The sequence below is a fragment of the Prionailurus viverrinus genome, chromosome A3 (genome assembly GCF_022837055.1).
Source record: "Prionailurus viverrinus isolate Anna chromosome A3, UM_Priviv_1.0, whole genome shotgun sequence".
Lineage (NCBI taxonomy): Eukaryota > Metazoa > Chordata > Mammalia > Carnivora > Felidae > Prionailurus > Prionailurus viverrinus.
The window spans coordinates 111,601,934-111,890,291 of record NC_062563.1 but is presented as its reverse complement, the minus strand read 5'-3'; the positions used below and the strand labels follow the sequence as shown (position 1 = coordinate 111,890,291).

Sequence of the window (288,358 nt, the reverse complement as noted above, 5' to 3'; positions counted from 1 at the left end):
GGATTCTCTCTCTCTCTGTCTCTCTGTGCCCCTCTTTGACTCATGCTTTCTTTCTCTCTCAAAATAAAAACATAAAGTTAAAAAAAAAAAAGTATGGCTAGGGGTGCCTGGGTGGCTTAGTCAGTTAAGCTTCTAACTCTTGATTTCAGCTCAGGTCATGATCCCAGGGTTGTGGGATAGAGCCCTGTGTTGGGTTCCAGGCTGGGTGTGGAGGCTGCTTAAGATTCTCTCTCTCTGACCCCCTACTCATGAACATGCAGGTATGCTGTTTGTCTCTCTCCCCCCCCCCCAAAAAAAAATACTCTCACACATACAAAGTTGTGAAGATACAAAGATAGAAAGTTCACATATACATTACTACAGGCCACTCCATAATTTGAGCTCCAGTGATCCTGGCTCTAACACTTCTGTTCTGCTAATGCTGCCTCCTTAGGAGAAGCATCTGAATCTCCATTCCTTCAAATAACCCAATTCAACTTAATTCCCTTGGGACAATGCAAAGGCTTTGAGCACATGGAGCTGAATGTCACTTACACTGGTACTTTTCTTATGACAAAAGGCTTTTATAAAAAGAAAAGTGCAGTTGAGAAAATGGTATTATGACATTATTGGACATAAAAATAAAGCAGACTGAGCACTTCAGGGAGAACCCACTGCCCTCAGAGAAGAGCTTAATATGTAACTCTCAGAGAAAAGCAATCCTTATGGAAAGGGCAAGACCAGTAATCTAGGAAGAACCTCACTTACACTTGGTAGGATGTTGAGCTCCCAGCTCAAGGGCAGAGAGAGAGCAAGAGTCATATGGAAGGGTCATGAAGATGAGGGGCCCCATCAGAAAATCCCCTTCACCTCTATTTGAACACTAACTGTAGCAAGAGTAAGCAAGCACTCATAAAATGCTTGCTCTGTGAGGGACACTGTGCTGATTGCTTTATGTCCTTTATTACATTTGGTTCTTCCATTAATGAAGTAAATGTTATTGCTATTCTGATTCCCTAGATGAGGAAAGTGAAACTCAGTGAGGTTAGGAAATTGGCTCAAGATTATCAAACTAGTAAGTGGAGTTGCTGGGACCTGGTTAATGAATTCTTGAGAAACAAGTTACTATAATTGAATTTAAAAAAATTAATCATTTTCTTATTCAATTAACATGATCATTCTTCAAGGAAGAAAGTATTATCTGACACTGATTTTAATGCAAATAACTTATCAATTTAATTATTCATTAATAACATTGCATCAATGTATTTAGCCAGTGTTTTTAAGGGGCCTATTAAGCACAAAGCACTTTGCTTGGCATGATAGGAAGTTGGGTTTTAGAATCCAAAAAAAAAAGTGTAAGGTTACAACAGAAGATGCTCCTAGCAATCCCAGGAACTGCATTATTTACACCGAAGGTGAACATTGGCCACCTCAATGGGATACAGAAACGCTTGACATAACCAGAAGCTAGATTTATGCCCATTCTGAGCCCACTTATTTCACAGCCTTACAGTGCCTTAACCCCCCCTGATACTCTCTCTCAGGTTTTACTGAGTGCTGTTAAGATACCTGTTTTCTATATTCAGTGCCATAATATCTGAGAAAATACTGAGAAATTTAAGAAAATGTTAGTACCAGCTAACTAGAGAGCAATTTTGCAAAATGGAAAGATTAAGAGAGGGAAAGAAAACTAAATTTGGATTGGGCATTGCAATCCCAATCAGATCTCAGCCAACCCCTGGGTAGCTCCAGTGCTGGGATGATTTCTCAGAGTTAACTTGAGTTGGGTCAAGAGAGTCAAGCCATTACAGCTCCGTGGATGCAGGTTGCCCTTGAAAGGAGCTTAGGTGACACGGTCTTCTTCCTCACCCAGTCTTCCAAAGGAAATCCTCAAAGAAGAATAACAACTAATGGCACATCTTTAGGTAGCTCTCAGGAGCTGGTGGAATAAACTCTTAATTCCTAAAGGGGCAGAAAGGCAGTGCACCCCAATAACTACAACAGTTTACACTTTGAGCCCCTTGTATACATTTCTTTATATATGGTCTGGGAGCAGTTGGCCTTTCTTCCTGGGAGAAATGCAAAGGGGAGAGAGTGGGATGAACCGCAGCTTTTGTCACTGTAATTGGACTTGGGGCCACAGCTAATATCATTCTGATAAGTCCTATCTGACTTCTCTTATTGTCAGTAGGGATGATTTTTCATATCACCCTTTTTTCCAAAAATAAAATGGTCTTTATTGTTGTGAGACTATATTTTAGGAATAATGCGTCACTCTAGCAGATTAAATTCTGTTCTGCTAGTTTTCTTTCTAGTTTTACGTTCACCAAGAAAGAACAATTCCAGTTACCTGGTAAAGATCAGGGTGTATGTTCCATCTCCTTTGTAAGCAAAGAACCAATGTCCTATATGGCTTTAATTTTCCATTTTCACTAATTCTTGTATTAAGAATAAATAAGGCACTGTTGCTTTTTATGTTTGCTTACTTATCATTATCAGAACAGTTCATTTATTATCCAATTCTAATATGATAAGTAGGCAAAACAAAGAAGAAACAATAAATTGAGGTTTCAATGGACCTTCTTTAATGACTTGCTTTAAAAATGAATATACATAGGGATGCCTGGGTTGCTCAGTTGCTTGAGCAGCCGACTTCAGCTCAGGTCATGATCTCACGGTCTGTGAGTTCAGGCCCGGAATCGGGCTCTGTGCTGACAGCTCAGAGCCTGGAGCCTGCTTGGGATTTGTATCTCCCTCTCTCTCTGTCTCACTGAGCCCTTCTAACAGTCTGTCTCTCTCTCTCTCAAAAATAAATAAACATTAAAAAAATTAATGAATATATATATAATTTCAACCTGAAGAAATCTTCCATGGGTTAATGCATGACTTCAGCTTAGTTTATGGCATGGTTAAGAGTGAACATTAATATATACATGCTACAGATTTGTAGATTTCCAATAATTACTGCTTGCAATATGAAAGGGGAGTTCTTAATTCATTTTGAATAGCAACATGAAATTCTTATTAAAATCATTGACTCTATAGGTCATAGATATCCTTCATTTTCAGAGTGAAATAAATTCACTTTTTTAAACAATATACTCTATTGCTTTTTTAGCTTTTAATTCTCAAGGCTTTTAATAACCAGATTGAGAAATTAAGTAATTAGCTAGTTTGCTTCTAGTATCTGCCCCCCCTCCCCCGAGAAATAGTAACCATCTGCCAAAAGCTTCCCTTCCCCATTCATTTTTCCCTCAGACCCCTTTGTGATTTTTTCCATGAAAAGGTTCTGATAGCTTTAAATAAATCAGGGTAACAAATCCCCTTGGCCAAAGTGATTAGTTCAGAGTGGGTAGTTAATCTGTTAATCTGGTTAGAGCCAATGAGATGCACAGGCATATTTTCTGGGGCTTCTGGAAATCTCTCTCTCCCTCTCTCCATCTCTCTCTCTCCTCTCTCTCTCTCTGTCCCTGTCTCTCTCTCCCTCCCTCCCTTCCTTCACCTTCTGTAAACTGGGATTAGAAGAGGGAAGGCTTGGCCCAACTGAATCCATCTTGTGACATTGAATGGAACCAACCTAAAAATGCTAGCAACTCAGACCCAGAGACAACAGACTCAGAAGTTGATCCTAATAACTTTGTTTATGCATCTGAACTAAGCCATGTCGGAAGTTTGTCCTAATCCTAAACTGTCAGTTATGTGACCCAGTAAATTCCCCTTTTCTGTTTGGGCCAGCTTAGTTAGATTTTCTGGGCAACAGCCAAATAAGTACTAACTGAAACCTATGGGAAATCTGCCATTGATCCGATGAGCAATTGTAGAATTAGCTCTTCATTATGATTAGGCTAATAGGAAATTCCAAACACCATGTTCATCTTTTTATTCCTCTGGAATGTTTACGTATCACCAGTATCACTTCACCAGGAATGAAGTGAATAAAAATATGTACAAGGTAAGTTAAATGGAGAGTTATTAAGAAAATATAATTCATCTTCAAAAGTGAAATTATCTTGTTAAACTCATCAAAATTCAGGTTCTAGTTCTCAGTCTTGTGCATCTAGAAAATTAAATAAAATGTATCAGTATATCCCAAAGTACTCAGTCTTTCAATGAGCACTAACATTAACCAAAATTACAGTAGGCTAATGTATGATATCTAATAGCAATTTTGTAATAAATAACTAGTCATCTAATTTCCAGATGGTCACATTCTCTGTTCAGGGCATCTCTTCTCCAAAATTAACATAAATTGTAACACCAAAATAGTACTCATACTTTTTCCTTTTTGGTGAGCATGGAAATGAAGCCAGAGAGGGCATAATCCTCAGTGGATCTCAACCAAAGGTAGTAACTCTTACTGAAAGTATTTAAACTTAACAGTGATTGGTAGTGTTTGTGGGGTATTACTGGGGCTTAGTGACCAGGACTAGGATGCTGCTCACTTAGAAACATTTAGGTCAGTCCTGACCAAAATGCCAATAAAGACTGATTGTCTAGTAAGGCCTAACAGAAGGTACAAATCCCAGAATCAGTATCCTTTTCCCCTTATAACATCCTGACCCTAAAGACAATGACAATCTACAACAAAAAGGACCCCTAACATATAGTTTGTGGTCTCTGAATACCATTTTACATAACAGAAACTAGGGGTACAAAGAGACATGGCTGATTCTGTGTCTGGTACAAGAAATATACAATAGTTTTCTTATGCCAGAAACCTATCAAAGACTAATAAACTATTAATTCTCTTTCATTCAGTAATGAGCCCCAGGGGAGGGGGTGAGGAACCCCAAGCTAAAGGAACTTTCACTGGTCTAGCATAGTATAAATCAATCATCAAGAAAAAGTTATTACAATAGGTTGCAACACATCAAATATATAAGAATATATATTAATGATATAATGACATAATACGATAACTTTTAAAAAGTAAAAGTCACTGTTTACCACAATGGACAATTCAATGAACAAATTCAGTATTCTACAGATTAACAAATAAAGAAAAACTGCTAAATATCCCTCTTTTCCTCTGAAACTTTATTTCAGGGTAACCAAATATTTGATAAGGGAGAGTCATTTTTTTTAAGTTTATTTATTTATTTTGAGAAAGAGAGAAAGAGAGAGAGTGGGTGAGCAGGGGAGGGGCAGAGAGGGAGAAAGAGAATCCCAAGCAGGCTCCACACTGTCAATGAGAAGCCTGATGTAGGGCTCGATCTCAAGAACCATGAGATCATGACCTGGGTGGAAATCAATAGTCATCCAATGCTTAACTGACTGAGCCACCCAGAGACCCCAGGGAGAGTTCTTTTCAATAGAATGCTTGATCAAAGTACAGGAGGAATGATAAAATTAGAAAACCACCTGGCACAAAAATAGACATACAGCTCGATGGAACAAAATAGCCCAGAAATAAACCCACCTGTATATGGTCAATGAATCTATGATGAAGGAGGCAAGAATATACAGTGGGGAAAAAGTCTCTTCAACAAATGGTGTTGGGAAAACTGGACCACTTTCTTACACCATACTCAAAAATAAGCTCGAAATGGATTAAAGACCTAAATGTGAGACCTGAAGCCATAAAATTCCTGGAAGAAAGCATAGGAAGTACTTTCTCTGACATCAGACATAGAAACATTTTTCTAGATACATCTCCTCTGGCAAGGGAAACAAAAGCAAAATTAAACTATTGGAACTAGACAAAGATAAGCTTTTGCACAGCGCAGGACGAAACCATCAACAAAACAAAAAGACAATCTACTGAACGGGAGAAGATATTTGCAAATAATATATCCAATAAGGGGTTAATATCCAAAGTATACAAAGAACTTACACAATTCAATATCAAAAAACCACAAATAACCCAATTAAAAAATGGGCAGAGGACCTGAATAGTTATTTTTCTAAAGAAGACAAACATGCATGAAAAGATGCTCAACATCACTCATCATCAGGGAAGTGCAAATCAAGTGCTGAGATACATCACCTTACACCTGTCAGAATGACTAGAATAAAAAAGACAAGAAATGACAAGTATTTGACAAGGATGTGGAGAAAAAGGAACCTTTATGCACTGTTGGTGGGAATTGGTGCAGCCACTCTGGAAAACAGTGTGGAGGTTCCTCAAAAAGTTAAAAGTAGAAATACCATATGATCCACTAATTCTACTACTGGGTATTTACCCAAGGAAAACAAAAACACTTATTTGAAAAGACATATACACCCCTATGTTTACTACACCATTATTTACAGTAGCTAAGATATGGAAGCAAGCCAGTGTCTATCAATAGATGAATGGATAAAGAAGATGTGGTTTATTTTTAAAATGTCATAATTACTCAGTGATAAAGAATAATGAGATCTTGCCATTTGCAACAACATGGATGGAGCTAGAGGGTATAATGCTAAGTGAAATAAGTCCAATCAGAGAAAGGCAAATACCATGACTTAAATTATATGTTGAATCTGAAAGACAAAAGGAACAGACTCTTAAATACAGAGAACAAACTGGTGGTTGCCAGAGGGGAGGTGGGTGAGGGGTGGATGAAATAGATAAAGGGTGTTAAGAGCACACTTACCTTGATAAACACTGAGATGTGTAGAATTGTTGAATCATTATACTGTACACTTGAAACTAATATAACACTGTATGTTAATTATACTTGAATAAAAAAAATGGTTTGACCTTAAAAAAAAAAAAAAAGAAAACCACCATTTTGCAATCCCAATTAATAATGTATCTAAGTAATATCCATCAATGGATTACAAATCTAATGGTGCAATAGGAATTAACACCATCTATGTATATTCTATCCAAAAATATTACGGTTGAACAAATCAAGTATTAAGAAGAAAAAAAACTATCACTTAAAAAAGTAGCATAGAGGGGTGCCTGGGTGGCTCAGTCGGTTAAGTGGCCGACTTCGGCTCAGGTCACGATCTCACGGTCTGTGAGTTTGAGCCCCGCGTCGGGCTCTGTGCTGACAGCTCAGAGCCTGGAGCCTGTTTCAGATTCTGTGTCTCCCTCTCTCTGACCCTCCCCTGTTCATGCTCTGTCTCTCCCTGTCTCAAAAATAAATAAAATGTTTAAAAAAAAAGTAGCATAGAAAGCCATTTTTAAAAATCTTCTCAGGAAAAGATGATCAGCCAAATTCATAATGTGGGACATTCTTTAAGACAAATGACCCAGTTTCTGCAAAAGAAGGAGAAGGAGAAGACAAAGAAGAAATGTGAAGAGGAAACAAAGAGCCATTTTTGAATAAAAGAGACTTAAAAGGCATAAGAATAAAATGTGATGTGAGGCTCTGGTTTGCACTTTGATCTAAACAAACCACTTGTTAGTAGATAATTTTGAGAAAATTAGTGAGATTTAAATATGGCCTGTGTATTAGTATTAAATCATTGCCAACTTTCTCAGTTATAATAATGTCATGATAGGTGCATAAAAAATTCACTGTCAATTAGTGAAGTATACTGAATGGTTTCAGAAGGAAGTAACTGTTGGGTTGCAACTTCAGGAGCTTCCTGGATGAAGCCTAAAACTGGCTTGCATGCCCAGAGGGTAAAGAGTGTGCAGAAAGAGGCAGACCATCCCACATTGGTAGATGGCAGGTTTAATAAACAAGGGAAGTTACATATGAAGCTTGTCTTGGGTGGCCACCAGATGCGGAGGTTTCTGCACCTCCCTGCCAGAATCTTAAAAGTTATATAGAGGCCTTAACTGGGTTCACTCATGTATTTAGTCCAGGTGGTCTCAACAACACCTCCCCCTCTCCAGGCTGCATCCCTGAAGCAGCTCCCACTGCGAGAATGGTACCCAGAGAATACATTCCAGGGGCAGAGGAAGGGGTGAACAGCATCTAATTGCCTGTGTCCAGCTGGTGGGTCACCTGGAAGTCACATTCTCTTGATGACCTTCTCTAACAGTAACATGATGGCTAGCATGCTTTCAAATACTCCAGGAAAATAAAAATGTGTGGACAGGGAATACAAGATACAAAACTAACAAAATGTTGATCATTATTGAAGTTGGTTTATTATATTACTTTCTAAACTTTTATATATACCATTTTTTTATAAAATAGTTTTTAAAAGAAGAAAGTACTAGAGCCAAGCTGTTTCTCTGAGTCCCATTTTGATAAATAATTTCATTGGTAGACTTGTACCAGTTAAGCTAAAGGCAGTCTTCACTACAGATTAATTCTTTTAGTTGCTCAGGACATGAACCTGGATACCAGCCTTGGCTCCGTTTGTTTGTTTGTTTGTTTGTTTGTTTGTTTGTTTGTTTGTTTTTCTTTCACACCCCACAATGACTCCATCAGCAAATCTTTCTGGCTTGGTATTTGACACATATCCTAAATCTGACTTCTCATCATTTGCACTGCATCTGCCTTTTTCCAAACTACCACCATCTCTCCTCTGAATTATTGCAAAATCCTCCTAACTCGTGTACTTGCTTCTATCTTTTTGCTCTTTTGGTTTGTTCTCAATGGGGCATACAGACAGGTCCTTTTAAAGGCTAGGTCAAGTTAATCCTTTGCTCATCCCCTCTACCTCTAACATTATATCTATCTCACTCAGATTGAAAGGATATATCCTTAATGCAGTCTGCAGGGTTCGACAAGATCTAGACCATTACTCTCCCCTGTTTGTTTCCCCTTCACTCGTTCCATTGCAGCCACACTGGTCTCCTTATCATCTCTTGAACATAAGAGCATGTTCCAGTCTCAGGGCTTTTATCTTTGCTGCCCCTTCAACCAGCCATACACTTTTCCCACATGCCTGTAGACTTGTTCCCTTACTTCTTTTAGGTCTTTGTTCAAATGTCATTTTCTCAGAATTCCTTTTTAAAAATTCTCTACTCTTCCCTATTCCTCATCAATGTCTTATTTTTTGTCATACCTCAAAAAAATTCAACATATATATGTTGAACTTATTTAACTTGTTTATTTCAGTGTCTTCTATTTTCCATGACAGATTTATGACTCTTCTGTTCACTACTAGATCCCTAGCACTCAGTATAGTGCCTGCTACATGGTAGGAATTCCATAATTACTGGTCGAATAAACAAATTTGTTGAATAACATTTGCTGAATAAATTAAGCTACTATTCCAATAATGTTGTCCATGACCCTAGAGTCTCTTTATGTTCCCAAGTGAATTTACCTTGAGTAGTTTTAACCATCAGGGAGCAAACCCACTTGCATTATTCACTTATTCTTTCAAAATATATTTATTGAGTTCCTTCCTTGCATTAGGAACTAAAAATACAATAATTAATGAGATAAAGATGTTATGCAGTCTCTTATAATCATCTCTCCCAGTTTTTAGGGAAGAAGGGGGACCTCACTGTCATCCTGTGATTAGTGTATATAAGTATTTAATCAGATATTCTAGGCCCTAGGGCAAACTTTCATAAAAAATTTTTCAAAGTGTGTATGCTACAGAAGAGTTATAGAGGTAGGTACTGTGAGATAAGGATCCCTCTGGAATAGACAGCCTTAGTGATCCTGAGGGGCTGTTTGGAGTCCCAAAGCCAATAGCATCTGATTTTTAGCTTCCTCTTCTGGACCTCCTCCAAGACCCCAAGAGAAATAGGTTACAAGAGTATTGCCCATGGTCTTCTCAGGTGGTGAGTGCTCCTAGCCATATCTGGCTCTCACCACTGGACCCTGATATTCAAGCGTGGAGCCAAGGAGTAGCTCTGCCACTAGAAAAAGAGGGCAGTGTTACTGCGGGAGGCACTCAAAGAGAACCACACAGAGCAGCAGTCCAACCTCCAGCCCATGGGAGGAGAGGAGTGACTCCTCATGGGTACAATTCCACACAGTGGCTAATAATTAAAGCTTTTATTCTGATGCTTCTACTGTTTGTGTCTCTTTAGTGATATCCAGGGTAACCTAGGGTGGTTGTTCTAACAATGTATGCATGTTCTGCAAGTCAGAGCTCCGTCATTAGTTTAAAATACCTACATTCAAGATCCTTTTTTATTACCACAGAATATTTCAACATTGCATTTGTCAATGGAAGAAAAGAATAATGATTATATTCTTTAAACCTAATTTCCAACTATTAATTTTTGTATTGCTATAATAACAGTTTTAAATTTTTTATCACCTGTTTTTAGGAACAAAGTTTCTTGTTGATAATGACTATCAGATTTTGGAGACATCATCATTTAAAAAACTCGTAATCAGAAATTGCTTGTGGTCATTTCAATATAAAGATCTGATGAAAATTATAGTTACGTTCACTGAAGCAAGCTCAAGCTTCTCATTTGAAATTTTAAGGTTTTACTTGGATGTATTCTTCCAGTTAAATATCAAGTATTGTCCTTAATACTTTGCTTTATAAAGAGATATAATTATTTTATCACCATGCCTTATATAGCTACTCCCAAATTTACTCCGATTTACCCCAGGAAATATTATTATTTCCTGTGTGTGCTTTGAAATGGAAAAATGTTGATAAGCACTCCACTGGGGAAACTTATATGCCATGGGTGAATCCATTGGCCTCTTATGTGCAGACATTTTCAGACAGCCAAGATTTCCCAATGGCATTTCAAACCTCTTTCTCTCATGGCTTGATTCCTGTGCAGATGATGACAAGTACTGGTGACAGCAATAGCCTCCCTGTGCTATCATTCAATTCCTTCAGTTCCTTAGAATGAGATCAATAAAGCTTCACTCTTTTGAAGGAAAAATTATACCACTGTCTTGGAGTGTCACTAAAGACAGTATGTGAGTTCAGTAAGAGGATATATTGATGGTACAGATTTCCAGTCCAAGTTAGAATGACTGTTTCAGGGTCAAGGAAGTGAGACAGAATTATTCTAATCCATACTAGACTGCCGTTTGCCACAGTTATTACAGTATATAAGCTTAAGTCATAAGAAGAGAGTTATGGTTGAAATTACAGTTGCCATCTTTGATATCTTGAATATCTCTTAGGCTCATTTACCCTTTTTCCTAAAGAAACTTAGAGCATTAGCACCTTAGAGCTACCCTTATTAGTAATGGGTTTGACTATCAAAAAAGTGTATAATCAAATCTGAGTTGCTTCAGCAAGATGAGGTAACTATGCAATTTCCTGACTACATGGTAGCAGCTGTTTTCCCATTTGTGTGTGCAGTGGAAGGACTTTGTATAATCATAGGTGAGGCTTTATCTTCTGCATATCCATCATCACTGTGACCTAGTCAAAGAAGGCATCTGTGAATGGCATAAAAGGATATTTCTCTAACAATTAAGAAAAATTTTAACACTTGGAAAATAACAATTATATTTGGAAAAAGAAGAATCACAAAAATGCTGGTGGTTAATGGGTGTGGAAAGTTGGGGCCTGACCTCTGTTCCCATTGCCCTGGTAGTCCCCACCCCCCGCCAATGCAAGGCAGGTGCTTAACCCCTAAGAAAAATCTAATAACTGTTTATAGGTTTGAATGAATAAAATGAGAGATGTAAAAATGTCTTCAATATTCATAACATTCATCACTAATACAGTAGGCAGAGTACAAGGTTTTATTGATATTCAGTCTTTGGTCGGGCATGAGGAAGAGCTGTGAGCAGTGGCTATGTTGTAACCCTATGATATGGTGGAGCCTTAGCTAAAAGTCTGTTCTCTCAGACCCATACTCTCCATGAAAAGGTATATGTGCTATGGTTTCATTTTTGAAACAGACGTTATTTCCTGCTGCAAAAATTGTCGAGAAGTTGAGTTTATAGAGAGCATGTGTATCAAAATGTTGAGTGCTTCAGTCAGGATGGCAGAACACCATACATTTTAAACCAGTGTATTTATAATGTTGCTGATGCATTTGGTTAGAGGAAGGCCCTGTTAAATGCCTCACACGCACTCTCGTTTAACCTTCAGAGTGCTTTTACACAGGAGATGCTATTTGTAACCCCATCTTACTGATGAGGAAAGTAAAGCTTAGCATCTGAACCCAAGTGTGTCTGAATCAAAATGCCACACTCTAACCCCTTTGCTCATTGCCTCTTGATAAATGCACATTCAAGTGCTTACATTTTACACATTATATCTAGAAAAGCTTTTCTACTCTATGACAGCTGTTTACATTTTTCAGCCTTTTTGGAGGAAAAGTATAACTTTTGCCACTTTACAGGCTTGTATTAATTATTTGTTAAATTGAAAAATTAATTTTTTACTTTTGGGAAATGCTTATGTTAATACTTAAGAGTCAATCTGAAATAGATGAGAATTTGGGTATTTTAATATATACTTGAAGAATTATTAAACACTGATTATGATGATTGTAACCAGTATGAGATAAGAGGATACCCGTGGCCAGGAAGGTCAAGAATGAGTTTTCCAGGTCATTGGCTCTGCCCAGAACTGCCTTGGTGAATCACATTCCACACAGTCTCTCAGTGCTGAGCTAGCATCTATGTAGATCAAAGCTGTGGCCAGAATGGCTAATTCATGCACTAAACCCAAATGTCAAGATTTGTTAAACACATGTCCTTTAGAAAAGCTACCTAACTGAACCCACTGCATGAAAAGTGGTAGAATGAATTATTGGTCTAGATTCAGATTTAGATATTTTAATTTACTTTTAGGAGGAGCAGCCACACAATAAAAGCAATGGCACAGGAATAGCCTACCTGGGGGGAAAGTGAGAGTCTGTGGCTGAAAGTCTTCAAGGAAAGACATGTGAGGAAATTAGGGAGATTGATGAAGTGTTTCACGGTGTATGATACAGAGGTTCATAATGGATTGTCCCTCAGTCTTCCCTAACCACATTGAATATAAATGCATTATTGAATGAATAAATCAGCAGCTTAATGATATAAAGGCTTTCAATGTATCAACCCAGCTGTTGATTCTTAATGTCTCTGCTCAGTTTCCCCACCCTTCTTTTTTCTTCTTCTCACTCCTAATGAGGAATGTCTTAGGACTACAAAAGCGTAATAACCCCGACGCTGCCACCACCACATACACATCTTTTTTAATAGGGTGGAATACTAGTTCAGGACCCTCAAAGCTCCAAAAGCAGAAACCTGATTCCCTTGCTCCTCTTTGTCTCTTTTCTCACCTCCAATTCCACTTAACCAACTCCAGGAGAGCACATACTGGGCTTCTCACGAGGACTTGCATTTATTATACAACATCATTCTTCATACTTTTTATAGTGCCATAAAAATTAGTAGTGTGTGGACACTCATGGCACAAAAAGGTAGGAATCCTGCTATCTTCCCTTTCAGCTCTTCCTCACATAAGGAGAGAAAATGGCAAGCATAAACTAAAAAGATGCTTATAGGGGTGCCAGGGTGGCTCAGTCAGTTAAGCATCTGACTCCTGATTTTGGCTCAGGTCATGATCTTACAGTTTGTGAGTTCAAGCCCTGCACTGGGATCTGCACACTGACAGTGCAAAGCCTGCTTGGGACTCTCTCCCTCACTCTCTCTCTCTACCCTGCTCCCACTTGCTTGTTTTCTCTCTCTCTCTCTCTCTCTCTCTCTCTCTCTCTCTCTCTCTCTCAAATAAATAAATTTTAAAAAAAGATGCTTATAATATGATAGACCCAGTGCCACTTATACACACCACAATGTATTACCTGAGTTAACATGAGACTCTCATATAAGGTTCATGCCGTGGTCACTCCTTGCCTTCCACATCCTTTCCACAGTCAATGGTTTCTATGTATTCTGCTTACATAAAGTCAACATAATTATATTTGAAATGTTCAGAGACAAAGAAACTGGTATTTAGCTACAATCCTTGATTGTCCCAGTACCTAGAAACTCAATGACAAAAACTTGAATCCTGTACCTCTCAATTAAGCTAAAGCCTCATACAGACATGTCTGAATGACCAGGATAGACATTCAAGGTCATAGCAGAAAAGAACATAAGGCCCCCAAATAAAACTGTTATAAGTGCCAAATGAGCTTAGGAAGACAGGACTTCACAGGAGTGCCTGGGCATTGGGAAGAATTAGTTGATGCTCGATAAGACGAGCAGAAACCTATCCATCATCTTTGCTATTACTTATGCCAGCTGTGAGGTTAAACTGAGGGGATTATAAAATTAGGGCCTTTAACTCCTCTGCTATGGAATCCCCTTAATGAATAGAGTGGCAAGCAGCTAAGCTCTGAGAAAGGATATGATGAGGAAACGTCCAAAGAAATTTTAGCATTGTTCAAGCATTTCAGGTCCAACCCTACAGAGACCTAAGGCATTGTGTCCAGTCCTTCTACATCCATTAAAAGCCAACACTTTATGGGGTCTGGCAGACATTCTCAGGCCAACCATGCCCTCTTGGCCCACACATTTCTGACTTTCAACTCCTTTAATTTTGGCCCCTGTCAGTATCCCTTAGACTTTCATGAGCACAGCTATGCACTTAGGATGTTGTTGCATTTCTAGCTGTCTCACGATGGAAGAATTTTCACCTCCCAATCTCAATATTCCTGGGACTTTAAGAGTCTTCATTTTTCCAGAGAACTCTTTCTAAAATAGATGTGTATAAGGCTGTTGTTTAAAACAATGAATTCACTGAAATTTGGTGTGGTTTCAGCTACTTTGATATATTTTTGTCAGATACTATGCTCTGAGAACCTCTGTTCAACCTTTGGCTCTCTCAGCCTTCTTTAAGAGGGTAAAAGGAAATGACCTGTGTGGTTATACTTGAAACTCTTCTTTTAGGGATAAAATCTGGAGGCATGTGGTAGAAAGCAAGTAATGTACTGAGGATATTGTAAACATAAGAAAGTAGGGTACAAAAATGCTGGATGGATTATTAATAATATTAGCTTAGCACTGAGTCAATTTCCCAAAGTCCTGTTGTATCTTGGTAGAGTTTCTCCAGGCATGTAAACTATTCCCTGGGTGCAAACTAAACACTTTCAAAACTATATTCACTTTCTTAGGCTTCTGTGGAAGTAAATTCATTAAACTGGAAATTCCCCCTGGACTGAAAGACTGAATGCAGTTTCTTTAAGTGCTCTTTAAGTAAAGGAAAGATGACTTTTAAAAGTGTATTGATTTGGCAACTATTCTGAATCCATTTACAGACAGAATAAGCACAGGACCCCTTTGTCCCCTGGATATCCCACTCTGGCTCCAGATTTCTAACTGACAGTCATACCTCTCAAGAAAATAAGCCTAGGTAAAGAAATTTAAAAAGAATTCAATGGTTTGGAGCATGATGCTATTTAGCTATCTCTATTCTTCTTTTCCTATGTAAAACATCAACAGAGCACAGAGAAGTTGGAAAATAGGGACACAGAGGAGTTATGAGACAGTAAAACACAAAGAAGCAAGATCATTGTGGGCTTCCAGGTTGGTTGCAGACCCACCGAACAATAGGTAAGTCTCACAAACATATTAAACCCAGGTTAGGAGTATAAATACAAAGCCTTCCCCTAATTACAAATATATCTCTTTTGCAAACAAATGTATAGGAGAGAAAGGAAAAGGTCACACAAGGTCCTGAAAAGGAGGCAAAAACAGTGATAAAGAGGGTGGTAAGCCGAGCTTCACTGTACCTAAAGAAAAGTGCCAAGAGACTACTGGGTGTCAAAGTAGGGCCATAGACTTTTTAGCGAGAACATGGAAATAAATAAATTGATGGATGGGGGGGGGGAAAAAGGGGGTAAAAGTGAACATTGTTGAAGGGAGTCTTGAAAAGATATCTGAGGGGGTACCTGGGTGGCTCAGTCAGTTGGGCGTCCGACTTCAACTCAGGTCATGATCTCGCAGTTTGTGAGTTCAAGCCCCACGTCGGGCTCTGTGCTGACAGCTTGGAACCTGGAGCCTGCTTTAGATTCTGTCTCCCTCTCTCTCTGCCCCTCCCCTGTTCACAGACTGTCTCTCTCTGTCTCTCAATAATAAATAAATGTTAAAAAAAATTTTTTTAAAAAGAAGATATCTGAGGACTTTTAGGTATGAAGCTAATTACATGTTAAAACTACTGAGGATCTAACCTTATACCCAACGTCCTTTCAAAGTGCCCTTTGAAGACCTGCAATGGGGAATAATGAAGGCAATAACAGAAACCTAGATTCTGTGATTGAGCTTGGGACTAAATTTAGGAAGATTTGCTGTAAATTTAGTAGAAATATGAACACATAAAAAAAAGGGTGTGGAGGAGGGGTTTGAAGATTGACATAGGATTGCCTCCTGAACTAAATAAAGTTCTATGCCTCAGAAATAAGTGGGTCTTGGAGAGTCAAGACAATGTTCAGAATCTAAACAATAGTAATATCTTACACTATAATCATCAGTGTTGACCCAGGAAGTCTACTCACAAGCCTCTTTAAGGACACATTTAAAAATGTTGAAATGCTTTGTACACACATATATTCATCAAAGGGTTATCTATGATAGTGAAATTGAAATGTCTAACCATAGGCAGGTTGTTACACGAATGGGGTTTTTTGAAGATCTGAAAATGAGATTTACACATCCAGGTAATAACATGGAAAAGTGTTGCTATGTTTAAAATGTAGGCTGTCGTATATACATATTTTTAAATTAGAGTTGCAGGAAAAAATGCTTAAATGGAAAATCACAAAAAAGTCAAAATTCTTACATTTAGGTAGGAGAAAATGATGTTGACATCATCTTCCTCTGCCCCTTCCTCCTCTGCTTTCTCGTTTTCTATTTTATAATTTTCAAGTTTTATTTAATGATCTTGTATTATTTTTTAAATGATTTTTAAAAACAGTTCAATAGAGGTAGAAGCCCACCTGAGGTTATTCATACAGGGAATAGACAGTCTAAGATGGTAGTTCTCCACTTAAGCATATGTAAGAATTATCTACAGTTCATGATTCTGTAGATCTGGGACAGGACCAGAAATTTTGCTTTTTTCATGTGTTCCCAAAGGATTCCTATAGTGTTGATCTAGGGACCAAACTTGGAACCACTGCTCTAAGAGAAATGCTTTCATTCCTCATGATTCACAAGATTTTACCCATTTAGCCAATCATTTTACCAGTCATTCTACCACACAAATAGAAGGCTCTAGTGTAGTGAAACTGATGCTACAACAGTATGACTCAATATTTTGCCCTTGCCTTTTATCCAAGGTCAAAGTAAATATGACACTTTTCTTTTTCTTGGAAAGGGCGACTGAGGACATGATTTTACATGTTCCAAGTTCCCTTTTAAAAGGCTTATGTTGAAAAAGCTTTCACAGAACAAAGAGGAAAAAGAATTTAATCATATTTTTCTAATTACTTTTCTTTATTAAACAATAGGAACTGATTTTTAACTATGTGTTTATGTGTTTATATCTGCTTTATTCCTGGATTTAGGATTGTTTCCAAAAATATAGACAGAAAAATGTTGCAAATAGATAGGTGAGGAAATCATGACAAAAATTTACATAATAAAGATGGCATTAGCCTGTCCTCTTTACCTTGAAAAGTTATGCATTTGCCATTGCACTACCTTCCTTCAGCGTTGGTTTTCTGGTTTTTTTCTGGATTTAGTTTCCTCCTATTGCTTCCATGGCACCTTTGAGTACTTTCTTGCAGACATATCTCCCTTTCGACTCAACTGCCCAAAGAGTTACGTTAAATTGTAGATAATGCTTATATTCCTATTCCTCACATAATTAATCTTCAACTAAATATCAACAAATACAAAGTTATGTTCAACTAGCAACACAACTGAAATTAATACTTAAGGACAAGAATATTTAAGTCTACTGTCTCAAATATAGTTTTAAGTATTTGTTTGGATATCTCAACGAAGTCTTGAGAAACAAAAGCTTTGAGAATATGAAAACCTCTCCAAGTCAAGATAAAATAAAAGTGTCACAGTCATTGTAATGAATTTACTCAATATCTCAAATTTAACCAGCTGAAATTTTTTTTTCCCTTTGTAAGCAGTATTCTATTCAACTTTTAGAAATGAGGATCCTGTCTTACAATGGAAAAGCAGCATATTGTCCTATAGGTGGAACAAAATGTCCTTGACTTATTAATCCTCTAGGGGAGCATTGCCTTTGGTAACAGCTACTTAGCATATATTAAAGGAGTAGATTCCAGTAATTTCACTTCAGGGCTTAAAAGTCCAGAGGCTTCCTTTTGTTCAGCATAAAGAAAAATGCCATTCTAATTCCAATGTACTAGCTTCTGCTTAACTAAATTCTGGCAATATTAGTCTCCTGCTGTGTAAGGACACCCTAAGAGCACAAAAGAAAGAAGCAACTTTAAAATAAGTGATTGAAAAATAAAACACAATAATAAGTGATTGAAGTAATTAAACACATTAGAAAAGGAGAATGTTGTGATCCAAGAGCAAGTAGGTCAACAGCAAGTTTAAGTGAGACTCAATGTACTGTAAATACCTGCTTGCTTCTTACTGATTTGGGGAATATATAATTAAAAAATAGCACATTTAATCTGTAATTTGCAAAATCAGTGAAACAATAAAAGCCTACTTAAGGGAGAAGTTTTTATACTTTGGTTTTTAAACAGCAAAACACATGATTGGCATTTGCTTACTTAATAAGACTGTTGGAGATAATTTTTCAGGGTTGACACATTATCAATTCAAATCAGTAATTAAAGATACAGATGAAACTTGTCAGTGATATTGATATGGTTCAGAATTGTTTGGAATCAAAGCAAACTCAGAATGAAGTGTTGATGGAAATTATTTTTAAGAAGTACTATTAGGTTCCTCCTGGGTACAGAGTCTTGAATCAAACCCTGGAGAGACAGATAAATTATAAACATCTCTGAGAAATATTGTATACAAGGATAAACTGACAGAATTGCACCATGGAAAGAATTCAATGTGTTTGTATTCCATTTTTTTAAGGGAAACATTATGACATAATTGGTTCAGAGTTTGCCCACTTGAGAATACTGAGCACTCACCAGGGGTCAGATGCTTCATATAAACATTACGTCGTTTAATCCTTACAACAGTCTGGAGAGGCAGGAAAAATTGTGCCGTTTTACAAAAGAGGAGAAAAGCTCAAAGTGTTTAAAAAACTGTCTCAAAATAGCATTGTTTGTGGGAATCAGAACCAAGACTTGAAGCCAAGACTGCCTGATAAAACTGTTTCCTACAACACACCAGACTGCCATGCAGCACTCTCTCTTCCATACTCTGGGGACACCTTTATCCGATTTCTCATTTCTAAATCGAAGATCATTCTGTTCTTAGGAAGCTCCTCAAATCTTATTTCCCTGGAATATTAATTATATTCTGACAGCTTCCAGACCAAGAAGCACTTCTACAGAAACTTGGACACCTTCAGGAAGTCATCAACTGGAAACACTTTCCCCTCCATGGGCAGTGTCTCCCACCCACCTTTAGCATCCGGATCTATTTTAGACGTACTTGTTTTTAAAGATTCAACACAAGTAGTACCTATTCCATAAAGCTTTTTCTTTTATTCGCAACCAGATGTGATCTTGCATTCCTCTGTTACAATTTTCTTTTCTTTCTCCAATAGCACTTTGTTTATAGTTCTATGTGGTAGTGCATTGTATTTATTTATGTATATTTATTGACTCAACAAGCATTTACTGAATGCCTTCTAAGTATCACTCTATCTAAGTCACTGCTAAATGCTGAGTCTACAGAAATTAGAATTATGTAAAGACACCCCAACTTCGTTTCACGGCCTGGCAGAACATGCTTGCTTCATGTGTTGGATAAGACTGAGAGTTCTTTTATGTTTCAAATTATGTCTTGCTCATTTCAACATAAAACATGAACCATGTGTTAAATAAACCAACACATTGTCTTTCTCCTAGCTGCTTTCAAAAGCGGTTGTTTAATTTAATTAGATTGAGAGGCACCTGTACGGCCCAGTCGGTTGAGTGTCCAACCGTGGCTCCAGTCATGATGCTGCAGTGCATGAGTTTGAGCCCCACTTCGGGTTCTGCACTGACAGTTCGAAGCTGGCTTCAGATTTTGTGTCTCCCTCTCTCTCTGACCCTCCCCTGCTGTAACTCTGTCTCTCTCTCTTTCTCACAAAAATAAATATTTAAAAATATATATATTTAAAACATAAGAATTTAATTAGATTGAAATAACGTGCAATACTTGCAGTGAAAAATCCATGTAAAGTTATTTACAAGAATACAGACAGCATTTGTATCTGTATCTTATTATTTCAGGTAGATGAAAGTAAGACTTTTCTCTTTTCTGACATATAAAACAAGGAACTAAGTATATGGAATTCTGTGTTTATAACCATATGCCAGGGCTCAGTAGAGTCTTAAATGTACACAATCTGACATTAAATGCATTTTTAATATATTGCTCGTCAAATTAAATCCCAAGAAACATTAAATAAATTACATAATTAAAATGCCTTGGACGGCATGCTCACAAAAGGAATACCCACATACAACAGTCAACAAAAAGCAAACAAAAGTGATGTCAATTTCCTTCTCTGAGTAGTATAAATGGATTCTCCTATATTTTCCTTCAAGTGAAAAATAATGAGATAGTGAAGCTTATTACGGGGTTGCTTTAAATTTTTTATGGGTAGAGAAGTTGCTTCCATATTTTAACCAACCTAAGTCACCTTGTTTTAAAGTCCCAAAGTGATTCAATTTTTGTCAATACTTTCCTATCCTTTTAAGTCCTTACTTCTTATAGCTGATTTCTAGATCCAAATGACTTGCTGTCTTTAGAATCTTCTTCCACTAGTAGCTTAAGAGAAGAAAGTATGTGTATATTTCTTCTTGAAAAAGTTTCGTGCCATCAACATAATTGGGGCAGTGTAGAAGGTCTAGAAGAATGGATCTGTATTTTATTTCTTTAAAAATTTTCTTCTAGTGAAGGATAGATATTTTCCACAGTTCAAGTGGATTAGGAGTTTGCCATGTCAATGCTTTGTAGAACACCCAAATTTCACCTCTTATATCTTATTTACTCCTGATATTTCTCCAATAAAGAGAGTAGGTTCAAATAATTTAAGCTTGGTCAGTCTCCCACTAAAATGCAGGCAAAAATAATCCACGTGGGGTTGGTGGAAGAGAATCTGATATAAGGACTAAAAGGTGAAAAGCTAAAAAAAATGATTTGAGAACTCTACTGCCTGATGAACTTAGAGATCTTTTTAAGGAACTTCCTGCAATCATTGAGGCAGCCCCAGAGTAACATGTTAAGAAAGGGGGGGGGGGTGGGCATGGAAACGGAGGGGTCATGGAAACAAATTAAAAATATGCAAAGAAGTGTGATACGGGTAGGAAGCTGGAGGCCATGCCCAGCAGAGTCTAGTGAGAAAGTTCCCCTCTTAAAAGTGGAGTATCCATCATTGCGTAGGTTCTAGTATTGGAATGAATGAGAGAATAAGTTTATCCAGCTTTCTAAACTGCAGTTGCAGGGAAGCAAGATGGGGTGGACGTTTGTTCTGTGTCCTGGGTACTCTCTTCCAGGCAGCTCATTGCAAGAGAATGTATTTGAAAGCTTCTAATCACCTGTCTCCTGCTGAGCAGTTTCCACCTGGGTAAGTTCAGCAGGTGTGTCAATCAAGAGTTTGGGCCAATATCTCCTCAAATGCCTTCATTATATCTTACATCTTCCTCTGGCTATATTTTTTTTTCATTTCCAGAGTCTTATTCTGATGTTTTTCAAACTAACAGAAAATTTGAACAATGAACATTTTAATGCCCTTCGCCTATATTCATCTTTTTTTCTTTCTTTCTTTCTTTCTTTCTTTCTTTCTTTCTTTCTTTCTTTCTTTCTTTCCTTTTCTTCTCTCTTTCTTTCTTTCTTTCTCTCTCTCTCTCTCTCTCTCTCTCTCTCTCTCTCTGACATTTCTCCTGAGCAATTTGGAATGTAGTTACAGAAATCATGATAGTTTACCGCTAAATATTACATCATGCATCTCATAAGGAAAAAAATCATCTTACCAAGAAAATTAACAATACCATCTACTCTCCATATTAAAATGTTCCCAATTACCGAAAATACATTTTTTTTCCAAAAATATATCTTATAACTTAAAATACAAGATTCAAGGGGCGCCTGGGTGGCTCAGTCAGTTGAGCATCTGACTTCGGCTCAGGTCATGATCTCACAGTTTGTGAGTTCAAGCCCCACATCGAGCTCTGTGCTGACACCTCAGAGCCTGGAGCCTGCTTCCAATTCTGTGTCTCTGACTCTCTCTGCTCCTCCCCTGCTCTCTCTCTCTCTCTCTCTCTCTCAAAAATAAATAAACATTAAAAATTTTTTTTTAAATACAAGAGTCAATGAATGATGAAGCATTGCATTTGATTGTTGTCTTTTTAGCCTTTATAGATTTAGAAGCTACATACCTTTATGTTTGTTTGTTTTGTTTTTCAAGACATTGTGTTTTGTTTTGTTTTGTTTTGTTTTTTGTTTTCTGGAGGAGTACAAGCCATTATTTTGAGGAACAGATTACATTTTGAAGTTTCTGATTGTTTTTTAAGGAATGAATTCAAGTTAAACATATTTGGAAAGAAGAGCATAGGTGTTACTGGTACTTTTTATTATATCACATTGGGAGCATAATGTATCAAATTTTCACACTAATAGTAATGCTGTTTGCTTGTTAGTTAAGGAGTTGACTGTCAGATCTCTCTATTCATAAAAGTACATTTCCCCTGTAATATTCAATTAGTAAATAACTGGTGGGATTGAATCATTGTTGACTAAATATACTATTTTCTAACCATATTTTAGCTAAAAGTGTTAGCATCCACAAAGAATCCTTGCCTAATCTAGTTACTACACTAAGGGTTGCCAATAATGTTTTCCTAATTTTCCCATTTCTTTTATTTTTTAATGTTTTGGTTATTTTGAGAGGGAGAGAGAGAGCAAGCAGGGGACAGGCAGAGAAAGAGGGAGACAGAGAATCTCAAGCAGGCTCCACACTGTCAGCATAGAGCCCAAAGCAGGACTCAAACTCACAAACTGAGATCATGACTTGGACAGAAATCAAGGGTCAGTCACTTCACTGACTGAGCCACCCGGGTGCCCCTTCCATTTCTTTTACATTAACTCAGTGATATTTTTCTGAAAAATGCTTTAATTTGTACTCCCCCCCACACACATATATTATCTCACAGGAATCACTACCACCACATAGATATTTGTATCAGTGTTATCATCCATTTTCATAAGTCTTTGATACTCAAAGTGCCCAACTTGTGGCCAGTGGGAGCCCCTTCAACCTGCCTTCCATGTCATTTTCAAATGACTTTGTTGTTTCTGAGTTCCTCTTTGCTTTCTGCCATAGGTATTCCTGGCACACCTTATGCTTTTCCTGCCTCAGAAGGAGGCAGAAGTCAGCCATGTCAGCTACTTCTCAAATGAGTTGCAGTTCTTTTTAGTGGGAAACGGAACATAGAAACTAACTCTGGGAGCTAGATGTGCCCCGTAGTAATGGGATGTCATTGTTTTGAGACCATCTCAGTAGCCAGTTTACTCTGTGTGTGTGTGTATGTGTGTGCACGCACGCGCATGTATGTATGCATGTGTGTTGTATAATGTTCTTAACTTTCTTATATTTTGATATGCCTTCACTGGGATAGTAAATTTTATTATTTTTTAAAGATAATATTTTTAGAGCAGTTTCAAATCTACAATAATGATGCTTTCTCTGCCCATATCTTGGGGTAGATGAGAAGAACAAACAAAATAATATATACCATGCCCTTTGAAAGGCATAAACTGCTATAAAAAACTTAGTGCATTGCCCGTGTTATTACTCATACATGTTCATGGTTGATCGGACATTTGAAATATGCCCCAGAAATTTTCTTAGTTTGTAGTGCTAGGTGTTTATGCTTTTTTGCTTTTGGTTAAAAATATCATTTTAGAATTTCCTAGTGTAGTATGTATAATCTTGCATGCTTTTTATAAAGGTAGAAATTCAAAGTTTGGGAGGCCTGCAGTAACCTCAGGAATAGGCAAACATTGGCAGATTTAGAACATAAAGGCTTTCACTTTAATGCTGGCCCTTACTGCAATCAGCAAACTAAATTCCTTGTCACATTTCTTACTCTGAGTGAATTCCAATGTGGCAGAGTACTCTCAAAAAGCATTTAATCATCGTGCAAGTCACAAGACAGGTTATTAATAAGTGATTATTTCTCATAATAAAGAAGCTTGTTATAATCAAAGCTGTTGTTTATTCCTACAAGAAATGTTCTTCTGCTCAAAATGAAGTTTGTTCCCATTTTTAATGGAGTTTAAGTGTGAGAAATTAGAATGCAAAACTGGGTGAAGCAACAGAAATTGGCTGGTAGGGTTCAAATATCAACCCACAACATGTCAACTTTCTCAGTCTCAGATGCTGCTGTAGACACACACGCCTACTGTGAAGGATCCCACGCACAGAGACCTGACACAAAACATGAGAATCATGGAAGCAGAAGAGACCGTAGGAACATATGAAACACTTGCCCCACAACAGATGAAACTGAGACTTAGTAGGAAACTCTTTTACCCAAGTTCACAGTGCAAGTCAGTAGAAGAACAGAGCTAGAGCCCAGGTGTCCAGACTCCAGGTCCAGTGCTGTTCTGCTTTGTGCACCTGTCTGTAGCGCCGGAGGTAGACATTGGTTAAGTTAAACAGTCAAGGGGTAAACAGAATGTAACCTGGTTGGATGTGGGGAAGGCAAAAGGACAAAAGAGAAAAACATGAACAGATTCTTACCTCATTCACCAGAAATCCTGTCCCTATAATTTGGCTCTTTAAGGCTGTAGTGATTCTGTGATTCTGGCTGACGTTCCAGACATGGAAAGGAATGTTCTCTAGATATTTCCATGTAAATAAACTTGCTGCCACCAGGAGTGCTAATCCCTGGGCATTCTGCTGCCTGCAAAAGTATCTTTATCCTCTTATGCTTATATGCTTAAACAAGGGTGATACCACACCCAGACCCTAGACACATTGTCCCTCAGTGGCTTTCCCAGCAAACACTGTTGTTCCTAACTCCCAGGAAAGATCAGTAAGAACTGAGGTGCCCCTTCTTTTGGAATTATTCAGAGTCACAGTGCAGGGCAGGGGTGGGAGGGGGGGTGGGGGGGGAAAGAGTATTCATTTAGAATAAAACAAAAAATCTACAAAGAAAATGTTAAATTCTATTAAAGGTACATATGTCCAAAACAAAGATTTTTCAGGGAAACATAAATAACAAAAATATATATTAAATGCATTCAAAAATATTCTTGTGGTCAGAAGGCAAATAGAATTAAGGACGAAGGGAATAAGTAGACAACAAACTAAAATAAAATAAAATTTTAAAAAAATTTGGGGGGAGTGGTAATGACAGAGGGGGTATTTCACTATAAGAAATACCAAGTTACTATGCACGTCACTTGACCTGACTGCATAAAGAAATCAGATGTCAGAGTTGTTAGGTCCTTGGTATAAATTTGTGCCAAAACGTTACATCCCGTGGTCTTTATAGAAGTGTTCTGAAAGAGCTCTGTTAAAACACAAAGTGCCAGGAATGACTGCATTCAACCTGGAGAGCTAGGAGTGAAAGAAAAACCATGCCAACCGATACAACATGTTGGCCAGTTGCATGCAGTTTAATTCATAAGGCCTCACAGGTGATTATAAAATGACCACTTTGACTTTCTTTTTGAAATCATCTGCTGAGAATATTAACATAACGACAATTTGCGTGTACCAGGTGAGTGGGGAATATTGCATAGAAGAAAGTCAGTATTTTTGAAACTTCCTGGTTCAGTCAGCTTTTTAATTTAACCCAGAGAAATGAGGAGAAGCCTCCAGTTAAGCCTGGGGTTTAACCCCAGGGTGGGGGAGTAGGGAGGTAGAACAAAGACAGAAGCAAGAGGAACCAGGAAGCCACCCACCAGGACCAGAGACTTTCTGCCAACAAGGACTTTTTTCTTTGCAAGGATGAACTGATACATTGAGGAAATTCAACAGCAGGCTTAATTTTTTAGGTGACTGTTGAAAAAACTAAAAGTAAGACATTGAAAATAGTCATACCCTTCAAAATATATGGCCCTTGGAATTTAAAGGAGGTTGTTGTCATAAAATGTAAACCTTAATTCAACTTTCACAAAAGTTCTTATTGGACACCCCTCCACTGTCTCCCTGCTCCATGAATAGCCTGTTTTCAGCAATTTTCGTTTCTGTTCATACATAAGGTATTAGCTTACTCTCCTTTCCCCTTGGCCTCTGGCCTTGAGAGAGACTCTAAGTAATAATGCAGGAGGAGAGCAGTACAGGGCAACTTTTCAGTGTTTCCACTTCCTCCTTAGATGTCACACCAGCTCACCCAGCAACTCTTCATTCAAGAAATCCAGTGCAGAAACCAGAAGGTCATGAGCAGAGTCATGAGTCACAAGAACTGGCTAAATTCTAAGCCATTCCTGAGATATAATAACAACTACCTACTAGAAAAAAGCAGCTGACCCTAAGAGGCTTCTTGACAGTGTAGGACAGAAGAATCCAGAATAGTCCCTCTGCACCATTGCTGCACATTAGAATCACCTGGGGGAGTATTTCAAAAATATACATGCTCAAGTTCAACCCAAACTAATTAAATCAGAATCTGAGGGGGTTAGGCTCAGTATTATTAAAGCCCCTCAGGTAATTGTAATATGAAGCCAAGGGTGAGAACTAGTGTTCTAGAAGATCCAAGGAACAGATAATTAATATAATCTGGTTGCTTATTAAGGGTGGTTTTATAACAAAACATTTAATTAGTAGCTAATCAAGGTAGTTGAAATGGAGAATTAACCTCAGGCTTTGTCTTACTGAATTTTTTGAGATCACAGTCAGATACCAATTTATAAAGTGATAGGTTGCAGAAGGCTGAGAAAAATGGAACAGAGTAAAGTGTGTGGGGAGGTGGGTAGGAGTCAGCCAAAGGGAAGTACCCCAAATCCTGAGAGCAGAGACAGCATCATATTCATCTTTGAATTGCCACCACCTAACATAGCAAGTCTGCACAGAGTGGGTTCACAATAACTACCACGATCTGACTGAATTACCAGAAGCTTCTTTTTGTCTGGGTTTCTCTGATAGATCTTGATACTAGAGCGTTTTTCTCCTGAAAGCCAGGGGAAATCCCTTGAGAAAGCACCTCCAGACAAGCCTGGATAGATATGTTGGACACACGCAACTAGCTAACAATGTGGTGCCCCTTAAAATGGATATTCATTTTATTTTTTTATTTTTTTTCAACGTTTATTTATTTTTGGGACAGAGAGAGACAGAGCATGAACGGGGGAGGGGCAGAGAGAGAGGGAGACACAGAATCGGAAACAGGCTCCAGGCTCTGAGCCATCAGCCCAGAGCCCGAAGCGGGGCTCGAACTCCCAGACCGCGAGATCGTGACCTGGCTGAAGTCGGACGTTTAACCGACTGCGCCACCCAGGCGACCCTGGATATTCATTTTAAATGTTGCCTGGGCATTGTTTAGTCGAGAAGCCGAAGGCTCTGTTCGGGAAGGGCAGGACTGAGAAGATCTGGTGGTAGTAATCTGGCTTTCTTCCATTATATGAACAAATTAGCTCTGGACCCAAATTTGCATATAGCATTTGGCAAAACAAAAGCCATTCAGTTAATTAATCCACCCTACTCAAAATAATTTTCGTGATAATCTATTGTCATTTAAGCTTATTGATGGAAGTGTCACCTATATCATCCCTAAGTACTTTGTTAATATTCCTACTAATTACATCTGTATTTTCCCTCAAAGGGACTAGAGAAGATAAAATTTGATGCCTCTTTTACCTTTCCCCTGTTCCCCAGGGATTTACATGTGCCTGCATAAATTGGTACCCTGTGGCTGGCATATCTCTGAATCCATCTTATTTTCTTGAGTAATTGCCAATATCACCACACTGTCTAGCAGTGCCTCAGACATTTCCTGGTTCCTATTGGAAATTTCAATTCATCGCCAGGCCTCCTACTCATCTTCAAGTTGTCCACTCTGAGACATTGCTTGCATTCCTCACACTGACTTCAGGACAGTCACTCACTATTCTTCTTTGGAAACCCTCTGCCTCTATTATACCGTAATATTTGGCTATCCAGAAATTCAGCCCACTGTCGTCACCTGTGAACATTTTCTCATACTGGTCCTTATCTTCTCTCTATAAAAATATAATCTAAAAGGTTTGCCTCAAATCCCATAATTTAATAGAACTTTCCAGAACTAATTATGAATCTCTTTTCTCTGAGCTTTTTGTGCTGTAGTTCTTCTTCGGCACTCATGCTATTTTACTTTACTATGTACACGCGAGTCTGTATTAGTTGGACTCTTTTAGTTACAAGTGACGTAAAACTCACGTTCCAAACTGGCTGCAACAAAATATTTAACTGAGAAGTCAAGAAGTAGGACAGGCTTCTAGCATGGTTAAAGAAGAACGTGAGTTCCAAATATGTATGACTCTTCCATTTTTTCACTCCGCTCTCATGTGTTGGCTTCATTATCAGAACTGGCCTCTTTCGTGGTGGTAAGTTGGCTGCTGGGGCAATGATAACCTCCTCCTTCACATGTGGCAGATATAGGAAATGATATCCCATCATAATTGGAAAAAGAATCTTGGGTTTTCTGCTGCCTAACCCCATTTCCAAACAATCCCTTTACCTAAGGAAATGTCTTGCATTAATTGGTTAATGCCTGAATCAGTCACCATAGCTCTGGAGTTTGGCTGAGACCAGGAGTCAGCATTGCCATAAACTTCAGCAGAGGGTACAAATTGGCCCACAGTCCATTTTTGTAAATAAAGTTTTATAGGAACACAGACACACTCATTTGTTTACTTTCTCACTGTGGCTACCACAAAGGGCAGAGGTAAGTAGTGTGACAGACTCTATATGGTTCCACAAAGCCTAAAATATTTCACCTTGGCCCTTCATAGAAAAAACTTGCCAATTCCTGCTTAAGTCTAGTTTGGGACCATCCATGAAACTGAGCTTGGGGGTCATTTCCAAAAGGAATGGCTGCTTTATCATGAAGAGGAGAGGGTCCCAAAATGCAATTCTGTGTCTTACTAGGAAAGAAGAAGTTTCTTGAGGGCACTGACCAAACTTACTGATTTTCATAGCACAGTGTTCTGAATGGCGTTAGGCTCAATAATAATGTGTAGATTTGCTGGGTTGAATCGAATTGTTGCATTCTCTCCTGTTAATTTCCTCTTCCATTTCTCTGGGAATGTAGATATTGAATACTCTAGAAATTCTATTGGGTGTAAAGGAAAGTTTCTCCAACTTGCTTGCTCCATTACTTTGCTGAAGGAAATGATGGGATGTGACATTGGATTTGTAATCACCAACTCTGTTTATTTGTCCAAGTCAACAGTAAACCCTAAAAATACTGCAGGAACTCCAAGAATGGAGAAGAACATGCTAAATTTTTTAGAGAAAAATAAGGCTGAATATTCTGTAATTATACATTCAGGAAGGTATCCTCACTTGTTTGTTTCTTTTTTTAACAGAAACTTTTACAAATATGAGTCAAGTTTAAAAGTATATTCTTCCTTTTCTATAGTTCCATAGTAAATGAATATCTTCATGGAATAACTAAATTGGGTCTGTAAATTTTAGTGTAGAAGATTTCTTCGGCTACTGAACGACACAACTGACATTATTTGAAATTAGAATAAAGCAAAAAGTACATGTAACAGCTTAATATTTATAGTTCTGCCATCAGAAATCATACATCTGACTAGAATATTTTTAATATAAATAAGGCACATATTTTTCAGTTTTTTTACTTATTAAGTGCCAATCGTATCATGAAGTTAGTACATCAAAATCATTCCTATTTGATTATTAGCAGGTATGTTTTAGCCTACCGATTTATCTTTTTTCATTCAATACTGATTTTGAAAGCAAAGGGGCTGGGATAAGGAGAAAGAACATAGAACTGCAAAAATTGCCTATTAATTACAATAAAAATTACAATAGTATAAAAATATTTATGTTATCCTAAGACCCAAGATATTCAAAATTGGATGTGAATATGAAGCTGAAAATGCAAAGGAAAAATACTTTAATTTCCCAAACAAACTGCATCATTTCCTGCTGAAAGGAAAAATTGAATAGATGAGAATTTGATGCTGTAACATATTCTGAGTTCAGAATCCTGCAATTTTTAAGGATTAAAATACTAGGGGATTCAAAGCTGTGCAATTCCATCTGACATTTGGATTGTCATTTACTATTCAGCTCCCTGTTTCATTACTCTGGGGGGGGGGTGGGGGGGGTTGGGGGGGAGTACTCTAACTGCATACTGGAGAAGCCTGCTCCCCCATCTCAGCTACACGCTGAGAAGGGAAATGTCCTGCCTCCTAACACCTCATTTCTTGTCTTCCCATTTGGATTATGCATTGCCCACAGTGGATTTCAAAACAACCTTGAAATGTTGTGGTATTAGAATCTCATTACCTGATATTTACCAGTGATTTCCTTCCATTCAAAATATAATTTTACGTCCTTAATTTCTTAGCATAAACAAACCACTTCCAATACCCACATCTACTTGCATACCGTGGAATTGGTAATAACTCAGATTCAGTTGTTCTAATTCACCACGGCTCTTTAGGGTTGCCTCCAGAGAGGCAAAAATTCTGTCTTGCTTGTAAATAGTAACCCACTGTTGCCTGAAGGCTATGTCTAATTTATCTTATTTTGCAAAGATATGCACCTGTAGCACAATACATATTGAAATATTGAAACTTTTACTTTGGTTTACACATTAATTTCCTTAAAAACACCTTTAGCCTTTTAAAACCATTCACCATTCGGTAATTTTCATGACTTTCATACACATTTGTCAATAGTTTTTTTATTTTCCCCACACCTTACACTCTATTTCTTGCTCTTTATTACTGAGAATAAAGGTTTCAGACAATAGAAATGGGCTGTTTCCCCTACTTTATAAAATATCAAGGTTAGGATAAAAACTACAGCACATTTTTTCCTCCTGAGTTCACATTTGTTGCCATTCTACCTTACAGAATCTGATCCTCAAGAAGTTATTCATAGAGTGTGTGCAAAGGTCCTTTTTACGTTCAACCTTTTTACATATCAAGTCTCACTACTCCCTTCTTTCTCCTCCTCTGCTTACCTAGTCTACACATCTACTTTGTCCCCAGAAGGAATAATCACAATAGAAGTATGTTAATACTGCTTTACAATTTGGATGTCACTACACTGTAGCATTTTGTCCTATCACAGACATAAACTAAGAGATTATATTATAGTTTATACTAATCTTCTCACATGGATTACCAAACAGAAAAAGCTCTAGTCCACTTCTGTTTAAAACTTCACCCACATAAATCAGGAACAGGAGACAGCAATGTCATGGGAACTCTTTTGATTGTTTGTTTTTAATATTTATATATTTTTGAGAGAGAGACAGACCGTGAATGAGAGAGAAGCAGAGAGAGAGGGAAACACAGAATCTGAAGCAGGCTCCAGGCTCTAAGCTGTCAGCACAGAGCCCGACGTGGCACTTGAACTCAAAAGCCATGAGTTGCACTTGAACTCAAAAGCCATGAGTTCATGACCTGAGCTGAAAGTCGGACGTTTAACCCACTGAGCCACCCAGGTGCCCCAATGTCATGGGACCTTTGTATTTGAAGTTAAACTGACCTGAAAATGCAGGTTTTGACTCTGTGCATGTGAATGCCTGTTTGCCTGCCTATTATGCCAATGTGGGCGTTTCTCAGAGGATCCAAGTGACAGAGACAGTGGAGTTAGAACAAAGAAAATGCATCAATAAAAGATGTATCCATTAAGTATGGACAGGAGAGAACATATACAATGTAGCCCCACAGATATATTAAATGAGTGTTAAGTAAAGAAATTAACCAGATGAAATGAAGTAGAATTTCTTGATTACTGCAGTAAGAGACTTCTAACTCTACTGAGTAGATCCTGAAGTAAATCAGACCTTGTTGAACAACAAGACTTTGAAGTCTTGTTTCGGCAGAGAGGCTTGACTAGAATTGAGCAAAGGTGTTGGCGTAATAGTTCAGGCTTGGTAAAAACAGCAAGGTGACGATTTTGAGGTGAGGGATTCAAAAAATGTTAGGGAGTAAATAGTCCACTGATACTTTCTATTGAAGATTTAATGAGTCTTTTAGGAAATTTCTGGAATGAATAATGAAGTTGTTTGCAGCTAGTTTTTTATTTTGCTGGTAAAAGTCTCCTGGAATAATAATACCATATTGATGTAGACAGTGATAATACTAGATCCTATATTTATGATTTCTGTAATCTGGCAAAACACTTACTGTCTCAATATCTCTTTTCCCCATCTGTAAAATGGGAATGCTTTTTACCTGGCAGTTTGTTTGGGAAGACTGAATGAGATATTAGGTTCTGGCACAGTATTTGACCTAAGTTTTCAACAAATGCTATTTTTTTTCCCTCTTCCCTAATTTCTGGACTCTGCCTCCAAGGATTCAATAATATTTTATTTTTTTATTCTATTTTTTTTAATAACTCGAAGTTTGTACACTTTCATCACCTTCACCCATTTCCCCTGTCCCCACACCCTCCCCAGGCATCTGCCATTTTACTCTTTAGGGTAATGGCCTCAAGTCCATCCATGTTGTTGCAATGGCAGGATTTCCATATCTTTTATGACTGAATAATATTCCATGGTATATGTATATACCGCATTTTCTTTTTCTGTCCATCTACTGACGAACCCTTAAGTTGTTTCCATGTCTTGGCTATTGTTAGTCATGCTGCAGTGAACATGAAGGTGCAGTTATCTCTTCAAGATAGTGATTTTATTTCCTTTGAACCCAGAAGTGGAATTGCTGAATCATATGGTAATTCTACTTTTAATTATTTGAGGATGCTCCATGCTGTTTTCCATAGTGGCTGCACCAATCTGCACTTCCACCGACAGTGTACCTAGGTTTTCTTTTGTATCGTTTGCTTTAGCCAGCTTTCAAATCGAACCCAAGAGTTCCTTCCATCTACTTTCCTGCATCCCAGAGCTGCTATAAATAATGATACAACCCTCCCAACCACTCTTTTACTGGATGCTGTGGGAAATTAGTACATGAGATCTTTTTATTTTAAAGTTTTAGTTCTAATCATCTTGGGGGAAATAGATGTGAGGAAGTTGTACAAGTTCCAGATAGTTCAGGAAATTGGTGTCACGGTTATTCCCAGATTTATTGAAACACCCAGGCTGGGCCTGTCTTTTATTTAGCCTGGCAAAACTACTTCTTAAAAGGGTCCCGTGGAGGTTTAATTCATATATATTTTTAAGTGACTGATAGCTTAATGCGTTTCCTATAGCAGGGCGATGTATATACCAGCTTACCAACTAAGACATTGTGTATACAAATGAACAATGACCAAATCATACATGACAATAGAAATCTGACCCACAATCTCTACAGCAACCAGTCCAGGAAGCCAAACCACAACTTCTGCAATAATTGTAGGACTTGGTTAATGACTGCCAGCTTACCTATTTTTTGCCTCCCACTCAAATCAGAATCAAAGAAAGCCACACATGATCTCTAAAACGATCATATAGACACTGTGCTTCTAATTAGCCCAACTCGCATGCCCAAAACCCTCATTCAGAGCACACCTAACACCTTCCCCTTCTCTCTCCCCCTATTTTTCCTATACTGCTTTCCCATTACCCAGCCTGTCTTTGAGTTTCTGCCCAATACAAAGACTCATTTGCTGTAGAAAACTCCGAATAAATAACCTCTGATTGTTCTCATTTAGGTGGTCATTTGTTTATACACAATAAGGCTTCAACAAAATCCAGAGTCCCCAGCCACTTCCAGAGAGCCATTTACTAAACATATCACTCAAGTGTGAACCCCTAGTTCCCTCTTATTCTTCCAGCTTTTATTGACTTGACTATACTCAACAGGGGCAAACTACATTCCTGCCAATAGATCTCACCAGAAGTCAGTATTAACATGAGAGGCTTTCTCCATCACCTTAGTTAGCAATGTTCATGTTGAAGTCCCACTAATGGACCCCATGACTTCAAAAATGTGTCTCTAGGGATTAGGCCTCAGCAACAGAACACAAGTAGGTGACAAAGAAATTTAGGTGATGAAACAGAGCAATCCATCTCCTACTTACTGAAAGTCAGGCCCTAAGGTTTATGACAAAACACCTGATTTATGTCCCCACTTTTGTTGGCCAGAGAAACACCTAAGTGTCTTCTTAGGTTGGAATAGATTTTGTGAGATTTAATGCTCAAAGAAATCATGTGACACCAATAGATGAGAAAACCAAAATTCAAATACATGAGCATGTCCACAGCCAACCAAAAATTATCTGGATGACTACCAAAGACAAAAGCCAGAGATTCAAGTCCAGATGGTCTATTCGAAGTCTAATGTTCTCTCTGTTACACCCTAATAAAGTATATAGCATGTTTCTGAAACAACAATTTCACATAAGAAACCAATGTCAAACTCACAGAAATGAAGACATATTAAGTTAAATCAACATATGAAATTAATTAGTTCTTCCATAGTATTAGATAGGGCAGGGAATCTGTATGATATTTGTTTTGACTGCTGTCATGGCCCTTAGCACATTGTTCTATAATCATCAGATAGTCTTCAGTGTCTTCTTGATGTTAGGGACTGTGGCATTTTTGTTTTTGTGTCTCCAGTCTTAACAATTTGCAACACATCACAGACTCACAATAGGTGTTTGCTGAATAAATGTAGAAATTTTGTGAGGCAGTCAAGAGATTTCAAACCAAAAGCTATGTTTGCACCATCTCTGGAAATTAGTCAGGTCAATTCATCTACCTGGGACTTGCACTAGATTAGTGCTTCTCAACTATTTTTTTTTTCATTACTTATTCCCCTAAGGAGTCTTTTTTAGATATTTTTAAAAATCGTCACTGTCTCATCACATTTTAGTATACCGGCTTATCTAATACATGTATATCTGTGTTTTGTACATAAAAATGTTAAGATTTTCTTCTTACCCTCCAAGAACCAATATTGCCCTCATTGAAAATACATAGCACTACATGGTTGATGAATATCCCAACTACAAAATGCTGTAATTATTCAATTTCTTAGGTTTTACAATTATTACAAATGATGTGTTAGTCTTCAGGTTGGTAAGGAACTGTGTGAAACACAAAGAGGTGATTGATAGTGAAAATTATAGAATCAGGGCAAGATAAATATTATTCTGATCATATATAATCAGGCTCCTTCTATTCTAAACATGGACACTGACTTTTGACCAGGGATCAAAATCTTCTTGTGGTTATAGCTTTCCAGTTTGTACCATCGATCTCCCAGAGGCCCGCATGCTGGTAGGCCTCACTCGGAAATGATGTACATTAAAGGAAAAGCCTCCAATCATGAATCAGATCCTGGAGTGAGCAAGCCAAAGTCTCTAAAATTGAACGGCTCAGCAGGGACTCTAACACTGCTTTAATTTGAACATTCTGATTTTTTCCTATTTATACATATCTTGGGTAGTCTCTTGGCTTAAAATCAAGTAACAAGCATATTCTTACAATGGACCTAATTAATAATTTGTCCCTGGATTTATACTGCGTTACAACTAAATGAAGATTAAAAGAATAATTTCTCCTCCTCAACACTACATGCTACTCTGAAGTTATATAGGCTCATTTTTAATTTTTTTTTTTTTTTTTGAGAGAGAGAGAGAGAGAGAGCGTGCAAGCAGGGGAGAGGGCAGAGGGAGACAGAGAGAGAGAATCTTAAGCAGGCTCCAGTGTGGAGCCTGATGTGAACCTTGATCCCACAACCCTGGAATCACGACCTGATCCAAAATCAAGAGGCGGATGCTCAACCAACTGAGCCACTGAGGGGCCCTCAATTTTACATTCTTATACAATAATTCTCTGGGATTCTCTCTGTGTGTGTCTCTCTCTCTCTCTCTGTGTCTTTCTCTCTCTCTCCCTTTCTCTATCTCTGTCTCTTCCTCCCTCACTCCTCCCTCCCTCAGAATGTTCCAGTATGATTGATGGACAAACGAATTCTACAACAAATCCAAGCTATATCATAATAGGTCATGATAAAACATTACAGTGATAGTGACTTCAAAAATATTGCCATGGTAACCAGCAAAATTTGGATTTGAATGTGGTGAGAGAAAATGACTATCTCTCAACAAACAAAAGAAAAAATAACAGTTAAGGGTACAGAGTGATCTTGCCTTAGTAACCTGATTAACAAAGCTCTCTGTAAGGAGTATCACTCAGTGGTACCATTGCCCTTCATTTCCTTGGCACTAGGAATGAATAAACAGTGATACAAAGAAAACAAACTATGAGTAATAAGCTAATAAATACTCTGGTTATAAAATACAGTATTTGGTGCTTTGTTGCCAGTGACTGTGCTTTGAACTGATTTCAGTAGGGGTTTCAATTTTTTTTTTTTTTTTTTTTTTTTATGTACTAAAAAGAGAGAGATGTCAAAACCCAGATTTGGTCCATCTCTGGTAATTTTAGCTCATGAAGGTCACAGGTCTCTGCTCAACGTAATTTCAAAGCCTATGCTCCTCTCTCACCAGACTTCCCTAAATAATGCCAAGTCAAACTAATCCCCAGAAGTTTTCTCCAGGTAATCACTTCATCGCCCACTCAATCAGATGGGCTTTCCATGCATTTCATCTTTTTTTTCCAAGTGTTCAGATTTTCAGATTTGGTTGTACAAATCATTAGAATATGCTTGCCATTAAAAGATATATGTGCTGTTGCATATTTGATGATATTGTTTTGAAGTTGGAACCGTCCTGTTTGAAAACAGCAGTTGCCATAGGAACAGGTTTTCCAACTAGATCTTACAAGGAGAAGTATGTCATAAATAATTGGCAATGCCCTGAGGGAGCTGTTAAACACCCAAAGAAAGGCAAGAAAAGAAAAAGAAGAGAGATGCCAGAGGACAGCCACAGAGTGACATTCCACAGGGAAAAGGCAAATGCTGTCTAAATACCCTAGATTCCGATTAAGGTAATAAATTAAACTTTAAGATTCCAAATCAATACCTGAAATGCAGTGCTGAGTTAATTCTAGTGCAGAGTTAAAAGAAAAGTGGTCATAAATAAAAGACCACAATCACATTCTGTATTAATAACTCTCCTATCCAGGAGTGAATTAATGGCACTCAGTTCCCTGTTACATAAACGTAATAACATAACTCAAGAAAAGCATATATTATGGTTCAAAGACTCGTTCCTAAATGCACAGATTTCTCTTCAGGAAGAGCTGCTCTGCCATAAAGTGCTTGGCAGCCAGAATGCAGGAACTGGCCCAGTGGTGCGATCCAGAGGTGGAGGGAGCTGAGACTTAGGCCCTTTGCTCTGGGCTCTTTCCTTTGTTGCACGGGGTGTTGACTTTTAATCTTATTTCTTCTCTCATTGTCTCTCCAAGCCCTCTCCTCTCACGTTAATCTCTAGCTCCAGCTCTGGTTACAGCCCTGCTGATTTTGCACAGGAGAACTCGTCACTTGGGATTGAAACCTAGTTGGAAGGGAACAGAAAGAACTCTGGCATCTCTGTGGGAGTTCTGTGAGGTCAAAATGTATACCGGTGACCTGGAGTTCCTATGGAAGAGGGAAAGCTATTCTCAGCCATATTTATTGAAGAGACAGACCCACAAAGACTCTCTTTACATGGACCACGCCCTACTGTTAGTTGAAAACTGAAACAAATCAGACCCTGGCTCTGCATCCACAGTTCCTCCTTCTCATTCAGGCTCTCATTGGTTCTAGAAGCCTCTTCAGGGTGGGCTGCTCACTGGATGAAACCCTGGAGGTAACAAGCACACAGTGCCTTCCTCAGTTCCCCTTATCATAGCTGTAATGGGCTGGATTATTGTCAAATATTACTACTATATACTAGGGTTAGACAAGTTTCCAAAGTCCTTGATGTTACGTAAGAGCACTAGTGAATCCCCAGAGTGTCAGAAGTTACTTGTCCCCTCTTTCCTTTTTTGCTGTATTCACGTCATGCATGTGGTTTACATGGGTCAAGATGCAAACCTGCGTTTTAATCCAAGGGGCACGTTTGCTGTACTGCCTAGAAAAAAATCGTTAGGCCCAATGATTTTGGCAGCAATTAGGACAAGTTTTTTCAATCTAGAGCCAGAGACAGGGCAGGCAAAAATAGTCCTTTGAAAATAAAATGCATTGCTGGAATTACAAAGAGAAAGAAGAAAAAGGAGGAAGAGGGGTAGGGGAGGAGGAGGAGAACAAACACTACAAACTTTTGTGAAGTGTCTTGTAGAAAGATAGAACTTCCTCAAGTTCTCTATAGTAAAGCTCAGGATGTATAGTGGATAAAGATTCTTTTTTAAAGTTTAGAAGCTCTGCAACTGAAGACCATGTGTCTGAGAGTTCCTTAAAAGTACCAGTATAACTGTGTTCAAATAAGTGAGCACATAAAGCATACTCTGATCTCAGAAAAGTAGAAACCAGAATAAATAGGGCCAAAGCTACTGTTAAAGAGTAAGAAATAATAATTAAGAATTTCATTAGTTTTCAGAAAGGACTTGAAAATACAACATACTAGATTATTAATTTATTATTAAAACCGATTCTAATTCATTAAAATTAATTTTAAATAATAATGTTGAATTGTATAGTTTTCCTTCTGTTTCATCTCAGGTTCCTTTGCTGGGCCCAGCCAGGAGCCTGGGTTTGTGGGAGCTGACAGGGAGTCTGAGGGCCATGGGATCTACCCAGGGCTCCTGGAGCCAGCAGGTGCCAGGGCAAACTGGGGTGTGAGGAGGGAGAGAGCTGGGTTCCCAGAAGCCCACTGGAAGCCTAGTGCTACAGAAGCCACCTGAGATTACAGGAGCTGCCTGGTACCATTAGAGCTGACAGGCACCATAGTGAGCTGGGGGCCTGGATTCCTGGGAGACCCCAGGGAGCCACTCTGGGGCAGGTCCTCTCTTAGTCAGTGCTCACTTCAGTCTCCTTCCACAGGGAAATTGTGTCCCTCCATGCTAGGCTGCTGGGGCTTAGGGGATGGGTGATGGAGTATGTCAATCTGTTATTCCTACCTTTCCTGCATTTTTTTTTTTTTAATTTCTGTGCTTCACCCGGCTGCTGTAATACCTCACATGGAAACCTTGTCTCTTTTGATGGTATTTTTATGGTTCTAGCATATGGACTACAAAATACCTAAGCTTGAAATTCAACAGAAATCAATTTAATACCTAAGAACAGCCATCCAGGGCTGTTTTAATGACTTCCATCCATTAACATAGAAGAAGTCAAGAATAACAGGAGTAAAAACCAAAATGTGTGCATAAATTGGAGAAGCATACACATAACATCTATCATTTCTGCTTAAACACTTTGTGGCCACTCTAAAAAAAATATATGAGATAATGATGACCTAAATGGGGTGGCAGTAGAAAGAGACATTTTGAAAGAGAAAATGCAATGTGATTTAGTGATTGAAAGAATGATGGAATCTAAATTCACTTTAATCGAACATTTTGAACTAGGCAATTTGCATAAATAAATGAATAAAAATTCCATGAATGGAAAAAGGGAAATGGAGAGGGAATTTGTTTGGTGGGGAGAATGATTAAGTCAGCCCCTAGGTATGTTTCATCTAGTATATTTTCATCTAGGCACAATCATGGGATAATCATAGCACAGAGAGAGGATGGAGTTAGAGGCATAACTTTTGATGCCATCATTAACAGCTAAAAGTAGATGGAGATGATTTATATTTTAAGGCAGTATTTTGAAAGCAGAGACTGAACAACACAATAAATGAAGCTGTTTGAGGTTTTGCTTTAAACAGCACTGTCTCTCTTGTAGATAACATAGAAATAGTTTTACCCAAATGTGATTATCTGTGACTTTAAATTGGAGGTTTGGGGCCATTTTTGTTTAATGTTTTTGTACGATTGAGTTTGGCTCTCCATTGTCATTTGTTTTATTTTACTTCAGTATGTTTTTTGTTTCTCCATTTCTTTTTCCTGACTCCTTTGGGATTAGTCAAATATCTTTCCACATTCTGTTTCAATTCTTCCATTGGCCTGTTAGCTATACCTCTTTATATTGTATTTTCTTTCTTTTCTTTTTTATTCTTTGTTAGTTGTTCTAGGAATTACAGTATGCTCCATTTATTTATCCTGATCTACTACATTGTCCTACATTATATAAAACATGATATCTTTATAGCACTGTGGCCCCATTTACTCCCTAACTTTATGTTTTTGTCATAGGTGTTACATGCATAACTACAGATTTTATGAATCCCACAACACAGTACTATAACTTTTGCTTAGAACTGTCATATGTCTTTTTTAAAAAATGAGCAAATAAAAGAAAACATGTAGGACTGTATGTTCATTCACATATTTAGCATGGATGATACCTTCCATTATGTCGTATAAATTAGAGTTTCCATTTGATCTCATTTTCTTCAAGTATAAAGAACTTAACCTTAGCATTTCTTGTAGTGCAGGTCAGCTAGAAATGAATTCTCTATCTGAAATTTTTATCTATCTGAAAATTCTTTCATTTGTTTTTATTCTTTTTTAAAAATTTTTTTTAACAGATTTATTTTTGAGAGAGGGAGATGGACAGACAGAGCGTAAGTGGGTGAAGCGCAGAGAGAGAGAGGGAGACACAGAACCTAAATCTGGCTCCAGGCTCTGAGCTGACAGCACAGAGCCCAACACGGGGCTTGAACTCATAAACCACAAGATCATGACCTCAGCTGAAGTCGGATGCTTAACCTACTGAGTCACCCTTGTTTGTTTTTATTCTTGAAGAATATTTTTGGTGGACATAGCATCTCAATTGACAAGTTTTGTTTGTTTCCTCATCACTTTAAAGATATCACCCCACGGAGTATGAGCTTCATGGCTTCTGATGAGAAGTTTGCCATCATTTTGTAAGTAATGGGTCATTTTCTCTCTGACTGCTTTCAGGATTAATTATCAAATATTTTTTGATATTTTGTTTCATTTCCTCCATTGGCCTGTTAGGTATACCTCTTTATACTGTATTTTCTTTCTTTCTTGTAAAGATTTTCTTTTTATCTTTGGTTTCCAGTAGTTTAAATATATTTAGAGGTGTGGCTTTTTTTTGTCTCTCTCTGACCGAAGGTTGCTGAGCCTCATAAATGTTAAATTTACATCCTTCATCCCATTTGAGAAATTTTTGGCCGTTGTTTCTCTAAATTTTTTCTTCTCTATTTTATTTCTTCTCCTTCTGGTTGAATTGCATATATATTTGACCAGTCATTAATATTCTATGTGTCACTGAGGATCTGTTCTTTATTTTATTCATCTTTCTCTCTTGTCTTTACATTGGATATTTTTTTTTAATTTTTGTTTTTACATTTATTTATTTTTGAGAAACAGAGTGAGACAAAGCGTGAGTGGGGGAGGGGCAGAGAGAGAAGGAGACACAGAATCTGAAGCAGGCTCCAGGCTCTGAGCTGTCAGCACAGAGCCTAATGCGGGGCTCAAACCCACAAACTATGAGATTGTGACCTGAGCCAAAGTCGGACGCTCAACCGACTGAGCCACCCAGGCGCCCCTACATTGGATAATTTTTAATGATCAATCCTCAACTCAACGTTGTTTTCCTATGCAATCTGAAAATTTCTTTTCAGATATTGCACTTTTAGTTCTAAACTTCTCAATTTTTATAGTTTTAGAATTCTTACTTCTGAGATTCCCCACCTGGTCATTTAGTATAACCACATTTTTCCAAGTCCTTGAAGATGTACATAATATCTTTTTAAAAATCTTTGTCTGCTAGTTCTTAGATTTAGGTTTGATTGATTTTATTTTTCTGGACTATGGGTGATATATCCCTATTTCTTCTCAGGTCTGGTAGTATATATTGTATGCATTAGATTGTGGACAAGAGATTGTAGGAAGTCTGAATTATGGCTTTACCCTATAGAGATGATGTTGACTTTGTTCTGGCAAGCAATCAAATTACTATGGGATGATGTTGGTTCTGTCAGAGTTACTCCTGTGATCTGTTGTGGCAGATTTCTTTTGGTTTTGAATTTAGAACTGTGGTATGCCCTTTACCATAGATGTGATAATATCCATAAAATATCCAAAACGTGGTCATTGTGAGGTCTTTAACAGTGACAATTCCAGCTGCCCAGCAAGGCCTCTCTATTCTGATGGGGTTGTAACTCCAATGTCTTCCAGAACTGCAGAACCTTTAATATCAGCTGACCTCTTTCAGGTCTCAGTCTTTCAGCAGGCAATCTCTGCTAGACCTTATAAATACTTCTCTGGATGTGTGCAGCTCAATCCTTGGCCAATTATATATGACCGACTCCCACACAGATGTTGGGGTTCTCCTTCTGGTCAGCTGTCTCTTCTCTAGTATGCTGCCCCACAAACTTCAACTATTTAGGCAGCATGGAATTTTCAACCTCTGTTTCCTCAACCCAGAAATTCAGCCCACTCCTCTGCTTGGGGTCCAACTCCTTGTTCTACAATAGCAAAGTGCCCTAGCTGAAAATCCAGGGAAATCTTGGTCAGTCACTGGGCTCTCATGTTGTGTGTTTGTCTTTTCTAAAGGATCATAGTCCTCCTACATTATCTTTTGTTCAATGTTTGAAAATAGTTACATTGAATATTTTGTTCAGTTTTGTAGTTTTTTTTATTGAGAAGGCTATTTACTTTGTGGCCAAAAACTGAAATCATCTGGATCTATTTTTTTTTTTCATGATAGCTATCGGCCCTTGACATATTATAGTCTTTTGGTTTATTTTTTTATTGTAAATCTTCCCCCATCCCACCTTGATTGAAATGTCCAAGAGAGCCAATATTTTGTCTGTAGCTTAATGCTCTAAACACCTCATCTAGAATAGTAACTAACATATATGGGGTTTTTTTTAATGTTATTCATTATTCAAAGAATGAGTGAACAATTTCCATAATCTCACTCCATAATCTCATGTCCATAATCTCACATATTCTCAGTAAATTGGCTTTTTAAAACAATATGACTAGTTTTTAGTTCATTTCTGTAACTGTGAAACAAAGATCCCTAAACTGGTACTCAGCTGACAACTCTTACCCATATTTAATTCTCTGAGTAGAAGCAGTATCCTTGTAGCGTCTGTTTATATCCACCATTGTTTGCCACATTCCAAGTTCATCGTTTCATTATAAAATGTATTATACCTGTGAATATGGATGTGTGTATACTAGTATACATAGTGTTTTGTATAGTTTCAGAAATAATAATAAAATAAAACCTATGAAGCAACCACCCTAATTATGAAACTATCCATTATCATTAACTTTGTGGATCCTTGTGTGTCCTTGATATCATCACTTTCCCTCTATAATACTTTCCCTTTTATAATACTATAAAACAATTACGCATCCAACATTTGTGCTGCTTCTAGTTTTTTGTTACACAAAAATTCTTCTCAGGATGATCCTATACGTGTCTCCAGGTATAACATGCAAGTTTCTGTAAGGTATATGTACCTAGAGTGGAATTTTTGTGGTCTTTGGTATGGAAATGTTAAATTTAAAAGATAATTTCAAATAGTTTTTCAAAGAGTCTGTTCCAATATACACTTCAAAATTCAGCTCATGAAAGTTCCCATTGCTCAATATACTTATCAATTATTTAGTACTATCAGATTTATAAATTATAGCCATTCTGATAGGTGAAATGTTATTTCACAATGCTTAATTTGCCGTTTCCTGTTTACAAATGAGGTTGGATATGATTTCATGTTTGCAGTCCATGCATATTTCCCCACTACCAAGTGTCTATATGTATCTCTTGCTCATTTTTTTCTCTTATGTTGCTTCCTTTTGTTGATTTATAGATATCTTTATATAGTATGGATACTCACAGTCTCTTTACTATAATGTTTATCAAATAGCTTCTCCACATTTGTTGCTTTCTTTTTCTCTTCGTGATGGTTGCTTTTGAAGGACAGAGGTTGTTAATGTGAATGCAGTCATATCTCTCAGTCTGTACTCAGCTCTTTTGTGATAAGGATTATTTGTGTTTTATTTAGAAATCCTTCTTATACCCCAAGGATAAGCTCCTCCTCTCAAGTTCTTTTCTAAAATGTGTGCAATTTCACCTTTCTCATGGAAGTCCTTGTCCCAACAGGATCTGGTTTTTGTATATATGAGGTAGAGATCCATTTTCATTTTTCCATATGGATGAACAGTTTTCCTAATGTCATTTCTGGAATGGTTCTTTACTCTCTGTTCTGCAACACCAACTTGTTTAATTATCAGATTCCCATATATCAGCATGAGTCAGGCCATTTTTAAGCCCAGTATTCTGTTCTATTCTGTTTGTGCTAACTGATCTCCTTTTTAGGGTGCTGCTATAAGCATAGTCCCTCTCCCTACATTTTTTTAGTCTCTACCTTTTTAGATTTTCTGGCTTTAACTCTCAGTTTTATATTCACAAGAAAGAGAACCTCATGGGTCCAGGTCAATCAAGTGTCTATCTACTCCAAGTTCTATAATACATGGTAGAAATCAGGATCTTCCCTGAAAGCAAATAGGGCCACTAGAGGCCCACCGCGGCCTCCACAGAGGGTGAAACTATTGTGGGAAAGGGAGCTGGCCCAGGGCTTTCTACTCTGACTAATGTCAAAGCAGGATACTGTACCTATATGCAGTTACAAAAGAGTTTGACTAAATCCTTTTCAGAAACTGCTCACAAAACAGCCCCCCAATAATTATAACAATGAACTATTCTTTGCTTACCAACAAGACAAAGATTTATTCAAATTATAATTGATCATCTTCCAAAGGATGCAACGGAAAAAGCATGCATGCATGGTGATAGGAATTTAATTCTATACAACTTTTCTACATAGCAAATTAGCAGTATTTGTCAAAAACTTTAGAAAGGTATGTATCCCATAAAGTAATAATTCTAAGACAATATCTTATGAGAATAATCATAGATTTATTAAAAGGTGTCTTAGGTCAATTTCTTCATAAGCAGAGCACAAGGCAAACCTTTTTTCCAAGTGATTTATTAAAAGAAGTGTTCCCAGGGGAAGACGGTAAGCCGGTGGAAGAAGAAGGAGGGGGAAAAGAGAGGAAGCAAAGCAAGGGTGTAGTTGTAGGTAAAGCTTCAGGCAAGCTGCAGCTAATCCCTCAGGGAAACCTTGAAGTTGAAGTCATGCCTCAGAGCTGTCTTACCACAGGCGAAGTTCCTGTGCAGTCATATCTGGGCACCTGCCAGTCATTGTTTAAACACTGAATTTCCCAGGCACGTAATGACATTGTTACAACAGTTGTACTACTCACAGTTAATTATAATAGCAAAACAAAACAAAATAAAACTGCAACAATTATTTAATAGTTAAAAATGGTAAAAAAAAATCATATCATTAAATATCTAGTTCTTTAATAAAATGGCAAAATGCTCATAATATATTCTTAAAAATCAGAATATATATATATATATAAAATGAGGCAAATTATATTACAAATATATAAAATATATATGTAATATATATTACAATAGATAATATATATTACAATATATTACAAATATATACTATATATTACAATATATATTACAAATATAATAATAGAGATAGAGAAATAGGAATACATATGCAGAAATAGTTATATTTTCTACCCTATACTCTATATTTTCACAATTATTTACCAATTTAAGTGCACAATACATCTTTGGAGAAAGTGAAAGCAAGTGAAAAAGCAAAAGAGAAAAAGAGATCTCGCATTAACGTCTATAAATGTAAATATGCAAATTGCATCAAGCTTAATGCCAGTACCCTCCGGACAACTGTTACTCGGAAACTGTTTGGGAAATGCTTCTCTCACCTCAACTCCACTTCATCCATTCAGCATCTGGCTACTTGTTCCCTGTTTGACAGGGAAATGCTTAGACCGCAGCCTTTGATGTAGAACCCTGATGATTCTAAATTCTGTGGCCCTGAGCGTGTGTGTGTGTGTGTGTGTGTGTGTGTGTGTGTCTACATGCCTTGATCTCCACAGGATAAATCAACAAAACTGTCCTGTGCGGTACATTGGAAATTGTAACTGAGAACCATTGTCATAAGTGAAACTGGAGGATATTGAACAAACTTTAGAAAGACCCGAGCGAGCTACAGGGGGAAGAACTGAACTGCTTCAGGTGACTGCCCCAGGAAGGACATCTGAGCTGCCATCTCTCTGGGGAAAGTGTCCCACAGTTGCCAGTACACGTCTCCACAGGAGAAACATTGGGGAGTCCCCTACGGCAGCTCCATGCATGAGCCAGTGTCCATCCCCATGATCAAGGCATCTCTTTCAAAAGGCTACATATTTGTTCTTTCTAATCCAAGTATTTTAAGTCCAATAAAAGCATTACTTAAACAAAAGGCCAAACCATTTTGAATGATCAAAAATCTTAAAGTTAATTTGCTTCAAAATCTTCCTCGACCTGAAAAATGCCCTTTCACATTTGGGTATCTCCAAATTGGCCCAGTGAATTTTTGTGTAACCTCACAATATGTGGCTCAAATTGAGATGAAGAATGAGAAATTTCAGCAAACGGGACTTAAAAAAATAGACAAGGAAGAGGAAATAGGCAGTTTAAATAAAAAATGACTTTTCCACCCATAAATATAGGGTTGCCACTTTCACATTACTATACAATCAATTTAACATCCTTGGGTATCATAAGATAACTTTATCATCCATGGCTTATATCCATTTCAAGCAACATTCTTCTGATTTCTAATTTTAAAGTGAATTCTAGATTGTACCAGAATATGCAATAACATATGCCTACACACAAGACCACATCACATTCCTTACGTTAGGCTATATTTTACTATATTGACAGTCCTTACAGTAAAGTAGCATCTGAAAATGTATTTGAAACTGTAAATTAGTATTAAAAATCACACTTTGTTTTATTTCTTCCAACTAAAACCAATATGCTTCATTTTAAAGTTAAAGATTATGATTTCAAATACATGTATCAAGAGCATTATCCTAACTATTAATTACAGATTTACTTTGAAACATAAACTTCTACTCTTCATCACTGTGCCAGTGTTCTAGGGGTGCCATAACAAAATACCACAGATTGTGCAGTGTAAACAACAGAAAGGTAGTTTCTTACAATTCTAGAGGCTGGAAGTCAGAGATCAATGGGTCGGCAGGGTTCATTTCTTTTGAGGCCTCTCCCCTTGCCTTGTCGATGTCCATCTTATTTTTTTGTCTTCGATAGTATTTCCTCTTTTCCTGTCTGTGTCCAAATTTCCTCTTCTTATAAGGACACCAGTCATATTGGATTAAGACCCACCCAAATGACCTCATTTTACCTTAATCACCTATTTATAGACCCTGTTTCCAAATAGAGTTAACATTCTCAAGTATTGGGGGTTAGTATTTCAATATGAATTGGGGGTAGGGAAAGACATAATGCAGTCCAGTCATCTACTAGCACATGACATCTCACAAAGAAAAGTAAGTGGACCTTTTCCTGAGTTGTAGTTTTTGACTGCAGAAGGGTTCAACCATAGGATCTTAATTGTCTCTCACAGGACAGAACATAATGATGCCTCTGTGTAGTTATGGGAAACCTGAACACTCAACCAACCTATCTGCCTGTGTCTTCTCAGCACCCAATACTTTACCTCTGAGGAATGGTGTGCCTCTATAACAGAGTAGGCTCAGTATGAGGGAGGCATAATGTTGGCCCATAGAACTAATGCAACCTACACAGAGATCAAAACAAAGACACTGGTTTCATCAGCTCCCCTAACCACCACAAGTAACCAAGTTAAAAATAATATTACAAAGGCAGTGGGTGGGGGGTGGGGAATTTACCAATAAATTTTATCTTGTTTCTCTAAGGCAGTATAAGATCCCAATCAGGGTTAAATTTCATATAAGCTTACTGTTATGTTTATCCTAAAAAAAAGGTTTGTTTTAAGTTTTTTTGTTTTTAATTTTCATACATTATTCCCCTTTTGTGAAATATTCTATTCTTCCTTCATGTTCTCTAAGTCTACTTATTTTCTAATACTTAATTCCAGTCCCACCTCTGGTGATACTTCTTCAAATATTTTAGCTTAGATTTCTCTCTCATCCCTTGGCTTAACAGGCAGTGTAACATAGTTTGTTTTTGAATGGTTTTTGTTTAATTTATGCCTTACGAGTTGTGGTCCCCCCAGCCAGACAATAAAATTGGAAAGAGTAGAGATTGTAGTTTCTAGTCCTCTGTATACAACTGAGGGAATATAGTAGGTTTAATATATATACATTGACTAATAAACTGGATTATGTCCATCATGACCATTGTTCACAAGATGCTGTCTCTAAATGATCACTTATAGCCTAGTAGGGTAAATTCTCAATGAAATTAGCAATTGCAATATGTTTCATAGGTATTTTTAGGATGAAGCGCGAGTAGTGAAAATGTGGAACCACAGAAAGGTGTTATCTACAAAAGTGATGTGATTAAGTTGCATTTTTAAAACTCACTGTGGGCACTGTGGCTGGATATGGCAATATGCCTGGCAAAAATTTTTAGTGGCCTGGACTTGGCTAATGGCAGGAATGGAAAGAGAAAAATACACTGGATACACATTTAGGAGGGGCAAACAATAGGCACAGCTGTGGAGTATAAGAAAAGCAATCTTAAGTGGCATGCAGATTTTAGGCTTAAACACCTGAGTGGATAGACATAATGTTTACAAGAAAAACAAACAAGAAAAATAGATATGGGAAGGAAGATGATGGCTTCATGCCTGATCTTGTTGAGCCTGAAGTGATAAATATCCGAGTAGATATGCCAATAAATTATGCTAATCTGATTCATGATCTAATGGCCTCCCAAAAGCCCATTTCCTAATACCATCACATTGGAGGTTAGGATTTCAACAGATGAGTTTAGAGGGACACACATATTCAGTCTGTAACAGTGACCTAAATTATTGTGATAATATAATAGAAGAGCCAAATTACTGTTGGAAGAGTGAATGAAAGGTAAGAAAGTAGACATTGAAATAGAGATAATCTTTCAATTGGCACATCTATACTTTTCACTGTCTACACTGTAGACTCAATTACAGAGTTACTTGTTTCTTTAAGACAGTGTAAATCCCAACCAAGGTTAGAGTTTATGCAGATTTACTACTATTTTTATTTACCAAAAATATGGTTAGAAAAAATACTTTTAAAAAATCTTTAAAATGAGTTACAAAGACCCCTTTGCTTTGTCCCTTGTATGGCTGAATCCCTTTGCCTTCATTTATTCTCACCAGCATCTCATCATATTTCCATCCATTTGCCCCGAATACCAGAGCATCTCACCCTTCCATGTTTTCATGTACAGTGCTTTCCTCTGTACTCACTCCTTGCCATTCACAGCTTCTACGCCTGGCAAACACCTCCACATCCTTCTCCAAAACCTCTCCTGACATCCTTCTTCTCCAGTATAGCAAAGATGATTCTAATACCCACACCATGCTTTATATCTGTCTCTTTTATGGCAATTCTATAGTCTGAATCCGAACACCCTAAGTAAGTCCTTAAGTGACCTCATCACATTTTCTTTCAATAGAGACAGATTTCTCAGAAAATCATAGTTAGCAAAACCTTATTTCTTCATAATTCTCATAGTATCTCTGCAAGATAAAAACCACTGAGATCCTATATTTTCTTTAGCAAAGAGAAGTCTCATAAAGGCATTTTATGTTATAACATCTAAAAACAATTTTTAGGTTATTCCTCATGTTAAACAGAGATGATAATGATGCTATCAGTATTTGAAGTTAACTGCAGAACTCACTTTCTTAATGGAAATAGTTCTCTTCATCAATTTAATCACCTACATAGAGTTTTTCCCCATGCCTCCCAAATGCTATCAGGTTTCAGGTAGTGAGTGTCTTACCCCCACATGAAATTTAGAAGCATTATAAGCTAGCATGTTGGAAATGTGGAGTTGAGAAAAAAGAAGCCCTATAAGAAAGAAGTGTTGAAGCATAATAACAACTTATTTACAGGGTGACACAACTCTACTAGTGATGCTTAACTTTGCAAGAGATATGGGGAATTTAAGAAACAAAACAAATGAACATAGGGGAAAGGAATGAAAAATAAAATAAGACAAAAACAGAGAGGGAAATAACCCATAAGAGACTCTTAAAAGCAGAGAATAAACTGAGGGGTTGCTGGAGGGGAGGTGGGTGGGGGGAGGGGGTAAATGGGTGATGGGCATTAAGGAGGATACTTGTTAGGATGAGCACTGGGTGTTATATGTAAATGATGAATCACTAAATTCTACTCCTGAAGCTAATACCACATTATGTGTTAACTAACTTGAATTTAAATAAAATAAAATAAAAAGTGAAAAAAAACATACCAAGAGATTAAAAATAAAAATAATAATCTCCCAAATTATCAGCTTTTATGGAATGGAAAATAAAAGCAAAATTAAATAGGGCAAACTATATAATCCCCAAATTCAGCTAAATAAAGTATTGACAAACTAAAATGAGGGGATCAACACTAAAAATATATTGTTAATAAAAATGTATGAAAGGGAAATTGTCCTGAATAAATTATAGACACTGATCCAGATACCAGAATTACAGAGAGAATTAAGTAAAATATAATATCCCTGGAAGAGAGCAATATGATCAGGTTTGTTAAAACCTATTCAAACTTATTTCACAGACTATTATAAAGTAGAAAATATGATTAAATATGCGATATCATCTCAAAATCCAGTGTTTGAAGCATTAAGCCTAGAAATATTTATATTTCTTTTTCTAAATAAATTGAACACAAAACTAGATTTGGAGAATAAGAAGCAGAACAAAATAAATAATGCACCATATTTAGTTAATAATCTTTCTATTTTATCTCTGAACTGAAATCCTGCTCAGGCATGGAAGCAAATTGCTTCAGAGACTCCGAGAAAGGAAATCAAGTTAGTAATGTGGAATTGGACCAAACATAGACTATGATGTCAGAAGGATTTCTTTTTTTCATAATCAATAGGTGATGAAAGACTTATAAAAATCATCCAGAGATTTATTTGATCAAAACCATATGCTACCCAACCAAAGCAGCTTTGTAGTGAAACTAATCAGATTTTGTATGGTCAGTGCTCAAAGCATGCCTTTTTCACCACAGAGGTAATTGCCTTTCAGTTTCCAAAATATGGCATGTTAATGTTATTTTTTAAATATTTGAATTTGTAATACAGTCACATTATTCAATATAAAGGCAGTATAGTGGAAAGTCTTCCTACCGTCACCATCCCTCACCCAGGTACAACTTTCATAAGTGTCTGGTATATTCTTTCAGAGTTACTTTACAGAGATAAAAGTGAATATGAATATACGATCTTATTTTCTACCTTTTTATACACAAAAAATATTATATTTTCCAGTTTCTCACCTTGTTTCCATTATTAAACACATGTCTTGGTAAGCTTTCCATATCAACAGAATTTTCAGATATATTTGGAATAGATTTTGGAGGAAAAAAGTAGTCTCTTATGAATTTTCTAATTTCTATCATTTCTCAGGATGCCTTTATTTCTTTCCTGTGTTTTATATTTGTGCTTTCCCCTTATATTCTTGGTAAAGTTAGATTGTGGCTTATCTGTTTTATGATTTGTTGAAATAATACTAATAACACATAATTATATATATACATACATACACACATATATATATGTGTATGTATGTATGTATACACGTGTTGTGTGTGTGGTTTTGAAGAGAATGCACTATAAAATAATTTTTTAAATGACTATAATTTCAGTCTTCCTATCCAAGAATAAAGTCCCTATCTTTAAATTTGCCAAACCTTTTTGTCACTTAGTAAAGTTTGTTTCATGAATTTTCTCATTAAATTAAAAAACTTGTTCTCTGAATCTTTGAATAGAAGCGTAAAAGTTGAATGAATATTCTTTTTTAGATCACAATGATCCAAACCACCATTTTTTTCCTTTCTTTGTTTTTGCAAAACTTAGTTGTTTAGTGTTTTGGGGACTGCCAGGTTGCCTTCAGAGCCATACTTTGCCTTTTACTAGCTGTGTGACTTAGAGCAAGTTCTTCAATTTCTGTGGACTTCATTTTCCTTATTTTTCATATGAGAATGATATTTTTTAATGTTTATTATTTATTTTTTGAGAGAGAGAGAGAGACAGAGCATAAGTGGGGGAGGGGCAGAGAGAGAGGGAGTCACAGAATCCAAAGCAGGCTCCAGGTTCTGAGCTGTCAGCACAGAGTCCGAAGCGGGGCTCAAACTCACAAACTGTGAGATCATGACCTGAGCCCAAGTTGAACACTTAACCGACTGAGCCACCCAGAAGCCCCTGTATTATGAGAATGATTATAATAACAGTACCTACATCATAGTGTTGTTATGGTAATTAACTGAGTAATAGGTATAATGGGCTAGTAATGTTGTCTGGTATAATAAACAAACAAAAATGATGATGATGATGATGATGATGATGATGCAGTAACTTGAAATTGATAACCCTGGGCAAGTGCAAGGTGTGTGTGTGTGTGTTTCAATAAACAACTGCTTACACAAATATAATTTGCTTCCCTATAGTTGTCATGAAACTTGCTTTGGATCACTTATCCCATTGCTCAGGCCAAAGATGAAGAAAGCAACCCTGATTCCTCTTTCTCACATACCCCACAACTCACCAGCAAGTCCTGCAGTTCTTCCTTTAAAATAGACCCCAATTCATGAGGTACCTGGGTGGCTCAGGATGAGTCTTGATTTCTACTCTGTTCATGATCTCACAGTTCATGAGTTCAAGCCCCATAGCAGGCTTCGGGCTGATAGCATGGAGGCTGCTTGGGATTCACTGCCTCCCTCTCTCTCTCTCCTCTTCCCCGATACGCTTGCTCTCCCTCTCTCTCTCAGATAAATAAATATTTAAAAATTAAACAAAATAAAATAGAACCTTATTCAGACCTCTGTGCGCCTTCCCCACTACTAATGCTGTGTTCCAAACCATCATCTCTGGCATGGTCTGTTTCACCTGTTCCCCACAAACCCTTCCTGCTTCATCTCTTGTCCTTCCATGGTCTGTTCATATGGCAGCCGAAGTGGTCTCTTTAAATTTAAATTACCTCACACCGTTCCACACCCAAAACTTTCTAATGACTTTCCATCAAGTAAAATCCAAATCAATTACAATGGTTGAATGAACCTCCATGATATTCCAACTCAGATTTGCCATTTCTCCTCCCTCAACCCAATCCAGCCACGTTGGCTCTCCTGCTATGTCTTGAGCAGTCACATTCATCCCTATGGCAAGGCTTCACACTTGTTATTTTTTAAATCTTGAAATCTATCTCTCTAGATCCAATATGTAGATAGTTTTCTCACTATTCAGATCTTGGCTCAAATGTGAGGTTGCCAGATTAGGAAATAAAAATGCAAGATACCTGGTTAAATTAAAATTTCAGATAAACAATAAATTTGATACTCAAATTATGTCTACAATATTGCATGGGACACACTTATACTGAGAAATTATTTGTCATTTATCAACAATTTAAATTTTGTTGGTCATCTCATATATATATATATATATAGAGAGAGAGAGAGAGAGAGAGAGAGAGAGAGAGAGAGAGGCATTCTTGCAATTAGCTCCTCAAAGAGGTCTTTCCTGTTACCTTGTATTAAGTAGACTCCTCCCCTCCTCTGTCACTCTCTAATCTTCTGCCCTGTGTTATGTGTCTTTATAGCACTTACCGCTACCTGAAGTGTTATTTACTTGTTTATGATTATGGAGAAATCTTCCTATCTAAAAATGTATCTTGCATGAGGACAGAAGATTTGTCTTTTATTATACCTTACTGCCAATGCCCAGCACATAATAAATGCTAAAATGTATGTAGTGAATGGTTAAATGAATGGCACATGGTTACTTTTTAAAATGAGCATGAAATATTTCTGTCTTACATTTTTTGAACATAGAATATTCCTAGAGAAATACAACGCTATTTCCATCACAGTCTCAGACAATTTAAATATCAATGTGAGACTCTTCTTCCCAAGATACCTTCTCAAACCACAAGAAGAGGTTATTTTTTCCACTTTTATGTTACTCTTATGCAACATCCAGACTCCTTGCTAGAGAAATAAAAACAAATTGAAATCTAAAGCAGAATATTAAATTATAGATATTAGAGGTCAACAATCTAATTTTATACATAGAGAGACTGAGTCTCAGAAATATAAAATAATTTTCCCAAAGCCATGAAGTTAACATATTTGTTTGTAGAGTTTACTACCTATTTTCTCCCCACTATGTTATAAGCTCCCTGAAAACAGAACCTTGATTATTTGGTTGGCTGATTGCTTACACCACCTCGAAGAGTGCTTAACACATATTGGGTGCTCAACAAATATGTGTGGTTGAATAACGAGTCAATGAACTGAAATCTGGCTCCTATGGCTTCCAGCCAAGTGGTCCTCCCATAAGATATGACATACTGTTTTATTTAACTACCATGGGCATTCACTGAATTACAGCAATCCTTTTATTTCAAAAAACTAAAGAAAAAATCTATCATATTATAAATAAAAACCAAGTTGTCAACATTTAATTAAGTCACAATATCTACATATAAAAAAGAGAACCGTATCTTTGGAAAGTGTTAATTGACTCAAACCTCACAAAATGATACATGAGAAATTTAAAGCTTTAAATTTTCTTTAATTTGTACAAGAATAGATTTATGAAATATAACTCTCTAAATTATCCATGCTAATGAGTGTCTTTGGAGCATATCAAATAATAACCTGTCTTTGTTGGATTTCAGTGGTCATAAAACTTGTTCTATCTTGTTGAAAGAACAACGACATTACAAAAGTATTTGATAATAGCAAAGGATTTTATGAAAGAAAAACAGAGCAAATATTGTATCTTCAAAGATAAGCCATGTGTCCAGAAGTATAAGTCAAGGGATTTCTGAGTGGACTGCAGACATGAGGGTGACAGAGGAGCCTGGACAAAGCGGTTTACCTAAATGACTATCAGGCCTGATGGATAAATGAATAAAACAGGAAACCAGTAGACTGTATATTATATTTAAAATGGACAGTCTCCACTCACTCACCAGGAAAAAAAAAAACATGGCTGTAGCATGACCAGATTTTTCTTTTTTCTTTTTTTCCCAAAGAAGCCAAAATCACTGATTTTTTTAAAATGTGAAATCTGGTATTTTATAAATATCATACAGGACAAACAAAATGGGGACAGACTCACTATGAATGTCAGAGACAAAATCAACAGAAAAACAAATTGGAAATTATAGATAACAGAGAGAAAAATAATCAATCACTTTTAAAATCTAATTGACATAAGTGGAAAGATTAGAAAAGTATTACACCCATGAAAAAGAACAAGATGCTATTAGTTTTTTAAAACATGAAAGAACATTTAAAATGAGGGTTGTCTGGGTTAGTCAGTTAAGTGTCATAGTGTTGATCTTGGCTTAGGTCATGATCTCACAGTGAGATCGAGCCCTGCATTGGGAACCTGCTTGTGATTCTCTCTCCCTCTCTGCCCTTCCCCCCCATCTCAAAATAAATTAACATTTAAAAAATAAAAATAAAATGAAAAATAGTCAAAAATACAAATTAATCATATGGAAAAAATCAGTTAAATAAATGGAATATAAAGTCAAAATAATCTTTCAGACATTATAATAAAAAGGCAATAGGAGAAAAGATAAAAAAGAATTAGAAGATCATTTAAGTCTTTCCTCTGTATGATAGGAATTTTAGGAAATGAAAAATGTGAAAATGGAAGGAAAGATACTGTCATATCAGTAATACAGGATAATTTCCCAAAACTGTTGGATATGGGTTTCCAGTCTGAAAAAAACCAACAAGTGCCCAAGAGATTAATTTTAAAAGATCCACATATCATTGTGAAATTTCAGAAGATAAGGAATAGAGAGACAATCCCAAGATCTTCAAGTGAACTTCAGTAGCTTTTCAATGCAGAACCACAAGTCATAAACAGTGAAATAAGTAGCAAAATGATGTCAGGTTTTTCAGTTGTAATCCCATATTCTAAAATGCCTTCAATCGTTCAAAATTCTGAGGGACACTGATTTTCAGTCTATAATTCTAAACCAGTCTATAATTCTAAACCAACTCAAAATAGCGTGGTTGTAAAATAGTCATTTTCTCACAAAGATTTTAAAATTTACCTTTTATGCTACTTTAAATCAAAAAAGAAGAATATTTATGAGCCAAGAAACAGGAGATCCAACAAAGAAAACAGCAAGTAGAATTACCAAGACCATAGGTGTCTTAGTTGTTCAGTTCAGATGGCAGAGGAGAAGAAAAGTTATGGGGAGAGGAAGGTCTAAGGTGTAGATGTGAAGAATGCAGAGTTTAGGTTTTACTAAGGTTAAGTTTTACTAGGGTAGAGGTTTTGTTTTGCAGGACAGCTAACGAGAGAGGGAGGGAAGGAAAGAGACAGAGAAAAGAAATGAGGCTTGGGTTTAATTACAAGGAAGTTATGATAATTATAAGCCATGGAAAGATGCTAAGCAGGGACAGAAGTGAGGACCAGAAGTTGGCATAGAAGGCAAATTTTAAGACTTTGCATATAGAATCCTCAACTCTCTGGTAGATATCAGATTAATTCTCTGTCATCCCATTAGCATATCTACTTGAGTACTCTGCGGTTATCTTAAACATTTCCAAAAAAGAAACATTTCCCCATTCTTCTCTTATAATCCCTCTTTCCAATAATGGTTTGTAATCCAAAAGAATCCTAGAAGCCCTTCAACTAAAACATACTAAACATACTATAAACATCTTTCAGGGTATTGCCTTAGTTAAGGTTTTCAACAATTATTTACCAATCTCTTACAACTTACCTTTGCCCCTTATTCCTAATTTCTCACTCTTTCAGTATATGCTCTACATTGATTTTACTATTCCCCAATAAAAACCCTTTGATAGTTTTTTTGTTACCATAGAATAATGTTCATCCTATCTAGCAGGATATTTAAACAGAATTTCAATATATCTATCTATTTCAATCTATCTTTGAGGCTTCACCTCCTGTTGTTCTAGTCACCCTAAAAGAATGGACATCTCTTAATATATTCTTTCTCAGCATCATTTCTAACAAAAATACCCCAAAACTGAATGGGATTGAGAAAATGATTTGCAAAAGGATTCCTCCACTCTTAGCTATGAAGGGCCAGTTCTCATGATTTATGTATTAAATCATTGAACTAAAGGTTATTTGAACAGTGTCAACATATATATTCTTCACAGCAACTCTGGATTTGGGGATTATTATTGTCATTTTACAGGTGAAGAAAATTCTCCTCATGAAAGTTAACCAGTTTGATCAGGATAAAACAATAAGTGATACAGAGGCCATGTTAACCAAAATCCTATGTAAATTAAAAGCTCATGTTTCACAGATGGCATGATCTTATATATAGACAATCCTAAGGAATCTACTAATAAATGAGTTCAGTAATGTTGCAGTATAAGTCAAATCCAAAAATCAATTTTATTCGTATACACTAATAATAAACAATTCACAAATGAAATTCAGAAAACAATTCCATTTAAAGTGGTATCAAAAAGAATAAAATATTTAAGAATAAATTTAACAGAAAATGTATAAAACTTATACACTAGAAACTAAAAAACATTACTAAAATAAAGATCTAAATAAATAAATGGAAAGATATCCCATGTTCATGAAAAGACAGCATTATTAAAATGTCAATACTCGTCAAATTTGTCTACAGAGTCAGTGCAATCCCTATAAAACTCCCAGCTGCTTTATTTGCAGAAACTGAGAAGGTTATAGTAAAATCCATATGAAAATGCAATGACTCATAATAGCCAAATTTTTTTTCTTAAGAAAGAACAAAGTTGGAGGACTCACACTTCAAGGTTTCAAAACTTACTACAAAATTGTCATAATGAAGGCAGTATAGTACTGGTATAAGGCCAACTATATAGACCAATGAAATAGAATTGAGTATGCAAATAAATCCTCACATTTATGGCCAGTTGGTTTTCAACAAGGATGCCTAGACAATACTATGGGGGAAATAATAGTCTTTTCAACACATGGAACTGATACACTGGCCACATGCAAAAGAATGAATAACTCCTACCTCACATATGTACAAAAATTAACTCAAAATGCATCAAAGAGTAAACATAGGAGCTGAAACTGTAAAAAATCTCAGAAGAAAACATGCAAAATCTTTATAGTTTCTTAGTATGACCCCAAAAGCACAAACAACAGAAGAAATATAAATTGGGTTTCATCAAAATTAAAATATTTTGTACTTCAGAGGACACAAGTGAAAAAATAAAAAGATAATTCACAGAATTCAAGAGAATGTTTGCAAATCATATATCTGATTGGGGATGTATATTCAGAATATGTAACTAACTCTTGCAACTCAATAATAAAAAGACAGATAACTCAATTTAAAAATTAGCAAAGGATTTGAATAGACATTTTCCAAAGATTTACAAATGGCCAATAAGCACATGAAGAGATGTTCAATGTCATTAATCATTAGAGAAATACAAATAAGAGCCATAATGAAGTACCATTTCACATCTGCTAAGATGGCTATAATTTCAAAAAAATATAGAAAATAACAGGTTTCCACTGGATGCGAAGAAATTGGAACCTGCATACATTGGTGGTAATGTAAAATAGTATGGTTGCCTTGGAAAATAGTTTGATAATTCCTCAGAAATTTAACCATAGAGTGACCATATGGCCCAGCAATTCCACTCCAAGATATATACCGAAGAGAATCAAAAATATATTTATACAAAAACTTGTACATGATGTTTATAACAAGATTTTTCATATGGCAAAAAGGTAAAAACAACCCAATGTCCATCAATAAATGAATGAATACACAAAATATGGTATTCTCATTTAATTGAATCTTATTTACTTATTGAAGGGAACAAAATGTTGATAATGCTACAACATGGATGGCCCATGAAAACATTATACTAAGTGAAAGAAGCCAGACACAAGAAGGCCACATAATATATGATCCCATTCATACAAAATGTCCAGAATAGAAAATCCATAGAAATAAAAAAAGGGGAGTGACTGCCAGAGACTTTGAAGATGGGTGATGAAGAATGCAGAATGATTTGTAATGTGAAGGAAGTTCCTTTGTAGGGTGATAAAAATGTTCTGGAATTAGATAACGATAATAGTTGCAAATATTTGTGAATATACTCAAAATCATTGAATTTTATCTTTCAAGACAGTTGAATTTTATCATATATAAATTAAATCTCAGATTGAAAAAAAAATAGCTCATTTGCTTCAGGGTGTAAACATCATCTGTGTTCTGCCAACGAACCAAATTAACTAAGATTTTGTTGGAGATTTTTAAGGGGGCATGAATCTGGAAAATAAAATAGTTTTTAGCATCTGACTTTAATAAAAACAAACAAAAAACTGACCTCTTCCTTCAGAGCTCAGAAGTACACCCAGAATGGGGCACTAGGAAATAGGATAGGTGTTTTGTATAGTTGGGCTATAGGATACATATGGGGAGTGGTAGGCAGTGCTTGGGAAAGTACAGACAAGTGAATGAAAGGTTAAAGGGCCTTTCATGAAAGGATGAAGCAATTTAGAATTATTTTTTTTTTTTAGAAAGAGGAAGAAAGAGAGAAAGAGTAGGGAGAGGGGCAGAGGGAGAAAGAGAAAGAATCTTAAGCAGGCTCCATACTCAGCACAGAGTCTGACCTGGGGCTCAATCCCAGAAAGCTGGGATCATGACCTGAGCTGAAATCAGGAGTCAGATGCTCAAGCAACTGAGTCACTCAGGCACCCCAATTTAGACTCTTTAATACAGAACAAGTAGTTTCAAAAATTAGCATTATTTAAGAATCACCTGAGAAACTTTTGAAAATATTCCACTTCCCTCAGTACTATCACTTCAGAGCCGCTAATTCTATCCATCTCAAAGGGGCTAGAAATATGTAGTCAAAATCCCCCCAAATGATTCTAACAGTAGGCAGGTTTCAGAAATACTTTACTAGGCCATGGCTACTTTGAGAGTGCTGATAAGGAAGGACAAGGTTCTAAATGAAAGCAGTGGCAATGAAGTGTAAAGGAAGGGAAGGATGAGAGGACACTTAGGCCTAGTAAAATTCATTCCACACATTCATTTTTTTCTACATATTTTTATGAAGTATCCATTCTCTATGAGACACAGGATCTAAAACATTAAAATCAGTCCTCATTGGGGCACCTGGGTGGCTCAGTCGGTTGAGTGTTCAACTCTTGATTTTGGCTCAGGTCCTGATCCCAGGGTTGTGGGATTGAGCCCCATGTTGGGCTCCACGCTGAGCATGGAGCCTGCTTAAGATTCTCTCCCTCTCTCTCTCTGTCTCACCCTCCCTCTTTCTCTCCCTCTCCCCTCCTCATGCACTCTCTCTCTCTCTAAAATAAGAAATATATATATCCTCATGGAGACTTTATTCTATTTGAAAAAATAAAGTATGTATGGAGGAATAAGAATTTAAGTGATAACTGCAAACTTTATAGCAAGACTGACTGGATAAGTGGCCCATGTTTGCCTCATTCATTAAGGAATAAAATAATAATATCAGGAAACCTTTTTGTGTCAGGTGAGGACTTTACACATTCATTCTTTCGTTCCTCATATGTATGGAACCATATCTGTGTTTTAGAAATATGGACCTGTGTCAAAGGGGGCTGGTAGGCTACCTCTTGTGCTACAGCAGGGGTGGGGTGGGGAGTTGTGGGGAGAGGCAGGGGAAAGCCAGGACTTGGACAAAACAGTTGACTCCAGAAAGAGGCTATGATGAAGTCAATGTTATACTCAGCCAAAATCTCATTTGTATTGGAATAGCCTATCCCTGAATTCCATTTCTAGGATCTTCAATATGTATTCTAGAGAAGACATGCTTCACAAGAGTCTCCAGATGAGTGGCACAAGGGCCATGAATCTCTGAAATAGTAAGGAAATTTCTCAGGTGTATGCTTACTTACATTCTTTTTGGAAAGAGAATTCTTAACACCAGTAAAATGAGTTCATGTAAAAAAAAAAACATAAAAAGTTAAAATATCTCTTCTGACACCCATTTAACTCATTTTGTCACATGTCTGATGAAATTTGTAGGAGAAAGCTTCCTGTGCAGGCATGCATGGTGACAAAGATTGTCACCAATGATTTGGAGTGGAAGCCTCTCCTCATTTTCTCCTGCCTGCCTTCTCTCTTTTTTTTTTTTTCATGTTTGTTTATTTTTGAAAGAAAAACAGAGCACGAACAGGCAAGGGGCAGAGAGAGAGGGAGACACAGGCTCCGGGCTCTGAGCTGTCAGCCCAGAGCCTGACATGGGTCTTGAACCCACGAACCTTGAGATCATGACCTGAGCCAAAGTCCGATGCTTAACGGACTGAGCCACACAGGTGCCCCCTTCCTCCTCTTTTACAACCATACTACTGAGTACCAATCAGCCAGACTGCCTCCAACTTCATGTCTACAGCTGGGTCCTCCCAATACAGGGGGAAATCATGGATCTGTTCCTTCAACATGTCACTAAAGTTTTACCTGTCTCTGAACATATTATAAAATTTCATTCATTCATTAATCTATTAAATGTGTCTGAATGTGACTTCTCTGACACCATTGGCTCACATCGTCCCCACTTGTTTTCCTTTCAGGCACAGTTCCTGTTGACATCAAAAACAGCCCACCTGGGTGACTCAATTGGTTAAGTGTCAGACTCAATCTCAGTTCAGGTCTTGATCTCAGGGTCGGGTGTGAAGTCTACTTGAAAAGAAAGAGGGCTCTTCCCTTGAGTGAGGGAGGGGTTGACGGTTGAGGAGGCAGCATTACTTGGTCCTTGGATTTCTCAGTGGTGTTGGCTTTTCCCAGGAGAGGTATGTTCCTTCTGATAGTAGCCCAGTCTAACAAGGCAAAGTTCTAATTTCATAACATTGCCCAGTTAAGTTTAATTTTTAAAGAGAGTTTTGCAGTATTTATTTAAAAGTAGCATCTCTTATCGCTGTATATCTTGAGTGTTGAAAGGAAGAGAAAGGCATTTTGAAGGCAGGCCTGGTATTTACAGCATGTTTTTAAAAAATGTAGTTCCTAGGCCACCTGTATTAGAATCACCAAAGATGCTTGTTGAAAATTGCAGATTCCTGGACCCCATACAAGTGTTCTGAACTAGACCTTCCATAAAATCTGTTAGCAAACACATCAGGTGATTCTTATGCAATTGGAAGGTAACTTTGATGTCTGGGAAACTCTGAAGCTAGATTTTGTCATAGTGAAGTACTAAAATCATGAGACTCCATATCAGATTGCTAGAGATTGTTCAGTCACACTGCTGCTTCCCCTTAACTCCTACACAACCTTCAGGGCAGAGGAAATGATGCAGACAGGAGGCAGGTGCTGAGGTAGTACCCTGTCGCAACATGGCTTTCAGAATCACTAAGTCCCACTTTGAAGCAGAAGACCTCCAGCTTGTACTTTCTCACTCTCTTGGCTTCCTTGCAGTAGGTTTGGCCATATAAGCTTTTCAAACCAAGAGGCTCCATTCAAGTCAATATTATTTCAAGAGTTGACAGAAAAGCAAAATAAAAACAAAAACAAGCAAACAAATGATTTCAGTGGCATAGAGATGGAAGAAAGAACTGTTTGTAAATTGTCCTTCTTGTACCATTTCAATCCTTATTACTTACCTGGGACTGAATACAAAAAATGAAAGCAAGGAAGAGAGAAGCAGCTACTAAAACTCAACAATTTTGGTAGTTACATATCGTGGAAGTGCCCTCTTCTGTCTTCCCCAACTGCCAAATATTATTTTGATCTCCTTAGTCTTCAGTGAGTTCCTGAAATGTTCTTCTAAGTCAATTTTTTTTGGTCCTCTCTCAGACTTAACCTCCTGCTTACTTCCAGATGCCCTCATATCATGCTTAACTCCAGAACCACCTGCAATCTCCATTTTAATAACATATCTCAATATGCACAATTTTCTACAAAGCTAGCCCCAGTTCCTCCAATGCACAAGTGTCTCTGAGTCCTCCTTTGTTCTGGACTCTTCTTCAACAGTTAAGGAGGGAACGAAAGGGCCATTTTGTGAACAGAATAGTGCCAATCAGGGGCAAGCAAGATGGAAGAGAGTGCTTACTTTTCTCTAACTTGCTTTGATAGAGCCCTCCAGAGCTGCCTGTGTTACAGTCACAAGCTTCTTAATAGTAACCAAACAAAAAGTTAACTTCTGGGGTCACCATGTGGCTCAGTGGGTTAAGCATCAGACTCTTGATTTTGGCTCAGGTCATGATCTCACGGTTCAGGGGCTCAAGCCCCACATCAGGCTCCACACTGATAGTGAGGAACCTGCTTGGAATTCTCTCTCCCTCTCTCTCTCTGCCCTTTTCCCGCTCTTTCTCACTCTCTCTCAAAATAAATAAATAAATAAACTTTTTTAAAAATATGGTTAACTTTGGGGCGCCTGGGTGGCGCAGTCAGTTAAGCGTCCGACTTCAGCCAGGTCACGATCTCGTGGTCCGGGAGTTCGAGCCCCGCGTCAGGCTCTGGGCTGATGGCTCAGAGCCTGGAGCCTGTTTCCGATTCTGTGTCTCCCTCTCTCTCTGCCCCTCCCCCATTCATGCTCTGTCTCTCTCTGTCCCAAAAATAAATAAACGTTGAAAAAAAAATTAAAAAAAAAAATATGGTTAACTTCTGCATGTGTGTTCACCATGTAGCCAGCATTTAATTGACTGCTCTAAATGCAGTATGTCATTTAATCCTCTCAACAATCCAGGGAGTTGGACTCCAGTATTATCCCCATTTCAGAGATAAGAAAACTGAGGGTCAGAAGAGTTAAGAATGATCTATAAAGGTCATACAGATATTAACTGATAAAGCCTCGATTCAAATTCAGTACTGTTTGAATTCATAGTGAACACACATTAACAGGATTAGGTCTATAGTTTTGCCTGCAAATAACAAAAAAACCTTAGATGAGGTAACTATTTCAAATAATAAGAAGATCAAAGTTCTAGGTTTTCAAGGTTAGTTAAATAATGAGGCCTCCAGTGTCAGGGCTCTGGGTTATTATATTCTCTGAGATATTTTTACCTTTCTCTTCATGAACATAGGATGGCTGCCATGGTACCAAACATCATCTCTTCATTTGACAACACGCAAAGGCAGAAAAGAAATGGGAAGGTATCTCTTCCTATTTGTGTCTATTTTTATCAGAAAGAAAAATCTTTCCCAGAATTCCCCAGCAAACACTTTCTTCTAAGTCATGAGTCAGAACTGGGTCATATGCCCCATTCCCACCCCTTAATCACTCATGGGCAAAGGACTACCCTGCCTTGGTTAGTCTAACCGTGATTCAGCCCATGGAACCCAAGAAGGGATCCACCTACCCTGAGTACATTGCCACTCACCTGAATTACTGAACAAAATCAGAATCTGTTAATAGGGAAGGGCAGGATAAATGCCTGTTGCTTAAATAACCAACAGTGTCTCCTATGCATTACCTTTCAATTTGGTGCTTCATCTCTCCTGGATTCATCAGGATTTCCTTCACCTATCCAGATTGCTAGTCTCCAATGCCAATATGAAAATACACCGCAGATTCTGCACTTTTGTCACCAATAAGGAGAAAAAATTACTAAGTATGAAAAATTTAGTGTATTTGAATCAGGTAGAAAATATGTGACTCAAGTGATAAATATATGACTATTATTCTCAAATAATTATAATGTAGGGCTAAAAACAAGTCAAGTTACCTTCCAATTTATAATGTTTTCACTCTATTTCACACAACCCCCTTCTGATGCTCTTTACAGATGTATTATAGATCTTTATTTTCTCTTAAAAACTTCCTTCTCCAAATTTCTTCATGGTCCATCTATTTTTGTGTCACAATAATTATTTATGGATGAGAGAGAGGTTCTAATTTTTTCTCTGTGTTTTCTAAACTCTTCAAATACTTCCACACACAAAAAAAAATGTGTTATTTTTCTGTTATTTTCCAAATTGGTCAAATATTGTCACAAAATGTAAATCTATCTGCATAATTGGGAGTTTATGTAATTGGGTAATTCATCACATTGAGGCATTCTGATTCTAAAAGTTGGATAATTGGAACCTTCTCAATAAAGAGGTTCTTTTATGTTTGAGTATTTTTTTTTTTTTGTCTTTTTGTTTTTGTTATATGTATAACAAATCTCTTGGCCCTGTTGGAAACATTAGGGCAGAGAAGCCCATCTCTCATCTCTCACAGTCCTGGCTCATACATGTCACTGCAACCACATTTATTTCCTTGCTGCTCCTGGAATTTGGTTATTTCTTAACCCCAAGTTAAGTTGTTCTGACTCCGCTAATCCCCCTTCCTGATTTACTTTAAGGCATATGTTAAAATTTATGTTTTATAGGAATTTACCTTTTTTTATAATACACTATACTTTATTGATGGTACATGACAAAGTAGGGTTCCCCAAGCCCTCCCCTTCTTCAAGGTGTCTGGGATGGAAACTGTGGAGGTTGGGAGATTCTCAGTGTGTTGGAGGATGAGCTGGGGTAAGGACTCCCCGGAAGCTGAGGGCCTCTCTCTTTCTCTTGTTCTCAGCCCTCAGCTGGTCCCAGGGTCTCTGACTCCTTGGAGGCCATGTTAACCCATAAGGTCCACAACCTAGTTTCTATAGCCAAATTCATTGTTATACCAGGAAATGAGCTTGACAGAGTGGCCATTGAGAGCAGTGCCAACCCTAGCATCGAAATGGAAGAGTGGGTGTTCCTGTTAAAGTCATGGGAGACAAACTAGTCCACAGTGTAGCCAAGATGCCCTTAAGAGGACCCTCCAATTCCTGTTTCACCACCTTCTTGATGTCATCATATTTGGCAGCTGTCTTCAGGAAGTAGGTCAGATCCATGATGGACACATTGGAGGTGGGGACACAGAAGGCCATGCAGATGAGCTTCCTATTTAGCTCAGAGATGGCCTTGCCTATAGCCTTGGCAGCACCAGTAGAAGCCAGGGTGATGTTCTAGGCAGCCCCTTGGCCATTACACCACAGCTTCCCAGAGAGGCCTCTCTGACCTTCTTGGTATCAGTGATGGCATGGACTGGAGTCATGAATTTCTCCATGATGCCAAGTTGTCATGGATGACCTTGGCTAAAGTAGCCAGGCAGTTGGTGTGCAGGAGGCATTGCTGAAAATCTTGAGGGAGTTGTCATACTTCTCATGGTTCACACCCATCACAAACATGGAGGCATCATCAGAAGGTGAAGAGATGATGACCCTCTTGGTCCCACCTTTCAAGTGAGCCCCAGCCTTCTCCAGGGTAGTGAAGACCCCAGTGGACTCCACAACATACTCAGCACCAGCATCACTATTTGATGTTGGCAGGATCTTGCTCCTGGAAGGTGGAGATAGGGTTTCCATTGATGGCAAGTGTCCCATTCTCACCCTTGACTGACCCATGGAATTTTCTGTGGGCAAAATCATACTGCAGCATATAGACCATGTATCTGAGGTCATTGAAGGGGTCATTGATGGCAACAATATCCACTTGGCCAGAGTTAAAAGCAGACTTGGTAATCAGGTGCCCAATATGACAAATCCTTTTACTCCAACCTTCATCATCATGTCTCAGGGATGTGGCTGGCACTGCACCAGAAGATACAGCTAGCTGTCTGTCAAGCAAGGAGGAACAAAGAACCAGAAATTTACCTATTTTTTTGAAAAGTATCTCCCATTCCAAAGCATTCTTTCTACCTTATAATCCACCAAATCATATTTTCAGCTTAAAAAGAATAGTAAAAGTGACCTTGACAACCTCTTCCATTTTATACACTAGGAACTTTGGACCTGGGTGGAATAACGCTGTTCATGGTCATGCAACTCCTCACTGCTGTAAGAGGGATTTTGCTCCCCCAAACCAGATAAGAATGGGGATAGGAGAAGGGCATGGAAAATTACTGGGGGCAACAGTGAGAAGGGAGAGTAATAGTCTTAACTAGAGAGTCTGGGAGTGCCAGAATGGGTGTCTGGGGTGAAGAGTCCATTTAGGGACTGATGACACTTGGGTAGCATGTTTACTTCCCTTGAGTATAGACCATCTTCTCACCAACCTGTGGATAATTTGTCTCCAGATAGCACTCAGCACTTTAAACCACCACTATCCCAATTCAGTGCTGCTGGATAGTCCATTACTAAACCCTGCAGGGTAAGCAATTTTGTTTCCTGCCAAACTCATCTCAAGAAAAATAAAGCTATGTAGGAGATTCCATGACTTCTTGTCTCTTCTGGTGGCAAGTGACTGAAACTCTTATTTCGGTTGTATATTAAGCAGTCAGGTTCAGGTAACCAAATATGCTGCCAGGACTCTCACTCACCATCTCTTATCTGTTCCTGCACATCAACCTCATTATCTCATGTTGATGATGAACTTGGTAAGAACCTCATTGCTTCACCCGCAGTGGAGAACTGACCTCTACTTTCTTTACTTCCTTTGTCAAAAATCCCCAGACATAGAATTAATCAGAAGCACATTCCTCAACGTGGGGAAAAAAAAAAAAAAAAAAAAAAAAAAAAAACCTCCAAAAGAACCCAGGGAGAACCTGGAGTATGCAAGACCTCAGCAGCTGCCATTCTACTCCTGGAGACCATCTAAGTAGGATAGCAGATGTGGTGCTGAGCAAATGAAAAATGAATTGTCTACAGCAGGCTTGCATTCAGGAGACAATGAGGACAGGGTCCCATTCAGCAACTATTTCTTTAACCTCATTACGATTCTCTTTCAGGGTTTTAAAAATATTTAAGTAGATACTGGATTACATTAACCAAATAATTGATAACAAATCTGATATAGAGAATCAAATATAACAAATGTAAAATTAAAGCAATAAAGATCAGTTACTTAAAAGTATCTTTTCATCTCAGCACAGACATATTGTTTTGATTAAAGTTGTGACATTTAGTGGAAAATGAACTTTGGATTCCTATAGCATGTCAAAAGTAACTTAACTAAATTTATTCAATTATTTTTATATTAATTGCATATAGATTAGGTGCATTTGACATAACCTTCTAATATTTTGAATATGAGTGTACACTACACAATTTATCATTATAAATTTATAGAATTTATTTTTGCAAGTATTAGAAAGCCCAACTCAAAAGAAAACTTAATAATAAATCACAGTGAGTCCTAAAGGTAGTGGCAGCTCCAGTCTTGAGCGGTTTGAAATTTTCCTGACTGGTTTGGACTCTGCTTGATACAGAAATAAATTTCCCTCCCTCTTCCACGCCATGCTGATCTCTATATTTCCCATTTGTTTAATGTTTACTTAGACATATCTAAAATTTTACGTATCTTTATACTGAAAATTAAATAGAAATGTCTATTTCTTTTTACAGTAATAGATCATACACTATTGGCTAAGGTTCTCAGTAACTGAAAACAGTATCAAATATAGCTGGTTTAAGCAGAAAGGGATTTATTAGAGAACATTAAGTACCATACAGAGTTTCTGGCAAAGCCAGAGACAAATTTGCATTATAGGCAGTCCAAAATAAAAGGAGCCAGGAGAAGGGCTCATCTACACCACAGACTATTCTAGCAGAAAACCTACTCCAGAGACTACACAATTGGGCAGCCAGAGCACTGGGACTCGACACCTGGTACTATACCAGAGCTGCCCCAGAAGAGCCAAATGTCCCAGCATCCCTTATTAGAGATCAGACCTTTCCACATACAGCTGTGTCTCACCTTGTTCTTCCTTATCTCGTGTCAGCCCAGGAGAACCTTGGCCACCCACATCAGGCACCCAAGATTCACATGATCTTGGGAAATACAGTTTCTTCCTTCAGTCTCATAAGTGCACAGAGTCATACTAAACAAAAAAGTTAGAATAGGCCTTGAACAGCCAACCCTAAATATCTGCCTCAAATTCTGTTCAGTTCCTTGACAATTTTCTCTTTCTACTTAACAGCCTAATGTTTTTCTAAGTCAGTACACATGGAGCTATGTTATGGTTAATTTTAGGTGTCAACTTGGGTAGGCTATAATACCCAGCTGTTTAATCAAACACTAAACAGGGTGTTGCTGTGAAGGTATTTTGTAGATGTGTTAACATCAACAACCAGCTGACTTTAAATAAATGCAATTATTCTTGAATTTGTGGGTGGAGTTCATCCGATCAGTTGAAGACTTTAGACCAAAAATGACAAAACATCTATCATAACAAATAAAACTCAGATGCACAACACAATAAATGTTTATTTCTTGATGATGTAAATCTGGCATGGGTGGGGCAGTCTTCCTCTGTATTGTAACTATGCCATCTGGGACACAGGCCCTCCAAGGCCCACATAGCAGAGGAAGAGAAGGATGGGAGAAGTCACACCTCTCCCAACTGCATCCACATATCTTCCCTTTTGCTTATATTCATACACCAGAAATAGTCATGTGGTCTCAAGCTAATTGCAAGGATGTTTGGGTTATGTAGACAAGGCCATGACTATTTGAGAACACTAACAGATTCAGCCATAAAACCTTCTACTGAAGAAGGACATTTAATTAAACCATGTTAAATGCATGTTTCTTTAAAAAAAGATATATTGTTGGGGTGCCTGGGTGGCTCAGTTGGTTAAGCTTCTGACTTCAGGTCATGATCTCACGGTTCCTAGGTTCATGTCCTGTGTCAGGCTCTGTGCTGATAGCTCAGAGCCTGGAGCCTGCTTCAGATTGTGTGTCTCCTTCTCTCTCTGCCCCTCCCTCTCTCCCTCCCTCTCTCTCTCTCTCTCTCTCAAAGACAAATAAACATTAAAAAAAAATTTTTTAATATATTGTTAACAGGAAGGGATGAAAGGGAAAGGGGAGGGAGGTAGGAAAGAAAGAAAGGATACTCTTTATACGTTATACTTATAATGGAATACTGGGACAAACTATATTCACATTTTAACTGGAACTTAAAAGTAATTACTGATAATATGTGACAGATTCAATCCTACCAACAGTAGGAAAGCACTTGTTTTTACATGGCCTCATCATCACTAGATGTTACTAATATTTTTAAAGTTTTCCATTCTTTTTTTTTAATATGAAGTTTATTGTCAAATTGGTTTCCATACAACACCCAGTGCCATCCCAACAGGTTCCCTCCTCAATGCCCATCACCCACCCTCCTCTCCTTCCCACCCCCCATCAACCCTCAGTTTATTCTCAGTTTTTAAGAGTCTCTTATGCTTTGGTTCTCTCCCTCTCTAACTTTTTTTTTTACCTTCCCCTCCCCCATAGTCTTCTGTTAAGTTTCTCAGTATCCACATAAGAGTGAAAACATATGGTATCTGTCTTTCTCTGTATGACTTATTTCACTTAGCCTAACACTCTCCAGTTCCATCCACATTGCTACAAAAGGCCATATTTCATTCTTTCTCATTGCCAAGTAGTATTCCATTGTATATATAAACCACAACTTCTTTATCCATTCATCAGTTGATGGACATTTAGGCTCTTTCCATAATTTGGCTATTGTTGAAAGTGCCGCTATAAACATTGGGGTACAAGTGCCCCTATGCATCAGCACTCCTGTATCCGTTGGATAAATTCCTAGCAGTGCTATTGCTGGGTTATTTTATTAAAAATAAAAATCTATTTTTAATTTCTTGAGGAACCTCCACACTGTTTTCCAGAATGGCTGCACCAGTTTGCATTCCCACCAACAGTGCAAGAGGGTTCCCGTTTCTCCACATCCTCTCCAGCATCTATAGTCTCCTGATTTGTTCATTTTAGCACTCTGACTGGCGTGAGGTGATATTTCAGTGTGGTTTTGATTTGTATTTCCCTGACGAGGAATGATGTTGAGCATCTTTTCATGTGCCTGTTGGCCATCTGGATGTCTTCTTTAGAGAGTGTCTATTCATGTCTTCTGCTCATTTCTTCACTGGATTATTTGTTTTTTGGGTTGGAGTTTGATGAGTTCTTTATAGATTTTGGATACTAGCCCTTTGTCTGATAGTCATTTGTAAATATCTTTTCCCATTCCATTGGTTGCCTTTTAGTTTAGTTGATTGTTTACTTTGCAGTGCAGAAGCTTTTTATCTTCATGAGGTCCCAATAGTTCATTTTTGCTTTTAATTCCCTTGCCTTTGGGGATGTGTCAAGTAAGAAATTGCTGCGGCTGAGGTCAGAGAGGTTTTTTCCTGCTTTCTCCTCTAGGGTTTTGATGATTTCCTGTCTCACATTCAGGTCCTTCATCCATTTTGAGTTTATTTTTGTGAATGGTTTAAGAAAGTGGTCTAGTTTCATCCTTCTGCATGTTGTTGTCCAGTTCTCCCAGCACCATTTGTTAAAGAGACTGTCTTTTTTCCATTGGATATTCTTTTCTGCTTTGTCAAAGATTAGTTGGCCATACATTTGTAGGTCCAATTCTGGAGTCTCTCTTCTATTCCATTGGTCTATGTGTCTGTTTTTGTGCCAATACCATGCTATCTTGATGATTACAGCTTTGTAGTAGAGGCTAAAGTCTGGGATTGTGATGCTTCCCACTTTGGTCTTCTTCTTCACTATTACTTTGGCTATTTGGGGCCTTTTGTGGTTCCATACAAATTTTAGAATTGCTTGTTCTAGCTTTGAGAAGAATGCTGGTGCAATCTTGATTGGGATTGCATTGAATGTGTAGATAGCTTTGGGTAGTTAAAGTTTTCCATTCTGATAATATTTTCAAGTTATAAATTTTTCTATTAGGTTTAACATGTTTTCATTGTTTATTTTTTGTTTATATTTCCTTTTCTGTAATTGCCTGTACATACAATTTGCTCATTTCTTTATTTGACGGTATGATTGTTTCTTACTTTTAGAAAATAGCTTTACTTATTTTATAGAATTTGACCCTTTGTGTATTATTTTGTTGCAGATATGTTCTTGCTGTTATATACCTTTGTTTTGTTTGTTATCTCTTGCAATCTAGACTTTATTTTTATCTGCTCAAATCCATTATATTTTTCCTCTATGACATTCCTGTTTTATTTAGGAAATGCAATCAAAACCAAAGTTATAAAACCATAGTTCTTTACAGATAAATTCTATTTCATTTTTCTAATTAGTTTTTTTCATTTATCTTAAATTTACTTTTGAATTATAGGAGTTAAATATCAACTTCGTTTTCTTCCAAATTTATGGTCAAATAGCTAAAAACTTTTACTGAGTAGCCGTTCTTTCCTCTACATAATGGAATAGAATCTCTAATGTATATTTAATTCCCATATAAACTTAAGCTTATTTTGGGCCCTCTGTTCAACTCTATTGCTTTGCTTGCTTATTCCTTTTCTTAATCCACACACTTATTTCAAATTTTTAAGATCTGGGATGAGACAAGTCCCCTTCTATTATGTGTAGTTTTCAATGTTTATTAGCAATGTTATACTTGATTCTTTCATATGGTTGTGAACATCTGTGTTTGTCTCTCCAGTCAAGAGACTGTGTTGCTTGCCTCTCTCTACTACCCTGTTCTATCTATATCTTAGAAGGCTGGCATCTATGGCCTGCTCTTTTTGAATCTCCTGCCTGCTGCCATTCCAGTTTGGTCAAGGAGAGGCATCCATAGGAGACTGAAGGACAGAGAAGGCATTTGTTGACTCAGCTCCTTCCCATCAGGACTACCAGTCCGCATCGGCTTCCACCCAGTAGCCACACTTCTCATGGGGTGGTCCCCTTCTACAGCTAGAGTTGGAACTCTCTGGTCACCACTCCCTCCCCTTTCCCATTTGTTTAGGACTGATGATGGTAATGTGGGTCTAGGGCTTTACCATCTCCTGCAGATTCCACTTCACCCTACCAAAACCTTCGTAAATCATCCCTTTATTAAACTTTCCTCAATTATTCCCTTTGAAATTTGGATGTGCCATCTCCTTTCTGTCACGAAGTTAATGATATACAAAGGAACTGTGAATGGAACTCAAGAGATACCACTGGGACTATTACTGGAACCATGTTAAATGCATACACTAATTTGGGAATGATTGATATGTTTGTCAGTAAATCTTCCCCATCAGAAATATCATCACTTTTCATTTCACTTGTCATTCAATAAATGTTTATCTTTAAATACATTTTTAACATTCCTGTTCATATATTCCTATCAGGATTAGAAGGTTTTTAAATTTCCATTCTAACAGATTTTTGTTAATACAAAGGAAAGTCACTAAACTGTATATTTATCCTGTATCCAGGGAACATACGATATACTCTTATTATTTATAATGATTTTTTTCTGACGCTGGAATTCTTTTGGTATACTTACAAATTGTATGAAAATCATGGTAATTTTATTTCTTTTTTTATATTTTTATTCCTGAGAGAGAGAGAGAGAGAATATAAGCAGGGGAGGGGCAGAGAGAGAGGGAGACACAGAATCTGAAGCAGGCTCCAGGCTCTGAGCTGTCAGCACAGAGCCTGATGCAGAGCTCAAACTTGTGAACCATGAGATCATGACCTGAGCTGAAGTCGGACACTTAACCAACTGAGCCACCCAGGTGCCCCTTGATAATTTTATTTCTGGTTTTCAAGTAGAGATACAACTTACTTTGTTTTTTTGTTATGTTGCATGAAACAAATACAAAATAAATTGAAAGTAATGATTTATAAGGACCATCCCTCTCTTTTATTTGATTTTAACATCAATGACTTTACTATTTCATCATTTATTAGGATTTTTCTTCTTTTTCTTCCTGGATAACAATTTTTACCATTTTTATTCCCAATTTATTTTTTCCTTACTTTAAATTATTTCCCATACTCTATTGCTATTGAGAAGCTCTTTTTTCCTGTAGTTTAATATTACAAGTTGTATAGCTAGATCTTAGCTTTGGGACATTCTTACATCCCTGTAATAAACTATTTGGCCACAGTAATAATAATAATAATAATTATTATTATTATTATTATTATTATTATTATGTTAAAACACTGCTGTGATTCCATTTGCCAAGATCATAATTGGGATATTTCTATCTACATTCACAAGTGACCTAAACTAAAACTTTGTACCACATCTTCAAATTTTTGTGTGAGGGGTTATGTTCACCTTATAAAATGAATTTTTAAAGATTTTTTTCCATGCTCTGGGAAAGTCTGAATACATAGAAAATGGCTGTTTCTTGAAGGCTAATTAGAACCTAATTATAAAATCATCCAAGCCTTATACATTTCAGTGGTAAGTTGTTAGCAATATTTTATATACACACAACACAAAAATACATACAGCTATTGGTGTTTTCAAATATTTTATCTCTTCTTGAGTAAATATTTTATAGATTGCTAAAAATCATTCATTTCTTCATCTGCTTTTGCTTTCATTTAGTGTTCCATTCTACTCTTCATTTTGTTTTTTAATTCTTTAATTTACTTTTCCCTTATAAATTTTATTATTTGCTTTATTTTACTTTTCTCTTTCCTTAAGTAGAACACTTAAATATGCATGTTCTCTCTCTTTTGCTAAAAAATAAGCTTCTAGATTATGCATTTTTAAAATTTAAGCCATATCCCATAGATTTTGATAATTAGTGTTCTTATTCTTGTCAACTTCTAGATTATTTGTAATTTCACTTTGGTATCTCTCATGGATCTGGAAATAACTTTTAAAATATTCTTAATTTAAATTGAAGTTCTTTTAAGACTTGGCTAAAGTTTATTTTAGTTATCTCATTCTTGAGGTGTTATTCTTATATTTTTCTTATATCTTATAAATATAAAACACTTATATTCATATATTGTTTTACAGCCAAATAACAAGACTTTTAAAATAGCCACATTTTGGGATTTTTTTGGTCAAGTACATGATAATTTTGTAATTCTTACATGTTCTGCGTGAAATCCTTTTAACAGCATTATTTTTTTTCAATATAATCTATCAAATTCTGGGAGAGGGATATTAAAGTCTCACTGTCCTCCTTGAATATTCTGCCACTTATCAAGTTCTTGTCTCTCAGTTCCAAATGTACCTTCGTTGGCCTACTTGTAAAACTTTAGCTGGACGCTATGAACATTTTTCCTTTGACACCTCACACAGTGTTAATTAGCCTTTGTCAGTAGAGGGTGGTGGAGGGACACCGCAGGAGTAAGGAACATCTCTTTCTAGTTCCAATCAGCTTCCCTTTCTACCTCATGCAGGGCCTTCTCACACCCCCCTACCCCTTACCCCCAATCCCTCAACATTCCCCAACCCTCATCCCTGCCCCCACTGGCCAACACTACTGGGTTCCATTTAAGTTTCACAGGCACCCTAGATAGCTTCTAAGCAGCTCAACTGCACCTCATAGGCCGCCTCCTAGCAACGCATGTTGCTATTCCAACAGGCAGTGCCTGCTTGCCAGCTGTAATCTGTATATCCTGATGAACTTAACCATACAAGGGCTTTAATCACATCCATTCTAATGATCTCTAAATCTTGGGCTGGGGTAGAGGGTGAGGTGAGGGAGGTAGCTCTCCCAAACTTGTTCCTTCCTTAGGTGCTCAGTCTCAGCCCTAGGGGTGGTGTCTGTTCCCTTTATCTGTTCTTCTTGCATTGTTTAGAGCTCACTTTACTTCTTAGAAGCTAATCTCCTGTTACTAGCAAAACATTCTTTATATTAAATTTTCCCTGTTCAAATTGCAATGTGATTATTATCTCCTGATTGAACCCTTTCTGATACATATACCAGGGAATTTTGTAGCTTTTTAAAAATTCATTTATACGTGTCTCTCTGATACATTTGCTGCTTTATTTTTATGTGGCATTCCTTATTTTTTGATATCATTATGACCATCCCTTTTTCTTTGCACTTACTGTTTATGTCTTTGATTCCTTTTATTTACAACCCTTGGGCGTGTTTTTTTATTTCATTTACATATCTTATTAAAAGCAGACAGCTGCACTTTGTTTTTTAATTGGAGAATTCAACCTATTTACATTTACTGTGAAAGGTGATTTGTTCTCATTCCCATCTAATGTTATGTTAATTTATTTTTTTATACTCATTCTTATGCTTTTCTACTTCTGCTGAATTGAACAAGTTGTATGTGGATGCCATGTTTATTTTGTTTTTTATTCCAGTTGCCCCTAACAATAATTTGGAAATTATTTATATTTATATTTATTTTTAATAAATAATTTATTTATTTATTTTATAAATAAATATTTATAATTATTGATAAATTATAATATTTGGAAATAACATTATAGCATTTCTCTATCTGCTAGTTCACTAGCATGTACTTTAAACAGTCATATTAAAACCGGTATTTCTCTGTGATTTTATTAAAATTAATAGTACTTTTACCATTCCCCATAATGATGGGACCTTAAGAATATTTTACTCTCATTCATTCCCACCATTTTCACATCCTAGATTTTCTGAACTACTCCAGAAATGTAATTCCATGTTATTTTTCACTTTTTCCTTCGAGTAGGCCTTTTCTCAGTATACTTATTCAACAGTGCCAAGACAATTTGCAATCACTTTATTCTCATCCACATAGTTTACTGGATTCATTGCTCACTGCTCATTCTTGTATTCTTTATTTTCCACTTGCTTTAGATCTCTATTCAAATTTACTATCATTTATGCTGCAGTACATCCTTGAGTAATTTTGAATAAGAATATGAGTAGAATACTTTGAGTTCCTACATATCCAAAGAAGTCCCTCTTTTGTCATATGAATGATAACTTTTCTGAGGTAGGATTTTAGACAACAATGCTTGCTCTCAAAAGTTGATAAACATTATTCCACTGGCGTCTAGTGTGGTATGTAAGAAGTCAAAGTCAAACATTCTTTTTCCATTATATTCAAACTTTTTTTACCTGTCTGAAAATGTTTATTTTTTCTCTTTCCACAAGAGGCCAGAAATTTCACAAAGATATGTCTAGATGTGTGTGGGGTTTTGTGTTTTTTTTCATCACTTCTGCCTGACATTTAGTAAACTCTTTTGATCTTCAGATCAGGGAGTTGAAGATTATTGCTTTGATTATTGATTCCATTTCCATCTGCTCCTTTTTTTCCTGGAATGCTGATCATTTGCATATTAGTTCTGCTAGGAGTGTCATCCATATCGCTTATATTTTCAGTCATGATTTACATTTCTTAGTATTCCTCTTTTGTGTTGAAATACACTTCCTCCATTTAACCTTCTGATCACAAACTCGGGTTTCAGCAGTATTGACTCTGTTTTCCACTTTCAAGGATGCAATCTCCCCAGTCAGAGCCACCTGCTTCTACTTTTCAGCTTTGCCTCATCCTGAGCTTTTTTGCGTACTCCTGTTAGAAAGTGAGAGTCTCTTCATCATGAGCTTCCACCCTACCTCTTCAGCAGTAGTGGGTTGTCAGGCAATGAAAGATATGGTGAGATTTTTCTCCACCAGACGACAGGAGGTGACAGGGCTAAATCAAGTCCTCTCCACTGGGGCGGAGGCAGGAGGCTCTTCTAGTGGAGAGAACCATCACCTCTCAGCTATATGGAAAAGGAGAAATTCTACCCTATCTGGACATTTTTCTCAGACAAGTAGTATCAGCAGGAAAAGTATTTCTTCTGGAGAATGCATGGGGTAGGAAGATAGGTCCGTTTTGTGTTAGTTCAAGTGCTTCACCTAGGTCAGCTGTGAGGCAGAGAATCTCACTATGGGCTTTGCCACAGATGTAGAGTCACACTGAAATGACTAGGTCCTTGGTCATCTCAGCATTGACAACACGGGTGCCCTGAACTTGCATCTTCTCATTAGTGAATCTAAGCCTCAGATGTCACATTTGGGATCTCTTCTGTCTTTTCCAGTTCTAGGCTAGGCTTAGCTTAGTAATTCAGTGCCCCAGCAGAAGGGAAGTCGTGATGATATATGCTTAGGACATTTCCCCATGTTGATGTTAATCTTTCTTGTTTGGGGAAGGGTTTCTTTCTGGCTACAAAGGAAATTATTCTCTGTACAAAATTCAAACATTTGAGAAAACACAATGCACTAAGAGAAAATTGTTATAATCTCATATCCCATTCCATTCCACTCCACCCCAGCCCCAAATCACCATAAGCAATTGGGTATGATTTTTCTTCAGGTTCTCTGTATATACACTAGTATGGTAAGTATACAATTGATAGTCAAAATGTTAAGCAAATTTTCTTCATTTTTATAATCCATTCATTCCTGGCTCTGAAATTTCAGCTTACCTAATGTGAACATATTACTCAGATCAATTTCAGGATTTCTCACAATCCAATACAGTGATTTATTGATGGTTCAGGTTTATGAATCAGTTACATCCTAGCTTCCTATTAATTTCCAGAATTTTCTCTACATCTGCGCCTATTCTCTGACTTGTCTATGGCCTACCTGCCCAATAGGGTTAGTAAGTGTATTAGGGTTCTCCAGCAAAACAGAACCAACTGAAGAGAGAGAGAGAGAGAGAGAAGGATATTTATTATACGAATTGGCAGTTATGGAGGCAGAGAAGGTACATGATCTGTGAAAACTAGAGAACCTGAAAAACTGGTAGTGTAATTCAGTCCAAGTCAGAAGGCCTAAGAATTGGGAGTCTGATGGTGGAAGCCCTAGTCTGCATCCAAAAGCCCAAGAAGCAGGAGGGCTGGTGTCTATGGGCAGGAGAAAATGGATGTATCACCTCCAGCAAGGCAAGTAAGTTTGCCTTTTGTTCATCTTTCTGTTTTATTCAGGCTCTCAACAGACTGGATGATTACCACCCGCACTGGGGAGGACCATCTGCTTTACTTAGTTCAGTAACTGAAACATTACTGTCTTCCAGAAACACCTTCACAGACACAGTCAGAAATAATGTTTTACCAGATTTTTGGGCATCCTGTAGCCCCGTCAAGTTGACACAAAAAATTAACCATCCCAATAAGAAAAAAGAGATCATTTTGAGACTTGGGTCATCGTTAGCACTCTGTAGATATGTCCCTCCAATCTGTGCCCACACTTGATAGAGCTTCCCCAAGCTTTCAGCCCACGGCTGTTCCCAGAGTATGGCTTCATAGAGCTTTCCACCACCTGTGCTGACCATCTATGACCTGGGATGTCCTGTCCTCCCCACTCTATGCGGTTGTAAATTTCCCCTCACCTTACAAATACGTAGGTCTCTTGGCCCTGCCCCTCCGCTACTTCTCCATTCCCTTTTGTGGGGTAGTAGGTTCTACTTATACAAATGGGTTAGAAAAAAGCTTAGGGCAGAAAGCCGCCAGCCACCACGGGGCGAAAACACCCGAGGTTAGCTAGCGAGATACTGTAATGGGATCACAAGTAACTTGTTATATCACCTGCAGGAAATTACTTTCCATCTGACACCAATATCACAAATTCCACTTGCCCCCCCCCCTTCGCTTCTTACACAGAAGTTAACGATTACTGTCTGATTGTTTTCTCCACATCCACGGGTAGAAGATGTTGTTTTCTTCGTGTTCACCACGTGGATAATATCTTGTGAGCTCAATAAATACGACGACGAAGCGCCAGTACGAGCTCTTGACTCTACGAGCTCTTGACTCTTTCTGAATCTTAGGCTTTCTCGTATCCGGTTCTGTGTCTGCCCTCTTGCTGGACAAGGGAGAATTCCAGACTCATAGTCTGCGACACCTTTGACTAGATTCCTTTTGGAAGCCAGAGGAAGTGTTCTCCTGTCTCTTACTTCTTTTATCTCCACAAGCCATCTATCCATTTCTTCTTTTTCATACCTTTTGGTCTGGGGTACTTCAACTAACTTACCTGCCAAAGAATTAGATTTTATTAATCTTAGATCTTTAAGTCTTCTCAAGCAACAAGGGAAAACCTGATTTTCTTTCTTTCCTTCCATTGTGTATATCGTGGGGGTGGGGGGGGAGGGGGTGTTGGAAGGCAGAAAAAAGCAACCCACTTACTTCATTTTACCCTAATTCTTCCTCCTTTTCCTGCCAAATTCAGCCAAGCTTTGCAAATAGGTCTTTACTTTCACACTAGGAAAGAAGAACAAAACTAGCCATTGTCATAACAAATTATTGCTATCAAAGTATTGGTCTACCACAAATTAAAACCTTACATAGCAATAAAGTGTATCAACATTTTGTTGTTGAACACCCAGATGTGCTGGCTAATATCCCATGGATATTAGCTTTTCCTCCACTCACTTTAAACATCACATGGGACATACTTATACTGAAAATTTGTTCATCGTTTATCTGAAATTCAAGTTCACCTGGATGTCCGGTACTTGATCTGGCATCTCTACCTCAATCCCTTTCTAACGCTTGTTTATTTTTGAGAGAGACTGAGCATGAGCAGGGGAGGGGCAGGGAGACATAGAACTCGAAGTGAGCTCGAGGATCTGCGCTGTCAGCACAGAGCCCAACATGGGGCTCGAACTCACGCACCATGAGATCATGGCCCAAGCCAGAAGTTGGATGCTTAATTGACTGAGCCACCCAAGCACCCTACCTCAATCCCTTTCAAAAGGGCTAGTCTGGGGCCCCTGGGTGGCTCAGTCGGTTAAGCGGCTGACTTCGGCTCAGGTCACGATCTCGCAGTCTGTGAGTTCGAGCCCCTCGTCGGCCTTTGTGCTGACAGCTCAGAGCCTGGAGCTTGTTTCAGATTCTGTGTCTCCCTCTCTCTGACCCTCCCCTGTTCATGCTCTGTCTCAAATAACGTTAAAAAAAAATAAAATAAAAAAAAGGGCTAGTCAGCCTCCTGACCCGCCTGCCTTCTCGATAATCAGCACATTACTCCATAACCTAAAACGTCTCTGAACACCAGATTTTCTTCCCTATGGCTCTGCCCTCCTTAGGATTCTCGTTCAGTAATTCACATTAGTTTGTTTTTCAGTACCTTTAAAGAAAATCTCTAAAATATGTAGTATCTGTGGTCTAGCTGAGTTCAGTGACCATTGACCTGAATTGCCTACCATATCTGAAAACAAAAGTCCCCATGTCTGTTTCTGAATCTGTCCTCTACCGTGGTCCACAAGATAATGAAGGGTTTAGTTGCTACTCAGGTGATCTCAGGTGATCTATATTTTACCTAAACAACCATCCTGGAAGCAATGTAAGGTTGTGGGCCCCACCCCAAGGCCATGTGCTGGCTATTAAGCCCTTTTCACTGAGGGGAAGTACCTCCTAGGACCTAGCCTATGCGACAATCTCCAAAGGATGATTGCCTCTGGACTGCTTCCAGCACCTCAAGTGAGCACTGAAGCTTCAAAGAACTAGCATAGAACACAGTTTTGATGCCCAGAGTAATCAATAAAACTTCCCTCTCTCCTCCTCCTACAATGTTTCACTAACAGAATTTGGGGGCTCCTCTGTTTCCTGGCAAAGTACGATTTTTTCCAGTAAGGCTCTGACCTGCTCTAGCCAGACCTAAGTCTCCAAGCTCCACCTATATACTTTGTCAAATAGCTCCATCCAGAGTCCTGTTGATACATGATATGATTAAAGTGGGCAGCATCCCACCTTATATATCCTTCAACAAAGGTTAAGCATTCAGCTGCAGAAACAAAGGAACATGCTGTTATAAAGCCACGTTCAATTTCCAAAGTTGCACCCTGAAAACTGATGCCTACAAACTGGTAACATTCCAGGGGTATGTTCTAACCACAGCTTATTTACAACGTGGAGATCATATTATACATACGATGTTGCATTTGATTTACTATCTCTGAAATTCCCTTGTGCAAGCATATATAGTACTGTCTTAGTCCTTTTAATATGTGTAGTGTTCAATTGCATTTATATGCCATGGCTTATTGGACATTATTTTAAAATTCGAAATTAACAGAGCTTTTCTTATTGTCTTAGGAGGGAAATAGCCTCACTGCATATATTTAACTTAATAGCGTAACCTAAGTGAGAGAGTTGGGCTTTTTTAGCCCCACTCTCCCCCCCAAATTAATATCTGGGTAGATTTAAGTGTTGGCAGTCCAGAGGTGGCTTCGTCGACATTCATTCTAAAATTGCATCCCGGCCATCTAGCAAATCTGCACTGGCTACATGGGTCTAGGAACTTGACAATTGCTCATTATTGTTTACCTTGTCCTCATCATCCTCCTACACATTTCCCGTGGCAGCTGCTCTAAGATGTTATGATCCCTTTTAAGCTTGCTTTCCCAGCTCTTCACCATAAATCCTAATATTGCTGTGTGCTCCACTGAGAAAATGGAAGTATTTGAGCAGAATCTTCCTTACCTACTGCAACCTCTGACCTAAAACATTCTTCTCCTTTCTCCTAGCATTTCATCTTACACAAAGCTATTTCTCTTCTCCACCTGGACTCCAGGAAATGGTCAGAAGTCATGTGAGTGCCCAAATAAGAATGCATTTGGTAGCCACGGGATTACACCAAATGAAAGTTTAACATGTGTGCCTGACCTCCGAATTATGAAATAGAAGGAAAGCGTGCATTGAAAGGAGAAGGGGGGTAAATGTGCAATATATTAATAATACAAAAACGAAGATACTGAGCTTCATGATACTGCAGACTGACAAAGTTACAGAACAATATTTTGAGTGAAAATTCAATCATTGCTGTCTCAATGTCTATTACTTCTTAACATTCCTGACAGTGATCTTAGCAGTAACTTTACAAGATGGAGAAAATAGGGGGATCTCACAAAGTGCAGAAAAACCCCAGCCTTCATTCTCAAGCCTGAGTCAGATTAATAAACATATAGATTTTATATTGAAGATTAATATTATAGGATTAAAGAAACAATAAGATTGTTGTAGTTAAAGGCACTAGATAGAAGGAGAAACAGGGAATCATAAACTTGAAGAAATTGTATTCGTTCTTTTCAAGGACATCGAAACACCTCTTTTATTTTTGCCAATGTGCGTTATACCTTTCTATTATAAATCAGTTTTCTGGTATGATCATAATTGTTTCATATTCTTTTTGCCATTAGCCACTCACTAATGACTGTTAATCATTATTATCCTGTTAGAGAAAAAATATCTCCTTTTATAATTACTTGTTTCAACTTATTAAAGAGTATCTTTACTTTTAAATTAGGACATTTATGATGTAGAATATTTTTAAACAATATTGATTATCCAAATAAGGTATAGGTAAACATTTTGCAAATTTTAATCAGACATTGAAAGATTGTACGTATTTTTAAGCGTACAGACTACAACAATCTTTACCTATTAAAGGACTGGATTTCACTGCAGTACTAGGTATTTAATGACTGGAAAGTTCCTTTTGAACAGGTTAAAGTATGAGTTATAAACAGTTTGAGCAAGGGGTATTCTTTATAAAAGTTTTAGGTTCATTCAATGACTGCCTACACAAAGTCATTCATTCATTCATGTCTTGAACAGTTCCTAAAGAAATCTTTTGCAAATGCTTAGGGAACCTGTATGAGGAGTCATTTGGACTTAGTGGTCAAGAAACAGCGCTTCGAAGTTAGGCAAACCTGGATTCTAATTTCAACCAGACCAATTGCGCACTTCATAACTTTTTATAGGTTATACAAAGTACTTAAGTTACTTCCCCAAGCCTCAAGTTTCCCATCCATACACAGCAATGGGAATATCCACTTCATAGCTTTGCTGATGGGATTAAATGAGCACATGTAAACCATACAGTTTAGCATAGAATTCCTTCACAATAAATGGTAGTTACTAAGATTAGTATAATAAATTATTAAAGAGCTGTCATCTGCATATACTCGGTTTATATTTGCTCCGCAAGTTTGTTTAAAATTAAAAGCATTTCCTGAGGGACTCCTGGGTGGCTCAGTCAGTCCAACAGCTTCAGCTCAGGTCGTGCCCTCAGGGCTTGTGAGTTCTAACCCCACGTTCCTTCAGGCTCGTGCTGACAACTCAGAGCCTAGAGCCTGCTTTGGATTCTTTGTCTCCCTCTCTGCCCCGCCCCCGCTCACACACTCTGGGGGTGTGTGTGTGTGTGTGTGTCTCAAATAAATCTTAAAATCTTTAGTAAATAAATATTTAAAAAATTTAAAGGCATTTTTTGAAATATTAAACATGCTGAAATTTGCTATATTTGCTAAATGTATATTTTAACCCAGTCTCACTTGGATAATGCAAATTTAAAAGTTCATTCATTTTTCTAATTTTGCATTGTTATGGAAAAAATATTGCACTACAGCAGCAGAGAGTTTAGAAGTCTCAAGTTAGTGAGAGACATAGGGAGCTGGTGAGAATAGTAGCAGCTCAGAATAGTTCCAGCCATGGCCATACTGAGGGCACATTCATTTGGAGGCAATTATGTTTCCTCTCATTTTGTTGTACTTTTTCACGCTGCCGTCCCCGGAAGTGTAAAGAGCTAATAAGGTTTTTTAAATGGCTGGTGCCGGTACGTCGTCAAATATTTAGGGGCCAAGGGTCTTTAATCACCTAAGTGCTTTTCAATGAATACCGATGTGACAAAGGTTCATATTTAATTGATTCCAAAGTGACTTTATGCTAAGTAATGGTTTGCTAAAGAATTTGAAAGTGTAGCTACTCCCAATTAAAAAGTATCCATCTTCTTCTGTGTCAGAGTTGTTACCAGACATGTCACCAGGTCACGGAGACTCTGCGGACACACGTAGTAAATATAAGCACGTCTGTGTGCACTTGTGCAGCCATGGAAGGAAATTATTTCAAATTTGTCTTGTAAATAGAAGTGAATTTTCCTTGAAGGTCTCTTAAGACACAGCTCATGGAACTGATCAAAATACAACATTTTGAGAACTGAATACACATACACCATAGTAATCTCAGTTAGCCAATTACCAGTGCTGGAAATAGGTGTTTTGTTGCAGCAAAACGAATCCCAACAAGGCTTGTGTACATCTCTAATTTTGCTAGAGGGCACATCTATATTTCAGATATTCATAAATATTTCTTCTACCATTAGAACTTCTTTATTATTGCAAAAGCTAATGTAAACCTAAGAAGCTCGGTGAGCATTAATGTATAAAATTACCATCCTCTCACATGGACTTATCACTGCCATCATTATTCTAACTAGAAGCATGCTAGAACAGTTTGAAAGCCGAAAGAGAATAATCAGTGATTTAAATCACCGGTCTTATTACCTATTAACAGAAACCACCAACAGAAGTTGATTTTTAGGAGAATCAGAACAGCTGGAAAGAGAGATAAGGGGGAAGAAAGTTGTGTTGAAATCCTATTTTCACTGAGCCCTTCTGTGAAGTTTAATGAGAAGGATGCTGTACCCTGTAAAGGCATTTTAATTTCACTTTCATAAGGGTGGAAGAAAGCATTTACGATGCCATTTCTTTAACAAACACTGTATTTATGATAAATATTAAATTCAGCCAGTGTTGCCAAGAAATCATTCACACAGGTGATGCATTACTGTTGTGTTAATCAAAGTTAAGACATTTCAATTGTCTTGGCTAATAATGGATTTGAATTATCTTGAATCACATACCTGTTGCATATTTCCCAGCTAATTATTGCTTTGATAATTACAGTATAGAAAATTTCTCCCCTCATATCCCCACACACATGTAAACAAAACACAGGCGTAAGAATATAAACATACACACCAAAGCACACTATAGCTAAAAAGTTTGGTTTTGCTGTTTACAGAGGAATCCGGTAGCTTTTGAAATGAATTCTCGTTAAGAAGGCACGTATTTAAACTACCCAACTGGCAATCCTATTGTGAGTACTGACTATCAAGAAAGTGGTCACCTTGTTTAGTCTGCTTAAAATTTCTAACTATTAAGGGAAAAAGCTAGGTAAGTGAGGTTTGGCTAGTTGACACTGATAAAATCTGTATCTTTGTTGTTGCTTTCTAAAGTTCATTTACTTATTTTGAGAGCGAGCACAAGCCGGGGAGGGGCAGAGAACAGGGAGAGAGAATCCCAAGCAGGCACCGCACTGCCAGTGTAGAGCCCAATGTGGGTCTGGATCCCAGGAAGTGTGAGATCATGACCTGAGCTGAAATCAAGAGTCAGACACTTAACCAACTGAACCACCCAGGTGCCCCAAGAAAAATGTTTTTATTTCATTCGATGTAATATATGAATTTCATAGACTTAAAACATACTTGACAATATTTTTAGCACTGCAGAAGGTACTAAAGTTCCCAGCCCTTAACAGCCTCGTACCTGTTAAGGGGGGAAAAAAACAAAAATTAATGCAATATTTGAAGCACAATAAAAACTGTAATATTCAGGTACCAAAATGATTGCAAATGTCTCCCAACTGGAAACAAGAAAGGTCACCATTGGGTAAAATTTGAGTATTTAAAAGTCTGTAAGAAGAAAGCTGTGTTCAAACCGTTCCTTGACTATTCAGGATTAGAAAGTCATAAAGGATGACCTACTTCCTTCCCTCAAAAATTTTAGGGGCACCTGGGTGGCGCAGTCGGTTAAGTGTCCGACTTCAGCCAGGTCACGGTCTTGCGGTCCGTGAGTTCGAGCCCCGCGTCAGGCTCAGGGCTGATGGCTCAGAGCCTGGAGCCTGTTTAGGATTCTGTGTCTCCCTCTCTCTCTGCCCCTCCCCCGTTCATGCTCTGTCTCTCTCTGTCCCAAAAATAAATGTTGAGGGGCGCCTGGGTGGCGCAGTCGGTTAAGCGTCCGACTTCAGCCAGGTCACGATCTCGCGGTCCGGGAGTTCGAGCCCCACATTGGGCTCTGGGCTGATGGCTCGGAGCCTGGAACCTGTTTCCGATTCTGTGTCTCCCTCTCTCTCTGCCCCTCCCCCGTTCATGCTCTGGCTCTCTCTGTCCCAAAAATAAATAAACATTGAAAAAATAAATGTTGAAAAAAAAATTAAAAAAAAAAATTTTAGAATATCTTTCATTTTCCCATAAATGCATATTCACAATATTAACATAAACCTGAATCAATATACCCTTGACATTTGAAAAGATATACTAGAGGACTTTCAATCCTTGATTCACAAATGCTGCACTATCCTAAGAATTTCCCCATAAAATAAAGTAAAATTGATTATTTTAAGTTGCCCTTTCTGACTCTTAATGAGATTTACTATATAGAGAAGAAAACTCTGGGAGATACTGCTGGGTGTAGAAGAGGGACTAGATCCTTAGCTCAAAGAGAATGAGACCATTCACACAGTGACCTCAGTGACATCTCAACTGACCTTTGGGAGTGCTTGAGAATTCAGGAAATCTCTAAGTCCTCAGAGTTTACTGAATAACCCCAAGTGAGGAGACTTCTGGGCACACCTGAATCATCTTTAGAGCTTTTTAAAAAGAAATGCAGGGGCACCTGGGGGGCTTAGTGGGTTAAGCATCTGCCTTCAGCTCAGGTCATGATCTCATGGTTCTTGAGTTTGACCCCCACATCGGGCTCTGTGCTGACAACTCCAAGCCTGAAGCCTGCTTTGAATTCTGTGTCTCTCCCTCTCTCTCTGCCCCTCCCCTCACTTCTCTCTCTCTCTCTCTCTCTCTCTCTCTCTCTCTCTCAAGAAATTAAGACACCTATGATAAATAATAAATAAATAAAATGACAAATGCTTTTACTCCCTTCTGGACATTTAGGGGAAGACCAAGGCATCTGCATTTTTTTTTTTAATTTCTTATAGGATTCTGATGTTCACCTACTGGAACCACCTACTATAAAAAGTTACCTGAGCAAAATGTTTCAGTAAGTCATATTAAAAACATGTGAGTAATTAACTCCACTCTGACATATCAGAATTTCCTCCCATAAATATTTCTGAAATATGAAAAACTTTTTAACATAATAATTACTTGGTTATCAAAATAAGGACAGTAAAATATCAAATGCTTATCAAAGAAAATGCCTGTGAATAAAATTCCAGAAACTTCAGAATTATGAAGTCTTTTGTGAAGAACATGATTTCAGTCTTTAAGAACTATTTAGGGTATACTCTAATGCAGTGTTGTAGAAATTGTACTTTAGAGAGATAATGCAGCTTTATATTTCCATTTATTCATCATCTGTAATCATATAATGAACAAAATTTGCTCACAGAAGAGACTTTCAAAAGAATAAAATAACTTGGGGGAAATTGTAAGTTTATCCCTTTATGCTAACCTCTTTTAAAGAACCAAATTGTTTCTCCTTATATAATATTATTGAAGTTGACCTGTTATGCCCAACTCCTGCCAATCTTAATGACACTCCTATTCCCTCTGTGCTTATGTTTACAGAGGAATGCTCTGTACAGTCGCTTTATAAAAACCATGCTCCTGATTCTCTGAAAAATGAAAAATCTTTCATTGGAAAATACTAGTGCAAGAAATTTCTCAAAAAGCTACACAATTTTAATCAAAAGTAAAATAGACACTTTCTTGGAAGGAAACATTGAATATTTAAATGTCAATTCTTCACATATTAATGAATGGCATTAATATTCAAAAATATCTCATGAACGTTTTTTTTATTAAATTGGTATATTAGTTCCCTATGGCTGCTGTAATTAATTACCACAAACTTGTTGGTTTAAAAGAACATATATTGATTCTTACACAGTTGGAGAGGTAGAAGTCCAAAATCCGTTTCACTGGGCTGAACTCAAGGTGTTGGCAAGACCTTGTCCCTTGAGAGGATCTAGGGAAGAGTTGCTGTTTCCAGCTTCCAGAGCCGTGTTCCTTGCGTTCCATGGCTCATGGCCCCTTGCTTTATCTTCAAAGCCAGGAGCAGAAACCTTCAAATTTTTCTCTGCTCCAGCATCACATGGCTTTCTTCTCTATAGTCAAATCTCCCTCTGCCTCCCAGTTAAGCTCTTGCGACGACCTCCAGAGCTTGCCTAGATAATCCAGAAGGACCCTTCTCCAGGCCCTTGATTTAACTATATCTGCAAAGACCCTTTTTCTGTATAAGGTAGCATTCACTGATGATAAGGATTAGGGCCTGGATATCTTTGAGGGACGTTATACAGCTAACCAGAGTGGACAAGATGGCTCTTTATCTGCAAGTATGAACAAGTAATAACAGGTGAAAATTTTTTGAGAAAGGAAAGTTGAGAGGGGAAAATCGTCCTACTAGATATTTAAGAATGATTGAAACCTAAAGTAGTTATAGAAAAAAAGGCACCAGTGTTAAGTTTCCACCTGGCCATCCTGTATACATGATGAGAACAGGATGTGTGGTAAAACATCATAAACCAATGAGGAGGAAATAGATTTTTTTTTGGAAAATACAGAGTTATTTTCTATTTTTAAAAAACGACAAATTAGAATATATCCTATGATACCATACCTCAGGATATATTTTAGAAGACCTAAAGAGTTTAATCACAAGTGGCAAAAAAGTAAACCATGTCCAAGAAAAATGATATTTAACTGATTCAGTCATTTGTAAGGACCTTCTAAATACATGGGAAGTGAAAAGACCATAAAACGTCCAGTCAGTTTGACTGTACAGAAATTCCAAAGGCCTATCCACCAAAAATATAAACAAATTTAGGGATGCCTGGGTGGTTTAGTAGGTTAAGCATCTGACTCTTGATTTGGGCTCAGGTCATGATCTCACAGTTTGTGAGTTCAAACTCCACATCAGGGTCTGCACTGACAGTTCAGAGACTTCTTGGGATTCTCTCTCTCTCTCTCTCTCTCTCTCTCTCTCTCTCTCTCTCTCCCCACCTCCCTCACTAATTCTGTGTCTCTGTCTCGCTCTCCGCTCTCGCTCTCACTCTCGCTCTTCTCTCTCGCTCTCTTCTGTCTCTCTTTCTCTCTCTCTCAAAAAACAAACTTAAAAATAAAATATAGACAAATGTAAAAATCAAGCAATTGGAAAAATGTCTGCAATAATGTTGTGGACAACTGGCTAATATTAATATAAAATTGACTTTATAAACATAAAACCAAAATAAGAAAGTGAGCAAAAGCCCACTGATAGAAGAAATACAAATATCTAATAAACATACAAATATGATTACTTCTGATTAAGCAAGTTAATGCAAGTTAAATAAGAAATGTTATTTGTTGCAGGGGTGCCTGGGTAGTTCAGTTGGTTAAGCGTCTGACGTCGGCTCAGGTCATGATCTCACGGTTTGTGAGTTCGAGCCCTGTGTAGGGCTCTGTGCTCACAGCTTAGAGCCTGGAGCCTGCTTCAGATTCTGTATCTCTCTCTGCCCCTCCCTGGCTCACACTCTGTCTCTCTCTCTCTCTCTCTCCCTCTCTCTCTCTCTCAAAAATAAACATTAAAAAAATTTTTAAGAAATGTTATTTGTTGCCTATAAAATGGCATTATTGATGAAGAATAAAGTTCATTGTTCTTCACTGTATGTAAGAGGTATTTTCAAACACTGTCACAAGAATATAAGTTATTATAATTTCTCCAGAAAGAAATTTGGCAATAGGTAGTCAGTCTTTAATCCTGTAAATCCACCTTCCCATAGTGCATCCTAAAAAAATAATCAAAGATGTAAATGGAGACATCTGTACAAACATATTCATAGCAATGCTTCTTAAAATAGGTTTTAAAACATGAAGATACATAGTAAGAAGAGTTAAATAAGTAGTTAAATAAATGATCCATGTGACCAAATAATATACAAACATTAAAAGCTAGGTCATAACCACATTTTTAATGACCTGAAATATGTCCACAGTAAAATGGTAGCTTATTAAAGCAAAATTCTAAATGGATACATATATTCAAACACAGATGCATACTACATACAGTTCTCAGAATATTTCTGGGCAAATCTTATGTGGACAAGCGAGTGGCATTCAATAAATAATAAAATTTAATGACAAAGTGCAAGATTAGCTGTGAAAGAGCAGAGAGACCAGCAATAGGAGACAGCTGGGGATGAAGGTAGTCTCCTTAGATAGGGCAGTCATTAAAGGACTCTGTGAGGTGGTGACTTTGAACCTGAGGGAAGGAAGGAAAGAAGGAAGGAAGGAAGGAAGGACGGACCCAGAAAGGAACCTATTCAACAATATCCTGGGCAGAAGGACCAGTGTCTGGAAAGGCTCTGTGGAGGGGAAAGCGCTTAGTAGGTTCAAAGCTTTGAAAAGAGACTAATGGGGTCAGGAGGTAGGGGGTAAGTGGCCCAGTGGCTTGGGATGTGGTTGATAGAAGTGTTCAGGTGGCATAGCCATTGAGGTCACTGTGGTATTCTACCTAATATTGATATCTCCACATTATTTATGTAATAAGCCATTGTAAAGATTCATATTCTTCACCTAAAATCAAGATTGGACAATACTCTCAATGTTAAACAAAAATCTCATTTAATTTTTACTATTTCTCCTTTCATGAATGAAGAAACCAGGGTTCTGGCAGTACCAGTAGGTAGTAGTGTGTGGCAGAGTGGGATCTGAACAGGGGCCATGACAATTCCAAGCCTGTGTGTTAGCCATTCTTTTATACTGCTTTTCTGGAACGTTACTCATTAACACATAACTTAGATATTGTGAATTTGTGGAAAAAAGGATAAATACTAAACTTGAGTTGTAAGATGACTGAGTACTAGGGATGTGATGTACGACATGATGACTACAGTTAGCTCTGCCATGTGATAGGACAGTTGTTAAGAGATTGACTCCTGAGTCTCCATCCCAAGGAGATATTTTTTTTCTTTTTTCTTTCCTTCTTGTTGTATCTGTATGAGAAGGTGAATGCTGGTTGAACCTATCATGGTGATTATTTCAGAATAGATGTAAATTGAACTACCGTGCTACAGGCCTTCAACTTACATAGTGATGTATGTTGGTATTCCTCCATAAAAATGGAACACAATAAAACAAAAACACTGAAAAAGGTGAGGGTAGGGATGAGTACTGGTCTTCACACAGCCATTTACTAATTATGTAATCTTAAACTACGTATCTCTGCACCTCACTTTTCTTGTCTCTAAAATAGGACTGATCACGCAGTCCTTTCTACTGTACAAACTTATCAGACAATATATGCAGTTGTTCTTTGCAAATCGTGTGTGTAGGACACCATGATATACCTCTGAAAGCAACTAAATCTACTCAGCATCTGGTCACTATACAAGAAAGCTCATAGACGAAACAGGCATGAAATAATATAAAAATTCAAGAAGTAAGTTTATAATAATAATTCTAAAGATGTGCTTCAAAGTACAGAGCGCCATTAAATCAATTGTAACATTTCTGTTATTACCACATTATATGGCCATAATGAACATAATAAATACCTGGCATTTACAGAGTTTCTTTCATCTAAATATTCCCATAGAGCTCAATCAACTTTATGTGCAAATTGATTATGAGCTATATACAGGTGATACAGAGCAGGCAGCATAAATCACACTAACAACAACGCAGATCTCTCTCCTTTACACCAATTCCTTTTATCCAAGCTTACTAATTGGTGCAGGAACAAGAGCCAAATATTTTTTCAAGTAAGGAAAATGGAAGGTAATTCTAAGAAGCCTCTCATCAATGGCCTGGTCTAGCAAAAGGACTTGGAAAATAGAGTGAACCATTTGATAATAAAGTTATCCTCATTTGCATTTTATGCTTAAGGCAGGCATATACTTTTAGAAGAGAGGTGAGCTTTATAAATCCTCTGTATGTGAGAGAAAACATGGTAACTCTCTTCATGGCTGGTTATGACAATGCCGGTCTGTGTCTCCTGGCACTTTCCCAGACTAGAGGAATCAGATGCCCATACTCTCATGCCTTCGTGGTTTTATCTTCCAAAGGGCAGTGTCCAGTTCTCACCTCTTAATCTCCATAAAACAGTACATAAACCCCAGGAGCGATCAATAGCTGCTTAATGATATTAGCAGTTGGCAAATATGCAGGCACTGTCCAATACCACAGCCACTGGCCACATGTGGCTGCTGAGCACTTGAATACGGCTTTGTGATTCAGAGCCTGAATTGTTTATTGCATTTTAGTTAACATAAATTTAAACTTTAAAACTCTCCAAAATGTAATTGGGTTTGAAACAACCTTGGGTACGTGAATCTACTTTCTCAGCAGTGAATTAAATAAAATCTCCGTAGAGGTCAAATATTTCTGATAAAAATTTAGCATCCAAGTTGAGATGTGATGACAGCGATTGATACACACAAGATCCGAAAGACTTTGTAGGAAAAATAATGTGAATTATCTCATTCATAACTTTTATACTGATTAAGAGCTGAATTGATAATGTTTTAGATACCTTGGGCTAAATAAAACCTATTAAGTCTTCTTTCTTTTTTATTATGGATATTAAAAAAAATTTTAAGTACTTACAAGATAGATCCACCTTATATTTCTGTTGGACAACTGTTTCAACCTTTGAATTTCTGCTTCCACATTTTTTGCACTTCCTCTTAATGGCAGCAGTCACTGAGATAACTCAAGGAGCTCTTGACCCAGCTGAAGAAGTACAACATAGATTTCTAATGTTGATTTGAATTGTGGAATGCAGTCCTTCCATCTTTTCCTTGCTGTCCCATTCTGACTGTAACTGAGCCCATCCTTCAGACATCCAGCCCTTTACCTTCTCCCATTTTTTGGCCCTTCCTGGCCACCATCCATTCCTTCAGCTCTCCTGACTAGCATTTTCCACCCCTAAGCTCTTGCTCATGAGTCCCAGTAACCCACCCAGTAATCCACCCACTTAACTGAATGCCCCACAGGAACAGTTGAAACCTTTTTAGTTCTTTCCAGCTTCTTAAACGTTTACCCACATCAACAGTTTTAGAGAAATTTAAGGTCAATGGATCTCTCAGCTCCCTTTCTTTCAGCCTCAAAGATTTTCTGAATCATCCCTTTCTGCCTCTTCTCCCTGTTTGTTCTGCCTCATTCCAATCCAGTGACTCTCTTTACTCGTATTTGGGACTGAATCTCTTTCCCCAACCTACGTCACCTCAGCCTTTCATACCTTCCTCTCTGCCCATCTGCTGATTACCTTTCCCCACCTCTTCAGGTAGAGAAGTTTTAGTAACTCCTGGACTCTGAGTTAGAGCAGGGAGAGTTAAGCAGTAGGCTCTTCTGGCTTCTGTGAGGCAAATCCCCTCTCCAGGCTTCTAGGAGAGTCACATATCCCCATTCTCTCGTTCAAGGCTGACTCTGTTCAATCACGTTGACTAGTAAATTAGTGAGCCACCTGGTTTCACAATGACATGATTTCTAATTTAGTATGGATTTTGACCAAAATCAGAATGAGGTGACAAGACTGTAATACCTGCATAATGTCAGAACACCAGCTTGGAGTCATGTGCTTTTGCTGAACTCCAAACATCTCCCTCCTTTGTTCTCTTTCTTTACTCTCTCCAGGATCCTGCTGGAACTATATCAGGCCACACTTCCTGTCATTATCATGTCATCATAGTATGGGGAGTGGCTAGTGCCCAGGCTCACTTGTTGAGCCCCTCCTTGGTGTTGCCTTGAAGATAACCCTGTTGCTAGTTGGTTTCCCTCCAAGTGTGTGCACACCATATGTGACCCAAACTGCTGTGATCAAAACTACTTAAGGAGCCTAATATCCTTTTCCGGCAGAGCTCTCTGATGCCCGTTGATGTTAAATCAGCCTATCTGTTTTCCGCCATTCTTATCCTTTGGGTCTGTTTTTTGCCAGAGGTCTAGTTTCATTGGCTTATATTGGTTTCTTTCTACACCATGATTATTATTTAATGTGTAGTTCATTCTCTGTGATGATTCTTTCATTCCTTCTCCTTCACCTACAAGTGAGTCTGCAGTTGTTTTCTTTCATCAAAATATTGAGCAAAGCGCTAAGCTCCTATTGTGCCCTTGGTAGATATGTGTGGGCTGAATGAGTAAAATGACAAAACAGAAAAGAAAAATACAGACAAAATGTATTCCAAGAATCAGCCCCTTCCTTCTTCCTCCTCAAGCTCCTGTCCCATTTTCTCCCTTTCGTTAACTCCTTGGCCTCATCCAATCTGAGTTCCACCCTCTATGTCCTCTAGGGAAATTATTTTTCTAGATCATTCGTATCTGCCTGATTTGCAATTTCAAGTCTTCACATTCTTTTTCTACTCATTCTGTCTGCTGTTCATAACTCTCTCGACCTCCTTGGTAGAGCATTCTCCTAGTGTCATCATTGGACTTAGTCTTTTTCTCCAGCCAGACTCTCTATAAGTATCTGTAAAGGTTCTAGTCTCTTTCTTTGCCTTTCCTTCCCCATGACTTAATTGCCACTGTAGTAATGATTCCCAAACATGCTCCTCACTCCTGAGGCATCTTTAATTACCCATGGGACATCATTTCATAGATGACTTATAGGTGTTTGAAATTTTAATATGTGTACCACCAAACACACCATCTTCTTCCACTAGTTATTCTACTCGTCTCTACCCCATATTTCCTCTGTTACATTCTGTATCTCAGTAAATAGAATCACCATCCCCCAGTATGTCAAGCTCAAAACTTTGGAGACATCTTCAAGAACTTTACCTTTGTATTAAAGATACACTCCCATGCAAGTGATATCAAATCCTGTCCATTGGCTCCTGGGGTATCTCTCACCCCCCAGTCCTTCAATCTGGTCTCCTTGCCATTGTCCTGGGTCTAGTAGTCATAGGTTTGTCAGTAGCATTCCAGTGGTTTCCTGAATACTCTCTTCTTCTGTCTTGTCACCAAAAGTTAGCTCCAAACCCGAAGCTGATAGTATCAATCATCTCCCTTCTGAAAATATTTAATGGCCCTCGACTGAGCATAAAATAAAATCAATTATCCTGGGTGAACTGGCTGTAGCCAACTTTCCATGTTACATCTCCTATGCCACTCCCCTTGTAACTGGTGCTGTGGTCACACGTGTGATTTGCTGCATCACAAACATTTCCTACAGTTTCCTGACTCTGCCTTTCCCATGCTGTCCCCCAAGCCTTCAATACTCTGACCTCATTTCCCCCTATGGAATTTCTCCACCATCTTTAGGCAATGCTTCTTCTATCAGGTCTGCTAGGGATTCCCTTCAGACAAAACTAATCTCTCCCTCCTCTATTTATTATTGCATTTTCTACTTCCACTCTAATCCTTGCCATGGGCTGTGGTGTTTCTTTATGGTGGTGTCTCCACTAAATTGTGAGTTTCCAGATGCAAAACCATGTCTCATTCAATTTCATTTCCCTCCTACTCCTCAGAGTAAGTAGATATACAGTAAACATTTGCTGTGTTGTTGAAATAGAAGAAACTAGATTATAACCAAAGGCAACCTTTCCTTAGAAATTGTAAAATTCTCAGAAGAGCTCTAGTATTTGCCAGACTGGCCAGGACAGGGAATTAAAGTCCTTCTTTAAAGCTAAACAGATACTCCAGAGCCCTGAGTATGGCATAGCTCTTAGATATTAGAATTGCTTTCTGTTGAAGAAACCTATTTAGTTTTTCCTCTACTCCTCTCCCACTCTTAATCTTCTAAGTAAAAAATGAAATTGTACAAACTTTCCAAAAGTCAGATTAAAACATGAAAGTCGGTGTGTGTCCTACAGCTGAACTCCAAGGGGTTGTCCTTCAGATAACATCACAGCTTCTTTTCTGTTTTGTCCTTTTACATCCTCATTCAGCCCACACATATCTACCAAGGGCACAATAGGAGCTTAGCGCTTTGCTCAACATTTTGATGATTGAAAGAAAACAACTGCAGACTCGGGTGAGAGTTACTAAGAAAGCTTCCATGGAACTGAGCCTTGGAAGGGGGCTCTCCCCTGGGCTGATACATGGTAGGTAAATAGAGAAAATGGAAAGAGCTTTCCAAGTTGGAAGAAGGAAAGAGAAACCATAAGCAAAGACATGCAAACAGTTGTAACGTGTATACTATTGAGGGAGGCAGACAATATGATGAGCAGTCTGACGAGAAAAGATGTCTGTGCTAGAATCATCATTTTCAAATGTATTAGTCACTGACTCCTTTCAACCAGATCAGATGAAGGAGTACAATATGTAAAACAAAAGCACTTTACTCAAAGGTCAGGAGTGAAAGACTGGAGGCCTGCCTGCTGAGGTATGCCTGCCCCTTCCCATTTCCTTCTCTGCATCTCCTCTAATTTGGAAAAACACCAGCCAGGTGAACAGGAAATAAGAAATAAGCAGGATGGGGCCCAAATCATGGAGCGCTGTGTTACCTGCCCCCAGTGCATACTCCTCATTGAGGCTCCCTTAACACAGGGCGCTAGCCCACTGCTCGTGCAGGGACTTCATAATTTGTAAGAAAGAAATTGTTTTTATGTCCACATGGCTAGTTCCATGGTTTGCACATAGCTGGCACCCAAAATTATTTTAGAAATTTTGAAGTGAACAGGCAAATGGATAGCTGAATGAAGGCCAGCCTCCACTGAAATAAACAGTGTCTCTCCGAAGTCTTTGTTGCAGCGCCTGGGTAGCTTAGTTGGTTGAGTATCCGACTTCAGCTCCGGTCATGATCTCAAGGTTTGTGAATTTGAGCCCCATGTCGGGCTCATTGTTTTCAGTACAGAACCTGCTTCAGATCCTCTGGCCTCTCTCCCTTTACCCCTCCCCAGCTCATACTCTCTCAAAAATAAATTTAAAAAAATTAAAAAGTCTTTGTCAATAATTCTCTGTACTGTAGTTTATCCCCACCCACTCCCAGCCTGGAATTAAGCTATGAATGTGAGTGCACAGCCTAAGCCAGGCTGAGCACAGGACTTCATTGAGACTCTACCTCTATCAGAGTTAAGGATGCATGTCCAAAGACTTTATGATGAGCCCTGGGGGACAAAAAAAAAAAAAAAAAATCCCAGGCACACTTCTTTCTCATTGCCTTAATTAATAATTCACCAGCTTCCTCAAGGGGCAGAGACCGCACAGGCTACTTTACAGCTCTCTGAGGAAATGGCAGATCCTTTACTTAGAGTGAGAGAAATACTCTAAACGCACAATGTGGTTAGAGGTTTAGCCATTTCTCAGCACATGCAAATAACCTTAGTGTGTGGAAGAGACATCTGGGAATGGACTCGAAAGAATGGCAACCGGCTGTTTTTTATTAGTTCCTTGTAACCTGTTGGGCCGTAGCATACATACACTTGTGTTCTTTATCTTGGGGGTAATACAAGGAGAGAGGCGTCATGATTAAGGGAGAATTGCACACGAACAGGCTGATTAAAAACCATATACTCTGTATTTCATCCAAATAGAAAAACTAAGGGGAAAAAAATAAAACCTCCTGGACTTATAGGGGAAATGAGAGCAGTAGTTTGATTTTTTTAATGAAGATATTAAATAAAATTTGAAAAACTACCATGAGTTTTCAGATCCCCAAAATTTCCCCTAGGTAGCCTTTACCTCCCTAAATGCTCCTTAAGTGTGAGAAGAAAAAGAACGCACTGTACATCAGAAATGATAGTTTTCTTTTCCTTCCCCCTTTTTCTCTTGCCTTACATCCAATTGCCAACTAGATTTTTCTGACTATATAGCTCCTAGGCCCCTAAGTTTCACTTCCTGAGTGATAAATCTCATTATCGGCTAGCACAAAGCATTTGTTTAACACATTTTTACCAGGCATCTACTTAGTGCAACACCATGTGTTAGTTGCTAAGGATGTACGGATTTAAAATAAATAACTAAATAAGCAAAAGTGCAAACCCCTCCTCTAATTCAGAATCGAGCGTCAGAGACAGACATCAATCGAATAATCATAAAAACACATGTAATGTTAGAACTTTCACATGAGATATATGGTATTTTGCAAGGATAATAGAACTCATCTCTGTGGTGAGCTCAGGGGAACATTCCCTGAGATGTGACAACCGTTCTTAGGGTAGATGAGATGAGTAAGAAGAAACCAGGCAAAGGGAGTTGGGAAAATGGATGGTGGTAGGGATGAATATAATACTTAGCAAAATGGAACATCACCGCCAGTGCTTTCACGGCTCTCAGTAGGACTAGTGCAGTTAGTGCAGAGAGTGTAGGGGCATGGTTCCAGACGCAACTGAAGAAGTAAGAGAACAGCCGCATGGAACACTTTGGCCATAACAAAAAATTTGGTCCTATCTTAAGCACAATGCAAACCTACTGGGAAGTTTTGGGGAAGTTTTGGAGATGTTACATGATTAGATTTTTTTGAAAAGACTGCTGTGGTTGCATCATTTAGGAGGTTGAGAGGCTGGGGTGCATATGTGGCTCAATCAGTTAAGCAGCTGACTTCAGCTCAGGTCATGATCTCATAATTCCTGGGTTCAAGCCCCTCATAGGGCTTTCTGCTGCCAGCAAAGAGCCTGCTTCAGACCCTCTGTCCCCCTCTCTGCCCCTCCTCCATGGTCTCTCTCTTTCTCTCAAAAATAACATTAAAAAAATCTTTTTGAAAAGAGGCAAGAGAGCCTGGAAGTAATTTAGAAGTAACGATAGATTGGACTAGGGTAGCAGCCATAAAGATGAAGAGTAATAGATAAAGTGGAAAGCCATGTAAAAGGAAAAATTGCAGAAAAGACTGGCGATAGACACTAAGGAAGAGAAAGGTGTCAAAGAAGGCTGAAGATTCTGCTTCGTAAAAGAAGATGGCTGTCAACTGTGAGATACCACTACGTCCCTGTTAAAATGGCTGAGGTCGAAAACACTGACAACTCCAAATGCTGGAAAGAATATGGAACAACAGGACCTCTCATTCATTGCTGGTGCGAATGGAAGATGATATAGCCACTTTGGAACTCACCTCAGCAGTTTCTTACACAGCTAAATGTGGTCTAACACATCCATAATTGTGTTCATAGGTATTTATCCAAATGAGTTGAAGAATTATGTCCACACAGCAACCTGCACACTGATGTTAATAGCAGCTTTTTCACATCTGCCAAACATCAGAGGTAATCAAACGTCCTTCAACAAATGAATGACTAATTCAAATTAAGGTGCATCTATTTACTGGAATATTACTTGACAATAACAAGAAATGATCTGTCAAGTTTGAAAAAAGACATGGAGGAAACTTAACTGCATTTTGCTAAGTGAAAGAAACTAACATGCTGTCTGATTCCAAGTATATGACATTCTGGAAAAGGCAAAGCTATGGAGACAGTGAAAAGATCAGATCAGTAGTTGCAGGAGAGTGGGGGGAAGTGTAATGTGAGGATAGTAGGTGAAGCAATGGGTGTTTTCAGAGCCGTGAAAGTATCCTGTATGAGACTGTAAGTGCACACATTCTGTCATGCATGTGGCAGAACCCATGGAACTATGCAGTACAAAGCATGAACCTTAATGTAACCAATGTAATTTAGTTATTAATATATCAATATTATTTCCTCAATTATAGCAAATATACCACATCAATGCAAAAGAGTAACAATAGGATAAACTGAAGGCAGGAAGAGAGGAAGAATATGGGAACTTTCTGTAGTGTCTAATCAATTCTTTTTTTTAATTTTTTTTTTAACATTGATTTATTGAGAGACCAAGAGACACCGAGCATGAGCAGGGAAGGGGCAGAGAGAGGGGGAGACGTAGAATGGGAAGCAGGCTCCAGGCTCTGAACTATCAGCACAGAGCCTGATGCGGGGCTCAAACTCACAAACTGAGATTGCGACCTGAGCTGAAGTCTGACGCTCAACTGACCAAGCCACCCAGGCACCCCTATTCAATTATTCTTTAAATCAAAGACTGTTCTATGAAATTAAGTCTATTGACTTAAAAAAAAAAACTCCAGGGGCACCTAGGTGGCTCAGTTGGTTAAGTGTCCAACCTCAGCTCAGGTCATGATCTCACGGTCCGTGAATTTGAGCCCCACATCGGGCTCTGTGCTGACAGCTCAGAGCCTGGAGCCTGCTTCTCCTTCCGTGTCTCCCTCTCTCTCTCTCTGCCCCTTCCCCATTCGTGCTCTGTCTCTCTCTGCCTTTCAAAAATGAATAAATGTTAAAAAAAAATTTTAAACTCCAAAAACATATTTTAGGAAATGGATAGTAGTGATATTTGTTTAAATATGAATGACTGGAGAAGAGGTTTGGGAAAAGAACATTATTTTGGTTTCAGATATCTGGAGTTTAAAGTACCTTTGGGGGGCATCTGGATGGCTCAGTCGGTTAAGCAGCTGACTTCAGCTCAGGTCATGATCTCACAGCTTGTGGGTTTGAGCCCCACGTTGGGCTCTGAGCTGACGGCTTGGAGCCTGGAGCCTGCTTCAGATTCTGTGTCTCCCTCTCTCTGCCCCTCCCCCACTCACACTCTGTCTCTCTCTCAAAATAATAAACATTAAAAAAATAATAAAGTACTTTTGGGATACGTAAAGTACCTTGAGATAGGTCAAGGAGTAGTTGAATATACAGCTCTGGAGTTCAGAGGAGAGGTGTAAGCTGGAAATATAAATGTTAATCCTCTGCAATAGTGATAATTTACATTAAAAGCATTGATGGAATCTTCCAGGCAAAACTATACTGACCATGCTTTGGCCTTGGTTACTAAAAACATATGGACAAGAAAAGAAATAAAGGAGAATTGGCTGCATTCTGTATTTTGTTTGTTTTGTTTTTGCTTGATTTTGTAAAAAGTGGGTGTTGGAGAAATTTGGGAAGCAAGCATCTCTGTGAACTAACTGACCAAGAAAGAGAAAGAGATGATACTGGGGACCAGAAACATGTTTCTCCGGTAAAGAAAAATTCACAGAGGAGAGAGGAACAAGGGAGCAAAGATTAGTAAAAGACACAGCTGATAAGATTAAATAGAATAATGATAATTTATTCAAAACCAGGATGAGTATGCATTAACTACTGTGTTACCTCTGGACACTTGGAATGGGATGAAAAAAATGTGACTTGAGAGTTCTCTAAGCCTGTAGGGGGTCAGAGCCAGTGATAGTAGAAAGAAAGGCAAGAAGTTAGCTATAGTAGATTTCAGTGGATCTTCCTAGGCTGAGGCTTACATATGAACTAACCCTGCAATAGTTGTGCTCTGAAAATATATTCAGTTTGACTTCCAATGGGAGCAGAAGTTGGTGCATAAGGGGGTTTTTTGGAAATTTGGGAAGGCAGGCAGCTTGGAAACAGAGACAAGTTGCCACCTCCTAGTTTGACATACCAGTTCAGGAGGATTTACATAATCATTTCAAGGTAACGTTAAGTAGAGTTGGCATAAAACCAGATTTTCAGGATCTTCTAAGTATCTAGATGTGGCCTGTACAACTTATGTCCACAGCTAAGTTTTTTTCCTATGTAAATAAAACTTTTCAGTAAAATTCTTGGTAATAAGTGTATGCCTAGTATTCCACATCTTCCTAGAAGTAATAATGAGACTATGACGCTCTAGGAATAACCCATAAAATAAATTACCTGAGGAAAAAAAGTACATATACATATTCATTGAGACAGCAACATCTGGTAATGGCAGACTAGGTAGTTCAAACCAACATCCCCTCTTGGAATAATTGGGAAGAGTAGACATCAGAGAGCTAATGAGATAGTGAACTATGAGAACTTGACGTGGGTGAATGCTGATTTCAAGAAGCCTAAACTTTTCTTTAGAAACATTTATTGGTTTCAGAGAGGATGGCTAGGAAGGGGAGAAGTAATGTGGGCCACCTTGTGGGACAAAGGGATAAAGACTGAAAGCCATAACACACTAAAGGAGGCCCCAATTACTCCTCCTTCCTTTAGGTTGGAATCACAAAAGGGTGACAACTAAAAGTAAGATTGAACTGGAAGGAGGGAAGTAGTCATATATTCACAGGGACTGTAGCTCAGTTTCAAATCATTTTCATCTATAAAGTTGGATCAAAGTGTTTCTAAATCATCAGTACCTGCAAACACCTGGCAGAACCAACTGTGCATCCTTCTCTGGAAGTAGATGGCATCATCTGAGGTCACACACTTTTTCTGGAAGCAGTTTTGCAAATATAATGTCTGGCATAGAATCGTGAACAACTGGCATGTGAGGAAAAGGAAACAGGACAACATGAACGAAAACAACAGAAACAGTAGACAACAGAAGAGGCTCATAAGGGCCCAATACCTCAAATCCTCATACATGCTTTTAAAAAACCATGCTTACTGTGCTTAAGAAATAAGAAGAGACTAGATTAAAAGATTTTAACCTGACATTAACAACTATTGAAAGAGCACCAAATACAAATTCTAGAACTGAAAAATAACCAAAAATAAGAAATTGATGGATGGGTTTAATGGCAGATCAGACATAGCTGAAGAGATCATTGGCAAACTAGAAGATAAATCAGAAAAATAAAATGCTTCCAAGGAACAACCGAGAACAGAGTGCTTAAAATATAAGAGAAAGAAGTAGCCATGCACTATACCGTCATTGGGTCTAATAGGTATATATGGGGAAAGACAGAGAAGACCTTATGGGACAGAAGAAACAGTGAAGAGATGATAGTAGCTGACAGTTTTTCAAAATGAATGAGAAACATCAAGCCAAAGAGTCAAGAAAGCTTGGAGAGCCTCAAGAAAGATAGATAGAATAAAATAACAAAATAAAATAAAAGTACCCATAGGCTCATCATATGAAAATACTGCACACCAAGAAAACAAATTGTTAAAACAGCTTGAAAGAGAGAGGGGGAGGGGAAGAGGGAGGGGAAGAGAGAGAGAGAGAGGGAGAGGGAGATTATCTTTTAAGGAGCAACAATTAGAATAACCACTGATTGAGTTCAAGCCCCGAGTCAGGCTCTGGGCTGATGGCTCAGAGCCTGGAGCCTGTTTCCGATTCTGTGTCTCCCTCTCTCTCTGCCCCTCCCCCGTTCATGCTCTGTCTCTCTCTGTCCCAAAAATAAATATTGAAAAAAAAATTAAAAAAAAAAAGAATAACCACTGATTGATGTCACAAGAACTATACAATTCAGAAGACATGGAATACTTTCGAAATGCTAGGGAAAACACTCAGGTAATAAAACTTCTATTCCAAGTGAAAACACCACTCACATAATTAGATAAACATATATAGATTTTCAGACAAACAAAGATGAGAGAATGTATTCCCATCAGACTCACACTCAAATAAATACTAAAGGTATTTTATAGGCAGAAAGAGAATGATCCCAGATGGGAGATCGGAGATGGAGACAGGAAAAAGAAGCATTGAAAAAACAAGTCTCCAGGAAAATAAAAGGTGATGTTGACTGAATAAATCAATATTAATGCTTTGAAATTAAAATATACAATGAAATAAAATATAAGACAACAATAGCATGTGGGTTGGAAGATTACCTCATTGTCTGGGTAAAAGTGCCAATTAATATTAGCCACTGACAAATTAAGAATGAATGCTCTAAACTCCAGGTAACCACTGAGAGGATGTACACCCTCTGAGCACCTAGAAGAAAAATAAAAGAATATACAAATTGAAAAAAGGAGAGAAAAAGAAACCTAGAACACTAAGATTGCAATTTAAACCAAAATACATCAGTAATTACATTAAAGCAAACAAACTAAATGTTCCAATTCAAAGATATACATTGTCAGATGGCATTTTAAAATAACTTTATATGTAGTTCATAAAGCAAAAAGGGTATAGTAATCTTAAGAAGCAAAAAATAGAAGAAGGGTAATGAAGACACTAACCTAAAAAAAGGCTGGGGTCACTACATTAATATCAAAATCAGTTTTAAGGAAAAAAGCATTACTTGGGAGAAGGAAGCACACATCACAGATAAAACATTTAATTTACCGGGAAAATAAAAAACTACTAAAATTTTTTGCACCAAATAAAATAGTTTTAAATCTTTAAAGCAAAATCTTCACAGGGGTAAAAAAAAAAAAAAAAAAAAAGTAATTCCACAATCATATTGGAAGATTTTGAACACATCTCTCTCAGTACTTCATAGAACAAGCAGACAAAAATTTAGTAAGGATGTAGAATATTTGAATAACACAATTGATCAATTTTACCTATTGAATATATATAGAACAATTTAACCAACAGCTGCAGAATAAACATTTTTTTTAAAAATACACAGAACATTTATAAAAACTAATCATAGTCTGGTAATAAACAAGTATCAACATATTTCAAAAAGTTAAAATCTTAATGTATGGTCTCTGACAATAAGGACATTTAGCTAAAAATGAATAACAAGGATAACTACTAAATCATCGTATTTTGAAATTAAGAAATACAGCTTCAAATAACCGATGGGTCAATAAAAATTACCACTGTTAAGATGAGTAAAATCGGGGCACCTGGGTGCCTCAGTTGGTTGAGCATCCAACTTGGGCTCAGGTCATGGTCTCACAGCTTGTGGGTTCGAGTTCCGCGTCGGGCTCTGTGCTGACCGCTTAGAGCCTGGAGCCTGCTTCAGATTCTGTGTCTCCCTCTCTCTCTGCTCTTCCTGCACTCACGCTCTGTCTCTCTCTGTCTCAAAAATAAAGAAACATTAAAAAAAAAGATGAGTAAAATGTTTTGAACTGAATGATAAACACAAATACACTATACATCAAAACCTGTGTAAAACAACTAACAGTTACCAGAGTAATAATTGAGAGTTTTAACTGCATACATGAAATAAACTAAAAATTATGAATAAATTTCTCTCAAGATCCAGATGGAAAAATCCTAAACAAGCTATATACAAACCAAATTTAGTAATATTTTGGAAAGGAAATAACACACCAGACCAAACTGCTTTATTTTAGGAACTCAACAGAACTCAACATTCAACATGCAATTAATGTAATTCAAGCATCAACGGAATCAGGAAAATAAATTGCAAGATTGTCTCAATAGTTGCCGAAAAATGGTTTGATAAAATTCACCATCCATTTGTATATGGCAAATTAGGTATAGAAAGGAACATCCTAAATCTGATAAATCACATCTATTAAAAAAAAAAAACACCTTCAGCAAGGATCATATTTAATCATGAAAGGTTAAGAAGCTTTTCCACCTAGACTGCTCATACCACTCGTATTGAAATTCTACAGGGGTTTGTGTCATTCAGATTCCTGACAGGAAACAGAGTACACGCAAGCAGCCTAATTGAAAAGGAATGGTAGAGCATCAGATATTTAAAAAAAAAAAAAAAAAAAAAAAAAAAAAAGCGAGGCCCCGTTACCATTGCTGGGCCAGAATAACAAAAGGAGCCAATGATGATGGAATTCAGTGGGGGAGGTCTGCAATCATGTCTGCAATTTTGGCAGTGTTCCGTTCTCAGACTCTGGTGGTCCCATGGATGGCTGCTTTGTGACACAATCACTGTTTGTGTTTGCTCTCTGCCCAATAAGAAGGTTAAACATTAAAATAGGAACATTGCTGATGCCAATGTTGCATCTACATGTCAATGAAAGTAACTGGATGTCACTGTGCAGAAACAAAATAATTAGAATAAAGATAATGATGTATTCACAAACAGATTCATTAAAGCAATTATAAGGTGGGGCATGAAAGCAATTTCCTAGGACTTCTAAGGAACCCACCAAATTACAAAGAAGCAAAAGTAGGAAAGTAAACACAAAAAGGAGTTCTGATTTATCCCTTAAGATCTTATTCACAGCTTCCCTTCTTTCCTCTCCCTCACCAGTGGTTAAGGGCACTTCCTGAAGCCCAACGATTTTGTGGCCAAATCTCAAAGACTAAGACAGGATCTAAGAGAAAGATTCAGTGGGCAGGGTTCAAGGATGACTCACTACCTAACTTCAAGCAGAGTAGCTCTGCTTTCATCTGTCCAAATAGATGAGGTTTCTCTGTGAGACCAAATTTGAAGAAAGGCATAATTAAAAAAAACAAAACAATTTTGCAAATAAGTAAACCAAGTCCCAAAGGATGGGTGACTAACCCGAAGTCATCATACATAAATATTATTATTGTCATTTGGCTAAACCATGTCTTTTGAATCCCCAGCTCATGCTTTTACTGTAACATGGATCACTCAATCATAATGTTCTCTCAGGGTACAACAATAAAATAAAGAAACCAACAAAGGAATCAAAAATCCATTCTGTCAATTACCGTGACTTGTGCCTATTTTAATACGTTATACTTTTTGTCAGGAAGATCTCTGAACTTTACCTTGTCAAGCTTATAATAGCAATTGCCTATGCTCCCTGAACTTGATCTCTTCACTCCCTAAACCTGTCAGACCTTCCTGAAGGAAGCCCAGCTAGTCAGCACTGAACTTTGGTGATCACACCTCTATGACTCAGATACTAGAAAAGAGGAAAGAAATATTATCCTGTTCAATGGACTTTGGGGAAGTTGATTCACGTCATTCAATGGCTGAATACCATATAATTAAATTGTTAAGCATTTGGAGGCAGTTACAATTTAAAAGGTAAAAAGCTTCTATGAACTAAATAACAAACTATAAAAAGTATAACTTACAAAGAGTAGCTAAATCTATTGTAACTCTATTATTTTCTAATTGCAAATAGTTTGCTTAAAAACACTATCATGTAAGGGCCCAAAGAGGCCAGCCTAATATGTATGTTTCAGTTTAGTTGAAAAGGAAGGTCAATGATATCTTAACCCCAAATGCTAATGGCTAATGAGAGCTTGCTGCCTAAGGCACAACTAGATCTAACAAAATGAAATCAAACTCACAGAAATCAATATTTAAACGCAGTTACTAACACATCCCATCCATCTATTTTTTCTGGCAGATCTGTACACAGACATATTTGTTATTTACATTTTAAGATTTATCAATAGAATGTTAGGGAGTCAGCCTTGGGAGCTTACTTCTAAGTAAAAAGTAATAAAAACCACAGTCTCTTAAGAACAATTTCAAGAATGTCCTTCTTCTTTTAAAACTGTTTGTTTGTTTGTTTGTTTGTTTATTTAGAGAGCAAGTGAGCATGAGCACAGGAGGGGCAGAGAGAGAGGGAGAGAGAGAATCCCAAACAGCTTTCACACAGTCAGTGCAGAGCCTGATGTGGGGCTTAAACTCACAAACCATGAGATCGTGACCTGAGCTGAAATCAAGAGTCAACGCTCACCCTACTGGGCCACCCGAGGGCCCCAAGAATCTCGTTCTTGAAGATGAGTTTTTATAAACACAACAGCTTTTGTTTACCATCAGGTCATTAAAACGTTATTTTACACAAATTCTATAGAAGCTAACTATCATCGGTACTGTTAGCTTGTAAGTCAGTATTTGTTTCCTTCTTGCTTAAAACTCCTTTGTTGAAGGCAGACATGTGACTAGATCCATGTGGGTCTGGCTTTCCTAGCCTCTGTAGGTGGAAGACAGGGTGACTCATCATTCTGAAAGGGAGCATGAGCAAAGGCACCCTGGTAAAGGGAATATATACTTACAGTGAGATTCTTTCCCCTTTTTATAGCATGTAGAAGCATGCAATTGCCAGAATTGGAGATATTTTATAACCCACAAGGCAACAAGCATTAGAAGACTAAGAGAATGAATTCCCCATTTGTCTGCCTCCAAACCACTTGTCAATATGAAAAAACAAAAACAAAAGACAGATTCAAAATGTTAAGCCTCTGTGAGTAGAATATGCCATTATTTACAGGTGAAAGCATTTCTAACTAAGGCTTTTTATAATTTTACTTCTATTTGATAGAAATCTTTCTAAAATATCACATTTTCCTCCCTTACTAAAAATAAGAGATTGGATTATTTTACATCTGTCCCTTAATGACTCAGCATCATACTAAGATGTAAAGTTAGGTTCTTTTCTACATGCTGCCGGCCAGAAAATGACATTTCTATTGTTATATCTTGGGCTGGGACTAGGGTAAGGCATGTGAGGTACTTACACAGGGTGTAAAATTTTAAAGGGATTCAAAAAGCTCAGCAATCAGTAATTATTAAAATATTTATTAAAATACTAAAAAATATATCTTTTTAAAACTCAAAAGTAATAAAATTCATGATGAACAAAAGTTATCAAAGTATTTTAAATTTCAAGATCAGTATTACTGGTTTTTCCTTTCATCTCGGGCTCTGACAGGGCCCAGCATAGTGCTGTTCTCACTACACCCTCACTAGTACCATTTATTTCATAATAGAACCAAGGAGAATTAAAGATAGAGAGACAAGCTAATGACAAAGCTCTCCTGTACGTAGGCTTTGTGACCATTTCTTTCCCTTCCTATCGTTTAGAAGCCTTAGTTCAATTACATGTGGAACTCTGGTTGTGCTTCCAAATGGTTATAGTCACCAGAATGCTCTATTCTCTATCAATGGGATGCTATATTAATTCAATAACGTCCTAATCAGACCCCAAATTCATGAAGTTATCTAAATATTAAACATGTCTGTAAAACCCATAACTATATACAAAATTCCTGGAATGACAACTGCTTAAGATTTTGATTTAGTTCAGTAAACATTTATTGAGCACTTTACAGTCATCAGGAGCTGTAGGCTGTGAGGATGCAAAAATGAGGGGAAAAAAGATCCCTATGTTGTTTGCAATATTTTTAAACACTCATTTTTCAATTGCCTGTGGGACTGAAATATAACACTGTCTTATGATTAAATATCAGGTGAACTGATGATAGAATAGCTAATATTTCAATAACAAAGAGACTGCCTTTTGCAGTAAATGTGAAATTACACCATGTTTATCTAAATCTTCTAACTGTCCCAGGGGGATAGCAACTGAGAGCAGGTGCAAATGTGGAACAAACGTCTGGAAGGATCCTAATGGAGCATGGCGTATTCTCCAATCCACCAGGAATAAAATTGACTGGATTAGAGCCCTTGTGGGAGGGAGGGTCAAAGAACAAAGGCCTTCTCCTTTCTGTCCCTTGGCAAGCCCATCCAGTTCAGAAAGGACAGAGTCAAGCTCTATGTGTCAGATGTACGCCTTTTCATGCCACCATTCAGTGAGATGAGAGGCTCTTTATGTTCCCTACAGGATATCAGTGGAATTAGTAATGAGAGGCAACATGCATCAGTGAAAACTCATTATGACTCATCCCTTTTCAATTATCTAAGAATCTCCCTCTGTGATAAAGGAATCATCAAAGAACTGGGACTTAAGTGATTTAAAATGTTTTTTAAAAAGTCATAAAGAACAGTAGATGATACCAAGTTGAATCACATCAGAGGTAAGTTACTTGTCTGCATTATAAAACAAGCTTTTTGCCCTCTGTCAATAAGGTCAAAGAACCATGCTTATCTGGCTCTAAAATGGTACCTTCAACATCTACCTCTCTAAACACAGGCAGGATATCAGTAATCACCACCTGAATTTGAAGTGCCAATAAATACTATAATGGAATCCCCAAGCAGGGCTCACCGAATGTTCTGTAGATTGGAAAGAGCTGCACAATTGTTAATTTAATTTGGAAGCAGCCTGATACCATGGTAAAGCATGGACTTTGATGTCTAGAAGACCTGTGGGGTTTTTTTGGTTTTGTTTAGGGTTTCTCCACCCTCCCCCCCACCTCTGCTGCACTGCCTATCTCCCTGCTTACCTTCCTGCCATTCATTCTTTCTCTCCAAAGACCAAGGATGCTACAGTCCGCATCTTTTTAGATCCAGGTACCCTGTAGGGATCATGTCCACGGTATACAGTGCCTCTTTGATCTTCATCTATTATGTTAGATCTTCCAATCCATTCATTACTAACACCCATCGAGAAGCTGACATATCTGTTTTTGATAGTGCTTAAATCCTTGAATTAACCGGGATTCCCTAATTGTATAGTCCCTTAGGAATATATCAAGATTATATCAATGCACACTACGGTAATGAGAGCCTATGAGGAAGCTGCTGACCATGGTCCACGCCCATCCACAAACTTGTGTGTGTTTGGTGCATATTGTGTTTTACCAAAAATCAAATAATTTACCAACCCTTTTTTTTTTCAGTCAGGGAATTAAATAAAAATCTAAATCCCTACCTTCTTAAGAAGTTAGACAGTGTGGCAATACCAGGACTGTATTCCTGTATGGCAACATTGCCTGAGGCTGAGTAGGATTTGCTGGTTTTAGAAGTGTGGGTTATTCAGTGTGCCACAATTGCCCCCAGCATGTTGTATTCATTTGTTGACACCTTTAGACATTTGAGTTTGTAACACCTGATGAATCCTTGGGACTACTGCAAAATGGCTCTAGGACCTGATACACTTGTAATCTCCAAGCCACTGAGAACAGTAATTATGCTAAATGGCAATATGTTTACTAGGGCAACGTGATTACCAAATGTTTTACATAAATTAACTCATTGAATCTTTGTACAACCCCCATTTTACCGATAAGGAGGCTGTGGGTACAGGGGGGTTGAATGACTTACCTGCTCATCTGACTAGGAAGTAGCATTGCTGGAATAAAGTGAGATCATTGCTGCCCTAAAATAAATTAAATGCTATGCAAATCTGAAATGTATTCTCAGTGTTACTATTTGTGTTGTAGCATATCCATTCAACAGTTTCTCCAGCAAAGAAGGCACAGTTATTGTTATATGAAAAAAAATGCAAATTGCCAGATAATATGCTCGTTATTAAATTTCTTCCTATGAATGGAGGAATGTATACAAAAGAAAAAAATGAGAATTATGCAAAAAGGAATAATTTTGGAATGAAGTAAATATATAATTATGATAACAGATTAGAATTTTTAGATTGTTGACTTAACCTTGAAACTGAAAACTGTCACATTGGTTAATTATAATTTTCAATTTAGTTTTTGCCTTGTTTTTAAAATAAAGCTGAGCATTTTATGAAATCTGACTATATTTCTTTCCATGCCACTCTGATGCAGACATATTGTTTGATGGTAAATTAATACCAATACATCCATCCCTTGTGCTTATCTCAATGCCTTTCCCTAGGTCTTAAAGTCTTGTTATTCCCATAATAGCGTATGGTCATTTTTCAATAACAACAAAAAAGTTAAAAAACCAATTGCACACCTTCTTCAAGTAAAATCTTCTTTCCAATTTACATTCCAGGCATACTGACTTTATTTGATGCCCCAAAAAGCCACATAGTAAAAGTAGAATCTGGATGTAATATTTCACTGTCTATGTGTAATTAATGACTGACAGTATTTCACTTTACAGTTTGTGAATTTCTTGCACATTTTCTCTTTTAATCTTCACAATAACCCTGTAATATATTAATGCATGGGTGATTGTTAACCTCTCAACAATATAAATGTTACTTATCTTGACATAGAATATTATGGGCATATAAAAATAAAGGGCATTAGCTGTGAATTTCTGAATTATTTAGATTGTTATTATGATTTCATTACTTGGATTCAAAAGGGACTTTATGGATCCTCCAGACCAACTACTTTATTTTCCAGAAAAGAAACCAATTCTCAGTGAGTTAGTGGCAGAACCAGGGCAAGAAACACAGCGTCGTGATTCCCATTTCAGATTTCTTTCCATTCTAACATCCCTTATTTTCTGAAAATAAAAAGGTAAAAGAATATACAGTTTCCCTCTGTTTGAAAAAATTTACAGAGGTAAGCTATAAGGGAGAAGTTTTAAACAACCATGAAACATTATTAGAACACCAATATATTAGAACACCAATTAGAACACCAATAGAACACCAAGAACACCAATTAGAACACCAATTAGAACACAAAAAAGCAGGTTTTTTTCTTTGGTTGGAAAAGATGGGGGATCAGGAGTAGGGAATAACTCCCATTACACAGACTATAGTTTTCAATTAAAAGACTCTCACTTCTGAAAGTGAAAGTCACACTAAATATCCATTTCCTAGGTAACCACACAGATTTTTACTTGTCACAGTTTATTAACATTGCTCATTTCAGTGATTCAGTCATGTTCTCCTTGATAGCAGAAGGGTAATTTTCTGGATAGCCTCCATGTTCAATGTCATTAACCATCACTCACTGGAATTTACCCTGTGCTTAGCAGTATTCATAAACGCAGATCCAGAATACTGTCTCTGCCACCAGTCAGCTGGCATCCCAGCCTCTTAACAACTTTAGAGTTGTAACTACGGATGGATTGTTTGTGCTCTCAGGAGCAACCCTCCACCTGTGCCGGGGTCTCATAGCCTCTCATTTATGCCTCAGCAATGCTACAGCTTTCATCAGCCTACAAACACACTACAGCTTTTTCCATCTTAAACATTAAAAAATTCCTTTGATCCTACCTCTTTCCCCAACTATCACAATATTCCTCTGCTCTACTCAATAGAAACACTAGGAAAACGTGTTGATGCTCATCTTCTCTTTTTCCTTTCCTCCTTCTGTTCAACCATCGCCAACCAGGCAGCTCTGTCATGGCCACTAATTGCCTCCCCATCCAGTGGTCAACTCTCAATCTTCATTTTTTATTTTTATTTTTTTTTTCTTCTCAGCAATATTTGATTCAAGTGACTGTCCCTCCATCTTGAAACACATTCTTCACATGGCTTCCATGATATCATACTTCTGGTTTTCTTTCTTTTTTTCTCTGGTCTCTTTTCCTCTGTCTCTGCTGGATTCTTTGCACATCCCCACCTTTTAGTAATGCCCCTGCCTATAGTCATCTGAGTATTTCATGTCTCTATCCTCTCTTCCTTAATGACCACCTTCATTTTTGTAGCTCTGTGTACCATCTATACAACTCCCCAATTTATATCCCTAGCCCAGATTTCTGAATGTCCCTATGAAATCCACAATTTGATATCCAATACTTACCTGATACTCAATAGTTCTCTTGGATATCTGATGAATATCTCCAAATTAGTTGGTCAAAAATAAACTCCTAATTCTCAGACCCAACAAAACTGTACACCTCCCACACACACTCCTCCCCATCTCTGAAAATAACTATTCAATCCTTTTGGCCATAGTGGCCCTTCCCTGGTTCCTAATCACCCTTTAAGGCAGCCATACCCCTTGCCCTGACAATATCTATTCTCCTTACCTGCTTAATTTTTTTTTCCTTAGGTATCTATCACTACCCGGTATATGAACACCAGAATGTAAACTCCATGAGGGAAGCAGCTTCTTCTGATTTTCCTGCTACCACATCCTGAAAGCCTGGAGTTCTCTTTGTCTTATAGCAGGGACATGAATCTCTGCTCAGTGAAAACTATCATTTAGAAATAAATATCCCTTAACACACTTCTATATAAGTAGGAATCCACCATAATTTCTTTAACACTTCATATCCTTTTGAGTCCTTCATCTTCTCTTTATAGCTTCGCCTCCAGCTCTTCATACCAATGGCCACAACTTGAACTGCGTCATCAGTCAGAAATGTACCACCTCAGAAACCTCCAGCATCCTGTTTTCTGTCTATAGTCTTTTCCTATAGAGTTATCCTTATTCCATCTCCTTTACAACTTCTCCCCAGACTCAGGGACCTTCAGTTCTTTGGTCTTCCACAGGTAGCCAGTGGTCTTCCTTCCTGGCATTACTTCCTGATTTGGCCTGGGCTGCATGACCGTGTCCCTGAACAGTTTAGTCTCCATGCATTATTGAAATTTCTCATCATGTTTGGTCTTTAACAGCCCAGTCTCTTATTTAAAACAATGTACTTCCAAACCTAAACAGCTGTCCCGAAGCTCAGTCTCTGAGTCAGACTGCCTGGGTTGAAATAAATAGTGATAAATAGATATGGGCAAATTTCTTAGCCTCAAATCCTTTATTTTCTTACTGAAATAATAACCATACTTCGTTCAGAGGCTACCTGTGAAGACCAAATGAGCTAATCTAAGTAAAGTACTTATCACAGTAAGTTACCATTACCATTATCACACCCAAACTACTGAGCACAGCAAAAGAATATCATAAAACTGCCATCCATATTAATGCCCCTACAATGAGTAGGTCCTCCAGTACTGCTCAACAACGTATTTTTTTGATCTTTGTTATCTCCACCTCTCCTTTTGCTGACCCTTTTGCAAATCTTCAGCCTCCCATTAAGCGATTAAGGTCTAAGAGTATCTATGTATCCACACCTATTTTCCTCTTCCTTCCAATCTCAAGGCTGAAGAATCATCATTTTATTCCAGGACAACTTGTGTGTGTTTCTCTTGATACGTTCCACTGGTCAATTACTTCTCATTCCTGATACTCAGTCTCTTCTTCACTCCTGGCCTTATTCCTCAGCTTATTAAAATAATCATGCTGACCCTACACATCTTCTTTTTTCTTTCTTTTTTTTTTTAAGTTCCCTTTACTCTGTGATCTCATTTATACTGTCTTCATGATCTCATATTCTTTTCAGCCATGCTTTTGGGAAGAGCAGTGCCGTCTTACAATATCCATTGTTGATTTCCAACTGAATTCTTAACTCTTTACTTATATTTTTAGCATTTTCCATAACTGATATTCTTGAACACATAATCTAAAGGCTGTGTAATACCTTCCAAATTTCCACATTGTTTTAAGATTGCAATCTCACACAACAGAAATGTTTTTGTAGTGTAATAAACTAGTAATTATTTCTCTTGATAAGGATAGTGAAGTCAGTGACTATAGTCTTTCTAGCCTCATTTTGATTAATTCTTTTCACTTAAAAATTTTTGCTTTTACTTTCAAGTTTACTTTCAATGAAATAAGGCCAGATATTTTCTTTTGCATTTTGGTCACAATGTAAATCCTACCCTCTTTAGGTATTTATGGAATGTTTACTAAACAAATTAGTAAGAAAATTCTAGTTAGGAAAATTTATGAGTAGACTCAAGTAATATTTGTAAAGATTGATAATATATTTTTGTTTATTTGCAGTGCTGCTCTATGGGACTGAACCCCATTAAATAAAAGAAGTCTGGGACAATCGTGAAGGTTCCTTTTGGGGCATCTATGGAGTACTAACCCCATCAGTCAATTTAGCCAAGTAAAACTCGTCAAGTAGTTAGCTGACACAATGGGGGTAAAAAGATGGATTGATTTTCTACCTTTTCAATAAGTTAATTTTACTTTGTGAAATAACCTTTTGAAGAGAGCTTTCCGTAGCTTCAGACATTGGCTTCAGACTGTTCATCATTCAACACTTTCTAAGTTAGAAGTGAGGACTGCAAGAGACTCATTTGGCAGGAAGGGAAATTACTTGGAGGAGTGGAGTGTGCCAGTCAATTTGTCAGGTGCTTTCTCATTAAGGACTTTAGAGATAAGGGTCAGTCTTTCAGCTAGGAACAGATTCTAAACACATACTTTCCTATTAAATGGTTTTACAAAAAGCCAAATTCCAAACCATTTGGAACTTTGAAGATAAGGATACACACATTGCCAAATTCCTATCAACTGAGCTGCCATTGTTATTAATTATTGTAATAATCGCTCACACACAAGAGGTATTACCCGACATGCATTGACTCAGTACATTATCAACTACAAATGGAGAGACCACAATAATAACAGATGTAGGGAAAATGTAGCAGTCCCTTTCCATCAAATGACTTTTGTTGTGAATAATTAAAATTTTATTTTTAATTTAATCCAATTGATCTTGGTTTCAAGTTTTTCCCTTAATTGAAAATGACTGTCCCACACTGATAAAATTCATTAGCTCAACCTTCTGTAAATATCTATGAAGAGAGCCATGGAAAATGCAAAGATGCACAAATCAAGGCCCCACTCTCAAAGTATTTAATAACCATTAGGGAAGCTGTATATAAAATACCATAATACAAAGTAGTATATGGTTGACATGAAAAGTACAGAGCAACTTTGTGGATTAGGAGAGAATGGGATCTCTTTCATCTAGGGAAATCAAGGAGAACCAAAGAACTCTTGTTGTGATGGTTAGAATTTGGGGACGGATGGTTAGACCTGCAAGAGGAAAGTGCATTTATGTGAGGGGAACAACTTTGAGCATATGACCCTTGTGGTATTTATCAAGTGGTAAGTACATCAGTTTGCCTGGAAGACAGATTTGTTTAAATGAGTGGGAGATGAGAAGGGAAAGATAATTTTGGAATATATAAAGTAAAAAAAAAAAAAAAGACTAGAAATAGGGCAATGGTGGTAAAAGTCAAGAGAGGAAGCTTTATTTTCACATGTATGAAAGGTAATTCCCAAACTTGTAGTATGTCCCCAAGCGGTTATAATACCAGTGTTCATATTTATTCCACAATTCTGTAGATACTTCTATCCTGATATTTTTCTGTCTTTATTTGCCTTTGTGATGTTACTATCACAATCACTTCTGAAATATTTTATGGCTAAATTCAGGTTGTACTTATATTCATACCCTTCTTTGTTTTTAAAATAAGCTCTTTATTTTAGAATAGTTTTAGGTTTGCAAAAAAGTTGTAAAGATAGTACAAAAAGTTCCCATGTACCCAGAACCCAGTTTCCTCTGTTGTTAAGATTTTATATTACTATGGTACTTTTGTCACAATGAATGTCACAACTAATACTGATACATTATTACTAACTAAAGTCCATACTTTTTTCAGATTTATTTATTTTTCCCTAATATCATTTTTCTGTTCCAGAATGTCATCCAGAGTGCCACCTCTCCTCAGGCTCCCCTACCCCTGTGACAGTTTCTCAGACTTTCCTTATTTTTTATGTGTTTGAGGAGTAGTGGTCAGGTCTTGTGTTGAATGTCCCTCAATTTAGGTTTGTCTGATATTTTTTTTTTAATTTTAATTTAATTTTATTTTTTAAATTATTTTTGTTTTTAATTTACATCCAAGTTAACATACAGTTCAGCAATGATTTCAGGAGTAGATTCCTTAATTCCCCTTACCCATTTAGCCCATCCCTCCTCCCACAACCCCTCCAGCAACCCTCTGTTTTTTCTCTGTATTTAAGAGTCTCTTATGTTTTGTCCCCCTCCCTGTTTTTATATTATTTTTGTTTCCCTTCCCTTATGTTCATCTGCTCTGTCTCTTAACATCCACATAAGTGTGAAGTCATATGATACTTGTCTTTCTCTGATGGACTAATTTCACTTAGGGTAATACCCTCCAGTTCCATCCACATAGTTGCAAATGGCAAGCTTTCATTCCTTTTGGTTGCCAAGTAGTACTCCATTTGTGTGTGTGTGTGTGTGTGTGTGTGTGTGTGTGTGTGTGTGTGTATCACATCTTCTTTATCTATTCATAGGTTTGTCTGATATTTTTCTTATGGTTAGACAGTATATGAGTTTCAGGGAGGAAGACCACAGAAGTAAAGTGCCATATTTATCACATCATATCAAAAGGGCTCATGCTACCCATTATTGATGTTAAGCTTGATCACATGGCTGAGGTAGTGTTTCTCAGGTTTCCATACTATAAAGTTACTCATCTCCATCTTCCTTCCTTTACATATTGAACTCTTTAGAAGGAAATCACTGTTTAGCCCGCACTTAAGGAATAGGGGAGGGATCAGAGTTACGTTCCACCTTCTTGAGAGTGAAGAAAAATATCTACATGAATTGTTTGGAATTCCACACAGGAGATTTGTCTATTCCCCCTCATTAATTAACTTATTCAGTCAAATATTTATGTTATAATAGACTTGCGAATATTTATTTTGTACCTTGGATTCTAATCCAATACTATGTTATTTATTTTGTCGCTCAATTGTTCCAACTTTAGCTTTTGGGAGCTCTTTCGGTTGGTTCTTATATCCCTTTGGAATGCTCCATTGGCTATTTTTTCTTCGTCACTTTCTTATATTTTAGTACTACAGTATGGTCCAAACTCATCTTGTGTATTCCCTGCTCCTGCTTCTGGTTCCTTTTATTGGAGAATGATATTAGAAACCAAGATATGGATCTTGGGTGTGCTCATTGCTTGTAGGCCTTCTCAGCAAACAGAGCTTGGAAATATATGTCTGTATACTAACCCATGCATAAACACATATCTGTAATTGTTTCTATATTTAGCTATCTGTATCTGTAGAAAACTAAACATGAGTTCATATCAATGTATCTCACCATAATCCAGTACTGAGTGATTTTTGCTAGCCTTCCTCCTTTTATGTATCTGTAACCTTCTCTTCCATCAGTAGTTCCCACCATCCAGGCATTTATTTACATAGTTTTCAATCCTAGAGTACATGCAGAGTAATTTCAGAATTGTTAGGCTGTTCCCCTATGAGACACAAGTTTGTTAACAAGACTGTGGTACTTATGTACAGTTCCTTTTGTCTTTAGTCTTAACGTCTCCACTCATTCCCATAGTTATTAGGTCAGCACCTGTTTTTTAATTTTTTAATTGATTTTTATTGCAGTTCTAGGTTTATAGAAAAAGTGAGCAAAAAGTAGAAAACCCCCAGGTGCCTCTTCCCTGTATCCCTTTACACAGTTTCCCTATTATTTCTCAGTTGTTAACATTTCCATTAGTGTGACACAACGTTTGATGAACAAATGTTGATATGTTATTATCACATATAGTGTCCACAGTTTACATGAGGGTTTGCTGCTTATGTTATACAGTTTTTAGGCTTTGACAAATGTATATCATGTCCACCGTTACCGTATCATATAGAATAGTTCCACTGCTTCTAAAAAGGTCCACTGTGCCCCTGTAAGCCACTGATCTTTTTATTGTCCCTACTTTCATTGTTTTGCCTTTTCTTATAATTGTTTTTAAACTGTGGTAAAATATACATAATATTTCTAATCATTTAAGTGTACAATTTCTTCTCATGCATTTTATTTTATATTTTTTATGTTAATCTTTGAGGCAGAGAGAAACAGAGCATAACTGGGGGAAGGGCACAGAGAGAGGGAGACACAGAATCTGAGGCAGGCCACAGGCTCTGAGCTGTCAGCACAGAGCCGTACGCAGGGCTTGAACCCACAAACCATGAGATCATGACCTGAGCCAAAGTCGGACACTTAACCGACTGAGCCACCCAGGCGCCCCTCTTCCCATGCATTTTAAATTGTGGCAAAACATAAAATTCATCATTTTAAGCATTTGTGATTGTACAATTCATTGGCATCAAATACATTCACAATGTTGTGTGACCATCACCACTCTCTGTACTGAAAACCTTTTCATCATCTCCAACAAAAACTCTGTACCCATTAAACAATGATTCTTCCCCTTTTTCCCCCTTTGGTGAGGTTATGTCACATACTTCCAGTGATCTGGTTAGATTCCTTCATAACAATCTGCTTTCCAGCCTGGGATCCCTAAACCTCCTAATTGATCTTTATATTTGCATACATAAGGTTCACTCTTTGTGTTGCAAAGTTGTATGGATTTTGATAAATGTACCGTGTCATGTATCTGCCATTACAGTATCATAAAGATAACTGCATAACCCTTTTTAAAAAGTCCCCTGGGCTTCATCTGTTCAACTCTACTCCCTCCCCGAACACCTGACAACCACTAAATGATCTAATGTCTCTATAGTTTTGCCTTTTCCGGAATATTATAAAAAACAATCATAGATCATGTAGGCTCTTCAACTGGAGGGTTTTTTTTTCACTTAATATTCATTTAAGGTACATCCGTGTCTTTTGTGGCTTGATAGCTCATTATTTTTATCACTAAGTAATATTCCCTTTTATGGGTTTACCCCAGTTCATCCATTCACCTATTAAAGAACATTTTAGTTGCTTCCAGTTTTGGGTGATTATGAAATAATGCTGATATAATCATTATTTTACAGGTTTTTGTATGAACATAACTTTTTAAGTCAGCTGGGAAAATATCTAGAAACACAGATGGTAAAACTATGCTTCGCTTTGTCAGAAACTGACAAACTGCCTTCCAAAGTGGCTGTACTATTTTGCATTCCCACCAGCAATGAATGAGATTATTTATTGATCCACATCTTCATCAGCAATTGTTATTGTCAGGTTCTAGGATTTTAGCTATTCTAATAGGTTACTCAGTGGTATCTCCTTGTTGTAATTTGCAATTCCTTAATGACAGTTGATATTGGGTATCTTCTCATATGCTTATTTTTTATCTGCATATCTTTGGAGAAGTGCCTATTCAAACCTTTGCCCATTTTTCATTGGGTAATTTGTTTTCTTTTTGTTTAGTTTTAAAAAGGTTTTGGGTTTCTTTAACATTCTCCATGTGTATGTCTGCATGTTCTGGATGTTTATCAGATATGTGATTTGCAAATATTTTCTCTCAGCCTATGGCTTGTCTACTCATTCTCTTAACAGTGTTTTCTGCAGAGTTCACTTGTTTTTAACACTTTGACTTAATTAAAAATTCAACACTGACAAAATTCAGTCTTGCTTCTGTCCTGGTCTAGATGTAAATTTACTTTTTGTTTGAATCTTTCAATTATTCAAGTTTTGAAAGTCTGTTCAGATGGAATTAGTTTCCCGACAATATCCTTAACTCAGATTGCTTCAAAAAATCAGGGAACTAAGGAGAGCCCGCCATTGTGGAAAATCACAGCAACCTGTGGGTCCTCAGCAATGTCACTGTTTCTTGCCTCCTACTGCTAATTTGGGACTATATCAAAGGAGAAAGCTTGCTTGTTTCCGAGGGTCATCTCCAAATACAATTCCATCAAAGGAAAGCAAGAAGCCAGTGAGGTGAAAAGAAATAGATTCCGTACCATTTAAAACCATTGCACTAATTTTATGTAGCGGTAAACATCAATTTATTCAGCAGTAGATTTCAATTATGTTTCTAATTTGCAAATGTTGCCCTCCAGTAGATCTCAAATTAGAGGGCTAAGCACTAAGGAATGGCAAGACAATGGCATTGCAATTAGAAATTCTTCTAAAATATTCAATTAACCATTTGGGAAAGTAGTAAATGATTGACCTTATTTATTGGCAAAGGCCATATATGAAATGTGATTTAGATTGGATTCATAACTGTTTCTTAGACTGGTGATGATCTATTTTCAATGTGAGGGTATCTAGTTATATCTGAATCTGCTCTGGGGTGGCTGGAATTTAGATAAGTTTCAGGATATCCTGGAAAATTAACTCTTTGGCTACTCTAAAGATATTAAAGAAACATCTAATTTTATGGGATTTGTTGTGTTCAACAGAACACTAGAAAAACAGGAAACTCTAGCTATCATATTCCTAACATTGTGAGAAAATACCCAAAAGAGATCCATGTCTAATCCTCTTTATATATTTTTTTCAGATTCCCTTATCACTTTGTCTAACATCCCTAATCCCAAAGAAATGTAAGAATCAGACAGACTTGTGTTTTATAGTCATAGTTTAACTTAGATAATGAGTGAATCTCTCTCTGAGCCTGAAAAGAAATAAGGAAAACACATGCCTCTTAAGGTTATTGTGAGACCTAATTGAAATAATGAAGGTGAAAATTGTATAATCTCTGGACAATGTTAGCTTCCCCTCCTTTGTTGATTTTATTTCCTTGAAACATATTCAACATAAGCCTACATATTTTATATAGGATTCCAGAATCATGAACTTAGTGTTTTTTTGTTTCTTTGTGCACACAGATGTTTAGCTGCTCCATTGTCCACACTGTCCATGTACCCATCCTTCAGGTTAGAGCCCCTTTTCCGGGTTAGGGTTAGGGAACCACCCCGTCTAACAAGTATGCTGGGAATGGAATAACATATTCAGACATATTTTGAATATTTATTTGCATCTTTATTTCCATGAAGACAAGAGTCATGTCCTACATACATCATGTCATCTGACATCTACACCAGTAGTCTTGGAAAATGTTTAGCAATGGATGGATGAAGGCAGGAAATGAAGCAGGGAGAGAAGGAGGGAAGAAAAGCAAAGGAAGAGTTGTAGCTAGAAGACAGACATGGAGAGGGTTTTCTCTCTTTTACAAGCACCCACCTGGAGAATAAACCAAACTTGCATATCTTGATTAGATCAGCTGAGATGTTAAGACATCTGGAGCACATTAGCATGGCCTAGCATGGAAGTTAGTTGCCTCTACTAGACATAAATGCTGCCTCATCATTTGTCTTGTTATCACCCTTGGTGCTTATGGTAAGATCTAGACAAAATTTTGAAGGCTTCAGATTTGCTCAACCCTCAAAGTTCTTCCATTATGTTTCTAGTAATGCCAGGCTCCCCAGGTTCTTCTACACTTTCCCTTACAAAACCTGCAAACCATCTCATAAACAACATGAGTTCACATGGCCACAATGAAACAACACAGCCTTCACTCCACCCATGCAAGTTCATTTTTGCCAGACATTTAACTTCCATGAGGTCCCATAGAATAAGATTTAAATCCCAAAAAAAAGTTTTTTTAAAAATTGCATATGGGTTTGGGGATGATATTGGAAAATTCCCCCTTGACCCTGAAATCTTACTTTTCCCAAGCCAGTGCTGAAGTTCGATTGTTTTGGATTAGGCAGGATCCCAGAATGGGTCTTCATCATCAGAAAGCTCAGAGCTTGGAGAGGGCTTGTCAGGATGAAATGGGGCCAAAGGACCGTCTATGCACTGGAGCTGCTGGGGTTCTGGCATCAGGTCCCCAAGGGTCATCTAGTTTCATAGACATGAGGTTCTTGGACCTGTGCCACCTCACCAAATAAACAAGAATGCCTAGCTTCCTGTGCATGTCCTGCTCTTGCCCTTCTCTCCTTGTTTGACCTCAGTTCCATTTCACCCTGTAATCTGCTTCCCAATCTCCTTTTTGGTATGTGAAAGGAATTTGTTTTGAATAAAGTCCCTCTAAACAAGTAAAGGGTCATTAAGACTTTGGAATGCAGTTTTTTCATTCAAAAGTATTGATTGAATACACACCAAAGCTAGACCTTGTAGAAAATGAGAGCTTAGACAAAGTTCCCATCCTCAGAATACTTGTATTCCTAAAATATCCAGCAGTTTAATGGGGATTTTTTATTCATCTATTAATTCATTACTCTCTCACTAAAGACATTTTCCATTTCCAATGTGCTATGATTTCTATGGGGCAACAGGAGTGTTTTATCTTTCTTCTGTCTTTTGTCAATCGTTTGCTTTGTTCAAAGCTAGTACAATACTATTTTAGTTAAGTCATATTTGCCTCTTTACAGTATAATGGTCATGTCAAAGTTACTGTATTATTATGGAAGTTAGTAAATATAAATAAAATGCATTTTCAAAATAAAATGATATAAAACTCATTTTATTTTCCTATTTTCCCTAAGAAAGTATGGATTTTTTTTAACTCCTTAATTTTTCTGTGTCTCCCTTCCCCATACACAAGCACAGATACATGCCAAAGACAGCCACTGAGACCCTGGCTGGAATCAGAGGTAATCCAGTCATAGACACTTTGGCAGGAATCCTCAAGGTTCAGGGCCATGCATGTCTTCTGCTTCCCTCTCCAGAGATACTGAGTGATCTTGAAGATGTTACACATTATGAAGTCCCTAGATATGGAAAAGCTGTGGGTCACTTAATCCTCACACTGTATTACATGGCTTCTTTTCATTGAATGTCTTTCTAGAACACTGTGTTGAATGTTTGCAACATGGGAGTAGAAGAGAGCTGTTCAGTAGGGTAGATTTCCCCTGCTGTTGATGGACTTGAGGCAAGTGCAAAAGGTAGAACCCTCAAAATGCCAAATCAATCCTTCATGTTAGAAGCTTCTACCCAAGGTTTATATATTTTAGAAGGCAATTCCTCTATGAGTGTTTGATGTGTAAACATAAAAAAAATACTGAAAACAACTGCCTCTCCCCAGTCTGTATGTGTATTTGTATTTAAAAAAAATCTAAAAATTTTGTTCAGCAAGCTCTTTAGTGGATTGGCCGGCACTGTCTAAAATAGATGTTTCTCTTGTCAATTTTTCAATGAACTTGTCAAAACCAGATAAAGAGATTTTCAGTGATCTTCATTCTGTGTGTAAACACAGTGCTATTTATTCAGTAAAGGAAACTGCTTCACGAAAATCAAATTATTACTGTGCCAACTAGTTTTTTCAAAGCTCTCTTTAGGCCTATGAAATTTCTTTTGCAGTGCATTTTGTTTTTAGAGAGATGATGGTGATTCCTTCCTGCAGGTAATGTGAAAGTAACAGACTCTGATCTATGTGACTACAAGGAGACATAAAGCATAGTTCGACCCTTCCTGGCCACCTCTAACTTCAATCAATATTGCAATTATAACCAAACATAATCAAATCATTTGGAGTGTTAAGACCCAGAAGATTGCAAAAGGCTCTGTAGGGGGTATAAGGGCTCTTTTGATTTTCTCAGATTGACTGGGGCGCTGCCTCATCTCAATGCTTCACACTCTAACTGAAACTACTCCAAAAGAAAAGAAATGGGATATTAGGAAGCGGATGACCTTTGAATCTATTTACACCTCTGGGCAAACACAGCAGTGAGGCTGTGAGGAGCTGTGAAGGCTATTCTTTAATAGGAATCTTGTGTCGCTTGCACCTGCTTGAAAGACAGGAAGAGCCACAGGAAGGTTTTCACAGGGTTGGCCTTCTATCTTCCAGAAAAACTCTGCCCTCAAACAAACAAACAAGAAATCTTTTACTTTTGCTCTGCTTTGTTGCATTTTTCAAGAATAAGATCATCCCATCACCTTGCTGTATTATTTCCTCCAGTACGCAGACCCTGTTTCTGGGGCCTGTCAAGAGCACTGTACTAGTTAACCATCAAGTCACTTTGATTCAATTCAATAAATAAGGCAGTAAACATGGTTTATGGCTTATTAAAAGTACAATTGATTGCACAGTGAAATACTCAGAGACCTCTGAATAGATCAACTAGTTAGCAAATTCAATATTTTCAGACAGGGAGAATTTATCCCATAAGTACACAGCAAAAATAAAAATGCCCTCCTTGTAGCCTTATATGTTCACCCTTCTGGAATAAGAGCCAAAAACTTCAAGGGGAATTCAGAGGCATTCTTCAAAATAATTTCACTCCAGTTTAAAATATCCACATCTTGGGGCGCCTAGGTGGCTCAGTGGATTAAGCATCAAACTCTTGATTTCAGCTCAGGTCATGATCTCACAGACATGAGATCAAGCCCTACATTGGGCTCTGCATTAGGAAGCCTGCTTGGGATGTTGTCTCTCTCTCTCTCTCTGTCCGTCCCCCACATGCACACTTGCTTTTTCTCTCTTTCTCAAAATAAACATTTTTTAAATGTTTAAAAAATAAAATATCCACGTCTTTACGCTTTCTTAAAATGTTCATTTATTTATTTATTTAGAGAGTGATAGCATGTGCCAGCAGGAGAGAGGTAGAGAGAGAGAGAAAAACCCCAAGCAGGCTCTGCACTGTCACCTGTTGGCGTAGAGTCTTACACGGGGCTCCAATCGTGAGATCGTGACCTGAAATGAAATCAAGAGTCAGATGCTTGGGCATCTGGGTGGTTTAGTCGGTTAAGTGTCCGACTTCAGCTCAGGTCATGATCTCACAGTCTTGAGTTCGAGACCCGCCTGAGGCTCTGTGCTGACAGCTCAGAGCCTGGAGCCTGCTTCAGATTCTGTGTCTCCCTGTCTCTCTGCCCCTCCCCCACTCACATTCTGCCTCTCTCTCACACAAAAATAAACAGTAAAAAATTTATTTTTTTAAAAGGAGTTAGATGCTTAACTGACTGAGCCACCCACGTACCACTCCACGTCTTTACTCTTGAAACACTCACAAATGAGAGATTCAAAAACCCCACTAATCTATTCCTATGTCTCATAAAAACTATTAAGACATTCTTATTTAACTTAAATTCTTTCTTATGTAATTGTCTGTAATCTTTGGAAATGAAAGGAGTGTGAGTGAGGGAGAATCATAACGAAAAGGTGTGTATTGATCTAGCTCCCTATTTCTGCAGTGTCTGATTCTTTTATATTGAGCCCTGCACCGTTACACTGGAAGGACTCTAGCAAAGTTGTCCATGACCTGAGTACCATCATCCCCACAGCCTCTTTAAAGCCTCATCTAATTTGATCTCATTGCAGAATGAGACAAAGAAGGGCAGACTACTTAACCAGCTCACCATCCCTCCTCACCTCACTTCCCCCCACTACTGCATATTTGGTTCTGTGATAGTATCTCCTTACTTCCTGTTGCCTCCTCTGTCTTCTCTCCCTCGTGAACTTGGGCGGGGTCCTTTGTCTTTACTCTGCCTTTCTCAGGTGATACCACCACCTCTGAAGACTTCATCAGTCAATTGACATTAACTCTTCCATCTATACCTTGGATTTAAATTTCTCTTCTAAGCTCCACACATATGCTGCCTCCTGGAAGTACAAAGAGTCTAACAACTATCTCATACCTAACAAGTTCATCTTCCTCTCCAAACCTGCTATATCTTGATTAGTGACTTCTTCTTCCATCGAGCTGCCCAAGCCAGGGATCTCAGAGTCACCTTAAACATCTACTTCCTTACCCTCCGCATTAACTGGTAACAGATCATGCCAATTCTGCTTCTAAAATACCTCTCAGTATATCTGCTCTTCTTTTTCACTGCCACCAGCTTGGCACAGCCTTTAGTGGCTGTCACTTGGTCTGCTTTCATCTGATCACCCCAGTGTCATTCTTACACACATCCATGCTCATTTCTGCCTTAGAGATCAGTGGAAAGTGAAAATTCACTTTGCAAAACAAACATAACAGAGAAAATTTCTGTGATGGCTCTCTTTTGCCTACAGATATAAAATCAACCAACCTGGGTCGAGTGCATGGATGCATTAGGCACTGTAGTTGGTGCTACTACATGCATTATGTCTAAAGAGTATCACATTGGAAGTTAGGAAAAGTGGGCTCTCATTCCACATATGGCTCCATATACTTCTCCAGTCCTAAATTTCATCATGTGTAAATGAAGGGGTTGGATTAGAGCGTCCCATTTCTGACATCTTTATCAGAAAGGCAGTAAAATGTAGTAAGTTAATGTCAGAAGACCAGTTGGGCTGCTTTGGCAAATCATTACAGATATTGTGAGCTTAATTCTTATTTTAGTTCTATTAACTAAGAAGTGTCTTTTTGCATCTGTTCTGTGTCAGGCAGAGGGACCTATAGAAGCAGGAATCAGTTCTAATTCCCTAGAAGCATCTAATCTACTTGTGACTAAAATATACTGGACTATTATACAAAGTGGAGAACACCCATAAATCCATATTAATTAAATAAATGATTGAATGAATAAATAAATAAAGGGGGAGAACACATAAGTCTTTACTGCGAAAGAATTCCAATTCCAAATTCTGACCTACTTACCTTTATCTACAAGGAAGTAAATCATTATCTCCCCACCCTTTAAGTGTAAGCACTCTACAATGTCCGAGTTTGGGAAGAGAAAGAGCAGACTACGTGTGATCAGCCTGAAGAGGTGAGAAGAGTGTTATCCACATTATCCACTGGCCCAACACACTTGTCTGAGAATGGGTGATCTGGGACTTGATACAGTTTGGCATCAAAATCTAAATCAATTCAATTTGATGCACAAAACTTGAAGGCATAACATGAGTTCCAAGCAAGTTTTGAAGGCAGTTGGGATGAAAACATTGTCATTAAGTGCAGGATATATAGGAAGTGGAGGTAAATTCATTGAAATCTGGACTAAGTGTTGCTGAGGACAGAGTCTAGGCTCCTCCTGGAGGCCATCAGCAAGTACCAGAGAAGGGAAGAGCTCCATCCAAGCAAGCTGGAGTTCAATTTCCAATCCCTGCAAGAGAACTGAAATAGTAAACCAGAGCCTGAGACCAGACCAATAAGGCAGTGCTTAGAGAAAGGCTGAAACCCTGTAAAGATGCATCTGTGAGCTTACTTCAGTGACACTGTACATCAGATTTCATAAATATGTCTAACTTGGATCTCACTCATTGCTGGATAAGAGACTCCCCATGTGTTCTTTGATCTGCTCAGCACCAGAATAGATGCTGAGTAGGGCCGAGCCTAAGCAAAGGAGCTGTCTCTGTCCATGGCTGGGCAAGGCCTGAAAGGCCAGGGCCTGGCAAACAGGGTCATTAGCCACACCAAGGAAGGGTGTCCCAAGCAGACACAAAGAGTTAGACTGGAGAGTTTCTGCGGCCACCTCACAACTATAACTCTACCTAAGTACCCACTCATAGGGAAGAGACCTACATAAAATGAATAAGATTAAGTAAGAATAAGCAAGATTCAGGCAAATAAAGATACAAGTCAGCTTTTCAAATAACTATCCTGAGTCTCTCTTGCTAAAGCAAAGTATCATCTTCAAAACATTCAGTGTTACAAGGAAAGAAGAGAGAAAATTGATTTCTCTCATCATATAAAAAGAACTACAGAAAATTAGAACAGGGTACATAGGTGTACTCTAATTTTGGTCAAACAGAGGCTTGTTGTGGAGAATGCTTGTTTCAAATAAGAATTGCCCTTAAGAAAGAAAGAGATTTCCCAACCATACATCTTACAGATTGTGTCCTGTGTTAAAGTATCAAATAAAGCCGAACAATCTGAGGGCTCATTCAGTTCTTTTAAAAGCAAGCCAGTCAAACACCATTATTTTTTAGGGTCCCACGGTGATTTATCCAGGAGGAATATTCCCTTGACTGAAAGTAAAATGTTCACCCCTGTGTCTAATTAGGTTTTCCAGGGCACCCGCAGACAGTGGCAATAGTCACACTGTGAAAGTGACATTAAGAGTCAGATCATTTTCTAGCAAGTGAGAAGTATATCTGGCCAACCTAAAGAGTACCTTTGTTCCCACAAGTTCTAAGATTTTCTTAGCATACAATCTCCGTTTTATTCCCTGAAGGGAAATTCCCTAAAAATTGGGGTTATATTGGACTGGGATGTGAGTGTGAGGAGATAGCACACATCTGCTTGTAGTACAAGACAAGTTATAGGCAAGACATTCTTTCTCCATCAGTCCCCCTAGGTAAGGGGCAGTGGTGGCAGCTATTAGCACACGTCCCTTCTACTGGAAGTGCCTTGGAGGGAAAAAGGGGACAGACAGGTCATAGCAGCCTCTACATCAAAAAAGACCAATTGTGGACTCTGTCCTAAAGTAACTCAGATAAGTCCTTTAGAGTCTAACAGCCTCTTGTCTTCCCCCCTCCCTCTCCCCCCGCCCCAGTGTGAAAGAATATATTTTGATTAGTTCATTTCAAAATCAGAGATGGTTTGGTGCCGGTGGGGACACTGGAGATTGGAGGACAATGCCCTACTGCTGGCTGCCCCCAACTCAGTTGACATACTAGTCAACTGTGTTCACATTTACCAAAAGGAATGCTTCCTGGAAAGGGATTGGAGAGGGATGATTTACTGAGAGGGGCTAAAATAATTCAAGGCACATGGATTTATACCAGAAAAACATCTGCTTTACAGATCCTCAGAGTGGCACATAGGAATAGAAAGCTAGAATCTTGAAAGGAAGGATACACACTCTCAGTTTGATCAAAAAGATGATAAGACCCAAGCAGCTATAGTTTGGTATGGGTGGTTGTTTGTGGTTTTTAGTTGTTGTGTGTTTTTTTCTTTTCCAGTGGATCTAGACAGTAACTATGAAAGCTAATCTGTTTTTTAGCCAAAGAAACGTGTACTGATTTACGTGTTGCCCCAAACATATTTTTGTATTTCTCTAGTTACCTGCGAATGTTGTGTGTTTACTTCTATCCCATCTGTTCTTTAAGAACCGGAAGCCCCTCTAAGGGAAAGAGGAAGCTGTTTTTGATTCTGATGAATATATGCCAACTCCCCAGGGAGGGACCCTGAGAGAACACACTAACCATTTGCTTGCTTACAGCTTATCACTCGCTATTATTCAGTCTCTCAGTAATTAAAGACTTATGTGCACTCATGAGCATACAAAGCCTTGAATTTTATTGCCTTGTATTAGGATTTCTGGATCTGGGGAAAATTGGCAATTATTTATTTTCAAAAGAATATTTAATTCCAGTGTTCACATAACAAATAAGAAATAAACAAATAGTAAACAATGTTGACATGAACAAATAGGATTTTTACCTTGAAAGAGGGCTTATAAGCCACAGGAGTAAATAATAGAAGTTCTTAGAATACATAATAGAGTCATGGATAATATGCATTTTTTTATAAATGTGTATTACGACATAAGTCCTTTTTCTTATTCTCATTTCCTCGGTAGTTCACTCTAGAGAGATCAATTAGCAAATCTCATCTTCCAAAATTAAATTCTGTTCCGTCTCTTTAAGAGAAGATTATGAACAATATAGACATTAATTCTCAAATTTGTTGATTTTCAACAGAATGAAATGCAGAGAGGATCTTAATTTTCACATAAATGATTTTTAAACAACCCACTGCTACAAATAATTCTTTGAGAAAATATTCACTAAAATTATATGGAAATAATACTGACATACAGCATAAAAATATGGCATAAGAAATATTTTACACTCTTATACAAGCATTATTCTCTTCAAAATTTCGGGGGGCACCTGGGTGGCTCAGTCGGTTGTGTGTGCCCTCTCTCTCTCTCTCTCTCTTTCTCTCTCTCTCTTCCTGTTCCCCTTTCTCTCCCTCTTTCTCTCTGAAAATAGATAAATATGTTTTTAAAAATTTTAAACTGTAAGTTGTTTACAAAATTGTAAAGTCAAATAGCTACTTGATCCAATAAACATACCCAGAGCTTTTTTCAGAGGGCTATAGATCATGGTTGCTGCTATCAGAGCATGAGGTGCTTCCTTCCTAGCCAGAGTTCGTATTAAGAAAATAGCATGAGTAAGGAACCATGGTCTAGTATGAAGAACAATAGGATGCCTCTTGAAATGTCATATTTATTCTAAGGTGTTTTTTTTTTATTTGTGACAATGGAGAAGAAAAGTAACTTGGAGTAGGATTCAGATGAAGTAACTTAATGAAGTATAGAGAAGATCAAATTGGCAATATGAGTGAGCACCTCGCCGATTCCACTTTATGTTTGCATGGTATTTTTCAGCTTGTTAAGGAAAATAACTAAGGAGTGAACTTTATCATTATGCAAATATGCAAAACTATGGAAGACTTGGTTAAAATATTTTAAAGGGTGTATATCTAATCTTCTAAATGCTGGGGGTGGAGGGGTGGGCGGGAAGGGGAAGATCTCTGCCCATATTGTTTGGAAAAAGTAGTGTCCTTCTGTCACTATGTGAAAAAGGCACAGGGAAATTGAGTCCTGGAAGAGAAAGGATCAGGGGCAGGGAGAGCTTATCTTCCCTGGGTTGCTGAGGGGCCAGTGTCCTTTAAAATGGAAAAGTTCATGTTTCTTCTAGATGCATTCAGTGGCCTTTTTGGAATCACCCACATCTAAGCCTGTCCTCCAGAGTAAACTCCAACAAGCTTTAAAACAATGTCATTTCTCTGATTATTCCATTCCTTTAAGTACTGTTGGAGATTTCCAATGTAAAAATAAATGATCACATGTACCTTTTTCCATTAAGTTCTACAAAATGAATTGCTTTCTTGGTTCATCAATGGTGACTAGCTTTAAAAAAAAAAGGGACTCCCCAAATCTAAAGAAATATCACTCAGATTCCAAGCACTGGAGATGAGTTGGGTCTGCATGGACTCAATGATGAGAGGATAGAGTTTCAGGGAAATATTAGGCTCCATTTTTGGTTTTTACTATTCACTGCAAATAGATGTCACATATTTCACTTACACTCAGCAGCAACCCTCAATGACACTGCTATAACCCTGGAACAAAAATTTTCCCAACACAATTAGAATTTTCTTTTACCATTTGCTAGCTTTCTCTTTAGGAGTTCTCAGGCAAATGTCCACAAATAGCTCTTTAAGCAACTATAGAAAAAAGAATACTGATCTTGCCATAAAAAGAACTGAAGTATTCCTATCAGTAGCTGTGTGACATTAGTGAGTTACCTAAATTCTTCTCAGTTGCAAAATTTCTTCCTGCAAAACCCTTAATATAATACCTACCTTATAGGTCATATGTATTGGAGCATCTATGAGATAGGTCATTTGGCATATATAATGACCTGGTCTAAAGCAAAGAGGACAAATTGATTTCAAATTAAGTAACACATCTAGTTAAGTTACCATGATAGATGTAATGCTTAGAAGGAGTGTGGAACCATATCCATGTTGAGCAGGAAAGAGTACTATGGTTGGTTAGTGATGTCTGTGATGAGAGTCAAGTAAAGGAGTGGGACATATAAATTACATCCCTGATGTGGGGTGGTATTATTTAACCATTTTGAATGTCCTCTCCTTCCTCCATGAAGCCTTGATTGATTGAACCTAACCAGTCTATACCCTTAATTTGATGGACTGGTCAGTTCTGTAAGTTTACTCAGTCAGTGAGGAGTTATTTGAGTAAAAATATCAATGATAAGTGCAAATAGCTTTTTTCAAAGGATAAGTGCTATAAGAATTGAAAGTAGATAGTCTGTGGTAAAGCCACACAGATCGAAGACATCCAGCAAAATTCTTTTCTTAAAATGGGAAAAACATTTTAATACTTGCATCTGTGTTTTTGTTTTGTTTTGTTTGTTATTTATGGGCAGAGGGCAACATCTGACACCGTTTTCATTTTTCACAATCAATGTGGCTATTTCATTTAAAAGAAAGATTCAGTACAGGAGAGAAAAGATGCTTGAAAAGTAAAGAAGGAAGTTTCAAATTAAAGAAGAATGGAGTGGAAATTATAAGGAAATGCAGATCAAAGTGATAGGGCTGAGGGGCGAAGAAGGGACAAAAGAAATGGCAGATAAGAACAGAAAGACCAAAGACAGGGTGAAGAGCAGTTAGAAGGAAGGAAGTCAGAGAAAAATATGTTTTCATTTATGCTACTCCGGAAGGATATTTTAAAACATGATGTCACTTCCATGTCAGTATAGCAAAGATATTTCATAAAGCCTAGCTGTATTTCTTTTTTCCATCAGGACCAGATTATTGTCCCCTACAGACTTACTTTTTCTATTTTTTAGCTTAAGTTTTACAGAGAAATACTAAAATGATTTGCTTTCAAAAAAATTACTTAGGATACTCTTAAGAACTTTCTAAAAATCAAGATAATCTTACTTTCACATTGTGTATCTCATGAAGCTATTTAATTCTGAATTTAAATTAAATCTCTGAAGTACATGTATCATATAAAGGGGAATCACTGCCAAACTTGATCTCACGCTTTTTAAGAATCATAAATCTTTCCTTTTTTATGATCATCCGAGCAACAATGACATCCCTGACATAGAAGCAATTTCACTTTAAAACGTTGCTTTCCTTCATAAATTTGCAAATTTGAATGAACATGACACTTTGGATCTTATTAGAAACACAAAAGGCATTTACAATTATTTTTATTTTTATTTCTATGTGAATATCCCAGTAAACTGAAATTTGGGGATTTCCTTGAACTTCAAAATTTTGCTTAGAAAAGCATAGATATGTGTTTCCCTCGTACCAAAGAATGAATCCCTACCATGCTCCTTATGTTACATCCCCCAGATGGATCCCTTCCAGGCTCAGTGCACATGCCTATGTCTGCACACACCCAGTCCAGTGTATGTGAGCTTCTCCGTCCTCAGTCTGCTTCTCAGGTTGTGATCCATTACAAAGCACACTTTCTAAGAGCACCTTACAACCAACTCTCACCTCAATTAATGATAGGTTTTGCTGAATTGATTGATTTCCCAGGAGTGGCATCTGATATAATACATGATATGCATTATATAATAGGTCTATAAACATTTACATTGACATGTCCTGTTAAACAATGCAAATGTTTATAAAAGCCTGAAGAAATTAAAGTATACCCATTAACTGGAATACTATGCAACCAATTGCACACTATATTCAAGTGTTTATAAAGATATAACTGAAAAAAATCAGGATTCAAAATTGTATATCCAGTATAATTAGTATAATTATATATACAGTGTGGAGGAAAATAAAATTAAGAATTATAAAAGAACCAAAAGAAATTAATGCCATTACTATGACTAGGTGGCTACATTATAAGTGATTGTTTTCCTTCCATTTTTCTATTTGTTTTCAACATTTACTTTATGAGGATATGCTTTTGAAATAGTATGCTGGTATTTTAAAATATTTAACCAGAGGACCTGTTTTGGTTTTGTTTTCCTCCTCAATTTATCTTTTACTGTCAAATAAGAGAGGACCAAGGCAAATTGTAGCAGTGATAAAAGAAACAGGAAACAGGCAATTGAGTTGGGGACCTGGGATGAGACATGGAAGCTGCCATAAAGAGGTCTGAAATCAACCAGGTATGGCTGCAGTTTTATTGTTATACAGTCAAAGTTACAAACTGGGATTAGTCAATCTAGAAATGGAAAGAGGGACAGAAGCCCAGATTTACAGCCAAAAAGAAAAGAAGAAAGAAAGAAGAAAAGAAAAGAAAGAAAGGGGCAATACACTGGCATATCATGGGGTGTCTCCTATAACTAATATAGTCCCCATACTCTCTGCCTCTTTGGAGAGAACTAAGCTACCAGCCAAGACTTATGGCCAAAGGGATGCTTAGTCAGCAATACAGTGCACAGAACTACTCTTCCTCAGGGGTCATGGCAGCCTAGGATCATCTCATCAGAAATGAGGCAAAGTCTTGGATATCTTTTGTGTTCAGCTGAGAAATCATGCTGATATTCAGGAGTTTTATACTTGCATACTTATTCTTGATGGCAGTGAATTAGGTTACATTTTCATTTAGTTGCACTACATCTTTGGCCACGTGTTACATGACTTCTAATACTTCATTCTCAGCATATCCAGGGTAAAACCACTGCTTTAAGCTCCATTTTTCTTGGCCTAGAACCATCTGGGACAGGCAGGAAGCAGCCCCTACCACCTGAGAAGGATGACAGTGCACCATTTCATAGTCAATGAGAGTCAGCTCCATCAAATATGGAGAGTTAGCACTATATCCTGCCATCACCAACTCAAGTACACACATCTGTCGGCAGGGTCTTGCTACAAATACTAAGGGATTCAAGCCATAGTACAGTCACACTTGAATCTCATCCTACTCACACATTATGCAGTGGAAAGCTTGACTGTTCGTAGTCCCCACTCAGCCTGCCTTTCCACTCAACCCAACTGAGGTGTCAGGAAACCTCCAGACCAAAGTAGAAGGAAGAGGGCAAAGGGCAGAGGAACCCAGGTAAACAATTAGAAACCACAGCAGTTGTTTTGACCATAGAAGCCCTTGGACTTTTTTTTAAAACAACATGGGTATGAAGACTAGAAAGAAGTTAACTTCCATGTATTGAGAGGCATGGTGAAACATAATGTTAACCTATTCTATTAGCTCATTCCATCAATTTCTAATTCAATGTAAATTCTCTGAGGACCTCCTTTGGGCCACGTACCATCTCAGGCACTGAGAATGGTACAGTGAATAAAAGGGAAAGTTCTCACACTTGTGCAGTTTGTAGTCTTGATTGGGAAAGCTGATTTTTAATAGAAATAATTCACAAACTAGTTAACTAGACAGTTTCAGGTATTAGTAAGGGTATGAAGACAATAATAGGATGATATGACCAGAAAGTCTACTTCAGACAGTCAGGAAAGGGGGGGGGGTGATTTTGTTTTGTTTTAGAGAGAATGTGAGTGAGGAAGAGGGATAGAGGGGAGAGAAAGAATCTTAAGAAGGCCCCACTCTCAGCGCAGAGCCTGACATGGGGCTCAATCCCACAACACTGGGATTGTGACCTGAGCTGAAATCAAGAGTCCAACACTCAACCTACTAAGCCATCCAGGCACCCTAGAAAGGACTCCTTGAAGAGGCAAGATCTGAGCTGAGGCATAAAGATCCTAAAACTAGCAAAGACCTGAAAGGATGCTGTATCTTCAGAGGACGATCTCACATAAAGCCAGGGCTCGCAGAATGCAATACCAACCATGAAAGGAGATAAGCTAGGGGAAATTTTTCTGTTGAAGGAGATATTGAAGGACACATGGTGTCTCATCTTGGCTCTGGGTGGAGAGAAGGGACAGATAAATTCCCTGAGAATTTATACTTATGAGCTGATTCACATGGGTTACAGCCAGAATTACAATGTTCACATGTGGAAGGGGGGATATGGAGCTTAAAAATTAGTTTAGAATGAGAATTTACTTACCATAGACAAATGGAAACCATCTTAAAGCTGGTCCTCAAACAAAAAAAAATTCCCACAAATTATATTCCATAAAACATATACCTACAATTTCAAAAAAAGCAGAAACAGACCCAGGAAGACTGCAAATATTAGAATTATCAAATACATGTTCTAAAAAATTATGCTTAATACAGTTACAGAAATAAAATTATCTATTTAAAGGATAACAAAGAGGAGCCTATGAAAATAATGAGACATACTCAGAAAAGAACTAAATAGAGCTTATAGAAAAAAAATTAAAATAATTTTTAAAAATGACATTAGAAAGTCAACCAGTGGATTAAACAGCAGATGAGGCACAATTGGAAAAACACGTGTTGGACTAGTACAAAGTACTTAATAAAGTTAAGTGTTGGTATTTGTGAATACAAAGCTGGCTTCCCTGATTACTGTCAATGGGACGTTAAAGAAGAGAGAGGTGTGCATATCGAGCGCCATCTCAGGGCAGAAATTTTCCCTGCCTCCTCCCCCTATGCAGAGAGGAATGTGAGCTCCACGGAGAAGGTCCCGGTGTAACTTATTCACCAGTGGACCAGCAGCGTTTGAAATAGCTGTTAGTCAGTGCTCAATACACATCTGTTGAATGAATGAAAGAATGAAAGAATGATAGTGTATTTAGTAATAGTTGATAGAAGTCCTACAATGTTATTTGGAGATTTCAGTCTAACTCTTGGGCTACACATTTCTGAAATATACAGAGGAGGGGCACCTCAATGGCTCAAGCAGTTAGGCATCTGACTTTGGCTCAGATCATGATCTCACAATCCATGGATTCAAGCCCCACATCAGGCTCTGTGCTGACAGCTCAGAGTCTGGAGCCTGCTTCAGATTCTATGTCTCTCTCTCTCTCTTTCTCTCTCTCTCTCTCTCTCTCTCTCTCTGCTCCTCTCCCACTTGCGTGCTATCTCTCAGAAATAAATAAACTTTAAAAAATAAATAAAATACACAGAGGAAAAAACTGAAAATTTCCACACCATCAGAAAATACTTTTGTGCCAATGCCAAGTGTGCATTTGTTACCATCTAAAGAGAGATTGGGGTTTTTGTACATTATTGGGAGGTTATAACAGTCTCTCTTATCCTCTTATTTGGTCATGTTGACAAAACCTGACCAATACTCCAGCAGTCATTGTTCCACACTCCCTGCACCCCTGTACATTTTGAGATACTGAAGTTAAAACTTCTAAATGCCAGCCAAAGGGGGAACTGATGTAGTCTTCAGGATTTCAAACCTCTTTATCAATTCTTGCAGATTATTTCACACTTATCTTTAATACAGCATATCAGTTGAACAAGTTACAGGTGAAAAACATAAGCAAATAATTTTCACTGCTAAATCTCTTCCAATCTGCCACATTGCAGATCACAAGTGTATTCTCCTCTGGCCACAACGACACTTTTTCTGGCTCTCAGCTAGATGTGAATCCATCAATACCAAATCAGCTGGAAACCTAACCATTTCATCTCCAAGACAATCTACAAATCTACATATATGAGGCCATTCCTTCAAGATCAGCTTCAAACTGGGCACTTCATCTACAAGGTCATCTACAAGTCCTGAACAGGGACAAAATGGCGCCTCTGTGCATATGCTCACGGGGATCTCAATGCTGCTTTTCCAAAGCAGAGTCGTTTTTGTTCGTAGGGATGGAATAGATTTTCTAAAATGGATGGAGGCTTAGCAAAACAGGGTAATGACTAGGCTCTGCCAATCTGCTATAATCTTTATACCCTGAAAGCCTAATTGAACTATAAAACTCAGAGTAATAACCACAAGTTACATGTGAATGACAAGCTTGTAACTAAATTACTAAGAGATTAATATTGCTGTAAGCTTTCATCCCCAGCTATAAGGGCCTATGCAAGAAGCCTATATAATGTTTCACTCTTTTCTAGGCAGTGCAGGTAGAAGTAAACTGTTTCCAACACAGAAAGTTTTAGAAGAAAGAGAGGGTATTCTAAAGTTCAAATGAGGGGCGCCTGGGTGGCGCAGTCGGTTAAGCGTCCGACTTCAACCAGGTCACGATCTCGCGGTCCGTGAGTTCGAGCCCCACGTCAGGCTCTGGGCTGATGGCTCAGAGCCTGGAGCCTGTTTCCGATTCTGTGTCTCCCTCTCTCTCTGCCCCTCCCCCGTTCATGCTCTGTCTCTCTCTGTCCCAAAAATAAACAAACGTTGAAAAAAAAAATTTAAAGTTCAAATGATAGTTCTCCAAAGACCTCTGAGATTGAAATCAATTCCTGCAGAACATTGACTAAATTCCACTCCCTCACAGATCTACAGTTTCATATCATTTGAAATTTGATTGCAAGTGAAGGGAAGCCTCAGTACACTGGTATCTGGTTCAGAGACATTTTTAACAACAATTATAGTCCTAAACCTTGTGTAGACAAGTACTGGAGAGAATCAACATGTGGAAGTTTCTTGAGCAACAAATATCAGAAAATGCCTGCAGGCATGGGGTGAAATACCCCTCCTGAAAGAGACAAATAATCATTGTGGGGCAATAGCTTAACAAGGTTCCTGGTGTTATATTACAAAGCAAGTAAGAAACCTAGTTTGCAGGCATAAATGTCTAAGCATCTCTTATAGCTGTATGACATAAGGTCCATCATATGAGAACATACTGTTTGAGATATTAATGACTTCATAGCTGCGTGCCAAGGCGAGTGTACATTGGAGTTAAGTTGACCAGAAAAATAGATACATGCCCAATTTCTGATCACGCTTATGCTTGTACTGAAGTAAGTTCTGGAGGTAAATGACTTGAAGGATTTGAAAATTGCTTATGCTACAGATATTGGTCCTGATAACATAGGGAAAGGTTTGTTATGACACTCTACTGGGCCTAAAATTATGCAGGAAAGAAATACAAATATGTATGAGATGCATGAAGGTGCATTAAGAGAACACTTTTGTGTAAATCTGAATATCAACCATGAGAAATGTTGAGTCCCAAGTTTGCCAGAAAATAAGTTATTATAGACAGAGGAGAATATACTATTAGGTTGCACAACATAGTAGAGATGCACAAATTTTCTACAAATACCTTTAACCATGAATCTCTGGCACCTTGTCACCAATGTGATATGTCCCACTAGAATTGGTACAGTCTTCTAAAATTCCTTAAACCTACACCAGCACCCTGGAGGTTAGATGGATTGAGATTCATTTTCTTAAGGTGTATAGAGGGCTCAGGGAAGGTGGAAAAGGGGATCTGGCCTGGGATTTGACAACATGACATGAAAGTAATGGAAAAGAAGGAGGAAATTCTGTCAATCATCTACATATTTGATATATTCTAGAAACCCTAAAACTCTAGACATTTTTTTCATCCAATCTCTAGTCTGTATGTTTTATATTCCCCCACCCCCTAGCTATTCCACAGAAGCATAAACCCAGAGTTAAATTAAAGCCTTGAATTATGTTTCAAAAATCATAGACAAAGAATTTGCAACTATTTTTCTCCACACTAAAAACCATAGCGGGGATCTAAGCTCACAGAAGTGAGTGACTTCACTCTTAGTATATCCTTCACCTCTGAAGAGAAAAAAAAGTGACTATTTTCACATCATCTATAGTTTCATGCTTGAAACAGCACCTAAGGTATATTCATGAACCAGACAAGGCCTTATCACTGTTATACAATTCCATTTTGGCATCTACTCAGCCATGAAAGCAGTTTCATTTTTATGCGAAATGTGCCAGATGGCATATGCACTGCATGGTTAAAACAAACACGCCGAACTCCATTCTGCTGCAAGCACTTTACTGGAAGGAACATTTGGTCATGTGGTTATATTATCTGCACGTGGTACTTTAAGAGTAACCAAAGCCCTGGGTTGCAAGATGCTTTTGTTGGTGTTCTTTTTGTCTGTTTGCTTTGTCAAGGGAGGAGTGTAGCTGAAGGAGCTACTAAGAATGACCCTGCTGATAACTGAACTGCCAATTGGTAGTGATGTCTGAAGTCTGGCCCAAGCAGAACGTCTAAAGAACTCAGATTGCTGTTTAAACAGATAACCCTCTATGAACTAATTCAGTAGAATGGGTTGGAAAAGATACATTGGATTATCTCAGGATGGAGAGTGAAGTTTCTTGATAATTCAGTTAAACCACATAGGATTTAAGAGCTAGGAGAGTTATCGTAATATAATTATTGCAGAAACAGGAGGGAGATATTCAGACATAATTTCCTTCAAAGAAACCAAGTGTTGAAATAATATGATCTTTATAAGCAGGAACAATATTAATAGTATAAAGGCCACATATGTATGTGAGACAAATAGACCCTGTATGTGATAAAATTCAATTAAAGTGAATAAATATTCACCACCTGCTACCTTCCTAGCATTGTGTCAGGTGAAATGGGAGATACATGACCTCAGTTGACTTATAATCTTAGAGGAAACAAGTTTTAAATGCACAAAACAGAGCTAAAATTGAATAGTATATTTCCAAAATATGCAATGAGGGGTAATCTTAGTGGCTCTAGCCCAATCAGTTGCTACAAGTCCTTGTGAAGATTTGAGGTAAGTCTTGCCACTCTCATTATCAGCCCTTTTGCGAACTCTTGGGATAGGGTCAGAGGAGATCCAGTCTTTGTCCTTGGATCAAAGGTTGTCATCCTTTTGAGCTGAACTTGAAGCTTACCTGTTCTGGCTCACCTGTTCTAAATCCATGTCAAATCTGCCCACCTTTCCGCCCATTCACTCACAACCCAAGTCTTACCTGTGCCTGCCCACTTGCACATTCCCTGTAGAGGAATACTATTTCAAACGTTCATTTGTCATTTCCATGCTGGCATAAACAGCATTCAGATTCCACCCTATGAGTAATGTAATCAGGGAGCCCATGAGGGCAATTGGAGCTTGAAAGAACTGAAAAAAGAAACCATCAATGTGAAAAAGGGGAACAAAATAGGATAGGGTGGCTGAAAATAAACCTCACTCTTGTCATAGTTGCCCTGGCAGTCACCTGCTGAAAGTAATCAAGAACCTACTGAGTAACCACCAGTGAGGAAATGGCTTAGACCCAGGACCACCTAGCAGAAAAGGAACTTGGGGATGATGATATGTTGATTTTCCGCAATCAAGAGTAACCCACTCAAGGACATGACCTTGAGTCCTAGGTGCTCTGCTTAATGTTCTAGGATGCCTCCTGGATAGACCTGTGCTGAAAGATGCAGGTGATACCTTTCTGGATGCAGTAAGGAAAGAAAGAAGGTGAATCTGGCAGATCTGCTAAACAATCAGTTCTTTTTGTTGTTGTTGTTCTGGCTTTTTCTTAATCCCACAGTTGGTACATATACTATGTAATTTTGGCACATATTCTCAATTGCATAGTTGGTACATATGCTGTCTCATTTTCTCACCTGGTCCACATGAACATCTCCTAATCTAGCTTGTGACATTTCAACATAGCCAGGATGAGGTGAGGAGACACAGGCAACTTGCAGAATCCTGAGAGTATCTCCTTTTTTTTTTTTAGCCTCCAGCCTCACTTACCTCATGTTAGACCTAGCCCTCCATTTGACAAATCTAACCATTTGACCATGGTGCCTGATTTATTTATAAGAGAATTAGGGAGCCTATTATTCAGATAATGAGCCAAAAAATAGACACATCTCAAATGAATCTCTAACGGAATTCCTGACCCTTTCCTGCATAATGATTGTATTAGCAAAGCAGAGGTGGAGCACCGATGTCTTAGAACTAACTATGAAAAATATATAATTAATGTTAGTGATGTTAAAGCATTCCAAACCCAAAATAATCACAACATGTCCAGCAGACTTATTTTAGATATGTACAAACATCAGTCTCTTGCTGATGTTTGGGCTTAAAAGCCCATGGGTTTTAAATTTAAGTTGAAATGCATATTGCTGTCTAAATTATAGAAGTAATAATTGCCTTAAAAAAAAAAACCAGAAAAGCTGCTCAGTGCTAGTGCCACATGACAAATGAAAGAGAGAATAAGTAAGTGGAAGAACTGGCAAAAATGAGAAAGGCACATCTCACATGTGATCATTTGCTAGAACATGAAGCGTTTGAGTTTTTGAAATATAGACGAGAGTAGAATGTGGCTTCTCTTTTGCATAAGTAATGCTGTTTGAATTTGGGCATTTAACACTGCCAGCACCAAGGGCTGACCTGATCGATAGCACCCATCTCATGTTGTAATGAAATGATGTTCAGACCAAGACTATTGGGGCTAATGTGTTGCAGAGTAGAGTAAGTGTACCCCATTTGAGGACAATTGTGGGTCTTGAGAGCCTGAACGTGAATAACAAGAAGTCAGAGAAGACAGTGACAGTTTTGAAGCCCAAGACAAATCCAAACCAGCTTAAACACGAAAGGGAAGTTCATTGGTAGAGGGACTCCAATTTATAGTCGAATCATCAAAAAACAAGGTTAGGTATCTATTGGGGCCTCAAAAACAGCTAGGGCTCCGACCAGAGTGATGAAAGCCTCTCTCCCTCCACACCCCCTCCCTCTCTTTCTCTTTCTCTCTTCTATTTGTGTCTCTCTCATATTGGATTCCTTCTCTCCCACTGCAGACCATCTTTTCCCAAGTATTAAGAAATTTGACCTGGAGAAAAGGGCATGTGAGAAAATGGCAGTCCCGAAGTAGCCATTCAGTAACCTCACAAAGAAGAGAGTGGGTTAAGGAAGGGTGTTACTGGGGAGACAATTCCTCAGATGTCTTTTTGACATTCATCCTAAATGTCACCTTGTGCCAAAGACTTTTACCCTTTAAAGAAGAAGAACCCCAACGGATGTGCGCTAAAGGCTAAGAATTTCCTTATTTTATATAATTTAAAAAATGGGAGGGGCACCTGGGTGGCTCAGTGGGTTAAGCCATCAGGTCATGATCTCAGGGTTCATGAGTTCGAGCCCCACATTGGGGTCTGTGCTGACAACTCAGAGCCTGGAGTCTGCTTCCGTTTCTGTCTGTCTGTCTGTCTGTCTCTCTCTCTCTCTCTCTCTCTCTCTGCCTGTCCCCCACTTGTTCTCTCTCTCTCTCTCTCTCTCAAAAGTAAATTTAAAAAAAAAACATTAAAAATAACAGTAATAATGATAAAATAGCCATAGCAACATTAACTAATATTAACTTTTAAATAAAAACAACTAAAATTTATTGACAGTTTGCAATACACTGGGATAGCACTAGAAGCTATATGTGCATATAACTACTCCACTTTTATTATAAGCTAATGATAAGAATATGGTTGCCAAATGAGGTATATATTCTTAAGTCCCTTAAAATCTAGTAAAGAACATTGACTAAAATTCAGTCTACCAGTTAACACAATGGTTAGGCATGTGATGGATGTTTAAAATTCAGTAATTAGCGAAATGAGACTCCTTACATTAAACCACAACCCTCAGAAACTCTGTTGCCAAATGTTGTCAATAGAAAGAAGAGAAGTATTTCTTTGCTCCCTCAGATACTGTAGGATTTCCTGTGTGGTGGTGATACTTGAGTGGTACAACCTGTTGTCTGAACGAACTCATCAGTCGGGTCAGGAGCTACTCTTAGCAGATGGACCAGTCTGTAGCTACTACCACGTAAAAAGAAAAAAAAACTTCTATGAGTTTATCACATCCCTACAGAATCATTTTTTGTTAAACAGAGGAAGTTCTGCTTGTGTTCCTTTCCTATTTTGAAAGTGGGTCTTGCCCTTTTGGATCCTTTATGGATTTAAAGTTCTAATTCAATAATATTTATTTTGCACCCATAAGGATATATCCCTTGAATGACTCAACAGAATAAATGCTTTGGTTAAATTTTACTATGCTTTGCCTGTAGCTCTTAAGATAGGTTCCCCCTTGAATTAATAAAACACACAAAATTGAGATGGTAGCATATGGTGTCTTCCATGGGAACATTTTATTTAAATTATTGAGAATTCTGAAATCTGATTCCACTTTAATAAACACGCAAAAAGTATCTCTTACATTATAAATGTCTAACTAGCCAGATTAAGTGTTTTCATATGCTTTGCTGATTTTTCCAATACCTTCAGGAGTTATAATAAATGTTTTATGTTTAATCAAAGGATATGATGCAAGCTATTTATCAACTATTAAGTACCTGCTTAAATATTTCTAAAATATCAAGGGGAGTGACAATGTACATGAAACTATAGCAAACAACCCAGCCTGATGCTTAATACATTCCACTGCCATTGCACAAAGAACTCATTAATCAAACAATTCATTAAATCATTATCCCCTAAATTTCAAAACTGACCTGTACATGGAAAACAGGGGAATATAAATTATTTTTTAAAAAACTCCTGGGGGACAATTTGGAAATATTCATTAACATCTTTAAAATTATTCACAACTTTTTGACCTAGAAATTCTGCTACTGTGATTTCATCCTAAGGAAGAAAATAAATATATGAAAGAATTTGTGTTTATCACAGCATGATTTCTATCAGCACACTTGGCATGCCCCAGCCCATGGTTTTATAATAAGGTAAAATTTTCACTAAATACTCAAAATGGCAATCCTATGCCATTTTACTCTTTGTTGCTTATGCTGGAAGTAAGCTGACCTCAGATTGTCTTTCACTTATTTCTGAGAGGAAAAAAGTGCTTAGACCTGCAAAGAGTACTCTCATACATTTTTAAGAAGAAGGCGGGTTACATGTATGTACAGGATTAGAATACGTAATGCATGGAGGAAAAAAGCTTGTCTGTATTTACACCACAATATTAATAGTGATTATCACTGGATGATTGGGTTGCAAACTTTTTTAATACTTATTCTGCAATTTCCAAATTTTCAGCACAGTGGTTATTGTTACGATCAAGTAATAAGCACATATTATAAAAGCTCTCAAGGTACTAAACACGGGTGCTGCCAAGCCTTTCACTGCTGACCTCCTCCTCTAGAATATTCCTGCTTTTAAAGGCTCCATTTTCTGCTTACCTAGGAAAGCTCTTGAGAAGCCTCTGACACTGCTTCTCAGACGGTGCACAGCCCCTCAGTTGTGATACTGTGATCTGCTCGCACATCCCATGCACATCATTCCTACTCATTAATTTTATGAGTGGAAACATAGATGAGATCCCTGGCAAAGTCACACAGGTGTATCCTTGCAGGTGGAATTTGAACTTGTATCATTTAGTTACCAAGCTTGTTCATTCAGGAGTCTAAACTTGCAGATTCCATTTCTTTCCAAAGTAGAGGTCCCCAAGATGAAAAATGGAAGGTTTTCAATGTAACCTGGAAAAGACTGAGTTCAGAACAAACCCATACACCCAGCATCTTAGCCAACAACTCCGCTTGCATCTACATGGAACAGCTCAAACTCAATTTGTAGAAACTCTTCCAGAAGCTCCCTACTGCTCATTGAGTCACATGGTAAGACCTCTTAGTCCAGCATTTCAGATCTTCTGTCCTCTGTTCTAAGGACCATTTCTGCCCATATTGCTTTCTATTTCCAGACGTAACCCAAACATTTTTATTCACCATAATTTAAACATATAATGTGTTTTTCAATTTTCATGCATTTGCTTATGCTGCTCCCACTACTTAAAATTCTCTGCTCCATATGGATTATGCCATCCATTAAACGCTAAGTCTTACTTTCTCCTGCTTCTATTTCAGACCCAACTACTCTAATCTAATTTCTGGTTCTGCCCTTACCCAGATTGGGGAGAAAATAGACTGCCTAAATTGTTTTTAAACTTCTCAACTTTTGAAGTATCTTTCCTCATTTACTAGAAAAGCAATGCCTACACAAGAATGCTGACATTATCCTAATAAAAATGTAAACATTTGCATATAAACTATGCTATACTATCATCTGATTCCAAGACAAAACACAGGATTTGAGAAGGGGAAATGGGCAAGTAAATTCTCATATCTACTTAATTACAGAGCACTTGTGTAAAATTTCCTTTGGCTGCCTCCATCAATACAGAAATGATTTTCATAGCACTTTGACAGGAAAATTTCATCAAATTGGCAAAGCAAAAGAGAAAATTAGATATCATCAATCCCTTTGATTTGATTCCTTTCGTCTTTCATTTTTAGCTTATTAGATTGTATGCATTTCTAAGAGCCACCAAAATATAATGGCATAAAAAATACAAATAAAACAATCAGAGAAAGATAGGTTGTAGTCAGAAGATGAGTGTCAGGCTATGAAATTTACAATATATCTTATAGGTAGAGGAGATCCTACTTGAGTATTTCAGGCAGGGGGCTAATGTGATCAGATTTCTCTCTCAGAAAGTAACCTGGTTATAAAGAAAAGATGGACTAGTATTGAAACAGGACTGAAGTATATACAGAGCTATGGCAATGATCAGGCAAATATTTAACTAGGGTACTGGGAAGTTGGGGAAGAAGAGCTAAAGGGGGAGACTAGAGGTCAGATTGTAAAATGTTTTTGCAAAGCAGCATGTTGATTGCTAGAAGCCAGAGAGTGATGTCCTGTGGATATTGTAAGAAACTGACTTATAAGGAATCTTTCTGAAAACAAACACTTACTAGCATTGCTCATGTTGTGTGTCTGTTACCACCTATGGCAAAGCAGTAGATGCAAACCACAGAGAGCTCACTTCTAAGGCCAAGAGAGAAAGTAAGCATCGCACATCATTCCCTTGACTCTGAATCTGCCCATTTGTGAGTTTGAAATGGTGAAGCAAAAAGAAAGCCTCCTCTAGACAGAAAAATTTGGTGATGGTGATTTCCTAATAGAAACAACATCAGTACACCAAAGCAGGAAAATATAAGGAGTGAGGGTTAAGTGTGCAGTTAAGTCCAAATGCCGAATGTTGAGTTGCTAAAATAAAGGAGTGTCACTGGAATTTATTCAGAAAAGAAGCTTTCACAGCGCTTGTCACTTCCTCCAATGGCAGTTTATCACAACATAGGCTGACAGATCACATGATGTTTTTAATATTAACTCATCCACAGCTCCAGACTCAGGTGCTGCAAAGAGTTCAAAGTCCATGGACGTGGTAAGCAGGTTAGGCTGCCCCAGTTTTCTCAGCCTTGAAGATGAATTCCCAGGCCCTGGATTCATTCTCATGACATGCAGAGGAGAGGAGAAGGAATAGCCAGTACTGGTTTCTTGGTAAGCCCCTTTCTGCACAAGTAAGATGGTAGTCGTCAAAAAAATTGAAGCCTGAGCACTTTAGTTTTCTACCATCTGTAATCATATGTAAGCTGTGGCAAAGCCAAAAATGAAGTCAAAGTATGAAGGCATCTAATATGTCATTTCTTGTGTCATTTTTCTGGACTATGGATCTGGAGAAAATAAGCTATTTGCTTGCAACAGGGTAATTCAGTTATATGATGCATTCATGCAAAATCCCATTTTAAGTGACAGGGCATCATTACAGAGTAACCACATGATGTGGACAGGGGCTGGCAGAGATTCCAGCGGGACAGCCACACTTCTTTCTTTGAGCTGTTACATCATGAATCAGAGAGGACCAAAACGAAGAGCCCTATTTTAAGAGTAGAATCTCCATACTGACATGAGAACAGAGGCTGTTCCAGCAAGCTGGCAGTTTCTGCAGGATTCAATAAGACAGTCAAGTTGCCAATAGATGGGGATGTCTTTTCTTTTTTTCATTTTTTGTATTTGCATAGAGTTGACATGCAGTGTTACATTAGTGTCAGGTGTACAGCATAGCAATTCAACTTTCTTATGGGTTATGCTGTGCTCACCACAAGTACAGCCACCATCTGTCACCGTACAACACTATTACAATGTCATTGACTATATGCCCTGTGCTGTGCCTTTTATACCCATGACTTATTCATTCCCTAAGAGTAAGCCTGTATCTCCCACCCTCCTTCACCCATTTTGCCCATTCCCCTGGCCCCCTTCCCTCTGGCAACCATCAGTTTGTATTTATAAGTCTGATGCTACATTGAATGTGTTTATTCATTTGTTTCTTTAGATTCCACATATGAGTGAAATCCTATGGTATTTCTTTTCTCAATCGGACTTATTTCAGTTAGCATCACACCCTCAAGGTCTAGATGGGAATTTCTGATGAAACAAATAAAACAGCTAAAACAATAACTACATTTAAACTACTCCCTCCAGTCATGCCTTTAAAACATAAGAAAGTTGGGTAGGAGAATAATCATTAGGTCTAGAAATGAAGAAAGGTAGAAAGTTCCTATTTATATGGATTAGCAAATGAGACAAAGTAGAGCACAGTTTAAATGCTTACCTAATAATGTGTAAGCTTGGTACGTTGGGTTGCACACATACAGAAAAAAATGGGTGAGAAGTTCTCTAGGCTCACATTGGAGCTAAAAAGAGATGACCCACCTCAATATCGTTAGTAACTCCAATCATTTAAGAAAGAAATTCTAAGCATGTAGTTTCTCAGTGAAGCAGCAAGAGCCAGAATAAATGCAAGCTTAAAAGACGGATGCACATTCAAATCCTTCTGCTTACCACTTAGTAGTAATGTGACTTCAATGGTAAATTTTGGATAAGACTATTGGTTTCATTAACTAAAGTAAAGGTAACAGGTGGAAAACACTTGACATAATTCATGTTCATTTGTATCTCCCTTCCTCCTTTTTTCCCTCTGAGGTCAAGGTTCTTTCAGCCTCCAAAGGGATCAATTATGGCAGTGGTTTAGTCCTGAGCAAGGCTAAGTTATGAGGCATCCCATGCAGTTTCTTGTTCATTTCATTCAATGCACCTTCATTGCAGCTTCCTTCCATTTTCTGACTCTTTAGTGATGAATTTATGTGTCTGTCTGGAATACAAATTGCTAGAGTCGTGCTTATGTCTCTGTCCTGACAGCTAAGATAAAAGTTTCATGGAGAAGTGGGTTGTGCTCAGGCAATAGCACAGAAAATACAAGTCTTTAAATCAGCTTAATTTTACCACTCTCAAAAAAATTGTTGAAAATATTCCCTCCTATCAGTTTTTAGGAATTTGATAAAACAAAAATCTCTTGTTAGTCGCATAATTCTTCCTTGCACAGAAGAGATCTAATGTATTTCCTGAGGATATACTTTGACTGTTGAGCTCTACAATGATTTCATAAAAGGACCAGGCATAAAAGAAATATCAAGGATGGACTCTCTCGGAGAGAAACAAAGTTCTTCTCGTTTCAGCAGTGTAATACTACTGCTACTCCTACTACTCAAACACTAGGTATTATGGCTGGATTTAGTAAATGAAACAACTACACTCATGCACATGGCACAAAGGAAGGGTATCTCCCTGTCCAGCTGCTCCACAAATTCTCAACCCATGGGGGGCCCAGGAGATGGCAGACAGGCAGTCTTTGCTCAAATGTTCATTGAGGCCACTTCACCCTGTAACTGCTTGGACCTCCACTTTTACTGACATGAAGCGAGCTTATCTCAGCCTCAAATGAATTTGGAAAAGGTGCCTTGTGTTATCTAGGTAAGTATTCTAATCCCCTGATTAGGCAGGAGGAAAGCCAAGGAAAAACTGTTCTCCCTCTCTCGGTCACAAGACATTAACAATGGAATAAAAGAATGAATTAGTAGATTCTATTAGGTTATGAGGCCTGAGATTAAGTGTGTGTACAGTGAGTGTACTTATCCTTTGCTCCAAGATGGTTTCTTCTTCCCACATCCTGAATCTTGGAACAGAATGATAGAGTATGCTCATGATTTGTGTTCATAGCTCTGATGAGGTTATGATATATCACAACAACAGACAAATTTATAGCCACTGTTCAAAATATGAGACAAAAGTGCCCATACTTGGGGAGAGGCTCAGGTGAGAGAAGAGGAAGAAAGGAAGTAACAGCATCTGATACACAGCAAATGCTCAACAAAGATTAATTGGTTGTGTTGTTATTGTTATAGTCACTGGATTGTCGTCATTACCAAGGGTAAATATTGGATCATTTGGGTGGGCGGACATCACAACAAAAAGGATAGAGAAGATAAATAAATGTAATGAAAGGTTTTAGAAAGTTAATAAAAAAGGAAAAAGAGGAATAAAATACAAGTAAGGGAATGTAAAGAAATAGAAATTAGATAATGAGGAATGCTTTGGAACTTGATTCAATAAGTAAATGTAGATCAGTGTCAGCCATAAAACCCTGAGTGCTTCAGAAGAACATATGTTGCATAAATAAGAGTTGGGGTTTTTTTGTTTGTTTGTTTTTTTGTTTTTTTCTAAAGGGACAGACAACCCACAGAAAATTCACAGGGAGTCTAAAAATTCAGTCTATCATTCTAAATGGACCTCTCCCAGGACCTGTTTCTCATTTCATTCTGAGCTTTATAAAACACATTTAAGTACAGGATTTCAAGTATGTTGACTTTTAAAAAAGAATCTCACTTTGGTAGCTCTTCAGGGGCAAGAAACAGAACCTGGGTGCTTTTCATCTTCTTCTGAATACTCTTGCCTTCTTTCACTGTCACAAACATACGGTGCCCATTTTTCAGATGCTACAGTCTTTTATCGATTACAGCTGACATCTAGAACAGACTCAAATACTTTAAGAGTCTTTTCTGCAGGTTTTGTTGACATTATAAGCCTGAAACTTTTCATAAACAACTTAGCTTTCTCACACCTTATTTCTAATTGTCTGTGTTTAATGTTTTTGATTATAGTTCTAGTATAACAAAATTGTTAATAAATGTGCAACATTGAGCCTTTATTTCTTTATTTAGCCACTTGCCAGATCAGGCCTCCATTTTCTCCTACCAAATTCGTCATTCCCACTACCATGTAGTTAAGTTCACAGGGGCCATGTCAACACATATTTGAAATTCACCCAATCATGGAATGCCAAGAGTGTCTTATTCCCCAAATGGTACCCACCATTCCACTGAACCATTTTTTTAACAATTCAACGTTACTTTCAGCTAGTTTTCTGCTTTCTGTTTAGTCAGTTCTTTATTATACATGAGTCCACTTGGCTACCTAAACACACAGGAAGGTTCACGCTTGTTCATCTGATGGATTTTAATGAGTGAATATACGTGTATCACTGGCATGTTGGAACACGGGTGAATTTAACTGTGGCCACAATTCAGGTCCAGGCCATTATGTGTGTACAGCCTCTCTACACACTCAAGAGTCCTCATCTGTTTGGGGAATGAAACTCACTAACTCACCAAATCTTTATTATTAAAGTATTGACAGTGTTCCAGACACCGTGCTATCAAGTTCATACGTGGAGTGTATTTTTTATCACAGAAAGAACCCAATGAATCAGAGACTATCATTGGGTGCAATTTACAAATGAGGAAACCATTGCTGAGAGAATGGAGTCAACCCCAAGGCCACATAGCTAGTTGGTGGCAGTCAAATTTCCATCCAGGTCTTCATGTCTCCAAAACCATGCTCAGAAATACTCTTCTCTAGTTTTAGTGCACTTGACAATCACATGGAGGTCTTATTAAAGCAACAGAGTTCCACAGAGATTCTGATTCTTATCCAGAAATTGAGAATGAGCATCCTACAAAGTAAAAACCACCCCCCTTCCGGGTGATTCCAATGCAGGCATTCTGCAGACCACACTTTAGAAAACACTAGAATCCTCACAGTGTCTCCTTGGTTCTGTTATGTGGCCTATTGTACATTTTAATGCTGATGGCAACAATGTCACCCACACATGCTTTTTTCTTGCCATATTCCCATCAAGAAGTAGAATTTATTTATCTACCCTCTTGAATCTAGTACGCTTTGTGTCTGCTTTGACCAATAAAATACATAAGAACTGAAGATGTGCAAGGTGCAGGCATAATCTTTATGTAGCCTGGAATCGTTTGCTTCCTGCCTCTTTAAACCAAGAGACTACCCTGGAACCACCATGCTGTGAAAAGCCCAAGCATCATAGAAAGGCTCTGAAAGATCAGACACCATGTGGTGAAAGAGAGTGAGAAAGGGCAATTGAGAGACAGGAAAAAAGTGCTAAGGAACACTAAGGCACCACATATGAGTAAAGATGGCACCTTGGATGTGGATCTTCCAGCCCCAGCCACCCCAGTGGACACCACATGTGGCAGAGATAAACTACCCAGCAGAGTCCTCCTTCAATTCCTGGCCCCAAAGTCATGAACAAAATAAATAATTATGTCAAGCCCTAACTTTTAGAGTAGTTTGTTACAGCATAACAGAAAACTTGAAATATACTATTACCCATAATTATAATTACATACTATATATATATATATATGTATATATATATAAAGCAAAATAAGAAATTGAAACCCTTATGCAGAAAATAATTTGAACCAAAAAACAGTGTAATTGAGGAAAACATTTTTTTCCTATAATTGTCTTCTAATTTCCTTGAACGCTCATTTTCATCATGAATGTGTAAACATGACCATACAATTCTGACTCTGGGGCCAAATTTTTATTATTTATGTATTTTAAGCTTTAAAATATTTTATATACTGAAGTTGTTGATAATTTGCCTTTAATTTTGCATTTCCTCTTACCTTTATCTCATTTTTCCAAATATACTGTGGTGTACTTGGCAAATAAAAATTATACATACTTAAGGGATACAATGTGATGTTTTGATATATGCATGCACTGTGAAATTATTATCACAATCAAGTTAGTTAATACACCCATCATCTCACGTACACCATTTTTGTGTGTGTCTCGTAAGATTACTTAAGATCTACTCTGAGCAAATTGCAAGTATACAAGACCGTATTACTAAGTATAGTCACCATGCTGTACATTTCATTGCCAGAACTTAATTATGAGATGCACTTATAACTCCAAAATTGTACTGTCTTCTGCAAAGGCAATGTGATGTGAGGCAGACACATCACACCTTCCACTTCTACCTTCCACTTTTTTGCACCTGATTCATCTGTTCAGATATCAAAGTCAGTCTGGGTTATTAAATGAATTTGTGTGTGTTCTTCCTCTAGAGACCTGAACTGGGACTGAAAGGCTTCATTTTCATAAGTTCCCAGATGAACACAAATCCAGAGTGAAATTTAACAAACTTTTAACTTGCATAAGCAATTGTTAACTTTTCAGGACTAATCCATTTCTGCACTGGAAATATAATGACATTTTATCCTTTTAACCTCATGCCTAGACACTCTGCACATAAAATCCTATTTTGATCATTAAAATTGATGCACATACCAAATCATTGAATAACTACACTCATTCCCATCTGCTAGGGAGGCACAGTGCCACATAGAGGTGGCTTGCTGGGACTTTTGAGGCATAACAATCAACTGAAGATAGCATCAGACATAAACCATGCTGCTTGCAATAACAGTTCTGCCCAGTCTGACTTTCGGTTTAACTCCGGGCAAAATGTTTCAATAGAAAACGTTATGGCCATCATGTGTCGATATAACCAATTATAAAGGCTTAGTGTTTGGGACAACCTGATGGAAGTTGTACCTGACTTTCCTAAAACACCCATGATGCCCTGAAGAACTTCCTCATCACTATTAGGGCCACCTTACCATCCACAGTGGGACACCATATCTTTCCCTTGACCTGCATTGGAGGTCTACCTTATCCTAACCTACAACTGACCCCTCTTTGGCTCTCTTTCGTTTATTTCTGAGTTTTTGACAGAATCTGTGCTAAACCTGTCTTAAATCCCTCAACTTTTCAACACTGCTTTCTACCTGACTTCCTCATCCAGTATCATGGTTCAAGTACAGATTATAGCTAATCACTTCTCTCCAGCAATTCAGGTTCATATACTCAACTGTTTGTGGGGTATCTCCACTGAGATGTACACAGCACCTCAATCTTAATGCATTGCAAACTGAATTTGCTATCTTTAATTTACCATGTTACCATGGCAACATCATCCATCCAATTCTGCAAATCCTTTCTCTTACTCCAAGCCTTCAATCAGGTACCAAGTCTTGCATTGTTTAGCTACTCATACATCTCAAATTTAGCCCCTTTGTGAAAGCCTTCTAACACAACCTTGGTTCAAGTGCTTATTATCTTTCACATCAACTATTGAAAAAGATTTTCAGACCTCCACAGATTATCCCACCAAAAATAATAGTTAACATTTTTTTGAGTATTACTATGTGTCAAGCACTTCCCAGTGTGTACTAATTCATGTAATTCTTGGTAAGTGTTTTTACAATCCTTCATATTAAAATAAGAAGAAGTCAAGGCAGAGACATTAAGTTGCTTCCCCAATACCATGCCCTAAGCACGTCAGAACCAGAGTACAGATCCAGGCGGTCTGACTTCATAGCCTAAGCTCTGAACCACTCCACTCCATGACCTAAATATGGCCTCCATTTGTTTCAGGCGGCTGCCAGTCATTCACAGACTTAAAACCAGGCTTCCCCTGAAAGCATTCAGAGCCCTTCTTAATGTAACCCCACCTTGTATCTCTCTTATATCTTCAGGCTTTCCCTTTCTTTTTTTTTTTTTTTTAAATTTTTTTTTTTCAACGTTTTTAATTCATTTTTGGGACAGAGAGAGACAGAGCATGAACGGGGGAGGGGCAGAGAGAGGGAGACACAGAATCGGAAACAGGCTCCAGGCTCTGAGCCATCAGCCCAGAGCCTGACGCGGGGCTCGAACTCCCGGACCGCGAGATCGTGACCTGGTTGAAGTCGGACGCTTAACCGACTGCGCCACCCAGGCGCCCCAGGCTTTCCCTTTCAATGGTCTTTGCTTCCTGTGTGCATATCTACTCAGGATTCCACCATTTTAAGAAAAAGATCTTCGGGGCACCTGGGTGGCGCAGTCGGTTAAGCGTCCGACTTCAGCCAGGTCATGATCTCACGGTCCGTGAGTTCAAGCCCCGCGTGGGGCTCTGGGCTGATGGCTCAGAGCCTGGAGCCTGTTTCCGATTCTGTGTCTCCCTCTCTCTCTGCCCCTCCCCCGTTCATGCTCTGTCTCTCTCTGTCCCAAAAATAAATAAACGTTGAAAAAAAAAAATTAAAAAAAAAAAAAGAAAAAGAGAAAAAGATCTTCCATTAATCCTGCTACTTCTCCAGGTCCTGCCTCGCCTCTCCTTTTCACACTCTGCAACCAAAAGAAAACAACACTCCAATCCTCTATCCTCCCACACATCAATTTTCTGTTAACCCTCTCATCAGGCTCCCATCATCTTTCTACTAAACCTGCCTTTTCGGAATCACCAAGGCCACTCTAATGACACACTGAAGGTTGTGAAATGTGAAGTCAAAGAAAATCCCTTGAGCCTGGCTCACTCTTTCTAGCTACAGGATCTTCAGCAAGTTATTTAACTTCTCTGGGTTGCTGATCTATTCCTCTCTGAAGTTTATATACCTTCCTTCTATCCTGTCGAGCAGCCCCCACCTCATTCCTATCATAACACTCTCATCTGCACCTGTTTTCCCTAAAAATTAACCTGTGCCCCAGGACTTTGTCTCTCCTCTCTTTCCACCCAGTCCATGGTTGGCTACTTACTACCTGCATTATCTTTGGCACTTAACTTCTCTTCACCATTTACAATATACATTTACAATATAAAATTACATTTACAATATAAAATTAATAATACCCATATTCATACCTAATGTATTTTTATGAGGATTAATACATATAGAGAGAGCTACAATGAAAACTCTGAAGAGTCATTCGCATGTTGGTGTAGTTGTATTAGTGTGGGGGGGAGTGGGTGCTTTTGAAATAATCTCAAACTTAGAGAAAAGCTCCAAGGACAATACAAAGAATATTTTTTCCCTGGAATATTTAATTCAGATTTATGCCCAATCTCCCCCTAATACGTTAGTGTCTATTTCCTATAAACAAAGACATTCTCCAACACAACAAAATCCGGAATTTGACATTGATGCATTACTACCACCTACTCCTCAACCTTTCAAGGATTTCCAGATAGCAAAATGATCCAGTTCAGAATCACACATCACATTTAGTCATTGTGTCTTTAATCTCCTTCACTCTAGGAGAGTTCCTAAGCTTTTTTTCGACTTGTATGACATTGACACATTTGAAGATTAAAGGACAGTTATTTGGTGACGTGTCCATCAGTTTCAGTTTGTCTGTTATTTCTCATGATTAGATTCTGGTTAGAAAACTTTGGCTGAAATATCACAGAAGTGATGGTGCATTCTTTCTAACAGGCTTTTAGGTGGTGTGTGGTTTTTGTTCCACTGAGGATGTTAACCTTGATCTCTTGATTAGGATGGTATCTGCCATGTTTTTCCACTGTGAACTTACTTTGTTCCCTTACTAATACATATCTTGTGGGGAAAGGACTATGTGGAACAGGTATTTTGAAATTATGTAAGTATTTTTTCTCATCCAAGTTTCAAATTATTCATTTGTTAACATATATCAGTATGGACTCATGACTTCTTATTTTATTCAAGGATTCACTATATATTTTGAGCCTCAAGTAGTTCAAGATTTGGCTGGGAAGAGCCAAAATATGTCATTTTGATGTGCCCTCTCATCTTTTAGCAATTTTTACAATACAAAAGGTATTCCAGGCTCGTGTATTTACCTTGTCACAGCTCTGGAATCAGCCATTTCTTCATGGAGATCTGGTTCCTTTTAGACCTTTCAGTGGAGAATGGTATTTGGAGGTCAGGATGTGGGCTTTGGGTATACTCCTTGATATAGCTATTCCAAGACCTTTTCACTGGAGAGGAGAGTGAGCATATGTATCTATGTACATACACACATGTGCATGCATGCACACATATACACACACATTTACATCAAATATGAACAGCTTGTAAGAGAAAATTAGCACCGAAAGGAAGAAGAGATAACAAAAAATAACATCAATAGAAGTAATATAAGCTTTTCCTTCCTCTGCTCCCCCCTTTTCTCTTCCTGAATAATTCAGTCCTAAAACCATTGGTAAGGCAAAACCAGAGAGCTGTCCATAGGGAAGCTTGGCTGGTGTGGAGGAGCCCAAGTAGGGTGAGGAGTGTATCCACACAGATGAAAGGCCCAGTTTGAGATTCCTAAGCCCAAGGCAGAAGGTGGAGGGTGGGGGAGAAGAGAGTGAACAGGAAAACTGTGCAAAGGAGTGGTCTGGCATGGGCTGTTTGAGCCCAAGCAAGGGGAAGGGGGCCATATTAGTCTAGATTTTTCAGAGAAACAGGGTGAATAGGGGAGAGAAAGAGAGAGAGAGAGATTCACTATATGATTATTGAAGCTGAGAAGTCTAGGATCAGCAGTCAGCAAGCTGGAGACCTAAGAGAGCTGATGGTATAAATTGTAGTCTGTCTGAGACCATGTCTTGGCCAATCTCAGCCAAGAGAAGACCAATGTCCCAGCTCAAAGAACAGTTAAGCAGAGCATAAGAATTCTTTCTTACTCTTATTCTACCCAGGCCTTCAATGAGTTGGATGAAGCCCGCACACAATGGAGAAGGCAATCTGCTTTATTCAGTCTGCAAATTCAAATGTCAATCTCTTCTAGAACCACTCTCACAGACACACCCCAAAATAATATTTATCCAAGTATTTGGGCACCTCACGAGCCAGTCAAGATTATACTTAACCATCACAGTGCCCATACATGAGGATATCCTGGCTGGAATCTCAGAATCTAAGTGGAGTGATAAATGTGTCCATACAAAGGAAGGCCCAGTGGGAGTTATTGGAACCCACATGAGTTGGGAATGGCATCCATGAATGGAAGCGATCTGGCATAGGTACCACGGCATGGCAAGGTGAGCATGCTGTCCATGCAGAGATGTTGCTTGATGAGGGATATCAGAGGCCAAGCAGGATGAGCAGTGTGCACACTCAGGAAGGCTCAGCATGAGGTACAGGAACACAGAAAAACAGGGGTTGTAAAGAAACCACTAAGGGAGAGGACAAGGTGGCCATAGTAATGGCTGGTTTGCACACAAGGAGGCTGATCAAATATGTGACATCTCACTGGTCTTTCCCCCACATGGACACACTCTTGCTTGGGCTCTTGTGCCCTGCACCAGCCACCCATCTGTGTGCACAGCTCTCTTGCTTTGCCCCACCTCATGGTTTTAGGACTGAATTATTCAGCAAAGGAGAAGGAAAAGGAAAAGAGGCATGATGTTCTTTTCATTGGCCTTTTCTTTGTTATTTTGCTTCCATTACTGCTAATACTCTCTGACAAGTTGTTCATATTTGCTGTCCCCATTTTCTACTCTTTAGTCATTAGTCATTCCTCAACCCACTGGTTCAGCACTCAGAACTCCCATCTGGCTTCATCCTTCAGTACTCTCTGGTGTCACTAGGTCACCAATGTCTTCTTCATTTCTAAACCCAAGAGATATTTTTTAGTCCTTATGCCGCTTGATCTGTTTGAGGCATTTGATAGTTTGACAACTGAACATAGCTCATTCCCTTTGCTTCCATGACACAGCACTCCTATGATATTCCTCCCACCTTGCTGGCTACTTGCCCTTTACAGCCTCCACTTCTTCCACCTACTGCTTGAACGCTGGCACTGCCCAAGGCTCCATCCCAGGCCTTCTGCTTTTCTCACTCTTCATGCTCCCATGTTTCAGCACTTCTTTGCTCCAGTTGTCATCTATATGCTAATGTTTTAGATATTTGTCTCTATCTCTGTAAGCCTGACTTTGAGCTCCAAACACATACACCCCGCTGTCTACTATGTGTTCATTCAACTCAGCAGTAGTTTTTGAGCACCTCCTATGTACTATGTGCACTGTTGTAGGTTCTTAACTTCATTTAGATGTCTCAGAGGCACCTAAAACTCAGCACATTCAACTAATGCCATTATCATCACCTTTCCTCCATGGCCTATGCATGTATCCAAGGTTTCCAACTCAGTAAAGGGCATAATCATCTTCTCCTTTGCCAGAGCCAGCAACAGCTGACAACTCCTTATCCTCACATCCAATCAATTACTACGTCCTACTGATTTTACCTTTGTTTAAGAAAAAAAATGTATTTTATTTTGAGACAGAGCGAGAACACAAGCAGGGGAGGGGGGAGAGAGAGTGAGAGAGTGGGAGAGAGGGAGAGAATCTTAAACAGGCTCCATGCTCAGTGTGGAGACTGCCTCGGCTTGATCACACAATGCTAGGATCATGACCTGAGCCAAAATCAAGAGTTGGGCACTCAACCAACTGAGCTAGCCTGGTGCCCCAGATTTTACCTTTTACTTACCTCTTAAATCTGCCCAATTCTCTCCATTTCTATGAACCCTCTAGACCTGGCCACCATTGTTCCTGGACTACAGTCTCCTAACTGGTATCCCTGCCTCTAGTCTTGCCCCTCCACATACATACACTTTCAATCTACTGTCCATATGGTAGTCAGAATATTCTTTCTAAAATGAAAATATAATTATATCACTCCCCAGCTCCTAAATCTTTCATATGGATTCCCCCTTTGCTTTTGAGTTAAAGGAGAAACTCCTTAACATGATCTTCAAACCTGTCCATGATCTGTCCTGCTTAGCTCTTCAGGATCACTGCTGCTCTTCTCACTTTTTCCTTCTCTGCAAGCTCCAGATGGTTCTTTTGGACGATAAACTCCCCCGTTTTCTGCTACCTCCACCTAGGAACACCCCTCCTCTCACCATTTACATGAATAACTTCTCATCCTTCAGATCTTAGTGGGAACGTTGCTTTCTCAAAGAAGCCCCCTCTGCTACCTAGACATGGTTAGGTCCTCTGTTCCCTGGAGCCTCCCTGTCATATCATATATCATGCTCGCTTTCTTATAATCACTTGTTTAAAAATCTCTGTTCCTAGACAGGCTGAATGTTCCATGAAATGAGGAATCCTGTTATTTTATTTTATTTTATTTTATTTTATTTTATTTTATTGTAAATAATCCTGTCTATTTTATGCCATTTATGTCTCACACAGTGACAAACACACAGCAGGAGTTCAATAAATATTTGCTAAGTGGATCAGTGAATTATTGGTGCTATAATAATAAACTAGACCATATTAGGTTTATCCTTTTACAATCTGGAAACATCATGAACCGATTTTAATGCATTCAATTAGTATTAGTAGATAAATATGTGGTGCTATATGGTGTAATGGTTGCGAACAGCCTGACTTGTCTCAAATCCCAGCATCTCCCCTTATTCACTGTGTGCCTTGGGCAGCCACTACCATTCCTGGACCTGTATTTGCCCATCTGTCATATGTTGTACTAAAGATTTAATGAGTCAATATGTGTAAATTGCTCAAAATAGTACCTGCCCAACTTACAAAAATACTATATAAGTAAGAGTTATTATTTTTGTGATATTTTCATCTAAACAAGAACCTTGTCCTTACAAACTCTATTGATTATTGGAAATAGAGTCATCCAAAAAATAAGGAATTTCATGGGGCACCTGGGTGGCTCAGTTGGTTGAGTATCCGACTTTGGCTCAGATCATGATCTTTGCAGTTCGTGAGTCCAAGCCCTGCGTCGGGCACTGTGCTGACAGCTCAGAGCCTGGAGCCTGTTTTAGATTCTGTGTCTCCCTCTCTCTGCCCCTTCCCCACTCATGCTCTGTCTCTCTCTGTCTCTCAAAAATGAATAAACGTTAAGAAAATTCAATAAAATAAGGAATTTCAGGAAAGTGGACAGCAGAGTGAACAAGATCATTTTGGGAAAAGGTTCCAAAGGAATCCAGTCTAAACCTGCTATAGGGCCATGGTTACGAGTAGCACCTCCTTTTGATCTCAGTAGTGACTCAATAGTGTTTATCTCAAAGTTACCTCAGTGACCACCATGAGCAGAGGGAACCTCCAGAGCCTCCACATGTTTTATAGATATGATCACCACTCTGGTGCTGCAGCAAGGGACCCTGGTCCCTTCTTTGCAGGGGCCTCCCAAGACTCATTATACCAACACAGAAACACTATGACCTCCTTCTAGTATATGGACATCATGCATCGCTTCAGGGTACATATGACTCATTTCAGTGTCACATTTGCTCTAAATGGAACTTATGCCAAGGGGGAGGGATAAGGGAGAGAGTGGCTGGCTTAGCAACAGAAGTGACTTTATGAGTTGGTTGTTCTATGATCTGTTTTCTTTTGATGTCTTATCGATCTCCACAGGCACAAATACAGTGGAGATGTCAGGTGCAGATCATGTTGTTAAAAGCTCATTTAAAAAACACCAGGCATAGTATTTAATGATTAAATAAACAAGAGATATTTAAAATGTTTAAATGGCCAAAACAAAAGAGAAACTTTAAAAGCAATTAAAAATAAGGTTGCAAGAGGATAAGGATTTAATGGTTTGTGTTTTTAAGAAATTATGACAAAAATTTTAAAATATTTTTTAAATTTATTTTTGAGAGAGACAGAGCATGAGCAGGGGAGGGGCAGAGAGAGAGGGACACACAGAATCTGAAGCAGGGCCCAGGCTCCGAGCTGTCAGAACAGTGTCTGACACGGGTCTCGAACTCATGAACCATGAGATCATTACCTGAGCTGAAGTCAGAACTGACTGAGCCACCTAGGTGCCCCATGACAAAAATTTTAAAATGTAAACAGGTTTTAAAATGTAAATAAGTGATGGGGATATAGTGCACAGCATCCTGACTATAGTTAATAATACTCTATTGAATAATTGAAAGTTGCTAAGAGAATAGATCTTAAAAGTTCTTATCACGAGAAAAAATCTTTTGTAACTCTGTATAGCGACAATGTTAACTAGACTTCTGTGCTGATCATTTTGCAATATATACAAGATTGAATCATTATGTTCTACATCTGAAACTAATATAATGCTATATGTGAATTATACCTCAATTTAAAAATCAAGAACTAATATCAGATTTAATAAATGTTAGTGTATTGGAAAAGTAAGTAATGTATAAAATATAAAAGAAGCTTTCCCACAGAGAGGTTTAACAAATATGTAAATTATATATATATAAGTAAAATGGAAAGTACTTTGGTAAATAATATTTATTTCTAAAAATAAAATCAAGGAATTTGTTGTAAATGATAGAAAAATACATTTTTAAAACTTAAACTAAGCATTATTTACAAACCCATGCAGCAAATCGACTAGATTAACAAAGAATTAGTATGAAGACGTTCTCCCTCATTTCTAGAAAGTACAAGGAAACTCTGAAGAAGAAATCATATCAACCCCCTGGACTAAATCATCATACAATTTCTGCCAGCACCCAAAATATGGCACAGATTCAGAACCCAGCAATATACTAAAGGAACAAAAGTCGCCGCCTCATCTAGGGGTAAAGAGGAGGCCTTTACCCACACAGAATCAGGTCAAAACCCAAGCCCCCCCTCCCCCCCCCGCCCCGTACTAGATGTGGAAGTTTGTGAGAGTAACAATTACCTACACTTTGGTTTCCTCCTCTATAGTTTGGGTATAAAAATATACTTACAAACATACATACTAAAGGGTTTTTATGAGTATTAAGTTAGTTAACACTTGCAAAGTGCTACACAATGCCTAGCACATAATGAGCTCTCAGTAAATGTTAGCTATTACCATATTTATTACATTGATTTCCACTGCACCCTAAGTGGTGCCTTCCTATATGCCTATAATCATGTACATATTTATGGAATTGTTTGAGATTTGAACTTATATCCAGAAGGACCTTCACCTTCAGTGTTAACAAAACCTGGCAACCAATTCTAGCATCTTCATTTGCAGACAGGAAACTTTAGGTGGGCAGTTTTAACTCCCTTGTCTTGCCGGGACCTACCTTGCTGGGTTGTAATAAAGGTTAAGTGAAATAATATTGTAAAGTGCAACAATATAAGAGGAACTAAAAAGAGAGGAGACAAATGCTCCATTGATATTTTATTGAGAAATATAAAAATGGAAATTCAGGCGAAGAAAGAATATTTCAGATTGATGCCAGTTTAACAAGCAGACAAAAAACCTCTGGCGAAGTAATTCTGTGTCACCATCCCCAATGACTGGAATCACCTGGTGTGCTAATTATGAAAATTTTTAACACTTGAACAAAATAAGGCATTTGTGTGTTTTGGCAGCATACAAAAGTAGCCGTGCTTGGTATGATTTGCTATAATGGTATATTTATCAGAAGAAGCTCACTTTATCTGTTGCAGAATGCTCTTTGATGTCATTAACCTACAGAAATAATTATAGGAAAGTAATGCAAGATTCTTCAAAGGGTGAGGTGACAGGGGCTTTCCTCCACTCCTGCAGGCTACATCCATTAATGCAGCGAACCACAGTCCTCTGGAGTCGAGGAAGTAAGTAATCAGAAAGCACCTGAAACAATGGCCCTCAAAAATTCTTCTGATCACTTATATCAATCATATTAATATTGATTGTTGGAAAGAAAACATTGGTAATTATTTAATAATGCAACTTTTCTGCAAAACTCCAAAATTCACAAATCTGAAGTTTTAAATGCTATTATAAATCAGGAGCAACATGCTCCTGTTGACTCCAGAGGAGATGGTTTGGTACTAGGAAGAAAATCATACTTGGAATCAGGACACTCAAGTTCAAAACTCCAGTCGGCTACTTACGGCTGAATGAACAGTGCTGCTTACCAAGCTCCCCAAGCCTACTTCCTCCCCTGTGGGACAAGAATGCAATGACTTCCACATTTTAGGGTGAAGATTACATGAAAAAAACTACATACATTTCTAGATCCGAATAGAAGCGATAATTATTAACTGAATCGAAGATTACTTTCAACATAAAAATGATAATAACAGCTAAGGTTTATTATGTACTATATACCAGCTGTTGTACTAAACATTTTATGTTAATTATCTCAGTTTTCCTTACCATATAATCCAGCAATCTCATTTCTGGCTATATATCTAAAGAAATTGAAAGCAGGATCTCAAAGAGATATCTGCACTCCTATGTTCATTACAATACTCTTCACAAAAGCCAAGATACAGAAACAACTTAAATGTCCATCAATGGACATATATCACATTTTATTTAGCTATCTATCTATCCATATATGGATACATATAATTAATATATGTATATCAGGATATTATTTCACCTTTAAAAAGAAGGAAATCCTGCCACTTGCAACAACACGGATGAATCTGGAAGACCTTATGTTAAGCGAATTAAGCCATAAAAGACAAATGTGGCGGCACTCGTATAAGGTATCTAAAGTAGTCAGACTCCTAGAAACAGAGAGTAGAATAGTAGTTGCCAGAGGCTGGGGGAAGAGAGAAAGGAGTAGCTCCTCAATGTGTTTAACATTTCAGGTATGCAAGATGAATAAGTTCTAGAGGTCTGCATCGTGCCTAGAGTTACCAATGCTGGATCGTACACTTAAAAATTTGTCAAGAGGATAGATCTCATCTTAAGTATTCTTACAAAATATCAAAATAAAAAGAGGAAAATAAGAAAAAGAGCTATGAGGAAAATTCTAATATTATCTCTTTTTCTCACTTGGGGAAAAGGTTTAGAGAGGCCAAGTAAACAGCCTAAATTTACGTAAAAGATAAGTGCCCAAACCAGGGTCAGACCCAAGTTTTTCTTACACCAAAGTGTATATGTTTCCAGATTAGTCTGCAAATATTTTTTAACGGCAGAAGATTTTATTCAAGTGAAATGTTTTGTTCTGACCAAATACGTGTAACAGATAAAAAATGAGAGACCTGGATTCAATCAGGAACTGAGAACTTTGCCCTCAAGGTGGCCTTAGCGATACCTCAGAGGAACCTTAGAACTCAACGAAACACGGTATGAAAGTCATTGCCATGATGATCACATCCTTTTCACATTTATGATTGTGACAGTTTGCAGCCCACTGGGAAGGTCTGTGACAAGTAATAATTTGTCATGTTCCTAAGGTATTCATTTGAATCTTGCATTGCGAAACTGTTGGGAGCAAGTCATTTACCTGTTAAGTGAGCGCTTTAGAAGTGTGAGAATACATCCAGGTTACATGTGATTTGTGATACATATATGATTTGGGAGAAAACCAGACCCTGGGCAAACGCTTCCATGCTCATGAATCAGGGGACTCACAAAGAATTTGGACAAAACTATTGACAAAATGTCTAGATGCTACCATACATGATTACTGCAGACTGGCAAAGTGTGCCTTTTATTTTATTGCTAATGAGTAAAGAATGTCACATTACTCTACCCAGTGCCTCAACATTTCCTATGATTGCCAGATTTAGCAAAAATACAAGATACCCAGTTTAATTTGCATTTCAGATAAGCAGCAAACACCTTTTTGTAGAAGTATATCCAATATTGCAAGGGACAAAACTAAACGCTTATTTGTTGTCCTTTCCTTAAAATATATTTTTTTAATTTTATACAAAGCCAGGTTCTTAACAGCAGGCAATGAATAGTAACATATCTTAATCCACATACACAGAAGTTTTGAATAAATTAATCAGTTTAAGCAAATGACAGAACAAGATGAAATGTAAATTATAAATGACATATAAATGAAGAATAAAATATAATAATCAAAATTATGTGGACAGATTACATTAGACACAGCTGAGAAAAGAATCGGTTGGCTAAAAGGTACATATTAAGAAATTATCCACAGGAGCACCTGGGTGGCTCAGTCAAGTATGTGTCGAACTCTTGATTTTAGCTCAGGTCATGATCTCACGGTTCGAGTGTTCGAGCCGCACATTGGGCTCTGCTCTGACAGCATGAAGCCTGCTTGCAATTCTCTCTCTCCCTCTCTCTCGCTGCCCCTCCCATGCTCTCTCTCTCTCTTTCTCTCTCTTTCTCTCAAAATTAATAAATAAATAAATGATTCACAAAGAGATGGGAATGTGAGAGAGGAATTAAAACACATAAAGAGCAGATGAAACTGTCCTCTGTTTAGTCAGAGTTCCAGAAGAAGACCATATAAATAATAATAAGCAATGTTGAAGAGATAATAGCTGATAATTTTTCAGAGTCAATGAAAAACATCAATTTTGATAGAACAACTCACAAAAAGGCCAAGTGGAAAACGTCACAGTTTTATACCAGATGTATATAACGTTGATACTACAGAATACCCAAGACGTTATCATATAATCTTGAAATTTATCATAGTAAAGAAATGCAAATTTTGAGTTGAGTCACAGGTGAGTTCTAGGACTTAGAAAAACAAAACTTTCAAAGAAGGGAAATATATTTTCATGGCTAGAAAACCTAAAAGTAAAAATATTTACAAAAAAGGAAGACTGTTAAAAATGGTTTTTTAAATCATCACTCTAATAATGAACAAAATTGAAAAGACTAAGATATTTAAAAGGAAGACATATCAGTGAAGATGATGAACTCAGATTAAAATAGCATATTCAGAAATGTAGTTTTATATAAGTGGGCAGACACCTGGTCCTTTAGAAAGCTTGATTTCTTTACAAAGATTTTGTTGTTGTTAGATCTGAGTGTGTTTCTCATAGCCCAACAGTAAAATAATTTCTAATTATTTACATAATCTACTTGAAAGCATTGAAAGCTTGCTGAGTTTTCATTTAGTGTTGAGGTGAGTAATGGGAAAGCATGAATTCTTGGAGGATAGTACTTACTCTGTTACTAAATGTATTGTTATTCTTCGTGGTTTGTAGCATTGAGAGTTGCTTCTGTTTTCCTTTATTTTTCCTAACACCGAGGGTATTTTTGTATTTCCTTTGCTGCATGTAAGTATAGTTGACCCTTAAACAGCATGGGTTTGAACTGCACAGGGCCACTTATGCTACTATACGTGGATTGTGTGTTGATAAATACAGTAACTGTAGCTGTATTTTCTCTTCCTTGTGGGTTTTCTGAATAACATTTTCTTTTCTCTAGCTTACTTTATTGTTAGAATACCATATATAATACATATAACATACAAAATATGTGTTAATCAACTCTTTATGCTATTGGTAAGGCTTCTGGTCAACACTAAGCTATTAGTTGTTAAGGTTTTGGGGAGTGAAAAGTTATATGTGGATTGTCAAATGCATGGGGTGCAGGCAGGGGGCATTGGCACCCCTAACCCCTGAGTTGTTCAAGAGTCAGCTGAACTCAACTCCTTGCCACATGGGTCTGACATTAAAGCTTAGAAATAATCTGGTTGTGACATGGATTTTCCTCCAAAGTGAAGGAAGGTACAGAGATGCAATAATGAGGAAGATGAAAGTATGTCTACATTGACATGTATTTGCTAAGCTTCAGTTATGTGAAAGGTTCAATGTTAAACACAAAAAGATATACAAAGATATATGACACCAACAAATCAGTCCTTCAGTAGCTGAGCTGTCGGTAAATCTACCTCACTGGTGTACATTTTTGGACCATCCCCTCATCAGAAATATCCACATGAAATTCTTTTCTGCATTTTGTACCAGTGCTGCCAATGGCACTGTCTGTTTCATGGCTCCATGTCCCCTTTTGGGGATCGCACACAGAACACCTCTTCCAGAATTTAGTGCCAAGAAACATTTAGTACCTAACTGTCCAACAAGAGGAAAATGCGTAGGTAAACTACAGCATTTTCATATAACAGAGTGTTAATATTTGTGTATAAACACTAAAATGATAAACTTTGAATACTATGTAGAGAGATGGGAAATAAGTGACATAATTCAATAAAACAATACAAAATGACATCTACAGTGGGATTGCAGATATACAAAACATGTATTCAAACAAGATAACAATGAACATTCAAAGGTAAACTGTACATTAGGAGTAGAATTACAGGTGTCTTTCCTCTCTTTCAAAACACTGTGTTTAGAATGGTGCAAAATCATATGTTGGTATGGAAAACTTTAGCTCTCACAAAATTTGTGTTTATTCTTTGTGATTCTCTTCTTACCTTGGGAGAAAGGAAGCTCAGAGCCACATACAATATTCAGTAACTGTATTATATTAGCACTTACAGCTGGCATTTTATTCTCTCTTTTCAAGGCTTTGATTGTATTCCACCTTATCTCCTTTTTTTGACGGACTAAAAATGAAGAAAAAGAAACATACTTGACACCCTTATCTTCAAATAGCTTGTAATATGCTGAGATATACATTTTATGTAGTTAGAGGTGTTAAGAGTGCATTATGCTTAGATTGAGGTTATGCTCCATTTATAAGGATACCACAAAGGAGGTGTGCTCTCTGCAGTGAAACATATCAGGGATTTCATGATGTTGAGACATTTTACCGGATATCACTTGGTTAAGGTGGTTTGTCCAGATTTCTCCAATGTAAAGTTACTATTTTTCCCTTTGTAAATAATAAATATTTGGAGAAAGACACTTTGAGACAAATATTCTTACTCCTCTCAAACTTTAATCCAAAGATTTTTAGCACTCCTCTGTGGATTATGATTGTAGCAATTTTTGCTATGTTCTAATGGTAATTGTTTTCCTTCCCTCATTCCTTCAACATTTATTATTTGGAGTTCTCCTGTAAGGACAGTTTACCTCTGCTCCATTTCTGTATTTATTCACTTATTTGTTTACATCGGTATAGACTCATGGATATTTACTTTATTCTTTGGGTTATAAAGACCAGTACTATCATTACTTATTTTGTTGCTCAAATCATAACATGAAACTAGCCTTTTTTCCACTACTGTGTTTTCTGATACCTTCAAATAGTCCAGGGTCATCCTGTATTTTCCCTGCCTCAGCCTTGGAATAGACCACTTCTCTGAGGAATCCCGATTTCTTATATTTAAAAACCAGTATCTGAGCATTGGCATTAGGTGTGGTCATTGCTACTAGAATGTCATTGTTTCTGGGCACTCTCAGCAGACAAAGCCTACCATGGATATGGCCATCTCAGTGCTTCTGCTCCTCACCTGGCTATGATTATGGGCCCAGCGTGTTACTTATCCCTGCTCCTTCCCCAAAGAAATAGCATTTTCCCCTTGTTCCCTTTCTCCAGTTACAGTGGCTTTCCACTAGTACCATAAACGACTACATTTGCTGCCCTTCTCCCTACAGATTAACGCTTTCCTTCAATGGGGAAAATCAGTGGGAAGGGTCCAGGTGGAATTCTGTGACCATCCTTCAGCAGCTGCACTTTCCTTCCCCATATTAGGACACTTTCTTAGGACTCTCTCCAAACTTTTCTGCAAGATCTCAGTAGGGTTTAGGGAGGAAAAGCCTGAAAAGATTGAAGATTCACCAATTCCTGTGGCCCCTAGGTGCTTTAATTCTCTTGCCTATGCACACTTGGCATCAACTCTCTCATTTTCCATTGGGATTCTTCTTACTGATGTCTACATGTGTCTCCTCCAGGTACATCAGTATTCGTATGTGGTCTTTACCTGCAGATGCCTCTCTCATCTTAGATTTTGAGCCAGGTAATTACCCTATGAAAAGTTCTCTGACAGTTCAAAAAAAGTCATGAGCTTGCAATTTGTCTATTTTTTTTTTCATTATAAGGGTGTTAGAGATGCTCTTTCTAGCTCTACATCTCTGAGTGGGAACTTAGAAAAGTTTTATTTGTGAAGTCAGCCCTGGCTTACTTATCCAATTTATCTCAACACAATTGGCCACTAATTTTTTAGACTTCATAATATATGTTCTCTATTTTTGATGTCTGAAATGCTCCCCATGTAAAGGGTAAGCTTTGTGAAAGTTAGGAGTTTTCATGGGCTAGTGGAAAGAGTGTGAACTTTATAAACAAAAAGAAACTAAGCTCAACTCCTGCCTCTATGATCTAGGTGGCCATGAACAAAATAGTACATGGGCCTCAGTTTCCTTTTCTACAAAATGTAGATAAGAATACTTGGCTGAAATGTTGGCTGTGAGAATTAAGGAGGTTGTGTGTATAATCCCTTAACATGGCTGAGCCTTCAAGAGATATGAGTGCATTTCTCCTCCTGTTTTCTGCTTTGTATTTAAACTGAGTATCACAGAATCTCTAGAAGACCAATGGACGTGGAACACCAGCAAAATTTAATATATTCAAGTGAAGTTCCAGTCTTGTTTCCTTTTTATTCTCACAATATGTTACAAACCAACTTTAGTGCTTTAATACACACCAAGATAAATTCACCAACAATCTCTATAAAAAACCATAAAGCTCAGAAAAGAACCTTGCCATTTTTCCTTCTAGAGAAACACAGTATCTCAATGATAGACAAAGAAGCTTAAAAATCTGGTTGGTAGAATATTCCTTTTGAGGAGGAATTAAGACAACTTTTTTGAGCCTTACATTCTTCATCTAGATTAAAGAATGAAAGTATTGGTCTAATTATGACAAACCCCTGGGTTAAGACATAGAAGAACTCAGCTAAAGTGAAGATGTTTTCCAGAAGACCTATCCTCCTTAATTCATTAGGATTTTAGTGAAAATCCTTCAGGCATTAACTCTAGCTCTGAGATACATATAGGTATGCTACTGGAGGAAAAGAGAAGCCACGACCAGCAAAGAGGGAAAGTACCTCCTCAATAACTGGGTTCCCAAGAAAGCAAAATTGAAAGGGGAGAGATCCCTATAGAAAGAGAGCAAGGCGATGTGGCAAGCAAACACAGTCCATTCCACAGGGTTGCAGATAACAAGCATGGAGAGCATGAATTTGTGAGTTTCCCTCCTGAAAAGTGTTGCTGAAAATCTCTAATAACTCAACTTCTAAGGAAAGTATGTTAATCTGTTTGGGCTACTCCAACAAAACACCACAGACTGGGGAATTTATAAACAACAGAAATGTATTGCTGATAATTGCCAGCCAGCATGGTCAGGTGAGAGCCGTCTTCCAGGTCACATCTTCTTGTTGTATCCTCACCTGGCAGAACAGGCTAGGAATTTATCTCCTTGGGGTTTCTCAAATAAGGTACCAGTCCCTCATGAGGGTTCCACTCTCATATTTAAGCACTTCCCAAAGGCCCAAACATATCCTGTGGGAGTTAGAATTTCCACATATGAATTAGGGGGAGGACCTAAGCATTCAGATTATAGCAGAAAGGAAAACATTATTTTAAAGTTATGTTTGCCTGATGCAAAGCCAAAACTATGCTCATTTGTGACATGTAAAACAGGGTAGAACCAATGGAGGTTAGGTTTGTCCGGTTTGATTTCAGTCATAGACTTACAATTTATAAGGGCCACATGAATGGTTTGTGAGAATTACTGAGTTCATGGTGCAGAAGGAGAGCCATGTAATGTTGACTGTTCATTTATTTAAAGTATGTTTGCTTCATTCTTCTTCATGTCGCTTTCCAGTTTTCCCAGAACCATTTGCTGAAGAGACTGCCTTTTTTTCCATTGAATACTCTTTTCTGTTTTGTCAAAGATTAGTTGGCCATACATTTATGGATCCATTTCTGGGTTCTCTGTTCTGTTCCATTGATCTGTCTGTTTTTATGCCAGTACCAACCATACCGTCTTGATGATTACAGCTTTGTAATACAGCTCAAAATCCTGAATTGTAATGCCTCCAGCTTTGGTTTTCTTTTTCAACATTACTTTGGCCATTCAGGTTCTTTACTGGTTCCATACAAATTTTAGGATTGTTTGTCCTAGTTCTGTGAAGACAGCCGGTGTTATTTTGACAGGTATTGCATTGAATGTGTAGACTGCTTTGGGTAGTATCAACATTTTAATGCAATACTTGGCTCTTCCAATCCATGAGCATAGAATGTTTTTCCATTTCTTTGTATCTTCCTCAATTTCTTTCACAAACTTTCTATAGTTTTTGGTGTACAGATCTTTTACCTCTTTGGTTAGGTTTATTCCTAGGTATGTTCTGGTTTTTATTGCAATTGTAAATGGGATTGATTCCTTGATTTCTCTTTCTGCTGCTTTCTTATCAGTGTATAGAAATGCAACCGATTTCTGTACGTTAGTTTTATATCCTGCAACTTTGCTGAATTCATTCATGAATTAATTCTAGCAGCTTTTTGGTGGAGTCTTTTGGATTTTCCAGGTAGAGTATCATGTCATCTGTGAAAAGTGAAATTTTGGCTTCTTTGCCAATTTGTATGCCTCTTACTTCTTTTTGTTGTCTGACCACTGAGGCTAGGACTTCCAGTATTATGTTGAACAACATGGATGAAAGACCTAAATGTGAGACAAGAAACCATCAAAATCCTAGAGGAGAAAACAAGCATCAACCCCTTTGACCTTGGTCACAACAACTTCTTACTAGACATGTCTCCAGAGGCAAGGGAAATAATAGCAAAAATGAACTACTGGGACCTCATCAAGATAAAAAGCTTCTGCACAGCAGAGGAAACAATCAATAAAACTAAAATGCAACCAACAGAATGAGAGAAAATATTTGAAAATTACATATAAGATAAAGGGTTAGTATCCAAAATCTATAAAGAAAATATCAAACTCAACACCCAAAATACATTCCAGTGAAGGAATGGGGAGAAGACATGAATAGACACTTTCCCAACGAAGACATTCTTATGGCTAACAGACACATGAAAAGGTGCTCACCATCACTCATCATCAGAGAAATACAAATAAAAACCACAATGAGATACCATCTCACACCTGTCAGAATGGCTAAAATTAACAACTCAGGAAACACAGATGTTGGCAAGGATGTGGAGAAACAAAGGAGAACACTTCTGCACTGTTGGTAGGAATGCAAACTGGTACAGCCACTCTGGAAAACAGTATAGACATTCCTCAAAAAATTAAAAATAGAGCTGCCCCTATGACCCAGGAATTGCACTACTAAATATTTATACAAAGGATACAAAAATACTGGTCCAAAGGGGCATGTGCACACCAATGTTTATAGAAAATGTTCATCAACTGATGAATAGATGAAGATGTGGTATACACATACACACACACACACACACACACACACACACACACAGTGGACTACTACTCAGTGATCAAAAAGAATGAAATCTTGCCATTTGCAACAACGTGAATGGAGCTAGAGTATATTATGCTAAGCAAAATAAGTCAGTCAGAGAAAGATAAAGATCACATGATTTCACTCATATGTGGAATTTAAGAATCACAACAGATGAACAAAGGGGAAGGGAAGGAAATATGATAAAAACAGAAGAAGCAAACCATAAAATACTCTTAAATATAGAGAACAAACTGAGGGTTGCTGAAGGGGAGGTGAGTGAGGGTATGGGGTAAATGGGTGATGGGCATTGAGAAGGGCACTTGTTGGGTTGAGCACTGGCTGTTTATGGGGAGTGATGGATCACTGGGTTCTACTCCCAAAGCCAATACTATGCTGTATGTTAACTAACTTGAATTCAAATAAATAATTTAAAAAAATAAAGTATGTTTGCAAATAATAAACACCCACATTGAGGCTCTGATATCACTTTCTAATTCTTCTAATTCTCACTGTGGGATTGGGGGAAACCTTTTAACCCAGAAGACTAAGTTAAGATGTCTTTGTTCTGGTTTATCCATCTGGTTTATCTTCTTATATTCACTGTTCTGATCCTCTTCCCTGGGGCTCATCATTTCCATGGTTTTATTCTGCACCAACTGGGATCGAAAAGTTTTCCATCCTTCATCATGGCACTTGAGAAATTCTCAAGTTTCTACTCATTCACTTATTTTCAGGACTAGGAATTAATATTAATGAGAAGTGGAACTACTACCTTCAACAGGATCTGAAAAATTCAGGCTTCCAGTTCCTTTAGAACATAGGAATGGCACCTTTTCCTATGTGCCTAATTCGGCTTTTTTTTCTCTCTCTGATCTCAGCATTCTGAATTCTAATCAGCTTTTTCTGAGTTAGTGATCAGCAGTATGTCCACCATATCATTTGTTTCAGGCAGAGGAATACCTCTATGATTAGAGTTTGAACTGAAAATAGATTTCTCATGGGAAGAAACCATTACATTGCTATCTAATACTACTAACCAACCTCCCAAATATAGTGGGGTTCAAGAGTTTACCATCTCATAGCCATATAAAGGTATTCCTTCCTTTAAGAAATGGTGTTGCTACCCTTCCAATGAGGTAACAGTCCCTGTGGAAATCTTCACCAATCCTCAGATACTTCAAGCAGTTAGGTAGGACTTATTAATTCCATAGTTCAAGCAGAATTCATTTCTTTGCCATAACAGAATTATAGGAAAAATACATTTTAGTTAAATCCTCTATAGCAGCATTTCTCAAAGTCCAGGCTATAATCCAATCATTAGTGAGTTCTAAAATCAATTTATTGGTTTGTAACTAGAATTTTCCTTTAAAATAGAATGGAATAGAAGAGAAAAGGAGAGGAGAGGAATGGGGAAAATGCACATGGAAGGGTAGATAATATTTCAGGAACATTTGGCTTCAGTTATAAAGAATAGCCAAGCACTTCTTTCTTTTATTCAGTAAGCATCTTTTAGGTAACTTCTCTGGACAGTTTAATGCACATACAGATACAGCCAAGGTCTCAGTCTCATATCCATTCACATTTTTTTACAAAGGAATACACTTTCTGCCCTTTTCCTGCCTGGAAATACTTTTCCTATAAATGCTGTGGCTCCCAAAGTTGAGCAAGTTCTGATTGTATCACATGGCCAGATACAAACTCAAGGTCAAGTTTTCCGAGTCCATCCAAGGCAGATAAATATCCTGAGCCACTCTTACAACTCAGTGCTAGACTGTACTGACTGGAAAAGGAAAAGCAAACAAAACACAAATGTTAATTAAAAAGATATCGCAACTGCAGGTGGTCCCCAACTTCTGATGATTCGACTTATGATCTCTCAGCTTTACCATGGTGCAAAAGTGATATACATTCAGTAGAAACCATACTTCAAATTTTGAATTTTGATCTTCTTCTGGCCTGGCAATAGGCAGTATGTATGATACTCTCTTGTGTTGTTGGGCAGCTGCCTCAAGCTACAGCTCCCAGTCAGCCCCATGATCACTAAGTGTAAACAACCAATACACTGACAACCATTCTGAACCCATACAGCTATTCTGTTTTTCACTTTCAGTACAGCATTCAATAAATTACATGAGATAGTCAACACTTTATTATAAAATAGGCTTCATGTTAGATGGTTTTGCCCAACTATAGGCTAATGTAAGTTTCTGAGCACATGTAAGGTAGTCTAAACTACCATGTTCAGTAGGTTGTGTGTATTAAATGTGTTTTCAAACTTATGGTATTTTTGACTTATGGTGATGGGTTTATGGGATACAACCCCATCATAAGTCATGAACGATCTGTACTTACTATATGATACCATGAAAACAATGTAACCTCTGTTGAACAATATCTTAGGTTCTCCTTTAAAACAGGACAAAATGCTCAAGGAAGCAGAGTAAATTCTAATTCCTTGCAGTTAGGCAGAGAGTGCCACATAGACTGGCAAACACAGCAAAGCACTGTCAGTGACACAGAACTACTGGGGATCCCTGGAGAGGCCTGGCTTTCAGTCAAGGATAATTAACACCTATGGGCCCTCTGAGCCCAACCGCATGCTGGCTGCCTTATAGCCCTACCCTAAATAGAGTGCTGCCTTGTCATTCCCCAAACAAAACCAGAGCAGAGGACAATCTCTGTCCAAGGATCAGTGACCTCAGGACATCTGGTCATATCATCTCCTTGTGTAAAACCCTCAGTGTCTTTCTAATGCTCAGAGGGAAAAGAAAGATCCAAATTCCTTAACATGACCTACAGCCTCAGCCTATATGATGTCCTTGACTTGGTTTTGCAGCCTTGCCCCCTTCACTTCCCACTATCCTATATGATCAGCTCCAATGAACTTATTTGCCAGGAGTTCTCTTAACAGCAGGCCTTTACACATGCTGTTTCCTCTACCTGAAACACACTTCCCTTCCACATCATCTGTCAACTTCTCTTCATCCTTCAGTTCACTCAGCTGTCACTTCCTCTGTAAAATTTTCACTGCCCCATGCCCTCCCTTGTCTGTGTTACTTGCCCCTTCTCTGTACCCCCAACATACCTGTCCTTCCAGATAATAAAACTTTTCAAACTATATTCTAGTCATCTGTGTACATTCCCACTCCCATGGCCCCATAGCCCATAGGACACGATGGCAGCAACTAGGTCTTTCTAGTTCATGGTGCTTCTTTCCTGATCTTTGTTTATCCTCCATCCCTAACATCCTAGCCAGTGACAGGCAATAAGAAACATTTTATCATCTTTGTTGCTGCTGTCACTGCTCCCAATTGTATGGAACTCTAGGTTTCCTCTTGGGCTTATTTCCCACTCCCTACGAGTATAACTTCCTTTTGCTTGAATTTTTCTGTTCTCATCTGTGAAATGAGGGTTATGGTTGGGATTATATAAAATAATGAATGTAGAACAGTACAGTTCCTGGCACAAAGATACTCACTTTATGGTAATTATCTTACCCCTGTCTCTCTTCTCTCATGCAGTTTAGTGACACCTGTCTTGCCTGATTGCAACCATCCCCCTGCCCAACCCCTCCACCTGTCTAAGGATAACATCTGAGCAATGAGAGATAAAGGCCCCACTTCATATATTTCCCCCTTTATCCTCTCCCTCCTGAGTACTGTAACGTTCTGGGAGCCAAGTTTAGCTGGAATTTTTGGAAACTACTCTTGAAGTTATTATACGGATCTCTGGATTTTCAGTAACACCAGTCTTCTTAATGAGTCTCTTCCTGGAACTGTGGATAACAACCTGACCATAAGCTGCTATATGTAGAAAAATCTCTCTACTGACCAACCGCTTGGAGCTAACTTTCCTTGACAGACACCTTCAGGGGACACATGGGGTGCCCACAACCTTCTGCACAGGAGTTTGTTGTGGAAAATGCACTGAAGAGATTCGGAATAGTTGGGTTCTAGTCTCCAGGTTTTCATGTAGTAGCTGGTGACTTTGGTTAAATCCCTTGATATCTCTGCACCTCAATGTCCTCATCAGTAAAATGAGAAAGATTGACTAGATCATGTCAATCTATATTCCATTGTAGACAAACTATTCTTTGACCTTATGATTCTGTGCTTAGGGTATATTTCAGTCTGGATCCTAGCAGAAACCAGATGGCACACTCAAGTATTTAAGGAGAATTTAATTAGAAGACTATTTACAAAGGTGTAGTCAGGGTATAAGGCAACCACAAAAGATAACAACCCCGGGGCTAGTAACAGCAGAAAACCGCAATCATCAGTGAAGTTTTCAGAAAGAAAACTTTTCAGATAGAAAACGGTGTGCTGGGGAGGACCACCTAACAGGAGCTGTGGAACTTTGTGGTAGAAACAGGCCAGCCTGAAGAGATCCTACAGGGAGAGACCCAAGAGAATATTCACTCTTTCTAAGCCCCATCTCCCACTAATGCTCCTCAGTAGTGAACCAGCTGGAATATAGAAGACAAAAGAATTTGTTGATATGACCTTTCCAGAGCATGCTCACTGAGCACAATTCAGGGTGGGAAAGGACAGAAAGAGGATTTGGGCGTGGGGGGAGTGGTGCGGGCAATCAGAAGACGTCTATCCCACAGGGATGCTGATGACATTAGGTTTAGTGACACCTGATGAGTTGTACATGATGAGTTGTAGCCATGCAGACAAAAACATTGTTATTGTCTAATAGAGTCTCACCAGTCCCTTAACATTCTACTTAGTGTAAATCATGTAAACTCCTTTAAAGAAACGGCATTGTTACCCTGAGCTCTACCCAACATTAAGACCAAAGCCACAGGTTAGTGAAATCTAAAAAAAATTTTTTATGTTACTAGAGAGTCTTTTTGGAAAATAACTTATGGCAACATAAAATGTTTAATGTCACCTAATAACCTACACACCTTATTTTAAAAATACTTTTGATTAGGTGATCTACAGAGTATCCTTTTGAGAGCAGTCTGAGTGATTATTATCCAATTCTTACGTAGATTTATAATTAATCTAACAACTATGATCTGACCATGAATATGCCTTTGCCATCTGGTATCTTTACCCTGAATTTGATCATGAATAATACATAACCATCTGACAGTTGAATCCAATCCATAATGTGACCATACATGATACAGATCCATCTATAGTGTACTAATTTGCATTCTCCAGCATTTTCATCTAATTCCTACCCAGAGCTTTTTCATTGAGTTTCAAGCACCTGGGAACAATCTACCTACACACTAGGCCATATGGGATGCCGTGCGAATTCTCCAGTGTCCTGGGTCTGATCCTAATTGTCACCAGTCGTGCCAAAATGTGTCACTCCAAACATGGGCAGGGGCACTCTTGGGCATTCACAAGATGTTTAATGGGCCTTCAGTACAGTGTTGCTGACAGTGTGTGTTCTAATTAGACTTCTAAATGTACATTTGTTTTTCCCCCTGGACCAGTCCGACGTTCAGGTGAAAGAAACAGCCGTGGGACTCTAGGTGTCATAACAGTAGCTGGAGAGCATGACCACTTTAAGAAGTGAAGGAGTAGAAGCCAAACAAAATGTTTCCCACCTGACCTCATCACCCTGCACTACTTTGGTGTCACCTCTTGCAATTCATCTCCTGTGAGCGGGTACTCACCTACGGCTTCTTTAGCCAGCCCCTTCTGGATTGGTGAAGACTGTTGACATCTCTACTTCACATGCCTTGATTTGTATTTGTACTCTAATTCAAATGCTTACGATATATAGTACTCATCAAAATGAAAAACACTTCCTGGCCCAATTTGGCTAGGAGGCCATCAGGTTATAAATTTTATTTTATGTGGCTATACGGTTATTTCTCTCCATCAATCTTGACCCTGGGGCATTCTAACAAGTGGAGCCTAGGATATTTGCAATTCACAGCCATGATTTATTCCCCTTAACAATTAGTTCACTACTCCCTATAAAATCTCTAATACTATGGTTGGAAATAGAGAAGCTTGGAGGGTGATTTGGTGCTGATAGAAATGAGTTAAATTTTGTACTTGTTGACTTTGAAGTGACAGTAAGCCCATGACCTTTATATCTGAAAATAGTGCCACCTGAATTTGAAAGTGACCACGGTCTGTATGCATAAATGTAACAGAAGACTTCTAAATTGTGAGCAGTTTATTCCATCTACACTGTGCGCTCATCAAAATTGGCTTTGATTTTTTTTTTTCCTTTTGATTGCAGAAGGAAGTGAGTACGGGATCCTGCAGTGTTCCACTTCAATTAAACCTCCTTCCTTTTGTCTAACCAGAGTCATTATTGAAAAGCCACTGTATTTGTTGTTGGGGCTATGGCCCAGTTCTTTTTGAATGAGTCCCCATGAGCCATGCTTAGGACCGCACCATTCTGCCCACAGCTAACTGATGGGGGGATGACTTCACTCAAGGCTATAAGAAAAGTAACCTGCAAGTCAGCCAATGACCCACATGGTGGACTAAGGTTTTGTCCATCAGGGAAGGAGCCATGGGGTAAACTGATCAGATACCCAATTTGGGGAGGTTTGAAAGTGATATGTAAACACTCTTCAGTTACAGGGGGAAGAAACTGAAAGAGAATAGTAAACTAAAGCCAAGGGTGGACAGAAACCATAATGTAAGAAGAGAAGTGACACAAGCATTTGAAACCGGGACACTTGTATTCAACCCACAGTGGATGCAGGAGAATGAGCACATACAGCCACAGTACTGAGCTGCCATATGTCCCAAATAACCTTGCACCATTAGGGAAGGAGGTGAGGTGGTTCTGGTTAAATCACCAATTTACATATCTACGGTTTTTCTCTAACCCCTAATAGCACTTGAGATTGCAATCCTGCCAAAGGGCCTATGTAATCATGAATTTTCTGAAATAACCTGAGAAAGTTAGTGTATTTTAAAAATAGAATAGAATCTTTTTCTGAATTATCCAATTAAATTTTGTTAATGACCAAAAGTGATATGTACCTATAATTCTTATATTTTATTCTCAACATCTGTAATCTATTTTCTGCCCTCTATCTGAATAGTGCTTCTGAATGGGGGCAGTTTTGAGAGAGACAATTCTTCATTGAATGAGGCACTTAGCCTCTCTGGCCCAATGAATGACTAAAGGGACCCACCCTCCTCCCCACTTCCCCATTTAAAAATAAACCTACACATTTCCAAATGTCCGCTAGGGGGTAGTACTAGTCGGTTAAGAACTCTTCAAGTAAGCCATCCCATTTGTCAAGGGGCAGTACAAATCCAACTTTTTAATTCTTTGATTATTAGAGACTACATCGATTTCTGTACCGTCTTTGAATTCCAACCGCAGGGTCAATAATGCATCATTGACTTCTTAATTGTGTTTTAATTGCCTCATGTATGTTGGTTTCTCTTCTCAGTTTGATCATAGATCCTTAAAAAGCAGCAAAGGATCCAAGTAGTTTTTTGTAGGCCACATAGTACCTTACCTAGTGCTAAGTATTTAATGAATTCTGACTGGCCTCAACAATCTAGTCTCTGCTTACCTCTTTGGCAATGTTTGCGACCACATCTCCACCCTCACCCCAGGTCCTTGTCCCTCTGGCATTTAGGAGAAGCTCTTCAGAGTTCCCTGAACATATCTTGTTAGTCCACCATTATGCCCCCACAAATGCTGTACTTTGAACAAATCTAATGTCCTGAAATTGTTCTTCTAGGTGAAATCCTATCCAGTCTTCAAATTCCAGTCTTTCTGGCTAATTACTCCCTTCTCTATAGTTTATATGAACTTTCATTGATGTATAGCTTCCCTGTTTAACTCTTTCTGGCTCCTAAAGATGGCAGGGACTGTGTCTGAATCACTTCCCTAACTCTTAGCATGATGATAAGTATTGGTTGATTATAATCAATTATACCATGTTTTTAATATTTGTAAGCATGAGCCACACAGCAGAGAATGGTGAAAAATATTGGTCACCAAATAGGGGAAACCATTACCTTTTCCAACACCATAGATTTTTTTTAGTAAATAACTCTAAAGAAATAGAATAGGGACACCTGGGTGGCTCAGTGGGTTAAGCCTCTGAACCTTGGATTCCACTCAGGTCATGATCTCACAGTTCATGAGATCGAGTCCTACGTTGGGATCTACACTGACAGCTCTGAGCCTGCTTGGGATTCTTTTTCTCCTTATTTCTCTGCCTCTTTCTTTCTCTCAATAAATAAACAATCATTAAAAAAAAACAAGAAATATAATATATGTGTCTCACCTCTTTTCAGAGCTTGATTCCAACTTACATAAATAACACATTTTCATTAATGCAACTGAAATGGTCAATTTGGTTATGCCTTGTTTAATTTCTCTCATTTTGTTTGCTTCCTTTTGCAGTTTTGCCAATGAAATACTCAAGACACTACATTAGTTGTTGTCAGCAAGAAATTAACTCAGGCTGAACACTCAATGGGGAGGCCAAAGAAAGTACATGCCTGCATTTTGTTAGAATAGATTGTTTCATTTCTCTTTGGCACTTGACTGGGAGAGGTTTCTTCCATCACTTCCCTGTGGTAGAGAACCATGATATCCGTGTAAGCATAAAAAACACCATGCAAAATAATAATAATAAATAATCGTATCAGAAATCCTGTCAACTAATACACTGTCTAGGAGAGAAGCATTTGTACATACACTTGAATTAACAGGATTTCTGGGTCCAGAGCTCCTTTTTAACATAGGCCTGGTAAGGAGAGTTTGGAGATCAGCTGCGATCTTTATTTAGCTCCACTGATAACTGAAGGAGTTCTGGTTGGTGAAGAAAAGGTGAATGTCTCAGGGCCATATTCATTGCTAACAGGCCAAAGACCTGAGCCCAGTCAAGTACTACTAAGGCCTTCACCAGGAAGTGAAAAAGGTGTTACCTCAGTGTCATTGTGTGAGGCCTCTTTATACCCCCAGGAGTCATCCAGTTGATTCAGGGTGATCTCACAGAGATACTAGGAGAATCAAGAAGCCACAGTCTCAACCTCAAGAAGATTGAATAATGAATGGAAAAGTGAAGAATACCCACTAGCTGAATGGTGGTTCATTTCCTTCCTTACATTTCTTCTAAGTTTCCAGCAATTAAACATGTTGTTGAAAAGGTCTCTGACTTAAGAGATGTTTTGTTATACAATACCTGGAAATGGCTGCACACATGTATGAAGTGGACTGGTGACAGAAATCTATTAGAAGAGACACATCTGCCTTTGGCAGCATTGTTTCATCTAAGTGTGTTTTATACTAACTGCTTCACACAAGTGGTATTAGTTTTATATTTGGCATGGGCGGTGAGGGGCAGCACTGGTAAAAGGTCCTCAATGTCCCCTTTCGTAAAACAAAGATAACCATTCCTTTCCTATTTTGAGGTGTGAAATAGAAATAACAAATGCAATATATTACAGTATGAGACACAGAGGAAAGATGCAGTCAACAGTCAGTGTTATTATTATATACTTTCAGGGTTGAAGCAAGACACAATACCATTATCTCGCTAGATTAACATACCATTTAACTAAATATTTTGATCATACAGAAAGTTACTCAAAGGAAGAAAATAAACTATTTGAATCCTTTACCTGACAGAGAGCCCCTGAAACTACAGATAACTGCCTATTTTTGCCCCAGACTCATTCACTCACTTAAGACCTTTTCAGAAATTTAGGGACATAAGTTTCAGTTCTGGAATTCTGAGAAGTAATGATTCATGATAAGCCCTTACAACTCATCCAGCTGACTGCTCCTAGATATTCCTCTCTCATCTTTTCCAGGGGCTTCTCCATGCCTCTTTTCAGGAAAGGAAGCACCAGGGTATAATGGAAAGAGCTTGAGCTTCAGTTCTAGACAGAGGTTTCAATCCAGAGTTTGGTAATTATTTGGCTGTGAAAGCTTGGCAGGTCACTTGCTTTTTTTGAGCCTCATGATACTCTTCTACAAATGAGGAATACTAAAATTTATGTTGTAGGACTACAGGTAACATGCTGTGGGAAAAGGGGGATGTGTGTGTGTATGTGTGTGTGTGCATGTTTGCATGTGAGTGTATGGGCGGGGGGGTTGAACCATAAATCCTATGGATTAGGAATTAACCAGAAAAAAAATAAAATGAATAGTCCTATTATGTGATGCATAATTTTTTTACTGTGTTATTTCTACATCTATGCCATGATTCTCCCCTCTCCCCACTAACAAGCATCTCAGGAATAACCTGAGACAAGAGTATTAGGTTAAGAGTAATAAACCTTTTATGTTAAGGTAGGTACTATTTATCTCCTCTGAAACATTTAGCTATCTGATTTGCTTCTCTCAGCCTTATTTTCTTCTTCCAAATGAATTGATAAATTGCTATTATCTAAAATGTCTTTTCTGGGGTGCCTGGGTGGCTCAGTCAGTTGAGCATCAAACTCTTGATTTTGGCTCAGGTCACGATCTAATGGTTCATGAGCTCAAGCCCCACGTCCAACCCAGCACTGATAGCGTGGCGCCTGCTTGGGATTCTCCCTCTCCCCCTCTCTCTCCACCCCTCCCCCCATATGGTCTCTCTCTCAAAATAAACTTTTAAAATACGGACATATATACATAAAAATAAAATAAAGTGTCTTTTTCTACTCTTGAAATTCTGTCTTTGTCATTGTTAACCGTGTTGCTCTTCTCAAGTTAATCATCTAATTTTTCAATTTCATTTTTAGTTTCGTTTTTAGCTATTGATACTGAAATAATCATAGATTTACAGAAAACATCCAAAAATAGTACAGAATTTCCATATGCTAATGTTAACATTTTATATAGCCACAGCACATTTATCAAAACTAAGAAATTCACATCGGCACCATAGTAGTAACTAAACTATGGATTGTATCCAGAGTTCTCCAGTTTATTCAGTAGTGTCATTTTTCTATTCTAGGCTGCAATCCAGGATCCCACATTACATTTAGTTGTCTTGTCTCTTTGATCTCCTTCAATCTGTGACAGTTTCTGTCTTTCTTCCTGTTTGACAGCTTGGATACTTTTGAGTATTGGTCAGGTATTTTGCAGAATGTCTCCTAGTTGGGATTTGTCTGATGTTTCCTCATGATTAGACTAGGGTAATGGGTTTGGGGAAAGAATACTACAAAGGTGAAATTGCCTTTCATCACATCATATCAGGGGTACATGATATCAACATGGCATTACTAATAATGTTAACACCTTGATCACTTGCGTAAAGTGGCATCTGCCAGGTTTCTCCACTAAAAATGTACTATTTTTTCCTTTAAATATTTTGTTCCCTAAAAACAAGTCACTAATCCGAGCCCACAGTCTGGTTGAGGGGAATAAAGCTCCACAAAGTTGTATCAAAGAATTTATAATCACCTAATTTTAAGCCATTTGGATGAAGCTTTCAGACAGGAAGAAAAAACCCTCCAAATGCCTAGAAACAATATCCAAGTACATTACCCTGGGTTCCTTAATCATCTTCTGCAGCAGAGTAAATGTTTCACTTCAGTCACCGAATCTGTAAATAATCTTGGTACCTCACAAAATCCCAGATATGCCATATGACTACCAGTAAGAATACTGAAGCAACTATGTTGAGAAGTCTTGAAAGTGGACCTTGGCATATATATATATATATATATATATATATATATATATATGCATATATATTTTTTTTTAATGTTTATTTATTTTTGAAAGAGAGAGAGAGAGGGAGACACAGAATCTGAAGCAGTCTCCAGGATCTGAGCTGTCAGCACAGAGCCTGACATGGGGCTTGAACCCACAAACCATGAGATAATGACCTGAGCCGAAGTCAGATGCTTAACCGACTGAGCCACCCAGGTGCCCAGACATTGGCATATATTAAGAGCATGAATATCCTTTTATCTCAGCATCAACATTACAAATGGAATACTCTCTATTCAAAAAACAAAAAAAGAGGGGCACCTGTGTGGCTCAGTCAGTTAAGCCTCTGACTTTGACTCAGGTCATGATCTCACGGTTCGTGGGTTCAAGCGAGCCTGGAGCCTGCTTTGGATTCTGTGTCTCCCTCTCTCTCTTCCCCCATTCATGCTCTGTCTTTCTCTCTCCCCAAAATAAATAAGCATTAAAAAAAATTGTTTTTTTTTTAAAGTAATGCTCTAGAGTACCATGTGGTTTAAGGTAAGGTTATGTGTCTGATGGTATGGAGTATCAGGAAGACAGCTATGTGATCACAAAACCCTGTTTTATTTTTCTATTTTTCCTCCCTGATATACAGGGAGACCAGTTTCCAGCCCATTGTGGTTATAGGAGACCATAAATTTCAGACCTGGCCTCTAAAACCTTCTGTGTTTGCCCTGCATGGGGCCTTTCCTCTTGTCTGCTGGCAGGGGCTGGAGTTAGGGGTTGCAGTGGAGGAAGAGAAAGAGGTGAGCAGATGATAAAATTCTACTGGAAATGCTAGCAGAAACAATAGGCTTGAAAACAGCCCACATCAAGTGAAAGTTCCCCAGAGCCTTCTGGTTTACAATTTTGAGCCCATCCAGAAGCAATTATTTCAAATATTCTTGAAACTAGACCACAGTGTGCATTAATAGCACAAAATCCTTTTATCTCAGCACCAACTTACCAATAGAAAGTTAGATGGGAAGTAAAGCATAATCAAACTTAGTGAAAAATAAATAGAGGTACTTGACCAGGTTTCTATAGTTTTCTAAGAAATTGCCTACCTGGCAATCACAAAGGAATGAATTCTAACAGGTCTATCACTTATCAACAGTCAGTGCGTTTCCATTGCAATATATCCCATAAAAAAAACCCATTCTGCTATAGTAACAATAGGAACTCAATTTTTATGATCAGACCTCAACATTTTATATCTCATTGAGTATATTCTTTTCCATACTTTCAGTGTATAGGGAGACTTATTTATGGAAAATCTATTTGTGTGAAGTTTTATGTGCAGACAACACAAAGGTTCATTCCTGCTTTCCTCTCCCCATGTCTTCTCAAAGATCTCCCAAAGACACAAGCTTCCTGTTCTGACCTTAAGAACTTGTCATCAACTTCCTTGGCAAAAAGAATGGATTTTCCAGAAACATCTGGACTTTCTGACTGGAGTTCTCTCATTTGGGAAGCTCCACATCTTATAAACATGGAATAAGCAGTTTTTCGTGGGCTTATGGGGAAATGTTGCAGGGAAATCACTGCTGCAAATTATATGAGGAAGTCAGTGGCTTCCTGCCCTCTCTGGTTTGGCCCCGGGGGGATTGGCTAAGAAAGGTTCAGCTTTACCCCTCATAAGGGCTCACTGATGTTGAAGAGGACTCAGTATCTTCATACATGTATTTGTAGTTGTGCCAGTATGAAAGGCAAGACCCAATATTGACGTTGGCAGAATAGATTCAGGCTCACTATAGCAGGCTGTGAACGAACTAATAAATTAACTCCACCTCGTGTCCCCTAATTCCTGATACTTAAGGGTGGGTTCTAATACCTAGATAGATAGTAAAACAACCCAGATATGATTGGAATTCACTTTGGATATTCTCCAAGGAAATCAGCCTTTTATCTTAGCGAAGCCTTTGGCAGCTCAATCTAATGCCCTCTTTGGAGTAGTTTTGACTAAATCTAATTATGCTGCCTTGTTTGAGTCTCCTGCTATTTTTTGTTTGCTTTTTCTGCTGTTGATTTCTTCCCTGGGTGTGAGGGGGGTTACTTTCTTAGTATTCCCATTATAGAACAAATTCTCCTCAAGTCCATCCATCTCTTGTGTATGTAAGAAATCATCAGCACAGCACCTCAGCTCTCAAGTGGATTTAGTCTTGACCAGGGATTAACCATTTGACTGTCTACATAGGATGACTATATACTTTATCTTCCAAATTGGGACACATTTTAGAGCACTATTATTGATTACACCTTGACAGCAAGCATAAAGCAGGGCTGTCTGGGACGAACCAGCACATGTGATAACACTATTGGGAATTCAAAACAGAGCTGTGTGCCCCTGGGCCTCAGATATTATAAAATCTCCCCCAGGACATTCATTTCTCTCAGGGACTCACAGAATAGGCCTGTTGACATTACATCAGCTGGAGACAGGGTAGCGTAGTGTCTGAGCACAAGGGCACTGGCTCCCCGGCCCGACGACCCCGTGCTCCTCGCCTTTGAATGACACCTAGCAGTATCCCAGCTATAGACTCAGATCTGCTGTACTCCAATTCCAGAGCTTTCTTTTCTGAAAGATGTAGCTTGGGAAAATCCCTTAACCTTCTGTGTCTCTGTTTCCTCATCTATGAAATGATGATAATATCTGACCATGACTCATAAAGGTCTGTAGAATCACATGAGTTAATCGTTATAAAATGACTGTCAGATGGTCTCTGACATCATAAGCGCCCAACTGTCCCTTGACTGTTTTAGTGATAACCCTCTTCCTTCGTGAGAACATATCACCATGAGCTCTGCCTTCCAGCCTTGCCTACCTGTTAACACACTGCCATCCTGCTTTTTATGTGGCACATCTTTCTAATACTCTGTGCTGATGTGACTGGTTATTTTACACTGCGGTGATTGCCTAGGCATTTTTGTTTCCGCATTATTCTTCATAGGCCAGTTCCTTTTTATTTTCAGTATTGTCAGAAGATTGCCTCCAGCCAAATGCACTTGAGTACCCTTTCGCCATTCAAAGCCACTTCCATACAATCGAGTGTTAAAGAGCACGCCAAAATGAATCTAACTTCACATTTTGTGACACATCACTCTGTCTCCATATCTTCTTGGGAGTTTCACGTCAGGCATTGGTTTTAGTCTATTACTGCCTGAAGGTTACAAAAGAATGCATCTTTAGAATCATCATTAGTATCTTCTGCTAGAATATGCATGACTTTCTGTGACAATTTAATAAATTTTGCATGAAAATTGGCATGCAGCCACCTTTTGTCAAAGAAATCATGGGGAAAAAGGGGTTTTCCAGGTCTCATAAGGAACATGACCTTCATACTCACTGTGTATTGTGTCCTTAGATAAGGCCTCTTACCCCATCTGAGATCAGGGAGAGGGTGGGGGGGGGGGGTGCGGGGAAGATGCCCTAATCTCTCAGCAGGTATTAGCAACTGTGAAGTTAAAATTATTTGTATGAACCATCACTATTAGAGGAAGGAAAGAAACAAATATACGATATTGTGCTCATAAGCATTCGGTTTATTTACATTCACTGATTAAGATAGTTAGGCTTAATTTCAATATTTTATTCTTAACTTTGCGGGAATAGATGACAGAATAGAGGGAGAATGTTCTTATAGCATCAAATCACATCCTGCCCCTGTAACCATGATATCACCATCCTAATTGTCATCAACACTAACAATCACTGAACATTTATTCTGCTTCTGGCATTGTGCATGCCTAGTCTCATTTAATACTCAAAATAGTACTGTGAGATAGGTTCTGTCAGTAGTGTCATACATAGCACAGGCCACAGTACGATGAAACAGAGGTGTATTAAAGTTAAATGACTTTGTCAGTGTCAGTGAACTGAAACATAAAACCAGGTCAGGCTGGATCTAACACCCATATTAACCACTAGGTTACACCTTTTGTCTTGTTGAGGGGAAGTGTGGATTAACTTTGCCTGTGAAGACTCCACAAAGCACATGTTTATTTACGAGGAGTCAATAGGAAGATTTTTAATCCATGGAGAGCAGCATGTAAATACAGTCATCCCCCATCATCCACGGGGGATATGTTCCAAGACCCGCAATGGATGCCTGAAACCGTAGATAGTACTGAACCCTCTATGTACTCTGTTTTTTCCTCTACAAACATCTGTACCTACGATAAAGTTTAATTTATAAATTAAGCACAGTAAGAGATTAACAACAATAACTCATAATAAAATAGAACAATCGTAACTACATTCTGTAATAAAAGTTATGCAAATGTGATCTCTTTCTCTCTCAAAAAAATCTCACTGTACTGTACTCACCATCGTCTTATGATGATGTGAGATGATAAAAGCCCATGTGATGAGCTGAAGCAAGGTGAATGACATAGGCATTGGGACATAGCATTAGGCTAGTGTTGACCTTCTGACAATAAGTCAGGAGGCTCATCTGCTTCTGGATGGTGGTTGACCACAGGTAAGTGACTGCAGTAAGTGAGACAACAGGTAAGGAAGACTACTGTATACACAAAGCTATTTCACCCAAGTAAACAATCGATGAGAATCCTCATATGCTATTGTGTGTGCTCTGCAGTCATCTCAGTACCCTTGGTCCCAAAGTCAGGAAAGGACTAAGTCAGCACCGGAACTCATCGTTGGAACTCAACGATGAGTCCAACGATGGACTCGCTGCCACTTATTGAGCATTTATTATTCTCTGTCTTTGCACTAAGTCCAATACTAATAGCACCTTATTTCAACGTCACTTAAATCTTTCCTGATAGACATTGTTGTTCAAGTTTTACAGACACAAACCAAGATTTACAGAGGTTATTTGCCTGTTGTCACACAATGATTAGTGGCATAATCAGTGTTTGAACAGAAGTATTGTTATCTACAAGGCTGTGTTTTAATTCCATGACATTGAGCAAATCCTTGCTTAAGTAAAATTTTCTTCTGCCATTTGAGCTTTCCATGTTTTGCTTTTTATCCAAATTTATCGAAACTCATTGTTATGCTTAGTTTTCCCTCTCAATGTTTAAATTTATCAATATCCATGCCTCCCAAACGAGTCAAAACCTGGAACACGCTTTTCATTAAGTCCTCTCTGTTCTTGTCTTGGTGGTATCATCTAGAGTATTCATTTTTCACTGTTAAAATCATAAAGCTTTTGGGGGCCCCTAGGTGGCTCAGTTGGTTGGACATCCGACTTCAGCTCAGGTCATGACCTCACAGCTCATGAGTTGGACACCCCACATCGGGCTCTGTGCTGACAGTTCAGAGCCTGGAGCCTGCTTCAGATTCTGTCTCTGTCTCTCTGACCCTCCCCTGCTTGTGCCCTGTCTCTCCTCTCTTTCTCTTTCTCTCTCTCAAATATAAAATTAAAAATGTATAATATATTTTTTAAAAAATCATAAAGCTTTCTATAAAATTGTTGCTACTTTAGACATTCCTAAAGTCAATCAATTTCTTTACATGCTTTTATTTTCCATAATCATTTATCCCTTTATATTGATCTTTCTTTTTGGGAGAGAACTTCTTATAGAAGCACTTTAAAGAGGATTTTTGAATGGCAAACTTTCTTTAAATTTTATAATTCTGAGAATTTCTTTACTAAAATGGTAGTTTATCTGGATATAAAATTCTAAGTTCAAAGTTCTTTTCCTTCTAAACTTTGAAGATACACAATCCAGTGTTGCTGTTGAGAAGTCTGCCATAAATCTGGTACTTGTTTGGGTCTTTTCTTTCTCTCTGCAAGCTTTTAAATTTTCTCTGTCTTTATGCTCTTAAGTTTAACTATAATCTGTCTGGATATTGATTGTAGTTTTCTTATCTGTCCTGTTCAGCACTCTATTAGCCTTTTTATCCTGAGCTTTTATATCTTTCTTTAATCCTGGGAAATTCTTGTTCATATTTTTTCCTCTGTTTTGCTCCTTTCTCACTGCCTGGGAATTCTATTTTATAGATTTTGACACTTTTATTTCTGTTTCTTGACTCAACATTTTTCATGGGTTCCATCTCTTCCGGATGTTTTCCCTTCCTGATGTCTTCCAGGAAAGTTTTGTGACACAACCTTTTTTGGCTCACTAGTTTGTACTTCAATTGTACCCATTCTGTGATTCCAACTGGCTCTTTAGTGGTTTATTTTTCTTTCTTTTTTTTTTTTAATTCTAATTGCAACAGTTATATTTTCATAGCCCCAATTTTAAATTAGTTCCTTTTCCTGCTCTGTAATCTCAAAAGCTTCCCTTATCTCTCTGTGAGGGCATTTATTAAGACCATTTTAAATTCATATCCAACTTCATTAGCCCTGCTGCCTCCAGAAAGGCTTTTAATTTCAGTTCTCTTTCCTATTTGGAGTTTATGTTCCTCAAATATTGACTCTTTCTGTGGGGGAGAGGAGCACATGTTTTACTCCTCTGGGGCAGTGGCTTTGGCCCCCGCTGGGTTCCTGCAATGGGAATGGTGGGGAGATACCTAGAGGCAGAAAGCTTCTAGTGCTACCATTCTCGACTCACCGCTTCTATTCCCCCACCCAATTTCTCTGCCTGCCCCTAATCATACGGAACCTTTGCCCTGGGCACTGCTCTCAGCAGTAATGGGGCAACCACCCCTTGTGATAACTGCCTAGAGCAAGAGGAAATGGAAGGAATGGGGGACACATACAGAGTCTAGCTTTTCCACTTGTACCCCTTGCAATTGGCTCTTCCCTAGAAGATCACCGTTTCCCCCAGCAGAAAAGCTCCTATTCACCTGGGCCATGTGAGAAGGCCAGGTAAACTGCTGTGACCCCCACATTGAACTTCCACTTTCAGGCCCACCCAGAAAAATGTGAGGGAAAGAAAGCGACAGTGTTATAAAGTTCTCTCCCATCCATCCTTCTTTGTTTCTGGACTCTACTCTCCCACCAAAAACAAGATCAGTCCTCTCTTTCTCTTTAAGCAAGTTTCAATGTTGTATTAGTTACAGTGACCCATCAACATCTCCATGTCTCTTGTGGCCAGGGCCAGATGTATGGGTGACCATCCAGTGTAGTTGCACAGACCCCTTAAAAGGGTCCCCACATGACTTAATGCTCTGCTGTCACCATCTTGAAATTCTGCATGCCTCTGGGACAAGAGGCCCGGCATTTTCATTTTGCACTGGTGCCCAAAAATCATGTAGCCAGTGCTGCCTACAGCATCTCCAAGTTTGGCGTCAGTAGCTCCTGTCAGATCACCAAGTTATTCAAAACTGAAAGAAGGTAGATGTCTAGGGACTTCATGCCCACAGTTTTCTGCACATGATTAAGTATTGACTGTATCTTCAGATTTAACAAAATTTTAACAAATTATTGGGGGAGGATGGGAAAGGGGGCTCCAAACCAGCATCTGGTGGCTGTTATGGTAACTAAACGAAGCAGTGCTTATACACCAGCTGCATCAACCTTCAGAAAAGCTGGGGGTCCTGATGTTATGTATGCAGGGTTCCCATATAGTAAATATCCACCCCTTTCTTTTTGTCATAGATCCAAGTTTGGGAACCATAAACTTTGACAGGGAAAACCTCAGTTTGTTTTACCCTGAAATGATTTATAAATGCATGCAGAATAAGGCCGATTGCTTCACGATTATCAAAGACATCAGGCGAAGAAAAGATTCTGTGAAAAGGCTCTCTGTGCATTTTATGAGAGAGAGGGAATTCAGTTTCTCACGCACACACACACACACACACACACACACACACACAGCACATAAAAGATTTTCTCATCAGGGACTATATTGTTTTATTCTGAAGGTATGAATAATGACTAATCACTAATTATTGATAAAGAATATTTGACACGAGAATAGACTGCATATTGTGTGTTTTTAACGTCAACGGGAAAGAGGATCATCAAACAAACCAATTCTGCCCCAAATGGTCCAATTCATATAAACCTTTCTTACCAGGTTTCCCTTCTAATTGCAATATCAAATTAACAAAATATGTTTTTAAAATTTCACCCTGTAGTGTGGGGACAATAAAAGTAACAATTTATTGTGCCGAATTTCATTTATGCTAATTGTGTGTTGTTAGTGTTGTCTATTACCAGAGGTTTCTTTAAAAGTAAGGGAAGATCATTCACTTTCAGTGTTGCTGGCTCCAATGCCTTGGCCACTGCTTCTTTCTCCGAAGCACCCGTCCCACCGTACAGCCCCACCTCAGCATAGCAAAGTCCCTGCTGCTCTAGTCAGCTGCTCTCAACAACAACAACAAAAATGCAAGTCATGGCTCATATTTTTTCTAGTGCAGCTTCATAGTGATCGGAGTTGAAAGTTAGAGATGAATAGTGATTGGCAATCTGATGCATTCCCCAGTGTTAGAGCCTGCACAGAACTTGGAAAAGGCTCAGAGAAGGAAGAAGGAAGGAAAAATACACAGCCGTAACAAGAGCTGACATTTAAAGGGTGTTATTTTCCTGAAACACAAGCACTTTATAGATATTTTCAAAACAACACTATGCCTAAGAAGCTATCATCACCCCATTTGAGGAAACTGAGGCATAGAGAGGTAAAATTATTTGGCCAGAATGAAATCACTAGTCAGCTGGAGACCCAGGACTTGACCTGACACTTTGATTCTAGAAACCAGTGTTTATAACCACTAGAGGATATTTGCTCCCAGAATCAGAGCTCCCGGTTGGCATAAGAACACCAGAATTACCATACGCCTAGCTAATAAAATTCTAATAGCAAATACATTAGACTATGTGGTTAGTCTGTACAGATTTATCACTGGTAAACATGGAGTCTCCTACAGGAGTTTTGAAAGAATGAAAATACTCCACAGAGTCAGTGAGGTCTCCAAGGAGCTCAGGAAATGCCACACTGGGGAAGCACAGAGAGACTCCTTTCTACATAAGCAATGCCCTCACCTCTGTCCCCCTGAGTTCATAGCCAGAGCCCAACGCATAGCTGGGCTTCAATAAACATTTGCTGAATTGAACTAAATTAAGTCTAACCTTGTGTTATTCACATCTCTAAAACTGAATTTCTTCACCTGGAAAATGAAGAGGTAAATCTAGATTTGTGGTTTTCAATCCAGACTATACATGAGAACCAGGTAGGGTGGGAGACATATAAAAAGCATTGCTGTTCCAGCTCCATCCCAGAAATTTTGGTCTGAGATAGGTTCCAGGCTTTGCTACCTTTTTTTTTTTTTTTTTTTTTTTTTTTTTTACCTCAGTGATTCTTAAGTGAAGTTAGAGTTGAAAATCATTGCCCAGTGTTTCTCCAAAGTTTGCTGTCTGGACCAACAGCATCAATCTTCATGAACAATTCAAGGTCATACCAAAAATACTCTTCCATTTTACATAGAGATGGAGACAGATGAGGAATATTTTCCACAGAACAATAACCCGATGCATTAGCATATTTAATATCTTACAAACACTTAGACACATGTTACAGTTAGTTCAAGTGCAACTGCCTGGTGGAAACCTGCACCTAATTTCCCACACCCCTTGCCACCCACTTCAACCTAATCTCCTGGGAGGGGGAGGTGATCGATATGCTGAAACTGGCAGGTCACAGGCAGCTCTTCCCTTTCCCTTCCTTACCTCTTGGAGGCATTTCTAGCCACCTTTGCTACTGTCATCTTTAAAGATTTGTACACAAGGAAAAATTAGAAGAGGGAGCTTCCAGTTGAAGCAAATAGAGAGAAGCTTAATTCCCCATCTCATCTGATCAGACATTTAAATTTGGAAATCCATAAATATGTTCAGGTCTGCATGATCCAAAATACTTTTTAAAGGTCATTTACATAATCCTGTCGAGAATGCTCTCTGGGCAGTGGATCAAAGGCATAGCCCTTAGTCCTACTACCGTCTTCCGCCCGAGATTAGCTCCTTCGCCTATTCTGTGAGCATGTGGCCACTTTCCTTTCAAGCTAACCCAGTGCTGGTAATGTTTTTCCCTGTGGATTTGGAATTTTAATTCAAAGATTATGCAACCACATTTTTTTTTAAGAAGCAATTTATTTTGAGGGCAAAGTGCCCTGTCTTAGGTTAAGTAGTTTTCTATTCAGCTATTTTGCAAGCAAGAGGAGATAAAGCTTTCTAAGAACAAAAGTGTGTGCATCTTCCATATCACTGTGCCTTTCTGATGATTTTGACTCGGATCAGATCCTCAGTCTCATTTCTGAAATAGTCCCTAGGGAATGTTTTAAATGTTTCAGAGAGCAAACAAGTCTCTGGTGTGATATTCGTGTTCATGACATTTTTGCACTTGTGAAGAAAGAGATAAACAATTACCACAGTGGAGGGAAAAGAAGTATTTTTAAACCCATAAATGTATGTATGGAGAAGAATGTCTCCGTGTGTCTATTATGTGTCAGCAAGGCAGTGTAGCTTCACAGTTGGAATCAGAGAAACACGAGCACAACCTCAGGTTCTGTCACTTACCAGTTGTCTGATCTTGGGTAGGTTACGTAAACTCTCACCATTTTTGCTTCCTTGTCTATGAAAAGGACAGTAACAATAAGCATTTCATGAGCTGTTGTCAGTATTAAATAAGTCATATAAAGTTCTTAATTTTGTGGCTCAATAAGTAACTTCTCAATAGAGGTTGTTAAAAGGATGGTAGTGACTGGGGTAACTGGGTGGCTCAGTCGGTTGAGTGTCGGACTTCAGCTCAGGTCATTAATCTCACAGTTTGGGAGTTCGAGCCCCCCACTTCACATTTTCTGTCTCCCCCCTCTCTCTCTGCCCCTCCCCTGTGCTCTCTCTCTCTCTCTTTTTCTCTTTCTTATTATTTTCTTTTTTTTTTTAATTTTTTTTTTCAACGTTTATTTATTTTTGGGACAGAAGAGAGACAGAGCATGAACGGGGGAGGGGCAGAGAGAGAGGGAGACACAGAATCGGAAACAGGCTCCAGCCTCCGAGCCATCAGCCCAGAGCCTGACGCGGGGCTTGAACTCACGTACCGCGAGATCGTGACCTGGCTGAAGTCGGACGCTTAACCGACTGCGCCACCCAGGCGCCCCTCTTATTATTTTCAAAAATAAACATTGAAACAAAAAGGATGGTGGTGGTGATGGCTATACATGTGGGTTTTCCATATACCATAGTGGTTCCATGTACCACTGTGAATCAAAGACATCCTTTGATCTATCTAATGATGGTGACACCCATTAACGTTTGTCTGGTATTGTTCTGATAAATGTTTAACAACCAATTTCTAGGCAAGGAGTGGGGTCAGGGGAGGAAAGCTCCCAATGTGTAGCACTTCCATGGTGTAAATGCTACATCCATGGCCAATATCAGTCTACCAACACAGTATGACATGACTGAACAATAAGCTGGAAAGAGATACACACTAGTGGCCCTCACCACTACATTTATCCGACAGCTCTTGGTACCCACAGCGTGGGATTGCTCAGCATGACACAGATCGCTCTTCTCTAGAAGAAGCTAAATTGTTCACAGGGATTAAATTTGTCCATATTTGCCTTATACATGAAGTAGCTGGGGATAAAAACAACAACAACCTGATGACTATGGCTAAGATTCATCGTGGAAGGTCTGAATTTGACAGAAGAACTGTGTGACATTGGAGCAGAGAGGGGCCAGAGATACCATCCAGCCTCTGGTGCCATCCCTGATTCTGAAAGAGAAATTGAGCACCAAGGATTATGACATTAGATGATCTGCCCATGTCCCTACTGCCAGTTTCTAATAGTGGTGCAATTAGAAACTATCTCTCCTTGGGATGCCTGGGTGGCTCTGTCCATTAAGCGTCTGACTTCAGCTTAGATCATGACCTCACAGTTCATGGGTTCAAGCCCCACATCAGGCTCTGTGCAGACAGCTGAGAATCTGGAGCCTGCTTCAGGTTCTGTTCTCCTTCTCTGTCTGCCCCTCCCCTGCATGTGCTCTCTCTCTCTCTCTCTCTCTCTCTCTCTCTCTCTCTTTCTCTCTCTCTCTCTCAAAAATGAATAAACATTAAAAAACATTAGAAAACAAAAAAGAAACTACTCCTTGACTCCTGTCCTCTTTTATTTCTGCTACCCCTTCCAGTAGAACCTGTGTAGTCTCCAGCTACTCAGGGGCAGGCTACTCAGGGGCAGAACTCAATAACAAAGGAGGAATCCCTACCTATTTGCAGAAGTTCATCTTTCTATCCACTTGAAAAAAACGCAATGCAAAAAATTTTTTAACCAAGATTTTTTCCCAAATGTCCACACATGGACTTAACTCTAAGACTGCCCTGTGGTTGATATAGATATAATGAGATGCTCTGGGCATAAACTGACCAGGACTGAAAGGAACTGACCAATGGACTTTCATAGATGGAGGTCACTGGTAATACGGTCGATCCTTGTACAACATGGAAGTTAGGGGCACCACCCCGCCCCCCTGCACAGTCAAAAATCCACATATACTTTTTGACTCCCCCCAAATTTAACTACTGATAGCCTACTGTTAAGTGGAAGGCTTATCAATTATATAAGCAGTTGATTAACACATTTTATATGGTATATGTATAATATATACCATATTCTCAAATAAAGTAAGTTAAAGAAAAGAAAATGTTATTATGAAAATCATACGGAAGAGAAAATGCATTTATAGTGCTATATTTATCTAAAACAATCCACATACAAAGTGGCCCTGCACAGTTCAAACCCATGTTGCTCAAGGGTCAACTGATTTCAAACAACAGTTTCAGTGCAGGAGTAGGGGAGAAAGCCTGAATGAAATCAATTAAAGAGAGAATACGAGAATAAGAAGTGAAGATAGCAAAGGGCGTCTGGGTGGCTCAATAGGTTGAGCATTCGACTCTTGATTTCGGCTCAGGTCACGATCTCACAGTTGGTGAGTTTGAGCCCCGTGTCAGGCTCTACTCTGACAGCATGGAGCCTATTTGGGATATTCTCTCTCTCTCTTTCTGCCTCTCTCTCTCTCTCTCTCTCAAAATAAATAAATAAAAACTGTAATTAAAAAATGTGAAGATAGCAAGTATTGACCACTCTATGAAGGAAAGGGAACTTTTTTAAAAGATGGGAGATACTTCAACATATTTGTAAGCTGATGTAAATAATCTAGCAGAGGGAAAAGTTTTATGTTGACGAAAGATAGAACCACAGGACCAATACTCCTTAGTAGATGAGATAATATGAATCTACTGCACCAGGTGGAGTGATAATGGCAGTCCTCCATTGTGGCAGGCGGAAGACTGCATACGGAAGCAAAAATGTGAATGGGCTGGAAAATGAAGTGAGGAAGTATGTTGAAGCTCTCTACCGATAGCTTCTATTTCTACAACTGAAATAAGATGCAAGGTCATCTTAGATGATGATCTAATATCAAGCTAAGACTGAAAATGAGTCAAGGAGTGTGCAGATTGGATAAGAGAGAGTAAGTATGGCTATGGTACTAACTGACCAACCTAGGAGGGAAGTGAGATTCTTGAAGGAAGATCTTGGATGGAGGGTAGGGTATGGGAGTGCACTGTCTATGTGGCTATCATGTGATGCTACCAAACATGATGACAGAATTAGTGGGAGGAAGAAAGAAGATACACCAAGTACTTACATCTTTAATGAAACAGGGAGGGTGCCTGGGAAGGGAATAGTTGATTCCCACATGGAGGTATAAGAGTAGCAGATGGCAGAGTCTAAAGCAGGCATATCAGCCTGTCTATACTGAAGGTTGGAGTCATGAAACTGAATAAAATAAAGTAATCAAATGACACATAGTATGCACACACATATACATAAACACACAAGTGTGCACACACACAAAACATAGAAGTGTACAAACACACATGTATACACAACCACAAATGCACATCCTACCCTCCAACCTTCCTACTCAGTATAAAAACAGATTTAAGGGGTGCCTGGGTGGTTCAGTTGGTTAAGCATCTGACTTTGGCTCAGGTCATGATCTCGTGGTTCATGAGTTCAAGGCCCATGTCGGGCTCTGTGCTGACAGCTTAGAGCCTGGATGGAGCCCGCTTTGGATTCTGTGTCTTCTTTCTCTGCCCCTTCACTGCTTGCTCTCTCTCTCTCTCTCTCTCTCTCTGTCTCTCTCTCTTTTTTTAATTTTTTTTAACGTTTATTTATTTTTGAGACAGAGAGAGACAGAGCATGAACAGGGGAGGGGCAGAGAGAGAGGGAGACACAGAATCTGAAACAGGCTCCAGGCTCTGAGCTGTCAGCACAGAGCCCGACGCAGGGTTTGAACTCACGGACCGTGAGATCATGACCTGAGCTGAAGTCAGACGCTTAACTGACTGAGCCACCCAGGCGCCCCGCTCTCTCTCTTTCTTTTAAAAATAAATAATAAACATTAAAAAAATTTTAAATAGATTTAAGAGCTCTGGCTCATCTGATGACTTTGCAAGTATTTGATTGCCAATAATCTGACTTCATACATATACGAAGAAAGTTGGAGATGTGACTTCAAAGTAAATTTTCCTTCATCCCTTTCTTATCCACTTATCCTGTACCGTTTCTTTTTTCTCTTTGCCTCTCTTTTTATCGTGTATAAAATAGAAACACTCTACACATCCTGGATCACTAAGAATCAGAAGATTTACCCTCACTCAAGGGCTTTGCTGCTTCTCAGTTCGGTTTCAGGTGGGAGGGGTATCCAGGGGCAGCAGAAGCAGAGCTCCCAACACCGGCCTGCTCGAAATCCAAGCTGAGCCCCCCATCCCAGCCAGTGCAGGGGTGTGATGACAAAGAAACACACACAGGAGCTGGATCCACAGCACAGGCTGTGTTTTCCACAGGTGTTGTCAACTACAGGCTGTGATTGAGTCATAGATTATGAAATCTGTTAAGTGGGTCAGCACTTTTGACCAGTACTTTTTTTTTTTAATTTACATCCAAATTAGTTAGCATATAGTGCAACAATGATTTTAGGACTAGATTCCTTAGTGCCCCTTACCCATTTAGCCCATCCCCCCTCCCACAACCCCTCCAGTAACCCTCAGTTTGTTCTCCATATTTATAAGTCTCTTCTGTTTTGTCCCCCTCCCTGTTTTTATATTATTTTTGCTTCCCTTCCCTTATGTTCATCTGTTTTGTCTCTTAAAGTCCTCATATGACTTTTTTTTGATAAAAGAAGATTTTTTAAATCACCAGAGTGCATTAAATGTAATGAGGGCAAAATTTGGGCATAAGTTTTTATGAAGATTATATATAAATTTATGTGGGTATATATCATATATAAATATTCATATTCAAACACATTCATGTAATAAGATACACTATGGGTCATAGTCAACAGTGTTTGAAAGCAATTGCCCTCATGAATCCTATCGACTCTGACAGCTACCGAATTCCAAATTCTTTTTATAGGAAATGGATTCTAGAAACTATCTCCCTATCATCTCTCCATGTCTCAGCCTCTATGCTCACCTGCCTACTGAGTACCTCACCAGCTTCTATGTTCAAGTAGTTCAAAACAACTACCACCTTCACTCCGACCCAGAGTCTCTCCTGGACTTGAGCATATTTCTACAATAATTCATCCTTTCGGTCAGATGCTAACCTTCAGTCAGCCAGTCAGCTGTGAGTACGTTTAGACTTTCCTCCTCCAGACCCGTTCCTCGGTCTAAATGCCACCACCCTCAGTTGCCCCCCATACTGCCATAATACTGTCACACCAGGTAGCCTAGTCTATGATCTCCTAAGGTGTAGAGCCCATAAACCACAGCTGCTTCAATTCTCTAAAGCACCATGTTAATGCCCTTGGTCAAAAACATTCATTAGTTCCCCCAAATTGATCAAATAAAACCCAAACACACCTTTACAGGCTGTTGAATTGTTGGCGTCTAGAGCTCAGAGATCTTGTCATGTATATCTTAAGATCCCTCTTTCCACCTAACAGGGTAATTATATATAGTAGGCACATAGTAAGTGTTTAAATAATGAAAAATACACTTGAAAATTATTATTAAATCTTCCAGTGTATAAAATGAAAATAAAGTTCTCCTTATGAATTAATAATCACATGAATCAGAACTTCTTCATGTGATCCTCTAATTCTTAGGAAGGCTAAGAAAAGATGAGATCAGCTGACATTATATCCTGAGCTACCTAGAAAAATACCATTCACTCGATACAACATACATACAAGCATGGCATTAAAAATGAATGAATGGATTAATTTGTACAAGCACACAAAATGACTTTTTGTCCATGACATCAGCACTATATAGATTTTCCTTAAATTATTCAACTTAAGCCATGGTCAGTTCTAACAAAGGGTACAAAATCAGGGCTTTTATGTATGTAAATAAGTTAGACTGTCCGAAATAAATGGCTCTAGACTTTCCTTCTGTATTTCTCATATATGTGTCCAAACTATGAGGAGATGATTGACAGGATGGCCCCAAATTACTTCCATTTCCATAAGAAAGTACATATTAAACAATAATGGGAAAATAATCTCAATGCACCAACTTAGTTTCCAGGTGAAAACTAAGCTGAAATCAAAATTGACAGTTCAGTTCCAAAATGCACATTCCATCTAATGGGAGAGAATGTCAGCAGAAAATAATTACCCATTATTCTCACACTGTTTTCAGTGAAATTAACATGAAAATCTTTCAAGTTGTTGTTGGAGAAAAATTTGACACACAGGTTAATCTTATCTTTAATTATAAAAAAGCAGTGCACACATTTTTTTAACATGCAAATTCAATTGTATATTACTCAGTGTGAGGAAGGTTTGCCATCATGGAGAAAATATCTTTCTTTCAGAACAATGGTACCTGGTGCTAACAAATGCATTTCTATTTTTGGTTGTCATTTAATTCCACTCACAAAGAAATGTGCAAGACAGAAACAAAGATAAGAGAAAATTACATCTAAGTTTTGTTTCGTTTCAGCATCAACTAACTAGATGGATACATATGAATCTTTGTGGGAAAAGAACTTTAATTTTTAAAATATATTATAATAGGAGTACCTGGGTGGCTCAGTCAGTTGAGCATCCGACTTCAGCTCAGGTCACGGTCTCACGGTCTGTGAGTTCGAGCCCTGCATTGGGCTCTGTGCTGACAGCTCAGAGTCTGGAGCCTGCTTCAGATTCTGTGTCTCCCTCTCTCTCTGCCCCTCCCCTGCTCATGCTCTGTCTCTCTATGTGTCAAAAATAAATAAATATTAAAAAAATGTTTTTAAATAAAATAAAATATAATAGGATGCTTAAGAGTCACATAGCATTTTACAGAAAGCATTTCAAAGAAAATTACCACACCCCCTTTTCTGAACTTGCAAAAGTTTTAGAGTCCAATGCACCGGTGTGATGCATTGTGATGTCATCAAAAATGATGTTGCAGGAAAATATTTATGACAGATATTGAAAATAATGTCTATCATACAGAGGTTTAGTATTACCTAGAGTAGGAGTGGTAGAGAACTTTCTCGTGTACTTTCTCACATTTTCCTGCTGGCTGCTCTAACATTATCCCCTCCAAGCGGAATGGCTCGATAACACAAGACAATTGCAGGAGGGTTTTGTTGCTGCTGTTGCTGTTATTGTTTTTGATTACAATAATCACCATAGAATAAGTTCTGTGACTTCTCTGCTAACTCCCAATTTAGGTAACTGTTCCTTCAGGAGACACATTGTACAACCATCAAATATTCTGGTTAGAGCCAGGCTGCCTGGGTTGCAACTTAGCTCTGCCACTTAAGTGTGTGTCCTTGGGCAAGTTACTTAAGCTCTCTCTATAAATGTATGAAATGGGGATGAGAATATTTCCTACCTCAGAAGATTGCTTTGAGGATTAAACGATGAGCATAAAACATTTAGTGACTGGCAAGTAGTAAATAGTCATCTGGGTTTTTTTTCTTCGAAGTACAAGGTCAGATCTCTTGGTGGCATCATAAATTATGGATTATAGAGGAAGACAATGCTCTTGTGTTAAAGCAACAGGACCTCTCCTCTTGTCTTTCTTGTTCTGTAAGTGTTAGGAGGGGCACAACTGTGTCAACAATTGTGTCGACAACATGTTAAGGTGAAATGTATGTTAAAGCTTATGAAATCTTTGTGAAAGCTCTCTCTTCTACGAGGTTTGGACCAAACCAATGCCAGACAGAGCCTACCTCTCATTATAGAGTGGATGTCCTATGATCACACAATCTATGATTCTACATGCCAGTCACTATCTCCCTTCAGGACATCAGAGAACTATAATGACTACAAAAAGGGAGATGTCTCTTGTGGCTCTATCAGTTGGATAAAGTCTTAACATGCTGACAAGTTAATAAAAAAAATCTTGTTACTAAAATTACAGTTTAATCTCAATTTTATAAAATATTAATAGCAATTTTTGAGTGATGGTATGTGAAAGGCATTTTTTTTATGTTGGGATAATTTTAAGTTTACAGAAAAGTTGGAAAGATAGTAGAAAGAGCTCTTGTAGACCTTTCACCTACTTTCTCCCAATGTCAACATCTTCCATAACTATGGTACATTTGCTAAAACTGGGATATTGGTATTGCTACCTCGCTATTAACCAAATTCCAGGCTTTATTTAGATTTTGCCAGTTTTTCGAAATCATGCCCTTTTTCTTTTCCAGGATTGTACTTTGCTTTTAGCCATCATGTCTCCTTAGTCTCTCTGCTCTATGACAGTTTCTTAGTCTATCTTTTTCTATCATAACCTTTGGCAGTGTTAAGGAGTACTGGCCAGGTCTTTTATAAACTGTGCCTCAGTTTGGATTTTTCCTGTTCTGTTCTCATGCTTATGTTGAAGTTATAGGTTTTTGAGAAGAATACCACAAATATAAAGTAGCTTTCTCATTACATCAAATTGAGGGGTATATGACAACAGCATGACTTACCACTGGTGATGTTGATCTTGACCACTTGGTTAAAGTGGGGTCTGCCAGGTATCTCCACTGCAAAGCTACTACATGTTCCTTTCCATAGCAAAATCTGGGGACGAGGTACTTGCTGGTATTGGGATGCCATGCTTCTAGGCCCTCTCCGAAGACAGAGCTATGAAGTTGTATGAGTGACTTTCATTTTCTCCTTTTTTGTTGTCTATAGTTTCTAAAGTTCCTGTTAATAATGTTGTATTAATTTCCTATTGTTACCGTAATAGATTACTACAATAAAGTGCCTTAGAGCAACACAAATTTATTATCTTACAGTTCTGTACTTTACAAGTACAAGATGGGACTTACTGGCCAAAATCAAGAGGTCAGAAGGGCTGTGTTCCCTTCTGGAGACTCTAGGGTAGAGATAGAATCCATTTTTTGCCCCTTCCAGCTTCTAAAGCTGCCCATATTCCTTGGCTCTTACCAGCTTCCTCCATCTTCAAAGTCAACAACAATGGGTCAGGTTCTTCTCACATGGCATTACTCTGCCCTCTTGTTCTGCTTCCCTCTTCCACTTTTCAGGATGTTTGTGATTACATTGGGCCCAGTGAGATAATCCAAGGTAATCTCCCCCTTTCAAGGTCACTTAATTAGCAACCTTACTTCTTTACCACGTAAGGTAACACATTCCCAAGTCTGGGAATGTGGACATCTTTGAGGGATGGAGGAATCATTATTCTGCCTATTACAAGTGTGAATTATTTTATTTAAAAAAACCCACATAGGTAATCATAAACTAGTCATTGATAACACTTTCATCCAACCAGTAACATTGTTTTGCTCAGCAAATTAGAAAAGTACCCTTCTGTCAAGAAAATTTATTCCCATCTGATGAAATGTTATCATACTATATTGATTTGTTTAGAACAAGACAGTAGTACATAAAAGCCTACAATGTCTATTATATTGCAATAAATCTATAAATCCGCAATGACTATTATACAAATGGCATCCCCTTAAATACTGTGCCCTCATGCTGTGAATGACCCTGTTCTAGCGTAGACAGTAGCAGGAGAGTTAAGTGGGTTTTTGCAAACCAGGCCTCACATTAGGTGTTTTTCATACATACGTTAATTAACTGTATGTTCTCCATAGCCTGCTAGGTGAGGATTGATATCCCAGTTAATTTATATGAGACTAAGTAATTTACCCGATGCCATACAGCTACTAAGAGTCAAAATTAGAATTAAAACTCAGTAAGCCTAATGCCAAAGTCTCCTTTCTACAGCCATCACCCTATATCTTTCTCTAGATGCTGGAAATGCAGGTTCAGGAGATTCCCAGTCGTTCTGCTAAACCAGGGTCACCACACCTCTTTTTCCACATCACCCCCTTCGGCCACCACCACAATTTTGATTTTATTTAAAATAAAGACTAGATTTTTTTTCTATCACACCAACAGCACAACTATCTTTAAAACTGCCCTAGTGTCAAATGGAAGTAAGGAATGGAAACCAAAACTATAAGTGGTTAGTAAACAAGCTTCAATAAGAAAGAATTTGATAAACAAGAGTGAGGAAAAATGTTTGCCCTTCTTAGTTCAAATAAATATAAATTAAGGAAACACTTATGAAGCATTTAGACTAGGAAAAAAGCTGGGGTTTTTAATAGCTCTCAACATTTGGAGTAGTTCCTGAAGAACTGGGGTATTCATTTGCTGCTGGAGGCAACGGCAATTGGTACATTTCTGGAAAGCCATGGAAAAATAGCAAGAACTATACAAATTTTCATGAATCTTTTGATCCATCCAGGAAGTGAGACAAGTAAATTACTCAACAGTATAAAAATACCTCCATGCATAGTATATTTATTGTCAAAAACTTAGAAACACCCTAAATGCACAACAGCAAAGTGGTTTAGTAAATTATAGTGTATCAACGTGATGGAAAATTATGTAGTTATTAAAATTGTAATTATAAAGTAAATGTAGAAATATAGAAAATGTTTATGGTTTATAGTTTGAGTGGGGAAAAAAGAAAAAAGAGAAGTCCATATTCTATGATTGTAACTGTAAAAATATGTATTTATGTAGACAAATACTGCATTTTTTCAATTCTATAAGACATGTCGGGGTGCCTGGGTGGCTCAGTCAGTTAAGCGTCTGACTTTGGCTCAGGTCATGATCTCCCAGTTTGTGAGTTCGAGCCCCACATAGGGCTCTGTACTGGAAGCTTGGAGTCTGGAACCTGCTTTGGATTCTGTCTCTCTCTCTCTCTCTCTCTCTCTCTCTCTCAAAAATAAATAAAAACATTAAAAAAATAAAAGACATGTCAACAGTGTGAAGTCAGGATGCAACTTAACAAGGCGTCTTGGGGCACCTGGGTGGCTCAGTCAGCTCAGAGTCTGGCTCTTGATTTCAGCTCAGATCATGATCCCAGGGTTGTGGGATCAAACCCATGTTGGGCTTTGTGCTGAGCATGAAACATACTTAAGGTTCTCTCCGTCCGCCACCCCCCGCCCCCACCACTCTTCCCCACTCGTGTGTCCTCTCTCTCTTTCTAAACAATTGATACTGTCTTATATTTAACTAAGAGCACTTTTTCTTTTTTAGAGGTACATAAGATAATAATATATTTTAAATTCAGTGAAATGTGGTATTATTTAGAAAATAGGCAAATAGGAAGCTGTTATATTGACAGATACTACTTGTTTCATTTTGCCTATGTTCAAAAATAAAGTTTTTTTCAGTAACAACTTTAAGAGAATAACAAGCAAATGGAGCTAAATGAGTCTGATGGGTGGTGGAAAATTCTAGAAGTAGATGCATCCATAAGGGCTTTTCATACCTGATGAATAAGCCATCTTTTAAGAGGAGAAAAAGTATGGAAGGAATTCTGAAGGCAGGGGCCCATTTTTAACAAGAAAGAATGAAGAGGAAAGGGGCTTCAGATGTTTCCTAATCTACTTTGTGATTTGTAGGATGCAATTTTCATCTATGTCTAACTTAAAGAAGATCAGAAACCCTATGCCATGGAGTAAAATTTAGAAACTGAAAATGACAGTATCCGTCTTTCTTTATCATCTTTTATTAAAAGTGGTTCTGAATTCAGGCATAATTAAATTTGACATGAAGTATTTGAAGGTAGTTTTAATCTCACACAAAAATTCTTGCCAAAAAGAAAGAAAACAATGATATAAATTCACATGGGGTCAGAAAGAGTCCTCGGTTTTCAAAATACAAGTAAATGGTGAAGACTATAAACACACACAAAAAATGGGAACAATATTAGGAAATTAATAAATATCAGGATATTTAAAAGTAACATTTATCACAAACATTTTGAGAGTTTTTAATCAACTTTGTTTGAGAGTGAACAAAGAAATGAGATGTCAATCCATTCATTTTCTTTTACTTTTTTTTTTGTAAGAACATGTGAAATGAGATTTATATCTATCTGAATGAAGTCAAGAGTTTAAGGCAACCCAGAAACAGTAACCTAAATGAGAAAACTATTTACATTGGAAAAAAATGTCTAAAGTCTATAATCATCAGAAACTAGAAATCCTTATTATAATAATTGAGTCCAAGTCTTGTGTGGCTTCCTCCCTTTCTTCCTCGGTAGTGGAATCCCCATTTTTAGTGGGGCACAGCGCCTCCAAGACCAGTTTTCCTTTCCCAGCTCTTCTGCAGCCTGCGGCCAACCTCTGAGCAATGTGATGTAAATCAAAGCCTTATATGACCCAACTGGACCTCTTTAAGACCATTTCTTCTTCATTTATTTTTATTGAAGTATAGTTGAGGCACAATGTGACATTAGTTTCAAACGCACAACATAGTAATATGACAAGTCTACACGTTATTCTGTGCTCACCACATGTGTAGCAACCATCTGTCATTATACAAGGCTGTTAAAGGACCACTGACTACATTCCCTATGCTGTACGTCTCATCTCCATGGCTTATTCATTCTGTAACTAGAAGCCTGTATCTCCCACTCCCCATCACCCATTTTTCTCATTCCCCCACCTCTCTTGACTCTGGCGATCATCAGTTTGCTCTCTGTATTTATGGGGAAGACCACTCTTTTAAAAGGGACATGTAGGCTTTCATCTTCTTCCCGTTCCCTCTGCTGCCAACCTTCGGTGGATGTAATGCCTAGAGCCCCACGAAGCAACTCAGTTCATGGGTTGACGTAGTGACCAGCAGCCGGCGATAAGACAGGCAAAGTAGGAAGAATCCTAGGACGTGATGACACCACAGGTCTGCTCTCCTAGCGTTTTGGTCACCCCTAGACATCCACTGCACATCATCTGTCTTACTTAAGCTGCAATTATTTCTGGTATTTGATACTCACGGTTGAACTCAAGTCATAACTGATAATGTCAAATATATGTTATGTTGCTCCTGCTTTGTCAGGAACTGTTGCAACATTCTTCAGAGAACAGGGTTTTTTTTTTCTTTTCTTCTTTTTTTTTTTCACCTCATTCTCCAAATTGAAGAATCAATCCATAAGTACCAACATCCGTTAAATGTTGCTGTGTTCTACCTTTACGGATTGCCATGAAGGGAAAACAAGATGAGACGGAATTGAAAAATAAAAGAGGCATAGTTGGGCAAGGTGGTAAGGAGGAAGAGAGTCAGCCAGTGGAGGGGCTGTTCTTCCCTGTATAATATTTATGAAATATATCTTTAGCAGACTTGAGAGGCAGGAAACTGACTTTCAAAGCTTTGGATTTGAAATCCGAAAACACTCTTAGTCCTAGTGCTGTGACTTTGAGGTCTTCTAGTAGCCACCCTGGGTCTCTTTCAAGGACTCACTAGATACTAATCTCTACTAGGTGCGACAGCTTTAGGGTAAAATGAAAGTGTCTTTGTAGAAATGTCCATTTTCATCACTTTTGTGGACTTGGATTTCTTGAAATGAAATTAGGAATGCTCTCCCTGCTGAGTCTTCTCCCAAACACTGCTCTTTGTCTAGAATACATTTTCTGACCACCACTTCATTGTCATTTTAAAACTTTCTGAAGTCTCACTTCATGGATATAATTCTTAGAACCATTTTCCCTTTGTCTTGCAAACTAGGTATTTCATGATGATGCATTTGATTATGGAAAACTCTGTTTACCCCTCATACATCCCTAATGCTTATTTAATGGTCAGTTTCTAAAGACAAATAAACTTGGGGTTTACTTTCAACTGGCTCCTAGCGCAGTTAATTCAATTCATGTTCGTTAATCACCAACTATGTGCGTATCACTGTGGGAGCTAAATAGATACTTTCTGAGGATGAAGGTGAGCTTGGTGGAGGTGGTGATAATGAGGATAATTTGGCATACAATGTGACTAAGGGCCAATTAATAATTAATAATGCACCCTCAATTAATAATGAAGAATCCCTCGTGAGCTTATAAAAAATGCAATCATGAACTCTATGCCTTTCACCTCCCATACAAAGCCTGCTTGAAGAAGGAGATATTTATGAAGGACTTTTTGGTAGTCTTTCCATTCTTCCTGGCATTTCAGGTTTTGCCCTCAAATCAAGCTATTCCCTCAGGAAGGGGCACACTTTCCCTGAGATATAGTGGCCCTTTTACTGAATTGTGTTGCTGTAATTTACTGAGAAATGATACTAATGTCACATAGCTTTGTGCAGTACTGTTGAGGATGTCATCCACTGTCCTTGGGGGAACTTCTGTGAGCAATTTTCCTTGAAAAAGAGAGAGAGAGAGTGAGCACATGAACGAGTGAGCGGGGGGGGGGGGGGGGAATGAGAGAGGGGTAGAGAGAGAGAAAAAGAAGGAGAAAATCTTAAGCCAGTCCACACCCAGCACAGAGCCCATGGGGTTTGATCTCATGACCGTTAGATCATGACCTGAACCAAAATCAATTCAGAGACTTAACCCACTGAACCACCCAGAAACCCTCCATGGTCATTTTAGTTTAGATTTTCATCTGGTAAACTGTTGGTTTCTCACCAAGGTTGATATCATGCTCTTAAACATTGAGACTATGTCCCAGGCAACTTTCGTTTTCATCCAGGTTGCCAACATGAGCCCAATTTCTTGTTCATCTCTCACAACTATAAAGATCCATATAGTGTGAACACAGGTTTCTTCCTCTTCCTCTCATCTTCCCGCCCATCTTAACTTTCCTCTGATGCACACTGAATTGGCTCTAGTCTTAACATTTGTCTCTCCTATTTATATTTCACTGTTTTGATATATGCGTTGGCCACAAACAACTTAAAATTGGTTATGGAGGACAAAGAATAAATCAGTAAATTAAATTAATTAAATAAACAAAAGTCCACATTATAGATAATTCAGGCAAAGAACAGACATCCTGAAGGATTCTGAGGACCTGAGTCCTAAGGTCATTTCACCCTACACCACACCTGCCTATCCAAATATGCCAATATTGATGCCATAGAGTCTTCCTAAACCACGGCAAATCAGGTCATGTACAACAAATACCCTGTACAATATCCTTGATGGCATGGAGTTAGAAACATTGACCTGAAAGAAAATCTTTTGCCTTCCGAGTAAATTGGCAAAATCCCACATGATGAGAACTCCTGGAGGTCACTGAGCTCTGGCTTCACCATGTCACCGAAGCAATCTCCACAAAACACAGCGGGAAAACAAGCAGACTTCTGTGCCTGGCCTGTTCCAGGAAAATTGCCACGTAGAGCATAGGTCCCAGATTATAAAGTCACTTGCTTGGTCTTCAGTTTGTTAAGACAATTGGAAAGTTGATATTTGAATTCAGGTCAGTTAATAGCTGACTAGGGCCAACTTTCCCATACAACTGCTTACCCAATCAGGTAATAATTAAATATTAACTAAGCACTTGGTATTTGTAAGGCATGGTGATACCTGCTGTAAGGGACATAAATATGAGTAAGTCATAAACTCAATGCTGGAGAAGCTCGAGATTGAGTGAGAACAGCTTGATTAATACTCAAAAACCCACAACTATACAGATAACCCATTGTTCAGATGCCATGAAAGAAGTATAGTGTCTCCATTGGATGGAATTAAGAAAGGTTTCACGGAGGCTATGAATTTTAAGACAATTCTTGTAATATCTAGAACAGATAAAATGAACAAGAGAAGGAAGACAGGTAAAGGACAAAAAAAAATGAGCAAAAGGTGAGAAATACTCAGAAAACATCCCCAGCTAACCCACTTAGACTGCCTCAATAAAACTGGAATAAAACAAACCACTTGGCCTGGCATGCTATAGAACAGTGGGGAATAACAGTAGGAAAGAGCACCGGCATAGGCCCTTAAGTTTGATCTTAATTCAGTGGAAAGTGAGTTTTCTTGAACATTTCCAAGAAAGGGAGCGATGGCATCCGGGATTCCTTGAGAGGTTTCATCTGGAACCAAAATGAGGGATGAGCTGGGGAGCAAGAGGCAGTTCCAAGACAAGAAACAAAGCCATTCTTCTGTTGTTTACCACCTCCTCACTGAAGGGCAAGTGTTGACTCTACACCGATTGTGTGCCCTGCATATACAATCACACACAGAATCACTACTGATAATCCTTGGAGTCATTTGCTCCTGAAACAGAGCTTTAATGATAGGCAGCAAAAACAGGTCTCTGAGATAAATAAATCGGATTACATCTTCCTTAAACTATCTCGATCATTCCAGTTTAAAAGAAATCAGAGGATTTCCAGCAGTGTCTTTGGGGTTTTTTTCTTTTTTTTCTTTTTTTCTTTTACTCTAGCATTCCAAGCAGCAAGGGGTCTGGTTTCCTGAACATTATTGAATGGAAATGTTTATTTCTGCAAATCCCTGCCTTTGCCTTCAAAATTATAAGCGTATTGGTTCCCCTCTAATTCACTAAGTGCTTTTGTTCCATGGCCACCCATCTGAACAGCAGAAAAACCTTCAACAAAGCAATTTCCGGCACAATCGGAACCAGTCTGAAATTTAGACTTAATGTACAAAATAATTTATTTCCTGCTTTTCAACTTCCTTTTCCTAGACACCAAAGAATAATTCTATTAAAAATACAATTAGCTGCGATCATCATGCATATCCAATTCAGCAAGTGTTTGTTTACTTAAAGTCTTCTCTGAGCACATTATTTTTGAAAGGTTTTGTGCTTCCAAATGTACCTGAATGTGTTTGCCAAGGGGTCATTTCTGGACTTAGTTACCCATCCATAGTTTCATGTTGTATACTGGAACATGTCCTTAACCCAGTTCTGCTGAAGCTCTCCCCCTGAAACTTTGCAGCTCAGGGCGCCCCTCTCACTCTAGTTAAAAGAGTAGATTGGCAAAGTTTCACATTCCCCCCATTGGTAAGAAATAGTGATCTTCTTCATTAATTAGATTTTTGAGATGTTTTTTAAAATCTCAAAAGTTGAAATTAAAAATCTGTTCCTGTGTATCTCTCTCTCTTTCACACACGCACACACATACACATAAATGATCATATATTGATATTTTAAAATTTTTTAAGTAAATAATACATTACAAATCAAATTAAAGTCCCCTTAGTCTTGTATTTTTTCCTCCCTTTTTCTCAGAAGCAACTCCTACCAGCACTTTGCTATTCAACCTTCCAATCCATTGTGATACTTGGATATGTATATATATATATATACACATATACATATATTATTTATATACATGTTTTTATATATTTTATCTATTAAATATGTATATTTATTGTATATACTTATATATTGGATATATATTTATATATTCATAGATAATGCATACTTTTATTTTTGTCTTGATTTTTCACATTTAAATAAATTACATCATAAAATCATATTGTTCTGCAATATTTCCACTTAATATTATGTTTGTGAGATCTATCCATGTTTATGTAGAAAGACCGTATTCATTTTTTTTTACCTCTGGATTATGTTCCATTGTATGAGCAAACCCCATTATATTTATTCTGTTGGTATATTTCATTATGTTTTTTTCATCTAGGTTGCTTCAAATGTTTGCTCTCACAAACAATGCTGAGTGAGAAACAGTTTTGCGCGGGTCTGCTTATGCAGTTAGATGAGTTTCCTCTTTGGGGTATAGATTTATAAATGAAATGTGTGTGCACTTCTAGTTCTTTTGGAAACTTCCAAATTGTTCGCCAAAGTGACGATACCATTGTATCCTACCAGCTATTTATCTTTTTCATTTTTGCTAATCTGATGGGTGAAAATTGCTACTAATTGTTTTCACTCACATCCCCAAGATTATGAGCAAGGCAGGCTTAGTGAAATTCTCTCTTCTGTGACACACTGGGGGCTGGCCTTGGCTTCAAAGAGGTGACAGCACTGTCAGCAGCCCTGTCCTGGCAGGGACTTGTGCTATCATCGGGTTGCATACTACCACTCACAAGGCTCAAAAATGTGCCAGAGTGAGTTCATCAGCCCCCAAAGGCCTGCACAGAGGACCATGTCTACCAAGCCTTCCAGTGATGGATTATAATGCGAAGCAAAAAGCTCCCGGCCTCCTATGTGCAGTGGTACAGGGAAGACCAGCCTGCGTGATGAAGAATGTCTATACAAGAGTCATATTTTACAGAATAGAAATGTTCTGTTCAAAGCAGTAAAGCTCCATCATACACAAGTACAAGTCAGAAATGGGCCTCGTTTATAATTAGGGGTCTTGTCATTCTCCTCTGAGTGGTCTCCCCTTTCCCTTTGTTCCTACCCCCCTGAAAGCTTCCAGAAAACTCTCTTCTTAGCCTAGCGACTCATGGGGAAGTAATGAAGCACAAATTGGAAATCAGATGTCAACCCTGGGCCGGGTACTGCTGGTAAACGAACTAATGCAACACTTTGGGCAAATCAATTTTCTACTGAGTCTTACCTTTCTTACAAGATAATAAATTAATGCCAAAGGCTATAATCTAGGATTTGTAGCCTCTCATGCTCTAGCTTTCCCTTCCTCACCATCTAGCTAAGCTTAGGATTTGGCCCTGTCTGTTCCTTCATTCTATCTCTCTGTCTCTCTGTCTCTCTGTCTCTCTGTCTCTCTCTCTCTCTCTCTCTCTCTGTCTCCCTGTCTTCTCTCACATACAGTCACACACAAAGACAGAGAGCGACTGAGAGATCACCTATTCCAAGTTGCTTGTTTACTAGCACATCCCGTTGGAGGAGAGATGACCCACCAGAGGCAACAGAACCAGAACTGCATCCAGAGCAGCCAGCTCCTGTCTTGCCCCAAACCTGCCTTCTCCTGCCTTTACAACCAAGCTCCCTATTCGTTCCTTGCTGATTCCCTTCTAAGGAAAGCAGGGTGAAAATCCCCAGAGACCCTCCTATTTCCCTCATCACCCACAACAGTTGATGTTCCTTTTGTCATTCATCCTGCAAAGAATTAGGCTAGAGGATTGCCTTCCCGCCAGGGAATCTTGACTTGCTATTGAGTCTCCCATAATCCTCTTAGGTGGGAACCATACCATGTCCAGAAGTGTGTCTGATTCAAACAGTCAGAAAGAGCACAAAACTCACCTAGGTTTTATACAGACAGTTCCTGTGTATGTGTCTTTGAGGTTAGGACATGGATAGTGTGGTAGACAGACTGGTTCCATGATCCCTGTTTCTTGGTGTTCATGCCCTTCTATAATCCAGGCTCTATGAGTGTGGGCAGTATCTGTGACTTTATTCTAACCAGCATAATTGGTTATGGTGATGGGATTTCACTCTCTGATTACATTATGCTTTGATTCCTATGCATAGAAAGAGAAAAGTCTACACTAAGCCTATTCTTTCAGCCCTGTGACAACAGTCTACCGCATAGTCTCCCTCCTCTGCTGAGAGGAGACCACAACCCTGGACACCTGCATCATGTGAAAAGGACTATCCAATCACAGACAAGACTTCAGGGCTTTCTTGCCATTCTCAATATTTGGACTTCACAGGAAAAAAAAATGTAGAAAAAAGAATCACAATAGGGTGTTTAAAGGTGCAAAAGACCCAAGCATGGCTCCACCCTCCCAGCTAGAGGGGCTCCAGCCACTAGTCCCCAGCTGCTCCTCCTGATACTGATACAACCTGGTCAAGCTAGTCTATTGCAGGTGAGTTCTTTCTATAAATAGAACAGAGACAGAATATTTCATTATGGGCCATACAAGTCCTATATAATCAGGCCCCTGATCATTTGTACCATTTTTCTAAACTCCTGTCATACCTTCTTTTAGTGCCGGTACTCACCTGGCTTCCTTTTGCCATGGGCATTTGCACATGCTGGTCCCTGACATGCTCTTTCTTTCATTTTCACAAAGTTAATGCCTTCTTCAGATCTCAGCTCAGGTGACATTGCCTCCAGGGAAACCTGTCCTTACCTCTGTAACTAGACCTAATGCCCAATGATAGGCCCTCAGGATATGATAGCTCTCACAGACTCAACACCTGTCACAGCTTAACTGTCCATTCACCTGTGTCACTATCTGCTTAATGCAAGCCTTCCCCCACTAGATCATTCTGAGCCACACAGGTAAAAACCAAGACAAGCTATGACTCCTCTCATTGACTTGCCATTAACTTGCCAGCATGGAGCCTAGAGTTTGGCATATAGTGTGGTTTAGTAAACATTCATTCAGTGAAGAACTGAATAAAACCTGTTTGTCTAAAATAATTGAGGAAAAGATGAGCCCTAGGCTGAGAGTGGGGGAATCTGGCTGTGAACCAGCTTTCCGCTCAGTTTCAGTGTGAGATAGAGCAAGCCATTCCAACCTCCTTCTCAGTGTCCCCAGTACCTTGTGGGTCTTCAGATCCCTGATGCACTGACAATGTCGCCAGTTAGTTGGCTGTTACTGACATCATTACCACTGTGCTTTTCTTCACTCTGTCTCTTCAAGGAAGCTAGGATGGGAAGATCTTCCTGCTTCATTTCCTCAGAGCCCTACAAATTCCCAATAAAAACTTCTCAAAAGAACTACAGGCTGCATGTAAACCACAGAGTCCATTGGGGCCTAAAGTTAAAAGGTCATATTGTGTAGAATGGTGCTCACAGTCATCTGGGAACAATAACTAAAACATATAAATTACAAAACCTGGATGGCCAGCAGCTGTATCCATGGAAACAGATGTTGGCTTGGCCAAAGTGCTTTATAATGATTATGATTAATCATCCTTGAAATCACCGTTATTTATTGGTGTATAACTGATGGAACCATGTTGGAAGGGCTATATTATACAGTTTTACAAATTTCCAGTTGCTGGAGCTGGCACCCTGGCCATAAAATAGCAAAAATGTTCTTTAAAATATACTCATTAAATATCAGTCAAAGAGAACAGGAAAATATAAAAGCCATAGCTTGGAATAATAGTCAATAAAAACGTTGTGCCAACACAAGTCACTAATGTTCAAAATAAATATTCTTCCATGCTTCATATAAACTTAGTGCTAAAAAAAATTCTTAAATAAGTGGGAATCCTCTGTGAGTTCATTCTAAATGTTGTTCACAATTCCACTTTATCTGTGTTTAAGTCAGAACCATACATCTGGAAAAAGGTTATGGGTTCATTTATTGTTGCCTCTTCCATTAGCTAATCTTCCTTGTCACTAGTATTTTTCTGCCTTTACTATGTTGTGGAAGTTCTGAAGTTGGCTTCTTTTGTACCTCACCCGTTAAGTGTGATTTATTTTAACTTGATCACATGTATCATTGAAGGGTGACCAGAGTTTGGGAAGAGTCTTCGTTCAAATGTGTTTTGGATGGAGCTGGGGGACGCTTTCTGGAAACAGGAAGTATTGGTGGCCATCTTAGCTTCTTCATAGCCTCCTGTGACTCCGTGGCCCCACCCTGACCAAGAAGTCAAATAGGCATTTAACAAAGCACGCACAATCTTACTTTCCTTTGCCTGTGTAATGACGTGTACCTGGGGCAGAGGAATATCAAGGGATGTGCCAACAGACTCAGAGGCCACTGTGGGCTTGGGTGCGTTCCTAATGCATGTTTTCCCAGAACATGTCCAACTCCTCAAATACATACAGCATTGTTTTCGGGGAGAGTAGAAGGCTGAAAGGGCCAGATCCTCAGGTGCTGTTGATACAAGTCTTTCCTAAGCACATTCATAAAGCTACTGCCATATCATTCTTGATCTAGTGCCACAAATTAACAGCAACCCCCCTGGGCCCTGGGCTATGCTCTCGGAACAACTCTGGGATTATTCTGTATAATGCTCTGATTGTCTGTGGGGTGGAGCAGCCAGTGAGAGCTGGAGTGGGTGCTAGAAGTTGGCTATAGCAGCCATGCTAAGATATGTTCTAAGCACCAGGTGTGTTAGCCACTGGATGTGCAGAGAGGCTCTGAGACGTGTTTACAGCCACAGCCACCACAAATCTTCTGTCCTACTGTATTCAATAGACCTAGAAAATGACTCAGAATGCTCTGTGCAGTGGGGAAGGACAGGGCAAATATGACAAATTGGAAGACTGATAAACAAGGCAAGATGTTTTAAAGGAAGCAAGATTTGTAATTACTTTCCAGTAATTTTGGCTGGAGTCCTTACATAATACATCATAATAGGGCAAACATTCAGGGCTGCCCCCACCAACCCAAGGAAGCCTGTGGGACTTCTGATCTTCAATCCAGAGAATTGAGAGAGAGCTACCTGAAAAGGTCATTTGATCCAACTCTCCATACCTTCCAGAACTGAAAATTATCATTCTTTGTTTCTAGGTAGTCTTGGAAAGAAGACTCCACTATCTTATTTCAAACCATATTCCAGAGATATATTATAAATGTAACAAAGAGAAGCAACTATATAATGTCATCTATTTTAGTGGCCCTCAACTGGGGATAATATTGCTCTCTGGGACACATGTAGCAATGTCTGGAGACATGTTTTATTGTCACAACTGTTGGGGAAGGCAAGTGTTGCTGATGGGTAGTGGGTACAGGCCAGACATATTGCTAACCCTCCTACATTGCACAGGACACAGAATTATCCAGACCAAAATATCCACAGTGCCACGTCTGCAAAAACCCTTATCTAGACAAATAACCAGCATGACTAAATTATTCCTCTCTGAAACAGTTGAGTAAGGACAAAAGATTCATAGTTTGAATAATCAAACTAATCATTTAAGTCATCTGTGGGTACAATGCCTTGGTCTCAGACCACTGCATTAATTTCATTTAAGGATAATACTGATAATTACTCAAGTAAAATTAACAGACAATTTTAAATTTCCCACCATGCAGGCATACCCTGCCTTTATAAAGCTCAGTATTCGAGAGGTGGGGAACGACATACATGTAAAACACCATATAGGTGTTTTAGAAAAGGAAGCAACCCATTCTACTTGGGCATCAGGGAAAATATCATATGGGGAGATGACTTTGAACTCTCAGGATAATTACACTTTACTTTCTAAAGGTAATACAACTTGGCCATACCCCGGAACTCGTGCTTTCAGTAATACCAAGCACTCTTCTAAATATTTTACCTTCATTATTTCATCATATTCTCTGAACAATCCTATGAAGTAGGAACTATTATTCTCAACTTACAGATGAGACAGACTCTAGCGGTGACATGTCTGTCTCCAGAGTGAGTGTGCATAACTGCTGTGCCACACAGCCTCCATGAAAATGGAGCCAAGTGATTTGGGCCACAAGTATCACCTCCCAGTCACTAGCCTCTCCCCTCCACGGGGAGGAGCTGATGGTCTTAAAGTTCTTACAACATTTGCATTCATTATTCTAACAGCAACAGGATACTTATTTCACAAAAAAAACCATCTTGGGGTAGGCTCCACACTGGGGAAGGAGAGAGGTCTTCAAATAATCACAGAAATGGTAACATTTAAATAGCTGTCTAGGATATTAACTGTAAAAGGAATTTTACCTTAGCCTATATTCTCCAAATAGGACAAAACTAAAGTCCCTGTCACTGCTTCTCCCAGGTCAAATCAATTTCATCCTGACTGTACAAATACAGCCTAAACTTACAATTTCATTCATTCATTCATTCATTCACTCATTCATTCAACAAATATATACTGATTATCTACGATGTTCTGGGCAATGGGCTGTATACTTGGGATATAGCAATAATAAACTAGACAGAAAGCCCTTAATCTCATGGAACTAACCAATGAAAATGGAGCTTTGAGATTATAAAACCTCCAGGTAAATTAAGTAGACATAATGTTTCTTATCTTGGAATTATTGCCATTCATCATTATTCATCTGAGTTTCCAATTTAGACCTAATCTCACTATAAAATATTCAGTGTTTTCCCATGTTTGTTTTTCACATAGATGTAGACATGACCTTTGGAAGGAATGAATAAAATTGAAAGAATATTTTCACCTAATTCTTTTTGAAGTATTTAAATAACATAGGAAGATATATTAATCTAAAGATACCAGTATGATTTTCTTATCGCAATTCCCTTTATTTTTTCAGAGAACTTCTAAGTTTCATTCCAGTGTAGAGTAACTAAAATATTTTACCAAATTTATTCCTGAAATAAAATATTTCAGGCTGAGAGATTTTAAAAGCAATTTCATTTTATACCATGCATCTTTTTCCACGTGCTATTTTAGAGATCTCAGTTGAATAGCTTTGCTACATGACTTTAACTGTAATAAGGAAGATTTTATGTTTGTTCATGTTGCTTCCTGCATCTGGAAACCTCTATTTTCTCTTCACCAACCAATCTGCAACACTCTCTTCAAAACTCTATTTGAGATTATTTTATTTATGTATGTGTGTTTATTTTCATATTTTGCTCTATTCCTGAAAATATTTGAAGCAGCCTCTAACAAGACACATCAAAGATGACCCAATGGCATCCATTAAAAGTAGGGCAAGAGAAGAAAGTAAAACAAGAGTGGAGATGAAGCAGAGCCAGGAATGAGTCTAAAAATGCATATCATAATAACCCACACATGTGTAATACCTGGGCCATAAATCTGGCTGCCAACATGAAAAGAGAAACTTTATCAGTTATACAATTCACGTGTCCATGAGATACTAACAATCCAAATTTCCTGGGGAAGTCTAATTGTTCTTGGTACTCAGACCAGACAGGAACTTTCCCTGGGATCCTCACAAATAGATAATATAATGATCAATCATCACAGCTTCTTTAAAATTCATACAACAAGATACATGAAGCTGCTTATTAAAATAACTCGATGTAGGCTAGTGGCACATACACAGACATGATACAGAGAAAAGGAGTTCTTCTGGAAAGGGGGAAAGAGAAGACAGAGATGATTGGCATAATAAAAAGCAGTGTTCCAGCCTCTGCTTATCAGCTTGAATCCAGGGATTTAATTCAGAATAATTGGCATTGGAAAAACTTGGCAATCTTCTCTAAATATTGTTCCACCTAGCTTTTGATCGATATTGGGTAGTGATGACAAATATATTGAGAATGGCTATTCCTTGGACCATTGGATTCATCCTTCAGTGCCTAAGCAGACTTGAGAGCTGGAGCTAGAGTCCATGTCTTTTTGCAGAAGCTGGGGACCCCATCAAGGCACATGTCCAATGACATCCAGGCCACCCTTCTGTAAGGTATAATTAGGGAGTTCTGTCAAGAAATCCAGGATGACTTTGAGAAAATTATTTTGAACCCACTGGAAACCCAGATAAAAGCAGTGAGGCCTCAAAATTCTACTCCATTTAGTTATTAGCTTGAATTAGCCAAAGCTAACCAGACACACACCTTGGGCAAAATAAAACATCAACATAACACTGAAAGCATCTTTAGCTTTGAGAAGAATACTTTCTTTCTATTGTGTGTTCCCAGAGAAACCATTATGAAATGCACTTTGAGGAAATAGTAACAAGTTGTGTGGGACTGTTATTTATTTATAAACCAACTAAAAAATGAGAATATCTAGCAAAGACATAACTTGTTTGGAAAAAGAAAAAAATAATAAGAAAAAGGCTAAAAGGCTTATCGCTGGCCTTTCTTTTGGGCAATAATTGGCCAGTGGGGTCAGAAGCCTATTCAGGCCACTCCTTGCTTGAAATAATAGAGCCCTAACACTCATGTAAGAAAGAATGTGCTACTTTTCTCTACAGCCAGGAGTGGGAGGGCTTGAAGTGAGCTCAACCAGATCATTAAGAGCCAAGATTTAAAGAAAGAAAATCTAAACATAATCCAAAGGCTATGGTCTTCTGTGTTGAAAGACTGTTCCTATTGGCTCTGATCTGAGCAGAATCAAATAATAGGGCCGGAGTTGTAAAAGTATCTGTATCTGGGGCTATGTCTAAATTGAGTACATGCCCTTCTAGCAGCTGGTACATAAGAATAAAGATCAATGGGATGCCTGGGTGGCTCAGTCAGTAAAGCACCAGACCCTTGATTTCCACTCAGGTCATGATCTCATAGTTCATGAGTTTGAGACCCCCATCAGGCTCCATGCTGACAGTGTGGAGCCTGCTTGGGATTCCCTCTCTCTTCCTTTCTCTGCCCCTCCCTTGCTTCTGTTCTCTCTCTCTCTCTCTCTCTCTCTCTCTCTCAATAAATAAATAAATAAATAAATAAACAAATAAACTTTTAATAAAGATCAAGGTCTTTTCAATAAGTGCAACAACAATTTGCCACCTTTAATCTAATGTATTTCTCTAGGAGAGAATAGCATATAGTTTAGGGCTATTGTCCAATAAAGGAAGGTTACCATTTTGGATAGGGAGTATCGTCCTCTTAGAATATGGAATAATTGATACTATTCATTTAATCCAATGAGGCTGTCCCTGTAGAAAAAATAATGTTGGGAAAGTTGGCGAAAGGGGATTCTTCCAAAGCTTTGGGGGGAAAAAACTTCTCTAGGGTCTAACTACAATACTTAATAATAAGAGTCTAATTCAGATTTTGACACAAATTATGTATTTAGATAAGTGTTTTTGAGGTACTGATAAACATGAAATAAGTTCTAATTGATGTAAGTGATCAAGTGAGAGTTTTGTTTCCTGTGATACCTCATTAACCTCACTGTGGAGGTCTTAAGTTGTTCCACTCTCTGATATGTGGAAATAAGATCCTCTCTTGAGAGTTTAAGCAGTCTTCAGCTGATGGGAGGCCGCCTCACATACTTGAAAACCACTTTCAACCTGTATGAGTTTCCTAGGGCTGCCATAACAAAGTAACTTTATTACCTCTATAAAGACCCTACCTACAAATAAGGTCATATTCTGAGATACTAAAGGTTATGAATTCAACATATCTTTCTGGGGGGCACAGGGGATATGATCAACCCATAACACAACACTAACTGCACTTATTCTGCAGAATTGAGAAAGACTCTTCAGAACTGGCTGCTTTAAGCAGTAGGAGGGTGGCTTGCCCATCCAACCCTAGGTCATCCTGAGACTAAGGAACAGTGACCTTTCTGTCCCCACCATGGGAAAGGAATAACTCTGTTAATCCCTGAGGAGCCAAGACATAAACCATGGCATATGGCCCTCTGTTCTTCTCCACAGATGAAAGACCATTATCCGGTGGTTATTGATTTCACAGAATTTGGAGCCACACTACCTGGGTTCAAATTCCAGCACCCACTTCCCATTAGCTATGGGGCTTTAAAACAAGTCTCTTATTGTTTCTGGTCTGCAGTTAACTGGTCTGTAAAGTGGAGATAATAATAGAACTTTCTCACAGGGATGTTTTGAGATTTAAATGAGTCAATATGTGTAGAGCTACTTAGAACAGGGCCCAACCCACAGGAACGCCATGTTAATGTCAGATATTTTAAACTATTTTAAAGTTAGGTATTTCAAATAAAGATATTTCTAAGTATGAAGAGTAAAATGTTCACTATCTGAGCAGAAGACTGACCATCAAAGAAGCTAGATTTTCCCCCAAGAATCCTCTTAATGACCCTCATCCCATATCCCCTCTACCTGCTTGTGATTCCTTTTACATTTATTATTCCTCCTTAACAATAATAACCAAGAAGTTTCATGGTCTAGTTTTGATTCACTCTGATCATTGCCTCGAGTTCCTTAATTTCACCAACATCAATATTAGAAGGCAATTGCTTCTTGGACTCAGGTCTTCATCTCTGGACAACTTACCTCTTCCAGATTACAATAGGCAAGTTCCTCAAAACAGGAGCCAGGTTATCCATTTCTTCTACATCCTATAAAACTTAGAACAATATAATGCACATAAGCAAGTGTTGGATAAACCCCAAGTGGTTAGAAGGCAAATACAAAGTAAATAGGCACTAAGAAGAAGATCCTTTATTACAGACAAATTTGCATATCCAAGGATCATTTTTGTGAACCATTATTGCTCACAAGTGTTCAGAAAACTGGAGCAAGGACGTGGAAAACAAAACCTAAGGAAAGATTATGGTTGGGAAGAACTGGCTTCAGGCCTAACATTGCTTTATCATGGTTCTGGCAGGTAATCAATAGGAAACTCTGTTGCATAGACATAAATCATAATTGAGTTTTCATCAGTCCTGTGCCAGTTCTGTGCCTGTACAGAATCCAGGATCCTAGTGCCAAGGTGCCTTATCAGTCCATATGCAAATATGCCTTTTGATGAAATCAAAGAACAGCAGAATTCAGACAAGACTTCAGCCTTGTGCTGCCAAAGCCAGGTAGACATTTAACTCTTCACATTGGCTAATGACTACAGAATGTCTGCAGAGGGAGGCATTTCTCACACAGGGCTTCTCCTTAAATGCTCATGGGGATTCAGAAATGGGAAAAAATCAGCTCACAATGGTCATTCTCCCTAAGAGCCTATTCAAAAGGATCTTTTTCCAAAATCCCCCAGAACTAAAATGTGTTGAAAGAGTATTAACTAATACTGAAAATAAGCCATACACACACACACACACAGATTCCTCAAAACAAAAGGAGGAGAGTGGTATTAAATACTGTCTCCTCTGTTAGAAAAAAGGACAAAATGCCCCGGTTTTCCTTCTTCTCTCAAAGTTAACACACCTGAAACTCAAGATGATTTAAATTGAATAAATTTAATTGTGTGCTCACTTATTTCAAAGATTGATGATTAAGATGCATAAATTAGATCACAGATTTATAAAGGATCTGTATGGGGCGCCTGGGTGGCGCAGTCGGTTAAGCGTCCGACTTCAGCCAGGTCACGATCTTGCGGTCCGTGAGTTCGAGCCCCGCGTCGGGCTCTGGGCTGATGGCTCAGAGCCTGGAGCCTGTTTCCGATTCTGTGTCTCCCTCTCTCTCTGTCCCTCCCCCGTTCATGCTCTGTCTCTCTCTGTCCCAAAAATAAATAAACGTTGAAAAAAAAATTAAAAAAAAAAAAATAAAGGATCTGTACTTCTGAAATTCTTTTGAACATGTCTTAAAACACTCTTTTTTTGTTGTTGTTCTTGTTGTTGTTGTTGTTTTTCACATCATCCACCAGAACTTTTTATAATCCACCTGGGGCTGAGCTGCCTAAGAGAAAATTTTATCTAGATTTACTCAACAATTTAACTGCCCCCACCCACCTTACAACATACACACAAAGAAAAAGATTCTCTAGATCAGCACTGTCCACTACAGGGGCCACTATTCAAATGTAACTATTCAATTGTCAATCAAACATAATTTGAGTAGGAAATTCAGAACTGCACTCATATTAGCTATATTTCAAGAGCTCAACACCACGTGGCTAGTGGCTACAATAGCATATGCTGCAGGTATAGAATATTTCTGTCATCACACAAAGTTTTCCTAGCCATCTCTGCAAGTTTACATCATCCCTTTCAAGTCCAGAAAAAATCTAGGCCTTGTATCATTGCAGAGGAAGGGGCTTCTTTCCTCTCTAGATTCTCCAGAGAATCCTGGTCTCACTAGAGCCACACTTCTAACAAACAGCATTTTTTAAAAAAGGCCACAGGTTTGCCACCCAGATGAATATGGAAAGAACTAATAGGCTTTTGATTAGGCCAGCAATTCTCGACTGGATTGGAGGGGAGAGGCACATCAAATTTGCTGTGGGGAAATACAGATGCAGGATGTCAGCAGGATGACAGGATAGGACATTCCAGCCCTCATACTTCCATAGAAATGTCAATCTTGACAACTATCCATGGACAGGGATACCCTTGTGGAAACCTAGGAGTCTAATGGAAAGATTACAGCACCTCCTTTAAGCAAGAGAACAAAACAGACTCATTGAAGAGTGCAGAATAAAAGGTTCACTTTACCTGTGTCACCTCTCTCCCAAGGTAGCATCACTCAGTGCCAAGGGAGACCCCTCAGCCCACGATTTCTCCCACAAGGAAAATTGTACACTTTGGTGAATTTTATAGTATGTTAATTATATCACAATAAAGCTGTTTTTTAAACCCCCAGTGTTCTAAAATAAAATTATTAAAAAGTTTTAAACAACCTAGGAATATATTTTTTATAAAACTTGAAAATACTTGCTTCACAGAAATGAACAAAATTTTCAGTAATTTTGCAGAGGTCTAGAGAAAGGAATGCACATTTGGCTCAATTGTTTGCAAACTGACTGCAAAAATAAACCTTTGGTTTTTACTTCTTACATATTTAAGCATACTTGATGCAAAGCATGAAAGGAGTTAAACAACTCAAAGAACATTAGTTCCACAATGGCATCAGCAAATAGCAGGTTAACAATAATGCTTGGTTTCTATCAACCATCTGGTAGCTTCCTTATATCTCTATCTTGAGAAATGAATCAGTTGGTACCAGATAGGTTAGTGAAAAGCAGGGCTTTCAGAGCACAATATCAGAAAGGACATTTGGCCCATGATTAATGTTCTTAGCCTCAAATTTTGAATTTTGGCATACTTCTAAATGAGTCTATAGCATAGTCACAGAGGTACACAGGCATACTTTTAAGATTTAAAAATGTTTATCATGTATCTTGTGATGGTTAATTTTACATGTTAACTTGACTGAGCCATGGGGTTCCCAGCATTTGGCCAAACATTATTGTGAGTGTGTCTGTGAAGGTGTTTCTGAATGAGATTAATGTTTGAATGGGTAGACTGAGAAAGCAGATCATCCTCCCTAATGTGAGTGAGCTTCATCCAGCCAACTAAATATCTAAATAGAACAAAAAGGCTGGATTAGAGTGAACTCCTCCTGTCTCATCCCTTGAGCTGGGACATTGGTCTTTTCCAGCCTTTGGACTCTGATTGAAACACTGGCTCTTCTTAGGTCTCAAGTTTGCTGGCTTTTGGACCGAAACGTACACCATCATCAGCTCCCCAGGTTCTGAGGCCTTTGGACTTGGACTGGAATTATACCATTGGTTCTCTTGGGTCTCCATCTTGCCAACTGCAGATCTTGGGATTTCTCAGCCTGCGTAATCACATGAGTCAATTCCATATACTAAATCATAGAGGATAGATAGGTTGGTTGGTAGATAGTCTTAACTAATATCAATACTAAATTATCTTTAATTTTGTGTTGTTTTACCAGACCACCATCCTTACAATAGTCTATGGCTAAATATTGTTGTTAACACTTTAATTATATTATTGATAGCATAATTATGTCATATTACATAGGGCTAATTGTGCATCACAAATTTTCTATTTTCATTAACATAGAATTTATTATATATTACAACTTCTATAACCTTATCTTGGCTTTCCTAGAAAAGGGTCTCATATAATATTAATGGTTCAATTTTTCAAGTTTTGAGAAACTGATGGAAAACCTATATATAAGTCAGAACCCTTATCTCTCCATTAACTTGTATGATGTTGGCCAAACCTTGCTTGACTCTGATGTGTCTCATAGTAACCAAATGGACAATGATGGTCATAGTTTCTACTTTTATTAATAAGGTTCTTAATAGGGCAAAATAAGAGACGTGAAAAAATGCCTTCAAAGATAAAGCAGTATACAGTAGTGATATAATTTTACTGTGTTTAAGTAGTTGAATATTTAATATTTTAGTATTAACTGAAATCTCTAATGACAATAGAGAGAAAACCTTAATGGTCAGCTGAACTAGAATAAAATCTACAAGTTAGAATAAAATTTGAACAGAATAAAAGTATATAATGCAAAAAAAAACCACATTAGATCATTTTCTGCTTCTTTAATTTACAGTGTAATGTGGGATGAGAAGTGAACTTGTTATATTCATGGAGCAGATGAGCTATTTAATTAATTTCATGTAAACAAACCAGATAAGAGAGAGTATGTTTATTGACATGGAAAGCCACTCTACTTCTACATAAATTACTACCATACAGATGCTTATTAATATAATGTTTTCATGTATTACCACCAAGGAAAGCCTGTCTCACAGAGAGGAATTACCTTGTTTGAAATTGCCAAAAACTCTGAAGCACGGTGCCAGGTGTAGCATAAATGCCTAGTTAATATTTGTAGACAGATTGGGGTGGGGAAAAAAATCTATGTATAAACAAGAATATTAAATGTAGGAACACACAGATAATTCTTTCAGTATCTCAATACTATGTCTAGTTTGGAGCCTGAAACATGAGTATTTGGAGAACTTGGAGTAGTTCCAGAGAAAAGCAATGAAAATGATTAAAGAGTTGGAAAATGGGGCCGATAAATCATGACTACAGGAATTGGGGCTTATTTAACCTGAAAGAAAAAGCTACATGACTCTACCAGATTCTTATATCTAAAACTTAGAGATGGTGAGATTTGCCATGACCCATCCATACAGCTGTGCAAGCAGAAAGAAATCCAGAAGCAACAAAGATATTTTCAAAGGATCACTATTATTTCTGTTAATATCTAACTCTCCCTCTTCTTGTGGTTTTCAAAACAACCAACAGCAGCCCTAGGACAGGCAGGGTGTGCACACCAATTCAACCCCCACACGTTTGTTAAGCGCACCTTCAGGGCATTTCCGAGGGAAAGGAGTCAGTGCACAACCTCCAGGAGCCTGAAGCTAAGACAAGGAGATTCCCATGCAAAGAAATCCCAGGATGTCCGGAGACCTCCCTGGCAGAGAATATGCAAAGTCCCTTAGTGTCTCTGAGGAAGGCACACTCAGGTTTACTTGGGCGGCTGGAGGCGAGAAGGGCTGCTTCGCAGGGGCCTTGATGCTGCAAATATGCTTGCTGGGCAGAAGTAGGCTGGAAGGCAGCAAGGCCATTCTATGTGAATGGAAGAGCACGCCCAGAAAACTCAGGCAGGACAAAGTAGATTTGAGAAATGCCCTCACATCCACGTCACAGACAAGAAACTGAAGCTCAAAGGTCTCAGTGACTGGTAAAGGGTTAGCAGCAGTTAATGTCAGAGCTGGGTCTAGAACCCGAATTCCTGATTTTTGAGTTTGTTAGGGCTCTTTACAAATCCTTGTTACTGATTTAGCAATTCTACCATGCCGTAGTTTGTCCAATAAATAACTTCTTTCCATTAGAACTGAGGCTGTTGTCAGGGCGCCTGGGTGGCTCAGTCGTTGAGTCCCACGTGGGGATCCGTGCTGAGCAGGAAGCCTTCTTGGCATTCTCTCTCTCCCTTCCTCTGCCCCCTCTCCCCGACTTGCTCACTAGCTCTCTCTCTCTCAAATTAAAAAAACAAAAACAAAAAACTGAAGCTGTTATCTATAGAAAATCCATCCTGTTGAGTAATGTGGTGGGGGGAAGGGGAGACGATGTCATTGTGGTCACATGATACAAAGTCACTGAATTCTGTAAACACATACACACAAATGAGTTACTTACAAATATAAAGAGTTTAATTTAGCCAGCCATTTCATAAAGAATAAAGCATTTCATCGCTATTTGTACTGTTACACACCACATGGTAAAGACAAGACACATAAACTGGAATTAAAGCATTTTCAATTTTTTATTTTAAATTAAAACAGAATACACCACCACTCTTGCCGTCAGGAAGAGTGCTTTCTGCTATCAACTCACAACCTTTTTCTCTCTCGTGTTTCGTTTTTGTTTAATTTTTGTTTCTTTTTGAGAGTGAGAGAGACAGAGTGTGAGCAGGGGAAGGGCAGAGAGAGAGGGAGACACAGAATCTGAAACAGGATCCAGGTTCTGAGCTGTCAGCACAGAGCCCAACACAGGGCTCAAACCCATGAGCCACGAGATCATGACTTGAGTTGAAGTCCGAGGCTCAACCAACTGAGCCACCCAGGCACCCCAATCTCTCTCGTGTTTAAAATGGAAATGTTTCATATGCCTTCAGTCAATCTAACAATAATCAAAAAAATTTTCTGGACCAACACATACAAAATTCAGGGACAGAAGCAGCTTATCAGAGTCCACGCCAATCCCAAGATAAAATAGGAGTAAGTGTACTGGGGGAGGAGGGGTGGCAATTTATTAAATCTGAATTTTTTATGTCACAGTAAATACTGAAAGTGAAGAAAAAATATATTTCTCATTCTTTTGATTTCTGTTTCGAAGGTTCGGCAGACTAAATTTCACAGAAAACACACATTGGGGGAAATGAAATAATTCTTCAAGACATCCTGGTATTTCTTAAAAGAAATCTCCCAGTTAAAAGGCAATCTCCCAATTAAATAAGTTGCTCTAGAAAACCTCCTGCCAATATTCCTACCTGATCATAGTTTCAAATTGACTTCCTTTTATCCTGTTAGATGACTGGAAATCACCTTAAAATTCACCATCAGAGGATGAACTTTCCTGGTTCAATTTCCTGAGTGTCCTAATTGTCATTATGTCCAGTTGGTGGTGGCAGCTGGACGATATGAAAGCTGCCCTCTTTACCCCTGCTTTCTTGTCCTCCTCTCCTTGCACCAAAGCTTTACAATAAACAAGGAACACGTAGTTGTGCTTGGTGGATCACACCTGCTTGTGATTGCCTCCAGTGCTTGCCTTCAGGAAGGCACCAGAAAGTCACTGAAAAGCAGGGCAATTTCTTAGCCACTAGTTTGTAAGAATACCGACTGCCCCCGTATGATTTATAACATGAACATCATGACCTACATGTTCTCCGAAGGTATTACTCTCCCAATCCCCGTTCGGGGCCCTTCTGACTTCTTTTCCTTCGAGAGAGTGCATCTAAGAGCTAATAGTTTTGAGTATAAGCCTTAGCACATGTTTGACCTCTGGACTTCATATCAAGCCACCCTAAAAATTTGGGAAATCCAATCTCATCCTATTGTGAGCACTAATCAACTCTGACACTACAGAGGAGAGTGTTTGAGTTCAGGGACTGGCGCTAGCTTGGTGGCCACACGCTGGCAGAGAGGTCACGCAAGCTGATCTCTGCAGGGATGGGTCTTCAGGGTGAGGGTTGGAGGCAGAAGTCCCTCTCACCCAAAGCTGCTGCAGGCGCGTGAGCCAGAGTAGTAGTACAAGCTCCCTAAAGCAAACAGCTCAGGTTAAAATAGGAGAGCTGCATGTAAACAGGTCTCCAAGATAAGGAGGTCCTGAGGCAGGAAACAGGGCCTGGAAAGAAGAGTGAGGTAAGCAGGAGGGTGTTTGGGGAAATTGCATAGAAGGGTTTTTATACATCCTCAGCAGTATATTGCATGGACAGGCTGAATTTATTTAAAGGTCTATGGATGGAGCTGACCTTGCCACATGAGAAGCCCTCCCCTTGCAGGGCTGGGTCTGAGTTTGCCTGGGCTGGTGCACTCGCAAGGCAGGGATGTGTTCTCGTGGATATTCTGTGGTTCTACCCTTTCCCACTGATGCGTGAATGGGACAAAGGCACTCTTTCAAACATATTCAGGCTGTCTCAGGGAACCTGGCTGTAATTATTGGGTTCTGGTGTGCTTGGTGGAATTTCAACAAAGAGGCCAGACCTGGCGAACCACAGTGTGGACATACATGAAGAAGGCCGATATAGAGTCACCTCCCACAGGTACATCCCATCCATGCTCAGCCTGGGTATGAGATATCCATAGGTCAGGAGAAAGGGATCACAACGGTCTTTAGAGTGAGCTGAAATTCTACCAACCGCCAGAGTAACAGTGGTACCAGGAGGTACAGAAAGAAGTAGAAGGGATATTCCAGCCAGAGAAAAGCAATGAAATTTCTTTTGTATGTGAAATCCATAGCGGCTCCTGAGTGGACCAACACGCAGTCTTTAAAAGGTACAATTAGGGGCGCCTGGGTGGCTCAGTCGGTTGGGAGTCTGACTTCGGCTCAGGTCATGATCTCATGGTTCGTGAGTTCAAGCCCCACGTTGGGCTCTGTGCTGACACCTCTGAGCCTGGAGCCTGCTTCGGATTCTGTGTCTCCTTCTCTCTCTTCCCCTCTCCCACTTGTGCTCTGTCTCTGTCTCTCAAAAATAAATAAATGTAAAAAAAAATTTTTTTTAAGGCACAATTATGTGTATTTCTCTCAATCTAGGCTGATATGAGCACTCTGGCCATCAGTATATACATTTTGGGAAGGTGAAGGGAATCCAGGTTGTCTGTGGTTAAATATGGGATTTAAGTTACTAGGCTGCCTTAGCATGCAGCAGATTTCCTTGATGAACTGGGAGGTCCTCAGGGTCCTCAGGTCCTCAGGGTCCTCCAGCACCCTGGTTAGGAGACTCAGGACAGGGAGTAAGCCCTAACTTGGTTTGTTATGAAGAATACCTATGTCAGGGCAAGCTAGGTTATGCTGCAGTAAAAATCACCCCCAAATCTGAGTATCTCAAAAGTTCATTTCTCACTCAGGCTGTATGTCCATTAGGGGATCAGCTGGAAGGCTCTACTCTATTAATTCTCTGTCAGGAACCCAGACCGAGGAAGATTTCATCTGCGCGCAGCCATGTTTGCTCTGGCAGAGAAATGAGGATGTGGCAAATCACACACCAGCCTTTAAACTTTGGCCTGAAAGTGACATTCGTCATTCCATTATCATTTCATTGGTCATAGCAAGTCATGTGGTCACATCAAAATCTAAGGGAGCAGAGAGATACAACCCTTCCATGGGCCCCAAAGGAGGACTAAAAGTTATTTCATGAGCGGCACTCGTGACTACCAACATGTTCGCTTCGTTAGGATGTATCATGGCTATGGGTCGGGGGTGGTCTGAAATGATAGCATGTCTGAACAGTTCACTGTTCGGTGGACATGTGGCTACATCTCAATGTTCCCACTCCCACCCCCACTCCTCTCCTTGACCTGGGTATGAATTTCAAGTGTTAATTTCTGTGGTAGGCAAGTCAATGATCCCCCAAAGATGTCCATGTCCTAATCACAATACTCTAAGAATATGCTTTCTCATGTGGCAAAAGGAACTTTGCAGAGATGATTAAGGTAAGGATCTTGGGATGGGGAAACTATCATGATTTATCCAGGTAGACCCAATGTTTTATCACAAGGGCCCTTATAAGAGGGAGATAGGAGTGTGAATCAGAGAAAAAAGAGAATTTGGCTTTGAAGATTCAGGGAGGGGCTACCAGCCAAGGAATGCAGGTGGCCTCTAGGAGCTGGAAAAGATAAGGAAATAGTCTCTAGCTGAGCCTCCAGAAAGAACAGAGCCTTGATTTTAATACAATCAGAGCATTTCAGACTTCTGAGCTCCATAACAAAATTGTGTTGTTTCAAGCCACTAAGTTTGTGGTAATTTGTTCTCATAGCAATGGGAAACTGATACAACACCCCAGAGAATATGACAGAAGATGACGGTGTTGGGAATGGGCAGGGTTAGATGGCGGGAGGCACTGTGGCAAAGCTGCAGTGTTGGTCCGTGATAAGTGCGAATTCCACTGTCAGCTCTCAGTCCCATTGACCCAGGAGGACAGGCATTGGTGAGGATCTGAAAAAAGATAATAGGGCCAACCACACTCCCCAAACTTAAATCTGCTCTACAGTCTCCCTCCAAAGTTGATGACCAGACACTCCTGGTGAGGGGGAACCTCACTGTCTCTCAAGATAGCCTTTTCCATCTTTGCACACCTGGAGAGCTTCAGATTGGTATAAGCACAGGTGATTCTCTGCATGGTTACCACTCATTGGTCCCCTTCCATCCCTGGAGTTGGCTGGAATATATAATAGTTCTAATCCCACTTTTAAGTGATAAGTCTTGAAACACTTAAAGACATTTGTGACATTTAGGAAAGAAAGATCATTTCCCGTAGACATGAGTGGTTTCTTGGGAGTCTTCTTCAAATCAGTGCATTTCCACATGAGAACAATACAAAGTTCTGATGAAGTAGATGGAAGAATGTTAAAACCTGGAGAGTTCCCTGATATTAAAGGTCCCGGTTAAAGGTACCCCAATGCAAGTTCCAGGGTAATGAGGGGAGAGGCAGACAGCACAGCCTCTGGGAGCCAGAAAGTGTGAGGCAGCCCAGGAAAGAAGCATGGCAGAGTTCCTTTGACCTGGCAGCCCATTGTGTCCTCTTTATGACTTCTTGGGATCAGAGAGACTACCTCTCAAAAATGTCTTCTAGAATAAGCCTCATTGTTGGATTATCTCAAATGCAATAACAAAACAAACAGAGGGCTTTGAAGCAATTGTCTTTTTTTTTAAGAATTAATTGACCCAATTCTATATTATTCATTTGCTTCCCATTCAAATCCATGATAGGTCTTTCTTTGCTCTGGTCTCCGTCTCAGGAAGCTGACTCCTATGGTCAGAATGACCCAAACTCACTAGCCACCTGGTTTCCAACTGGGTTTGGTCAATAGGAGACACTTGCAGTAGATAGGAGGCTGGGAGGAGAAGAGATTGGGTTACATATTCTCCCTTCTTAGACAAAGCGATTCTGAAGGATGCTATGATAGATTTCCTCCCCCAGGGCTTCTGCTCACTCCTACAATGAACAGCAGTCAGCAGCATCCAGCAGACAACAGTTCCTCCGGCATACCTCTTATTCAGCTTCATAGCAGAATGTCTAAGAGAGACATTCCTATTGAAAGGCTTTCCCCAGCACCTGATTTTCTTATCAAGTTCCAAAGTTGGGATTTCCAGCAAGTTCTGCCAGTGCAAAACCACAGCAACTTCTTACCATCCAATGAGCCACGATTATGTTGTTCCAACAATTACTGACTCTTAGCATTCTCCCACCCCAGAGTGGGTGGTTCTTCCTTGTATGTTCTCTCTGAATTAGGGGTAGTGTTGATAATTATATTCATATACTTCTTAGAATTCTGCTCTTACTAACCAATCCCTCATTCTAATTCCATGTTATAGTTAATAATACTTTATGTTAATTTTGTCCTGTTTAAATTACCATATGATTTCACTCTCCTGATTGAAACCTGACTGATACAATAGTGAACAACGCTTGGTAAAGGTTTTTTTTTTTTTTTTTTGGAAAAAAAGAAAAAGTTTCTTTTACCTTCATCATAGTTGCATTCCTAAGAAATTCAGGAATTATATAAGGATGCAAAATATAAACTTTTTGTTTGTATGTAAAAAGGAGTTAGGGGCAGACTCAGAAGACTGTAAACAATTGTTTACGTGTGTGCAAGCCTGCCACTTACAGCTGTACAGACTTTGCACAACACAGTCCTGTGGGACTGTGCCACACCCAACCAATCTAAGTCAGTGGTGCTTCCAAAAACCCCACAGTCCATAAGCTGCACAATGATATGCATCAGCCCTATAGTATAGAAACACCCATTCAGATATTTGCAAGTTGGACAAGATGTAGGACAATTCTTCACTGTGTAGGACCATCCCACCAATTGCAATACACCTACCATCTCTGATCTCCACCCATTCTATAACAGTACCACATCCCATTCATTCTGACAATTGAAAATATGCCCACACATTTACAAACTGCCCTGCTGGGAACAACAGCTTACTCATGCCTCCTTGCTCTGATCTCCTTTTAAGGGCTTATTCTTGCTCCTATCACACCCACCTTCTTGATATTCCTTAACTAGTCCTTCTTCCCTCCTTTCTCAAGAGACTTTGCAACTTATTATTTCTCTGCATGGGACACTCTTAGGCTAGGTATCTCCAAACTCTTTTTCACTCCCTCCACATTCCTGCCCAAACATCATCTCATCAGAGTCCTTCTCTGGCCACCCTACATACTATAGAAACCCCACACCCACTGCACCCTTTCATGTCCCTCTTATTCTGCCTTTTCTTTTTTTTTTTTAACTTTTTGTTTAACGTTTATTTTTGAGACAGAGAGAGACAGAGCATGAGCGGGGGAGGGGCAGAGAGAGAGGGAGACACAGAATCTGAAACAGGCTCCAGGCTCTGAGCTGTCCTCACAGAGCCCAACACGGGGCTCAAACTCACGGACCGTGAGATCATGACCTGAGCCGAAATCGGACGCTCAACCGACTGAGCCACCCAGGCACCCCTGCCTTATTTTTAACATCAGGACCATTGTCAATAGCACTGTATATTTTATTGAGTTACCTATTTTCTGTATCCCCTCGCTAGTACTTAAGCTCCTTGAGACCAGGGACTTGACCTGTTTTGTTCACTGTGGTATCCTCAGCACTTAGAACAGTGGCTTACTTGTACTAGGCACCCAATAATTATTTGTGGAATGGTACCAACTTCACTTATAATAATACATGCTCAGTGACCCTCCTCCCATTTATTCAAGTCAATGAATTCAATCACTTTACTCCCTTTATCCTCCCCTGGCTCACTGTCCCAAACTTGAATTGCACTGCCCCAAAGTAAAAAGGATCAGAGAGTCAGCAAGTCCTATCTTAGAATATTGCAGCACATGAATGTTTCTTGGATGAGGGGATAAATGCAGAATAGCTTTCACATAAGGAGGTATGTGATTTCACTAAGTGTATTTAATATAAATATGCCTTCCATATGGGTTTGGAAGACAAAGATAAGGGTAGAAACTGGACCTGGCGTGACACAAATCACTAGAACACATTATCATATTTAATCTGTACAGGCATCTTGAAAAATGGAGAAAACTAAAGCTATTTCACCTAAGAGAAAACTAAGGTTCAGTGATATTTAGTTTATATTGGAGAAGAATTGAAAACCATATCTTTCTGACTCCAAAAGCTGTGGTTGTTTTACCACATCACTGAAATAAGACAATGAAATGTGTTGAACACAAGTAAAATTTCCTCAGAATTTGAGTATCATTTTTAAAGGTAACTGTTTCTAGAGAAATATCCTGATTCATTTCCTAAAATATTTATTCCATGCTCATTAATGAGTAATATCTAGAAACTCTTAAAAAATAAAGTCACCTCTCCCTCATCTTTAGATGAATTATGCAAAATGTTGGCTTGCCCATGGCAAACTTTTGTTTAAAGTCAGTTTATTAACCAATAGCACCAACTATGCTTAATGAACTGTTTTGTTGATATTATTGGCAGGTTGTATTCTGCCTACTTAATTACTGTGTTCTAAAATAATCAATCTTTTTTGTCTTACCAAGGCCAAGGCAAATTATGAGACAAATAGATGCTTCTGTGCTCCTCCCATCCCTTCCTTGTTAGAATCTGGCTAGGTAACAGAGAAACAAAAAAAGAAGATAGACTGCAAGGAGAATTGCTTACTTCACAGTAGGTCTGACTTCTAAAGGTCAATAACCAGAATCCAAGTAGGCCAATATCCATCCCAGTAGCCAATGTTCAGCTGGCTTTGGCCCAGTGTTCTCAACCTTAGAAGTCAAGGAGATATTAATCATTCTGTGTACACCATATTGAGTGTTTTCTACATTATTTAACCCTTACAATTTGAAGACTTATTGTTAGCTCCTATTTACAAATGAGATGTTGAAAACATTGACAAAACTTAAATATAATGGAGCTAGAATCCCATGCAGGTCCGTCTGATTCCAGGGTCTGTGCCCTTGACTACTGAACCGTGGTTCGGGACAGGAATGTTCCCTGTCAGAGAGCAGGAGCATCTCAATTCCCAGTGCTAGTCTGTGGAAGCAGAAACTTTAGCTAATTGATAGATAGAAGAGGACCATGATCTGCACCCCCTGACCAGAGCAAGACACATCCAAGTGGGTCCAGGCTCTAGCTAAGTGTACTGGGGCTCAAGGCAGGCTCCAAATTCCAGTCAGGAGCTAGAATGCCAAAGCAAGAAGGAAGACTGAGGGCAAGACCCTGGAGTAAATGAGCACAACAGGAGTAAGGAAATATATGTCAAGTATATAAGTGCCTAGGGCTCATCTCAGGCACACCAGTCCCCTGGTAACACATATAATCTGTGATTCCACTGGTCAATGTGTCTTGCTTCAGGTAAAGCGCTGCACACAGCATCTCAAAAGCTCCTGGGTGGAGTTATATAATAGGACCTGACTGCAGATCGAAGCTTGCCGAAGAAGACATTATAGTCCAACAAAAATTATCAAGACTCTTACACATGCACATTATCTATCTACTTCACCCATTCCACTAATATTTCTTGAGAACACACGATGTACCAGACCTTTTTTGAGTTTAGAGTTTTGAGCTCCTGTCCAAATCTGAATAGTCTAAACAGGTAGTTTTGTTCATCTCTTCAGATTTGCACTTATTTGTAACGACCTTATTCCTGAGTTGTGTTTCCTGAAACTGGGCTGTAGTCGAAGCTTTCTAGGTAGAGGAAGACAAGGGAATTCCGGGCCAGGAAATAAGTGGCATGAACAAAGAACCTGAAATGTGAAAGATCTCTATCTGTTTTGGGGAGAGGTGAGAAGCACACATGGGTGAAACGTAAAGCTGGGGATACGGTAAGTGAGGATGACAGAGTCGCCATCTTTATTTTACTCTGTGGGAGAAATTCAGATCAGGGAGGGAGATGATGTAGAAATAATTGGAGGCAGGTAAGGCTTTTGTGTTATACTTCATATCACACTCCTTCCACCTGGTTGCTTTAGCTTTCAGTCCATCTCATTCTCAAGAGGAATGTGCTTTGAAATCCAATCATTTCAATTTAGGATCTGTTCCAAGGAAGGTTTGATTTCTGGGAGAAAAACCTGGAAGAGCTCCCAGCTTCTCCTCAGCCCAGCCTTCATTCACAGCATGATTTCCTTATTCTCTTTGATGTGAATTTTCAGAACATCATTGGGTGTAACCGATATTCGAGCATACGTTCAATAAACCCATCCAAAACCAAATTCAAATGTTCTCACAATATTCCTCATTTTAGATTGGCCATGTCTTGATCTGATTCACTCCCAAGATTTGAGAGTCCTCTCTTTCTGGCCATCAGAACAGCCACAGTAAATCAATGGTTGGCCCTAAACAAGAATTCCCAATTAAAGAAACAAGTAAGGACTGAAATCCGGTACTAGTTCTGTTCTTGAAGTTGTGGGGCTGACAGGAGGCCATGTCCTCCCCCAAAACAAAGTATCTGGCTTTTTCCATACAAAGAACTATTTAGGCTATCAGAGGCCTTGTGGCCTAACAGGAAAAAATAGGCCTCTATGATGCACTCCTATTTCAGTTGAAAAGAATAATAACAAAAGAGAAATAATTTTGTCTAGAAGAAAATGAGTTGAACTCTAGCGCAGTAACAAAATGCAATTTTATATAAAATAATACAATGTACACAAATAAATACCTGTCATATAGTAAGCAGAACAATGATGGAACTTATTACTCTTATTGATAATACTATTATCATTATTATTATTATTATTAATTATATTATTATTATTATTTTCAGGGTATTGAGAGTATTCATGTAACTATGAGGGGACGCCTGGGTGGCTTGGTTGGTTAAGCGTCTAACTTCGGCTCATGTCATGATCTCGTGGTTTGTGGGTTCACGCCCCTAGTTGGGCTCTATGCTGACAGCTCAGAGCCTGGAGCCTGCTTCGGATTCTGTGTCTCCCTCTCTCTCTGCCCTTCCCCTGCTCGTGCTCTGTCTCTGTCTCAAAAATAAATAAACATTAAAAAAATTAAAAAGTCAAAGAGTTACAAATGAATCCATGGCTAAGGTGATGGCAATGTTTTAAGTTTTGATACTGGGTAAGAAAGTACTCCAGAGTTATATTAATCTTGTTTATTTTCAGGATGCTTAAAATGTTTCCTAACTATACATAATATATAAATATTCTAATCTCTCCAAATGGAAAACGTAGAGAGTGGGGGCAAGGAATCTCTGACACTAAGTCAAGTGGCTGAGATCTGATTCCTTTTACTTCCTATGTGACCTTGAGCTGGTCATCTTACCTCAAGCATTTTCTTACCTATAAAATCTGAGACTCAGACTAGATGATTGAGGTTCTTCACTCCCAAATTTTATGACAAAATCTACTCTTTGGCAGCTAAAAAAGATGGGGCTAATTTTGATGCAATGTTGTCTGTCCCTATATCTTACATATAACTGATTGCAAATGCCTAGAAGCTAAAATAAAGGGTCAGAAAAAGTGCCATCTGTTTCTATTACCAATTACATTACGAAGCTGCCTCAAGTTTAACAAAAAATTTAGTGAAAAACAGAAGTTGGCAGGAAATGTGCTGTAAACAATATCACCCCCACACATGTATTGAATAATTCATAACCAGTATGTGGTAGCAGCATAATTTTTAAATGACATTTTCCCCAAATACCTGAGTTTTCTGACATCAGTAGCAAATGATTTAGTTGGCATTACTTTGAAAACCACAGTGTTTAAAGATTAACGTCTCAAATTTAAATTTATTTTATTCTTATCAATTTCCTTTGAATCAATTTTACTATATTATATCGGAATGAAATATTTGCCATAATTGACTATCCCTCCTTATTACTTTTCATACATCCTTTGTATATATTCTTTATCCAGTGTTTTTCCCATTGAAACATTCCATTTTTCCTCACCAATGAGACACTTCACTTTTATTCAAACTGCATAAAGTAGTCTTGCAATTTGATAAGTTAATATAGAATATTCTATTTAATTTTAGAAGGAGAAATATTACTTTAGTGATTTTCAGTCTGACACAATGAAAAGCATATTTGTTTCCCTTTATTTTACCCACCTGGTCACTGCTGGCTCCACCACTTAAGAGCCTGGTGATCTTGGCCATTGCCCAATCTCTCCACATTGAAGGCTCCTTATCCGCCCGATGTATAAACGTAACAAGAGTTTTGAAAAGTAGAGATAAAAATAAAATCACGACAACATATTAGGTCCTCAGTATTTGTTAATCATTATTATTGTGGCTATTACTGTCACCAGTGTTTTTTTCTTAATTTTCTTGATGTTTTTATTTATTTTTGAGACAGAGAGAGAGACAGAGCATGAGCAGGGAAGGGGCAGAGAGAGAGGGAGACACAGAATCGGAAGCAGGCTCCAGGCTCTGAGCTGTCAACACAGAGCCTGACTCGGGGCTCAAACTCACGGACTGTGAGATCATGACCTGAACTGAAGTCGGACACTTAACCTACTGAGCCACTCAGGTGCCCCACCAGTGTTTTTTTATTGAAGACCTTGTTGACCTGTTTGGATTTGCTGCAGGTCCCCAGGGTAGGGCTGCCACACAGAGCCCAGATGAGGGAATAAGGCAGGTGGCAGGTTCTGGAGACGAACTGCCTGACCTCAAACCCAACTCTGCTGCTTACAGGTTGGGAAGGCTTGAGTCAATTGTGGAACTTCTCAAAGCTTATTTTCTAATCTTCAAAAGAAGGATAGCAACAGCACCTACTTTATTTAGCACAGGAAAATTCTTTAGACTAGAGCAAGCCACTCAGAAAGTGATCAATAAATAGGAGCACTTAAAATTATTTTTCTTTACTATAAAAGTAACAAGTTTATTTTAAAACTCAAAAAAGAGCTCTTATAAGGGTAATAATACAAAAAATTCCATTTGTTTTACCCAAAACGACTGTTTCTCAGTTTGCACCATCCCAAATAAGTAGTCTATACTGCAGAGTCAGACAAAATTCTGTGTAACTTTCTGCTAGCACCTAGTGTATTCCCAACACACTATCTAAATATTCCTTTCTAATTCTCTAATGATTATCTTACAGGAGAAAACCTCCACCATCTCCACAAAGTCTGAACTTCTTTTCTCCTTGTACCAACTAAAGAAACAAATATGCATACAGTGGACTGAAATGCAAAACTGTTGATGCATTTTATTCTTTGGTCTGTGTTTATAGTCCTGATTCTAGACGTCCACAGACTGTATAACATCTGGCTGGAAACCTTTCCAATAATCTAGGTCTTTGGCATCACATTGACAAAATGGGATGATTGACTGTTCTGCCATTTTTTTTTAATCCAGATGTTTGGATTTCCTGAAGGCCTGGCCCAAGTGTTGGTTTGTTCTTGGAAAGAGATTACAGCGTGAGCGTCTTGAAATTCAGAACTTCACTTGATAAACCTCTTCTGCAAAGTACCCGAGATAGAAATGCTTCTTGATTTGTTATATAACCAAATTGTTAATTGAAAAGGCATTGAAAGGATTTGAAAGATGCTGTACTCAGGAAATGTCTAGCAACAAGGCACAAAAGTGAATAAACAATCGTTAAGAGGCACTCATGCATTTTAGGTACAGATGCCACATTTCCACAGATTCAATTCATGACCTGAAGAAGATGTGGTTAAGTTTATCTTATGGTTGGACTGCATTCTGTGTGCCTCATTGGTAGTTCACATAAATTGACCCAAGAGTAAAAGTATATAAAGGATGGTAAAGCTCCAAAGCCAGTTCACAAAAATCTATTTAACTGGCAACAAAGCTGAATGTTATTAACTAAATCCCAGAGCTCTGCCTGGAGTCCTCTGGGTCCTGCTGTCCCAGGACTTTCAGAGGCTTAGTATCTTGACCCCTAAACTCCTGTAACTGGGGCCTTCCTAAGCTATAACCCCTGATCTCAGCAACTCCAGACCCTGAAGGCTGACCAGCTGTGGCGAGTGGGGCCTCAGGGAGGCTCTGTTGCTAGGCAGCTCCCACCTCAGGAAAGCAAGATTTAAAACATGTGGACACACCAGTAATATTTACTGCCTTAATTTTCCCTCCAGTTTATACTTCTCAGCATCTAATTTTATAACACCTGATATTTCCCACTTTTAATGTCTTTCTAGTCTTATTTTTTCTTCTTAGTCTTTTAGTGGTCAATCTTTTAAAGACCAACCTGTGGGATTTTAGTTTGCAATTATAAACCCACGATGGTCCATAAATTTGGTTCCTCCTTCCCTAATACCAACAGACTGAGTCCTGGAATTACCAATAACTGACCAAAAATATGAAAAATGTTGGTGATGCAATGTGAATTAAAGAAAAGAAAAAGCAAAGAAAACTCACGTATATTGAATGTCACATTATCTTGAAAATGTATGCATTACATGTCTTTATTCATTGTTTTCTGGTTCATTCTTAGCTCAGGCATCTATTCCCAGAGACTTCCCTTATCCCACCTCTAGCTCCAGCTTATTACTTGTCTCTCCTCTGTTTCTATACTTCTGTATGCCTCTCTGTGTAATTGTCCTTATCACACTGCATTCAAAATGTCTGTTTATAGACCTGTCAGTTCAATGGGACTGCATCCTTCTTGAAGGTAAGAACTTTGACTTATCTGTCCTCTTATCCCCAGCACTTAACACCTATTTATAGAAGGGGCCCAAAAGTTTATATGAATAAATTAGCCTGTAGGAGGCGCCAAACATTATGCTTTATAGATATTTGGATTTATAACGTAATCTATAAACATAAGTATGTTAAAAATTATAGGTATTATCACATTGAATTCCAGAAAAAAACCTTATGAAATCGGTATGACTATTGCCAGTTTAGTGGAGGTAAGTGAAGCAATCAGGAAGGGTCAGAACTAGAACCAAAAGCCGGGGGGGAAAGACCAAAGCCCAGTGTTTCCCATTGTTTGTGTGAGCTATTGGCAGTGCAGGATGATGCATTATTCACTTTTTTTTTTTTTTTCAAAATAAGCTTATCTACTCGTTTTCTTCCATTCACAGGTAATCAAGAATTAGTAAGATTTGCTTATAACTATCTTGTCTTAGACATTACACTTAAGAGTCCAGGGTACATTTTTCTATTGATGCCCAAGTGACAGGATTAACCATGTAGCTTCAGTATAACAGCTGAGAGATAACACCATCAGAAATCTCATGGGCCCTTGAGTATGAGCTGCATAGGCTATGTATGAAAAACTCTACCCTTTCTGTTACTTGTAGAATCTGGTTTTTGTCAGCTGTTAAAAGGGTTTGGAGATAATGTGATGATCCTTCTGGCCCTTGTGGGCACCATCATCATGAATTAATAGATGAAATATAGTCTGCACACACATTTGGAAAACACCACTGGCTTGTAGTCTCTGTAGTTTTACATTTTCCAGCCACAGATTCCAGGATCAGAGAAGATGTCTGGAATCATTAATACCAACAGCTGAAAAAGACAGAAAAGCAGAGCTCACTCATTTCCAAATGGCAGCAACATGATCAGGAGAACAAGTGTCAGGACCCCAGTGCCCTGTTCCAGAGAGCGACAAGATTAAAAGAAATAAGACATTGCTGCCAAGAAGAGGAATCATCCCAGAGAACTTGGAAGGTGACTCCAAGACATATGGTCAGAGCATGGATTTCCAGTCAATCCTTTAGTCCAGATTCAGGCTGAGGCCTGCCCTTGGGGGACCAACGTGAAGGCTCTAGGTTAGCATAGGAGTAAGAGACACCTGGAAAAAGTAGGGCAAAAATCAAATCTTGTCTCTCAGTGAGGAGAAAATCCAGTATTATATGGGCTAGGGAAGGAAGAACACTCTGGATTCCTGCCTAGCACAGAAGTTGCTCTTATGGTGTCTGAGGTCAAACTAAACACTTCCATCCTTAGGGGCCTAGGTTTACTCAGTAGATTTGGATAATTAGATCATTGTAAGAAGGGACTCATCCATGTCTATCAATTCTAAGCCGTGTGAATTTTTGACTCCAGCACTCTTTGTGAAATATTATGGCCCATTTTGGGATACCTATGGAGGAAACCCACGTTCCTGGGTGATCTAAAGAATCTCATCTAAATAAAAGATCCCATCCTCCTCTTCAGGTGATTCAAACTCCGGTGATGATTTCTCTGCTAGTGTATGTTCAGATTTAGTGCTCAATCAAGGAAGGCATTTCTGTCTAGTTCCCCTGCCCACTGTAAGCCTAAAACCTTGCCCCGCTACAGGAACTGGGAATTGGACTCCTCATATAAACAAAAATCCTTTATCTAAAATCTGATTTTTTTTAAGTAGGCGCCACACCCAGCATGGAGCCCAACATGAGGCTTGAAATCATGACCTTAAGATCAAAACTTGAGCTGAGATCAAGAGTGGGACACTTAACCAACTGAGCCACCCAGGCAGCCCCTAAAATCTGATTCTTTAATGAAGAGGAAAGTCTTTCCTTTAGTCCAATAGTAAGGTTGCCCACTCTTTCTCTCTCCCTCCCTCTCTCCCTGCTATTATTTTTTCTAAGTAATATATTAGAAGTGACAACAGGTTGCAGAAGACTGGGCTTAGCATTACCATCTATATACAGCTTAAGACTATAAATTCAAACAATAAAAGAGGTTTTGTGATCACTGGGAACAAACAGTAAAACAGAACAAACAAACAAAAAACTTCACTTAAAAAATATAACAAGATGCAGATTTTGTTAAAACTTCTAAATGCCTACTATGTCATGCAAAGTGCTTATGTGCTGTGATGGTGAAAACTTTTTCTGAGTTGTAAATGATGGCAACCCAAATTAAACATATAATACATGCAAAATCAAGGGAATTCATTAGAAAGCCTCCAAGGAATTGCACCAAACCCAGAGGGAATAGACCTGGGACCAGGGTTTCCTTCTGACTCAGGCCGTTTCATAGCAAACCAGAAAAAGTCTTCTCTATTCCAGTCTGTTTTTCTCGATTTATCTGCTCAATTCTTCTTTCTAACTGCAGACCTGCCTCAGCGTTTAAGTTCAAAGCACAGACCATGGCCACCAATAGTCACTCGGTTGTATGCTGTAATGTACAAATACCCAGAGGGAGACATCTCTCTGTCTCCCAGTCTGTCTGTTTCTGTCTCTCTCCCTTAGCTTCCATCTAGACCTTAAATGACTCACTGAACTAAGTAGTCCAAAATTAGGCTTGAAGATAGTAAATTACCAACAACATAATTCAACTGATTTCAGAAAAACATGCAATAAAATTTTCATGCTGTTGCTAAGGGTAAGATGGCAAAAGAGAAAACAAATGATATTACATTCAAACCACAGGGTTTTCAGGGTGCCTGGGTGGTTCAGTCAGTTGAGTGTCTGACTCATGATTTTGGCTCAGGTCATGATCCCAGGGTTGTGGGATTGAGCCCCAACTCATGGGGCTCTGTCCAGAGCATGGAGTCTCCTTAAGATTCTCTTGCTTGCTCTCTCTCTGCCCCTCTCTTCTAGTCACTTTCTCTCCCTCTCCCTTTGTCTCTCCCTCTCCTTCCTTCTCTCCCAAAATAAAAATAAAACCATGGGGTTTTCAGCATGGAAAAAAAAAAACAGTTTGCAAACCCGTGGCTGGAATAACAAAGACATAGAAGAACAGCAAGAAAACAAAACTATTGCTAAATATGCATGTGAAGTGGACCGTCTGGGATGCAGACAGAGATGAAATTAGGGGTGCAGAAAGCTTGGGGCAGGATGAGGTCTGTGAGAGATGACAGGAAGAGGAGGCAGGACTGGGAGGGTGGGCAGAGCTCAGACCACCATGTGAATTTGACCAAGTCTCAGACAAACTGAACAGCTGCTCCCAGAGCAAAGATTACCTGTTCCAGGAGCCCCATGTTGGCCAGAAATGGTCAGGCCCTAGTACCCCTGCCATGCTCAGTTATTGGGGCTGCCCAAAAGGTGCTCCAAAGCAGAGCTGAATCCTGAAGGCATAACAGCAGGAAATGGTCTAACTGCACTCCCCTTGGGGATGAATGGCAAATTCCTTCTGGAAGAGAGCTTTAAGTGGCACAGCTCCATTTTTGCAGTATATAAAAGTAGAATGATGGGAAGGTGGATAAAAGCCTGCATTTCCACAAGCACAGAGAACATGTTCGTTTTCTTCTACCTTTGCCAACATTGAATGTGGTTGGGTTTTTTAGATTTTCAAGTTTTCTGTACATAGCATTTTCTTATCATTAAAAAAAATTGCTTAACTTCGTAATTACATGCCCAGAATCAACTCCTCTTTGTAAGAGCACCCCAATCTTTATTCCAGGGGAGTCTCCTTTCCTGCACATTGTACTGGGTCAACGGAAAAGAAATACCAGGAGTATGGGCCACCACCGCCATCAAAATTCATATAATGAAGTGCTAACCCCTCGTTCTTCAGAATGTAATCATATTTGGAGATAGTCTTTAAAGATGTAAATTAAAATGAGAGCACTAGGGTGGTCCCTAACCCTATGTGATTGGTGTCTTTGTAGGACACCTTAGACCCTGACACGTACAAAGGGAAGGTGATGTGAAGATACAGGGAGAATACAGCCAGCTACAAGCCAGAGATGCTTCTCTCACAGCCCCCAGAAGGAACCAACCCGGTTGGCACACTGGTGTAGGTCTTCTGACCTCCAGAACTGCGAGCAAATACATTTCTGTTATTCAGGCCACCCAGTCTGTGGTACTTTGTTACTGCCATGCTGGAAAATTAATATGGCCAGGTTGCTTCCCACTGTGAAGGAGGAGAGGAACAGATCCTTCTTCCAGGTATAGCTGGGACAAAGCTTGTGAGATGAGCTCAGCCAATCAGAAGCCAACTCTCCACACACTGCAGCCCACCTGGACGGTGATCAAAAGAGCACAATGGGAGGTCATTCCTGGCTGCTGTAGTGGTGATACCAGGGGCTCTCTCCCCAAGTCATTCTGGTTGTGGACAGCATGCTCTGCCTTCTGACTCTTTAGATAGCACCCCTACCTACAACCTGACCCCCTTCTCATGAGCATTCCCCTCCCCACTAATAACCTCCCAGCAAATCTCCCTGTCAGGATCGATTCTGCTGCTTCCAACTAGGAACCCCAAGTGATACAGAAAGCTTATCCATCACCAAATAAATCAATTTGGCAGCAAAACTTAGGGTGGAGAAACTGCTCATCGGTCAGGTAACAAACATATAAATATATCATTTACCTCACTTCAAAAAAAAAAAAGCTACTCCAACAGATAAGTATAAAATTGCCTTCTCCAATGGTTCAGGATGCAAATTTTTAGACATTACTACTAAGAAAGATTTTCCCATATTCTTTATGTTATTGAGACATGCATGGATTTTCAAATTTTTAACCATTCCCTATAAACTAAAATTTTAATACATTTGCACTTGCCTTCTTCCTAATTTAACTGTAGCAAGTTACAGTTAAGATTTATGAAACTGACTAGATGTTTCACAATTTGTTGTGGTATTTGAGAGATTGGGTTTTTTGTCCATATTGTCCATTCCCATTTTGAGAAGGAATAACATAAACACCTCTCTTTCTGCACCACCCCAGAGACAAGAGCCCAGAAACAAAACAAAACAAAACAAAACAAAACAAAACAAAATCACATTATCTGAAAAATTTTGGTTGATACAACTAACTTCATGGTACCTGGATTTGCTTCTGTTTGAATAATTGTACATTAGTAACACTGATTAATGATGCAGGCTACCTAAAGTCTCTAAAAGCATAACTTCCCTTGGTCTGACTGATTTTTTTCAGTGGCCTTGAAAATAATGTAAGAAGTGTGCTTTTCAATTTCGAACAGGCACAAAACTGAAAGAGATAGCCAATATGTTAGATGTACAAGTAAAAATTTAACTTGTGTTTGATTAACACAAAATAAAAACACAAAAAGATGACATTTTAAAGGTCTTCAATTCAGTATCAAAATCATGAACTTAGTACCAAACCTCCAATGGCAGTATATGGGATTTTAAAAAGCTGAAGGCAGGGGCGCCCAGGTGGCTCAGTTGGTGAGTGTCTGTCCGATCTTGGGTTTTTTTTGTTTTTTTTGTTTTTTTTGTTTTTGTTTTTTGGCTCAGGTCATGATCTCACTGGTGGTAGGATCAAGCCCCCTGTGTTGTCAGCCTGCTTAGGATTCTCTCTCTCCCTCTCCATCTGTCTCTCCTTCTCCCTCCTTCCTCGCTCCTGCTCTGTCTCCCAAAATAAATAAATAAAAACTTTAGAATGCCCAAGGCAAACCATCTAAAGAAGCAAAGGATAAGGAAACTAATGGAATGCAGAAAGCAAACAAAGCAGTGCTCTTTTATAAGACAATAGATGTATATATATAGAGAGAGATACACACATGTATGCATACGTATGTGTGTATCTATGTATTTAAGTACAGGGTGCCTGGGTGGCTCAGTTGGTTAAGTGTCTGACTTCAGCTCAGGCCATGATCTCACAGTTCATGAGTTCAAGCCTCATGTCGGGCTCTGTGCTGACTGCTCAGAGCCTAGAGCCTGCTTGGGATTCTGTGTCTCCATCTCTCTCTGCCCCTCCCCTTCTTGCACTCTCTGTCTCTTTCTGTCTCTCTCTCTCTCTTTCCCTCTCAATAAATAAAGCATGAAAAAATTAATAAATATGTATTCAAATACATAAAATAAGGCAGAAAAACAAATACTAAATTACTGAATGCTTATCTCTAGGGATGAGAGTTTAGGAGGGAGGGGTGAGAAAAAGAAGTTCTCTTGTATTTTATTGTACATACTTATCTACGGTGTGAAACTTTTACAGGAAAGAATTTCTTCATCTCTTACTTGTGTAATAAAAGATTAATTGACCAAGTATATAATGTGCATGTAAAAAACCTCAAATTTCACATTAGGCTTCAAGATAAAAATTTTATGCCCAAATTATAGGAAAAATTAGTTCCATGCGTCACTGGTCTATTCAAACTTCCTCAGAAAAAGTGTACTTGATCCTTAGAAGTATATCTGCCAAAATGAGGTGTACACAGGGGAGAAAAAAACATCTGACTGATGCCGAGAACAACCAAGGGGTAATTGAAGACTTTGCAAATATTTTAAGCAACATCACAAAAGGGGTGAAAAGTTTTAACTAGAGGACACAACTAGAACCAGTAAGTATTGGGAGGCAGACGTTAGGGCACTAACAGAAATTCTAACAGAGTTTCCTCCAAATTCAGTGCTCTTCCTTACAGGGTAATCAACTCCCCATCTCTGGGTGGTGCTGGGTAACCACGCAGCGAAAAGAGTGCTTATACTTTGGTATAATTTTAACTAGATAATGTTTAGGCTCCTTTCTCAAATACATTTCATCTGGAATAAACTTCCAGCCTAGATTCAAATGATCATTATCATGTTCTGCATTTGTTTTCTAGGGCTTCCTTAAGAAACTACCACTAACTGAGTGGCTTAAAACAAAAATGTATTGTCTCACAGTTCCAGAGGCGGGAAGTCTGAAATCAAGGCATCAGCAAGGCCATGCTCTCTCCAAAGGCTCTAGGGAAGGATGGTTCCTGAATCTTCCAGCTCCTGAAGATTCAGGTTGCTGACAACCTTGGCATTCCTGGGCTTGTAGACCCATCACTCCAGCCACATCTTCACATGGCCTTCTCTCCTATGCACCCGCATCTCTGGCTCTATAAAGCCATAACTCAATGGATTTTAACTCACCCTATTCCAACATGGCTGCATCTTAATTCAACTAATTACATCTGCAAAGGCTGAAGTTCCAGGTAGACATTTTTTCTTGAAGGGGAGAAGGGGAACACCATTCACCCGAGTACATGTTCAAAAATTATTGTCAATTATGTAACACTATATACTGGAGAAGTTTGTGTTATACTTGAAGCCCAAGCTTATGTCCATAGACCTGAAAGGAAGTGGAAGAACCATACAGATTAGAAATGGAAGGACTCTACATGGGCAGGCAATGCAGAAGAGCTTGAGGTCTGGAGCAGGAATAAGGAACAAGGGAGTTTAGATTTTTCTGAAGCAAAGTACAAGACAAGGGATGTTCTATAATATTGGTGTGATTTTTTATATTTGTAATTTTTATGTCCTTAGATGCCCTGGTAACCATGTACATGGCATGTGTATGATATATCTCTGAAAATACATATGTTAATATTAGTTCACTTTCCTTGTAATCAAAGATGATGTTACCAAGAAAGCAACCTATTTATGTTTATAGATATGGACTTTGGGCCATCTCCTTATGAACAGCCACTTCCTGGCATCCCACTGCAGATGATTATTGAAAGCTGGAATGATTCCCAGGAAAGTATATTGGAATTTACTTTATTTTCTCATTAAAGTCAGGCAATTGCAGTCTATAGTATAAATTACGCCTCCACTTAAATTACATGTTTTCCTTTAACCAAGGGAGAATTCTTTTCTATTGTGATCTTCACAAGTCTGTCTATAAATCCATAAATGAAAGGGAGAGTTTTAAAAAATATTCCCAAATAAATATCAGCGTGAGATTTTTCAATATGCTAGCATTACATTTAATCTTGCCTCGTTGAGAAAGGACTATTCCACTTAAGTGATTTTTCTACTTAATTGTCAGCAAGTCCTGATAGAGTTCTTTTTCTCTGAAATTTTAACCATTTTGATGAGACTACCCCCTTAAAATGTATTACACTTGCCTGCATTGGTGAATAGAGCATAGTAGATTATATTTAACTTTTTTTTCTCATTTCAACTGTAAGTTACACATGTGTAGTGGGCTGAATGGTGCCCCCCCCCAAAAGATATGCTCACGTCTGGTATGGACTGAATTCTGTCCTGCCCCAGAATTCATAAGTTGAAGCCCTAACCCCAGTACATCAGAATGTGACTATATTTGGAGATAAGGTGTTTAAGGAGGAAATTATGTTAAAATGAGGCCTGAATGGTGAGCCAATCTGACTAGCATTCTTATAAGAAGAGAAAATTTGGACACACAAAGAGACACCATGGGCAGGTGTACATAGAGGAAAGAACTTGTAAAAACACAAGGAGAAGGCAGCTGTCTACGAGCCAAGGGGAGAGGCCTTAGCAGAAACCAAACCTATCAATACCTTTACCTTGAGCTTCTAGCCTCCAGGATGGTGAGACAATAAATTTCTGTTTTTTAAGCCCCCCAGTTTGTGATATTTTGTTTTGGCAGCCCTAGCCAATGAATATGATGTCCTAACCTCTGGAACCTGTGAATAGTACCTTACATGGCAAAAGAATGAATATTACTTTATATGGCAAGAGATGTGATTAAGGATCTTGAAGAAAAAAAAAGAGCTTATCCTAGATTATCTGGGTAGGACTAACTGCCATCACAAGTATTCTTGGGAGAGAGGCCACTGGAGTTTAGAAGCAGACACAGAGCAGAAGATGATTCAGCCACCAGCCAAGGGACGTGGACAGCCACTAGAAGCTGGCAGACGCGAGGAACGAAATCTCTCCTAGAGGCCTGGGAACGAGTGTGGCTCTTGCCAACTTGTGGCCTTCAGAACTGAGAGAAAAAAACTTTCTTTAAAGTCCCCAAGATTGTGCTAATTTGTTATGGCAAAAGAAACTGATACAATAGTATACTTGGTTTTAATACCCTGATATCCTCCTGACTTGTAGGAAATGGAGTTTGTATTTGACTCCAGACTACTCTGTGCCTGTGATTGAACTGGAAGTAGAACTGACCCTTGAACAAACGGGTTTGAACTGCACGGGTCCACTTGCATGCAGATGTTTTTTACAGCACAGGACTGTAAGCGTATTTTCTCTTCCATATGGTTTTCACAATAACATTTTCTTTTCTCTAGCTTACTTTATCTTAAGAATGGAGTATGTAATATGGATAGCATACAAAATATGCATTAATCCACTGTTTATGTTATGGGTAAGTCTTCTGGGCAACAGTAGGCTATTTGTAGTTAAGTTTGGGGGGGAAGTCACAAGTTATACATAGATTTTCGACTGCGCAGGCGGTGGGAACCCCTAACACCCACGCTGTTCGAGGATCAACTAACTGCACTTGCTCTCTTTCTGACAGTATCACTAATAAATAGGTCGTTTTCACTGATCCATCCATTCAACATAAACTCCGGAACCACAGATGATTTTTGACAGTCAAGTGTATTATGATCTTCCCTACTACCCCCACTGTCTTCCCTTCCTCAGTTTTTCTTATCTATTTTTTTTGAAATTTATTAAATAAAGGTCCATATACTTTAAAATTAAATTTGTTTGAAATTAATATTAGACCAGTAAGGGCAACTCCATCTGCACAAAGTGCACAAGCATTGTTTCCCTTTCCTGACATCATCTCTTATAACATTCAGTTAGATTCTATATTGCTTACCACATTTTTTGAAGTTTATTTATTTATTTTGAGAGAGATAGAGACAGTGCAAGTGGGGGTGGGGCAGGGAGAGACGGAGAGACAGAGAATCCCAAGCAGGCTGTGGATGTCAGCACAGAGCCTGATGTGGGCCTCGAACCCATGAACCATAAGATGATGACCTGAGCCGAAACCAAGAGTTGGTCTCTTAACTGACTGAGCCACCCAGGCATCCTTATATGATTTGCCACATTTTTGAAGATTCCAAAAGTTTTCCAGAAGTCTGATCACCAGCTATGAACACATTAGTGTAAATTTATCAGAGTAACTTCCTAAAAAAAATTATTTTATTTTTTCCCAAAAGAAAATTTTATACTGTAGGTATGATGTTTAGTCTCTTTGTTGATTTTTCCCCTGTTTAAAATCTTTACAATCTAGCATAAGCATTTTAATTCATTTGAAGCCAAAAGAAAGAGTCTGGTTTACCAACATAAAAGTAAATTTATTTCCAAAAATTAAATTTGCTTCTGTGTAATTTTAGGTAAACACAGCATTACAGTGCTTAACAAAGAAAAAAACTCACTTGGAAAAATATTATAATGCTGTAAAAATTTCGCTATGTTAAATTAGCAATCAAGGTCATAACATAGACAAGCAACCTCAATCTTATAAATATTTAATATGTAGCCACTTGATGTCATGCACTCTGCTAAGAGCTAACTGCTAGGGGTTTATATATACTATGAATATATATGTGAATATAAGATGATTTCATATAACATAATGTTTATGCATATTATATGCATATTAATATACATAATATATGAAAGAATCTCTGGGTCTACAGAGTTTTGAGAGAAGTTAGCAGAAGTAGCCAGTTGCCTTAGATCCTAAATAAAAGGAATAAAAGGACAAGAAGTGCCTCCAGAGTAGTAGACTCCAATCATCTGGGAAGGGAGCCTGGAAAAACCTGTGGGAGAAAACTGCCTGGGGTTTCAACTCAAGTAAACTACGATCCAAAGGAGTCAGACTTGACCTCAAGGTCAAGAACAGAAGCACACTACACAAAAGTTTCTATTTAAATTCCAGTTAGTTAACATACAGTGTAATATTAATTTCAGGTGTACAATATAGTGATTCAACACTTCCATACAACACCCAGGGCTCATCACAAGTGCCCTCCTTAATCCCCATCGCCTGTTTCACCCATCCCCCCACCCACCTCCCCTCTGGTAGCCGTCTCTTTGTTCTTTACAGTTAAGAGTCTGTCTCTTGATTTGCTTCTCTTTTTTTCCCTTTGCTCATTGCTTTTTCTCTTAAATTCCATATGTAAGTGAAATCAATATGGTATTTGTCTTTCCCTGACTTATTTCACTTAGCATAATAATACTCTCTAACTCCATCTACGTCATTGCAAATGGCGAGATTTCATTCTTTTTATGGCTGAGTGATATTCCATTGTGTATATATATATATATATATATATACCACATCTTATTTATTCATTCATCAGTCAATAGACACTTGGGCTGTTTCCATAACTTGAGTATTGTATATAATGCTGATATAAACAAGAGGGTTCATGTATCCCTTTGAATGAGTGTTCTTGTATTCTTTGGGTAAATACCTAATAGTGCAATTGTTAGATCATAGGGTAGCTCTATTTTTAACTTTCTGAGGAAACTCTATACTATTTTCCACAGTGACTGCACCACTTTGCATTCCTACCAACGGTGCATGAGGGTTCCTTTTCCTCCACATCCTCGCCAACACCTGTTGTCTCTCGTGTTATTGATTTTATACTCAGATTTGTTGACTGGACCTGCAATGTTGCAATTATCAGAGCAGAACATAAGCCCCAAAGCCCCCACATAGGATCTTGGGAGCAAAAAGAAGGTAATCACTAGATAGAAAGGAATGAGAAGAGGGAGAGAAAGCAAAGAAACCCACAATCAAGTTGAATCTACAAACCACAATTTAAAATCACATGAGGAACACTGAGGTTAAGAAATAGACAACAAGGGGCACCTGGGTGACTCAGTCAGTTAAGCCTCCAACTTCAGCTCAAGTCATGACCTCATGGTTCGTGAGTTTGAGCCTGGCATCTGTCGTCTGCACTGTCAATGCAGAGCCTGCTTCAGATCCTCTGTCTCCCTCTCTGCCCCTCCCCAGCTCGTGCTCTTTCTCTCAAAAATAAATAAACATTAAAAATAAATAAATAAAACTGTAAAAAGGAAAGAAAAATAGACAACAAAATCAACAACTGGGAGAAGAATTCATTCTACATCAGATAAAAATAAGAATACCATCTAAAAATCACTTTAAAATAAGTATGCTTTCGGGTCCTCAAGATATGAAGCATTTATTTTTAAAAAATAAGAAACTACAAAACCAAAAAAGTTGAAACAAAACACGATCAGAGGCAAGAGGGAAAAAAACTCATGAGAAACACAGAAATAAAAAATATAGTCCCTGAAATATTTTTAAAAATTCACTACTTGGCATAAACTCTAGACTAGATGAGAGAATTGGTGAGGTAGCAAAGTATACTGGAAAGGTCAAAAAGCATGCAACACAGAGAAATGATGGAATAAAAAATATTACAGACAAATACAAAATCTCCCACCCCCTCCCCCCCCCCAAAAAAAAAGCAAACTGAGGAAATGTGTGTGGAGAGGGAGTATTTGAAGAGAATGGTGGAGAATTTTTCCAAATTGAGGATTAAAAGTTCACTAACTGCCTAGCCAGAATAATTCAAATGAATGAAACGTCTTTGAGAAACATTGTAACAGGAGGAAACAACTTAACTACAACCAGACTTAAAAGGGGGTACCTGGGTGGCTCAGTTGGTTAAGTAGCCAACTCTTATTTGGTTCCTCACAACCTCATGGTCAGGTCCCCTCATAGGCTCTGGGTTTGAGCCTAGAGAGGGCCTCTGTGCCGACAGCAAGAAGCCTGCTTGGGATTCTCTCTCTCCTTCTCTCTCTGCCCCTCACCACCCCACCTCAAAATAAATAAATAAACTTAAAAAAATTCGACCTAAAAAAAAAAAGAGTTAAGAGACATTCTTACAGATGAGCCAGATGGGACTCAGATCGCAGAATTCTCAGCGACACGAGACCACAGAGAATCTCCAAAGTGCTAAACAAAAATGGCTGAATCAAAAATTCTGTATAGAGCAAGCCTACCAATTGAGGACAAAGTAGGTGTATTTTTAGCTCAAAAAATTTTAAAGGAAGAAAAAGAAGGAAAACCCTTCTTCCTCCCAGTCTTTGCTCCCTTTCAGCGATCCCAGCTGGAACTGAGCCTCCACCACCCCAGGGCATCAAAAAGGCTTAACAAACCCTACAAAGTGGTGCCAGTCCGTCCTCCACTCCCTCCTACCTGCGAGTCAGTGAGGATCAGTAAGGTGCTGACCTTAGGCTCTGTTCAACAGCAGCATCCGGAAAGCAACAGACAGCTTTCCCCCCCACCCCCCCCCCGGAAAGTGTGGGCGGGGCTGGGAGGGAGCTGAACTTGTGCCCTGCCATCCACCGCAAGGAGGCTATGTAAGTCCACATTCCACTTTGCCACAGAGGATGGGCAGTGCCCAAGGGCTGTAAGACTACTACAAAAGGTATTCACATGCACATAATGGGAATACCAGAAGGAGAAGAAAGATTTTCAACGTTGTTAGCCGTTAGGGAAATGCAAATTAAGACCACAATGATATCACACTGCACCTTTCAGAACGGCCAAAATAAAAAAATAGTGAAAACGCCAAATGATGGTATAGATACAGAGAAACTGGGTCACTCATGGTCGTGAGTGGGACTCATGGGAGGAGTAGAAGATGTTGAGTTCATGATGGGGCCTCAGATCATGTTCTTGGAGTTCTGTTTTTCAGAGTTCTCTATGTGTTTCTGGTGAACAAGCACTCCATTTTTTATTCCTGTAAGTTCAGGTCAACATTTAATTTTGAGTTATTTTAGCCCTCAATCTTACAGAAACCAGAAAAACCTTTTGAATTTTCTAGATAAGTAGATAAATATCTAGATAAATCATAGATAAACAATGATATATGATAGATACATACATACACATACATTCATATATACATACATAATGTCTATATAGATAGATATATGTGTGTATATAGACATGTATATATATACCTGTGCAATGGATGTGTTTATGGGTACCCATCGATATATATATACATGTATATAACCATTTTTTAATATATAGAAATTTTCTGAGAATAAAGGTCCTGTCCATTTTTGTTTTCTTCCTTTACCTTTATAAATTAAAAAAAAAAGAAAACTACAATTCAATAAATAAATAAATAAATAAATAAACAAATGCATTTTATATCATCATACTCTTCTGGGAATACAGACATTTCCTACATTGTAGTGTCTATGATATAGCTTAAACAAACAATTCAAAAATGCTTTTCTTGATTTTTTTTTTAAATTTCATTCCTCAACATTATCCATATGTTGATTTTTCATTAGTTGAAATAAAACCTGGCTCTTTTAAAGCCTGCTTCCAAGTCTAATATTAGTTCTATTTGATGAATTATTTTCTAATCTCTTGAAATCTTTTCCGAAGTTATGCTTAAAAGGAGGTCATTATCCAAATTCTGGATAGTACCTGGAGACAATAGCATTTGTTGACCAAAGGAAATGAACCCATGACAAAAACAAAATTTTTTTTCTCCCTTATGAGAATTTTGAGTTATATATAACGCTATTTGAAAAGCATAAATCAAATGGTAAAAGTAGATCAAGGGGCAACATTATAGAAATTTTAATGCCATACTTAGTTCTAGTTTTCCTTCTGCCCTCTCATTAGTAGGCTTTATGGCTTAAAAGTTCATCATAAAATATTTTTCAATCCCAATTTTCCTAACTTTAACATGGCCCAGAAGCATGAAGTTCTTTCTTTTTTATTCCTACTGGAGAAGTATAACAGTTATATTATTCCTGGTGAGTTTTCCCAATATTAGCATTCAATCTGAGTCAATTCAGATAACAAATCTTTGTGCTACATCTGCACTCAAACTAGACACTTAATTTTCAGGATACCATATTTTAATCAGTCATCAGGGACTCTTATCTGTCTCCAGTCTGGCTGTTTCACAGGTAATTGGCATTAACAGAGCACTGAGGTGATTCCCACTCTAATCTCAATGTGAGTGAATTAGTGTATCTGAAATTGCAAATATAAAATGACCCTCAGTGTCTAACCTAAGAGGTGGTAGGTCCAGGACCCAGTTTGCATATACTTATGAAGGGAATCTTTTATAGGGATAGAAACGTAATGCTTCCACTTTTCATAGGAAAAAAATAACAAAAGAACAATCCATATCCCCTAGATAATTGCTGATCCCAAATTTCCACTTTGAACCATTATCAGAATAGCCAATCAAAGATCAGCTTTTTACAGGTAAGTATGTGCCTATCCGGAGCTGAATTTCTAGTGGGAAGTAGAAGGGTCTTTCCGCGTGCATCCAAGGGACATACTGCAAATACTCCAAATCCAAGGAGAAAATTCACAACTTGAATTTTGCTTTCCCATTTCACAAGAAATTTGAGGCAAACCGTCACTCTAAAATAGAATACTGGATAAATAAGGGAGGCTTCAAACCACCTAAGTAATCAAGTTATTGGGAAATGGAGAAAATCTTTTGAAAGGAGGATGACAAGTGTCCAGCACAGAGATTTACATATATGAAGTACTCAATTAGTAGTTGTTCAATTAAACTGATGAAGTTGATCCAGGACTAGTGTGCTGCTAAAAGTCCAATGCCTGGGTTGCAAAGAGGGGGAACAGAAGTAGCCCTGATTTGCAGTGTTTACCGATTCTTATGATGGAAGTACTTCCATCATGGCCAATTTCAAGCTTCCAACATGATCTCACTGGACACAGAGTTGGGAAGAGATGCTTCATATGAGCTACTTCTGTCACTCTGCTATGACCAAAACAAAAAAGAAGACAGTCAAAAAGTACTTCTTGGGTGTCTGCTACATGCCAGGCTATACCTTAACCGTGCTGAGCAATTTAGGGGCAAGAAATGTGTTCCATTTACCTCTATATTCCTCCAGAATATTAATTACAGTGTGAGTTGCATAGTAGGTGCTCAAGACAGATCTGTGGACAAACTAGTAAATTCACTCTTCACTCTCAGTGTTCACGCTTGGAATCTGTTCTATACATTTCCTTCAAGATTCACCCCAGAGTTCACCCAAACCTCAGCCTACATTTTTCAACCCTTTTAACAACTAGCGTTGATATCCAACCAGTGCTTCTTTCTTTTCCTGGTCCTGCCAGCTTGTTATTTAATCCAATTCCTCTCTGCTTTCAATCTAGATTCCTCTCCTGGCTAGTTTTTTACCTCTCTCTCTATCTCCTGGCCTCTGTGGCTTCCAGCAACTTCTCTCCCATATGCCATCCTAAGTAGCTCCCACTGGGTCATCAATGCAAACAGGACCCAGATCCTTAGCACACTCTAATGCATTTTTTAATATTCTTTTTGATTTTTGACTCTGTCTTCTTTGAGCATTTCCTTTGGGGACTACTGAAATTCATCCAACTTTTCTTGATTCTAGTCCCTGACCTTGAGTCTCATTCCCCAAGGCTCTTACTGGTGCTAACCACAGATTCTTCCTGAGAAACCTCTCAGCTTCCCTTATTGCTTCCAGCTCCTTGGGTGCATTTGCTCTTTAATTTGGCATTATGCTGAGTTACTCTTGGAAATTCCTTTTAATTAGTCATATTTGAATCTGATTTTATGTGAATATTCCCTGAGGTGTGATACTGATTGACTCTTTTTTATGAGCCAAATTAATAAAATGCCCACTCAACTGATTTGCCTGTAGTACTTAGTCACCCTCTTTCAAACCAGGCTCCAATCAAAACCACATAACTTCAAATCGCTGGGTTGCCTCACAATGATTCCTATTCTGTTTATTAATTCAACCATTTTATTCCACTCCTGCCCCAAAATGTAAAAAGCAAGAATGTCATTTCATTCTGCAAATTAAAGCCAGGAAGAAAATGAGGAAAGAAGCTGCAACTCACTTCAAGTAAAGCCGGTAGGAAACATTTAAGCTAAAGACTAAGAAAAGGTATGGGTGTCATGGACTCTACTAAAATTTTCATTCTAGGATTCCTTTGGAATTTCCATCTTCTGCCTTCCATAGCTCTGTTATGAAAGTGCTAGATGGCTGCTATAAAGGAATCCGCTCCCACTCTCATGGAGCTTAGCAAAATTAGGACAGAGCCAAACTCCAAGCTTAGTCAAGTCAGGCAATGGCAAAAAAGAATTCAGGTCCAGTCACCTATTGACTTAGGCAATCTGGCCTTGGGAATCTGGAGGAGTAGCAGGCACAGTGGCTCATAGATGAGTATAGGAACCTTGGAAGTCTGAGTCAGGTCACCAAGCCTAAGTCAAAAGTTCAGGAGTAAAGTCAAGGAGTGAAGGGAAAAACCCAGGTGTGGCCTTGGAAAGTAGAAGATACAGTTGGAGAATCAAACCAACCAAAATAAGGGGTGTCTGAGGGTCTCAAGGATCTACTGCACCCATGTCTGGGTGGGGGGAGGGCTTTTCCAATACTTTTGACTGGGTTAACCTCTATTAACCATAAAGCCCTTGCACAAACATGACATTATTGAGGCCAAATGTATTATTAACATTTATGAATCAGTTCATCATTTCTGTGTGAGGGAGTTCATCATTTCATGAAATGAGGAAGATCTGATGGAATCTGGCACTCAAAATAAATTTCAAACAAGAACTAGTAGAAAGTCATCTCAGTAAAATAAATAGTATGATAAGAGATCTGGGATCTTCTAAACAGGATTTTAGGTTGGCTTTTAATTTTTAGAAAAATCCATAAAATGGTAGGAAAAACATTTTAAATTGAATCATTTTAAAAACATTATTTTTTTTTAGTGAATTCTGTTTTATAGTGAAATCTGGAACTTATAGTCAGGTTCCAAAGTCAGGAGTACACAATTTTTTTAAAATATATGTTGAAATAATATTTAAGCTAAAGAGCCCAATTTTCCCAAACGCCTAAAAAGTACAAAAGATATACCAGTAAACTAAAGGGCCCCAACAAAGGGTCTGATTTTATAGAGTTCCTAAATTGTCATTTATATTCTTCTTTAATGAAGTCATAAATTTCTTGGTTACCTCAGTACCTTGTTCCTTCATGAGGTTGCTATGCTATGTAGGGTTTTTAAGACTTTAGTTAGAAAATTATGAATTCTGGTTTTTAGGTGTCCTTAGGCATCAAAGTACACTTCCCATAGGGTCAACATTTTACAAGCAGGTGTAGAACATCAATAAATTAAAATTTAAAGTAAAAACCACCAAGTCCTTTGAGTTATGGAAATTACAAATAAAACTTTCCCATTCTGGAGATGATATTGCCAGCATGTATTTTTAGTCATAAACATGTCACATTTCAACATTTCACACAAATCACCATAACCACCCTCTTTTTTCATAGAAGGGTAGAATTTCTATGCCTAGCCTTTCATGGGAATATCTCTGCATATTGCAGAGTCCACTGCAATTAGGTGGTGGTAAATGGTGTCAGGAAGACAAGTACCTCAAGCTACAGTCATAAACAAAGCATCAGGAGAGGTGAAACCAAGGATCAGATGTCAACGATATTGCCATCTTCCACCAAGCCCACCAGAAGAGGCAACAAATCAGCATGTCCTTCATTCACTCCACCATTAAGACAACAAATGCTTCAAGAGAATTCTACTGGGTGATCAAGCTTATGCCAGACCACCCTAGAGAAACTGAAGAAACACAAAATGAATAAATCACCCAGACAAGAGAAATTACACTTCCCACGATCATCCCTGGCTCAGCAAGGATAATTTGATCCAATAAGTGGGGACACACTATATTTAGTAATGTAATATTGTGTTCATTTTTAAATACTTGGACTACCTCTTTTCCCACAGTCCCTTCCTTATCAGTGCCTTTAGCCATAAGTGATTAACACTAACATAACAATGGTAGGGTGCAGCAAACATTCTTGAACTTCAGCATCACAGTGTGTTTCTTGGGCATATACACGGTTGACTGCCAGTTCTACTTATCTCTGACCCTAGCTCTGGTTAGGAGAGTCTCTATTCTTGAAACAGCTTCCAACTGGTCCCATGCTACCATGCAACAGACATCAGCTCTGTCTCAGGAATTTTTCTTGTTTTCAGTTTGACATCTAGGAGACATTATTTTTAAGCAATTCTCATATTTCGGAGCAGATTTCACATTGTCGCTTTATGAAAAAGTCAATGGGCATCTATTACTAAATGTAATTTAGAGTCATTAGGTATCAAAAAAGGGCATGGGCCATTTATCACAACCTGAATTTGTCTGTATCTCATTGACCCTCCTTCCAGTAAGCATTTTCCTTACTATCCCTGGAGCAGACATAATGACCAGGTCCCCATGAGCCAATTTTATGCAATCTGATGTTAGGTAGGCAGTAAGAAGCAAAAGTATCTCTCAATTTCACTTAGCAAGAGCCCACTGAGTGCTTAAAACTTCCCTACACCATGCTAATCATTTTGAGGCAAATAAATTTCTAAAAAAGATTCTTTGACTTCAAGTTACTCATAATCTTCTTTCAGTAGCTCATACTTCAATCAGCAAACAACAAAGGAGGTTTATAATGATATAAGCAAGAAGTCCTCCTAAATACACACACACACACACACACACACACACACACACACAGGCTCCAGCCTCTGGAATGTGAAGGAATGCCCAACCGTGAATTCCATCTTCCCTCTCTTCTTCCAAAAATGGCCCTATGCCTTCACAGTACAGTGGACCTTCAAATTCTCTAAGAAAAATGCTTCACATTCCAAGGAATTATTCCCACTTTTCCCTCACATCATTGAGTACTTGGCATTTTTCTTCATATATGGAGGCAAGGAGGTAGAAACTGGAAATGGGGTCAGTATCATAGTGTTCAAGTGAAAGGACTTTAAAGAGTACACATTGCTACAAGTATAAGAAACTGTTAGATAACTAGCTAACGGCAGGCCCATGAGGACATCAAAAGGATCACTTTCCTCCTCAGGAAAAAAAAAATCATAGGAGCACCTATCTGAGACTGTAATGGAAAATTGGCCCATGGAGTTATGAGATTAATGAAATATTGATATAAAAAGAATTAATCTTATCTAGCAATCATTCTACTCCAGCTGGGTCCAGTATAAGCATAGCCAATACTAACTAGTTAAGAAAAGACTCAAACATAATTATCATTTAATCTGTAACAGTGTTCCTCAATTTCATTATAATGGATGATCCTAGTATACATGAACAAATTACCGACTTATATTATTACCTACATAAATGCACCAAAGAACATGATATTTAAAAGCACGATATTTGTTAATAGAAAAAGATACCCATATGGAACCCTCTCCATTAGCTACATCAATACAATAAGTGTAAGCATTACTCACCCTAGTCGAAGGTAATCAATCAAAAGACCAATATCTTATAAATCACCCAGGAACAGAAATTGATTAATTGAAATGTTATATTCAAGCTAACCTATGCAGCCAATGTATGTTATGAATCTATCATATAGATGGACATGTATGTATATATATACATGTGTATATATACATATATACACATATATACACATGTATATATATGTGTATATATATATATATATATATCCAGATAACTTCATATCTATGTGGGTAAGTTAATAAGCATTCCATGCTAGCTCTGTAACTTGATTCGATGGCAGAAGAAATAGCAGTGATGCAGTGGAAGAAAGGACTGTTAATAGAAAGTAATGCATACACATCACAAGAAACATGGTCTCCACACACGTATCATAAGATACATTTTCCAAAATGTCAAAACCACTACAGGCATCAAACACTCACTTGTAGGCCAGCTTGGTATAGAAACACTAAGTTTAATTTTGCAACAACCCTAAAACAGAGGCTTCATTGTTGTGCCCACTTTACAGATGAGGAAATTGGGACTCAGGAGTTGAAAGTATTGCCCAAGGTCACACAGCTAGTAAATGACCAAGACGTGACTGTGATGTAGGTCTGACTATAAAGTCTGTGTGCCCCATGCACTATGACAAACTGTGTGCTAGGTAACAGAGAAAGGGATGCAGAAATGACATCCGTCTCTATCTGGGTACGTCTTGGATCACCCTGGAGGGTAGGGCGGCATCTGTTCCTACTTTGTACAGCACTGAGCTGGGTAAGCAGGTGCTATGGCGTGTCATTTTGGTAAGAACAATGAAGAAGCAAGAATGCAAAAGACAGTAGAAGACGAACTCCGTGTTTTGCGCCTGAATTTATAAAAGGTCTGACAAATGTTAGGCGGGAAACAAATATTTAGTCCTGGAGCCTCGGTGTCAGTATACAACCCTGCGTGCATACTGTCAAACCTGCTATCTTAGCGGACAAACGTCCAAACAAAAGAGGCATTAAATCATTGCTGGAGACCACTGAGCCTGAATGTCATGGTACTGGAGGAGAAAGGGCAGGTTTCTGAGAGCGCCACCTTCCTCAAACCCAGGGCGCCCTCCTCCATGTCTCTCTCCCCCCCTGCAGCTCTGACCTCATCAGCGCTGGAATTTTCTGTGCAGCAAAAACCAAAGGTAAAATAAATGCCGACAGCTATCGCTGTCATTGCCTTCCTCGCAGTCATTTCGCTATTAGCTGTTGGCGGAGCAGACGGTGTAGGTTGAGGAGATCTGAGGAAGGATGAGAGATGGGATGTCAAGTCAGGGAGCGCGGCTGCCTGTGCCTGGCGGCTTTGACACGCGCTGCAGACAGCCCTGATCAGCTCGGTGGGTCGGAGGAGACACGGCGCAAGCCCAGCCCAGCCGCAGAGCAGAGCCGGAGCCAGAGAGGAGCCCGTGAAAAGATCAGCAGAGGCAGCCTGCCAATTATCTGCCTCCCTCTCCACCCCAGCCCCAAACCCGAGCTCCTTAGTATTAACACTGCTGGAAATTGCTGCAGTGAGTGGGGTGTCAGGTAGAACATCACTTTCTGAACATGAGTCTGGGTGTGAAAGCGGACCCCTAAGCACTGCCCTGCTGTCTCCCAGACCAGAATATTCTCCCAGGCCAGCAGCCCCGCGGCCGGATCTTATCCTCCAGAAGTAGGACTGACATTTCTGGTTTTCCAATAAAGCAAAAGCCGGTCCTGGAACTTTTCCAAGCATGAATACGTGCATGCTCGATGGCAGGTGTACGTGCGCATGCACACACACACACACACACACACACACACTGAAAAGTGACGACAAGGCCTTGTTTATGGCCTAAGTGGCATTCTCTTATTCCTCTTGCTTGAATCCTTACACCTATTACCTAAACCTCACCATTCCCCTCCACACAAATACACTCAATCTCATCATCAAGTCCTTGATGTGGTTAAGATCAGTTTTGATATCAGAGAAATAAGTGTCTGGGGTCAGCATGACATATGTTGAAAGAGCTTGAACTCTTGTTTTTGGTGACTTGTTTGTTTGTTTGGCTGCACAATAAGAAGCTCTTTAGCCCATCCTAAAAGGAATATGACCAACATTCACTCCCACATTCCACTCCCCAGATCAGAACTGAAACATCTCCCCCACCACTCTGCAGAAGGTAGAGACTAGGAGTTCTTTCTAAAGATTGATCCAGCTTAACATTAAGTTGGAAAAAAATAAATATGCTGTTAAAACATGACTCCCAGTCTACTGTCTAGAAACTCTTCCTGACGAGCCTTCCACGACTACACTGGGCAGAAGGAAAGAATGCTCTTTCCAAGGTGGTGGGTAGGCGTAGACAGCATTGGAGAACAATACCTGAAGAATGCTTGCTTAGACCCTGAGCTCTAGAATATGCCTGGACCATCATCAGAAGCAGAGGTTTGCAATCAGTGCCAGCTCCAGGGGTGCCAGGGTATCAAGGAGCACCAAGTAACCTCCCGGGGACAGACCCAACATCTGGCTAGCCATGCAGACTTGTAAGGTCTTACTGTGGCTGAGCGCTTCACACATCTGCACCAAGAGCCCTGGGGCATCAGCACTCTCCCCCAAGGCTGCAGATTGGAGCAGGGCATGGAAGGCAGGGAGTTTTGACACAGAAGGGCTTAAAGCATCTGTGGCAATTCACTGCATGGGAAGAAAAGATTTGCTGAGATGTTCTAGAGAAAGCTTCCTAAGAAATGAGGGCATGTGAGGCAACCGGAGGCACCCTGTGTGTATGGGCACAAAGAATGAATGTTAAGAATCCCGGGGACTATGACCCTCCTTGCAATCATGACTTTGTCCCAGAAGGACTAGCATTGAACATATTCTTCTCTATTTCCTACTCTGCTAACACTGAGAGAATCATGTTTCCACAGCAGTAGGTTTTGTTAACATGAAAAAACATCTCTCAGATATTTTGACCAGAAATATGGCCTTACAGATTTTCTGTTCCAGGGACTGTCAACTTTAACCTGCATTAGAATCGCCTGGATGGCCTGTTAAAACGCAAATTGCTGGGCCCTGCAATAAGTCTGGGATGGAGCTCAAGGGTTTGCATTTCTAACAAGCTCCCAGGTGATGTTGATGAAACTGATCTAAGGATTACAGTGTAAGAACCGCAGATCTAACCCAACCCGAAATTTTTAAAAGGAGACTATCAAATTTAACAGATATTCATTAAGTACCTCCTATGAATAAGATTTTGGACCAAATACTAAAGACAAAAAGAATTTTCTGCTATATTTAACTCCAGATTGCTTAAAGATTTAGATGTTTTAAAAATTTTATGAAAACTTGTAGAATATAATTCCAGAATGAGAAAGGACTTTTTGGAAATGACACCAAAGGTAAAAACAATAAAGGAAAACCATAAACAAATATCATAAGGGAATTTTCTACATAAAATTATTAATGTTGGGGATGCTCAGTTGGTTGAGCCTCCAACTTTTCATTTTGGCTCAGGTCATGATCTCACGGTTCATGAGATTGAGCCCTGCCAAGGGCTCTGCACTGACAGTGTGGAGCCTGCTTGGGATTCTCTGTTTCCTTTTCCCTCCCCCATGCTTTCTCTTGCTCTCTTTCTCTCTCTCCAAATAAAGAAATAAACATAAATTTATTTTAAATTATTAGTGTCTAAGCATCAAAAAAGAAAAAATAAAAAATATGACAAAGTTCAAAATTGTGAAAAAGTATTGGCAATCCATCTGACAGTCAAAATGTTATGTCCTTAAAATGCAAAGAATCCATAAGGAAAAAGCAAATAATTTCAGAGAAACATTAACAAAGAAATAACTGGGCAATTTGCAAAAACATAAATACAAGTGGTAAATTAATTTCTAAAAATATTTACTTCCAATAATGAAAATTAAACCAAGATTTTTTTTCAATAATAAAATTGGCAAATAAAAATACAGATGTTGGCTCAGCTGACTTTCATATGCTGATGGAGCATTGATTACAGCAAACCTGAAGGTGGACAATGGCTTAAACATAAATGCATGTACCCTTTGCCCCCATTCTGTCTCCAGAAGTGCCCCTGAGTAGCAGAAACCCTCTCTCTAAGCAGTGGTTTGGAAACTCAGGCTCCTTCCTTTTTTCTTCTGTTTGGTGCCTCTGCCATCTTCAACACAGAGGCTATTATAGGTTCAAAAATCAAGCCGAAGATGGAAATAGCATAAAAAATAGCATTGCAAGTGTCTATGGAGGAGTCTTGGAACGGCATGCATTCCACTCACATTCCATTGGCTAAAAATCATTTATACATTATGTGAATTATATCTCAATAAAGCTGATATCTTGTTAAATGCAGAAAGAGAATTTGGAGAATGTGATGTTATGAAAGCAAAGGGAGCTATTCAAGAAGAGAGAAGGGATTAATTATACGATATATTGCAGGGGGGTTGAGGAAGATGAAGTCTAAGGATAATGTACAGGGCTAATTATTGATTATTGTTAATCCTAAAAAAAATGTTTTTCAGAATGATGAATGTCCAAGGCTAATGGAAACTCATTAAGGACTAGGTTGAAGTTGTAAAACATAGCAGGCAGCACTCAAAAGCTATTCTACTGAGTTTTGCAATGAAAGGGAGGAAACATAAGACTAAAATATTAAGTGATAAACAGGGAGAGTAGATTCTTTTTAAAAATTTTTTTAAGATTTATTTTTGAGAGGGAAAGAGCAGGAGCAAGCAGGGGAGGGGCAGAGAGAGAGGGAGACACAGAATCTGAAGCAGACTCGAGGCTCTGAGCTGTCTTCACAGAGCCCAACATGGGGCTCGAACCCACGGACTGTGAGATTATGACCTGAGCTGAAATCCGACACTTAACTGACTGAGCCACCCAAGCATCCCTAGATTCTTTTTATACAAGATCTGATAATACATGCAATGACATGGCACCTGACTATAGCAGGGTCTTATTGGAGGCTGAGACATGAAATTCTGTGCAAGAGTAGAGGATTAGTCTTCTCAAGAGGAGATGTTTCTTCCTACAAAATCTTAGGGAAACAGAAAAATCTGGAAAAAATGTGAAAAATATTGAATTGTTTACCAGATGGTTATAATCATTTCAGTAACATAACATTTAATGATATTTTTTAAGGGAAAGGGAAGTGAACTGTGTTTGAGAAAGGGAGAGAAATAGGGCAAGTTTGGGATAATTGGCATTGGAAACATAATCAGAAAAGAATGATCAGGGGGTGGGTTTTTTTGGTGGCCACCAAATCCCTGAGGTGGGCACAACATAGATGAATGAACAGAGATAAGAGAGTTTGGGTGCAATAAATGTTAGTTTCTTTAGACTTGTATTGTCTCTCTTAACTTACGAGAGCTCAAATTATCAAGAGGTGACCAGAAGTCTTCAGTGGGGACTGAATACAACTTTTTAAAAGTTACTCAAATCCCTTAAATATTATCTTCTCCTTCTCAAGTAAAAAGTCTAGTTTTCATTCCTTGAAATATTTCCCACAATAAATTTTATGTCTCATCACAAGTCATCAGCCATGTTACTCAGATGAGTCAATAGATATAACAGCGTTTACAAAGCCCAATTTTTTTTCATTTGTTCTTATTCCTATGTATCTTATTCACAAGAATCCCCACATATTTCAATAATTTGTTGGAATGTATATGTCAATTCCAGGGATGATTCTATGTAATATATGAGACCTATAAAATTTACAGAATATATTAAACATTTACTGTCCAATTTTCCTGATCAATCTAAGAAGTAGAGACCATGTCCTGAGGCGATATAATAAGGGGAGGTGACCAGTCCAAGGAGAAAGCTCTAGCCAATGGGGCTATAATGCTCGTGTGTATTGGAAGCCTTTCAGCCAACTGGAGCAGTGTGGGTGGTAAGTTCTTGGTGGACAGAAGGGGTGGCTGAAATGAGAGCAGGGGGCTGCAAAAGGCTACTCTATCCAGGATGACTTTAGCTTGGAGCAGCTTGAACGTTATCTCATCTGCCTGTCTGCTTACGGGCCAAGGGAGGAACCTAGCGACAAATTGTTCTGGAGGCACAGGACTAACTCAAACTAAGGACTAGCCTCCTATGAGCTGAAATTGATCCCGGCAGTAAAAATTCCATTATCCAAAGCAACAGGAAAGATGGATCTAATTTTTGACTGATACCAATGTTCAAAGATTCTGAGCTGATTGAGACTCCAGTCACAAATACAGAAGCAGGAGCCTCCCTCAGACAATGGTCATGGTCACACAGAAGGTTTTTCAGTGGTTCATTTCAGTTTGAAATGGGTCTGCAGTTGAGGGCTAGTGGAGGAGGTTTACGCTGACTAGTCAGCTAGCAAGGCCTTGGAAATTAGCAGTGTCCTAGCAGCCAAGATGCATTTCGGCAGAAAATCCTAATCCCTATTATTATACCTGTCCATCAATCATGAACTGAGTTATTGCATCAGAGGTTAAGGAGAAGCCAGCAATTTCAGGAGCTCTTGGGTAACTGGGATCTCACTCCAGGCATATGAAATCCCAGGGCTAGGTTGTAAGGCTGGTATTGGGACTCCTAATAATTATTCATTCATTGCTTAAGCCATTACCGTGTGCCTACTATGCTCTCATCTCTGTGATAGTTGCTGGTAATATAAAGATAAAAAGGAGTACTTTTCAAGTAGCTTACTGTGTACAGTAGGAGATACCATGAAGAGCCAATGTACTTCAATTTCAATAGGGAACACTTATGAAATGGAATGAGGGTCTTCCTGAATTTTGGAGGGCTTGGCATCTATAGAAAGCAGAAACTGATAACTCCTTCTTTCCAAATTTTCCTAAAATCTGCCCTACTCCAAATGTAATTCTCCATTTGAAAAAAACAAATATTGGGGAAACTTTAAAGGAAACGTGAACTAGTAATTGTATTACACAAGTCAATCCCATAAATAGCCATATAAAACATAAAAGATTTCATAAACACCCAAGCCCATCTGTATTTATTTTGTCTCTTGCAATAGTGTTTCCATGGCTTCAAAACAGCAAGTCAGTCAAGTCAGTCAAAAAAAAGTTAGGAGTTAAGAGTTAAAACACACACACACACACACGCACTTAAATTGAAATGGTTGATATCTTCATCCTATATAGGCATAGCCTAAAACTCAATATTTATTTCTATTTTCTGGCTGTTTGGTTTAATACTGATTCCCAAGTCCCTTTTCTCTACTATTTTATAAAATGCACAACTTCGCCTGAGTTAAACTGCATACAATATCTTAATACATCATCTTCCAATCATTAATTTTCATCAGAGAATGTCAGCAGGGAATTATGTCAGATTACTTGGACCTGATTTCTTCTCATAAATCCCTTCTAACCTCTATATAGCCTTTCATTCTATCAGACATTTTCCATCTCTCTTGGAAGCTTCTTAAATTTTTTTCTTGAAATTAAATTTGAACTTGTCCAAACTGTTCCTGTCTTTATTTTTAACAAACGTTTATTGGGTTCCAATTATTTAAAAAGCACAGAATAAAATATTGAGAGTTGGGGACAAACAGAGTCTCTGATTTATAGGTAAAGTGGGATTTTCGGTGTTGTTCTGGACAAAAGGCAAAAGTTATCTTCTATTGACAAGGAGCTGTCCTCAGCTGAAGCTGGAGCCAGCACCTCCCTGCAGGACTTGTTGAGAGACACAGTGCAGACTTTCCACCAAGTGGCTGATCCCCCCACTAATCCCCACATCCAAAAAGAAGACCAAGGAGCCATAAGAGATGGGTACTACAGTGCTTGTGAAGAAAACAGAAATGTTTCCCTCCAAAAAGCCAACATAATCATTTGTGAAGACTGGAGATTCCAGAAGGAAAAAGTTAATAACATCTAGTTGTCTGCCTGGGAGCTTGCTCAGCCACAGGCTGAGGCACAGGCCCTTGCAGGTGATACCCTGGAGACAAGCATGCTAAGGGATTCTGGAACTCCAGAACCGGAACTCCAGGTATATCACATTAGCATTTTTGAGACTGTTTACTCCACCATGGGGTGGAGTAAGTGGGTGCTTCCCAGGTTTCCTTTAAAGTTTAGAAGTAATTCTTGAACACAAAAATCGATGCCTCTTTCTAGCTTAGAGATTCATGAAGGAAGGAAACCATTGGAGCAGTGGCAAGGGAGTTTAAAGGGTTTAGTGTTCCTAGACACCTGTTGCAGCTCTCCACAGCCCTTCAGAGCATGAAGAAAAACATCCCATCTCCACAGAAAAACGGACATAGATGGGCTGAGAATGCCCAGGCAGTTGCTAGACCAATTGATGAGATGTCCAATCCAAGAAAGGAGTTGAAGTAGGTACTTCTGGTGAAATAAAGGGAGACATGTCTGCTTCTCCTAGGGGATGCCTCTGTGGCAATGAGAGCTGGGGTAAAGGTAAATACTACTGAAGAAAACCAAGCACACCATCTCAGTTGGAACTCTCATGTCAACAGATACCACAAGCAGCAGGTAGAACAAGACTGAGCTTAAGAAAAGACAGAGATCAACCACTGACACATGGGCTGTCACATAAAACGATGTCTGCTTCCCATATGTTTCCATCTTGTCCACAACACCAGAGAGAAAGAATTGGGGAGAGGGAGGACTCAGCCTGTACCTCCTCAACTTCCAGCTGTCATGGCCACAGCTAGGGAGAAGAGGAGATTTGATCAAGAGTAAAAGTAAAGATTTAAAGTAAACACATTTCAGTCTTCATTTGGAGATATTACTCAATAAAATAAAACAATTTCTTATATAGGTCAATGAGGTGATATCTATACACACAGAAACTCAAAAATTGCATCAAATGTTGTTACCGCCAAGTATTTAGATAACTGGCATTTTCCCCTTCCATTAAATTGTTTGTCATCATCCCTGTGTTAACCATTGAATACAGCATATAACTCAGAATAAAGCACATAGCACTTATTGGATTCACTAAAAATAAAAATTGAGGGGCACCTGGGTGGCTTGGTCGGTTAAGCGTCCGACTTCGGCTCAGGTCATGATCTCACGGTCCGTGAGTTCAAGCCCCGCGTCGGGCTCTGTGCTGACCGCTCAGAGCCTGGAGCCTGTTTCAGATTCTGTGTCTCCCTCTCTCTCTGCCCCTCCCCTGTTCATGCTCTGTCTCTCTTTGTCTCAAAAATAAATAAACGTTAAAAAAAATTTAAAAATAAAAATTGATTTCAGTAAAAAGGTTTGGATCCAAATACCACAATGTATTTTATTTTCAGTTTTCTGGGCTAAATTATATCGCTAACATATTAATTAAAATTATTCACATTAATAACAAATACTGTTTCTCAGGAAAAATGTATTTGCTGTATAAGTAAAGTGAAACAAAGGAATAAAGAATGTGAAAAATATTGCCACTTGAACACATCCTTGCAAAAATTATTTGTGTTTAGGTAAAACTGATTATTCTAGTATGGCTAGTTTGGCTGCAAATAAAACAAATAAAATTTCAAGTAAAAGTAAATGTATTTTAAGAACATAATAAGTATCTGAAAATCTGAAGTCCCAGGACTGTGATATATTTCCAAGAGGCTTCAAAAAGCTAGAAGCAGAGAAGGCCTAAAATCTCTCCCTTGGGGCATCTCAATTCCTCTCTGATGCTTGTTCCCTTCACAGCTCTTCACTGAAGACAATCTTAAGCTTCCATGCTTTATACTAGTTCATAAGGTTGCTACAATTCTCAGTATGTTGCCTCTTTAACCTCAGATTCCACCACTAACTAGCAACTTCCCTTCATGCTTCTTAGTTTAAATAAACAAGTGAGAGAATTGTACGGTTCATGTTTTTGTTCCAAACAACATGGTATTTACCAAAGCAGAGATGGACTACTCTTAGGTCTTCATCTACTCCATGTTTTCCAGCAAGGTGGGACACATAAGTGATGGAAGAAACTGAGTTCCCAGTGAACTATAGTCTTGGGTACCACCATGGAGAATCGGGTGATATCTATGACAAAGAAATTTGACTAACCCTTATGTATATTATGCATAGTTTCATCGTTTACTGAATTTTCTTGCAAATGAATTACCTTTTCAAAAGCCAGCTTACCACCTCATACAGAATGGCTAAAATTAGCAACTAGTCAGAATGGCTAAAATTAACAACTCAGGTAACTGACAGATGAGGATGTGGAGAAAGAGGATCTCTTTTGCACTGCTGGTGGGAATGCAAACTGGTGCAGCCACTCTGGAAAACAGTATGGAGGTTCCTCAAAAAATTAAAAATAGAACTACCCTACAACCCAGCAATTGCACTACTAGGTATTTATCCAAGGGATACAGGTGTGCTGTTTCAAAGGGGCACATGCACCCCAATGTTTATAGCAGCACTATCAACAATAGCCAAAGTATGGAAAGAGCCCAAATGTCCATCGATGGATGAATGGATAAAGAAGATGTGGTATATATATATATATATATATATATATATATAATGGAGCATTAATCATCAATCAAAAAGAATGAAATCTTTCCATTTGCAACTATGTGGATGGAACTAGAGGGTATTATGCTAAGTGAAATTAGTCAGTCAGAGAAAGACAAGTATCATATGACTTCACTCATATAAGGAATTTAAGATACAAAACTGATGAACATAAGGGAAGGGAAGCAAAAATAATATAAAAACAAGGAAGGGAACAAAACATAAGAGACTCTTAAATATAGAGAACATACTGAGGGTTGCTGGAGGGGTTGGGGTTGGGGGGATGGGCTAAATGAGTAAGGGGCATTAAAGAAGACACTTGTTGGGATGAGCCCTGGGTGTTATACATAGGGGATGAATCCCTGGAATCTACTCCTGAAATCATTATTCCACTATATGCTAACTAGCTTGGAGGTAAATAAATAAATAAACAAATAAATAAATAAAATTTTTAAACAGAAAAAAATTTAAAAAGTCTTTGTAATAATTTGAAGTATAAAATTGAACGTGTAATGTTATAAAAAACCATTGAGAACACAAAATATTTTTGTTATACTTTTTGTCTCTTATTCCTACAAAAGATCCTGACATCAAAATAATGTAAGTAAATATTTGGTAAACAAATAATAAAATTTTTCCCAAGAAAACATAAAATAAAATAAAATAAAATCCATCTTACAGGGGCACCTTGGTGGCTCAGTCGGTTGGGCATCAGACTTTGGCCTAGGTCATGATCTCACAGTTCATAAGTTGGAGCCCTGCACCCATCTGTCTACTGTCAGCACAGAGCCTGCTTCAGATCCTCTGTCTCCCCCTCTCTCTGCCCTCCCCCCCCGCTCACATGTGCACTCTCCATCTCTCTCAAAAATACATAAACATTTTTAAATAAATAAATAGATAAAAATCCATCTTATAACATCACTTTGAGGCAGAAATTGAAGTCCTTTAAGGAAAGATTTCTTTCATTGTTTTGGACCATGATGTCATTCTCATCAAAGATCTCAAAGGCCCTACCCCCATCTGTTCTCACTTGCTATTCCCCAAGATCTTCCTAGGGCTTTAAAATTGAAAAGTTACAAGTAAATTATTTACACATAAGAGATCCCAAAATGCAGACATTTTTATATTCTAGCTAGAACAGCATTTAGGTCACCTGAAGAAACAGTGCAGTTGTGTCCACACTCTGAAAACCACTTTCCTCTTGGAAAAGACAGCTCATAACCACAGAAGAAATCCTAGCCAGAAGGAAACTCTTTCTGTCATCTAACCTAACCACATACCCTCCTTCTTCAGTCAGTGGAGATGAAAAATGATCTTTCTTGAATGAGGGAGAAAAAAACAACATCCTCTTTCTTACACAAGCTATCACTTATTGAGGATGTAGTGAGTTAAACCTTCTTTTGCTGAACATTGCTGAATGTGACTCAAAATTCAGAGATCCTCCTGGAGCTCAATTCTTTTTCCTTTTAAAGGTGCTCATGATGAGTGACTGGAGCCCTGTGAGACAAATCCAAATGGTCTTTGGCTTTTGGGTGCAACACCTGTTTCATATAGCACTGTTGACTTTACCTCATGAAATAACTGAATAACAGGAAGGCAAGAATTAGTGGCTTCTACCAATGTAAGTATTTTGCTTCCTTGTGATTAACCTAATTATAACAGACCAATCAAAATAATAAGAATGTATTTTTATTTCTTCCAACTTTTGAGGAGAAAATGACCAAACTACCAATTATATTTAATTAACAATGCCACGTCTATTCCATAATGGTATTTACCAACTGACACACAGAGTGAATATGTTTCGGGAGAATATTTAAGACAATCTACTTGCAGTCTGTTTGCAACAATGAGACTCCATAACAACAGACAGTGAGAATGACCAGTAACAATAGTCTAGAATTTCTCTACAGATGAGTAATGGTCTTCAAAAAAAGAAGAGATTGTTGGGGGAGGGCCACATCAGAGAGCTAAAAAGTAAGTTCTAGAAAGGGAATAGAAACCAATAACCTCAGTGTAGGACCCTGACATGATTTTGATCAATAGGTAAATGAAATATACCCAAAGGGCTGACCAACCCTAAGAAGTCAATAGAAGATAAGAAAAAAGATCCTGCATTTTTTACACTTATAAGAAAGAGAGATACACTACTTTGAATTACTAAAGCAAATCTTTTTAAAGAAAATTATCTAAGATCCTTGTTTTCCCTGGGGATATTGCAGAATTCCCAAAGAATATTCAGACCATATACCAGAGAGCACTTCTAAGATGTTTCCTTGCAAGTTTAAACATCTGTGATTTTTGCGGCCTTTTCACCTGCAGATTGTTTCAAGTTTTCCACTTTCTATGACATTGGCCATATCTCAGACTTTGGTCAAACATGGGTGTTTGCTCTTCTTTTTTGAGTTATTTCTGGTCTTATGTTAATGTCACCCCTTATGCAGTGATTCTGAACCTAAAGGTAAAGTTCTAAAAATATGAGAATTAGGCCAGAGTTTCAGAAAGTCAGTGACAAGAAAAGCCAGATGGACACAATATGAAGACCTTCTTTCCCTGAGTCAACCACCTCTCCTTTTTTGCCAATTCCCTACTATCCCCTCCAACTACTCTCTCTTCTCCTCTTTTGACCAGTATGCCCTCTCAATCTTGTTTGGATTAAATAGTCACTTATAAAAATAAGAATAAGATCTCATTTTCTGACTAAAAAGAAAGATATCATTATATATAGCTCTCCCCATTTCAAAAAAAATTAAACATTTCTCTACATTTTTTAAACCTGCCTATTTTTTATTCAGAAACAATTGTAGGTAGGAAAATATGGGGATCAGGAACTTAGTTTGTTATTAGGTTATCATATATTGTATTGTAACCTAAGGATACTATGCATTTATGCACCGAGGCTACCACATACATGTCAGCGGCTACTCCAGGAAGCAAATTGGAGGCACTTTACTTATTAATCCCCATGACCTCCATCCAAATAAACAACAAATCCAAGCAAAACCAGACCCTTACTATGAAAACACATCTTGAGGAGAGGTATCCCAAGCTCACATTCAAACCAGATTGCTATTGCCCCTAAGCTCTACCCACATAGAAATCATGGAGTACTTGTGTTCTCTGTCCCAAGGGCTGCGAATTTCTTGTCCCAGAGCCAAAGAAGCAGTTGAAACCAGGAGACCATAATAAAGCAAAAGGAACTGGGTGAACCAAAGTCAGTAGTCTAGAAAAAAAAGGTCAACCGAAAAAGGAGACGATGAGATAGTCCTGAAAAATGAGAGTATGAATCTGAGAACACAACAGCCATTTCATTGAAATGAAAACAGCAAATCAGGTGGGCAATCAGCAAAAACACTAAGGATCTCATACAATACTGGGTTTTGAGTTGCTCTCAGAGGCAAGATGCCCAGATGATCCAATTGCATTTTGAGGACCAGAAATGGCATAACCAGTACCTCCCTTCCCCTCAAGGAGGACAAAGTTGACCTGGTAAAATGTGTAAGTAAGTGAAAATGTCCTTGTATTCCTCTGGTCTGAGGCAACCTTCACCAGCCACCCATCCAGCCCATTCTCTTCACAGTGAAGTGAAGCTGGTCTTGCTGTTCCAGGGAGAGTCTTCTCAATAGTTCCCACACATGGCTGGGCAGCAAAACAACCAAGGGCAGGCGTTTAAAATATAGAATTCTGGGACCCATGCCAGTCCTTGTGAATCAGAAACTTGAAGATAATAGTGTTGATCTGTATTACCTAGTTCTTTATTAAGCAACTCGCCGGTACCAAACCCACAATAAGCATTTGGAAGCTTCTGTTTGCATGTATACTTCTGTTCTCTTTCTCAGGTCGCTGGTCTATTTACAGGAAGGCTAGGATACCAGGGTTTCAGTAAGACAACAGAAAAAATGGCAAATGACACGAACAGACAATTCACAAAAAGATGTACAAATGGCTGTTTACCATATGAAAAGATGTTCTTCATCACTCATGACAAAAGAAACACCTGTGGAAACCACACTGAGATGCCATTTCTTACCTGTCAGATGGGCAAAAACTAAAAAGTGTAACAATGCATTCTGTTGGTGAGGCAGTGGAGGAATGCAGACACTCATATACCTCACTAATTGGGATGCAAACAGCAGTAGACTGAATATTTGTGTCCACCAGATTCATATGTGGAAATCCTATCCCCTTGGCGGGATGGTATTTGGAAGATGATTAGGTCATGAGGGTGGAGGCCTCAAAAATGAAATTAGTGTTCTCATAAGATGAACCCCAGAATGTTCTTGCTTTTCCTCCTTCTGTGAGAATACGACAAGCCGTCGACAGTGTAAAATCCAGAAGAGGGCCCTCACTAGATGCCAGGTTAGCTAGTTTTTAATTGTGGAATTACTGCCACCAGAACTGTGGGAAATAAATGTTGTTTAAGCTACCCAGTGTATGATCATCTGTTATAGTCGTCCAGACTGACTGACACGAACTGTTATCAGTCTTAGTGCAGGGGAGGGGAAGGACTTGGCAATGTCTACCCACACTACCCATGTTTACTTTTTGATACAGCAATCTCTCTTCTAGAAGTTGACACTGAAGAAAGACCTCCAGCAATATCAAAACACATATGTACAATCTACTTCCCAAAAATTTAAAGTATGGGAAATAAGGTAAATGCCCATGTGTAGAATATTGTTTGGACATGCTCCTGTCCATCCCCACGATGAAGTACTCGGGAGCCATGAAAATGGATGAGGAAGAAGTCTATAAACTGACGACTTTTTCCCAAGAAGTAGTAAATAAAAACAATTGAAGTTTCAAAAGTACATATAGTATGCTACCTTTTGTGTAAGAAAGTAGAGGAAATAGTGAACTAAGAAGGTATCTTATTATCGCAAAATAATAATGATATACAGAAATCCAATTGTGTAATTTTAGATTCATTCTACCTAAGTGTGAGGTTTGGTACTATTTTTGAAATAAACACAATGCCTTTTGAAGGTGAACATGTGGAGCTACAGGTCAAAATTCCATATTACCAAAGAGCCAGCATTCTCGTTCTGACATAAAATGAATGAAGTAGATAGGAGCTAAGGATTATAAGTAGACAAAAAGAAGAGCTATATTTTGCTCCTACTCATAAATCTAATACAAACACAAACAAAACTCTCCTTACTTTAAGATACTTATCTTTGAGGGGTGTCCGGGTGGCTCAGTTGGTTAAGTGTCTGACTCTTGGTTTTGTCTCAGGTCATGATCTCACAGTTTGTAGGATCAAACCCTGTATCAGGCTCTGTGCTGACAGCATGGCTCCTGCTTGGGATTCTCTCTCTCCCTCTCTCTCTGCCCCTACCCTTTCTCAATCTCTCTCTCTCTCTGCCTCTCAAAAACAAATAAACATTTTTTAAAGATCTTTATTGTTGAACTTACAAAAACATTGACACCTCTATGAAAAAAAATTGCCTCAGACCCTATCCACTGACTATGGCTGATGCAGAGATTATCTAACTAGCCTCACTCTTAATTTAAACATTGGTCCTGAAGCTGGTCCAATTCTCAGGTGTTAAAAATGCATCTACTCCTGCACTTACCCATCAAGCTTTTGTGCGACACCAGTAGCTATCCACCCAACATACTCTCTGTCCTCCAAGAAAACTTCCATTTTGTTTAAGGGTGACATCACTTCTCTATACACCCCTACAGCTCTGGTGGCCACATGACATGGTTAGGGTGACTGACGTTCAAACAGAGGATTTCTGTCATAGGAAAGAAAAGACCCCTAACTCCATTCTTGCCACATGACACTGTTCCCTCTTCTTCTCACCTAGAACACGGAAGTGAGAGCCAGTTAGAGACCATATGTCCATCCATAGGCATGAGAATAAAACCTACACATGGAAGGGGTATAGGAGAAGAGAAAGAACTAGCACCCCAACAGTATCACTGGTGACCATATCTACTGTCTACCTCTGGATTTCTTGGCCTCAGAGGCAGATAAGTCTCTGTGTGTTTAAGCCAGCATCTGGAGGATCTCTGATACTTACAGTGGAACACACTGCTAACTGATTACAATATCACTAGGTTTCAGCATTGGCTAAGAACTCTGAAGTTCCACAAATACCCACCTTCTACCATTCTACCTGTGCCCCGTTAATGGATAAGAAAACACATTTCACTCAACAAGAGCACGTGAGGGCAGATATGATCCCAGCGATAGATAGATTCTTACTATGAGAAAAAAAAAAGCCAGATGTGATATTCAAGAGAAAAATGGCCCAAAAAACCCTCATCTGACAGAGGCTGCACCAATGCCTTCAAAAAACAGATTATCCAGCTGTAGAATTTTCTTGTCCAGTGTCAAGTGTCATTAGGTCCTGCAAGAACAAGATAAATTTCTTAATCATAATACCAAATAATACCAAAGGAAAAACAGAAAACATGCTTTAAAAAAACTAGTATAAAATTAAAAGCAGAATTGAGACAACTAAAGCAATCTGTTATTGTCTGACTGCTCTGGCCCGTCTCCCCTTATCTCGTTTCACTTCTGACACCTCTGCACTCTCATCCCTATTCTAGCTACTTTGCTCCTGAAATTCTTTTCTGCATCTACACTTCTGTCTCCTGCTCTTTTTTTTTTTGAAAGAGAGAGAGACACAGACAGAGACAGAGACAGGAAGGGCAGAGGGAGAGGGAGAGAGAGAACCCCAAGCAGGTTCTGCACCATCAGTGCAAAGCCCAATGCGGGGCTTGAACTCATGAACTGTGAGATGGTGACCTGAGCTGAAACCAAGAGTTGGAGACTTCACCAACTGAGCCACCGAGGCACATGTCTCCTGCTCTTGACCCCTCTTTGCTACTGAAGCATCAGTTGTGGAATCTTCCTTCTCTTCATACTCCTATTGTTAACTCGTAATAGTTTCTCTGCCCTCATTCTCAGACGTTCCCTCAGAATCTGTATTGATTTCTTGAGCTTCTAGATTTTGATCTCGGCCAAAATCAGGTTCCATTTCAGATGCTGCCTCTCCACGGGGCCTGTTAGCCTCTGAGTCTCTCAATTCAATTCATACACAACCCTACCAAGGGAATTAAAATCCCCTAGTGCCTGAACCAACTTCTCTGCACATACCTACCCACTGGTCAAGTGGGAGGCTTTGAATTTACTTTCTGCTAATTAAAAAAGAAATGCATTACAAAATTAAGGCAGAGGTTACTGTACAATTACAACAATGGGTGGTGGAATGTGGGGGCAGGTGACAGTCTGTATCCCCACTGCTCAGAATTAAGCTTTTATTTTGTATTGCAATTTTAAAGACAGATTTAGGGTCCCACAGAAGCTATCACATAGCTGGGTAATATATCTTCAAGCAATTTCTTGGGAAAATTTATAGAATTGTATGGTAACTTAGAGGCCTCCCTCTATATATTCACTGCTAAATTAATCGAAAGGGCAAGTGGTCAAAAATTTGGTGCCTCCCAATTAGTGGCTAGCATCGCTCCAAAAGTGAGGACCAAAAACATTACAGTAACTTCTGGAGCGGTGGTGATACTTATACTGGGTTGTGCTTTCTTACAAGAGTGATTTTTTTTAAAAGACACCAAGTAGAAAGACTCTGTACCGTTTTAAGAGTCCCCCGTGTGGAAAAATCTGTCCTAGTTTATGTTTGTTGATTTGAAAGGGTATTTGAGAAAGAATGGGAAAATGAGCCCAGGAGATCAATATTCTGAACAATTAACCTATAAACAAATAAATAACACAGTATATGGGCTACTTAATGTCACATCTCTATAGACACACAACAATAAGTTTGTAGGCAAGGTTGACAAGATGGATATAACTAGATTAGTGGCACGCTTCGCCAGATTCAGAACAAAAGCACGGGCTTTCTTTCATTGTTCCACCTTGTAACAGATGCTCTCTGCCTTTTGCACTCCTCAATCCCTCACCCTGAGTTTCATCAATAATCTAGACATTTACATTTATTCTCAAAGGAATGGTATGCGATAGCCATGCAAAAGAAAAAGCAGAGGCAAACTTAACCATAGTGGGGTCAGCATTCAAGCCATCTTTTAGGACTCTAAAGGATACCAAGTAAAGGACCCATGTTGAGAAGCCATGGTTTGCCTAATGCCATAAAGATGCTCTTGCACCTGTATGCACATCCACAGTTCATCAATCTGATGCTAAGTCAATGGTTCACAATGCCAACTGCACATTAGAATCAACTCAAAAGTTTTAAAAGTACTCACTTTTTGTCCACCTCCCCACCTTCCCCACAAGCCTATTGAAATCAAATCTCTGTTCATCTCCGACATCTATAGTTTAAAAAAAAAAAAACGCTCTCCAGATGGTTCTGAAGCACAGGGTTAGTTGACACCAAGTACACTAAATAAAGCAATTCCCTTTTTGTTCCAGTCCACAAACTGTATCAACAAGGCCAAAATCTCTCAAGCAGTAATGTTACCCTTTCTTGCCTGCTAGAAAAGTCTCACAAAATTAATGTAAAGATCCTTTGACTGGATCTAAGGAAGGCAGAGTCAACAAGATAATCTCTTCATGCCAGAAATAAAAGCTAAGTAGTTAAAATTTTTTACTGACCAGAATTTGCAGATAACACATTGAGGACATATTTCCTAGAGATAATCCCATTTTGGTAAATGTTAAAATACATATTTTGAAATTTTAGGAGATAGAGTCTAATATTTATTACCTATTATCTTAAGTTTCATGGAGGCTAGGAGGCATTTCAATATAGAATTAAGGCATTTACATAAAACTTGAAATTTTACACAATTGTTCTGAAGGAAAAAAAAAGAAATATAATAGGTGAAATCCTCACTTTTGATCTTTCTCCACTCTTTATCATATTTTCCTTTTCTATGGGTGGGTGATAAGAATTCACAAGATTCCAACATAGAACAAAACTATAGAAGAGGATGACACTGCTTTTTAAATAACAAAGACTAGATTAATTATTACAGGGAGATAAAAGGAAATTTACAAGGGAGACATTTTACACGAAAGATCTGCTCTTTGAAAGAAAGAAAAGGTGTAGCATATTCTTTATCCACTAGTTTCTCTTCTGAGGTAAAACAGAGGTGAGTGCTTTGACAATATTTATGTGATCAGGATGAAATAATGAAGACAATGCCAGCTGCCAAGGAGATCAAATCCATAGGAAAGGAAAATACAAGTAGTAGGTGTGGGGGAGAAAAGAAACCCATTAAAAATTAAATGCCAAACAATGAATGCAGGAGAATTTTACATCTGAAAAGACATTTGAACTATGGGTAGCACTAACAATGGAAGATGCATGTAGGGAAAGAGAAAGAGTAATCTAAAAGTGGAATGAAGACTGAGAAAAAAAGAATAAGAAGAGAAAACAGCAGAATGAAAATTACCTCATTCAGTTTTGTCATTTTAATGAACATAAGCCAAAAAGTAAGATCACAGACTAAAGTTTTTTCATCTGTCCTTTCAGTCAGTTCCCAAGTCAACAAATATTCCGGCAGAGAATAAGAAAATCTTTGAAGCAAGACCTAGAAATGGGAAGAAAGCTAAAGGTACATGCTGTTGTCAACATGTTTAACCTTCACTTTAAGATTTATTTCAAATATTTGCTTTGTATTTTTCAAAAATATTTCAGGGACGCCTAGATGGCTCAGTCTGTTAAGCATCCGACTCTTGATTTTGGCTCAGGTGGTGATCTCACCATCGTGAGGTCAAGCTTGCATGGAGCTCCACGCTGGGCATGGAACCTGCTTAAGATTCACTTTCTCCTCTCCTCCTTTGCGCACACAGACTCTCTCAAAAATAAAATATTTCAAAATAATTTGTTTCAAAATATACAGTGTGTGTCTCAAGCTGTATTTTGACTCAGTGGTCAATGGACCAAATGTTTGTCCAGCCTGATTTGCAGCTTCTTTGCTTGCTCGTGGCCAGAGGTACATTTGGAGTACCCTGCCCGGTGAAGGAAGGCCTCACCCAGCAAAGCTTGTGGTCGCTTTGCAGGTTGCCTTGCGAGAGTGGGTGGGTGTTGATGGAGAAAGAGAAAACGCCTGGGGGGGGGGGGGGGACCTGATGATTCTGCAAACCAACACCAGAGTAGAGCGCTGCTTCTGGAGGAAATAAAGCTGTATTCTGTGACATGTGCCCATTTCACCTTTCCATTGGGTATTTCCCTCCTTCTTCATCCTCACCATTCTCAATTTTGTAGAAAATATCCTAGGGATTTTTTAATTTTGATTCACCTGATTTACCTTTTGGAGGATGTGGTTGTTGGTGGTGATTTGAAAACCGGTACTCTTTTTCTACTCAAGTATCTACATGTTTGCCATTTAATATTTCTACTTGAGGAATTCCTAGATTACTGCCCCATAAAGCTAATGTGATAGTTCTTTAGAGTTGGTATCAGGAGTATTATTACACATGTATTCTATGTAACTTCACTTTAAGGAAATGGTAAAATTCATTATTATTATCTGAAATCTCTACTGAGGTTTTTTTTTTTTTGAGAGTACACATCATCTAAATACACTAATGAGAACCTATTTCCACTTTTTAGAAATAAAACATTAGTTTAAAATTATCTTTGATATTAGCTAGTGATTAATAAGGTAAATAATAAAAAATTTCCTGGATAAACTATTTCATATTTTACATTAAAGCTATCAATTACCTTTGAAATGTTAGTTTCCTATAAAATAGCTAGTGGCTACCAAGAAAAAAAATAGCTCACAAGTACAAAATTGTGAAATTTTATATATCCAGAAGAGTACTATTCAACAAAGCTTTCTATGCGTTTAGTCAACAGCTGTTTATAAAGCATCTACTATGTGACAGATACTTTTTTAGGTTCTAGAAATTGACATGAAGCTAAATTTGATCTGCTTTCAGTAAACTCATAGACAAGTGGAGAAACAAAAAGTTAAACCATTATTATAATAATGTATCAGTGGTCCTCAAAGTGTGGTCCCAGACCATCAGCATTTCATTGTATAGGAACTTGTCAGAAATGTAAATTCTTGGACCCTATCCCAGACCTACTTAGTCAGCAATCTGATGGCAGAACCCACCAATCTGTGGTTTAACAATCCCTCCAGGTGATTCTAAGGGATGCCAAATTTGAGTACCACTGCACTATTCCTACTGCTATGAGGCAATCACTATACTGTGATACTGTGAATAACTAATGATGTGTTATTCTTCACACCCTGGGGGATAGTTCAGAAAGAATGCAATTGTGGAGGCAATTGTTGAAATTTGAAAACTAAAGCGGGTGAGATGTGGAAGGACATTCCGAGGCAAAAGCAGTGATATAAATAAAGACCCAAAGAAAATCATTTTGGGTGCCTGGGTGGCTCATTCAGTTACGCAACTGACTCTTGATTTCTGCTCAGCTCATGATCTCACAATCTGTGGGAATGAGTCCCGCTCTGGGGTCCTCGCTGGGTGGGGAGCCTGCTTGGGATTCTCTCTCTCCCTTTCTCTCTGCCCCTCCCACACTCAAAAAAAAAAAAAGAAAATTTTTTTGCATATCAGTTTTAAATACACTGCTTAAATGAGGTGTTTTTTAATTTTTTTTATGTCCTTGAATAAGTTGAATAAGTTGGTTGACAGTATTTCTTAGATATGTGACAGTGGCTGCAGGATTAAGGGAAGATCCTATTTGGCAAAAGGGCAAAGTCCAGGTAAATTGCCTCCATGTAAGTTTTGCTCACTGGACAGTTTATCTGGAGCTAAGAATACTTCCCACTGATGAAAAGATTGTCGTGAGTTTGATATGCCACTGACATGGCAGGCATATACCTGCAGTTCCCATCTTTTGGTTTCCATTGTTGGGAAACATAATTGATGGTAAAGAACTTCAGAATATACATTTTTATGTCATACTAAGTGGTCAAGTGCTAAAAGCAATATTCAGCCAAAGCCAAGGCTGATGTCAAATATCTTCTCATAGCTCTTGAGATTTGAGAATACATCTTGAATTTAACAAAAATAAATTATCATTACTCCTAAGTTTAGTAGTCAAATTGTAAACACTTAAGATAGTGCATACATGATCATTTCTTAGCCTTGTCAACTGCTAAAATGTTCATATGGTCATGGTACTGCAAATTTATGGCTCTAAATAGACACTTAATTTCAACTGAGGTAAATTGAAGAACAAGATAATCTCTTCAGTATCTCATTTTTCTCTAGCACTTTCTTCTTTTCTTCATACTCTTTATATCCTTTACCGTTCTGAACCAAAGATGATTTATTAAGGATGTTGCACAAGATTTTGAATATTTTTTTCTTCATAAAATATTGAGATGGCCAAGTTGACATTCCACTTTACTTCAGTTCAGATGATGTGAAAAATAATTAAATAGAACTTTCCCTTGAAAGACTCAAGACTGACATAGGGGGCTACAAAGCTACAAAAGAGTGGAAGTTTGTTTTGTTCACTCACGTCCTCAAGTATGTAGTAAGTGCCAAGCACATAACAGGTGCTTAAGGAATATTGATGAAATAAATGGTGGATTGGAAGGATTTAAGTAACTATAAACTAAAAACAATTCTTAAAGCTTATTTTCTTTAATGTCATAAATACAAGTGCACCAAATGATTCTACAATGATTTAAATTATGGTAGATAGTTATGAAAACTCTAGGAGAGAAAAGAATGAGGATAGACCTTATTATATTAAAATACTCTAAAGCTATAATAATTAAAGCAGAGGGTCATGTGGATAGACCAATAGAAGAGAATAGAAAATCTAAGTATAGACCCAAACACATATGAGAATTTGATAGTGATAAAGGCAGAATCTCAAATCAATGAAAGTAAGATGGACTCCTTAAAAAATGGAGTTGGGACCTCTGGGTAGCCATCTGGAAAAAGATCAAATTGTGTTCACACCACATACCAAGCCAAACTGGGTATGGATCAAAAATGTACTAGAAGAACACACATCAAATCCTTTTATGATCTTGGAATGGGAGAAACATTTTAACTGACTTAAAATTTACAAGCTATAAAATAAATTATAAATTCAAATGCATAGTTGCATTAAAAAAAAACTCCTACATGACAAAAGTAATCCAAGCTAGAAGATAAATAACAGAAGATATATATTTACAACTCATATCACAAGCAAGAGTTCAACTCACTAATATATTAAAGCTCCTAAAAACCTAGAAAAAAGGCATCAAAAATCCAATAGAAAAATGGGTGAAGAATATGATCATAAAACTCACAGGGGAAAAAATATAAATGGTTCTTAAATATATATAAATGTGTTCAGCCTCAACCATAAGAGATACCACTTTTCATCTACCACATTGGCAAAAATCCAAAAATTTGACAACACATTCTGCTGATAAAGCTTTAGGATAACAGGCACTTACATACCTTGACCAGTGGGAGTGCAAAATATTATAATACCTAGGGAGGGAAATTTGACAGTGCATATAAAATTTACAAAAAAAATGATCAGGCAATCTCACTTCTGGGAGTTTATCCTATACACATACTTGAACACATGTGAAATGTATAAAGTCATAGCATTATCTAATTTTTGAAAATTAGGGATAAAACCCAAGTTCCCATCAAAAACAAGCTATTTAAATAAACTAGGATCAAACACTATCCAACCATAAAGAAAGAATGAGGGAGCTCTCCTTCTACTGATGCAGAAATACCTCTAAGTTATATTGTTTAGTAAAGAAAAAGTGAAAAAGTGTTTATAGTATGCTACCCTGTAAGTAAGGAATTATGGAAGATGGGAATTTGCTAATATCTACAATAAGAAATACAGAAAGTATATGCAAAAAATATTGAGGGGTATGGTGAAGGGCTAACAGAGACAGAACTAGAGTGACATCACAAAGTATACCTTTGAGGATGTTTTTTTAATATGAATCATGGAATGGTTCTTTTATGTAAAAAATTGGAAACAATACAGGGGAATTTTGACATAATTCTGCTTTTTTTTGTGCTTCAACTTTTTTTTCGTGTTTATTTTGTTTTTGAGAGAAAGTGTGAGCAGGGGAGGGGCAGAGAGAGATGAAGACAGAGGATCTGAAGAGGGCTCTGTGCTGACAGAAGAGACCCCATGCAGGGTTCAAACCCACAAACTGCAAGATCATGACCTGAGCCATAGTCGGACACTTAACCAACTGAGCCACTGAGGTGCCCCTATTCTGCTTTATATTATTATTTAAATGTTTTAAACTTTCATTGACTCAAAATGGTTCTGATGCCTTTTCCTGAAGTATCCTGCTAATACACTCTCCTTAGTATTTGCCTTAATCAAGATTTTCTCTATTTTGACCTTAAAACAAAAATCCTCTCATAACCATTATTAAGATTATAGTATTTACTCTTTTAAAGATTATCAATGACCCTATGATCTGTCTCTCAGTCTTTAGCTATTTGACTTATCACCAATATTTGGCAGAGTTGTTCTCTTCCTCCTCCTTGAAACCCTTTCTTCACTAGGATTTCCAAGATATACTCCCTTTGTTTTCCTCTCTTATTTTTAATATTGTTTAATGTTTATTATTTATTTTTGAGAGAGAGAGAGAGAGAGAGAGCATGAGCAGGGGAGGGGGAGAGAGAGAGGGAGACACAGAATCTGAAGCAGGCCCTAGGCTCTGAGCTGTGAACACGGTGTCCGACATAAGGCTCCAACCCACGGGCTCAAACCCACGAACCATGAGATCATGATCTGAGCCGAAGTTGGCCAACTGAGCCACCCAGGCACCCCTCCCCTTGTTTTCTTTTTACTTAACTAGTCATTCCTTAAGTTCTTTGCTGACTCCACCTCACCTACCCATCCTCACAACATTGGGACACCAATGTTTCATGATCTCATCTGGCCTCTTGGCTTTAAATACCCACCACATGCCAATAACTCCCAGATTTAAATCTGTAGCCCAGCCCTCTCTTCGGAACTACAGATTAATATTCTCATAGAAGACAGACAAATGGATGAATGTTTACTGAGTAGAGATGCTAAATATATGAGAGGAGCAAAGGGGAAAGCAAGGTTGCCTGATTTTATGGAATGATCAAGGCCACAACAGAAAAGTAATTCAGCTTTTATAGAATAAAAAAGCAGAAAACAAAAAACCTCAAGGAAAACAATTGGAAATCCTGGTTTGTTTCTCTTCTAATTAATTTCAAGAGAATAAAATGATTAGAAGGTAGGGAGTAGCAACAAAACTTCTCTTCCCACAAAACAAAACAGTCATGACTGCCTAAATGAAACAAGTTTCTGTGTGAAGCCGACTGGGAATAAGAAGGTGAAGCTTTTTAAATTAAATTATACACTATGTTCTCACCTCCCACCTCCTGGCATAGTCATTGCTTCAGAGACTCAGAGTAACTTGGAAGATTTGGGCGTGAAAAGTAACGTGTAACCTTTAGCACGGTGAACTCTGATAGACACCAGGGACACTGTTCCAAGTCCATAAGCCTCTCTACAACACAGCACAACCCTCACATTCCCCACCACCTCATCTCAGATTCCTTCTCCTTCATAGATGATCTGGCACACCGCCCAGGGTGTTCTGACTGCGTACTACCTTCCTAAGGTTACGTGACAATAAAAAATCCTGTGTCCATTGTCTCTGGAAGAACCCTGATTCTAAAATTTTTCTAATCAATGTCAAAATTCCAAGGTTATTAAGAAGGATTTTCTTGAGCTCCTTGAACGATACGTCTCTTCGGAGAATTATGAAAGAATATTGCTTATGCGTTCACTAGAAAAACCTTTATGGAACTATACCTAGCTGGTAAGACATGTAAGGGTGAAAAGAAAATGTGTTTTGAAGTCAGAGAGACCTGGGTTTGAATATTGACTCTGCCATTTCTAGCTGAATGACCTTAGCATCTCTGTGT

General features: G+C 38.5%; 1 pseudogene; it reads right to left on the bottom strand.

The window, feature by feature from the left end:
- Positions 1–65,605: 65,605 nt before the first annotated feature.
- On the bottom strand, positions 65,606–203,752 carry LOC125162968 (glyceraldehyde-3-phosphate dehydrogenase-like; annotated as a pseudogene).
- Positions 203,753–288,358: the final 84,606 nt, after the last annotated feature.